The 207,231-nt window shown below is 42.1% G+C and overlaps 2 protein-coding genes across 9 annotated transcripts in view; both read right to left on the reverse strand.

Moving 5' to 3' along the window:
- Positions 1-39,126: 39,126 nt before the first annotated feature.
- On the reverse strand, positions 39,127-178,795 carry UACA (uveal autoantigen with coiled-coil domains and ankyrin repeats). 8 transcript variants are annotated; one of them, XM_073877291.1, is made up of 20 exons: positions 141,590-141,787; positions 132,620-132,686; positions 93,930-94,063; positions 85,310-85,398; positions 81,635-81,699; positions 80,781-80,838; positions 70,108-70,178; positions 69,898-70,004; positions 67,290-67,471; positions 66,108-66,145; positions 63,099-63,167; positions 59,707-59,814; positions 59,188-59,220; positions 58,578-58,676; positions 53,575-53,611; positions 52,704-52,756; positions 47,979-50,717; positions 45,906-46,058; positions 43,992-44,057; positions 39,127-40,931 (listed from the first exon to the last, which is right to left on the reverse strand). In XM_073877291.1, the coding sequence occupies exons 3-20, from the start codon at positions 94,025-94,027 to the stop codon at positions 40,860-40,862; spliced, it is 4,137 nt and encodes a 1,378-aa protein (XP_073733392.1). In that variant the 5' UTR covers positions 94,028-94,063; positions 132,620-132,686; positions 141,590-141,787; the 3' UTR covers positions 39,127-40,859. The 8 variants fall into 8 exon arrangements, with proteins under 8 accessions (XP_073733392.1, XP_073733393.1, XP_073733390.1 ...); XM_073877292.1 differs by lacking the exons at positions 132,620-132,686; positions 141,590-141,787 and adding an exon at positions 178,470-178,795; XM_073877289.1 differs by lacking the exon at positions 132,620-132,686 and having other exon boundaries at positions 141,590-141,836.
- Positions 178,796-196,159: 17,364 nt separating this feature from the next.
- Positions 196,160-207,231, reverse strand: part of LARP6 (La ribonucleoprotein 6, translational regulator) — a 19,663-nt gene continuing 8,591 nt past the window's right edge. The window contains exons 2-3 of the mRNA XM_025884113.2: positions 201,758-201,968; positions 196,160-197,681 (exon numbers count right to left, since the gene is read on the reverse strand). Coding sequence (XP_025739898.1) covers positions 196,614-197,681; positions 201,758-201,968 — 1,279 coding nt within the window. The 3' untranslated portion in view covers positions 196,160-196,613. The remainder of the gene's footprint in view (positions 197,682-201,757; positions 201,969-207,231) is intronic.

Below are 207,231 nucleotides of genomic sequence, written 5' to 3' on the forward strand. Positions count from 1 at the left end.
AAAGAAAGAAAGAAAGAAAGAAAGAAAGAAAAAGAAAGAAAGAAAGAAAGAAAGAAAGAAAGAAAGAAAGAAAGAAAGAAAGAAAGAAAGAAAGAAAGAAAGAAAGAAAGAAAGAAAGAAAAAGAAAGAGGAAAGAAGAAAGAAAGAAAGGAAGAAAATCAGGGTGGTGTTTAAGATAAGAACAGGAAAGCATTTGAATTTTTCAGCACAAAGAAGGTGGTGTCAGAGAAGCTGTGGCTTACTCACAATTGCATTTCCACTTCCTTGCAGTGAGCCAGGATTCCTGCCCACCAGACACAGGCAAGCTAAAGCGTATCTTCCTGGGATACCTGGGTGGCTCAGTTGGTTAAGCATTGCCTTCAGCTTGGGTCACAATCTGGGATCGAGTCCTGCATTGAGCTCCTTGCTCAGCAGGGAGCCTGCTTCTCCCTCTGCCTGCCACTCCCCCTGCTTGTGCTCTCTCTCTCTAACAAGTAAATAAATACAATCTTTTAAATAAATAGATAAATAGAGTATCTTACTCATGGGACACCTGGGTGGCTCAGTCAGTTAAGCGTCCAACTCTTGGTTTAAATTTATTTATTTAGAGATCTTGATTTAAATTTATTTATTTAGAGAGAACTCTAAAATAAATAAATTTAAAAAAAAAATCTTACTCATGCTCTCCTCCAGCGCAGGTCTGTATGTGACCTGGCTTTCTCTGAGTTGATGCACTAAACTCAAGATTTGGATAATGGGGTGTAGTCTGCATCTGTTGCACCTGCAGGCAAGCACGGCCGTGGAGGCATTTGGGGTTTGAGCAACACCTGTAACAGAGGGTCCCAGAAGTCCCTAGCTCTGTGAGTGCTGAGAGGCAGACAAGGGACACTCCTTCAAGTGGCACAGACTGCCGCGGGAGCAGTGTGGACCGGGTGCGCATCCCCGCCATGGCAGAGGAAGCAGCCCCCGTGGCAGGCCAGGTCTTGCATGATGTTCTAGGAGGTGTTTCTGCCGGACTGGATGCGGGGTGGGGGGGGGTACAGCCTCCAGCTGCCTCTCCAGCCCTTCCAATGCTTTTATAAACACAGGACTCTCTTCAATCTCTTTTGGCCTCGGCTAGCTCGGGTGTCCGCAGTTGTGAGAAGGAATGGAAAGAAAGCATGTATTTGATAAGGAAGGGGATAGTCCCCTGTGTCAAACACTGCAGAGAGTTTAAGATAGGAACAGGAAAGCATTTGAATTTTTCAGCACAAAAGTGACCTTGACGGGAGCGGTTTCAGTAGGAAGCAGAAGAGTGACCAGGAGGTGAACGGGATGAGACGGCCAGTGGAGAGAATCTTTTTGAGAAGTTTGTCTGACATAATGCAATGGCTGGGGGGAAATGCAGGCTCAAGGAGACGTTTGTTAAGAGGAGAGACTTTAGGCGTTTCGACTGTGGAAGGGATGCCGTAGAAAGAGAGGGAGTTTAATCATATACAGAAAAGAGAGGCTAACGGAGGGAGACAAGTCCTTGAAGGTAAGGAAATGGGATCTAGAGTGTGTGGAAGAGCCGGCCTTCCAAAGGATGAAAGAAACTTCCTTCATTATAACAACCTCTTGGATTCACAAGATAGGGGGCAGACCAAGGGTGTGTGGGGGGAGCTATGATGGATAAAATGAGAGGAAGCCAAATTGTATGAAGCCTTGAATGCCAACCCAAGGAATTTAGACCTCCTCCTGCAAACACTGGTTTTGGGGGCCAAATGCTTCCAGCCAAGAGGATCACACAAGAGCAAATATCTGAGGGAGACCCAAATCAAGTCCACAGGAAGGAAGACCCTTACCTAGTGAAGTGCCCATTGTTAGACTGGCATCAGAACGGGGGCAGGGTTCCGGACTCAAGAGAGAGCAGTATGGTGGATAGCGCACAGGCCTTCGCCTCAGATGGACCTAGGTTAGAATCTTACCGCTTCATAGCTGTGAGACGTAGGGGAAATTACTCAATTTTTCTGAGCCTCCTCTGTAAAGCGGGAAGAAGAATTGCTCCCCTTGGAATGGATGTCGTAAAGACCAGGTGAGATCACACACTCACCTCGCACATAGTATTTAGTGAGTAGAAGCTACCTGAGCCAGCATTCCTGGCAGAGGGGCCTGGGATCCACAGTTTTAGTAAGCTCTTGGAGGTGATTCAAGTGTTGGTCCCTGGGGCCTGCAAAAAAGCTTGTGTGGGCTTTTCCCATGGCCTCACAGATAGTAGGCACTCAATTTGTCGAAGGATTAGTTAGGTAGATAGACAGGCAGACAGACGGGGGTGGTGGCGGACAGAGAAGAACAAGAAGGAGAAGAAAAATAGTGTCTTAATCCGTGCAGGCTGCTATAACAAAATACCACAGACTGGATGGCTTATAAACAGCAGAACCTTATTTCTTACACTTCTGGAGGCCGGGAAATCCAAGATCAAGGTGCCAGCCCGGTGGGATGAGGGTCCTCTTCCCGGTTCACAGCCAACACCTTTTTGCCGTATCCTCACGTGGTGAAGGGGCCGGGGGGTCTCTCTGGGGCCTGTTTTATAAGGGCACTAATCCATTCCTGAGGGCTCCCCCTCCTCTCAGAGGCCCCCACCTTCTAATACCATCACCTTGGGGGGAGGGGAGGTGGTTAGGATTTCAACATATGCATATGGGGGGGGCATAAACATTTAGACCTAGATAGATACAAAGATAGATAGAATGAACATAAGTAGACAGAAAACAGATTGGCAGATCAACAGAAGTAGCTGTAAAAAATTACAGTCTCAATTAGGAGCATTAAAATTTAAAACCATCTTTGTGAAATTTTGCCACTCTCCTGTAAGTAACAAGGTCATTGCGCATGAGTCATTTTCCTCTTTGGAGGAAAAAAACCCAGGGGAAGGCCCCATAATCACACAAAATCCAACACCGGCCAAAGCCAAATGAGCCACAGACTAACTGCATACATACATGCTTGTCATTTCCTAATAGGAGAGTCGGGGTTTTCAGCAACAGCCTTGCAGAGCTGATCCGTTTGAAACAAACATTTTATCTGGAAGCAGAACAAGTCTGTTGGACCTAATTACATTGAATCCACTTCAGGATCAGATTTCACCCCTCCATCCCAAGATACACCAGGGCTCAGGGTTGCACAGACCCCAAGAGATTCCCCACAAGGGTCCCAAACCCCACCAAAGCCAATGCTGACTTGGGAAGAATTGTTTTAAAATCAGCCCCTTGGGGCACCTGGGTGGCTCGGTCGTTAAGGGTCTGCCTTCAGCTCAGGTCATGATCCCAGGGTCCTGGGATCGAGCCCCACATCGGGCTCCCTGCTCTGCGGAGAGCCTGCTTCTCCCTCTCCCCCACCCCCTGCTTGTGTTCCCTCTCTCGCTGTCTCTCTCTCTCTCTGTCAAATAAATAAATAAAATCTTAATAAATAAATAAATAAATAAAATCAGCCCCTTGCAGGTTTTCACCAATCCCTTATCATTCCCCTAATTTATTAGTGTCTGAAAACCAAGGCTTTGGAACGGTCCTAATTTCACTTCTTCCTGCCCTGTTGGCAGGAAGTTGAAATAAGCCAAAAATGTGAAGGGGGGAGCGGGGGGGGGGGGGGGGGGGGGAGAGCGTCCAGGACAAAACCTAGCCTGCCTGACATTTTCTTTCAGGAGAATCATTTGTTATGCTATTAAAGCTCCCACCCTCATCATTCTTAGAGAATGTCAGCTTGAATATTCAACTTTTCATCAACCTTGATCTCCAGTTGATGCCTCTTCCTCCCTGCAGAGCAGGAATTTTGAAAGGTTAGAAGCCAACAATCTCAAAATTACAGGCTCTTCAGCTCTTGGCAGCCAGACTGCCCGTCCTCCTGCTCCGTCTCTTGGGGCAATTGGTGTGGGTGTCCCTGTGGCAGCTGAGCCTCACTCCGTGAGGGCCCCAGTGGCTTCTGGGGACCTTCCCTCCCGTTCTTCAGTGAACATGACATCTGGAACCTGAAGCTGGCATATTAATAAGGTCTGCATATGGAATAGGACTCTGCGTCACCTGAAATGCTTAGATTCCCATGTGGACCAGTAGTTGTTCCTGAGGTCACTTTCTGCTGATGGCATCCGGGGGCCAAAGCTTCTTCAGAAGGGTGGGGAACACCCTTCTGATGAGCTCAGAGAAACTAGCTGGAGCCATAGTGAGGCCTGGTATAAAGCCTCAAAAAGATTTTTCGGTTGCTATTTGAGTGTGACAGCCCAGTGTGGTAGAAATTCCACCCGAGGTTGGGATCTTCGCCTGCCCATGAACTAGCTGGTGACCTTGGGCGAGCTGCTTGAATGGCACGGGAACTCAGTGTTCTCAGCTGTAAGCTGGGTGGAGGGGATGCCCGCTTCACCAGGGCAAGTGTGGGAAATACAAACAGACCGCGGAGGATGCCTCACCCAGCCCTGGACGCGGGGTGGCCGCTCAATCCAAGTTCATTCCTTGCTTCCATCCTGGCCTTCTTCGTAGGGGCCTCGAGGGGTCAGAACAGGTTCTTCTCAGAGGATGCTCACTGCTCAGAAGATTTTCAAGAGTGGTTCTGCCAAGGTTTTGTCCCTGTATAAATTCAACAAGCAAAGACTCTTTTGATACTCAACGGAGAAAACTCTGTGTCCTCACCTCTGGTCTTGGCAAGTTCAATACCAGCTGCTTACCAATACCAACCGCTTACTTTACATCAGGAGAGACAAAGACATTGGAATTTAAGTTCCTTTGAGGGCTAAAAGATAACAGTCAACACCTGCAAAAAAGAACCTGTACATTAATCTCTTAAAACATGAGGGATTTTTTTCTACACAGGAAATGAACACATTTATTTTCTTCCTTGAAAAGACCTCCACTCAGGCTGCTTAGAACTTGTTAGCATCCAACCAAACTGGGGGCATTTATGTTGAAGACACATTAATATTTTTCTCTTAAGAAAACGTTTCAGGATCTTTGAAAATCTTTTTTTAGACCATGCATAAAATCTCTTAATGTGCTACACCATTGGATTCCCCAGCACCACCCCCCAGGCCAAGAATATCCACTCCCGCCTCCCCCATTAGACTGTCCTCTGCCTCAAATTCCTCCATACGGATCCAGTCCTTTGGGTTAATCATTATCTTTCACTAGGCTCCTGGGGAGTTAAGGAGGTCCATAGCTGCTAGTACAGATATAGCAAGAATAAATCTAAACTCATAAATTTAAACATGCAATGGATAGAATTCTATTTATTTTCCTCATCCAACTAATTCAGACCCCTGCCCATTCTTCTAAATTGTTCTTGATTTCTTTATTGTTGATTTTCCAGAGCACCATGCATATTCTGAGTGTTACATTATTGCTATTTTCTCCAACTTTTTACTTGGAAAAATCTTAAACTAACAAAAAAGTGACATGACTATCATAACAGATTTACCAATTGTCATGTTGTTCCATATCTGCTTGCTTGCTTTCTTTCTTTCTTTCTAAAAGATTTTATTTATTTATTTGACAGAGAGAGAGACACAGCAAGAGGGGGAACACAAGCAGGGGGAGTGGGAGAGGGAGAAGCAGGCTTCCCACTGAGCAGGGAGCCCGATGCGGGGCTCGATCCCAGGACCCTGAGACCATGACCTGAGCCGAAGGTGACACTTAACGACTGAGCCACCAGGCACCCCTCTTTCTTTGGTAAAGATATAAGTATAGATTTATAAATATATATTTTGAGAAGTTGGTGGCATTCAGACACTTCACCACTAAATATTTCGATGTAAATCTAAGAACAAGGACATTCTGTTACATAAACCACAGTGTGATTCCTCCACTCAACAAATTTAGCATTTATATAACACTAATGTCTAATTTAGGGTTCATATTCAATGTTTCCCATTATCCTAATCTGCTTTGAACATTGTAAAAAATACCTCCCAATCTATCAATTATTTGTTAACTCCATCTATGAAGACCATTTAACAAAATCTTCAATTTTGATATCATCAAATGCATTCATTTTTCTCCCTCAGGAGAGAGGTTTTGAGGGTCTCATTTAAGAGGTTCTGGGCTAGGGCGCCTGGGTGGCTCAGTTGATTAAGCGACTGCCTTCGGCTCAGGTCATGATCCTGGAGTCCCGGGATCGAGTCCCGCATCGGGCTCCCTGCTCGGCAGGGAGTCTGCTTCTCCCTCTGACCCTCTTCCCTCTCGTGCTCTCTATCTCTCATTCTCTCTCTCTCAAATAAATAAATAAAATCTTTAAAAAAAAAAAAATAAGAGGTTCTGGGCTACCCCCGAATTGCAAATATATCTTTCAACAATTTCTCCTATTAGCTTTATAGTTTCACCTTTCAAATTTACCTTTTATTTTTTTAAAGATTTTATTTATTTATTCGAGAGAGAGAGAGAGAGAGAATGAGAGATAGAAAGCACGAGAGGGAAGAGGGTCAGAGGGAGAAGCAGACTCCCTGCCGAGCAGGGAGCCCGATGCGGGACTCGATCCCGGGACTCCAGGATCATGACCTGAGCCGAAGGCAGTCGCTTAACCAACTGAGCCACCCAGGCACCCTCAAATTTACCTTTTAAATCTCAGTGGAGTTCACCTTTGTATAGGGTAGGAAGTAGGGATTCAACTTTCTTTTCACAGAGTGAGCAAGATTTTCCGACGGTATTTATTAAACAGTCTGTTCTTTCCTGGGTTGTTTGCCACACTCTGTTATACATCTGGCTCCCACAGTGTGGATCTGTTCTCAGGCTCCCCCTTCTTTCCGTGAGTCTGATTGCCCATTCCTGCTCAGGGGCCACCAGTGATTTTTGCACCTAGGTGGGGAGCAACCTCAAAGGTCCCTCTAGCTAGACTAAGAATCAATTTGACATGAGACATAACAGGAGAAAATCACATTGAATAGCATAGGTATGGAGAATCCACACAGGCATGGAAATCCCAGACAGACAAAATGAGGTACATACGTCATTCCGAACTGAGGAGAAGGGGCTAGTGGTGTGCACTTCACAAGGTGGTTAAGAAGAGCGGATGTTTGGTAGTTAGATGTATGCCCTGCCATACAGATGGGTCGCTCAGGTAACATTTTTCTCTAGTAATAATCTTATTTGGGAAAGACCCCCAATTTAGATTCTTCTGTGTGGTTAAGGGAGGGACAGTTTCTCTTCAGCCTGCAGGGTCTCAAGTGCCTTTAGCTCAAAATAATCCACATGCCAAAGTGGCACATTCAGGGGTGGAGGGGGGCTGGTCCTGAACCCCTTCAACATGTTTCCCATATTTCTAATAAATCAAGTTCTCTCTTTTTGTTCTTATGATTCAAACTTGACAGCTATTTGGAGACTTAGTTATTCTACTGTATCAATTTTAGACCATATTTTTTAAGTTCTTCAAACATTCTTGCCCACAGCCAACCACTGTAGTAACTTTAATACAGAGCTGCCTAGACACTAAGTAACGAAGTTACAGATGAAGGTTCTAGTCCTGAAAACTCATTTCATATCCTACCCCCCAAATGCCAAAATTTAGCTTGAAAAGAAACCAATAAAAGCAACTGTTTGTGAAGTGGTTGTGAATTCCAATTCACATCTTCAGAAATACAAGAAAAAACACTTTTTCTAATTTCTCAAAGCTGTAATGGATTTCTTTTGGGGGCTTCTGTTCTACTAGAGTAGCAGAAACTTACTTTCATTCCATTTGGCGACACTTCCCGCTTCCTCTGGGGTAGCATTTGAGTTCCAAAGGACTTACAGAGAACCAAGTCTTCAAAGGGAGGGGAGATCTATTGAGTCTTCAATATCACTGAGACAGGCAGACATCATTAGATGTCCACTGTCCCATCTAGTGCGAGGTTGATGGTCTCCAAAGGTCTCTCTCTAGTCCGGTTCCCCCTCAAGCTCCTGGCAATCATCCCAGCACTGCATGAGGGGGATTAAAAAAAGCTCCGAGACTCTCATCTGCCCAGATGCTCTGACCACCAGTTCTCTGGGATCCTGCCACTCACAAGGCACCACCAGGAAAACCAGGCCCAGGTGCCCCATACTCTCAGACTCCACCAAACCATTAGGTCTCAGCAGGATTCATTCTCCTATCCCTGGGACCACTGACAGCTACCTCTCTGTATTGGTCAGCATTGTCCAGAAAAACTGAACCAATGGGATGTATATACAGAGAGAAGGAGATTTGGTGTAAGGAATTGGCTCACATGGTTATGGAGGGTGGCAAATCCCAAATCTGCAGGGTGGGCTGGCAGGCTGGGGACCCAGGACAGCAGGTGGTCCAGTTCAAGTCTGAAGGCAGTCTGCTGTAGAACCAGAGAGAGATGTTACAGATGAAGTTCAAAGGCAATCTGCTGGAAACTTCTCTCTTACTCAAGGGAGACCGGTCTTTTTATTCTATTCAGGCCTTTGACTGATTAGATAAGGCCCACCCGCATTATGGAAGGCAATCTGCTTTACTCAAAGTCCACTGATTTATATGTTAATCTCATCTGAATCCTTACACAAACACTCAGAATAATGGTTGGTCAAATATCTGGCCACTGTGAAACCTCCAAGTTGACACAAAAAATTAACCACCACACTCTCCTTGATTAATGCTATATCAGTTAGGATCCAGTCGGGTAATTCACCACAGAGGATTTATATTTTTAATGAGATATCATTCACATATCATAAAATTCACCCTTTTAAAGCATGCGATTCAGTGGTTTTTAGTATAGTCACAAGGTTATGCGATCAGTACCACTATCTAATTCTAGAACATTTTTATCACCCCAAAAGGGGACCCATACCCATTAGCGGTTAGCAAGAGGATTTATTACAGGGAATTGACAACAAAGGGCCAGGCATCAAAGGACTGAGAAGTCGGAAAAGGACTACCGATGTCATACAAACATGTAACCACGGGAAAGAGCTACCACTCCTAGGACTAGGGGAGCAAAGGGAAGATGTCCAGATTACCAGAACCCAGGACCCTGGAGGCGGGATCTCTCGGAAGGGGGTAGCAGCCTGCTGGCGTTGGGACGTCAGGATGTTGGAGGAGGAGTCACAGAGCTGGGACTGGGATCTCTGAGGAGGGGGCATGTCCTAAATGCTGTCACACTGCAGGACCCCTGCTGGGTGGGAGGGGCTTGTTGTGGGGCCCTCAAGAGATGCTGGAGGCTGGAACCAAGTCCCCCGCCAGGGAAACGCTTCAGGAACAGCAAGCCCTCAGAAGAAGCGCGTTCCTTCTCCATGTTCTGTCTTTCCTGTGTCCGTTTAGTGCCCCCTGTGGGCAGGACCTAACAGGGCTGAGCCAGCAATGGGGACACGCAGGTATGACAGCTTTCTCACGTGGCACCTCGGGCTCTCTGTGCTTCAGGGCAGCCCCGAGGGAGGCAGGCCGGTTCTTACCTGGAGGTTGGAGGAGAGGGATGACAGAAGCCTTGCTCTTCTTCCCCATGCTGTTTTCTTCCAAACAGTCTGTCCCTATTGTAAGTACTTTTGTAATCTGTCCTCTGCCTGGTCCTGGGGCCTGTTAGCATGACCCTCAGAGACACCCGGGCAGGGGGGGTGGTGCGGGGTGCGGGGAGGCAAAGGATGGCAGAAGAGGCGAGTGTTGGTGCCAAACAGACCAGTAGGGTCTGCCCCTTGTAGCCATATTTCATGCAGTGCAACCCTGAGAGCGAGGCGGGCTGCAGGCTCAGATGACACGGCCCCTGGCCCATCATCACCCTCAGCCGCACGCAGAGCGGCACCAGTTTTAAACCTGGAAGTCCTCTTCTCAACTAAGTAAGGACAGCAGCACCCGTCTCAGTAGATAGAAGGGCACGAATCCTCAGAGCATCCAGCGGGCACAATGGGGGCCGTCAGCTGCAGAAGGTCTGACGTGACCCCGCGCAGACATTACCACGCTCAAGTGAGGAGCCAATTGTCTGGGTGACTCTACCCGCCCCCAATGTTACTCATCTCTCCACCCTGTGCCCTGACTGCTTGGCCTCCTTCTGTGTACCCTGCATGAGGAAACACAGATTCACTGCAGTCATGTCTGCGTCTGGGATTCCCTTTCATCTAAGTCCACTACTGACACTGGTCTGCACAGGAGCACGGTGCTGCATTTTCCCTTGCCCCAAGGGCTCAAGTTTTGAAATGCAAAAAGTCAACGGGGGAGATTAATTTTTTTTCTTTGCATTTTTGGCATCATCTCCTCTCCAGAAAGCCTCAACACAGAATGGCCTGGTTGCTTCGAGGTAGAAGTGGGAAAGAGGTATGTCATAGTTGCTTTTTAAAAAAACAAAAACAGGGCACCTGGGTGGCTCAGTTGGTTGAGTGACTGCCTTCGGCTCAGGTCATGGTCTCAGGGTCCTGGGATCGAGCCCCGCATTGGGCTCCCTGCTCAGAGGGAAGCCTGCTTCTCCCTCTCCCACTCCCCCTGCTTGTGTTCGCTCTCTCGCTGTCTCTCTCTGTCAAATAAATAAAGGACATCTTTTTTAAAAAGTAAAAAACAAAGCACACTTGATTTTGTAATCTCACATACCTTCAGCTCACAAAACAAAGATGTGCAGCTACAAAGTGAGCATCCATGCGGCCCCCACCCAGGGCAAGAAATACAACGCTGCCAGCCCCCCAGAAGTCCCCACGTACCCCCGTCTATGTCACCAACGTCAACCTGCCCGCAGATGTCCCCATCCTGCCCGCCGTGGGGTTTGGAATGCGCCCACCTGGCTAATCCGGAATTGGGCTTCCCCGGACCTCAGAGGGGAGCTCAGAGTTCGTTTCCCTCCCCGACATTCGGGTTATCTCTCTTGTGCAAGCCTTGCAAGGTAGAAGTCAAAGAGCAGCCATGACTTCCTGAAGATCATCACGGTTGGATGTGGTGGCGGATAGATGCAGAGGGCCTTGCGGATCGCAGCTTGTCCTCACTTTTTTCCTGCCTGCTGACCCAGCGGGGACCCCCCCCCTTCACAGCTGGACATCCAGCTGCGGACTCAGACGAGGCAGCTGTGCGGAGGGACCCGCCCCCCCTACACACTTCTCCAGTCCAACCCGGGTCGAGTCGCTGCGCGCTCCCGGGTTCTGGCTCTTGCGCCAAGTCTGCGCGTCAGCGTGCACGTCCCACAGTGCTTCAGGGAGGCTGGGGAGCCGCTTTTCTTTCTCCTTCAACTCGCCTTTCTGAGCCTCTACTCCCCCAGCCTTTCCCACCACCGCATAAGGTCTAACTCCTCTAGTGAATCCTGCAGGCCACCTGGCTCGCAGTCTTGCACTCCCCTGCAGGAAGGCAGCCTGATGCACAGCCTCCTGGGGTAACCACTTTCTCGCCTTTCTGTATAGGGCTGCCAACCCGCACGCATCCCGAAACACCGGACTTCAGTTTTGCCTGTTGGTTTGTTTAATAGTATGTGAGTGGCGTCGCCCGATGTTCTATTTTGTGTCCGGCTTGATTTACTCAACGTACGTCTGCAAGATTCATCTGCACCGTTTTGTGAAGCTGTCGCTTACTCAATTTTCTTTGCTGTGAGAATTTCTTTGTATGAAGTGCTTAACATTTCAGTTATTCCTTCTATTGTTGGTGAACCTGTGGGTTGTTTATTTGGACTATTATAAATGATGCTGCCTTTACACAGTCTCGCGTCTGGCTCTTGCACGCCTGTGTATCACGTTTGTTGTGTGCATATTCCGGGGCAGAACGACTGAGTTAGGGGGCGTGTGTGTCTTCAGCTGTAGGCAATAAAATCGAATTGTTTCTCAAGGTGGTTTTACCAGTTTACATTCTCACCAAAATCGCAATTAGTTTTATCAGTCTTTTCATTTTGGTCATTCTGGTGGCTGCATAGGGGAAGCTCATTCGGGTTTTTAAATTGCATTTCCCTGATAATGACGTTGAGCACATCTGCATATCTTCATTGTTTTTTAAGCATCTGTTCCAGTCTCCCGCTCCATTTTGGATTAGGTGTTTGTGTATTTTTTTTTCTCGTTGATTTGTAAAAAATGTGTATATATTTTGAATATAAGAATCCATTTTAGGTGTATAGTTTGGGGCGTGTTGAGCTATGTGAACACCAACTGTTGAAAAGGCTACTCTTTCTCTGTTGAGTTATTTTGGCAGCTTTGTCAAAAAGCAGTCACTTCTCTGTATGTGGTGCCATTTGGGCTCCCCTCTCCCGCTGACCTGCATGTCCGTATCCCACCTTGTCTTATTTACCGTAAGTCTTGGAGTCACATAGTTTAAGTGTTCCAACATTTTCCTTCTTTTTCAAAATGGTATTTGCTTTTTATGATGCTTTACAATTTCAAAATTTAAATTTCAGTGAATCAATTTCTGGTTTTTAAAAGCCTGCTTGGATTTAGATCGATCAATAGATTCAATATTCCAATCTAAAGAGAATTGACGTCTTAACAATGTTGAGTCTTTGAGTCCATGAACATGGTATTGTCTATTTGTTTGAATCCTTCATTTCTTTCAACAGTGTTCTTCCATTTTCAGTGTACAAGTCTTTTGTTATATTTAATCCTAAGTATGTTATGTTGTTGACATCTTATTAAATGAATCATTTTATTTCATCTTCCTATAGTTCCCTGATAGCATACGAATTGCGATGAATTTTTGCATATTATACCTGTGTCCTGAAGCTGCTAAATTCACTTTCTAGTTGGAGTAGCTCTTTGGCAAAGTTCCTGGAATTTCCTGTGTAAACCATCATGGCCCCTGCAAATAGAGGCAGTTTACTTCTCACTTTTCTACCTGTACACCTTTTATTTCTTTTTCTTGCCTTATTTCATTGTCTAGGACCTCCAGTATAATGTTGAATGGTAGCAATGAGAGTTGCATCCTTACCTTAAGAGCAAAGCCTTCACTATTTCACCATGAAGGATGAGCTGCAATTTGTTCATAGATGCCCCAAAGGAGTTTGAAGACGTTTCCTTCTTTCCCAGTTGCTAAGAGATTTTACTAGGAATGGATATTAAATTTTTCAAATGCACTTTCTACATCTATTGAAATTATCACGTTGTTTTCTCCTTTATTCTGTTAATATGATGAATTACATTCATTCTCAAATGTTACACCAACTTTGCAATACTAGGGGAAACCCCAGGTGGTCATAGTATAGTATCCTTTTTATATACTGCTGGATTCAATTGGCTAAAATTTTGTCAAGAACTTCTGTGTCGAGGGGCACCTGGGTGGCTCAGTTGGTTAAGCGACTGCCTTCGGCTGAGGTCATGATCCTGGAGTCCCGGGATCGAGTCCCACATCGGGCTCCCTGCTCGGCGGGGAGTCTGCTTCTCCCTCTGACCCTCTCCCCTCTCGTGCTCTCTATCTCTCATTCTCTCTCTCTCAAATAAATAAATAAAATCTTTAAAAAAAGAAAGAACTTCTGTGTCAAAGGTTTGTGAGGGATATTGGTCTGTAATTTTAAATTATTTTTGGAATATCTTGCACAGATTTTGATATGAGGGTTATGCTGACTTCAGGAAATTAGTTCGATAGTGGTTCCACCTTTACTTTCTAAGGGATTTGACCTAAGGTTGGTATTATTTTATTTCATTCTGGAAGTTTTTATAGAATTTATCAATAAAGATATTAGAAGCTGATGTTAGCTACACTGGAATTAAAATTAAAAAAATAAAAATAATCGAAAAAAAAGATATTACAGGCTGGAGGTTTTTTTTGTGGGAAGTGTTTTTTTTAACAACAAATTAAATTTATCTAATAGGTATAATATAGAGCTATTCTGAGTTTCTGTTTCATTTCGTGACAGTTCTTGTAAATATTATTTTTAAAGTTATATATTGATCTTATCTGTAGTATTGAATTTGTTGGTATAAAGTTATTTATAACATTCCCTTACAAATTTTTTAACGTCTATAGTAATAACCCATCATTTATTCTTGGTATTGGTCATTTGTCTTCTCTCTATATTTTCATGACCAGGAATTTACCAATTTTGTTCATCTTTTTCAAGGAAACAACTTTTGAACCTGTTAATTTTTTGTGTTACTTGATCTTTTCTACATTGATTTGTGCTCTTATCTTTATTATTTTTTCCTCCTACTTACTTTGGGTTTACTTTGTTCTATCTTTTTCTGTTTTCCTCTAGCTTTGAAAATGGCACACTTGGGCATTTTGTGTGGACCTTTCATCTTTTTTTACTGTAAGCATTTAAAGCTATAGATTTCCCTCTAAACACTTGTTTAGCTAAATCCACAGATTTAAATATTATATTTCACTATCAGGCAGTCTGAAACAGTTCTAAATTTCCTTGGTATTTTTTTCTGTGACGATGAATTATATAAAACTGTATTGTTTAATTTCCAATCTGTGAGTTTTTTCTACATATCTTATCACTACTGATTTCTCATTTAATTCCATTTTGGTCGGAGAACAGACTCCAAAAGTCCCAAATTCTGAATGCATCCCTCTGGGTTTCTGTTCTCCCCCAGTACTCTTCACAATCACATCAGCTGACTATATGCTTCCAGTAGATTTTTTTAAATGATATTTTGTCTGTGTATTTCTTTCTATGCCAGGTGGGAGGGTTAATCCAAATTACCCAGCCTGCTATTACCAGACGTCACTATAGTTGCTCTTACAAACATGTATCATTCAGACAGAATCAGTCATTTAGCATAAGAACTATGCCATAAATGGTCTCTGTGGAATTTTTTGACATGGGATAGACTGCTCACTTCTTGAAACATGAGTCAAATGAAGTCTGGCCAAAGGCACTTTCTCCCTTTCCTAGGACAGCCTTCAGAATCAAGCTGAGGCATTCTTTTTACAAGAACTTCCAAAGGCTCTCCAAATTGGGGTCATTGGGGTCCTCTCTCTCAACCATTTCTCATTGCCTATTCAGTTTACAAGAATGTCTTAGACAGGGGCGCCCGGGTGGCTCAGATGGTTAAGCGTCTGCCTTCGGCTCAGGTCATGATCCCGGGGTCCTGGGATCGAGTCCTGCATCGGGCTCCCTGCTCCGCAGGGAGTCTGCTTCTTCCTCTGCCTCTGCCTCTCTCTCTCTCTGACTCTCGTGAATAAAAAATAAAACATTAAAAAAAAAGAATGTCTTGGACATTTATTAAGTAGCAATTTCTGAGGAAAGAGAAATTTCATTGTTTTCTCTTTATTCCTTGATCCTTGTTTTATCAACCTAAAAGACTCATTTTCGACTGCCTTTCTCTTCAACAATTAAATACAATATTTTCTGGAAAATTCTACAAAGCTCCAGCTAGTCTTACAGTTTTCACCAAACCCCAGTGTCATTGTTAGGAGGGGCAAGCTTATTCCCCACTCAGGTCTCATTCCCCATGGAGGATGTAACACTTTGTAACACTCTGGCCCCCTCAGATTGGTGAAGGAGAAGAGAGAAGCCTGGTACGCTCAGTCCAGCCTCTTTTGCCCTTTCTCTTGGGAACAGGTCGCTCTGAGGAAGCACGTCTTCTGCTATGCTCCTCCAAGAGCAAAATTTTGTAAGCCAATGCTTCTGGGTGGGTACATCCATCAAAATCTGAAGTTTGGGATTAGAAAGCCCAAATATCAAATTCACCATTAGTAAAGGAGCTATTTTGATGTTTATCTGCCTTATTTTCTTGTCTGTTTTCTCAGTATGTTCAGAAAATAGGGTAGGGTGGGAGGGTGCTACTGACTAGGTTCTCTTGAACCCAGTAGATATACTAATTTTCTCCCATAAGTAAACCATCCATCCTTTGTTTAAAAAGAAAACATTCTCATGTTCTCAAACATTCCAGAGAGACTGTGGGTCTTCTGAATTAGTTCCCTGGTTCAGAAGTGCATGATAGAATGATGCATCCAGGGGCAAGTCTGTGCACCTCGTGATTCAGTTCATCATGATTTTTGTCACCATTGATTGTGTGGACTACTAACAATTTCATGGGATGCTTGAATCCAGAAAAGAATTTTAACTAAAGGAGTCTTAATTGTGATAAGAAAGGTCAAAAACGAGGAAGGCAGCAGTGGAAATGTAGGTAAATTGAGAGCATCTCTAATGAAAGAAGAACAGGGGTCTTGAGTCCCCAGTGAGGCATGAGAGGCCAGAACCGAGTTCAAATTCCAGCTCTGTGACTTTGAGCAGATATTCGGCATCTCTGAGTCCCCCATCCCTCCAGGGTGAAAACAGAGACAAACGATGCCCATCTCAAAAGAGGCAGGAGGTGACTTCAAAAAGCTTGAGATGTAGTGAATACACAATAATGGTAGCTTATTCTTCCTTCCAGAAAAACCAACTGGCCCACATTTTCTTGATGGCCTCAGGGAGTCTTGGGGAAGATTCTCGATGATACCGAGAACTGGAGAAACAGGAAGATTGACAAAAACAAACAACTAAAACAGTACGACCGAGTTTAGAGAAGGAATGACTTGGGCAAGCATCTCACATGGGTACAACTTCCCGATCTGTCGGAGGGGCTCCCCTAACTGTAATTTGATTTGAGCCTCGCAATCGCTCTGGGAAACCAATGGGGGCAAACACTACTGGGTCCAGGGGCGCCTGGGTGGCTCAGACGGTTGAGCATCTGCATCATGACTCAGGTCATGATCCCAGGGTCCTGGGATCGAGTCCCGCATCAGGCTCCCTGCTCGGTACAGAGCTTGCTTCTCCCTCTCCCTCTGCCATTCCCTCTGCTTGTGCTCTTCTGTCTATCTCTGTCAAATAAATAAATAAAATCTTTTAAAAAAAATACTACCAGGTCCATGCGAAACGTGAGGAAATGAACAGTAAACAATTAGATGTGATGGCTCATGACATTCCGGCCTCGTTCATCTCCCCCATGGTACCTTCTAGGTGTTTGGGTTGCCCTGAAGTAACCATAACGATGCCGCCCATGTGCATATGTGGCACTTTTCGGTGTGCAAATCTCACATGGATTTTCTCACCTAGTTCTCACAACAAGGATTTCTGGCATGTCACAGAGGAAGAGCCCAGTGCCTCAGAGAATGCAAGCAGCCCGCTCAATGTCACACAGCTAATGCAGAGGCTGACCTTGGGCCTTCTGACAAGTCCGGGGCTTGCGGGCTCCTGGATTTTAACCACACTGAAGACATCAAGGGCGGTGGGGGCGGGGTGGGAGCGCCGTGCACCCCTGGCCCCGGCCCTCGTGGTCACGGCGACTGGCACAGCCAGCACTCTGCCCGGGTCATTTCGTGTAATCTGCAGCGGTGCTCTGATTTATGGATGGCTTTTATTTCCCACTGGGACAGCGTGAAAATGATCAGATGACTAATGAGCTTGGGAAGATGGATGCGCTCTGAGCCAGCTCCCACAGAAGGGAATTCTACACCGGGTCCCGCTTGGAGCAGCACAGGACGATGGATGTTTCTGCAGAAGGCTGGCCCTCATTTGCTCCTTTGGCAGCCAGTTGCTTCTCTCTGCAGACACAGGGTGGCTTAAGACGTAATAGTGCTGGCATCTCCCTGTTCTAGGAGTGGAGAGGAGATGAGCATTGATGGGTTCAGGGATGACAGCACAAAACCTCATTCTGGGAAGAGAAGGCTGCATTTAACCCCTTGGTAGCTGTCAGGCAGGCCACCCCCCCCCCCCCAGAGCCTTCCCAATGCCTACGTAGCCGCCCTACCTGATCACGAGCCACGGCGCTTTCCTGGTGGTGCAGTCAAGTCCTTCACTTACCTACTGCTGAATCACACAGACCGTCCCAAAACTTCAGCTTCAAACAACAATGGTTTTCTAGCCGACAATTCTATGGGGCAGTTTCGGGTGGCTCAGAAGGGAAAGCATGTTTCTACTCCGTGTGGTGTTGGCTGGGGTGGCCCCACTGGGGCTGGGGGATCCAATGTGGCCTCATTCATGCATCTGGGGCCATGGTGCTGGGTGTCAGAGGGGTGCCTCAGTTCCCCTCCACACAGCTTCTCTCCAGCACGACGGCCTGGACTTGCTTACACGGCAGCTGGGTTCCAAGCACAAAAAATAAGTGAATTGGCGAGTCCACGTGAGCTTGGACTCAGAAGTCCCAGGAGGTCACTTGATCAAAACAAAACAAGACATGGAGCCAGCTCAGATTCCTGGGGGGAGAAATCGTCTGCACCTCTGCATGAGAGGGGCAGCAAGGTCTCTGCAAAGCGATGAGGACGCGAGGGGTGGGATCCACTGGGGGCCACCAGGGGGCAGCCTCTAGGATCTGGTGGGATCAACACCAGTGGAAGGGACGGGAAGGAAGTGGAAGGGGACTGAGGGAGAAGCTGCAATCAGGTCCACAGGGAGCCTCGGCTGATGCCACAGGAGCCGTGAAGCTAGAATGGCCCCTCACAGCTGTCCCCAGGCCGTCCGAGATGCCAAGACTTCATACCCTCACGTCGAAGGTTGTGGGCACCATGGAAAGGGGCATGAGCGGGGGCGAGGCAGTTCCTGAAAGGGCTGACCCCTAACGGCTGCCTCCCCCACAGGCTCCCTGCAGCTGGGAGCAGGTCCTGCAATGAAGGGGGGTCTGGGCAACCATCATGGTGTCCACCATGTTCCACCATGCTTGCCTTCCCTAAGAATCTAGTTCTCTCCCAAGCTCCCATCTCCTTGAGCTTCCCACACCACCACACCCCTAAGACAAAGCAAGATGCCTTGAATTCTCCTTGACACCTCCATCTCCTGGTCTACATCCTCAACATCCCCCTCCCCACTGCCCAGCATCTCCCTCCCATCCCGCCTGGTACAACTCCTACCCATGAGACCCGGTTTCCTCCCTTCCTGCCCTTTCCCCTGCAAAACTAGTTTTGCCCCGAGACTCCTCTGCTCAAAGCCCTTCCCTGATTCCCGTTGCCTCAAGACAAGACTCCCTGGCTTCTGGAAGTGGCTCCAGAGGCTCCTGCCTTCACTTTCCTCCCCGGCCCTGGGGGGCTGCTTGCCTCTCTCCCCTCGGGGCCACTGCAGGAGTTGCTCCATCTGTTTTGTGCACCTTCCTTGCCCCACTTTTTTGTCACCCTCTGCTCAGACTTCAGCTAACCCTTTGTTCCTGGCAGCCTCCCGGAGCCCCCAAGCCCACCTAATGGGGGCAAGTGACCTTCTTCCCATTCCTGTGGCCCCTCCGCTCCCCCGTCCCTGCACGCTGCACACAGATGCAGATGCACCTCCTCTCCCACTAGACAGCGAGCTCCACAGGGATGCCCGAGCTCTCTGCATCCCAAGCATGTCACAGTGGCTCAGCTGCATCTTCTCTGGATTATGGAGGGGCAGCAAGAAGAAGAGAAAAGTGGGCTGCACCGAGGTCCTGAGTTAGACAATCCTAAGGAGATGAATGTCCTCAAGGGAAGAAAGAGCTGCTCTGGAAGATGGGCCTGGCCTACAGACTGTGCCCGGCCCAGTGGGGAGAGGTTGGTGGCCATACTCATCCAGCGTGGGCATCTCTAGTTGGCTCTTAGCAAGCCTAGGGGAAAAGGCATTTCTCTCTGTCCTGATTTCTGCATGTCCATTCAGGAAAGGACTCGGTGTGGCCTTGCTTGGGTGTTTACACCATGACTAATCCCCGGGGCCCAGGAATTCTGATAGGCTGAGCCCAGTCTGATGACCGCCCCTGGTTGGGCGTGGGTGGACAGTGTGTCCTCCTCAGATGCAAGGTTGGTCCAGGCGACGACCAACTGCTGGAGGACACCCAGCAGAAGCTGACAGGCTGTGGAGGGCACCGCTTCCCTTAAGGACAATATCCAGATCTCCACTCCCTCCCTCCTGGGCTTTTCCTCACTGGCAGAGTCCTTGACATTTCCTGCCATGGGATAAAAAGCACGGCCTGTCTTCTTCCCACTCCAGAATAACGCTGCCAACGCACAAGGCAAGGGAGCCGCCCATCGGTTCTTGGGCTCTTCCTGTGAGCCAAGCCCTGTCCCACGCACTTTATGAGGATTATTATCCTCATTTCCCAGGTTAGGTAACTAAGGCTCAGAGAATTTAAGTGGCTTGTCCAAGGTGTTAGTATATGGCAAATCTGGGATTTGAAACCAAGTCCTGGTTCCTGTGAACACCTGGGACTTTGCCCGAGAGCCAGACAGGGCAGCCCGGGAGCATCACAGCTAATGCCTCCAAAAGTAACCCAGCGCGCGGAAGGATGGGTGCTCCGTGACTAGAACACGAAGTTTGTATTTCTAACTTCTGGGATTCACACTGCCTTCTACAAATACAGGACTAAGAGGGGGCTTGCGGACTATCTTATTTAACTACCGCCATTTGTATTTAATTTTATTTTATGGGCCCTCAGGGCTATGGTTTTAAGATCCATCCGTGTTTCTCAGTGAACATCTGGTCTGTTCTTCTAAATGCTCCTAAGTCGCGCCTCCACCCTGGCTCACTGCCCACTGCTGCAGAGATGGACTAGATCACAGCTCGCTCCACAAGCGACACTGTCAGCACCCACGGTCATGGCTCTGTTTTTAAAGGTGAGAAAAAAGGGGGGGCCAAGGAGAGGGGAGAGGCTGGTGGCCAAATTCACCCATCATGGGCATCTCTAGTTAGCTCTTAGCAAGCCTGTGGGGGGAGGGGCGGGGGGAGAGGCATTTCTCTCTCTCCTAGTCTCTGCGGGTCCATTCAGGAAGGACTCAGAGTGGCCTTGCTTGGGTGTTCACACCCATGACTAGTCCCCAGGGTTGGGGCTTCCTGAGTTGGGTCACGGGACCTCCCCTGCTTTGGGATGGGTGGAGCTGTCCTTTACCACCCTACAGAGGACAGATGGAATGGGGAAGGGACACTTCGTTCTTCCAAGAAAAAAGGAATTCTGACAAAGAAAAACAGCAGGAGTCCTCACAGGGTCTCTGGATCACTCCCAGGCTGGAATACCAGGGGCCGGTCATAGGGGCAGAGTCTCTGGGGGGGGGGGGGGCGGAGCGCAGTGGGACTCCCTCGAAGGAGCAGGGGGGTGAGCGCACGTGGCCGATGCTGCTGCCCATCTGGACGGGCGCGCTCCCTGCAGTGTGCTTCCACACGGGGCTCAGGAGCCCCGAATGCCTCTCTGCACACTCCCCAGTGCTGAGCAGGGAGCAGCGGGGCCCCCTCACTACACACCCCCTCTCCACCTGGATCCAGCCCGGAGGAAGGAGAAGGTGGGCCCTTTCCGGGGAGCCTCACCAGGTGTGCGCAGAAGCAGGTGCAGGGGCACTGAGAATCTCCCGCCACGCGAGGGAGCTCCGCTCTCCACTCTGCTGAGTGCGGGGTGCAAGCCTCGCTGATGATTTAATCTCTCAGAAAGTGGAGGAACGAGACCCTGCTTCCATGGACTTAATTCTGGTCAACAAAGCAACCCACGACCACCGATCACCGAGGACGAGGATTCAGTGCATCAACAGCCCAGGTTTCCTCTCCTTCCGTGTGGCTGCTCGAGGGGTGCTCTCCAGGGCCTCCCAGGGCTGCCCACAGGGACTGAGCCTTCACTGTCCAAGTCCACACGCGCATGGTAGCTCAGGCTCTAGAAGCTTCCTCCCCCCTTGCCTCACTTCCCCACTCCCCTGCCCCCTTTCCCAGGATCGCTTTCCAAAACCCCTTTCACTCAAATCCTTCCCTCGGGGTCTCTGTCTGGAGGGACTCCAACTAAGGTAATGTGATAACCAAGAAAGTAAATCTGGAAAGAAACCTGGATGCACAGTAGAAGAGCGGATAATCCTACAGGCTTCGGAGTCAGACAGTCTGTGTTTGAATCTGCCTCTACCAGTGTATAAACATTTAATATTAAAATGAATGTTATTTATAGACTTGAGGAAGTGGATTTCAGAACAGGCAGAGCTGGAAACTGGAGGAACAGGAAAGGAGCTCAAGGATGGGAGGGAGGCTTTTACAAATTCTGAGAAAACACAAATTCCTCCATTCCTCAGAGGCAACTCCAGCAAGGCTCTGGCTTCCCAGGATGCTCTTGGTGGGGGGGGGAGGGGCGGGCAGATGTTTAAAAGGACAAAGAGCAGAAGGAGAGACTGCAGCAAAGCAGAGAGCAGAGGCTCCCACCCCCAGCCCAAGCGGCTGGCAATGGAAGGCCAAACCCCAGAATGCACTGCGACTTGCTAACAGCCCAAGGACAATGGAGAGGGTTTTGTTCAAGTCTGTCCCAAAGGAGCTGGAGAAGGAGGAAGGGACAAGCCTGTGCTTGTGGCAGAGTGGGCTCCTCATGAGTGACGGGGAGAAAGCAGAACTGCTGTCACTCCTGTCTTTCCTATCAAGGCGACCGTTTTAAAACATAAAAGGTGAAGACAGAGTCCAGAGAAATTAACACTCAAGTAAAGCACCCGCTGGCATAAGGGAGGCTGGCTTGGGCTCCCACCGGCAATCTGGCCGCTGGGGGCAGGCGGGCAAGTGGTAACCAAGAGCGGGCTGCAGCGCTCGGCCCTTAGTCCCAGCATTCTCTAGAAGCATAGGGAATATTGCAAATGCCGTGCTTGTCCCACCAAAGGCTCTAAACCAGCATTCTCTCCCCAGGACACACACGGTCTGGAGACCATATGTGGTGGTCACAACTGGGGTGTGTGTGTGCCGGGGCGGTGCATTGACATCTAGTGGGCAGAGGCCAGAGAGGCTTAACTCCCTACAAGGCACAGGACAGCCCCCTACAACAAAGGATTCTCTGTCCCAACACGCCCATAGTGCCAAGACTGGGAGAACTGGCTCTAAATGGGTGACTGTTGAATGAATGAATGAGCCGTTGAGCGCCCCCGGTGTGCCCTGGGACTGCACAGATGAACAGGACACGGGCTGTCCCCTTGAGAGCTTGTCCTCCGGTACAGGAGACTGAGGCAGGTGGCCGCTCACCATAGGACGTGTGCTTTCATGGAGGGGATCTGAGAACAGAGATACAAGAGCCACCAATCCCACCAGAGCAAAAGTGCCATGGACAGCTGAATGGAAGTGTGTCCAGGACTCCAGGCAGAGATGAAGGTTGAACATGCCTCTGTGCTGGGGACACCACAAGCCAGCCAGTGGGACTAGGGTGCAGGGCTCTTAAGGAGGAACGACCGGGGGCAGGGCAGGGGATACCAAATGCCATGGTAAGGCCCCCTGATTGAGTCATGCCAGCACAGAGTTCAAGAAAGTTGTTAAGCAGATGATATGATCAGATTGATCTTTTAAAAATAAGAATATATGCATTGTCTCTTTGGTTAAAAAAAAACAAACAACTTCTTCCCTGATGTAAAGAATTACTGTAACATTAATCTTATTCATAAATGCACCATGATCAAAACACAGTGGAATATACTAGAATCTTTTAGAACACACCAGAACATTGCCCCATCCATCCTCATCAACTCCTCCCTTTGCCCTGTATATATGCCAGATTTTTTTAAGTGTACAATTCAATAACTTTTAGTAAACTTACAGGAGTGTGTGACGCTACCATAATCCTGTATTAGAACGTTTCTATCACTTCAAAAAGTCCCACGTGTGCATTTGTAGTCAATCCCCATCGCCACCCCCAGTCCCAGGCAACCACTAATCTGCTTCTCTGTTGCTATATATTCGCCATTTCTAGACACTTCCTATAATGGAATCGTATAATATATGGTCTTTTGCCTCTGGCTTCTTTCACTCCGCGTGGTGTTCTGAGGTTCATCATGTGGGAGCATGAATCAGCAGTCTGTTCCTTTTTATTGCTGAATGATATTCCAATCAGATGTCTATTTAAAAGACGATGCCGACTGAATGAAAGATGGGGAGAAGGGAGAAGGAAGAAGTGAGAAGCCAGGGGAGCCGCTAGGAGACCGAGGCGGTTGTTCAGGCTGTAGGCAAAGAAGGTCCGAGCTGCAGGGTGGCAGTGGGCCTGGAGAGAGGGAGGGACTGGAGGCCGCAGGCCCTGGGGGTAGTCCACTTACACGAGGCTGGGTGGGCAAGGGGAGAAGCCTGGAGGCCGAGAAAGGGGCGAAGTGAGCTGATAGCAGCTCTGGGCGGACTCACAGCTGGCTGAGGCGGCGGGGGGTCCACAGACCCAATCAGCCCTGAGGACCCTCGGGGGGCCCCGCTGAGAGGCTGGCTCCTTAGGCCAGTGGGATGAAGACACTGAGAACATGTCTGTCAACTGTGCTGATGACACAAAGCCATGAGGGACAGCAAATTTGGGATGCCTACATTCAAAAAATCTTGGCAGGCTCAAATGATGAGCCATGGCAGAATCTGGGCAGCTCTTCGGGGAGACCTAAAAATGCCAGTGGACTGTGGTTTTCTGAATCCTTGTCTGTCTTCCTGGGATGCTGGGAGGTTTGTGAGAACCAGGATGGTGTCTGCAGGGTACAAGGGGGTTCGTGAGAAACGGATCCCAGTAGCTTGCTCTGGGTTGCTGGGGCCTCCTCTTTTCAGCTTCCTATGGGATCAGGAGCCCCTTTGCTCCAGCAAGAGGGTCTGTGGCTGCCTGAAACTCCCACAGGTCCCCGAGGTCCCCAAGTGTAGGACGATCACCTTCCCCCATCCGACAAGCCTAGCACGCCATTCCGTGGGGTGTTGGGAAGATGGAGACTTCATGTCTCTTCTTGTTGATCTTGACTTGTGTGTTTCTCCCAATAAAGTCCGCCCCTTAACCCTTCCTGTGGCGTGTGTGGGAATTTATCCCAAGCCTTGGTATACAACAGGTGGCCAGCAAAGTCGCCATAGCAGCACGAGAATGATTTCTTCATTTTGTATCCATCCACGCCAGCAGAGCGCCTGGCCCATGCTCAGTGTTTCATAGACAGCTGATGGGCACATGAACGCACACAACACCTGAAGGATCCCTGCCTTAAACAGAGTCGGTTCCACTTTCCAGGTAGCAAGCAGGGATCCTAGTGCTATCATCTAGTCATTGTGCCCTAATTCTTGAAACCAGAAATTTGATGACATTTACTGTAATTTTTTAGCTAGAGAAGTAGCATCTGCTCTCCAAGGCAGATTTAGAAACTATAAGCAATGTTAACTTTTTGATTAATTTCTTTCTCTCTCAATATAGAATGTGTGTTCAGAATACTCCTTCATTCAGACATGTACATAGTATATCTACACACAACCCACAGATCTTTACTACATAATTGGGTCAACAGCAGCATTTTCAGTTTTAACTGAACATTTTTGTGTCATTAAAACTCTTTGGAAATACCTTTTATAATCAGGGCAAAATGTTCCATTGCACGTAGGTTACCTGATTGACTGGTGCATCCCCCTCTCACTGCCCCTGTAGGTTGCCTCTGGGTCTGGGGACTGGCTTAGGGGATCCCTGAGCCTGCGTGCCCCACGTGGGGCTCAGGAGTCCTTCCCCAGCTACCTGCTTCTCTTCCCCTTGCCTCTCCGTTCCTGCAAACACCCCTCTTCCGGTTACCTTGCTCAGAGTCCATGAGCAGCCTCCCCCTCGCCCTGCTCACCACCTCAGGGGCCACTTCACCCGCCTGGGTTTCCGTGTTCTCCCCACCAGCTGGTTTGCAGAACTGCCCCTCTCCGCAGTCCTGGAGGCCATGCTGGTCGTTCCTGGCTCTCTCCTGCCATCTCCTGCCCGCTTGCAACGAGTCTGGCAGTGGGCTTAACTCCCACAGTGCTGGAACCAACTGGGAAAGGACAGGCCCGAGCCAACATGACCACATTTGACAGATTTCATTGGGAAGTCCCATACTTACTTTGTTTCTCAGTTATCTGCATATTCACATTATGAGAGGCCTGATCTCATTGCCTTTGAAAATAGTCCTAAAGGCTTTACTTGGTAATAAGCCCAGGAAGAAATCAATAATGGAGTGTGGCTGTCAAAAAAAAAAAAAAAAAAAAAAAAAGGCTCATGCCATTTCCAGCCAGGAAATGGCATTTCTTTTAGGCTCAGAACCAATAGGGGGATGTCATGGGAAGGCGGTTTCAAGTCAACACGAGGAAAAAAGCTTTGTAACGGGAGTTGTCCCCCAATGAAAAGGACTGGCAGTAACTGGCCCAGAGCTGGCAATGTTCTCGAAAAGATGGGATTCCGTAGGCCTCCAAGATTTTATTGCTACCCCCACATGCTCATTACGCACACTCCTTAAGTGATGAGAGAGAGAGAGAAAAAGAGGGAACACTCAAACATCTATGCAAAGTGTGAGCTCTGGTGAACCTTCATTACATAGCCCATCCCCTGGAGTCACTGGGGCCCAGAGGCCTTGGAAGACCAAGTGAGGTTCGTGGCTGTTCCCCCGAGGCAGGTCCTGAACAAGCCCCGGGCAGTCTTTGCATGAGCTGTAGGGCCCTGGCAGAGTGGGGCAGCCTGCGGTCTCATTCACTAGGACAATCCTGGGGCGGAGTGGGGCACAGTGTCCTCCACTCTCCCTGGCCCTGGCAAGCAGAGCTCACAGGCCCCGTGTCCGCCCCCCCCCCCCCACCGTGTAGATATACCCTCGGCTCCGGGATGTTTTGCGGCCATCACAAAAAAGAGCATGTGCAAAAGCAGGGAGGCGGAGGGGCTTGGGACAGGTTGCTGGGGAAGAAAGCATTCAATATGGCGAGCGGCTCCCTGGCTGGGGCTGAAGTGGGCAAGATGTGAGGCTGCTGGGGCAGACGGGGCTCCAGCTGAGAACAGCCACACTAATGAACTTGGATTGCAGTCTAAAGGCCATGAGGAGCCACCGACAGAGAGCGGTATGAAAAGCCTGAGGAATTCAAGGACTATGAGGTAAGTGGTTCTTTTTAAGGGTGAAGACCAAGTTAAAGCTTTGATCCCTACATTCTTCTTTTTTTTTTTTTAAGTAGGCTCCATGCACAGTGGGGCTTGAACTCCCCGACCCTGAGATCAAGACATGAGCTGAGATCAAGAGTCAGATGCTTAACCGACTGAGCCACCCAGGTGCCCCTGATCCCTACATTCTTGATCTCATGGGCTCCACTTGCGAGCAGTGACCAACATGAGACACCATACAGCACCATATGGAGAGGGTGATGCTTTGGTCTCACTGAGACACGTCTGGATTTGCTTCCTGTGCCCATGATGTTCTTGCCAGTATAGCCATCCTTAGACTCACCTTCTACACAGACTTCATATCAAAGACAACCTCTAAGGAACTCATTTTTCTGCAAAATTGGAAAATTGGTTGATGGGTTTCATTCATTAGTTTTTACCATGTACCAAATCACCCAAGGGCCTTTGGCCTTACAGAAGGGCGTAGTCACCTATTGAAAACTCCAGTTGCAGCATCATTGGACAAAACAACACCTTTGAGGTGAGGGCACTGATCTACAGTACACAATATATGTCTTGAACTGGAATCGCTACATGGCGCCCAGAACCAAGCAGTGGGTGTGGAACCAGAGCTTGTTCGTCAGTTTCATGTCAGTATTGACCCACTCACAAAATGCTCGCTTTGTTGGTTGAAAGCTTTCAGTCTTGAGAGAAGAATACTTCCATCAGGAGACAAAACAATGGCTTCAAATACTTGGCTATTTCACCTCCTCACGCTACTGTGGTGGTGAAACCGAGCTAGTGCGTAAGGCAGGAGGAGAAAAGTAAAGATGGATCGTAGAAGATCCCATGGGACTCCTCTTGACACAGCAATGATCGATGGTAAAAATGAACAGAAACTACTAGCATTTGCCTGTTTCCTTAGAGTAAAAACTCTGACCTCGGCCAATTTCTAGCTCGCAATATGACCCTTACTGCAGTAGGAATGTGTGAGTGGGAAAAGACGAACAGTAGCACACCATTATGTGGCATTTCTACCTTGTATATAAAAGATATAAATGATCTCCAAAGGACAGAGAGTAGACAAATAATTAGGAAGTGATGAGTTTGGGGTATTTATCACATCGTTTCTTAATATAATTTATTTAATTGTGATTTTATATAATTTAATTCTTAATCATGGCTGGGTTTTTTTTTGTAAGATTTTATTTATTTATTTGAGAGAGAGAGAGTGAGAGACAGAGAGCACGAGAGGGAAGAGGGTCAGAGGGAGAAGCAGACTCCCCGCTGAGCAGGGAGCCCGATGTGGGACTCGATCCCAGGACTGCAGGATCATGACCCGAACCGAAGGCAGTCGCTTAACCAACTGAGCCACCCAGGCACCCAATCATGGCTGTTTTTAACAAGTGACTCCTTCCACGGCCGAAGATTTACCAGTCTACTCTCACAAGGCAGGACAAGATAAATCCAGCACACCAGTGATAAGCACTTCCCTAGAAAAAGGGTCATTAGCCTCAGATCCCTCGGAAATGAAAGTTTGGATCACCTTTCCTGGTTAAATAATCCAACTGAGGCCCTGGCTGAAGGCAAAGAGAATCTTAAATATTGTGGAGGAGAAAAGTCACAAACACCAATTCCGGCCTTGGGTCCATTTGCAAAAACTAAGGCTAGCGTGGCTACCCATTTTTTCTTCCAGTCCGTGTATGCATTTGTGGGTTGTGATTCATTTCCTTGTCTTTGCTCCATTGTCCCCAGCTGGGGTAGTCAGTTTACAGGTTAGTCTCTGGGTCAGGTCACAGAATTATGGGAAGAATGTGACAGGACTGGAAGAAGAGGACATCCCCAGAGACCTGGGAGGTGGGCTGGGTACTGGTTACAGTCCTTATGAGATGCTGGGTGGTCTCCCTTTGACAAATGGATGAATGCAATTTGTATCATATGAGGGTTAAGACTGGGGGAAGTTTTGTTTTGTCGTACTTTGTTTTTGAAGCAAATGTGTGGGAAGAAGGAATGATATTGATATATAGTAACACATGACCGCATGATGCAGACCTGGATATAGCACAATTAGCAATTGCTCTGTCTTCTGCCCAACCTCTGTTCTCAAATGGGGGCAGGCGTAACTTATCTTCTGCTTCTGCAGCAGGACTGACGAACACGGAAGGAGGACAAAGCCAAGCAGGGGAACAGCAGACTACCCTGGATGGTAAAGGAGAGAGATAGAGGGTATACTCCTCCATCACTGGTATTCCTTCCAGACCAGGACAATGACACGGGAACCAACCAAGTGGGGGGGAGTTTTTGAATCACGGCACCTGTTTTGGAATCCCTTCCTGCTGCAGAATCCAGAATCATCCCCTTGATATTTAAGCTGGAACTGACGCCTGCCACAAATGGCACCGTTTCGCAGTCAGGACCTGGACCCAGGTGAGTCATGTGCTGGCGGGGCTCTCGGAGCTGCCTCCCAGCCAACTGCTGCCTCACCCTGTTATGTAATTTGTTGCGCGGACATACAGCTCTCATCTCATAAGGCTTGAATTTTCTTGGAAAATGTATTTCCATTTAGTATACAATGGTATACATAGTAAATACATAGTATTACAACAAGGTGTTAAGGTATTGGACACCAAAGGGAAGTTAGTGGATACTCGTGTTCTGTTTGTTTGATTTTTGGCTTCCCAGAATTTGAGCCCATTTCTAGGACTGGGAAATTCCCACCCTATGAGTCTTAGACTGAGACGGTGCTGACGACGCCCAGGACCCACTTTCCAGCCTCCCTCCCATTTTGCACAGGCAGGTGCAGCCACCTCCAGGCACTGCGTGATAATGACAGCAGCATCTACACTGAACCAATTCTACAACATGCTCTGGCTGCATAGGCTTCACATTTGTCTTTCCATCTTCCCAGTGATTCTATGAGCTTCCTTATATTTTTTTCAATAAATGACATTTATTCTTCAATCAGGCAACTGCTCTTGTAACTAAAATCCTTGGTGGATACGATATACATAATTTCTAAGGGGGAGTAGCAGAGTCTTATTCTAACTCTCGGCCTAGTGGCCCAGGACATAGGGCCACCCCCCCGCAACAGAGTTCTGGGCTGAAGTGAAATGATGAGCCACTTTGAGCTACTGTGGAATCTTTTTTGAATGAGTCTGCTTCCAGCATCAATTTGCTACTTCCTTGGTGAGCTCCATGAACTCTCTGGCTTTAATCTCTCCTTCTTTCATACGGCTTGTCTCGAAGCCACAATTGAAGAGGTGGGAGAGAAGCTCTTATATCTGTAGTGGCTTGCTTCTCCCCTGAATTTTTCCTCTCTTGGTTAATGCACACAAGCAAGGACTGACTGCATAACAGCAGTGGTGAAGGGCTCATAGACATGCATGCAAGCACACATATATCTCAACCAAACAGTGTCAGAAAAAGCAACCTGAAATCCATAATTCAGAGAAAACAGTAAGAGCATGATTGGTCCAAACGCCAAGACAAACCAACAATCACTCCAGGAATAGAACCTCATAAAACTTTTATGCTGAGAAGTACTTTTGTAATAATCAAAGCATCTCTTTTCCATTCATGTCTAGATACTGGAGTTAAGGTATTTATTCAAGGTCACACTGACAATCAGGAGCCTACCCAGGGCCCAGCATCAAATTGCGCTTATATGTGTACATTTCACAAAACTGGATACATTTTCATCATTAAGTGTGTTAGATATTACCTAATGTGGTCACACACACACACACATACATAGTGTCCAGTAAGATTAAAAGACTTTCTACAGAAGGGCAAGCCCAACTTCCAACTGAGCCCACTAATCTTTAAAAGACACCCTTCACTTGATTCACAGTTAATTTCTCTCCCCAAGACATGAAACTCTTCTATAAAGTGTCATTTTGGAAGGATCTCAGCAAGCTTTGCACTTTGGAAATTTTACTGAACTAGTTTTTCCACCATGGGCCCCGGCTTTTCCTGCTGACCGTCACAGCCATGGCAAAAATGGGGCCATCCAAGCTCTTGAATACATCCCAATCCCAACACAGAAGAGAAAGGATTGATATGGGCCAATGTTTTTCATGTAACACAAAATGACAGAAAAGGCCCTTTGATTCACCCAGGTCCTAATGGCGCTGTCCTCTGGATTAGTGAAGTAGCTCGGGGGGACAGAAAACCCTAACAGACTAGTTTTCCTTTGGCCTTTAGAAAGCTCAGAGTTGATTTTGCAGGCTAGGTGTAGTTATGATATGAGGGCTTTACCCCTACCTTTATCTGAACCCTCAATTTCCTCATGTAATTATTTTCACTTTGTCATATATGTTTCTGCAAGTCATTGCTTACTTTTCTGAAGAACAAAGTGAATTTACTTTTATGATTCTAACATTATGAAATAATTAGAGTCACCAAAAGTTTTAAAGATATACAGAGAGGTTCTGCTTACTGTTTAACCTAGTTTTCTCCAGCACTTTAGGTAAATACAGTAAAGTCTCAAACCCAGGGACTTGATGTTGGTACAATGTGTGTGTATAGTTCCAGATCAGGTTAGGGTGTGTGTGTGTGTGTGTGTGTGTGTGTGTGTGTGTGTGTGTGTGTGTAGATCCATGTAACTATGTAACTTCCACTGAGGTCAAGACCCAGACCATTCCACCCCCACAGAGACCTCCTTTGTACCATCCCTTTCTAATCACTTCCCCACTCCTAAACCCAACTCCTAGCAACGGCTAATCTGTTCTCCATTGCTGTAATTTCGTCATTCTGAGAATGTTATATAAATGGCTTCATGCAGTATGGAAAGTTAATATATTTTTGAAGTACATTTTGTTCACTCATCTCTTCTTCTCTAGATCATTTTCATTTGCTTTTTTATTCATACATTCACTTATTCAAGTGTAAGCTTCTGGGCTGGGGTAGCCACTGCTGGAGAGATTCAAAGTTTTGAGTACCCCTAAGCCCTGTAGTTTATAATTTGGTTTAGGAGATAAAAGCCAGTAAAACGGATGTTGGACTTCTGGCTTTCAAAACTGTGAGAGAATAAATTTCTGTTTTTTAAGCCACTGCGCTTACAATAATTTGTTATAGCAGCCATAGGAAACTGATATCTGCCCCATCAACTAGGACAGCGCCTTTCGGATACATGGCAATGACTCAAGAAATGTTTTATGAACATCTTGAGTTCAGAATAAAAGGAAAGACTCTTCCTGGGGAGCCTGCGTGGTACAGTCAGTTAAGTGTCTGCCTTCAGCTCAGGTCATCATCTCAGGGTCCTGGGATCGAGCCCCTACTCAGTGGAGAGGGAGCATGCTTCTCCCTCTCCCTCTGCCCCTCCCCCTGCTTGTGTGTTCTCTCTCTCTCAAGTAAATAAATAAAATCTTAACAAAAAAAAAGGGGGGGGAAGGAAAGGAAAGACTCTTCCAAAGGGGGATTTGGGTTGTCCTTGAAGAATTAGGTGAATTATAATGGCAAGAAATAGAGTAGGAGATCATTTCAAGAGATGGGATAAAATGGGCAAAGCAAGGAGGCACACAAGCCCAGGACGATGAAGGCAATGACAGGGGCCCAGTTTAGCTAGGATAGGAGATACAGATGCCCTGGCTCCCTCATTTACCAGCCCATGTATGGGTTTTCATTTTCTTTCCTCCGATACAATCAATTCTACCAATGTGGGAAACATGCACAGATTGGTCTTCAAAGAACTGAGCACAAGCAGGGGTATTCTGTCGTGTGCTATAGAAATCCAAACAGGTCCCCTTGACTCCCCTGCAAAGAAACTTTTCCCTCCTCTGGGAACTCGCTTTCTAAATTACCGACCAACTGTTTATGATTGTTTAGCTAGCATCCTGTAATAGTTTTAACTCACAAAGTCCATTCATCAGCTTCGTGGGGATGTGGTAATTTACATAGACAACTGATAGACTTGTCCTCTGTCTCCAAGGACCCTAATACTCGCTTCACTCCTGGCATCCAAAAAGAAAATACAGCCAATTCTGTTTTATCCAGTATTCTGCTCAGACTCTGTTAATGAGCACATCAGTGTATCTACTGCATAATGATAATTAGTGTGTGTGGTGTTGCAGATGACCCTGAGATACCATAAGGTCTGGGCAGGCCTTGTGAATTCTCAAAGTCAAAATCAGATTACTTCAACACAATTGCTTATTTACAAGAATTCTGCATTAACCAGAACATTCCATTCCCTGCCCACATTAAGGAACAGAGTTTTCCATTATGGCAATCCCCAATTGATAGGTTCCCCCAAATCCCTGCCTATTTACCCAAGATTGTCTTTTTTTTTCTCCCAAGAGCAATTGCAGAAAGATTTGGAACTTGAGGGAACATATAGATTTTGAAGTGGAGGTAAGAGACAGGTAGACCAATGAAACAGAACAAAGAGTCATAAAACAGCCCCAGATAGGAATTTAGCACATTCCCAAGGTGGCATTAGAAATCAGTAGTGAAGACACAAATTACTGCATTGAAGATAAAAGATAATTGAATTATCAAACTGGATAGCAATATAAACAATAATTAAACTGAATCTCTACCCCACGTGACATTGTAAAACAAATTCCAAGTGGATTATTTGTTTAATATAACCAATAATACCATAAAAGCACTAGATAAAATGTACATACATGTGTTGGCAAAGGATGTTTAAGGCATGACGCCAATGCTACCAACCACAAAAGATGGCCAAATTTGTACACAAAATTTAAACTTCTGAATGGGAGAAAAGACAAAGTTAAGCACAGTTGACAAAATTAGAGGGAAAAAATCGTCACCCTACACAGCAAAGAGTTAACAGCCTTTTGTAGGTGATCCTTTCATTAGCTACAGGAGTTAAAAGCAATTCCTGCCCACACAGTCCAAGCCAACTAAGCACTCTTAACCCTAAGCTCTTAAGACAAGGGTAGGAAGCCTATTTATTGGATTCCCTGGACAAGGCAGAAAGTGCCCCCCTGCAAAATCCTATATCGTTATTTTTCTACAGCACCGTCTTCCTGGGACTGGATGCATACCATGGTATTAGAAAAGATACTTTACCAAAGTATTAAAGATATTTGTATCTGGGTTTGGGGCAAATTATGTTCTCCTTGTTCCTGACTGTATTTTCTAAGTTTCTAAATTGAATATACTTTGCTTTGGAGATAAGGGGGAAATTTTTATATCAGCTCAAGTTCTTAATTGCAAGAAACAGAAACCAATCTTGGCTGTTTTAACCAAATAGGGGATTTATTATTTATTATGAATGTACTAGGTAACTCGCTGAATTACAGAGAAGGCAGGAGACCAGGCTTGGGCCCAAGCAGACAGTAAGAGCTTCCAAATCATACTCCAAAGTCTGTCTGGGGAGAAAACAGCAGCTGTCCCAACCAAGCAAAAGATGCTAATCTTTGGGCCACCTCCATCTCTGCACCAGAAACTTGATCTTGGAGCAAACCCAACTGTCCCTACTACTAGAAAGACATCACCTCTGCTTCTTAGCGTCACTTCATGCCCCAAAGTCGAGGGCGCAGTTGGCAAGATGACCTGGCCCTGGGTCATGTGCCTCCATCCTGAGATGTCAGGGAAAAGTAAACATCTGGCATTTTTAGCCTCTATAGTGGGCGGACATCTCTTCTCTTCACCTCATTCAGGCTCATAAGACAATTCCCTAAACATACAAAGCTGGTTCGTATGTTAGGTCGTCAAGAGAACAGTGAATGTCCACTTCTTAATATACTTTGAAGCAGAGATTTTCATCAGAAATATAGGGGGAGGGAGGACTCTCTGAAAAGTAGTAGTTTAGAGGGAATTGTGAAGATGGGGTGAGCATAATTCAAGCAAGGATGAAGGCCTCCTCCACCTGCTGCAAATTTTCATCCTTGCCCCTTAAAATGTGATTTCCCCTTAATTTTATTATTCCCCTAAGATTCTCTAATTAGTACATTACTGGGAGCTAAGCATGCTTTTTTAAAGTAAAAATTCATTTATAATAGTTGCCCGGTTATCAATAATGTACAATGTGTGAATCAATTTGGTCATACTGTTTTTTAATACCTGCCTCAAAAACCGGCCCTCTTTCCTATCTTGGAACGAGGGGAGGGAGATGAAGGGAAATAGGAACACACAAGCAGCAGGCCTGGATGAGCGGGTGCCAAAGGAGGATCCAGGTTGTGGTAAGAACAGAGGGGGCCTGAAGGGACACAGTAACGAATGCAGAGGGAGCAGAAAGGGAAGCAAAAAAAATACCAGACACACCTCTACTTTAGAAACTTGCTGGAAACATCTGGGGATCAAGAATAAGAGGAAAAAAATCCCCTTCATGGACTGAAATGGACCCCAAATGTGCGCCATTACTGCTGACTCAGTCATCTCATGGGCTACAAATTATTCCAAACTAAAAAGGTTATCCCAAACTAGCTTCCATTTCTTACCATCCAGGCTGATGGAAGCACTTAGTAGGGCATGCTGTCCATCCCACTGAGCATGCCCCAGAGGGAGCGCACACCCCAGTTTGAGATGAACACCACTGGCTGTGCAACACCAGCTTGAGAACCAGGGCCAACCGCGCTCTTTGTAACGGATGCTGGACCCCACGTACGTGGTGCTCAGTCCTTGCACTGGCTTAAGTTGAACCACATTGAGGCCAGCTCCAGAGAAGCAAGTGGTATGTTATGGTGTCTCTGACATGTTTTCTGGGTCCCAAGCTACTGCTTATTTTTCCTTTCCTTTTGGTATTTACCATCCCCCTTCACCTCTCCCGTATTAAGGAAAACAGTGCAAGCCACCTTAATTTCCTTTTTGCAATGAGGCAGGGCAAAAATAATAAATATGCATATTGACATTTGCTTGGGAACCTCAAATGTAAATTCAAGGCACCAGCTCTTTATTCTGGTTAGACTTCAGATCACAATTAAATCTTCCTCAAATTCTCTGTCGTCCTGGTAACTGCTCTCTACTTAGAACATGAGGGCGAGATTACTCAAAAGGGTCTGGAAGGGGAGCAAGAGCTTATTAAGTTCTTTCCGATGCTCAGAACCACACAAGCTGTTCCAGAACAGTAGCGAGGCGTCGGAGAAAAGCCCCCGTTCAGGTTATCCCGATCGCTGTGATGTATTTGGGCTCTGCCGCCGTTAAGTAGTTATGTACATTATAATAACAAGATTGGCTATGGCACACCAAAAATATTGACAATGAATAGTATTTTGGATAATCACAGATTGCAAATCCGCTTAAACGCATTCAACTCTAACAGATATATTTAGACCTAGATGAACAGTAGCTGGAGGAATTTCTTAAAGTGTCAATTGGTGTGAATGAATAAAGATGGTTTTCAAGGAGCCATATTGCTTAGGGATTAAGGCCAACTGGAACAATTCACTGAAAAAAAAAAAAAAAAGCCTCCAAGCTCAAGAGAGCAGCTCCCCTTTATTCGATGGAGGCGTGCCCACTTCAGTCCTCAGGACTGGTGCTGGCAGCCCTGCCATGATGGTTCAGCCCTCCCCATTTGTATAGAGAAGAGTTTTTAATTGTGCATAAATGGGAACGCACAGCTCCTGTGACACAATGTTTGCAGCAAGGATGAGGAAAACAGAAATCTAAGTAGCAGTCCTTTTTATTTTGGCTTAACAGATTTTAGCAGGAAGACTCTGAATATGAATCGGCTTCATTTTTAAATCCTGAAGACAATTTCTGAAGCAGCCCATAAGGCGCCACTTTAGTCTGAGGCAATTAAAAACAGCCTAGAATAGCAAGAAAGAAAAATCACACCATTTGTTTGGACATTGCAAAGGGGAAAAGTTACAAATGATATGAACTCCATCCCTACATCCTCCCTACATCTATTTGCTTTTATACTCTTCCCGGGGTTTTGGAGGTGGGAATGGCAAGAAGAGTAAGGAACATTTATAATGCTTAAGATACTGCTTGTCATGTTTTAATTGCCATAATGTGAACTGTGTTACAAGCACTTAATAAAAAGGATGGCGCAGACTTTCTCCCCGTAGGCCAGTGGGTTTCCTCTAGAGTCAATCCCCTCTTTGATAATTTGGGCATCACTAAAAGAAAGTAAAGACTTATTAGAAGTAACTTTTTTTTTTTTTATTCCTTTCATGGTCCTTAAGGACCACCAGAGAAGGCATTTTCGAACTTAAATCCTTTACGATCTAGAGCGACCTGGAAACTACTGGAAATGTAGTTTCTCAAAATGAAATACTGAGAGAGGGTGGCCAGGTAGTTGGACTTCCTGCAAGTCCCACTTTTAAAATGGCCTTCACCATCTTCTTGTAGCTAAGAAAGCCACTTAATGAGGAACAAAACTAATTAGTTTAAAATCAGACTGAATCTATATAGTAGCTGTTCACAATGTGGAAAATCAACTTTTTTCATGGCTTTTCTTTTAACATGTATGCCCTTTTCCCATCCTTAATGTGTTCTGTCTATATGAAAGAGATACTCTTCGCAACAGGACCGGACTCAGAGGCCTCAGAACCCAATAAGAGAGTCCTGTAGCTTAATGGTCCTTAAATGCTCGACATCTCTGTCACCTAATGTAAAATCCATCTGATCGAATAGCCGTGACTGAATTATAGATATATAATTTTTTTTTCTATTAAATGTTAATCTTCTGACTTGGCAGGGCAATAGAAGCTCTAAATTATTAAGAAGGCAATAACCTCTCTAAACTCTTTCCTGAATTCAGAATATTCCCAGGACTGCTATCTTAAAAAACAAATTGCAAAGCTGTTTAAAATATAAAAATCAGGCCCATTCAGTACAATTTGATGCCAAATATCAATTATAATGGGCATTATTTTTATTGATGTCTCTTCTACTATATCATGGAGTAGAACATAAGTATGTATGCAGGTACACACACAGACACACACACAACTACTGGGGGAGCAATCCTCACAAGTCTTGGCTCTTTCTCATTTACATATGACATATTTGTAACCTTCCCTTTTTGGTCGTATCCATTCATCACTGATGTTTGTTCATGCGGGCATAAATAATGAACATGCCCTCTGATGCATAAGTCATGCCACATGACCAATTATGCTCACCACGAGGGCTCTCGGTGCCCAGGGAGCTTCCCTGGAATGCCACCACTGCTGCAGCTTCTGGGTTTTTTTTTTAAACCCCTACCATCACAACTCTTGTGAGGCAGAGGCCCCTATATGTGGCCAGAAACAGAATCCGTGCTAAGATGCAGGTTACTATTTACCCAGAGGGATCTGATCTAGGCAGTCTTGTTCAAGGAGCCAAAGCCCAGACCTGGGAAAGAACTTCTAACAACCAAGTCTCGGATCCAGTTTAGTTGGGGAGATCACTGAATGAAAGGGAGTGGAGATGCCCGTTTTCCATGTTGTAGTTTGTGTATCATATATTTTACGGTGCCATTTTTTTCCCTCCTTTCTTAAACGCCGTCATTGGTGAATATCACTCACAACATGTAGCAGCCAGGAGCGAGGCCCAGGCTCTTCCTTCTCTGGCAGGCGTGTGCCACCATGTTTTTGCACGCTCATCACACGCAAGGCTCTTCCCATCCTTATTTTGGTGCCAAAGGTACTGCCATTACTTCGATGCACAGAACTTGCGAGAAGAAAAAAGATCACGCGAGGCTGCAGAGTCCAGTGATGAGGAGAATGAAGAGGCAGTAAGGAGTTGTCTTCCACTGTGGTGAAGCGGATGTCAAGAGAAGCTTCTGGCCACTGCCACCTGAGGTTTAACTTTATGTGCACAGGCACCGATACACTTCATCATCATGGGCACTGAAAATTAACTTGAAACCATTTTCTACTTTAAAATGAGTAAACCAAGAACAGGAACCCTTCAGGTAGGTAAGAACCATGTGCAGAACAGTTCTTAGGAAAGCTGGTAACACTGGGGGGAAAAGCACTTGTGTTCTGAAGCAGCAAGATTCCTAAAGCAGAAAAGATCGGACGCATAAGAGAGTTTTAAACCACGGAATATTTGGCTAGGGTCAAGAGCAAAGGTTGAAATAAAAAGCAAGCCACCAGAAAGATTAAGCTACATTCATCCAGAGTTATAGAAGAGCGCAGGTATAGCTAGTGAATAAAGTGACTGTAATATTAAAGTTTAAGATGTTCGTTGAATGAATATTCCATTTTAATAGTTCTTTGTAACACAGACCCTCTGGCAAAAAGAATGAGCTTTCCCAATGAAGCAGGAATGATAAGAATGAAGCAGGAATGATAAGAATGAAATGAAATAGTGGGAGAGTAATAGAGCTTTCAACAAAGGAATGCATCCCAAAAGGAATCTGGTGATTCTTTTAGAGAGCACTCCCATCTCTGACACAGCTAACCTTCCTGCAGATGTCCTCATTTTTCTGAACACAGAACAGCAGAGAGACCAGCATCACCCACTCTGTATATGCCACTTGTTTACTATCTAAGAAGCTTTAGCCTTCAGTGTCATGGATGCAGTCTCTGCCTTTGATATCAAAAGGTGGGTGAATGAGACAATGGGATTAGTTCAAGGAGGTCACTTGCTCCTCCACTCTATGCGGCAGACTGAAAAAGGGCAAAATCATCTGTACGTTGGACCCCTTCGTGCTCGACACCAAATTCTAAAAAGTGGAACGTGGCATAAATGACCTTGTAAATCTTTTACGAGGATGTTCAAAACAATATTCCACATTTTATTGGTGACTGAAGACAAATTAAAATACACATGAGGTTCCCCTCCCACTTCTATTAAGGAAAATACAACACTGAAATGTGACTATTCAGTAAAGAACGTTCTCTGCTATAGAGTTTCAAAGAAGACCTAAATAAAACTCATGAAACAGAACTCATGCCAAAGGACAACATTAAATATACAAATTAAAGAATCCAAATACTGCTCATGTAAACTATCTAAAGAATTAAAAATAAATCCAATTCTGACTTTTCACTGTTGTTTCTATACTGAAGAAATGTGATGGTTTCTGGTGGGAGAAGCTATTTTGATGGCTCTTTGTCCTTGTTATTATACAAAATTGGAACCAAAAAATCTGGTTCGGGGTCGCCCGGCTGGCACAGTCGGTGGAGCATGTGACTCTTGATCTCAGGGTCGTGAGTTCAAGCCCCACATTGGGCATAAAAAAAAAAAAAAAAGAAAGAAAAGAAAAGAAATCTGGTTCACAATGTTCAAAGATTATTGCTAAGGCACATTTTGCAATTAAGCGAAAACCTGGTTGAAAGGATTCATTTGTTCAGTTTATTTGCTAACAAATTAGTAATCTTCGATCTGAATGGTAAACAAAATATTAATAAAAATAGCAAAACATATAAACTCTCCTTAATGAGATGTAGTTAATAAAAATGGTTGGTTACAATAGAGTATTTACTAATACATGGCCAATTTTATCATTTCCTTGTGATCTACATTCTTACAGTTTACTCTATTATTGTACTTTCATCTGAAACCTGAAAGATCTGTTTTCTAAAATCAGTTCTCTAATTTTGCAGGAAAACTGCATTTCACATTATTAATTTTATTAGTGCAATTTTCCTATAAATAAGTACAAAGTATTTGGAGGATGTGTGTATAATGAATGTTTGGTTACTATAGTAGCAAATGTCAAAGTAATTGCTTTAAAAAGCCTAAAATATTTGACACTCTGAAAAATCTAGTATAACATTTATCATAGTTCTCTAAATACTATGGTGAGAGAAATCACCACAAGTGAAAATTAAGATACTGCTGTGGATATTCTGAGGCCATTTTAATATAAATTCCTAATACATCCTACCCTTGCCTGTTTTTAATCTAAATGTAATTTAGCACTGCACACCACTTTATGAAAAGAAATGTATTTAAAGGGGCATAAAAGTTACTAGTGTAAGAAGAAAAAAATCTGTACCTCTAAAAGAAGTCAAAGGCACTCATGAAGTTACTTCAATAAAAATGCAACTTGGCCAGCCAAGTTATGATGCGTTCCTTAAAATCACATTTGGTCTCATGGCTCAACTGAAGATCTGAAAGATCTTTTGATCCACTTACCAAATTAATTTCCCTGAAAGAAATCTTTAAAAATTATTTCAGCCTAACCCTTCTTCATTATGGACCTACGAAGGTGGCTTATGCTTTATTAGGGACTCAACAGCTTAGATATACGTAGTCCATCCGAGACAGTGTTGGGTTGTTTGCCTAACTGTAAAATTAACATATATAGACTATAAGATTTGAACTGATATGGAAAAACTCAGTAACATACCCATCTAGTTAAAAAAAAAAAAACTTGCTGATGAAACAAAATATATTTTATTTCAATTATACTAGCACACGGCAGCCCAGGAAGGCCGTGGAGTTGCACAGGGAATGCTGAGCACCACAGCTAAAGCACACCCTGGCTGGTCAGGACTGCTGTTAGCACACAAGCCCCTGCCGCATCTGTATGATCTGGAGTAAGGCCGCCTGCACATCTTCGTCCATGTGACCCTTGAGAGAAAGAAGAAAGGCAGAAACATTTTATGTCATCTTCATTTACACAAGAATTTGAAAGACCGAGGCTTTGAAACAGGGCCTAAGTGGTTGTGATTCACCAAATGCTAAAGCCTCATCATTGCGGTGATATTCTAAAGGATTTACTGGAAAGTCAGCTTCAAAGTAGTACAGACCAGCTGCTCTCAACACTTATCAGAAGACAGATGGACAAACTCCTCTCCTTTCCTCTTTTAATAACAGCTCAGATAATAGGGGCAGCATGAGTTATAGATAAGCAAAGTCAGCTATGAAGTTTTTTTTTCCTGCTCCTGCTAAGAAATGTTTTTGTAATTAGAAAAGTAATCAACGAAAAAGGCCCCATACTTATATTCTTATCCTAAGTAGGATCACATGTATGATTTTGCAACTTGCCCTTTCACCTCATGTCACAAAGTCTTTCCCCAGCTGTATCCCTAATTATTTTAAGTTACTGGATAATATTCCAGTGTACGGATATATCATCGTTTCTTTACTCGTTCTCCCAACGATGGCCATTTAACGTGTTGCCCATCTTTTTTTTTTATCTGACAGAGACACAGCGAGAGAGGGGACACAAGCAGGAGGAGTGCGAGAGGGAGAAGCAGGCTTCCCGCTGAGCAGGGAGCCCGATGCGTGGGCTCGATCCCAGGACCCTAAGATCATGACCTGAGCCGAAGGCAGACGCTTAATGACTGAGCCACCCAGGTGCCCCAGTGTCGCCCATTATGGGCAGATTCCTAGAGAAGAAATTGCCAGGTCAAAAGCAGGCTCAATTGCTAATTTTGCTAAGCACTACAAAACCTCCCTCTATCGGCATTGTAACAATTTGCACTCCCACCAACAGGGTATAAATGCCAATTTCCCAGACACCTTGGCCAACACTACAGACTATCGTCTTGTTTAATATTTGTCAATCCCATAGGTGAAAAATGGTACCTCCTTGTTTATTTGCATTTACCCATTACCGATGAGGTTGAGATCTTTTTATATGAATGTTAGCCATTTATATTTAGGAAGAAACACTTTGGACTTAAAAAGATGGCAAGAGGTTGATTAAATGCGAGTCAATATGGTAGGCTTACAACACCCTCTTCCCCTTTTTCTTTGCTTGAACACTTGAATAGGTTTCAGCATAACACTTCCTATTAATATAAAAAGTTATGCTTCCAAAATCTGTTTCTATAACAGCAGGATGTTTAAATTTCAAACATTAGCCATAGTTGACTAAACTGAATTTCTTAGTTAACTTTATGATGCCAGAAGGCAAGACTATTTCAGATGCCAGTTGTTTTTGTTATGTTTCATTAGGAGTCAGTAGAATTTCAACTTTTGGAAGCATACATTAGACAAAGTTGAAAGGCTCGTTAGTTTGCAGTGTTTTTCGGCGAGCGCATGCTCTTCCTCCTCTGGCCAATATCAGACCTGAATGAGTTCCTCATCCTCTCTAATACACATCTTCTACACTTTTCTACCATTTTCCTCCTAAAGTTCCTATTCTGCTGTCGTCCATCAATTGTCTTCTCTAACAACTGCAATATACAGTACAACAGGAGTTCAAACCATGGGTCCACAGAGACACAGATTTCTTTTTTTTATTAATACCATATGGTACTATACATGTATTTTCTCTTTCTTATGATTTTCTTAATAACATTGTCTTTTCTCTTTTTTTCTAAGAATACAGTGTATAATAAATATTTAATAAATATAACATACCAAATATGTGTTAACTGACTACTTATATTATTGGTGAGGCTTCCAGTGAACAACAGACTATTAGTAGTCAAGTTTTTGGGGGAATCAAAAGTTATACGCAGATCTTTCAACCATGCAGGGTCTGCACCCCTGCCTCCCACTGTTCAAGGGTCAACTGTACTTTCAAAACCCAGCTCATCTTCTAGCTCCTCAAAAGAAAGTAGCCAATCATACCATTCATTCTTTTCTATTTGTTTCTCCTGCATCCCCTATAGAAAAGGAAGGCTTTTTGACTTTAAGAATTTGACACTGTAAACTTTCTTCCTTTTTATTATTTTACCTAGTTCCTTTTATTAAAAAATGACCTTCTTAGAAGCTTTCTCTCATCTCAACACCTTTTAAAAACAAAACAAAACAAAACAAAAACAGTGTGGGCTGACACTTCAAATCCTAAACAAGTCCTGTGATATCTCACCTGCCATTCTAACATTGTCTCTTGTAATACGTCTTCCTGAAAAATCTATTCTGAGAATTTTGGAGATGCTGATCATAGGTTTCTACAGAGCATTAAGTATAGTATTCTTCATATGCTAAACACTTTCTTATTTTTCTAAAGAAAGCTTTCTCATTATACCCCCAAAGAAGGGAATTCTTAATCTTATGCTTCACTGAGTTTAAGCCTCAATAAATAAATATTATTGATAATCTCACAGAACCAATTCTTTTTCTTACACTCTTATAATTTTGTGCACCCCTTGTCATTTTTGCACTTTTATAGTATTTCCTACATTTCAAGAAACACTCCTGAGAAACAGTAAAGTTTTAGGGGTCCTTTCCACTCTCTTTAGCTGACAGCCAGGTATGGATGTCAAGGCATTATCTCCAGCTAGCAGTACCATTAACATGCGCTGCCATCATATGTTGCCAAACTGTCTATAAAATGAGTGACAAGCAGATGGAGAGAACACTAAATTTAAGATGTTGTGTTACCATATAGCTTTGTAAATTTCTCTGGGAGATATACAAGCCATGATTAAAAGAAACACAATTATTTTTAAATAAGCATATGGGATACAACTACTTTACACATCAATGACTTTCACATAAATTTACTTGAAAATAATCAATGGTCTTCTCTAAAATGGGGATTAAAGAGTGCAGCTGTGTTGAGCACTGGGTGATGTATGGAAGTGTTGAATCACCATTATCGTACATCTGAAACTAATACAGAACTGTATGTTAACTATACTGGAATTTTTAAAAAATCAAATTGAAAGGATTCTTAGAAATAAAAAGAATAAAATGAAATCTTTTCCAAAGGAGGAAGAGTTTTTTTTTTACCTGTGCAGCACTAAGAAGATGTGTCCGATAAATTGCAATCACCTCTTGGTGCTGTCTGTCGGCGTCCTAGAAATGTGGAAAGACGGACAGATCAGAGAATCAGCATTCACGTTTTCAAACGCATGGAGGCGTGTGATAATGCCACCTTCAGGCTTGATGCTACACAACAGTATTGTGCTCCTACCATGTTATGCTCCTGCCACACCTTGTAACAAACCACCCTGGACCCACCAGATGCAAAACTTCATAGCGTAACAGTAGTATAAACTTTCCTAATCAATGTGTGGGAACATTCCTAGTGAAAGCAATGCCACTTGTCCTAGGTACCATGAAATTACTGCCTCAGTTCACATCTAATGCCACGAGACCATCCAGACACTTACCAACTTCTACTTTGGATTATTGCAAAAGCTTCCCATCTTGTCTCCCTGCCTCCAGATTTTATCTCCTCTCATGCTTCTCTTTGCTCATACCACGTTTGGCTCAAAAACCTCGGGAGAAACTTTATTCCATATAAAAGAGAATCCAGACTCATGCGCTTGCTTCTCAACAGGCTTGGCAGTTTTGCCACAAATACAGCTCCCGTGACCAGCCAGGCTGATCTCACTGCCCCGCGGGTATGCCTCTTGCGTTCCACTCCACCCCTCCCTCCCTACGATTTCCCTTGCCTGAAAGATTCTCTGTGTTCCATTCACCTACCAAAACACCATCTACCTTACAGGTTCAGGCCAGCTGTTTCTTTCCTCTCTAACTAGCTCCCACCACACCAGTGATCCTTCCTTCCTGTGAATTCATAATCACTTAGAATCTGGGATCTTATTCTCAATTCTATATTTGTTATTTGTGGTCTTGTTATTTTACTTTTCGTGGATCTGTATTTTGCCTCTCTACCTACCCAGAGCTCCCTGGGACAAAAACTGTGTACTCTATCCCTGACAGTGTTTAGCACAGTGTCATGAACATAATAAATAAGAAACCAATATTTCGAATTATTGAAGGGACTACCATATCCTTTTGATAAGATCCAAATCAGTAATTTGTCATCATTAATTTGCAGGCCAGGGGTGTTAATAAAATGAACCCTTAAAAAATAGCTTTCTTCTATTCAAAAACAACTCCTAACCAATTCCTTTAAAATTGGAAATTATTAGCAACAATTTACATTTGAGCAGGATATGTTTTCCTTAGCATTTCCATGCATGTTATATTACCTCATCTGATTAAAAAAGCAACCAAATAAGTAATTTGTTCTTACTAGCCTACTTTATAGATAAGGAGGCCAAGGATTAAGGGGAATGTTCTATGTCACTCGCTTTTAAGTGGAGGAGTTTAGAACTGAGCTCCCGTCTTCAGTTTCTCAATCCAGTTGCTTTCTTTCACATAGAAAGGAGACACATATACGCATATAGGATACCTATATATGAATATATATATTTCCAGATGTTTTCTTTTAATACATAAGGTATAAAACCAGAGGGATGCCTACCTTTATTTGTAAGTATAAAATACTATTTCTAAAAAAAAAGAACACCTCCTTTAAAAGTTGAGTGGACCAATATTTTAGAGAGTTAGAAAGATACCAGATTTGGAGTCAGCCAGTCCCAGGATTAAATTCTAGCTGCATGTCCCTCGGCCTCAAGTATTTTCATCTTTGTTTCCTTAAGAATTAAATCAGGGGAATAAAACCTTGTAGGGCGGTGATGAAGATCAAGGTCAAAGTATGCCAAGTGTTCAGGGCCACGCCTGGCATATTGTAGGCACCCAATACACCACGAGTACAAGTAACTTTGGGCAAAAATGGTTACCTTCCTGGACCTGAGCAGAGCCACAAATTAATGTGATTTCTAAGTAAACTTTTACCAACTACGTGAACCCACACACATGGGCACGAAGGCTCCGGGGCCGGCTACTCACAACCAGCTGCTGCTGCAGGGACTTCACTTGCTGCTGCAGGGTGTCAACCAGCTGGCTCTGCCTCTTGCCGGGACTCCCACTCGGGGACGTGAGCTGTGAAAGGCCGCTGAGTGCCTGCTTGAGTCTTTCCACGTCATTAAGCAGTTCTGTTATCTTATAAAGAAAGAAAAAAGTCTGGGATAAACCTGTATTATTCACTTATTTGATTCTCATGAACACCTTTACACAAAAATCACTCCTTGAGGCACACAATTTATCTTCATAGGCCAGAAAACTGAGGAATGAACATTGTCAAGATTATGATCAACAGTATATACAATATATAAGTTCTTCCATTAAATTCCTCTCAGTAAATTCCTTACAAAAGCATTACCGAATTGAGAATAAATATATATCCTAAGATTGGAGTGTGACCTCAGCCTTTTTATTCTTAGATAATATTTAAGTACTTAAGAAAGTCTACAGGTTATCTTCCAGTTCATTCGAAACATAGGAACTTATGGGGCATTGCCTCCAACAAAGTTTGAAAAGAGAGCATGGCTCATGTAAGTCTAGCATTAACTTATGTGCCTGGTTCTTGTCAAGAATGTGTGATGTAATGAGCACAGAGTGTTATACGCAACTAATGAAATCGTCGAACACTATATCAAAAACTAATGATGTACTATATGCTGACTAACTGAACATAAGAATAATAAAAAAAAAATGTATTTAAAAAAAAGGTATGATTTTAGACTGCTTTGTCTTAAAGAGGGAAAAAATCAGGAGGCTGTTCAGACTAGTGAAGCAAAGGCTTTATTTAAAATCAGCCTGACCTGTTATTTATTAGCTGTGTGAGCTTGGTTAATTTCCTTTCCTTTTCTGAGCTTTAGTTCCTTTATCAGGGAAAGGGGGAGTTCTTTCATAGTTAATAAAATCAAATGCAATCATAAATATATGCCTGGTATGTAGTATATGCTCAATAAGTGGCAACAATTTTAAGCAGCTATTAATAACTTGCTATTGCAATTATACACTATTATAACAACCTTCGGAACAAGCAAAGAGCATTTAAATTCTGGGCCATATGAGCAGATGGGTCAAGTTAGTACTCGCACTTCTCCACTGAGGAGGGCTAGGGATGTGTCTGCTCTTAAGTGTCACTGTACCCCCAGAACGGACCACAGCACCTGGCATATAGAAGGCATTTAATAATTATTTATTGAACTGATAAAAATGCACCCAACCTTCCTGATTTCTCATCTTCATAGTACACACTTTATGCCCACTACCAGTTTCAAAAATATTGTTGGGCACCTATTCTATAAATTGTATCATGAGAATAAGTAAGAAGAAAAGGTAAGTTACAAACCTGACCTTATGAGCTGGTTGAGAAGATCAACCACATAACTCTGAGACAGTAACCTAGACATCTGAAATGGATGGCAGCACTAACAGAAAACATGCATTTTGGGAGAGGAACAGTTTACTGGAGGCTAGATTGGACAATGACGGCTTCAGGAAGGAGGACACGTGTTGAAGTGGGTATGAAGGAATGTACAAGACTTAACTCAAGAGGCAGGAGGGGCAGGGCGTTCCAGGTGAGGAGACCAGTCTGTGGAAAGATATGAGGACAGGGTATACAAGAAATTGGGAGGGCTCGGTTACTGGCATGGGTGAGTGCCAAGATCAAGTCTGGGGTGCTCCCTCGTGTCCTTCCTTTCTTACAGCACAGAAACAGCTTTCTTCTGCCTCTCTCTCATCACCTTTCCGGTACCCTACAACCCACCGGAATGACCATTCACTTAGGAGGCAAGTGAACCTTGAGTCTCCCCATCATTTCCTCAGTTCTTAGCTATACCAGTTGAGGAAACCAAAGGAGAAAGGCTTTTGTCTCTATAACTTTACTTTTTTTTCAATCCTGAATTTCCTCACACACCATAGTCTAACTGGAAAGGTGGCATTTAATGGTCACGTAGTTAATGCTTTTGTAACCCTGTCCTGTGGCATGCTGTTGTAAAGGGCCCTGTCCCACTCCGGCAGCTCTGCTCGGGGGCAGCCAACACCAAGCCGTGCAGACTACTCGGTGCCTACCTTATTATCTTTTGCTTCAATTTGTTTGGCCGATTCCTGGATTCTTTTCTGTAACTCTGTGATTGTTGTTAAGGACTTATCACACCGCTCCTGCTGATCCTTGATTTCTTGCTCAATGCTGAAATGTAGTAATTCCTTCTCATCTTTGGCAGAAAGTTGCTTCTTTTGGGCATGCAGCACCTCCTCACAGGCTTCTTCATACTTTCTATTCAGATTGGCCAGTTTCTCATTTAGGTTGGAAATCTGGGTCTCCAAATCACTTTTTGTTGCTTTATACTTAGACAAATCAACCACCTCTCTCGTCTCCAATTTTTTTAATGCTTGTTTAGTGTTCTGAACCTCGGACTGGAGTTTGGAGACCTCTTCAGTTTTGTTTTGGCTTTCTTCTTCCTTTTCCCTCAGGCTGGCCTTTATGATGCCCACTTCCTTCTCGAATGCTTCCTTAATCCGCAAATGCTCTGCCAGGGGCACCGAAGAGTTCTTTTGGTTCTCCAACATCTGATGCAGTTTGGCCACTGTCTGTTGCTCTTTCTCATAACACCTCTGCTTATTCTTCAGTTCCTCCTTTAGATGCTCAATGGTGCTGTTAAGAGATTTTTTCAGGGCCTCTACCTGTTCCAATGGAACATGCTGCTTTTGCAGAAGGGTCTGGGCTGCGCGAAGCTCAGAAGTCTGTCTGGCATTTTCGTTGACCAGCTTTTCTTTCTCAGTCTTCACCTCCGTGTATTTCTGTAACAGGTCTTTCAACTGTTTGTTTAGCTCTTCTGTTTTCCTGCTTAGTGCTCTCTCCGTGTCATGAGAGTTCTCAACGAGAACATTCTTATCCTTTAAATCCTTCTGAAGAGTGCCAATCTCCTTCTTCAACTTGTCATTCTCCTGCTTGTACTTCTTGGCCTCTTCTTCCCTGACATGGGATCTCTGCGTCTGCTCTGCTAACTGTTCTTTTAGTTCTTTCTCTGCTGCTTTAAATTTTCTCTCACACTCTTCGAAGCTGACGATTGGAGCATATTTGAGCTTAATGCATTCCTGTATCGTGTCAAGTTCCTTCTTCTGGGCTTCGATTTCGGCATGCAGTGTCACAATCTCCTCTTGCCCCTTTCTGTAGTCGGCCAGGATTTCCACGCTGTTACCCTGCACCCTCTCCATGCTTTGGTTTACGGCGCTCATCTTCTCCTCGTGCTCTCGGAGGCTGATGTACTCAGCTTTTATTTGGCTCTGAGTGTTTTCCAGGTTTCTTCTGAGGATTTCATTCTCACCTTTTGTTTTTACAAATTCCTGATTGAGATCTTCAAATTTTTTCTTCACATCTAGTAATTCTCTGTGGGCCTTATCCAGTGTACCCTTCAGCTCGGTTTTCACCTCCTCGTGGGTTTTAGCCGGCACATACTGGGTACTCAGGGTCTTTTTCAAGTTAGTGTTTTCAGACACAAGTGCATTTATGTTCTCTCGGTCTTCACCGCACTTCTTATTCAGTTCAGACAGCTGTCGTTTGAGGTCAGCGACACTGGATTTCAGAGCCGTGACCTCTTTCTGGTGTTTCTCAGGGGGCACGAACACAGTTTCCAAGCGGCTAACATTCTTACTTAAACTGTCATTTTCCATCAGCAATTTCTCCATTTCCAGCTTCTTGTCTGTGTATTTTTGTGTTACATCTAAAAGCTGTTTCTTCAGCTCATCAACGGTGACATCATGTGACTTTTTCATGTCTTCACTGACTTGTAGGGGAACATAATGATTTTTCATTTCACTTGTTAAGTTCTGTACTTGCTGGCTGAGGAGCTTATTATCCAGATAAACCTTTTCAACATCCCTCTGCAATGTCTGATTTTTCGACGTGAGTTCGGTGACCTTCTTCGCAAGTTCTCCCGCTCTCTGCTCCAGTCTGCTTTTGAGCCACTCGTGCTCCTCTGGCTTGACGTGCTGAGCCAGTTTGGCCTTACAATTCTCAAGCTCTCTCTTTAACTGTCTGATTTCAGTAAGTGATTTTTCATACTCTCTTTCCATCTCTCCTACTTTTTTCACCTTCTCGTTTACTTCGCTTGATAAAAAGCTCTTCATGCTCTCAAATTTTTCTGTCGGAACCGAAAGGGCCAACTTTGCTAAGAGTTCTTTTACCTGGCCTTCCACCTCAGCGACCCTCCTTCCTTTCTTGTCTCGCTCCGTTTCACATGTACTCAGTTCCTTCTGCAATCGCTTATTCTCTTCCACCAGCTTGTCTTCATCCCTCCTAAACTGTTCTACTAACAGCTCATTTTGTTTGATTTGGTTTCGCAGTTTTCCCACTTCGGCTGATGCACCCTCGTATTTTGCCTTCATGTCCTTCAGCTGGTCCTTCAGCTCCTCCGTCAGTCTGTGGCTCCCTGTGGCTGCTTCACTTGTCAGGTGCTCTTTAAGGGCAAGAAAGTGCGTCTGCATTTGTTTTACTTTACCTTCGGACTCATACATTCTCTTCTGCACATCCTTCAGTGCATCTTCTAACTGCTTTATCTGCTCATCGGAATCCTCCTTGACCCGTTCGCATTCTAGCGCTAAAGCTTTGCACTCGGCCACCTTGTGCGCCAACTCATTCTGGAGCTTGAGGCGGTCTTGTTTTGCCGATTCACAGAAAGTTCTCATTGCTTCTAACTCTTTCTTTAAAATGTCATTTTCGGAATATGAGGTCTGATTGGTTAATGACAGCTCCAGTGGTCTTAACATAGACCTGCTCTGCATGTGGGCTGGCACCCCTGGGGAAGTACACTGAAAAGAGAAACAAAAAAAAAAAAGATACTAATCACAAAAGCCTAAGGAAGACATTGACTTATTTGCCAAACTTATAAAGTTCCCACATCATCAGCAGTCAAGAGGTTTTCAGACTAGCATATTGGGAAAATACAGTAGTGATTTTTGAGGTAAGAAAAACCGTTCTGGGTACAATTCCCTTCATATGCTCTCAGGCAGTGATACTTAGAGAGTCTGTTCACTTTAAGCGTATTTCTGGCAGAACAAAGAAGGAAAATAGTTGTGGCCTCTGGGGACTACTTCCTCTTCCCTTCCCCATTCACAATAACTACCCACAAAAGATACCAACTGTATCAAAACACATTTATTATTTCTACGCTTTATGGCACATAATGTGCTTAGAACTTAGGATTCTGAAGTCATCAGAACCCTCGAATCAAAACAAGTATTGCAATTTTAAATCTGCAAATTATTTCACAGAATGATATATTACATAACCTCTAATAAGATATATAATTTCTGAATATCCTCGTTAACTCCAACATAATGGTCTTTAAATTATAAAAATACCACCAAAATAAGCACGGCTAGTGTGAGTTGTCAAGAGAATATTGGTTAACTCACAAAAATGAAACAAGTTTTCTTCTCTCAAGTAGGATGAACTAGAATTTACCACATGGTCTTAGTACAAAATTTGATTGACATCTTATTCCCTCCACTAAGAGTTGACATAAAAAAGAAGTATAATTAAACTCTTCAAAAAATAGTTCATAAACAGAACATATAACCACGAAAGACTAAATTCAATTATTTTATTTTTTCCCATACAGCCTATTACAGCAAGGGCTCTTTACAGGTACTAATTCATTGATAAAAGCTATGTGTTGTGCATACATTCCACTATCTTAATAGGCAGGTCTTACTGTTGTTCAGTTAAATCTATACTGCCTTCCCCAGGATCAAGAAGAAGAAAATTAACAACATGGAATAATTTCCCAGCCTCACTCTGCTTCTAAATTATCTTTCAATTTACCAATGATCTTTAGACTAAAACTGTGATAATTTACCAATTACTTACACATCTTTACCATTTCCAGACTTGTTTTATTACAATCAAATATTTATCTAATCTTAAATACTTTTCAGATGATATCCATGTTCTCAACTTAGAATCTAAGAAGTTTCCAGCTTAAAGTGACCTTTTTTTTTTTTAATATTTTATTTATTTGACAGAGAGAGAGAGAGAGCACAAGCTGGGGGAGCGGCAGGCAGAGGGAGAGGGAGAAGAAGGCTCTCCGCAGAGCAGGGAGCCCGATGCGGGGCTCAATCCCAGGACCCTGGGATCATGATCTGAGCTGAAGGCAGATGCTTAACCGTCTGAGCCACCCAGGAGTCCCTCCAGCTTAAAGTGATCTAGAGACAACACAAAGCCTAACTCATTCTACCTATAAATGACAGAATGTAAAAGCCTTTAAAAGCCCAAATATTTAACTCTTCAGTCCATGGGAGGTGTTAAAAATGCAAACTTGTATCTACTGGATAGTAAAGGTGAGAAGCAGATCAACGAGAAAATCAGACAACACTACCTCTTGGAAGCTTTCCTTATTTTGAGGTGAATTTCCAACACATAGAATAGATATCTGAATAAGGAAAAATACATTTCAAAGCCAAAAAAATTAGTTCTGAATTATTTGTAACCTGTCTTCTCCTCTATACGGGCAAATATGAAGAGCTGACCAAACGCTGTTAATAAATACAGGCTTACTATCAAAGACTATGAAACTATAATTCAAATCTCTTATTTAAGCTACTGTCATCAAAAACACTCTAGAGGGCACCAGAAACAGTAGTATCTGCTTTTATTAAACTCAGAACACTAACAACTTTTCTTTGATAATGAAAACCTTATTCAATGTATATGTACTGATAAATATACAATGCTGTTTTCCTTTTTAAAAAAGCACAAATATTTTTAATAAATTTTTCATTAAAATCCAGATTTACCTGTGAATCTGCCATGTACATTTGACCCTGTTTGAGAAGCATATCTTCTTTTCCTACATAAATCCAAATAAATGATAACTTAAATATCCATACCAAAGTAGGCTAAGAATTGATTTGGTGTTATTATCTCTTCTCTATTATTCAAACAAAACAAAAGCATGAGTTACAACATAAAATTATCCTTGTTCTAAATTATCCCTGTTTTTCCTTATTATTTCTATATACATAAGGGAAGTATCTATATTCTTCTGAACAGATACTAAGTTGGTTTTTAGAAATATATAAGACTTAGACTACGTAAGCTACATGATTATTATAAAATATGTATCTTACAATCAGTCAAAATAAAAATGGTTTTCTTTACAATTTATGGGATAAATACTACTATTGTACTGAGCTGGAGGATAATTTAATATTTCCTGGGAAGCAAAAAAAATGGATTTTCTAGAGGAATTATTTATAATTAGCAAATAATACACAAAAGTTAATATTAATGACATAGTCTTAAATAAGAAATAAGTATTTATGTAACTTCTAATTTTAAAATGCCTCCCTGCCTTGAGACTATATCCACAGATTTCTCCAAATCAGAAAACTACGTTATGTTTCTTTTCATAAAAAATAAGCTCCAAATATCACAAGATAAATGTCTCCTAATCAACAAGGCAAGTTTGGTAACTCATATAAGATACAACTTACTACACTAGCATCTTCACCTCTTCCTACTTCCATGTGTTGAGGTATAACACACAAGTGGCTGAAGTTGAGTGGCAAGAATGTCATATACAGTTAGACGAAATAAGTAGGTATAAACATTCTTCTTTGTTTGAACTGGGTGAATAGTAATGATAATCTATGCTTTTGTACTTACGGTTACTGAAATGACTTCCTGATCCTAAATGATCGCTCTGAAATCAGAAGCAGAAATTTATGACGAATATTGTTTCATTTTGTTAAATTCTGTATCTATTTTAGCTCTAAATGATCCAATCATTAAAACCACATTTTCAACATTCCTCGTTTCTCCTGAGTATGACTCTACTTGAAACCACAAAAAGACACAGCACTAGTGACAATTAGAGATACCAGTTGAGAATAAACTACTTCACTAAACATTTTAATAAAAGCAGCCAAGCGTTTCAAGGAAAAACATTGCTGCTCAAAAGAAAAAAAAAAGTGAGCCCCAAATGAACCGAAACAACTTTCAATACACACTCTTTCTGCGGTTTCTTTACCTCAAGAGGAAGAAAATGCCTTCCCTATCAAATGCAATCCCTATCAAAATACCAACAGCATTTTTCACAGAACTAGAACAAATAATAGTAAAATTTGAGTGGAACCACAAAGATCCCGAATAACCCAAGCAATCTTGAGAAAGAACAAAGCTGGAGGTATCACAATCCCAGATTTCAAGATATACTACAAAGCTGTAGTAATCTAAACAGTATAGTAATGGCAGAAAAACAGACGCACAGATCAATAGAACAGAACAGAGAGCCCAGAAATAAGCGCATGCTTATACAGTCAATTAACTTATGACTAAGGAGGCAAGGAGAAAAGACAGTCTCTCCTCAACAAATCATGTTGGGAAAACTGGACAGCTAAATGCAAAAGAATGAAACTGGACCACTTTCTTACACATAATAAAATAAAATACACACGTAAATAAAATAAAATAATATAAAACATAAAATAATATAAAATAATTAAATTTAAAAAATTAAAAAAATAAAAAGGTGAAAAGTTAAAAAAATAAAATAGAATAAAATAAACTCCAAATGGATTAAAGACCTAAATGTGACATGTGAAACCGTAAAACTGGTAGAAAAAAACAGGCCATAATCTCTTTGGCATTGGCCACGGAAATACTTTTCTAGATATATCTCTTCTGGCAAAGAGAACAAAAGCAAAAATAAAGTGCCGGGACCCCATCAAAATAAAAACCCTTTGCACAACAAAGGAAACCATATAAAGGCCACCTAGTGAGTAGGAGAAAATATCTGTAAATCATATATCTGATAAGGAATTAATACCCAAAATATAGGAAGAACTTATATACACTCCCAAAAAATAATCCAATTAAAAAGTAGGCAGAGGACCTGAATAGACATTTCTCCAAAGAAGGCATACAGATGGCTGACACACGAAAAGACACTCAACATCACTCATCATCACGGAAATGCGACTGAAATCACAATGAGATATCACCTCACACCTGTCATTATGGCTAGTATCAAAAAGACAAGAAAAAACAAGTGTTGGCAAGGATGTGGAGAGAAAGGAACCCTGTGCACTACTGGTAGGAATGTAAATTGGTGCAGCCACTGTGGAAGACAGTACGGAGGATCCTTGAAAAATTTAGAAATAACATAAGATCCAGTAACTCCACTACTGGGTAATTTACCCAAAGAAAACAAAAACATTAATTTGAAAAGATATATGCACCCCTATGTTTATAGCAGCATTATTTAAAATAGCCAAGATATGGGAGCAACCCAAGTGTCCATCAATAAATGAACGAATGAAGAAGACGTGTTATATATACACACACACAAAGGAATATTAGCCCTAAGAAAGGATGCGATCTTGCCATTTGCAAAACGTGGATGGACCTCCGAGTATTATGTTAAGTGAAGTAAATCAGACAGAGAAAGACAAATACTGTATGACTTCACTCCTATGTGAAATCCCAAAACAAAACAAATGAAAAAACAAAAAGCAGAAACAGACCCATAAATACAGAGAAAAATCTTACGGTCGCCAGAGGAGAGGAGGTAGGAGAATGGACAAAACAGATGAAGAAGAGTGGGAGATACAGGCTCCTAGTTATGGAATGAGTAAGTCATGGGTATAAAAGGTACAGTATAGGGAACACAGTCAAAGTATCGTAGTGGCATTGTATGGTGACAGGTGGTGAGCACAGCGTAATGTATGGAGTTGTCAAATTACTATGTAGTACACCCAAAACTAATGTCCCATTGTGTGTCAGCTACTTTCAATTTTTAAAAAAAGATGGGCAGAGGTAGTTCACATCTGTGTATCTGTGTGTATTAGTACTAAGAGCTATGTGTCAAACTCGTATAGGAGACCACAATAAAAATGGTCCACAGTTCTATAACTAAATTAATGCCACCTCCACTAATCCATAGTGCTCCAAGGGTACGGAAAAAATGTCTGTAAACTTAGTTAAGCTCTTTGTTCTATGTAATATTGAATACTAGAGTTTGTAATAGCTGCTAAATGGGCTTAGACATATATGGGTTGGGGAAGGCCTACACACATAAGGAGTTCAAAAAACTTGGTTTGGGTTTATCACCTTTACTTGATTACTCAAATAAAAATGGAAAGATGAGTTGTAACATAAAATTAGCTTCGTTCTAAAACACCCATATTTTCTCATATTTTTCATATAAACATAAGGGAACTGCCTACATGTTATATATTGCACATAATGCAGCATTTCTGTTGGCAGCTTATGAGGAATTCTTAGCACGTGAGATGATACAGTAGTGAGTACTCAATATTTATAAATAATGCATTCTTAGTTTTTAATAGCTGCTTTCATAAATACGGGGTCACATATAAAGTACGCCCTCTAATTTTCTTCTTGAAAGTAAAAAACTCATTTCTAGTATAAAAATTCATCAAAATGAATATGTATCGACTGGTGAAAATGTCCCCATTGGCCTATGTGAAGGAAGTTACAAAACAGTATTCCCACCTGTTGAATGTGTATGTAACACAAGCCACGCACAAATGAAGTGAAAGTGAAAGTCAGGGGCTAAGAGTGCTGGCATTATAGGTGTGTTTATTTTCTGCTTCTAGTTTAACTACATTTTCTCAGTTTCCTAAAATAAATGTGTTGTTTTTATAAGAAAAGATGTGTTATTTTTCTACAATATATTATAACCTCATTGAAAGTTATAGACTTGGCTCCAAGTTTGTCAAAAGCTACAGAAAACATGTTATTCTTAAGATGTGAGAGTCCAGGGGCGCCTGGGTGGCTCAGTTGGTTAAGCAACTGCCTTCGGCTCAGGCCATGATCCTGGAGTCCCAGGATCGAGTCCCGCATCAGGCTCCCTGCTGAGCAGGGAGTCTGCTTCTCCCTCTGACCCTCCCCCCTCTCATGCTCTCTCTCTCTCTCTCTTTCTCTCTCTCAAATAAATAAAATCTTTAAAAAAAAAAAAAAAAGATGTGAGAGTCCACTTGTAGAAGAAAAGCAATACATAAATAGTACCCGATTATAGGTATCCAACTTTGGCAGACATTTCAAATATCCCATATGCACATCTGTATTTTCTCATTCAAGCTATTCTGAGCATAAAACTAGTCGGACTGCCTGGGTTCAAGTTCTGGCCCTGCCACTTCCTATTTATAGAGCCCCTCATGGGTAGACTACTCTGTGCTTCGGTCTCCTCACTCCCAAAGTGGAGATAAGAGTAAGATCTAGCATACAGAGTTGATGTGTTTATAAAATACGTGTATAGTGCACAGGGCCATTTCTTGGCATGTGGACAATGCTACAAAATGTTAGCTATTACTAGTTTCACTACTAGCTTAAAAACAATCATCTTCAAATGTGAAAAACAGAAGCTACTCTACTAGTCCATTACTTTATAAATCTCTATTTCTGAATAATCTTCAGAATTCAGTCATATCAATGCAAACATGCATCAAGGCGTAACTCACCTGCAGTAAAGTACGTGAGTGTTAGGTGTACGGTGCAGTAAGCATCTGCATACATGTATACCTCACGTCATCACAACCCAGATCAACACAGAGAACATTCCCAGCACCCTCAGATGCTTCTTCATGCCCCTAGTCAGTAACCCCTCACCAAAGGGTGGCCTCCACTCTGACCTCGGTCACCACAGATTAGTTTTGTCTGATTCCAAGTTTCGTAAAAATGAAATCATGAAATATATACTCTGTGTCTGATTTCTTTCACGCAACATTACATCTGTGAGATTCATCCTGTGTCTTTACATTTGTTTCACAGCTGCGCACATGTTTTTCATCTCCAAAGGAAAAAAAAATCGCTTCTGTTACATACTTCGGAGTTATATTCCCCAGTAAAGATAAAAGATTCACACTGAATCAGCCACCTTCTTCAGCGGCACCAGCGATGAACAACATTTATAAAATATGTATGATAGCCTTGCAAAACAAACCTCTGCAGATAAAAGCCAGGCGAGTGGTCACTGTTGGTGCCGGAAATGTGGGTCCTGACAGGAAGCAAGGGTCAGGAGGCTTCTAGGTACTGGGAATGTTCTATTTCTTGATCTTGGTGTGTCTGACTTGTGAAAAGTCTTCAACATATACACTTTAACATGTGTACTTTATAATGTACACTGTATTTCAATAAAAAATTTCTAAAAAATACCATGACTTTGGAAAAACTAAGAGCTAACTGATCCAACCAAAGCTGAGCCTTACCGACACACTATTCTCAACCGAGTGTTGTAATTAATGCCACAAAACCCTTTCTGAGATAATCCTGGAAATACACTATTCATTTATGACGCTTTGTTCTTTTCACCGTCATAAACATTGCAGATTTACAGATACGAGTGTGAAGTTTTGTAAAAGTAAAGACAAAGAGGTGAGCCAGGGAAGAGAAATGGGTATGGAAGGGAATGCCAGGCCCACGCAGGTCAGTCAGTGGTCTCATTTAACCTTTGCCACAGCTCTGTGGAGAAAGGGACGATCACCCCAATTTTTGCGAAAGTGGCAGCAAGCTCAGAGACTTTAAAGAAACTGCCTGAGGTCACACAATAAAGAAGAAAGCAATCATTCAAATTCAAGTCTGACTCCAAGGTCCTTATCACTGCCCATTTTACGTTATATGAAAGAATTTAGTTAAGCTTTCTATACCTCAAAATATTTAAATCTATTTTTCAGAGTCTCAATAGTTCTTAGGCTTTCTTCATGTTGCTTTTCTTTAGCCACCAAAAGGGATTTCAGCTTTTCTTTCTGAAATGGAAAGGAATAAATACAGAACAAAATCATTCCATGATTTGATTAACTAGGTTAAAAATATGTTTCAGAAAACGTGAATTAGAATGGCTGTGATTTTTTAGTATTTTTAACTATTAGTAGAGTTGGAAATTTTTACAAATATACTAATAAAATATACCATATATATATAAACAATACTATGAAAAATTCACATTTCTGTCATATGTTTCAAATCTTATTATTTTCAGACGTTTTATTTACAATGTTTAGAATTTAAAATCTTTTCGTTAAAAGTTTCACAGAAAATGAGGCATTCAGAGGCAATAACAACAAAATGCTTATGACAACCCATGATGTCCTTAAAACGTATTTTTATAGTCACATGTAGGTTTTGATTTTCCCTTTAAGCAATAACCAGAAATCAAATCCTCATCCCCATCTCAACTCAGGACTCAAAACTCTACTGCAATATCATCTTCAATTTACATAACATTTTACAGCTTTAAAGTAAAATTTATCATCCTACCTCACTTTCCAGATCATCAGCAACCATTACTTCCTAAATTCAAAAGGAAGAAATGTATTTCCATTATTCAAAGCTTATTTTTTAAAGGCATGAGCTCAGTGAATATCTTTGTAAAAGGCTGGCACAAATCTTTAAGATTGGAAACAAGGATATAAGGAGAAAATGTCTCTGGATGAGACCAATTCTGTGGTCTGAGCTGTCACTCATTCTTCTCACTGACCAGGTTCAGAAGCACTTTGATTCTTTTGAGAACCCATCCATTATCAGCTCCTACTTTCCAATCCCATAGCCCCAACTATAGTTCAGTGCTTTGCTATTACCGTACACCAACAGTATTTTCTGTTCCTATATGTGACACCGAAAGTTTCACGTAAAGATCCCAGGAAGACAGAACTTTCCTCAAGGACAATGACCTGGTTGTACCTCCTTCAGCATCTAGCACCATGACTTGATGTGGCACTTGATGATGATTACTGGTAGTAAAACATTTTTTAATTTTTTTATATTATGTAGATTTACCTCATTCAGCTGTAGTTGTAAACCGTTGACTTTATCCAGTAATATTCTCTGTTCTTGCTGAATTTTTCTCAACCTCTCTTTCAAATCTTCATTTTCAATCTCCAGATCCTTAAATAGTAAAGATAACAGGTGCCAGACCAGCCTTAAAAGAGCAGTTCTTATGGAAGAACTTTTTAAAACCAGTTTGCTATCATGTAAGGATATATACATATATAAAACAGCTTTAAGTCCAAAGACACAATGGTTTCAATGACATTTCAATGGCTTAAAATTTATAGGTCAGAAATAATATACAGGCATACTTGATTTATTGTGCTTTGCTATATTGTGCTTCACAAATATACTGTGTTTTTTACAAATTGAAGGTTTGAGGGAACCCTGCATTGAGCTAGTCTATCGGCACCATTTCTCCACCAGCATCTGCTTACTTTGTGTCTCTGTCATATTTTGGTAACTCTCACAATATTTGAAATTTTTTATTATTATTATATTTGTTATGGTGATCTGTGATCAGTGAACCTTGATGACACGATTGTAATTGTCTTGGGGCACCATGAACTGTGCCCATCTAAGATGGCAAACTTAACCAGTAAGTGCTCTATGTGTTCTGACGCTCTACCCACTGGCCGTTCCCCCATCCCTCTCCCTCTCCTCAGGCCCCCCTGTTCCCTGAGACACAACAGTATTGAAATTAGACCAATTAACAACCCTACAATAGCCTCTAAGTGTTCAAGGGAAAGGAAGAGTAACACATCTCTCACCTTAAGTTAAAAGCTAAAAATGATTAAGCTTAGTGGGGAAGGCATGCTGGAAGCTAAAAAGAGCCAAAGGCTAGGTCTCTTGTACCAGTTAGTCAAGTTGGGAATGCAAAGGAAAAGCTCTTGAAAGAAATTAAAAGTGCTACTCCAGGGAACACATGAATGATAAGAAAGCAAAACAGACTTATAGCTGATAGGGAAAAAGTTTTAGTGATCTAGATAGAAGATCAAACCAGCCACAACATTCCCTTAAGCCAAAGCCTAATTCAGAGCAAAGCCCTAACTCTCTTCTATGAATTCTATGAAGGCTGCTAACACAACATCCATTCTGCAGCCCATGGATCAAGGAGTAATTTCGACTTTCAAGGCTTATTATTTAAGAAATACATTTCTTAATGTATTTAAGAGAATTGTGTTTAATTGAGAAATGTATTTAATACATTTCTTTAATGTATGGCCGCCTTGATGGAGAGTCTTCTGATGGATCTGAGCAAAGGAAATTGAAAACCTTCTGGAAAGGATTCACCATTCTAGACGACATTAAGAACATTTGTGACTAATGAGAAGAGGTTAAAATACCAACATTAACGAGAGTTTGGAAGAAGTGCATTCCAACCCTCATGGAGGACTTTGAGGGGTTCAAGGCTTCAGTGGAGGAAGTAACTGCAGATGTGGTGGAAATAGCAAGAGAACTGGAATTAGAAGTGGAGTCTGAAGATGGGGCTGAATCGCTAGCAATTCCATGATAAAACTAATGACTGAGGAGTTGCTTTCTTTGGATGAGCAAAGAAAGTGGTTTCTTGAGATGGAATCTACTTCTGGTGAAGACACTATTAAGATTATTGAAATGGCAACAATGGATTTAGAACATGACATAAACTTAGAGGGATTGAGGGGATCGGGTCCAATTTTGAAAGGAGTTCTGTGGGGAAAATACTATCAAACAGCATGCTACCAAGAAAACTTGTTAGGAGTTCATCAATGTGGCAAACTTCCTTGCTGTCGTATTTTAAGAAATTGCCACAGCCTCTCCAAGCTTCAACAACTCACCACCCTTGTGAGTCAGCAGCCATCAACATCAAGGGAAGACCCCCCACCCAGTAAAAAGATGACAACTCACTGAAAATGCCAATGAGGACAAGAATATTTTAGCAATAAATATTTTTATTTAAAAAAATTTTTTTCTTTTTAAAAAATATTTATTTAAGTAATCTGCACACTCAACATGGGGCTCGAACTCACGACTCCGAGATCAAGAGTCACACGCTCTTCTGACTGAGCCAGACAGGCACCCCAGTAATAAAGTATTTTTAAATTAAGGTATATACATTGGGGGTCTTTTAGATATAATGCTACTGCACACTTAACAGACTACAGTATAGGGGCACCTGGGTGGCTCAGTCAGTCAAGGTCTGCCTTCAGCTCAGGTCATGATCCCAGGGTCCTAGGATCGAACCCCACATTAGGCTCCTTGCTCAGCAGGGAGTCTGCTTCTCCCTCTCCCTCTGCTTCCCCCCCAACTTGTGTGCTCTCTCTCCTGCTCACTCTCTCTCTAAGTAAATAAAAATCTTAAAAAAAAATACAGACTACAGTATAATGCAAATATAATTTTTATATGTGCTGGGAAACCAGAAAATTCATTTGACTCACTTTATTGGCAATATTTGCTTTGCTGCAATAATTGCTTTATTGCAATGGTCTGGGACTGAACTGCAGTATCTCTGAGGTGTGCTTATAGAAGTTTATGGTCCTATGCTATCTAATTAATACAAGTATATACAAGACAGCAAACCACCATGATTCTAACAAAATCAGTAAACAAAAGCATCACCTGGAAACAGAAAACAGCAGAAGAATATGCCATTTTAACTTTTGCTTAACACCTCTCAAGTTTATGGGAGTGTTCTAATTTATTTATTTATTTATTTTTTTGCTATACTAATTATCTCAGTGCTCTGATGAAGCATTTAAGGCTCCAATTTTGGGCTAGAGTTCACTTTCTTAACACTACATAGTAAACTATAAAAGCCCAAATAAAATGCTTTTGTCTTGTCATATGGAAAACAGCTATACAACCTATATTTTAATGGTGTTTCAGTCATAAAATAAACCATTTAATTATAGAATCTTCCTCCTCTGACATAATCCACATAATAATTATTTTTTAAACACTGATTAACACAGAACATTGTATGGTTAAACAAAATGATTTTTCATCAAATAAAAAATACTTGTATTAAAACAAACATATTTATTTATATTAATAACCATCATTTTTCATTGCAATACTAATACTAATACTAGTTTTCTAAAATAAATACAAATTTAGGATTTATGGCCCAAAACAGATATATTTAAATCAATAAGAAGTTATGTAAAGTTGTTAAATTATTTGCTTCCTAATACATATTAAAACAATACTTTCTGTAAGATAATATGACCCAAACATCCGTGTCAAAAGTCAATTATTTTAGAAGGGATTGGGCAAGAAAACAGAATCACAAAATATAGCAGGCTGCCCTCCTTCCCCTGTTCATCTCCCCCACGTTTCGGGCTCCTTCTCTTCCCACCCGACCCCACTACAAACAACACAGCAATACTTTACAAAGAAGATACCTTTTGTTTTCTTTTTACCTGAATGTTTCGATGCTCCCTCTGACTTGACTTCATATTTACTTCATCTAGCATGTATGGCAAATTTCGCTTTGGTGAAACATAAGAGAACACAGGTTGGCAAGTATGGAAATACAGAAAAGTACATTTTCCTCAGTAGGTAACATTTAGGGATGTGCTGCTTATCCAACATGAAATTTTACTGTATATAACACAAGATGGCAGTGTTTGCACTTAAAACTCCAAGTGGAAAGCATCTTTAAGAGTATAGGTTTTATTTTTATTTTTTATTAACATATAATGAATTATTTGTTTCAGGGGTACAGGTTTGTGATTCATCAGTCTTACACAATTCACAGCACTCACCATAGCACATACCTTCCCCAAAGGACTACAGGTTTTACATAAATCAACTATGATTTATTTTAAAATATGAAGACATAATAAAATTTAAAATCCTAACTGTTAAGGATTTATTTTTACTAAAGTTACCAAGATTTAAAAAGTAGAATTTGTACTAGACACAAAACTAAAGTTGCACTATAAGGCATCATCAACCATTCCCAAAGAAAAAATCTAGTACTTAAAAAGGAGAGGGAGTTACATCAATGTTGAAAAGAAATATGGAAATTACTTATTTCTTTAAGCACTGATAAAATATCAAAGGGTATGGTAAGAAAGAGACAGACAACCCTCTGACCAGAGCTATGTAAAAGATCTCTAAATGACTTGGTTCAGTACATGTTCTGTTTTGTACACTTACTGCTTTGAAACCTTATTCCAGCCTAGAGATTTGCTTTAATAAAAAAACATAACATAATTATTAAACAAGAGAGCATATAACCTTTTTTTTGCCCAAAGTGACATTTAAATCTACATAATAATTTAGAAAGCTATGGTCTTTCTTTCTGAGAGCTTAAAAAAAAAAAAAAGCTAGTGCTTTAATTTTCCAAGAAAATTTTTTAATGTTTTGTATTATTTGTTGAGTCTTGTTTAACCAAGTGTTTTAACTATCATTCTAATGAGTTTGGATTTAGAATTAGAGGGACAAGGTCCGATTAGAAAGATATTCCATATCCATGACTTGGCCCAAACTACATTTCTAGCTTCATTCCTTCCAGCAAAGGACTGTTCTTTGTGTGGGGTCTGAGCCATTTCCTCATTCTACCTTCATCCCTGCCTTCCCTTCAGAGGGTCCTTCATCATCTGGCAACTGCTTACCTCACCGGCCCTTCCTCCTCAGTCATGCGCACATCACTCCTCCATGCTGACGTTCTACTGCCCCATGGATGTGTTAAACATACTCCTGCATCAGGGGGCTGGCACCAGCCCTTCCCTCTGCCTGCTAAGGCTTCTCCTACAGAACCCCTTGGCTCCCTTCTCGCTTCCTTCACACCTCTGCTCAAATGTCACTTCCGGAGAGAGGCCTTTGCTGACCACGCCATCTAAAATAGCTTCCTGCCCTCTCCCCAATTCGTCCCCTAATCCTGTTTCACTTTTCTTCAAAGCAGATGCTATGATACTAAACACTAGCATTTGCTTATTGTTCTCTTCTCTCACCAGGCTGGGAGCAACATGAGACGGGACCTTTGCACACTATGATTCGCCCTCACCTAGAATAGTAAGTGGCATATCGTAGGTGCCCCACAGAGGTCTGTTAGGCAAACAACTGAATAAGTCTTATTTTTAAAACTATACTGTAGTCTTCCTGATTACAGGGACTCTATGTCCCTTGGTACAGTAACAAATCCTATCTACAGCACCTATTTTAAAAGGTATTCAACAAAGAATGGAAATACTGAGTTTTACTGTTCCTAGCAGAATATTAACTCTGTGTATTCACTTAGATAACTCCTGGAGCACCAAGCAGAATACCATTCCCACATTAATATTCAATAATTCCTTATTTTAAATATCTATGTATTTCAGAAATCACTTTCTCTGCTCCCATATAAGATAGCTGGTACAGACATAACACGGTGCATTTTTTTTTCCACTCTACTCCCACTTAGGTCGTCTGAGGAATGGGAGAGAAGGTAAAAACAGCTGATCCAGATAGAAAGGCAAAGTGATGGCAGACAGGACCCAGGCATGAATGTATTACTTAATTCTGATGGATTGGAGAGGAAAACATGCTTTAATATAGCTTTCAGATTCTGGTGAGAGGTCAAGGAATGATGTGCAGTGAGAATGATGATCAGAATTTCTCAGAAGGTACCTGATTACTCTCCTCAGGGTTTGGAAGGGCTCAGGTTCCTCTCACTAGAGAAAAGCTGAAAGCCTGGAAGGAAACAGCCAGCAGAAGAGGAAAGCTGCCTACACTAGCTCTTGAGCAAGATGGTGACAGAGCAGTAAACCAGCCCCACTTACGCTAACCTGAAGAGATTAGGGAAAAACAACAAGACATTTACTGAGACTGGGACACAAAACCAGGGTTACATAGTGATTTGATAATAAAACTAGGGCAAAGTATGAATTCTTTCACATATTGTGTTTTTTTTCAAAGTCCTTTTTAAATATCAACAAGGCAAAAAAAGTACAAAGAAAGCAAAATATTAACAGTGGTATTGAAATCACAGTATATATTCAGTTTGGAATTCTGTTTTCTTCCTTTCTTAAAGGCCCTGGAAGAATTTTTCTGTAACAGTAAACATTTCATTCTATTAGTAAGGGAGAAATGTTTATGTTTATGACCTGCTAGGCTAACATTCATCATTTAAGAATCTCAACAAGGTACATTATCTCACATTTGAAAGGGCCGGAGGCTCAAGGCCAGCAATCAGGAAGATATTTATATCCTATTGGATACATTCACTGTATCACTGTCATTTAGATCCACTGTCTCAAACTGAGTGATTGCATCAAAGCCTCAGGATCTTAATACCTGGATTCTACATGGGCATGATTAACTGGGCAGAGAGAACAGCATGCACTTAAACGTGAAACAACTACGTATAATCATTAACCTGTAAACACTTTACCGAAATTGTACCATATATATAACTTTTAAAAATTAAAATTAAGATCTACCTGCTGTAAAGATGGTCCTTTCTTCCAAAGTTCTCTCCCTAAAGATTTAAAGAGAGAGAAAGAGAGGAGGAAGGGGAACAGCAAAATAGCAGGTTACCTTGGGTAGATTGCAGATTTTGAATTCCCTAACTATACAATTGAGTCATTAAAGAAATCAGTTTTAAAGTTCCCTCTAAAGCTTACTACTTTACAGTTAAAATGACAGTGACCTATGTTTACCTATCAAACTGCAAAATTATTATTTTTTTTGTTATGATTACATCCAGAGAGATAATATCCAATGCTAAGAAAGGGAGGCAGTTGCAAAATACAAAATTTTAAACACTCCTAAAGTGGAAGGCAATTTGTCAATATATATCAAAAGCTTAAAGAAATGGGTATATCCTGAAATATATGATGCAATTTCTAGGAATTGGTCCTAAGACTATAATAAAAATGTGCTAAAACATATATGCATAATGACAGTCACTAAATTGTTATGGATGTTAGCAAAAACTGTAAACAAATGACACGTACAGAAAACTGGTTAATTCAATTAAACTTAAATATATGGACTTTTATGCATTAATAAAAATCATACTATAGACAAAATGTTTATCTATGAGGGAAAATCCTTCAAAATTTATTACACAAAAAGTAATCTGCAGCTACTAGTGACCTCAATTTCCCACATAGGGAAAAGACTAGAAGGCTATTCCTTCCTGCACAGGGAAAAGACTGGAAGGATATTTCTCTTTAATAAACATAGAAAAATACTAGATACGGTTATCTGATAAATACTGGTAGAATATTTTACATGCATATTCAAACAATGATTCTTTCTTTAAAATTTTGTTAAGTATAAAAGCTAAGTGCTACAGCCCTCCTCATCAAAAAAAAAAAAAAAAATATATATATATATTAGTAAAACACGCTTGATTGGGCTCTTTCTCCTCATTCCTTAACCTACTCCATAGTACAGTAGAGTTTACTTGATAAACCAGCCAATCTACACAACAGGCACTGCCTCAAAGCAAGTGACTACTACACAACACAAATAACACAAAGCCATGGCACAGAGGGAGACAGACCAATGATGTGTAGCATTAAGGAATGCTTTGCTTCTTACAAACTGCAGTTCCACCATCTGAGTCTTTAAAAGCTGCTATTAAGCTAGACTTTTCTAGCTACTTTGCTACCTACCTATGTTGGTATTTTCTGACGCAGTCTTCAATAAAGTTAGAATGTCCAGATTGTCCCCAATTCTTGCATAGTAAGAACTATCATGGCCCAGGGCATCCAGCAGGCTTACGTCAGCACCATTTTTAAGTAAGACTTCTACAGCATCTTTACAACCATACTCGCAACCTAGCATGAGAGCAGTTCTAAGAGGGAAGACAGAAGCATAAAGGACATTGAGAAAGACCCAAGAAAATATTTCAGAAACCTGCCAGAGGCCCCCTTCTTAAAGAATAGATATAACTTTAAAAAGTCATACTTGTTATATTTTACTTCCTATTTTTATCTTCTATTTTAACTTCATCACATTTATAAAGACATTTGCTGTCTTAGTTTGCAGAGCTAAAAACCTTGCATCACTCACTCACATACATATGTTGCTTCTACTACCAAACTAACCTCCTTTACTCCAGTATTTCTATGTTCTACAAGTAAATTACCACAAAAATCTCCCATCACTGATACTGTTACCCCATCTGCCCAAAACCTACAGCTGTAAACCCAAACTATTCAAAGCCCCTTCATGAAGTGAACCTCATCATGCAAACCTCTTCAACGAATCCCTTCTACTCAAAAACAAAAATCCGATTTCAGTTCTGATTTCTCTCCTTAAAAGAGCTTTCCTTCTCCTAACTGGAGACCTTCACATCTTCACACTTAATTTTAAAAACCGCCTCCTCCATAAACCTTCCTTAATTATCCCCATTATCATGGACCACTGGTTTATTCTGCCTTGACAGGATCATCAGCACTGAAACACTTAACAATAAAAATAGCAATAATGCAATTAAGCAACTGAATCGTCATGGAAATTTAGAAGGACCCTTGAAATTATTTTGTCCCATTCCTATTTTTATTGCTGAGGAAACCAAAAAATACCTCATGAAATGAAGTGACTTATCCTATATCTAACACAGTCTTTGTGAATATTGGATTTCATAAGAAAACAGATTCTTGCTTTTATTCTATGTATATCCTATTTCTCTTTTATACTCCGCAATAGTTCCTGGAATACAATTTTATATACACCGGGCACCACCAACGAAGTTTTTTTATTAGGGAAAAAAATGTTATAGATAAGAAAAAAATACAGAGTTTTAATTTATTTTTAATTTCTTCTTAAATATAAGATATTAACTTATTTTTTTTTAAAGATTTATTTGAGAGAAAGAGAGCATGAGTTGGGGGGCGTATAGAGGGAGAGGGAGAAAGAGTCTTAAACAGACTCCATGCTGAGCATGGAGCCAGACACAGGGCTCGCTCTCATAATCCTGAGATCACAACCTGAGCCCAAACCAAGAGTCAGATACTCAACTGACTGAGCCACCCAGGTGCCCCACATTTTAATTTATTTTTAAAGCCATCTGCTACCTAGCCTATTTAATACACATTGCCATACCTCATCATTTGTGTGTGTGTGTGTGTGTGTGGTATTCCAAAATGCTTGGGAAAACATAAGATCTATAAAAAAAATAAGGCATTATACATGGATCAACCAGATCATCACTCTCTGATCCTAAACTTTATTTTTAAACCCAACTTTCTTAGTCATGCTTGGAACCAGATTACAGTATCTGCAAAAACAAAGTAATGCAAAAAAGCCACTTCCTTAATAATCACATTAATGACTTAATTGCTTAAGAATTTCCTCCTTTGAGAGGTCTGAAAAATAAAAACAAGTAGAACTATAAAATTGACATCTAAGGACTTTTTTTTATACCTATCTAATTCTAGTGAACTACAAAAAAAATAGGATACATGTTTAGAAGAATAAAGTTAAGTCAATTTTTACTAGTAATTTTACTAGTAATCATTTACAAAATCCCAAAAATTTGTTATAATTATTGTAATGCTCCCACTAGGAGATGGGATGTATTTCAGACGCATCACTGTCGGAAACCCTGGGACCATGAACATGAGAATTATAATAGCAGTGCCACGAGACACTGGACCTAGAGGAGGGCAAGGGGAGAGCTACAGAGAGAAAGTATTAGTGCACACCAACTAAAATGACATGGAACACAGAAGCAAAAATAAATGCAGGGAACCTCAGGGTGTGGAAATGAACTTGGTTTCAGAGAAGGAGATGGCACTACGCCCAGGCAGGGTAAGGAGAAACAACACACTGAGAAAGTCTATACCGAAAAACATCAAGCTCCAGGACATCCAAGAACCTTTACTCTCAAAAGATTCACTAACAAAGAAGCAGACTGAAGGTGGGATTTTTTTTATTGTTCTCCCTCATTTTCTTATCTGAGTGCATTTTTCATTAAAGATTGTTTTAAAGCTTTAAAATAAATAACTGGGATAGAATTCCTCTTTCTTCGGTTTTCTAACCTGAACACAGGCTCTAATCACTGCTTTGTATTCCACATTTACCCTGTCATCTCCCCTTATTTCCCTCTTCTTCCTTCATCAGACTCTGGGGAAAAGAGAAAGAAAACAAAAGTGGGTGCTAATTCCAAGGAAAGAGAGATCCAAAGGGGGATGGAAAGGACAAGTCACAGCGGCAGAGTTTCAGAGTCACTGTGAATCCAGCTGGTGTCCACGGAGCTGTGATAAAAAGAATTACCTGTTTTGTTTGTCTCTGGAATTAATCTCCGCCCCCCTATCTATCAGCAGTTGACATACTGTTGGCCTACACATCTGAGTAGCCAGAACCAGTGGTGTCCGCCCATCCTAAGCAACAAGAAAAATAAAACAGCATTAAGACAACAAATCTCACAAAACATAAAAGTTAGAGTACATGAGTTGAAATGACAATAAACATAAACGGACTTACCACATCTTTGGCATTCACGGAGGCCCCATGGTCACAAAGCAGCTGTATGCTGGAAGGACAGTCTGCCATGGCTTTGAGGAACAAAGAAAAATGATAAATGGTGAACATCTGTTGGTAAGACACACGGTGATTTGCTACGTCCATATAAGGCATAAGTTCTTCAATTTCTAAACTACCAAGCTTCACATCATCCACTCTCAGTTTAGCATAATAAGCACCGACTTTAGAAAATGGGTTAGACCAGATCATTTTATAAATGTTACACAATTTACTGGGACCAAGGAATATTGCTACCCTTGCAGAAGACAATATACTGCTACCCTAAGTGTAAACGTAGAAATAAAAATCAGGGGGCGGAGCAAGATGGCAGAGGAGTAGGAGACCTAGATTTCATCTAGTCTCAGGAATTCAGCTCAGTAGGGATCAAACCATTCTGAACACCTACGAACTCAACAGGAGATCGAAGAAGAGAGTAGCAACAACTCTCTGAACAGAGAAGCGACCACTTACTGGAAGGTAGGACGCGGAGAAGTGAATCTGAGCCGATATTCGGGAGGATAGACGGCGGGGGAGGGGCCTCCATCAGCTGCTTCTGGCAAATGATAGAGGAGCGGAGCACAAAATCGGACCTTTTAGAAGTTGGCGCCACTGAGGGACGTCGCTGCAGTGGCTAAGCGGGGGGGTGGAATCCTCCTGGGACAGTGTGGTCTCAGGACCCTCGGGGTCACAGAAAGACCGGGGGTGCCTGAGTACGGCAGAGCTCCCAGGTACCGGAGCGGGGAAGCCGGCTGCAGAGACGGAGCCGAGGCGCGGGCTCTCAGCTCGGGGTTGCCATAAACTGTGATCCGCGGCCCAGTCGGGCCACTGCTCTTCCAGCAGGGACCCAACAAGCGGCAGAGCCGGGGAGACTCCCCTTTCTCCCCTGGGGAGGAGCGGCGCGGGAACACGCCGCAGGGATCTACTGGGTTTGGAGACTCCACACGGGGTCGGGGGCCAGAGATACAAACGCTCGGTCACAGGCCGGGTGAGCACGGAGTGCGGCCGGAGACCAGGGAGACGGGAGTGACTGATTTTCTCTGGGGGCGCACTGAGGAGCGGGTCCCCGAGTTCTCAGCTCCTCCGGGTGGAGATTGGGAGGCCACCATTTTCGCCCTGATCCTCCAAAGCTGTATCGAAAGCTTGCAGGGAACAAAAGCTCCTGAGAGAAAACCCCAGCAGCTTGCTTAGCCCATACCGACAAGGGCAGAGACAATTCCGCCTCCGGCAAAGACATTTGGAAACCACAGCAACAGGCCTCTCCCCCAGAATATCGGCACGAACAGCCAGCAAGCCAAGACCAAGTTTACCGATCAAGGACAACAGGAGAACTCCAGCGCTAGGGGAATACTGCACATAGAATTCATGGCTTTTTTTTTTTACCATGATTCATTAGTTCATCAAAGTTAATTTTTTAACTGTTTTTTTTTTAATTTTTCTTTTTCCCTTTTTCAACCAACATCTTATCAATCCCTTTTTTAAAAAAAAACATTTTTTATTTTTCATTTTTAGAGTCATATTTTATCCCTTCATAGTAGTTACCCTTATTTTTGGCATATATATATAAGTTGTTCTCTCTTTAAAATTTTGAGATACAGTTTCTTCTAACAGATCAAAATATACCCTAAATCACTAGTGTATGGCTTTGTTCTAGTCTCCTGCCTGATCATATTCTCTCCCTTTTTTTTTTTAAATCTTTCTTTTTTCAAACGACTTATCAATTCCTTTTATAAAATCTTTTATAATTTTCATCTTTACAGTCATCTTCCATCCCTTCATTGTATCAACCCTTATTTTGTACATATATGTCTTTGATCCTTTAAAATTTTACGAGGCACTTTTTTCTAACAGACCAAAATATGCCCAAAATCTAGTGTGTGGCACTGATCTATTCACTAGCCTGATCATATTTGATCATATTCTGTTTTTTTGTATTGTTCTGTTTTTGTTTTTATCTTTTTTTTTCTCTTTCTTTTTTCTTTCTTTCCCTTTCTTTTCCCCTGGTTTCAGGTCTTTTCTGATTTGTATACACTATATTTGCTGGGGACGATGTTAACTTGTTAGCATTCTGTTCTCTCATTCATCTGTTCTCCTCTGGACAAAATGACAAGACGAAAAAAATCACCTCAGCAAAAAGAACAAGAGGTAATACCGTCAGCCAGGGACCTACTCAATATGGACATTAGTACAATGTCGGACCTAGAGTTCAGAATCATGACTTTAAAGATACTAGCTGGGCTTGAAAAAAAGCGTGGAAGTTATTAGAGAAACCCTTTCTGGAGAAATAAAAACTAAAATCTAACCAAGTCCAAATCAAAAAGGCTATTGATGAGGTGCAATCAAAAATGGGGGCACTAACTGCTAGGATAAATGAGGCAGAAGAGAGAATCAGTGATCTAGAAGACCAAATGACGGAAAATATAGAGGCTGAGAAAAAGAGAGAGAAACAACTACAGGATCACGAGGGCAGAATTAGAGAGATAAGCGATACGATAAGACGAAACAACATTAGACTAATTGGGATCCCAGAAGAAGAAGAAAGAGAGAGAGGGGCAGAAGGTACATTGGAGCAAATTATAGCAGAGAACTTCCCTAATGTGGGGAAGGAAACAGGCATCAAAATCCAGGAGGCACAGAGAACCCCTCTCAAAATCAATAATAATAGGTCAACACCCCGACATCTAATAGTAAAACTTACGAGTCTCAGAGACAAAGAGAAAATCCTGAAAGCAGCTCAGGAGAAGAGATATGTACCCTACAATGGTAGAAATATTAGACTGGCAACAGACCTATCCACAGAGACCTGGCAGGCCAGAAAGGACTGGCAAGATATCTTCAGAGCACTAAACGAGAAAAATATGCAGCCAAGAATACTATATCCAGCTAGGCTGTCATAGAAAATAGAAGGAGAGATAAAAAGCTTCCAGGACAAACAAAACTAAAGGAATTTGCAAACACGAAACCAGCCCTAGAAGAAATATTGAAAGGGGTCCACTAAGCAAAGAGAGAGCCTAAAAGCACCATAGATCAGAAAGGAACACAGACAATATAAAGTCACAGTCACCTTACAGGCAATACAATGGCACTAAATTCATACCTTTCAATAGTTACCCTGAATGTAAATGGGCTAAATGCCCCAATCAAAAGACACAGGCTATCAGACTGGATTAAAAAACAAGACCCATCAATATGCTGTCTGCAAGAGACTCATTTTAGACCCAAAGACACCCCCACCTTGAAAGTGAGGGGGTGGAAAACCATTTACCATGCTAATGGACACCAAAAGAAAGCTGGGGTGGCAATCCTTATATCAGACAAATGAGATTTTAAACCAAAGACTGTAATCAGAGATGAGGATGGACACTATATCCTACTTAAAGGGTCTATCCACCAAAAAGATCTAACAATTGTAAATATCTATGCCCCTAACATGGGAGCAGCCAATTATATAAGCCAATTAATAACAAAAGCGAAGAAACACATGGACAACAATACAATAATAGTGGGGGACTTTAACACCCCCTGACTGAAATGGACAGATCATCTAAGCAAAAGATCAACAAGGAAATAAAGACTTTAAATGACACACTGGACCAAATGGACTTCACAGACATATTCAGAACATTCCATCCCAAAGCAACGGAATACACATTCTTCTCTAGTGCCCATGGAACATTCTCGAGAATTGATCACATCCGAGGTCACAAATCAGGTCTCAACCGGTACCAAAAGACTGGGATTATTCCCTGAATATTTTCAGACCACAGTGCTTTGAAACTAGAACTCAATCACAAGAGGAAAGTCGGAAAGAACTCAAATAGATGGAGGCTAAAGAGCATCCTACTAAAGAATGAATGTGTCAACCAGGAAATTAAAGAAGAATTTAAAAAATTCATGGAAACCAAGGAAAATGAAAACACAACTGTTCAAAATCTTTGGGCTACAGCAAAGGCAGTCCTGAGAGGAAAGTATATAGCAATACAAGCCTTTCTCAAGAAACAAAGAAGGTCTCAAATATACAACCTAACCCTACACCTAAAGGAGCTGGAGAAAGAAGAGCAAATAAAGCCTAAACCCAGCAGGAGAAGAGAAATAATAAAGATCAGAGCAGAAATCAATGAACTAGAAACCAAAAGAACAGTAGTACAGAGCAACGAAACTAGGAGCTGGTTCTTTGAAAGAATTAACAAGAGTGATAAACCCCTGGCCAGACTTATCAAAAAGAAAAGAGAAATGACCCAAATCAACAAAATCATGGATGAAAGAGGAGAGATCACAACCAACAGCAAAGACATACAAACAATTACAAGAACATATTATGAGCAACTCTATGCCAGCAAATTAGATAACCTGGAAGAAATGGGTGCAATCCTAGAGATGTATCAACTACCAAAATTGAACCAGGAAGAAACAGAAAACCTGAAGAGACCTAGAACCACTAAGGAAATTGAAGCAGTCATCCAAAATCTCCCAAAGTCAAACAAAAGCCCAGGGCCAGATGGCTTCCCAGGGGAATTCTACCAAACATTTCAAGAAGAATTAATACCTATTCACCTGAAACTGTTCCAAAAACTAGAAATGGAAGGAAAACTTCCAAACTCGTTTTATGAGGCCACCATTACCTTGATCCCAAAACCAGACAAAGACCCCATCCAAAAGGAGAATTACAGACCAATATCCTCGATGAACATGGATGCAAAAATTCTCACCAAAATACTAGCCAATAGGATCCAACAGTACATTAAAAGGATTATTCACCACGACCAAGTGGGATTTATCCCTGGGCTGCAAGGCTGGTTCAAATATCCGCAAATCAATCAACGTGATACAATACATTAACAAAAGAAAGAACAAGAATCATAGGATCCTCTCAATAGATGCAGAAAAAGCTTTTGACAAAGTACAGCATCCTTTCTTGATCAAAACTCTTCAGAGTATAGGGATAGAGGGTACATACCTCAATATCATAAAAGCCATCTATGAAAAACCCACAGCAAATATCATTCTCAATGGGGAAAAGCTGAGAGCTTTTCCGCTAAGGTCAGGAACGTGGCAGGGATGTCCACTCTCACCACTGCTATTCAACATAGTATTAGAAGTCCTAGCCACAGCAATCAGACACCAAAAAGAAATCAAAGGCATCCAAATCGGCAAAGAGGAAGTCAAACTCTCACTCTTTGCAGATGATATGATACTTTATGTGGAAAAAGACTCCACCCCAAAACTGCTAGAACTCATACAGGAATCCAGTCAAGTGGCAGACTATAAAATCGATGCACAGAAATCAGTGGCATTCCTATACACCAACAACAAGACAGAAGAGAGACAAATCAAGGAGTCGATCCCATTTACAATTGCACCCAAAACCATAAGATACCTAGGAATAAATGTAACCAAAGAGGCAAAGGATCTGTACTCAGAAAACTATAAAATACTCATGAAAGAAACTGAAGAAGACACAAAGAAATGGAAAAATGTTCCATGCTCATGGATTGGAAGAACCAACATTGTGAAGATGTCAGTGCTACCTAGAGCAATCTACACATTCAGTGCAATCCCCATCAGAGTACCATCCACTTTTTTCAAAGAAATGGAACAAATCATCCTAAAATTTGTATGGAACCAGAAAAGACCCTGAAGAGCCAGAGGAATGTTGAAAAAGAAAAGCAAAGCTGGCGGCATCACAATTCCGGACTTCCAGCTCTATTACAAAGCTGTCATCATCAAGACAGTATGGTACTGGCACAAAAAGAGACACATAGATCAATGGAACCGAATTGAGAGCCCAGAAATGGACCCTCAACTCTATGGTCAACTCATCTTTCACAAAGCAGGAAAGAATGTCCAATGGCAAAAAGACAGTCTCTTCAACAAATGCTGTTGGGAAAATTGGACAGCCACATTGCAGAAGAATGAAACTGGACCATCTCCTTACACCACACACAAAATTAGACTCCAAATGGTTGAAAGACCTAAATGTGAGACAGGAGTCCATCAAAATCCTAAAGGAGAACACAGGCAGCAACCTCTTCGACCTCAGCCAAAGCAACTTCTTCCTAGAAACATCGCCAAAGGCAAGGGAAGCAAGGGCAAAAATGAACTCTTGGGATTTCATCAAGATAAAAAGCTTTTGCACAGCAAAAGAAACAGTCCACAAAACCAAAAGACAACCGACAGAATGGGAGAAAATATTTGCAAATGACATATCAGATAAAGGGCTAGTATCCAAAATCTATAAAGAACTTATCAAACTCAACACCCAAAGAACAAATAATCCAATCAAGAAATGGGCAGAAGACATGAACAGACATTTTTCCAAAGAAGACATCCAAATGGCCGACAGACACATGAAAAAGTACTCCCCATCGCTCGGCATCAGGGAAATCCAAATCAAAACCTCAATGAGATACCACCTCACACCAGTCAGAATGGCTAAAATGAACAAGTCAGGAAACGACAGATGTCGGCGGGGATGTGGAGAAAGGGGAACCCTCCTACACTGTTGGTGGGAATGCAAGCTGGTGCAACCCCTCTGAAAAACAGTATGGAGGTTCCTCAAACAGTTGAAAATAGAGCTACCCTACGATCCAGCAATTGCACTACTGGGTATTTACCACAAAGATACAAATGTAGGGATCCGAAGGGGTACGTGCACCCCAATGTTTATAGCAGAAATGTCCACAATAGCCAAACTGTGGAAAGCGCCAAGATGTCCATCGACAGATGAATGGATAAAGAAGATGTGGTATAGATACACAGTGGAATATTATGCAACCATCAAAAGGAATGAGATCTTGCCATTTGCAACGACGTGGATGGAACTGGAGGGTGTTATGCTGAGTGACATAAGTCCATCAGAGAAAGACATGTATCATATGACCTCACTGATAGGAGGAATTCTTAATCTCAGGAAACAAACCGAGAGCTGCTGGAGTGATGGGTGGTGGGAGGGATGAGGTGGCTGGGTGATAGACATTGGGGAGGTTATGTGCTATGGTGAGTGCTGTGAATTGTGCAAGACTGTTGAATCACAGATCTGTACTTCTAAAACAAACAATCCAACATATGTTAAGAAAAAAGAAAAAGAAGAAGATAGCAGGAGGGGAAGAATGAAGGGGACTAAGTCAGAGGGGGAGACGAACCATGAGAGACGATGGACTCTGAAAAACAAACTTAGGGTTCTAGAGGGGAGGAAGGTGGGGGATGGGTTAGCCTGGTGATGGGTATTAAAGAGGCCACATTCTGCATGGAGCACCGGGTGTTATGTACAAACAATGAATCATGGAACACTACATCAAAAACTAATGATGTAATATATGGTGATTAACATAACAATAAAAAATTTAAAAAAATAAAATAAAAATCAAGGGGCGCCTGGGTGGCTCAGTCGTTAAGCGTCTGCCTTCTGCTGGGGTCATGATCCCAGGGTCCTGGGATCAAGCCCCACATCAGGTTCCCCACTCAGCAGGGAGCCTGCTTCTTCCTCTCCCACTCCCCCTGCTTGTGTTCCTTCTCTCGCTGTGTCTCTCTCTCTCTCTCTCTCTCAAATAAATAAATAAATAAATCTTTAAAAAAATTAAATTTTCTACTTATAATATATTCTTAAATGTGGCTACAACTGACTTGATCCTTGAAGGGTTAGCTCAATTTTTTTTAATGAATCATATTCAGGTCTTTATAGATGAGTCACAGTAAAAAAGGTTTGACTCATATAATTCATATTTCCTTTTAAAATCAGAAATTGCAATGTCTGCCTTTGATGATGCAAAGCAGGGTCATTTTGCTGAAAATTAATTGTAAAACCACACACTGCTTCTTCTCCAACCAACACTAGAGTTCATATTTGTATTAGAAAAAAAAATTATTGTTAACATCATAAAATAGGATTGTGTTTCAACTCCCCATGAGTTTTTATTAAAAGTTTTTATATTATTATTAATAAATACTCCCTGTATTTATTATGAGTCGAGACTAGATTATTAGCCACAAAAAGTACTGACAAAGCATTCTTTTGTGTGTGTGTGAAATTCCACAGAATAAAATACATAAGAAAATCAAATAAATTTTCATTTCTGCTGTCTTTAATCCAGCAAGTCTTTTATATAAAATATAGAATCAGTTTTTAAAAAAAGAAACAAACTGAATACATTAATTCAGGAATTGTAAAACTAACAACCATTCAGGCCCAATTAAAAATAAGAATGATAAAATGTAAAGCATAATAAATTCTGGAGCTATAGTATATTGAACCAGTAAAGTCAGTAGTAAAGGTGCTATGGTGGAGAGTGGCACTGTCTCCCAGCTGTGATCACCCTTCCTTCCACAGTAACGAAGCTGGGCTGGGCACATGCGGGCTCACCTGGACACCACAGTTCCCAGACTCCCTTGCATGCAGCCATGACCACGTGCATTAGATCTCATCAGTGGAATGTGACAGGAGTGATGTGTGCTACCTTCTGACTCTAGGGCTTAAAAGAGTGGTTTATACATTCCTCCATGACCTTTCCCCTTCCTGTTAGCAGGAAAACAGAAGTGCCTGCCAGCAACTTCAGCCTTAAAGGTAAGGACAATGTGCTACGCAATGGTGGAACAGCAAAATGGAAGAAATCTGGGTCCCTGAATAGCCACAGGGAACAGAGGCACAAGCCCATCTGAACATGAGGATTCTGACATGAAAGAAAGCAATCCTTTGGAGCTTTTTAATTCAGTGTTATTTTATAGTGTCTCTGTCACAGCTGCCAAGCCTTATCCCTGAGACAAAACTGCTATCAGGAGTTAGGTGCTATTACAATAAATACCTAAATCATATGGCACTGTCTTAGTGGTTGAGTACTAGGTAATGACTAAACGTATTTCAGGCTAGAAATCTTGTGATTTTTCTCACTCTGTGGCAAAACATTTGAAAGAGCTATTGTCCATCATCATTTAGAAGATGTACCACGTGGCGATAGAGCCTTTTGAGGTGAAGCAATAGAAAAGACCCAAATTTTAGTGCACATTGGCAGCTGCTTACTTTTAGTAAGGTATGGTAAGAAAGAGAAGAGGTCAAGCAAGAATCAGCCAATTTATGAACACAGATGAAAGGGAACAGACAGTGTCTAGATATTTGGGACCTCAGAGATGTGGGGAAGCCGACCGTTTCTATGTCAAGCAGCAAAATTTAACACTGTTGTTGGTCACAACTTTTCTCAAGGAACTCCCACAAAGGAGAAAAAAAAGTCTGCTCTTGGAATAAACATCATGGTAAGGATATTATAACCCCATTCAAGAGTATTATTTCAGATGGCTGGGAGGTGGCAGCCATTAAATGAGGCAGAGTCGTGACTCTACAAATAAGGATAAGAACTAAAGGAGGGTTAAGAACTTTATGTCCAGAAAATAACTTTGGAGATGGACAAATGGAAATGGCTGGAAACAAATAAACCAAAAAGCCAACCAAGGTTTTCTGGGAACCATAGTACACAAGGTCCCAGAAGGCCAGTCTGCTAACACTCATGATTGTTCCAACCCTTAAGCTGCCTCTACAGAGGACATGCTCTCTGCCATGCAATTTATCTGGGACCCTAGAGAATACCAGACAAGTAAGAACCTCCCAGAAGGCAGAGCTAGGGCCCATAAAGAAGAACAGATAAGGCATTTCTCCTTAAAACCAAAAACCACACTGGGGTCATTGTGAGGCTCAAATGACGATGCTTATGAAAATGCTTTGCAAATACCACCACTTTATACAAAAATAAAAGAAAAAATACCTTCTGTAAAAAATTAAACTATCATAAAAGCACGTAAAACATAAAAAGAAAAAAGCTGAAATAAATTAAGGTACCAAAGTTTGAAGGAAATTTGCGGTATATTGCATTTTTAACACAGGCCACCCTGATCTACTGCAGATATTCCATAAACATGACAAGGCAGGGTAGCTACTTTTCTTTACTTTGGCTTTCCAGCAAACTGTAGGAATGTCAGACTTAGAAGAGTCAGGCCAGAGGTCAGACTGTGGTACATTCCAAAAATACTTAATATCTAACTTTTGTCTTTAAGACACCTGAAGAATAATGCAGATAAATTTAAATACACAAGTATGATTAATAAAATCTGTGAAATTACTAGTATAAATATTTTTTTAAAATACAGCACATTACAGTGATATGAAATTTAGCACCGAGGCCTAAACCAATAGCTACCACCACCATTAATTAAGAAATTACTACAAGCCAGGCACTATTTATAATTTCATTATAACCACTTATTGCAGTAGTGTTAACTTTATTTTGCAGATGAGAAAAATGGTATTCAGACATGTTAATTAGGCAAATGTAGTTTTTAAGAAAAAAAAAATCATCTCTCCTCCCTTCCCCACACATACACACAGAGTCACACAGTGCTTTGAGCTTCCTTGAGAGCAGGATCATGTTTATTTATCTTTGGACTTTTAGTATCTAACAAACCAGTCTTGGCTGAATGAATCTTTTTTAAGCTGTACAATCAAATAAATTTCACATTCGTATAAACAAAAACTTCATAATATTCTGTTTCTCCATGAATTATACAAATACATGCATATTAAAACTTGGAAATTAATTTAAATGCCTAGCTGTTTCAACAAATACTGGCTATGTCCAAGTGAAACCCTCACTTACCTGCGTCATGAAGTGCGGTTCTTCCCTGAAGATCTATGTGTTCAGTGGGACAATTGTACTGTTAAAACACAGAAACTTAGTCAGCTGGGAGAGTTTCACTTTAAAGTTAAACATCTAGACTCAAATGAACAACTGTTACTTTATCTTAAAATATTCCATTTATCAAAAAACCTAAGGACTACTAGACAAGCCACTAAATATTTTGACATGAAACAAATATAATAACATTATACTGTAAATTCAACTTTTTCACAAAACAGGAAAGCATATGGTACATTATAATAGCATGGGACGTAGAAACTCTTATTGTTTGGGGTTTTTTTCTCACCAAGAGTTAAAATTTGAATAACTGATTCAGGAAAAACAAATGAGTTCTGCTGTGAAACTTAGTGGTAACAATGTTTCTGGAAATGGAGGACTGGACCCTTTAACTGAAAACTTTCTTCAGCCCACTAGTTCAAGGAATTTTGTGGCTGCCTGACTACAAGTTTAACTAGTAGTATGGATATCACATAGTCTAAGTGACTGATGTTTATATAGAAATATATAGCTCCTATGCCCTATCACTTTATGTCATAGACCAGACAACAGAAAATTCCAGTCTCCAGCTAACGTCAACAGGAAGGTCAAGCCTTTGTTATTTATTTTTAATACACTAAGTTATGTGATTCACTTCCCTCAGAGTTTTTGCTTTTTATTGTTCACATTCTTTCACAAGATGGAAAAGAAATTACGTAAGCTAACAGTCAAAATTAACCTATTTTCTTTGATCTCGAATTCCAAAAACTCACTGAAAACACATCTATTATTTGCAGTCAAAATAATAAAGCCAGAGTATTAGCCACTTTTACTACCTGTAGAAGTTTTTGTAGACACAAGGCATGCCCATACTTTGCAGCCAGGTGAAGAGCATTTCTTCCTATTAAAAAAATAATTTAAGATATACATGAATAGTTATTTCCTCCACAAGTGAATTTTCCATAGAAATGTGATTCATTTTTTCCAAGATGAGTTGACAAGATACTTAATTTGTAAGCATGCTTTCACTCAGGTTGATATTTTAGTAAGAGCTAATGAACACACCAAAACAGTGAAGGTGGGAAGAAAAATTAAATCTACAAACCCATAAAGAGCAAGAATTTTGTCTTATTTACCACCATATCTCCAATACCTAGCGTGGTGCCTGGGACAGAGTAAATAGTTAAAGTCAGCCAGGATAAACGGGAGGGAGGGAGAGGAAGAGTAGAAAAAGAAAATGGGAATAGGGGTGGGAGAAAGATACCTAGATTTCTCAAAATATTTCTAAACAGGCAGTGTGGACACTAAAATACAGGAAGTTAAGAGACCTAAGTCAAAGAAACTAATTTTCAACTAAAATCCAAAGTTCAGGGACGCCTGGGTGACTCAGATGGTTAAGCCTCTGCCTTTGGCTCGGGTCATGATCCCAGGGTCCTGGGATCGAGTCCCACATCCGGCTCCCTGCTCAGTGGGGAGCCTGCTTCTCCCTTTCCCTCTGCACCCCCCACCTCGCTCATGCTCTCTATCTCTCTGTCTGAAATGAATAAATAAAATCTTTAAAAATAAATTCAAAGTTCACTAGGACTGTGTCTCTGAAAAATCAGGCAACTTGTTCAAATATAATGTGTATTAAAATGTGTCATTTTAAAGGAAACAAATCATCTGAAAGATTAACTGAATACTGAAAAAGGTAAAGCTGCAGACAACATTTTACCACCAAACATGATTTCTTCTAATTGCATTTCTTTATGCATACATCTCATTGGATGGTGAAAGACAAAAGGGTTTCACCAGGCCATTCCATCTGCCAATCTTTCATGTTCTTAACTTTCCTCTCACTTCACAAACCTCTCAAAAAATGATCTGACTTCACTGTCAGACCCTTTTCCTAGAAGGGAAGTCATTTGTGTTCTGTTCATCTTAAATGAAGGAATACACTGACTTCAACTTTCAACCCTCACTCAGTTTTATATGAGTTTAGATAAGTGGATTAAGTTTTCCTGGATCTGATCACTTCTGTGTACTGACTACCAGGTTTCTAGAACAAACAGCAGTGAGTCCAGGTCTTTAAACAAGTACAGATACAACATCTTCATCCATCCCTAAACATCCTCTAGTTACAAATAAGTTAGATGATTTCAAATTTCAATTTGTTACTGTTCACGGACAAGTTTCCTAGAATTATTTTACAGTGTGCAAAGTGACAAGGAAAACTATCATTTACATGGAAAGTAAGAGAGAGTATGGAGTCGGACAGTAGGGACAGTCCCTGGTGTTCAACACAATGGGCCACATAAAAATGTCAGGTCAGGTACTTCCTTAGCCAAACCCAAATCCAGCCACTTCAGATAATGCAGTAAAAAAATTAAGGAAATATCAAATCTACAGCACAACACTATGAATTACACACAAGGTACCTACCTGGTAAGACCTAGGTCATAAATACCTCAAAACCAAAACCACACTTACTTGAAATACAGTTATTTTCAATATACTTTCATACTGCTAGCAAATAAAGGAGTTAAGATAAAATACATATTTTTTTTATCAAATTGTTACTGAGTATCCACATCTGGATTATAACAGACAATATTACAGCAAATAAGACAAGGTCCTTGTCCTCAGGAAAGGACAACTCTAAAGACAAAAATAGTAAAACAAGGCAAATACAAATATAACTAAACAACAGCAAAAACAAAAGACAAAGAGTTTAAGCAGATTATCGTCAGGATACAGCATACGAAATGATGTCTGCTGTGCCTGGGAAAGCACTTAAAATGCTTGATCTGCACTCAAGGAGAGAGGGCAAAAGTCACTAGGCAAAAATATCCAGAGCAGAAAGAATACAGACAAAAAATAAGATAGATACTTGTTTAAATCAGAATCAGAACAATAAATAAAGTCTAAAGATCTCTAAAGAGGTATATGGTTAGTCCAAAATTTCTATAAATATTCCTCTACATCAGTGGAATGCTTTTGTAAGTAATTAACATATTTTTTTTTTTTTTAGGATTTTATTCATTTGTCAGAGAGAGAGAGCACAAGCAGGGGGAGCAGAGGGAGAAGCAGGCTCCCCGCTGAGCAAGGAGCCCGATCTGGGACTCGATCCCAGGACACTTGGATTATGACCTGAGCCGAAGGCAGATGCTTAACCAACTGAGCCACCCAGGCATCCCAGTAATTAACATATTCTTTTGTTCACCGTTCAAAGGTGGCAGATAGAGTTTGGTCTTCAATTTAAAATTTGATATATCCTTAGGTAAAGATTCTCCTCACTGAGATCTCTCTTTTCCTCTGCCTCCCTTCCATTTTTAAACACAGTGCTGGTTTAACTGTAATGCATTTATCTGTCTCTATATGGAGTCACAAGATAAAATATTAAAGTTGTTAAGGCAACTCTGGTTCTAGGTCACCCCCTATATTTAACTGAATAACAAAGTAGAACTGCAGAGAAATAAGCTGTTTAGAGAATTGAGAATGGTTATCCTGAGAAAACCAGCACACTCACTGAAGAGGTCTACCTTGTGCTGTGCAGACAAACTTATGCTGTAAGATTTTAAAAGACAGACATGGGTACAACTAAGTTTAAGCAGAAGGTATAGTAAGAAACAGACTTAAAACTGTACAAGAAGGGGCGCCTGGGTGGCTCAGTCAGTTAAGCGTCTGCCTTCGGCTCAGGTCATGACCCTCAGGGTCCTGGGATCAAGCCCCGCATCGGGCTCCCTGCTCAGTGGGGAGCCTGCTTCTCCCTCTCCCTCTGCCCTCCTCCACTTGTGATCTCTCTCTCTGTGTGTGTCAAATAAATAAATAAAATCTTTAAAAAAAACAAAAACAAAAACTGTCTACAAGAAATAATTTTTTTATAAATATAGTAACCAAATACAGAACAGGTTTCCTTGTAAAGCATAAGGGTTAAGGACACAGACTCCGGCTGCAGTTCATCCACTGAAGGAGCCTGGGCCAGTTACTGAATGGCTGGCTCAGTGCCTTGCAGCCTCCCTGGGATGGTGTGAGGATACAGTGAGTATGTGTGAACTGCTCAGGAGGGTACCATGTGCTGCATCAGCTCTTCTTGTTAATGATCATTCTTGGTAGTGCTGTCGTTGCTACGAGGCAGTTAGCGCCCCATCACGAGAAATGTCCAACCAAATATCGAATGACCTCATGACAGCAAGGATTCACAGAGTCAAGAGTATATGAGTATAAACTAAATGGCCCCTAAAGGTTCTTCCAAGTCTGAGATTTTAGGATCCTATAATATTACCAAGACCAGCACTGGACCTCAGGTCTCCAAATGCTCATCAGCTCAGCAATCCTGTCTCCTCAACTCCCTGTCTTTTACCTCTCCTAGACCAATGACGATACCTCAGAAGTAAACTTGTTCTCAACTATTTAAAAACAGAAAACTGAGGACGTCTCTCTCTAAATCACATTCCGGTCTGAAGAACATTAGCAATGGACAAGGCTTGTCCTCCCTTTCTGTTTTATAAGTGACCATGGCGGCAACCTACCTGCAGTGTCGCTGGTTGTAATATCAACGCCATGTACAAGGATGGCATTCAAACATTCAAGATTCCCCTTGGAGGCCACAACATGGAAGCTAAACAAAAAGAAAATGTGTTATGCCACAGAAACTATGAAACATCGACTTACATGTTACACTAATGTCACCTTTTCTTCAACACACAGACACACACACGTTTTAAAAAGGCTACATAAAACATCTCTATATTTTCTACCAGGAAAAAGAAACCTATCCCTTATTAGTGAAAAACTAATTTTAACCCAAATTTACATAAGCAGCCAACACTCTCTAGAAATACCTCCTTAGAACCAATGGAATATTCCAATGTTTAATAGTCTTAATAATAGAAAATTTATACCAAATACCCCCATTAATTCTATAGCTTATTATTAATCGGTAGTGCAGGCACTGGTGCTGGGGGCTTGATAAATGCACTGAAAAATTTCTATCAGATCATTTTGTTTCGTTTCAAATATACTGAAACTTCCAAAAGAAAAGAAGTTCTAGCAGAATGCTAAGGCCAAACAGATCAAAACACTTACCCCTTCTCTTTAGAATTATCAAATTAAACTTCGCATAGAAAAGCCTTCAAAACAACAAACTAAACTACACTTGGAAAGCCATAAAAGAGCTGGTGTCATCTTCCCCCAAAGTAGCCACAACTACCACCTAATTCCTCCCCTTTGTTCACAGACCTGTATGAAGTGGGTGAAGTTTTCCACACACAGTCATGACAAGCTTCCTAATAAGGCAAGGAAAGCCTGCTTAAAAAACTGACTTTAAGCCATCAGGTATTCAAGATACAAGAGAAAATACCCCATTGTTTCTTTGATCATCTAACACTTTATTAATCAACAAACATTTACAGAAATATTTTGTGTGCCGTAAGAATGGACAGTGACTGATCAACTATACTCCACCAAATCCAAACTGGTAAGTGAAGACAGACAGTAGGGCTTCCCGACAAAGGATGCTGACCTCAGGTCAAAATACAACTGAACCCTAACCAAGTACAATAACCACTGTGAAGAAGGCAGGAGGAGATAAAGAATGTATGTGAGCTCAGCAAGGGGCCTGGATACAGACAAACTCTGTATCACACTCTCAGGAGGGGTCTTCCCTGACCACCCCATTTAAAATTTTTAATTTCCCCATTCCCTGAAACCTTAGGACTCTGACTTCCCCAATCCCTGCCGTTATTATTCTATATAGAACTACATATTTCTGAATATGATATATAAATTCAAGATTTATTTTCTTTATAGTCTTTCTTTATAAGTCTACCACTCTCTTCCCACTCTAAACTCAGCGAAAGCAGGGATTTTTGTCTGTTTTCCTTTCTATTACATTCCCAGACCAATGTACATACCAAACAGATGATGGGCCCTCAAATACTTGAATAACTGAATGCTTAGAGACAAAATCTGGAGATAGGTTGCAAATTCATTTCCAGATATTACAACACTTGGCCATGTATCTCGACTAGTATTATGATGGATGTAAATGCAAACCAGAGACCAAGCACTACGAAGTAAAATGAAGGAGGTGTGTGTATAATTTGAATTTGAGAGACAGAGATGCTTCTAATAAAAGGAATATAATGTTCATAGGAATCAAGTAAGGTCATAAGAATCAAGCAGGACTCAAGCAATGTTTCCATAGCTATCAAATTGCCTACTTGATAATCAAGTACACTGAAAATTCCTTACAGTGGAATTAAATTGTTGTAAGGCTAAGGGTATCAATCTCTGCAACACCAAAGTAGGGAATTATACTATGCAATGCACCATTAGAACCTTTTGAGAAACGGTAACTGGCTTCAAGGAAAAATTTTTAGTCTCCCAACAATCCTGGAGGGAACATTTTTTGTCTCTTGTTTCCCTTTCTTAGCTCAAAAAATTTGGAAGACTTCTTTCTTCAAAATAAATCAATATTACACTGATGATGTACTAAAGGGTAGAAATCACAACAAATCTACAATGCATTATTAATGAGGATATGCTATAAATACTGGACTTCAGAAGGAAGACATAACGATCACTAAAGTGTATGTGAAGAGTCATAAAGGAAATCTGAAAAGTTACCTTATGGAAATACTGTTTTTTAATTTAAAAAGTCAACTTTGTCTTTTTTAAAACAAGACGTGTTATTAGTGCTTCCATAATAAGAAATCCAGGTAATGTGGACGACCTCGGACGACAACAAGAAAAGTTGCATAAACTACAAAACATATGTTGAAAGGCATCAGTGAGGTAACAAGACAGTGAAAAATAACCAGGCCAGGATGCAGGGAGGGACAGAGGCCCAGAGAGGTGAGCTTGGTATTTGAAGCCATTTTTTGCCAAGGAACATTTGTCGATTCCAGAGAAAACAGCTGGGAGGCCAAATACCACTTCTGACAGCCTGAGGGGACCGGGAGACAGGAATTGGTATCCGGCTTTCCAAGTGGCAGTGGGGCTTCCTGGTGAATCTGCCCCATTTTGCTTTGGCAATGGGCTATTCCCGAGGAGAGAGGTGAACAGGAAGAAAACAAATCCTTGCAGTGACTTTGGCTAGGCTTCAAATATTTCATTTTGAAATTGGATCGAGGTCAAGAAGCACATGTTACTTCTGTCTTAAATTTCAAAACTTGTAAAACAAACCAAAAAAGGTCATTTGAAATAAAATTTTTATAATTACTGCTAATACAGAAAGTGTGTTTGTAACATATCCTATATTTGACTAAATATGAAATGCTCTAATTAAGGAAGAATACAGTTTGTGAGTACTAAAAGGAAAATATTTTATCCCATTAATCCTAAAAGAATTCTATTTCCTACAATGAAAACCTCAGAGACTAATACTACTCATATATCCTACAAACTGAAGTTCATAATTCATCAAATTGTACCAGATTTTACAACTCTGACCATTAATACAAATAATTTCACTCAAAACTGAACATCAGACTGAAAAAAAAGAACAGAAACTCAAGCACCATTCATTCAAAACATTCAAAGCACGGATGGGCAGAACTGAAGAAATAAGGTTTCACTGACGATTTTCATCCCAAAGATTTCCTTCATCTTCTAACATCTTGATGTTTGGGAAAAAAGAAACACAAAAAATAAAGTCACTTTTAGATATTAAATTCTCGTTGGGGGGGAGCAGAGCAAGATGGCAGAGGAGTAGGAGACCTGGGTTTCGTCTCGTCTCAGGAATTCAGCTGGAAAGGGATCAAACCATTCTGAACACCTACGAACTCAACAGGAGATCAAAGAAAAGAAGAGCAACAACTCTCTGAACAGAAAAGCGACCACATTCTGGAAGGTAGGACGTGCGGAGAAGTGAACCAGAGGCGATATTCGGGAGGATAGATGGCGGGGGAGGGGGCCTCCGTAGGCCGCTTCTGGCAAGTGATAGAGCCGCGGAGCACAAAATCGGAACTTTTAGAAGTCGGCTCCCCTAAGGGACGTCACTCCAGTGGCTAAGCGGGGAGTGGAACTCTCGCGGGACAGTGTGGTCTCAGGACCCTCAGGGTCACAGAAAGACCGGGGGTGCCTGAGTGCAGTGGAGCTCCCAGATATTGGGGCGAGGAAGCCGGCTACATTTCATCCCAAAGCAACATCCCAAAGAATACACATTCTTCTCTAGTGCCCATAGAACATTCTCCACAATAGATCACATCCTAGGCCACAAATCAGGTCTCAACCGGTACCAAAAGACTGGGATTATTCCCTGCATATTTTCAGACCACAATGCTTTGAAACTAGAACTCAATCACAACAGGAAAATCAGAAAGAACTCAAATACATGGAGGCTAAAGAGCATCCTACTAAAGAATGAATGGGTCAACCAGGAAATTAAAGAAGAATTAAAAAAAATTAATGGAAACCAATGAAAATGAAAAAACAACTGTTCAAAATCTTTGGGATGCAGCAAAGGCAGTCCTGAGAGGAAAGTATATAGCAATACAAGCCTTTCTCAAGAAACAAGAAAGGTCCCAAATACACAACCTATCCCTACACCTAAAAGAGCTAGAGAAAAAACAACAAATAAAGCTTAAACCCAGCAGAAGAGAAATAATAAAGATCAGAGCAGAAATCAATGAACTAGAAACCAAAAGAACAGTAGTACAGAGCAACGAAACTAGGAGCTGGTTCTTTGAAAGAATTAACAAGAGTGATAAACCCCTGGCCAGACTTATCAAAAAGAAAAGAGAAATGACCCAAATCAACAAAATCATGGATGAAAGAGGAGAGATCACAACCAACAGCAAAGACATACAAACAATTACAAGAACATATTATGAGCAACTCTATGCCAGCAAATTAGATAACCTGGAAGAAATGGGTGCAATCCTAGAGATGTATCAACTACCAAAATTGAACCAGGAAGAAACAGAAAACCTGAAGAGACCTAGAACCACTAAGGAAATTGAAGCAGTCATCCAAAATCTCCCAAAGTCAAACAAAAGCCCAGGGCCAGATGGCTTCCCAGGGGAATTCTACCAAACATTTCAAGAAGAATTAATACCTATTCTCCTGAAACTGTTCCAAAAAATAGAAATGGAAGGAAAACTTCCAAACTCGTTTTATGAGGCCACCATTACCTTGATCCCAAAACCAAAGACCCCATCCAAAAGGAGAATTACAGACCAATATCCTCGATGAACATGGATGCAAAAATTCTCACCAAAATACTAGCCAATAGGATCCAACAGTACATTAAAAGGATTATTCACCACGACCAAGTGGGATTTATCCCTGGGCTGCAAGGCTGGTTCAAATATCCGCAAATCAATCAACGTGATACAATACATTAACAAAAGAAAGAACAAGAATCATAGGATCCTCTCAATAGATGCAGAAAAAGCTTTTGACAAAGTACAGCATCCTTTCTTGATCAAAACTCTTCAGAGTATAGGGATAGAGGGTACATACCTCAATATCATAAAAGCCATCTATGAAAAACCCACAGCAAATATCATTCTCAATGGGGAAAAGCTGAGAGCTTTTCCGCTAAGGTCAGGAACGTGGCAGGGATGTCCACTCTCACCACTGCTATTCAACATAGTATTAGAAGTCCTAGCCACAGCAATCAGACAACCAAAAGAAATCAAAGGCATCCAAATCGGCAAAGAGGAAGTCAAACTCTCACTCTTTGCAGATGATATGATACTTTATGTGGAAAAAGACTCCACCCCAAAACTGCTAGAACTCATACAGGAATCCAGTCAAGTGGCAGACTATAAAATCGATGCACAGAAATCAGTGGCATTCCTATACACCAACAACAAGACAGAAGAGAGACAAATCAAGGAGTCGATCCCATTTACAATTGCACCCAAAACCATAAGATACCTAGGAATAAATGTAACCAAAGAGGCAAAGGATCTGTACTCAGAAAACTATAAAATACTCATGAAAGAAACTGAAGAAGACACAAAGAAATGGAAAAATGTTCCATGCTCATGGATTGGAAGAACCAACATTGTGAAGATGTCAGTGCTACCTAGAGCAATCTACACATTCAGTGCAATCCCCATCAGAGTACCATCCACTTTTTTCAAAGAAATGGAACAAATCATCCTAAAATTTGTATGGAACCAGAAAAGACCCTGAAGAGCCAGAGGAATGTTGAAAAAGAAAAGCAAAGCTGGCGGCATCACAATTCCGGACTTCCAGCTCTATTACAAAGCTGTCATCATCAAGACAGTATGGTACTGGCACAAAAACAGACACATAGATCAATGGAACCGAATTGAGAGCCCAGAAATGGACCCTCAACTCTATGGTCAACTCATCTTTCACAAAGCAGGAAAGAATGTCCAATGGCAAAAAGACAGTCTCTTCAACAAATGCTGTTGGGAAAATTGGACAGCCACATTGCAGAAGAATGAAACTGGACCATCTCCTTACACCACACACAAAATTAGACTCCAAATGGTTGAAAGACCTAAATGTGAGACAGGAGTCCATCAAAATCCTAAAGGAGAACACAGGCAGCAACCTCTTCGACCTCAGCCAAAGCAACTTCTTCCTAGAAACATCGCCAAAGGCAAGGGAAGCAAGGGCAAAAATGAACTCTTGGGATTTCATCAAGATAAAAAGCTTTTGCACAGCAAAAGAAACAGTCCACAAAACCAAAAGACAACCGACAGAATGGGAGAAAATATTTGCAAATGACATATCAGATAAAGGGCTAGTATCCAAAATCTATAAAGAACTTATCAAACTCAACACCCAAAGAACAAATAATCCAATCAAGAAATGGGCAGAAGACATGAACAGACATTTTTCCAAAGAAGACATCCAAATGGCCGACAGACACATGAAAAAGTACTCCCCATCGCTCAGCATCAGGGAAATCCAAATCAAAACCTCAATGAGATACCACCTCACACCAGTCAGAATGGCTAAAATTAACAAGTCAGGAAATGACAGATGTTGGCGGGAATGCAAAATGGTGCAACCACTCTGGAAAACAGTATGGAGGTTCCTCAAACAGTTGAAAATAGAGCTACCCTACGATCCAGCAATTGCACTACTGGGTATTTACCACAAAGATACAAATGTAGGGATCCAGAGGGGTACGTGCACCCTGATGTTTTTTTTTTTTTTAAAGATTTTATTTATTTATTTGAGAGAGAGAGAGACTGAGAGATAGAAAGCACGAGAGGGAAGAGGGTCAGAGGGAGAAGCAGACTCCCTGCTGAGCAGGAAGCCCGATGCGGGACTTGATCCCGGGACTCCAGGATCATGATCTGAGCTGAAGGCAGTCGCTTAACCAACTGAGCCACCCAGGCGCCCCAACACCCTGATGTTTATAGCAGCAATGTCCACAATAGCCAAACTGTGGAAAGAGCCAAGATGCCCATCGACAGATGAATGGATAAAGAAGATGTGGTATATATACACAATGGAATATTATGCAGCCATCAAAAGGAATGAGATCTTGCCATTTGCAACAATGTGGATGGAACTGGAGGGTGTTATGCTGAGTGAAATAAGTTAATCAGAAAAAGACATGTATCATATGACCTCTGATATGAGGAATCCTTAATCTCAGGAAACAAACTGAGGGTTGCTGGAGTGGGGGTGGGGTGGGAGGGAGTGGGTGGCTGGGTGATAGATATTGGGGAGGGTATGTGCTATGGTGAGCGCTGTGTTGAATCACAGATCTGTACCTCTGAAACAAATAATGCAGTATATGCTAAGAAAAAAAAGAAGAAGATAGCAGGAGGGGAAGAATGAAGGGGGGGTAAATCAGAGGGGGAGACGAACCATGAGAGACGATGGACTCTGAAAAACAAACTGAGGGTTCTAGAGGGGAGGGGTGTGGGGGGATGGGTTAGCCTGGTGATGGGTATTAAAGAGGGCACATTCTGCGTGGAGCACTGGGTGTTACGCACAAACAATGACTCATGGAACACTACACATCAAAAACCAATGATTTGGGGCACCTGGGTGGCTCAGTTGGTTGAGTGACTGCCTTCGGCTCAGGTCATGATCCCAGGGTCCTGGGATCGAGCCCCGCATCGGGCTCCCTGCTTGGCAGGAAGCCTGCTTCTCCCTTTCCCACTCCCCCTGCTTGTGTTCCCTCTCTTGCTGTCTCTCTCTCTGTCAAATAAATAAATAAAATCTTAAAAAAAAACAAAACTAATGATGTAATATATGGTGATTAACATAACAATAAAAAATTTAAAGAAAAAAATAGATATTAAATTCTCACTGCTTATAGTGTGAGCCCTATATAAATAGCCCAAAATTTAGCAAAAATAGGAGCAGGAGTCAAGCAATGTTTCCATAGCTATCAAATTGCCTACTTGATAAAACTGAAACAGTATTAAAAAATTGGAATGTTTCAAACTTTATTGGTATTAAAAGCTACTTGATTTTTATATCATGCTTTGCTATTTTTCCTATACTTGAATTTTGAAGCACCCTAAGGTAGTGATCTACCTCAAACATTAACTATCCACTTCCTAATATTCATTTCTATATTTAGTATCTGGTTTCCAGTTATAATATTCTAAATAAATTCATGCAAGACTGAGAGGAACTTTAGGAAACGAGACTTTTCACCTCCAACTTTGGAAGGTTTCCCAGATAAGGTTTTGACTGCTACAGTTACAGAGGGCGGTAACAAACGTACATCTACCCTTTAACCCATCCTCCACAGGAAGGGAAGGGAAGAAGATTGGGAGGGGTGCGAGAAAAGCTAAGCACGGAAACAAGCCAGCAGTCCTTCTCGGGGACCCAAAACCAAAGGTGGGATCACGACCTGTGCCTCCCTAAGCCACACTAGCTGTTCTGCCTTCCTTTCTGTTCTGAACATTCTCACTTAAAATAATGATCCCAATATAAAAACGGGTTGGGAGTTGAGACGAAACAACTAGACCACTGGGTGGTATTTTAGTATTCTCTCTAGCTTGAAAATCTTTCACACTGAGAACAAGTTATTAGTCCATAATGTTTCAAAGTGATGTTTGAAAGATTTTATAGTGTGGGTTTTGATAAAGCCTTTTTCAATTGATACGTTGACAGCCACACTTCACAAATTTCACTTATGTCCCAAGGGTCCACCCAAATTCCCTTGAGGGAATTATCATCAGTCATACTTACGCAGATCTGCCTTCCACATCAAGTTTGCCTGGATTGATGCCCTTTTTAGCAAGGATTGAGGAAACTTTTTCTACATCTCCCCTCTCTGCGGCTTTCATCAATCGGTCATCATATTTGTTCCAATCTGCTGCATGCTGCAAAAAGGAAAAAAATAAATAAACATGGCCTACTCTCTATACTTTATTAGTAAGACTTTCTCAAGAAGGAAGGAAAAGAGAAAGGAGAGCAATACTGCATAATATATCACTCAATCTCCACTGCATCCCACATTTCCTTCTCCCTGCTGTGCTAACTTCATGAGAAGAGCCTCTTCAAAACACATGACATTCAAGAATTATTTTAAGTTCTACTTTTGAGAAAAGCATGTTTCTCATGTTCTCTGCTGTTTTCTTTGCCTTCAGAGCAAAGAAAGGAAATTAATAATGGTTGAACACCGGCCCTGTACCAGGCATGATTTATTCAAACGACCCTAGTAAACTAAAATTGTCATCCCCATTTAACACATGAGAAAAGTCAAGGCTCCGGGGATGTTAAAAGACCTGAGTGGCCAAACCCAACCAAGACTTCCCACAATTTCCAAAATCAGTGTGCTTCTCCTAGTCTCTAACTCCTGCTTTCAGATTTGGCTCTGGTCACCTATTACCCAAGACCTTAGATGCAGTGGAATTCTGTACATATTTTAAGACATCCACACACTCACAAAGCTTGTTTAAAAGGTACTGTTGGAAATATATTTATGGAGGCAAATTAGTCACATACACACATTCACATACACTCCGTCTCTGTCTCAAAGAGAAAGCAATTCATCAACCTTCTCTATTAGGATAAAAAGAAACTTCTACATAGAAAAAAACTGAAAAAACAAAAAAGACTTTAAAGTATTAACTATTTTAAAATCCTAAGACAATAGGATTGCAGGTGACTTTCATTTTCTTCTTTTTTACATTCAACATATATTGTTTTTAAAAACGATTTTTAATTTTAACAGAAACTCAGTACATGCATCTAAGAGGAAGATCAAAGGCAATTTTTTAAATAGGAGGATGTATCACATGATATATATTTTAATTGTATCAAGGTTATTTTTAACTTTCGAGAAAATATATGCAAAACATTCTGAGGCTAATAACTTCAATTTTTTCTTAGTAGGCGGAAATGGAGAACCCAGAACTAAAATACACACTATTTAAACAAGTAAGGTTTTAAGCCTTTTAAAATAGTATACAATAAACTTATTGCTAAATTCTGTACTAAGCCCAGGACTATTTCTAGAACAAAGAAAATTGTACCTATTTTACAAAGCAATTCTGTGTCCACAAATAGCATAACAAATCTCTGAGGGAAAAAAAATGAATCTCTTATATGAAGCATATCCTCTAACTGTTCGATCAGTGAGATTACTTTGTATTACCTATCCCCTTCAAACAGCAACACAAAACACCAATTTTCTAGCTAAGTAAGCAGTGTCTTCATTAAATACTTAAAGTGAAAATAAGTATGAAAATTTAATATGAAAAATAAATAAATACATTAAAATTTTAACCTACTCCTGAAAAGCAATGTTTCAAAGGAATCTGGATCAAGTACCTACACAGGCTTCAGCATTGTTGTTTCCAAATTAGTTAAATTTGGAGATGAGCCCACTTCCTCCTAACTTCAAAAGCTCGAATTGTCAACTCTGAGACTAGCCCTATTTACTGGCTCAAAGTCTCAACTACATTTTAGGCATCCCCCCTTATTTAGCTTTAAAACAAAACAGTTTACAGACTCTAAATTGGGGAATGGTAGTAGATGAAGGCTTAAGAGACTTGTGTTTTCAAATGCCTTAGGGATTAAGTCATGTTTAACACACAGATACTTGCTCGAAATTGATTAGTTTATCCTTGCAGTTAAAACAATCTCAACTTTATTTCCAAGTAAACTGCTGGCTGGAGAGAGGAGCTATTTAAAACACGAAAAAAACCCCTATGAAATCCTAAAGTAAGGCTTTTTAGAAGATAATTAAACATGATCCAAGTCTCATATTATCATGGGATTTTTCAGTTCCGCGTCACCAAGCACTGTTTTCCATCACGGTCCACTGTCAGTTAACAGAAATACTGCTCAATTACTAAGATCCTATTATGTGCTTTTTAAACCCAGAAAAAGAAACGAGAACTGTTGTTTGCTATCACTAACCCCAATCTGCTCATCGAATACATCAGAAAGAATAACAGAGACCACAGTTAGTTAAACGGTAGTACATTTTACAAGAATACAGTTCAGAAAGCCTAACCGAGAATCTTCCGTGACACTGGACAGCAGGGATACCTACTCTGTTCTTGGGAGCACAAGAAAACCAACAGTTCATCATAGACAGGATTTAGTTTCTGGTTGCTAGCAGCAAGCTACTTTGCATTAAGTTACAAATCTCTGTGGCTCACAAAGCACGCCCTCAGACAAACTCCTAAGCAGTGAATCCGTCCCTCTCGTTACAAATCTTCCTGTTCCACAATCTTCATGCTGGGCTACACTTAGCTTGGATCTCTAACGATATTTTCTTCGTCTTCGGGATCCTTCTCCGCCTTCATAACGCTTGCAAATTATTTTCCTTGCGGAGCAGCACTTGATGAAGAGCAGCCCCCCCGTCAGGTACTGTTAACTCCTCCTATTTCTTATTGTTTAGAAGCTGTCTTTCCATGAGGCTGTCCCTTTCGGGGACTCCACTGGGAAATCTAAACAGCCCTCTACATCCTGCTGCCTCGACACCGCAACACGGACGCTGCAGTGCATGATAAAAACTGTCCGCCTCCGAATCCGCCCGTGAACAGTGGGTAGACGGCCTCCCATTGGTCGGGTTCTAGTTGATTCCATAGGCCTTGACAGCTGAGTGACAGAAACGGGCAGCTAAGAATATACTGTAAATGCATGCTTCTCCTCTGAGTAATAAATTTCAGGTTTACTGGGGACAAATGACTCAAACACATTGTAAAATGTGCTTATTATACATTGAGTAACATTATGACAACACGGTTAAGAGGTGAATTTGGCTATTCCACAAGACAATGTTTAAAACCAGTTTCCGTCTTAGGATGTATCATGAAGATATAATTGCCTTGATAAACAGAATATAAAATTCTATTTTAAGTAAATGCGTCACACTTTAATTTCACACACACACACACACACATGCACAGAGTAACGTTTTCAAATTTTCTCCATTTCCCTTCATACCCCTATGAGGCTCACTGCATACAAGCAGGTTTCAGTTTACAGCTGCTGCCAGTCTGTCTCCTAATATGTGAAATGAGAAGAGCCAGAGGCACCGCCAAGACACTAAATAGACTGCATTATGATGACTACTTTCAACAAATTTTAAATTTAACTCAGTACTTTTAATTTGAGTGTAGCACCCTGCCTGATATGACAAGTAAATATTTTATCAGTCGAAAATCAAATTATCTGGATTCAGGAATTACAAAACAATAAACATTAAAAACTAAAGGAGACAAATGCATATTGAACACTGGGCCAGCCTGTAGATACAACTCCGCTTGGGGACAAAGCAGCCTACATCTCTACATTCTTTATGACGTTTAACAATACTTGTACCAACGTTCCTTACATTATCAAGGAAAACAACAAACATCTAAAAGTTCCAGGCTATTTTTTTACCTTCTATTACCACAATAGCACGACAGTAATTTATACTTCCTCCAAAAAGACAAATTTGGGAAAACTGTTTCATGGCAATGCAAAACATTCCACCACAAGTGTTTATAGGCAGGAGACAACTGCTATACTATAGATCATGCTGCCAGTTAAAAACTGTTACAAACTTAATCAAGCAATCTGCTTCCTACTAACTTTAAAATATTAGGCACATATTCTAATTTATAAAATATGTAAGTTCATAATGTATTATTTTTGAGACAATTATTTTTTTCCCCAAATCACATTAGCCATCACAATGGACTCTTGGCTAGACCCTGAGACTCCACCCACTCTATTTCACCCTTCTTCAGAGGGAATCTGGGATGAAACTCAGGACCTGTCCTTTGGTTAACAAAGCAAGCACATTCTTTCTAGAAATAGGACTGCAAAGGCAAAAGAAATAAAAAGGAGGAAATCTATAACAAGTAAAAAAACCATGTAAGGAACTGTCCATGCTAAGGCTCAGGAAGACAGGATTTATATGCCCTCCTCTACTGTGGACATCCTGAGCCTCTCCATCCTCTGTCACAATCTCCTGTTCCTACTCTCACACCCTCCTTCCCAGATATTTCTCAAAAGCCCTAAGTCCCACCTTTGCTGTCCCCCATGCCTGTAGATTCTTCTCTCACTTTCTCAAAAGGTACTTCCTTTTGGTACTTCTCACACCTCATATCTAAACAACCCCAGCCTCACTCTACTCCTACCACTTTTTTTTTAGAGTAAGCTCTACATCCAATTTGGGCTTGAACTCATGATCCCAAGATCAAGAACCACATGCTCTACTGACTGAGCCAGCTAGGCGCCCCTATTCCTACCACTCTTAAAATTCCTACCCTGTTGTACTTTTCTTCATAATCCCCATCAGTATCTGCCATCATATCATATGTTTATTTATTAGCTTACTGCCTATGTCTGCTTTTTGCTTCAAAAAGAAGCAAAATAATCAGGGGGCTGACTGAATTCAACAGCACATTATAAGGATTACACACCATGACCAAGTGGGGTTTATTCCTGGAATGCAAGGATGGTTCAACAGATGAAAAGTGATCAATGTACTATACCACATTAACAGAATTAAGGACAAAAATCACATGAGCATCTCAATTGATGTATATAAAGCATTAGACAAGATTCAAACATCTTTCATTATAAAAACATTCAACAAACTGGAAATAGAAGGAAACTACCGGAACATAATTAAGGGCCATATGTGAAAAGCATATAGCTGACAACATACTCAGTGGTGAAAGAGGAAAGCTTTTCCTCTAAGATCAGGAATAAGACAAAGATGCCCATTCTCGCCACTTTTATTCAATACAGTATTGGAAGTCCCAACCAGAGCAATTAAGAAAAAAAAAAAGGAAATTTTATTAAAAACTAGAAAGGAAGAAGTAAAATTATCTGTTTGTAGATGACATGATCTTATATGTAAAAAACTCTGAAAAATTCCACAAGAAAAAGAACTGTTAAAATAAACAAATTCAGCAAAGTTTCAAGATACAAAAATCAACACACAAAAAATCAGCTGTGTTTCTATGCACTAACAATGAACAATCCAAAAATGAAACTAATGTAACATTTCCACTTACAATAACATTAAAAGAATACAATAATGTGGAGCACCTGGGTGGCTCAGTCTGTTAAGCCTCTGCCTTCAGCTCAGGACATGATCCCAGGGTCCTGGGATTGAGCCCCACATCGGGCTCCCTGCTCAGCGGGGAGCCTGCTTCTCCCTTTCCCTTTGCCTCTCCCCCTGCTTGTGCTCTCTCATGCACACTCTCCCTCTCTCTCTCAAATAAATAAAAATCTTTAAAAAAAGAATACAATAATTAAAAATAAACCTAATCAAGGAGTTGAAAGATCTATTCACTGAAAACTACAAAACACTGCTGAAAGAAACTAGAGAAGGCACATATAAATGGAAAGGCAGTGTTCATGGCTTGGAAGACTTAATGTTATTAAGATATCAATACTACCCAGAGCATCTACAGATTAAACACAATCCTTGTCAAAATTCCAATGGCTTTTTTTGGGCAGAAATAGAAAACTACATCCAAAAATTCAAACTGAATCTCAAGGGAACACAAATAGCCAAATAATCTTGAAAAAGAAAACCAAAGTTGGAGGTCTCACACTTAACGATATCAAAACATATTATAAAGCTACGTAATCAAAACATATTATAAAGCTGTGTGATCAAAACAGTGTGGTACTGGCATAAAGACATATATAGACCAATGAAATAAAATAGAGAACTATTGAAATAAGCCCTCATGTATGTTGTCAAATGATCTTCAACAGGGTGCTCAGGCTACTCAATCGGGAAAGGAGAGTCTCTTCAACTAATGGTGCTGGGGAAACTGGATATCCACATGCAAAATAATAAAGCTGGGCCCTTATCTTACACCATATACAAAAATTAACTTAAAATGATTAAGACCTAAATTTAACATGTGACCACAAAGCTCTTAAAAGAAATAGAGAGGAAGCTTTTTGACATTGGACTTGACAATGATTTCTTAGGTATGACACCAAAAGTACAGGCAACAAAAGCAAAAACAGACAAATGGGATTACATTGAACTTAAAAACTTCTGTACATCAAAAAACAAAACAAAAAAACAAAACACTTCTGTGCACCGAAGGACACAATCAATAGAGTGCAAGGGTGACCTATGGAATGGGAGAAAATATTTGCAAATTATATTAGATACAGGGCTAATATGCAGACTATATGAAGAAATCCTACATCTCAGTAACAGAGACAAATAACCCAATTAAAAATGAGCAAATGACTTGAATAGACATTTCTCCAAGGATAATACACAGATGATCAACAAGCAGATAAAAAGATGCTCAACATGATTAGTCATTAGAGAAATGCAAATTAAAATCATGAGCTATCACTTCACATTCATTAGAATGACTATCAAAAAAACAGAAAATGGGGCGCCTGGGTGGCTTAGTCATTAAGTGTCTGCCTTTGGCTTAAGCCTGGGATCAAGCCCCACATCGGGCTCCACGCTCTGTGGGAAGCCTGCTTCTCCCTCTCCTACTCCCCCTGCTTGTGTTCCCTCTCTCTCTGTGTCTCTCTGTCAAATAAATAAATTCTTAAAAAAAAAAAAAAACAGAAAATAGTAAGTGCTCACAAGGATATTGAGAAACTGGAACCCTCGTGCACTGTTGGTGGGAAAGAAAAATGGTGCAGCTACTACGGAAAACAGGATGGCATTTCCTCAAAAAATTAAAAATTAAAAAAAATTAAAAACAGAACTACTATTTGAATAAAGCAGGGTCTCAAAGAGGGATCTTAAACCAATACTCATAACAGAATTATTCACAATAGCCAAGATGTGGAAGTAACACAAATGTCTATTGATGAATGGATAAACAAAATATGGTACATACATGCAATGGAATATTATTCAGCCATAAAACAGAAGGAAATTCTGTCACATGCTACGACATGGATGAATCTTGAAGACATTATGCTAAGTGAAATAGACCAATTCCCCAAAAGACAAATACTGTACAATTCCACTTACATGAGGTATCGAAAGTAGTCAAATCATAAAGTATAGTGGTAAAGTAAAGAAAGTAAAATGGTGGTACCCAGAGGCTAGAGGAAGAGGGAAGTAAGGAGTTATTGTTTAATGGGTATAGCTTTACAGATTTGTGAGATGAAAAAATTCTGGTGACCAATTACACAAAAATGTGAATATACTTAACACTACTCAACTGTACACTTAAAGTGGTTAGGATGGTAAACTGTACATGTTTTTCATCACAATTAAAAATAAAAATAATAAAATGAAAGAAATGCAATCTCTCACAATAACATTAACATGATTAATAATTAAAAAAAAAGACAGTGAGGGTATAGACGAAACAAGATTAGCTATAGGTTATTGATTGCTCAAGCTGAGTTATAGGTTCATCAGGATTCATTACACCAAACGTCCTCTCAACTTCTGTATATTTCATGCACTTCTGATACATGGTCCAATAAATCTGGTTGGTGTATAAATTTGTAAACTATATATTATATTGCTTATCACCAATGCCCTTCACGGACTCATTAATTGGCAGGAAATGCAGCACATCCTTTCTACTCAATCCTCTCTGGATTAAAATTAAGCTATTAACATTTCAACATATCTTGGTGAGTCCACAGGCATATGCTAACAAAGATAAGCTCCGTGATATCAAATGAAAGCATTCTAAAAAGCAGCAGCAAGTTTTTTAAGGAGCACTAATGTTTACTGGATATTATAACAAATACCTTTCTAAAGTCAGGGATGCTGTCTTTTGAAAAAAAGATATTCATCAAACTCAGAATGCAGCAAGCCAAAGTATGTACAGTAAATGTCAAAATACAGCTGTTTCTAGAGAATAAATAGAACATTCTAACACAAGTAGGTATTTTGCTTTCTAGACCTAATGGGAGAATAACTTTAAACTCCAAATCAACATAAAGGAAGTCACTTAAAAGTTCTGACAATGACTCCCTCATATTAACATCAATTGTAAATTCATAACTTTTTTGAAAATTATGAAATGTTTAAAAATGTTATAAAAGTAATACATGTTCAGTGTAGCAAATCTATAATACATTTCAGTTTGTATGTTAAAATAGAGAATGTGTAATTCCACCATGCAGAAAGACCATTATTAAAAATGCTGTATATTAATCTCCAATCTCTATTCTTTTTTTTTTTTAAGATTTTATTTATTTGACAGAGAGAGAGACAGCGAGAGCAAGAACACAAGCAGGGGGAGTGGGAGAGGGAGAAGCAGGCTTCCCGCCAAGGAGGGAAGAATCATGACCCAGGCCGAAGGCAGACGCTTAACAACTGAGCCACCCAGGAGCCCCTAATCTCTATTCTATAAAAGATCTAACCTTTTATATGTTTTAAACCTGCATGAGTCCAACAGTTGCTTCATTTACACAATATTTAGGATAGAAGGTCTCCTGAGAAGAAATTTATAGATGCAAATAAACAAGGAGACTTTAAAATATATACAAATCCATATAAAATATTTATATTTTAGAGGCAGACTCAACAGATTACAGCTAAAATGACTGATGACCAGTTTTAACCTAAAGGCAATTTTTTATTTATTATCCCAAAGAGAAATATACAGGATAACAGTAAAACTTTCAAAAAAATTGCTTAAAACAAAGAGTTAAAATATCTAATTATTTAACAAAAATATCTAATTAACAGATCTTAATAATTTTGGTGTCATGGACCTCTTTAAGAATCTGATGGTAGCAATGGATCCTCCTTTAAAAATTATATATAAGCACATATTCAGAAAAATTCACTGATCTCCCTACAAATATGGAATCCACGAACCCCAAAATAAAAAAACCCATAACATAAAGAGAAGTAGAGAGAGTTTTTTCTCTTATACAAGGTTCATAAAACAAGTACTCAAGAACTGCCAGAGGATTGGATAATTTCGTTGTTCAATAAAAATTTACTGAGCATCTATGTATAAAGGGATATAAATACTTCACCCAACTTTCAAATATGTATGATCATTTGATATGTGCCATGCTACATGGTGGGTGTTAGGTATACCACAGGGAAGAGACAGACAGACATGAGTCCTGGTCTCAGGCAGTTCACAGAAATAAAACCCAGTCACTTTCCTATTGATCTCACAGTGTAAAAAGACAGACAGATATATATGTAAACATGCATATAATCGTAATACACTGTGATAATACCACAATAGTTATGTGTAAGGTATAGAAGTAGTTCAAAAGACAGAAAAGTCAGAAGTTTTGTAGAAAAAAACTAAACTATCTACTGAAGGATGAGTAGAAAATCACCAGGTTTGAAATAGCACCACAAATTAGGAAAATACCAACTCAACTTGCAGCCCTTTATGGTTTATAAAGCACTTCATATTCATGATTGTCAATTAAAATCTATATACAATTGACTCACATACACACAACCCAAGCTTCTCTAAGCTCCAGGCCCATGTATTCAAGTATCTTTTTGACAATTCTTCAATGTCTTAAAACTAAGACATGTTCTTCCTCCTGAAATCTGATCCTATTCCAAATTGTGGTAACACAGCAAATGAAGCCATGATCTATCTAGTTGTACAAGACAGAAATCTAGAAATCAGTCTTGATACCTTCCTCTCCTTGGTCCTCCATCACCAAATCCTGGGGATTTCACTTCCCCATTATTGCTCAAATTCCACATCTCATTTCCATGTCCATCATCATTACCCTACTTCAAGTTAGCAGCATCCCTCACCAGGATGACCACAGTGATGAAGAGTCTGGCCATATTCATTCTAACCCTTCCCTATATTCTCCACACTGTAGCCAGAGTGGCTTTTCCAAAATGTAAACCTAGTCATACCACCACCACTAGCACTCCCTTCCATATACCCTGCCCCACCCCACTTGTGATCCTTCAGCACTTTTCTATTCTTGTGGGACAAAGACAAAATTCCTTAACAGAGTCTATAAATCCCCGAGCAGTGTTGCCCCTCAACCTCCTCAGCCTCATCACATGAAACGTTAACACTGTTTCTCATGTTATATATTGCAGATACTGAGTCACTAGGAGATCATGGAATTTTGTCCACTAAAATTAGCTGCAGAATGATTCGAGAATCCTATTATTACAACTTCTTGTCCAGTGCTTTCCACCAATTATGCTATTTCCACTTTTCTACTCATCTGAAAATAAATTTTTGGTGTAAAAATGCAAGTGTATTTTAAAATTTTAAACATAAGCTTAGATGTCCTTTATAGCAAAAAAGGATGAAAACTTCCACATTTGCCTGTCTAAGCTTTTATGAAGCACCTAATACATGTCATGAACGGCACTGGGGATACTGCAGTGAATAAACCAGCCTACGTCTCTCATTTTTTAAAAACCACTTTACTGAAGTATGATTGACATGTAAAAAGCTGTACACACTTAATGCTTAAACTCAATTGAGTTTGGGGATAGGTACACACCCATAAAACCATCACAACCATCAAGGCCATAAACTACCAGAGGCTCTCTTCTAATGGAATTTGATGTTCTAACAGGATAAGATAAGGAAAACAAGAAAGTATCAGGTGAGAACAGGGAAGGAGATGTGATGGAATGCTGGGGATAGATTAGAGTAGATAGACTGGCCAACCCCAAAGTTCTGAGAAGGTGATACTGATGATTCGAATGAAAAGTAACAGCCAGCCTGTGAGAATGTCCATTTCAGATGGAGGGAACAACCAGTGAACGGTTGTTAGCATGTTTGGAAGAAGGCCAATCTAGCTGATGTATAATGAGTAAGAAGGATCACAGAATGAGATGAGGGACAGGAGGGCAGCTACCACCAGACCTGAAAGTGGGATTCCCCAGTTGTATCCTCAACATTGTTCAAAAGAGATTTCTTCAAGAATTAAGACAATTCTTTTTCATAGGGTTCTTTTGGCCACTTTAGAATCAAGACTAAAAAAAAAAAAATTCATCCCAACTTACTATTTTTTTTCACTTCCAAGAATTTTTTTAAAAATAACCAACTGAATCCCAACTTGCCTTGAAATGTTTATAAGATTAATCAATTATTTTAACATAATAGATATATAACATAATATTTAACATAATAGATATTAGAATAATCTACCTCACCCACATCAGACCTAAAAACCTGAACCTGGCAATGAACTACACTAAAAAATCCACCAGAGAAGGAAAACAGCACCTCCAAAAATAGGATTTCACAATCACATCCACAAGATAAGGCTCTTCAAATAAAAAGAACATAGGGGCAACTAAATAAAGTCTTCTCCAGGGGGGGAAAAAAATCCTAAATATAAACTAAACAACATGTACGTTTAGGCAAACTGCCCTAAATATCTAACTGAAACAGAACAGGCACTCATAGTACTCTACAATTGTCAACATTCCCCATTGCTAAACCCAAGGCAAGCTCTGCCGCAGCTGAAAACTGAGCAAACAGCACAAAGCAAAGCTCACGAAGCATAAACATTCCTTGCAGATTAGGCTGCACAATAAAGAACTGTTCTACAGTTCATTGGATTGGTGATAATTAAAAATATTTCCCCCATTCCATGTAGTCCAAGGTTATTTATTCCCCCCTCTTATATAACATCAAATTAGAGCTTACATAACAGAAGAGGCAAAGAAGAACGTTAAAATAAACCAGAAAAACAAAAGCTGTACATCCAGCTTCTCTATCCCTGGCCCCTGACTTTCTTCCCTTTCTCATTTTTCTTTATCCTTATTTAATTGTGCCCCATCTGCTTTTCTTTATCTCTCAAGCCTTCCACTGTGCAACTGGAAGTATGTAGTTATGACTCAGCGAAACAAATAGAGGAAAGGGAAAAGTGTAAGTCATCGATCATGTTTCTGACCAAGACAATAACAAGCTAAATCCTTCTTTATGGAATTTCTCTACATAAAAATATCATGGACCAAAAAGGTAATAATAGTTATTATTATTATTACTATTTAAATAATAAATCTAACATCTTCAGGACTGAAGGTAGCTATGAAATCTGAAGGGAAAAAAAAAAAAAACAACTTTAAAGAACTGGAGTCGGAAAGACTGAGAAAGCACTGCTTTGATAAGATTTCCTGACCACCTGGTTTGAGCCTAATCTAGTCTGTTGTATAAATACCCCTCCCTATTGCAGGAGTTCCTTAACAAATTCCTGTAACAAGTTCCTATAACAAATGTTCCTTTACTAAAACTTGTCTAAAGGTACCCAAAAAAGTTTATGAAAAATATAGACAGGATATCACCTCTCCAATTTTAATAAGTATCATCCGTTTTGTAATACTATTTATTTTACCTTTCCTCACTAGCAGTAGCATTAAATTCCAAAGTAAATATAGATCTTAAACACAATAAATGATAATGTTTATCATACAAGAATAGAGCTCTCAGGCTATAGAAGTAAGATTTAGAATGTTAAGCAATTGGTTATTTGGGAAACATAAACTTTGTCCCTAGAAAATGTTATAGAAAAATGTATTCAAATTAGAGTTCTTTAAGTGCCTAAATGCCATGAGTGAAACTAAATATGAAGGTTAAAAACTGAGGAAGGTCTATTACGCCTCCCACCCAAACCTACACACACCAATGAACAGAGTAATACTTCTGGTGAGTTTTAACAAACATTTATATATATATATATATTGGCAAAAATGTTTGTTAAAACTCACCAGAAGTATTACTCTGTTCATTGGTGAGATATCTATCTATCTATCTATATAGATATCTATCTATCTATCTATCTATCTATATATCAAAACAGGACAGATTTAGGAAGCATTCTGTGTTTATCCCTAACAAAGTCAAGAGCAAAACAGATACACTTATAAAAAAGCCTCTGATGGGGTTTGACCGCAATGAAAAATAAGAGCTATTTTTGTTCCTTTGGCTTTCTATTTTTTCTTGGCTTTGCAAGGAAACATTAGCTAAACAAAAATATGTTGCAAGTACTCAAAAGACTCTTCAAGAACTAACCTGATACAAAGCTTTACACTACAGGCAAATATTTTTAAAATCTAAAATGAGAAATATAAACACACAGAGGGTTATAGGAAAATGTATGTTTTTGTAAACACATCAGAAGTTAACTCCTTCTCTTTTTACTTATTGAATAATACAGTTCTACACAAAACTGTAACTCTTCATACACACGTATTTTACACAGGATAGCCTTCCTTTGAGGTCTTAATATATGTCTCCCATGTTAAAAATACCTAGTTGAGGTAATAATTACTCTCATAATACCTACATCTATAATAAAAAGCACAATATATAAAATAAAGATTCAGTTTCAAAATTGTTTCAGAAATACTTCTAAGGGCTTTATATATACATAATTGTTAAACTTTAAGAACTCCAGTCATATTGTTATTTCTAGTCTATTGTTATTTCTTTCCAAACAGGGCATAAAGAAACTAAGCAATTTATAATGGTGAACTGTGCAGCCACTATTCATTCCTTTTTTTTTTTTAAGATTTATTTATTTCTTTATTTATTTGACAAAGAGAAAGAGAGAGAGCAAAAGCAGGGGAAGCAAGAAAGGGAGAAGCAGACTCTCCGCTGAGTGAGGAACTCACCCAGAATCCTGGGATCATGACCTGAGCCAAAGGCAGATGCTTAACCAACTGAGCCACCCAGGCGCCCCCCACCACTATTCATTCCTTTCACTCCTATAAGCCTATCCCTTTGTCATGTTGACTTTGCCATGCATCCCATCAAGAGATGGCATTTATTTCTTCATCCCTTTAATCTGAGCTGGACTTGTCAATTATTTTGACAAATAGAATGTGGCATAAGACCTTATAGGACTTCTGAATCTAGGTCTCAAGAGACCTTGTAGCTCCCCATCTTGGCATACTACCAGCACAGCGTGAACAAGCTAGCCTCCTAGAGCACCAGAGATCTTGAAGGAGAAGGATCCCAGTCGCCCAACCATGAGAGCCTGCAGTGCTGGCTAGCATAATATGCCAGATATATCAGTATGGCCATTTTAGCCCAACCAACCCCTAGATGAGCTACCAAATGACAGCAGCCACATGAGTAACCCCAGACAAGACTGGCGGAACAACCACGTGACAGAGCCCAGCTCAAATTGTTGACCCGTGCAGTCAGCAGCAAATAAAATAGCTGTTGTTTTAAGCCACTAAATTTAAACCTAGGACTTTCTGAAGCCAGGGCCTAGACTCTTTCCACTAACTAAAGCTGCAATTTCCTCTTTGGTTTGGAAACAAATACATCTTGTAGTCTAATTCAATTTTATCGATATTATACAAAAGCAACCAAATCGAGAAATAATAGTTTTTTTATCCATTATCTTAAAAAAGAGGATAAGAAATAAAAATAAAAAAATAAAAAATAAAAAAAGGGGATGAGTTGGGAACACTAATATACCTTTTTACCATCTTAAAAGAAATAGATACATTGAAATCTGAAATTAAAACATGAAACCGATAAAATTTTGTAGAAAAAGTACTTTCCAGGGGCGCCTGGGTGGCTCAGTTGGTTAAGCAACTGCCTTCGGCTCAGGTCATGATCCTGGAGTCCCGGGATCGAATCCCACATCGGGCTCCCTGCTCAGCAGGGAGTCTGCTTCTCCCTCTGACCCTCTTCCCTCTCGTGCTATCTCTCATTCTCTCTCTCTCAAATAAATAAAATCTTTTAAAAAAAAAGTACTTTCCATTCCCAAAGATACATGAGTATTCATTTAAAACTAATAGCATTCATATGCATTTTATCCACAAAGACTGAATCTATACGTGATCTAAAAGAAAATCTGAATGGCTATGCAATAAAAATTAAGAAACCATTAATTTTTATGAATCTAATAAAATTTGTGACTTTAAGCAATAAAATATTACTACTGTAGTGTTTAATGAGTATATATTTATCCTTGAATGGAGACACTGCACTAGGAGTAGGCCATTACAAAACAAGAACCACAAGATCCTTTTCTATATAGTAACGGTTGGCAAACATTTTCTGTAAAGGGCTAGACAGTAAATATTTTAGAATTTGCAGGCCATAAAATAAAATATTTTTTTTTAACTACTCAACTCAGCCATTATGGAATGAAAACAGCCATAGACAATATATAAAGAATAACCATGTCTGTGTTCCAATAAAACTTTATTTATAAAAACAGGCAGTGGGCCACAGTTTGCCAAGCCTTGTTTTAGGTATTCAATTATCTTCAGCCAAAACATACTGAGTTTATTAGCTATGATCAAGCTAATTTGTTTGTGCTTTACAATGAGACCTACGAGAGAGTACTCTGTGTTCATATTCTACTATCTGCAAAATAGCACTAGAGATATATGAGAGTAAAATTCTGTATCACCTTGGCTCAGCTTTGTGCCCAGTGTTTTGTCAAACATGAACTCAGATGTTGCCAGGAAAGTATTCTGTAGATGTGACTGACATCTAAAATATGTTGACTTGAGTTAAAGGAGATTACCGTTGATAATGTGGATAGGCCTCACCCAATCACTTTAAGACCTTAAGAGCAAAAACTGAAGATTCCCTGACAAGGAGCAATTCTGTCTCATGACTGTACCACAGAAATCCTGCCTGAGCTCCTAGCCTGCTGGCCTGCCTTACAAATTTTGGATTTTCTAGCCCCCACAATTGTGTAAGCCAATTCCTTACAGTAAATAAATATCTCTCTCATAGATATAGATCTATAAATATATATATCTTACTAGCTCTATTTCTCTGGAGAAGCCAGATATAGTATATTAAGGTAATATACCACTAAATTAAAATATATATGTGTGTATATGTGTATGTGTGTATATATATGTATATGTGTGTGTGTGTGTGTGTGTGTGTGTGTGTGTATTCTGACTTTTTATGCACCATCCAAAACTATGTGATAAAGTTATGGTAGACTATTATTATTGAGACTATTCATTCCTGTTTCCTTGTAAGATTATTATTACACACACACACATTTATATATCTCTCCATATGTAGATGTGTGATTTATGTAGCATCTCACAGGGAAAGAATAGTCATCCCTAGGTAATTGACTTGGGGATCACCCATGAGATATGATTCGGCCAAGAGAATGTGAACAGATGTGATACACATCACATCTAAGCAAAAACTTGAAGCAACAGTCCAAGTTTTGTGCCAGTCTTCTTGCTTCAGTCGTCAAGAGACTAGCGTATCTCATATAAGGGCTTTTCCTTTAACCTTGGTTCTGGAGGGGAGCCACAGGCTGCTTCTACCAAGCTGACCCACAGTCTACAATATATAGTAGGAAATGTAAGTTTGTTATTTCGAGAAGCCACTGCAATTCGAAGTAATTACTACAACAAAGCTGAACACTGCAGACATTGCCACCAGAAGCCAGGGTGCAACCTTAACAACCTACCACCACCAAAAATAATAAAAATATGTGATGTGGGCTTTAAAGTTGGGTAATGGACAGCAAGGAAACTGTTATCGGAAGTTGGAAAAATGGCAGACCACATCATGTAGTGGTAAATAAACTGTTAACATGTAAAAAATGAGATAACTTGGTGAAAAGACTGGACTTGTGATTGGCGTCCGAAGTGAGAGGGGGACAGTCTTGTGGGGCTGAGCCCTTAACCTGTGGGGTCTGAGCTAATTCTAGGTAGTCAGTATCAGGATTAAGTTAAACTGTAGGACACCGGGTTGGTTCTCACAGAGAATTGGGGAATCGCTTGGTGTGGAAAAACACACACACACCTGAAGTACAAAAGAACCATTCAGTGAATAGTGAGTAAAGGAAACAAGTGTTTTCCTTTCACCCAGTAAACCCTTTCAATGAAACAAAATGGCTCAGAGGAGGAGCTCTGCCCACAGGAAGAGACTAAGGATGTGGTCCCACAGAACCCCAATAAGCTCAAGGTAACTTTATTGAAGTCTAGAGAAAAATGCATATGCCAAAAATCAAGGATATAGTAATTAGTACATGGATCTGACTCAACCAAATAGTTAAAAAGACCCAAGACAACTTCCAAAACAACCCCCAGCCTGGGTTTAGAGTCTGTTACTCTTCTAGACCATATTTGGGTCCCCAGGTTTCTACAGGCAAGAAGCAGGCCAGGAAAGCCATTCAACCCTTACCTCATTCCCCAGTCAACAAGGGCATACCCTCCAACACTCTATTCAAATATGGACAAGGATGATATATTAAAGGAAACATTCATGAAGGGCACAGCCAAGAGCCATGGAAAACAATGGACTAGGGAGCTACACACAGGAGCATAACCAGAGCCAAATCAAGGAACATCCCCCAGTGCCAAGAAAAGGAGCCCTCATTACATTTATCCAACAGGATTTTTACAATTGTCAGTGACTGCTGGGTGCCTCCATCCTTCCCATTTCCTTATAGGAATGTTTACCGTCAATAGCCTATCCCTGTTCCATCACTGTATGTTGGAAAGAGGGAGGGTAGAAAAATAACTGGTCTCCGGGTCAAGAAAATCTATATACATAAAAGACATACAAATTCTAATGAGGTTCTAGACTTCAAAAGTAATGTGATTGAAAGAAATTTTTGAGATATTTCCCTCGACAAAAAGAAAAATGTATTTTGTAAGCACAAGATAAGAAAGTTGGCATTTGGGATGAAGAAGATAAATTGTAGTAGATGACATTATTGTTCACTATTTACCACCCCCATCCTTGGAAGAGGCTTCCACATTCCTGCCTCTGATTTATAACTTGCTTACACTTCCAGTGGGAAGAGTATTTGTCCCTACACCTCACTACTCAGAGCCGAGCCACGTGACCTGCTTTGGCAGTCATGACGCACTGCACACCTGAGCAGAAGCTTTAAGAGCCATCACAGGTTTCAGACAACCCTCTGAGTTCTCACTACCATGCAAATGGCAGGTCCAGACAGAGGCTGCTCCTTCCGTCTGGGTCTTAGAATGAAAACGTGTGGAGTAGAGCCACTCTGTAGAGGCAGCTCAAAGTCTACGTGTAACATAATAGTTATAAACCACCAAGATTTGTGGGTTGTTTCTGCAGCAAAGTTGATCAGTGCAGAAACTAAATGAAACAAAGGTTAAAAGGGAAAGAATTATGTGATGCATGGCTATTATTTTGGTAGTTGACTATAGTGTGAGATGCCTATGGTTGTAGGTGAGTACAGTTCGTGGATCGATGTTTCTATGGCACCTATTGGTACGGGTAAATATGGATTCTATAGAGGATAAATCAATTCAGTTTAGTTGTTGAAAGTGAGGTTGTGGCAAAAATAAAACTAAGGTTGCAAACCTGATAAATTAACATTTATTGTTAATAATAAACACTCACATGGTCCTCAACTATAATTTAAAAAGACTTTTATTACCATCTTCATTCCCCATATAAAGCAAAAGAAACCTAGGGAGGTTCAGTAACTTGCCAACATTAAATAACTACTAAGTGGCAGAGTTAAAATTCAAATTCCAAGACTAATTTTAAACTTTAAAGTAACAGATTATTTAGTAATCATTCCACTGAAGTGATAACTTGATTTTATACTATTTACCAATTCTTTAAGACAGATGCAAGAGAAAACTGATACCATAAACTCAGTTCTAAGTCTAAATCTTATTAAACAAATATATTATTCATAATGGACTTTTTCTTTTATACTCTACAATATTCTTATTAATGTGACAACCAGAAATCTAAAACAATACATTGTTTTAATTTCTACTGGGTACATTTTCTTAAATGTAGGCTATAGTAATTCAGAATTGTAAAGATTCAGATAAGTGATGGCCTAAATTTACCTTGTCAATACGAAAAAGATTTCCCAAGTAAATTAATAATGCATTAAAATGATGGGTGATGCATCTCAGACTAAAAGAACAAACACTTTAAAAACCATTTATAGCCCTTACGCTACTCACATAAACCACAAACAAGAGTTATTTCTTACTACATAATACATGTTCATTGTAGAAAAATTAGACAACACTAATATGTACGCCCAAAAAAAGGTGGAAAAGATAACCTAGCAAAACCACTGCTAAGAGATAACAATAACTTCATATTTTCTTATCTTTCCATATTCTCAATACTTAGATACACACATACTTTTAAAATCAAAATGAGGGGGCGCCTGGGTGGCTCAGTTGGTTAAGCGACTGCCTTCGGCTGGGGTCAGGATCCCAGGGTCCTGGGATCGAGGCCCACATCGAGCTTCCCTTGCTCTGCGGGAAGCCTGCTTCTCCCTCTCCCTCTGCCTGCCACTCTCCCTGCTCTCTCTCTGTCAAATAAATAAATAAAATCTTTAAAAAATCAAAAATGAGGGGTGCCTGGGCGACTCAGTCGTTGGGCTGAGTCTGCTTTCGGCTCGGGTCGTGGTTCCAGGGTCCTGGAATGGAGCCAAGCATCAGATGGCTCCCTGCTCCGCGCCTGCTTCTCCCTCTCCCACTCCCCCTGCTTGTGTTCCCTCTCTCGCTGTGTCTCTCTCTGTCAAATAAATGAATAAAATCTTTTTTAAAAATTAAAAAATAAAATAAAATAAAAATGATAACATATTATATACATATTTCATATTAACAACTAATAGGAGTTCAACAGAATTACTTATGAATGAATACTCCTAACTTGGAGAATTCCAAAACTTTATTAAAGTATCAATCTTTCTGGCTCCCTCTGCTGGCAACTAAGAGAAGCTTTTTTTCTTTCAATTAGGTGTGAATAATCAAAGGAAAAGCATTAATTTACCATTATTAAAAACATCATTAAAAACCTGTCTGAACGTACCATTAGGCCAGAAGTGGATAGTGGACAATTTTTGAGTGAATTCCTATTAACCAAAAGGGATTTGGTATCAGAAAACCCTGGACTGAGTTCCCAGCTTGATCACTTATTTGCTAATGACCTTGGTTAAATTACTTAAACCTTCTGAACTTCATCTGTAAAAGATCAACCACCTCACTAGTTAAAAGAATTAGAGTTAATATATTTATACCTTGGGTATGTTCCAAAGTACTGACACAGAATATGTGCAAGATAAATGGCAGTTAAGTATCACTACTACTACTAACTACTACTATCACCACCAAGGTGCTGAGCTATGGTTAGAAAGTGTAAGTACTAGGGGCGCCTGGGTGGCTCAGTTGGTTAAGCAACTGCCTTCGGCTCAGGTCATGATCCCAGGGTCCCAGGATGGAGCCCCACATCGGGCTCCCTGCTCGGCGGAGAGCCTTCTTCCTCTCCCTCTGCCTGCCACTCGCCCGGCTTATGCTCTCTCTCTGTCAAATACATAAAATCTTTAAAAAAAAAAAAAAAAGTGTAAGTACTAAAGAATTCAAATAGGTCTACTTTCACAATATAAACTTACTGTACTTAACACTTTTGTAAAAACTTCCTATTGCTCTCAAGATCAAAATCCTTAACATGGTCTCAAAGATTCTTCATAGTCTGGCCCCTATGACCTCTGAAGTATAATCTTGAAGTTGGATATTCTCTCTCTAGCCCTCCAATCTCTTTTCCCAGAGGGAAGTTCTTCAGAAGTACCGAGTTCCCTCACAGGGTACCTGAGAACACCCTTCACTTCCTCTAGGCTACTTAACAACAACCTGGTTTTTTAGATCTCAGCTCAGCTTTTTCAGAGAAACTTTCTCTGACTTCCCAGGCCAAGTCAGGCCTTCCCTGTTAACATATTTTGGAATACCTCTCCTTCATAGAGATTATGTGGAGTGGTAGCTTTATGTTTAAGTGTGTTAGCATTGTAATAAGGTCTCCCCCAATCCTCTGTCTACACGTTCCTCAAGAGCAAGGAGTACACAGAGTCCTCACAACCTAGCCACTTCTCTGCATGAAGTAGGCAATTAAGTATCTGTTGAGTGACTAAATAAACTGAAATTAACAAATACTGAAATTAAAGAATTCTTTCTAAACCTAACTACTTCAGATAGAAGGTGACCATATAAATAACATTATGAATACTTGGCTTTGTATTGCTTCTCAGGCTAGTTGATAGAAAATACACATACACTCAGAAAAAGTTGTGTCCTTCAAAGAGATGAATCTTTAAAAACACAGAAACCTAACATATGACAGTCCTTTAACACTTCCAATTCAAATTTTTAATGTGTATGCTTTGTTTTTTCTAACAACTATCCAACTGAAAATGTGTCTGAAACTGAGTGTTTTATACTGTACTAGGGAGTTTCACTTTTCAAGGAAACCTGTGGTAAATGAATTAGTAGAGCTAACAATAACCAGCTAAAAGGTGTGCTTCGTGGTTTCCCTGGGAAGTATGGATACTTCACTCTTTTAACCCAAGGTGTACCTACGATTGCCCTAAGGAGTTTGACCCTTTTACAGATTAAATTCTTTCTTTATATAGTAAGTATTCCCAAGTATATATTGTAAATTTTGGCCCCAAATGGCTTTCTCCTCTATTCATTTACACCGAGCCAGAAAATAAAATCTGGAAAGCCCGAACGAAAGAAAGCAACAAGGTTTGCAATGCATCTCTCAGATTAAATTCTTTGATAGATTTATTTAGCGAAAATTAATAAAGGGAAACCTCACTAAAATAGTCAGGAAGCCAGAAGCGGGGTTCTCAGGCTCCACCATGCTTCAACTGTACCCAACAGGAAAAGACACACCTTGCACATCAGTACTATTAGCTACTACTTTACTACCTCGGCAGGAGGAAGAAAAGTTTTCCTCAGGTCCCAGCAACAGCCAGCCAATGAGAGACTGTCACAACTACTCAGCCAATGAAAAGCCGCTATACTTCAAACTCCACTTTACTCCAATGGACTTTTTGTTTATAACAGCCCTTCTAACTGCGCCTACCCTCTTCATTTATGAGAGTGTTCCTCTCATTCATCAAGACTTCCCTATGGTTTTGCAAGTTTGCTTACCCTAAATTGTAATCCTCTGCTATCCTCAAATAAACTCATTTTTGCTGGTAAAATAACTGGCAGTTTTATTTTATTTATCTGACAAAGAAAGAGCACAAGGAGGGGGAGCAGCAGGGAGAGGGAGAAGCAGGCTCCCCGCTGAGCAGAGAGCCTGACGCGGGACTCAATCTGGAGACCCTGGGATCCGAGCCCCCACCTCCGGCTCCCTGCTCCACGGGGAGCCCGCTTCTCCCTCCCCTGCTCCCCCTGCTTGTGTTCCCTCTCTGGCTGCGTCTCTCTCTGTCAAATAAATAAAGTCTTTTTAAAAAAATTAAACTATAAGATTGCTAGTACATCCTATAACTGCCAAGTAGCAATATTTTCTTCCCCACAAGCTGCATTATATGTAGAAAATCCAGAAATTAATTTCTTCCCTTATGTTAAAGGAAATTAAATTTTAAAATATATCTCAGATTTGTAATAGAATCAAGGCCTCAGGGAATCATCAAGTCCAGGAATGGTAAAAACTTGGTGTATATGTGGCCTCTCCCATGGCGAATAGGGATAAATCAATTTAGCTCTCCTTCCTTTTGACCAAGAAGGTGCACAGGCCTCCCTGGTCTCTGAGGATAAAGCAGTAGTCAATAATGTTAAGAACAGCACACTCATTTTAATTGTCACAGGGAGCATTTGCTGCTAAGGGTTGTGAAAGGAGGTAGACAACCACTTCAGGCAAACCTTCCTCTGTCCTGTTTGGAAAGGAAATCTTTTGGACTTTCACAGTGTCCTTCCTTCCCACCTTAAGGAGCACCTCTTAAGATACAGCTCTTAACTCTCCACAGTCCCCATGGAAGTGGAGGGACTGTGACAGCTCAACAATGAATGTATTTCCTTCGTTATCACTGAACCAAGAGTGGGGGCACCAATGAAGTACCTGTAAACGTGCTTGAATAAGAATAGAGGTGTGCTGATAAGGAAGGTTTTCAGGAATTCTGGCACTGACCATGCAGGAACAATCCAATATGGAGAAGACATCTAGTCTTCAAAACACCATGGCTTTACACATTTGCATCCTCCCATTCATCCCCAGTGTTGTAATTCAACAAGTAAGCTTCTGATAAACTTGCTTCCAGATCAGGGAGAGACTGGATGGAAGTAACCAGCCCACTGGTCAGCTATTTAGTGCTTATACATTAATAAGATGATACAACAGCACAGTGAACTTACAGAACTCAGCATCCTCAAATCCAGTCAAGATTGAGTTTCTGCTCAAACAAGGCTAGGTGAAATTTATCAAGGTGACAAAAGACCTTCACCTTGCAACAGGAACTGAGTCTCCTCTAACAAAACTTCTAATTCAAACTTTTACAAGATACAGAATATATTAGAAGCACAGAGGAAACTATAAAAACTATAAGCAATATTTACTTTCTCATCAGTCTAGAAGCTTCTTTGCTATTCTTTTCATAATGATAAACTAAATCTCTAACTAAATATGTTTTAAAAATACGTATTCCCTACAGTTTCTTCCAATTATTCTCATTTCACTTGGCTTTACTTTAATTTTCTTCTGAACTAGAGATAAGATCAAAGAGCTCAGTACATTGAAAAGGCATGCAAACTGTAATCAAGGTTGTAAAAATCACAGTTTTAAGAAGTAAACACTCAAAAAAAAAAAGGAAGGAAATAACCAAAGAGTTAACAGCTATATAATGTGGGATTAGAGAAGACTTTTTTTCCCCCCTGTATTTTCTAAATTTTCTATAATGAATAATATTCTGTTCAAGCTTATCTTATAAGAAACACCCATTCAGTTGCCTTATGAAAAACAGGATTTATCATAAAGGTACACAAAGAGCCACAAGGGAAATCTCACAGAAAACAAATAATGGGAACCATAATTGAACTGAGCCCAAGTCTGGAGCTAGACAGTGGCCTGAGAGTCACCTGCCTTCTAGAAACCTCCTGAAGAGAAGAATTGGAGCTGCCACCAAAGCTCTGCTGTGGACACCACGTGCGGCAAGTCCAGGTGATCTTAACACACTCACCCTTAGTCAGGGACATTCTTTGCTTCCATCTTAAACTCTGAAACTCTGAATTTCTTTCACTTTATGTGTAGGCTGTGGTTGAAGTATAAGGTTAAGAAAACAGGCAGCTTTTGCTTTAGGATTAAGCTAATGGATTTTAGATTAAGAATTATACATACACATGTTTTTAGAAAGATCCAACAGTATAGGTAAAGTCTCCTTTCTGTTCCCTGGCATTTTGGGGGTGAGGGACATAGTAATCTAGAAAAGGAAAATTTACATTTATGTTTCTAAAAATCATAAAAATATCATTTAACAAAGCACAATATTGATAAAGTTTTTTCTCATTTTATTACATAAACAATTATTGTATAACAACTAGAAATAGCACATAATCCAAACAAATAGGTTCCTTCAAAATTATTTTATATCATTTCAGACAGAAATAATAGAAAGCATTCTAAAACTGACTGCTTCTACTTTAAATACTTTTCTCAACTCTACTATCCACGGAGCAGATAAACTTATATTGACAACCTACTTATAAATTATTTGAGATACTTCATCATTATACAAATATTTCAAGTCCTATTATACTTTCCACCTGTCCTGCTCAGGTTTAATTGGCTAAAATTAAAAGAATTGTTCAAAGTGTTCTCAAAAACTTAAAACATCAAATAAACATAAGGTAGTGATGCTTAAGATTTTAAAATTATTGAATATCCTCAAAGTGTTCTATTGGGTATGGGCAGTTACCGCAGATGGTGGTTTTCAAACCATTTTAATTTCAAAAAATTTTCTTCAAAGAAGCCCAGAAATGAAAAAGAAAGAGGAGTTGCTCTGTTTGAAGGTAGGGTCCCTTTACAGCCTGTATTTCTTCCTTTGTCCCTGCACCATCGAAGATCCTTCATAGGGCAGCTCAGAGTATAGCAGGCAAACCATTTGCGTTAAATGTGTGTGTTTATTCAAAACGCAGGTAGCCACCATTCCAAGCTTTCTAAATTCATCTCTTCAAGTGTGGTCCAGGAATGTTTGAGAACCCCATGTTCCTGAACCCCTTAATCAAAGGAATTTATTTTTAAGAGTTTAGTGAAGAATTTGGCATATATTTTTCTAATTAAAAAAAAAAAATCTCCAGGGAGGCCCGGGTGGCTCAGTCAGTTAAGCGTCTGCCTTCGGGTCATGATCCCGGGGTTCTGGGATCGAGTCCTGCTTCTCCCTCTGCCTGTCGCTTCCCCTGCTTGTGCTTTCTCTCTGTCTCTGTCTCTGACAAATAAATAAAATCTTCACAAAAAAAAATCTCCACTAATCAAACAGGGATTATACTAATGGACCATTCTCCAACTTGCTTTTTTCACATAATAAATATATTTTGGACACCTTGACAAGCCTAAATGATAATTTCGAAAGATTTAAATCTTCCATGATCAGAGAAAACAAACATTTTTAAAAAGGAGTATATAACAAATGCTTTAGTTTTACTATCTTTGTTATTTCAGGTATTCTAAATTGATTTTAGAATTTAATGTTGGGTGGATTATAATACTAATAGTGTACCAGCAGTTACCTTTATGGGAAACATCCCTGGTTTGGGGTTTGGAAGAAATTGCCAAATTTCTGGGGCACCTGGGTGGCTCAGTTGGTTAAGCATCTGTCTTCGGCTCAGGTCATGATTCGAGTCCTGGGATCAAGCCCAGTGCTGGGCTCTCTGCTCAGCAGGGAACCTGCTTCTCCCTCTCCCTCTGCCTGCCACTCCCCCTGCTTATGCTCTCTCTGTTTGTCAAATAAATAAAATCTTAAAAAAAAAAGAAATTGCCAAACTTCTAAATTAGTTAATTTTCATGTTTTAAAAATATTTAACAACTATTAAAAGCAATTTTGAATGTCTCACATTCTACTTTACATCATTAAAATAAACAGCTGTCTATGAAGAATAAATCTGGTATGAAGTAATAAGTAGTTTCCATATTCATTAGGATGCTTTAAGTATTTTGTTTTTATAGTCAAATTCTTACTTATAGCAAACTATTCTAAAAATTATATTTTATTATACAAATGGAATTAAAATATTTTGTACTGATTTTAATAGAATGCCAACACAATCAACAGACCTTCAAATACTTCCTGTACTTGAAAAATGAAGCTTCAATATCTTTATTGTCAATAATATTTCTATAGATCTGCTTTATCATCTCAATTATCTTTATTATCATATTAACAGAGGGACTGTACTTATTTAAATTGAGGGGATTATTCTTTTATTTATTTAGAGAGAGAGAGCGAGTCCAAGCAGTGGGGAGAGGGAGAAAGAGAATCTCAAGCAGACTCTGCTCTGAGTGTGGAGCCCAACTCAGGGTTTAATCCCACAACCCTGAGATCATGACCTGAGCCAAAATCAAGAGTCAGATGCTCAACTGTCTGAGTCACCCAGGCGCCCCTTGGGGTGATTATTCTAATTGTAGTTAATAAATGCTTAGGCTTGTAACCTTTTGGCTGATGGTGACAGTGCACACGACCTTTGCTAATGGCAGGGCTAGCCACTGTGTTGTCACAAGAGTTTCAGCTCACTGGCTCCCACATGATGATGAGTGATACTCTTATTTCAGAGAAATAATATGTCTATGAGACACCACTGTGAGAGACCTTTCAAGGATGTGGAAAATGTTTTACAATGAGCAGATCTGAGATCCAGAAGAGTCGCGTGGTGCTTTAAAATCAACACTGTTCAGAGCTGGTAGACTAATTTGAATCAATGGCTCTCCTAAGTGTCTGAGGCAGAATGTCTTGGAAGATAGTCCCTTTTGAATGTAGCAGTACCCTATTTGAGAACCACTCCTATATTGTAAACAGATTAAGAAAAGTGAGATATTTCATACAGAGTCTTATAAATGTCTACATCAGAGAAGAAAAATGGTGTTTTTCTAGGTCAAAATCTTAAATTTTATATTAGAGTCCTCCTTATAAGTTTTATTCAGTTTTTAACTTGCACAGTATCTCTTCTATATTTAAAAACACTTGTCAGTCTATTTGCTTATATGTATTTATAAAATATAATAATTTTGTTATATAGATGATGTTTGGATCTTTTAAAGGAGTATCTTTTGTACCTCAATCACAGCTTTTTACTTTAAAAAAAAAATTGCCAGTCCACAGTCCTTCAACAGAGAACTGAGCCACATTTAGAGGCCAACTACTACAAATAAATAATTTGCTTAGGCTTTTCCAATAACACAAATAATAACAGAGCCTCACACATGCAATTTGTTCTCCCCTTCTCACACCCCTCCTGAACTTACCATTAATGTGACAGTATGTGGAAAATGCAAAAGAAAGTTTTAAAAATAGCCTAGTATAAAATTAATTTAGATTAATCAATGGCAATAAGACCTATTACAGATTACATTTTTTTCTAGTGTCTGCATCCTGGACTGGATTACAATAATCTACTAACTGGTCTCCTCACTTCCACCCTTGTCCCCTGCTCCCCACAGTTATTCTCCACACAACAATCAGAATTGTTTTTAAAACAAGTCAGATCAATATTTGCCACAAATATTGAACCTAAAAGTAATAATTAGGCAGCAATCAAACAAACCCAATACACGAGATGTTCTGTAAACAAGCAAACAAAAAAAACTGGCCTGCTGAACTCTTCAGATGAGGATACAAATACAATCCAAAACCATTACCCAAACATGATCCAGACCCCAAGAGATCACTGATATAATCTCTTTCCACTTTTCCCCCTTTGTTTACTTGACTCCAATCTTAATGGCTTTCCTGTTTTTAAAACATGAAGACAACAAATACAATCCCCTATCATGGCTTTTTTAACAAGCCTTCAGCCTGGAATTATTAATAATTCGACAAAAAAGCAAAAATGTCCATTCCTCCACAAAAGCGTTACTATATCATAATGTATCAGTTTTCTATTGCTGCAAAACCAAAACACAGTGATTTAAAATAGCTGCCATTTATTATTGCTCATAAGTCTACAGGTCAACTGGGCAGTTCTGCTGTGCTGGGCCAGACTAAGTAATCTCAGGACTGTGCATCCGTCTACTACCAACTGCCCAAGTTGGTTGGGGGCTGGCTGTTCTAGGATGGCCTCTTTCCCATGTCTGGTGATTGGCCGCTGACAGTTGGGGTAACAGGAGCAACTGCTGACTAGCAGTCTGGCATGGGCTTGTTCAAAAGAGAGAACAGAAGCATGAAAGATCTTTTGAGATCCGGGCTTAACATCATTTCCAACACTTTCTATTGTCCAAAGTGAAGCACAACCTAGATTCAAGAGGCAGGAAAACAGTCACATTGCAGACTGTCGATACAAGGAAGGGTAGAGAATGGGGCCATTTTTCTAATCAATCTACCAAATATCATGATAAGAGCACTTTTTAAAAATCCCGGTTCATCTAAGATGGGGGAATAATGGAAAATGCAAAGGATGACATAAAGTATACTTTGTTATGACTTCGTACTACTGACATTTTGAACCACAAAAGTTTTTGTTGTGGAGGGGCTATCCTCTGCATTACAGGATGTTTAGCAGCCTCCCTGGCATCTACCCCCCACTAGACATCAGCAGTAAACCCCAAGTTGTGACAACCAAAAGTAACTCCAGACTTTGCCAAATGTGCCCAAGAAAACAAAATTGCCTGCAGCTGAGAACCACTGCTATAAAGAGATGAATTAAGGTTAAAGATAATTTGGTCTTATTCCTGCCAATAAACTAATTTTGCTTTAAAAGGCTATTCAAATGATTCTAACTTTATAGATATGTAAGATGTACGGGACTACATATTAAACATGCAAAAGTCCACTGATGATAGATTCCTGCTAATTTATATAATTTAACCGAAAATTTTACACCATATTGTTGAAGTCAGTAGGAAAGATAATTGTGTTAGAAGTTAAACTAAATTAATACTCTAGAATTTGGTATGTAATGCATATCTAAGTCCCAGGTTGATTTTTATTTATTTCTTTGAAGAACAATCAATCACGTTGTTTCTCTCCCAACCTCCAAACATAAAATTCTGTCTCAGAACTATGTTTCATATCTACTCCTTTACCCATTTCATGACAATGGCAATTTACCTCCCAATTCCACCTCTCAATCCAACGGCTGGTACAGATGTGAAATACACCACAGAAAGCTTCTGTAATAAATTACAGAAATAGAGTGTATTAATTTAAAAAGTAAGCACAACAAACCAGAATACTGCCTCGACTTTTAAAAAGAAACACGAACAACACATTAGAAAAGCCAGCCGTCAGTCATGAAATACTTACTGATCTGTTTTCACAATACTTACATTGCTAAAATGATATATATAAATCAGACTACTTCAGCTGCATAAAAAATCTTACAAATCTTTGTCAACTGAATACTCTCTTACATTAATGTATAAGTCTGTGATAGCAACAGCCAAGTCAAGTCATATATACAAGAACCAACCAAGTCACATATACGAGAACCATATATACAAGAACTTCATTGTAGATTCTCTGGGCAAAAGAGAAGAGTTTCTTTCTCCTTCAGAGAAAAGAAAAGAAAATGGGATAACTTGTTAATCCAATGATGCATCAATGAGCAAAGCCAGGACCAGGGTTTGGGGAGAGATCTGCTTAGGGTACCAATTTAAGGAGAGATTCATTCTCAGGGCCAGAAAATGAGCCAAAAATATGAGGCAAGAGCCTGCTGTTTTAATCTCACCTCCAGTCCAGCAGGAACTGCACTTAGCAGAAAACAGCACCCTGATTCCCACATTCCCAAGGTCTGTCCTGTACTAAGCCATGACATTTACATCCTACTCATCATCGGTTTCCCCTCACAGAACCACAGGGTCTGCTTAGCCTGTTCAGAATGATACCACCAAACAGGGACAGGGGAACTCAGCAGAAAGGGTCACCTACAAGCATACAATCGGACCACTTAAACGTTTTGAAATTATGAAGGTGGAAAAATCAGGCATTCCAGGAAGTTTCCAGAACTGTCCTTTATAAAGTTGGCCTCGTGTTTAAAAGTGGTTTACAGGGGTGCCTGGTTTGCTCAGTTAAGCCTCTGCCCTCGGCTCAGGTCATGATCTCAGGGTCCTAGCATGGAGCCCCTGCATCCTTAGGTCCTACGTTGTCAGGTCCATGGGGGGGGGGGGTCCCTGCTCAGCGGGGAGCCTGCTTCTCCCTCTCCCTCTGCCCTCCTCTGCCATGCTCTGTCTCTCTCAAATAAATAAATAAAATCTTCTAAAAAATAAAAAATTAAAGTGCTTTATAATTTTTAACTATGTGTATTCACACTTTAAATTGAAATGTTATCATTTTCATCATTTTTTCCAATTATTGCCATTTAACTGAATCAATGGTATCACCCAGGAACAATGAAAAGCAATAGTATCCCATGAGGTTAGCAATGTTAGTTTTAAGAAATGAGTTTGATTCAAGAATAACTTAGAGGATAGGGTTTCACCTTCACAAGGCAACAGCATTCCTTCCCCTTATTATCGTCCTCTTTGAGGAGGATTGACCCTGCGAAGCAGTCAGGAGCAGACACAGGTAAGTTTATCTTACAGGTCAGACCCAACAACAACAAAAACTCTCCAGGATAGCCTCATTGTGTTAAAGACACTTCATTTGTCTTAGGAGTACACCCAAACACACCACACCCAAAAGTCTTTATAATGGGTCCTAAGTGTAGTTCCTTCCTCTTTTGTGACTCATCCTTTCCCACGCCCTCAGAACAGTTCCACAGCAGGAATGTAATTAGATCTAAGCAATTAAGAAAACTGCTGTTCTACTTCCTCAGTGTGTATATAGAAAGCGCTCTGATTTATAATAAGAGTTTAACTTACAGGACTCCTCACAATAACTAAGGCTTTAACTTTAATACGGCTAAAGGACTTAAAGTGGCTTGAAGACAAGTAATAACAAGCAGGAGTACTTTCACATCTTTATTTTAAAGGCCATACACGACAGCCTTAAATCTGCCTTTCCAGTGACCATCCCTAGACCTCTACTCAGAAACTTTAAAAAAGTGCAGGCTTGTGCATTCTCCTCGTCAATACAAGAGAGGCCAGCAAAAGCTATTTCCTCAGCAAATGAGTGATGTGGTAAATGTTAGGTAATATAGGGGTTTTACTTAATTACCTACAGATTCTTGCTACCAATGAGCATCATGTTATTCGATAATTAAGCACAATTAGGGGGAACATTCAGAAGTTTTTCACATGTAACACTTGCCAGCAAGAGTCTTTCGGGCCTATGAATTTGCATGTTCCCAGTATTCCCAAATAAAATTAAGTTCCTAGTTTTACATAAATAGGTTTATTATAAATTCTAATAATAAAAATCTATTTTAATTATAAAAGGTAACATGATGAAAAATGGAAAATAAGAATGTCATAATTTGTAACGATGATCATCTTTGTATATCCCCTGCTGGTCTCTTCCCAAGTGAATGTGTTATATGATTATTATCAGATTGTAACTACATTTTTTTATTCTGATTTTTTTCACGTATAAGAATTCCATCTCTTCCACAGAACTTCTTCATATGGTTGCAAAATAGTCTTGCATAGTAGTTTTCTACTGCTGTGTAAAAATACACTACAAACTTAGGGGCTTTAAAACAACACCTGTTTATTAGTTCACAGTCGTGTAGGTTAGAAGTCCAGGTGGGATGGACTGGGTTCTTTGTTTAGGGTCTCGCAAATCAAGATGCCAGCCAGGCCCGGATCCTACCTGGGGACAAATTTGCTTCCAGGCTCATTCAGGTTGTTGGTGGAATTCAGTTCCCTACAGCTGCAGGACCGAGGCCCTGTTTCCTTGCTGGCTGTCAGACCAGATCCTCTCTCTTACAGCTCCTTAAGGCCACTGGCATTCCTTCTCCCACAGCCCATACACCCTCGAGCCAGCAACGATATAACAAGTCCCTCTTGTCCTCCAAACCTCTGACTTTCAGTTCTGCTGTGAGTCAGGGAAAAATCTGTTTCTAAAGGGTTCATGTGATTAGAATAGGTACACTTGGATAATCTCCTTTATTGGCTAACTCAAAGTCAAGTGACTACAACCTTACATTACATCTGCAAAATCTCTTTTGCCATGTAGCAACATAATCATGGGCATATTATCTCATCACAAGCAAAGTTCTGGGAGCGGGGGCGAGGGGGGGTGGATCATAGGTGGTCATTTTTAGAATTCTGTCTACCACACCTTTGCATCACAGTAGAAAATGTACTTCCAACTGTGGGTTGTGCCTGAAAAGCTTGAAGGTAATTTTGCCACTGGACCAGAAAACCTTTAGGGTCCTTTCCAGTTCTAAAATGCTAAAAATCAAATATTTAAATGCATTAAAGAAATAAAGTGTAAGGTTATTTTAAAACTTGGAAAGAAAATAATACGAATTTTTAAATTGGTTAAAAAAAGAGAGAGAGAGAACTGAAGTTTCTCCTGGTTTAAAAACAGAAAGATGATTTCACAAAATTGTCACCTTTGGGGGGGGGGCCGATTTTCTAGTCACAACAAGAGGTTGAACATTTAGGAAATAATGAACCATAAAAATGGAAATAAAGGTTAGTGCCACCTAAGTGACAAATCGTAATGCCTAGGGAAACAAAAAGCAAAGAACTCTGAATCCAGTGACAATTTCTATAACACAAAACTCGTTTCATTGTAGATACAAAGATTAGAAAGGAGGTAAATGAGCCAAATGAAAAACCAGCTCATATACAGATTATTCCACCCGAAGTTCATTAAAAACTAGGACTAAGGCTATAACTAAGGATCAGGATGGCAGCGCCTTCTCAGGAGGGAGTCAGCTAACCGACTTTAGTATAAGACGGTTCCCATCCCCAACACACAAATCTAGTGACAGAGGAGGAGGACGTGGAGGAAAGGAGGAAGAACAGGAAGGAGAAGAAGGGAAGAGGGAGGAGAGGAAGAAAAAGAAGGAAGAGAGAGGCAGGCAGGCAGGAAAGAAGGAAGAAAAAAGAAAAGAACCTGGCATACAGTTGGTGCTAAATAAATATTTGTTGAATGCAAGTACAATGTAACAGATCATAAACATGTCTGCTAGCCTTCAGAAAATTCACCTCCCTAGCCAAGGAAGAGAAGTCTTTCTAAATCTTAGCTACTCTTGGGCTAAAGATTACCCACAGCCTGCCAGTAGGCTGACACTGGATCCAAGGTGGGGCAGTCTTCAAGAGGTGGGATAACCATTCTTAGGAGTCACAAGAAAATGAGGGCTGGGGGAGACGAACCATGAGAGACGATGGACTCTGAAAAGCAAACTGAGGGTTCTAGAGGGGAAGGGGGTAGGGGGATGGGCTAGCCTGGTGATGGGTATTAAAGAGGGCACGTTCTGCATGGAGCACTGGGTGTTATGCACAAACAATGAGTCATGGAACACTACATCAAGAACTAATGATGTAATGTATGGTGATTAACATAACAATAAAAAATTAAAAAAAAAGAAAATGAGGGCAGGCAATAAAAGTGTTAAGACAAAAAAAAAAGTCTGTTAAATATTGATGGAACTGAATTTTGCTGAAACGTTTAGTCTCAGAGTAATTATAACTTACACAGTGGCAAACATACAAGTTGACAGAGTGTCCCTCAACAGAATTCCAAAGACTGGTTTCCAGCAAAATAAGCCAGGATTCTGCCTATTGGTACTAACCAACAGAAAGAACACATTGATAGCTGTGAATGACACCATGGAATGAGAAGCTCCTAACAGCCATAAATATAAAATACTAGCCATAGCTTCAACTCTTATCAAATGCACAGTGTCATGTCTTCCACAGTTTGCAAGGTTCTCATTCATTGTGCTACTCTACAATGAAAAGTTTAGTGGGGAAAAATATGCATTTTGTAACCATACAAAGATTTTTCCCTCTCAGGTGTGTTTTTATGCAGCTAACCAACTCAAAACTCCTTTGTACAAAAACAAAAGTTGTACTCTTCTTATTCTCCACTCAATGCAATTAATAGGAAAAGCAATTCAAATTAGAATTCAGAAGACTTTTCCATTCTACAAATAAAGTTGACTCTTCACCTCATCAAGATGTGAGCAACATCTTCTGTATTTTCAGAATTGGATCAGTTACAACTTTAGGTACACTTAAAAAAAACTATTGTAATATTTTAACTGACAGATAATAACCACTGCTTAAATTTCTATTTATATTGTTCTACAGCTTCCAAAATGTTTTCATTCTTTTTAGTACCTAAAATCTCTGGTAGGGTAGAAAGGCAAGTAAAATTATCCCCATCTTACAAGAGAAAGAATTGAAACTTAAAAGTAATTTGCCGAAGGGACACCTGGGTGGCTCAGTCGGTTAAGCGGCTGTCTTTGGCTGAGGTCATGATCCCAGGGTCATGGGATCGAGTCTTGCATTGTGCTCCTTGCTAGGCGGGGAGCCTGCTTCTCCCTCTGCCTGCCGCTCTCCCTGCTTGTGCTCTCTCTGACGAATAAATAAAATCTTTAAAAAAAAAAAAAAAAAGGAAAAAAAAGTAATTTGCCCAAGGTCACAGAGTTTTTCAATAGCAGTGCCTGGACTCAAACCAAGATTTTCTAACATCTTGTTATTTCTGATCTTCTGCCTATAGAATATCTCTACTCAAATGGTATGGACACTAAAACGAAAGATGCTTCTAAAATTGTGTAACATTTTCCTTCTATTTACACAAGGAAAAGTAAAATCATAGAATAATTTATGTCAAAGAAAAGCACTGATTTTTATAAAAATTCTTATGAAATAGACCAATATAAGAAACCCACACCTACAAGAAATACAAAAGAAACAAATGGCCATGTATCTAATATTCTAAACTAGAATATTTATTTAGTAGTCAAATAAAATATTGGACACATTAGTAATTTAAGCTGTTTAAGTATTTCAATAACCTATTGTCCATCCAAAAATGGTATTATGTTCTTAAATATAATTCCAGGTGATAGTTAAGCTTAGAGAAAAGGAACTGAAGAAAAACTCCAAATAATCTTGAATTTACACTGAATTTTGTGTTAACATTCCATAGGCAACGCAGGGCCTGGGATACAGTAAATACTTAAAGAATGTATGATTTTTTTTAAATGTGCATTCTCTAATTTTAATGAGTGAATAATTATTTAACAATTTCAACAAATTATCATTCTTAGCTATAAAGGGAAGTTTAAAAAAAAAATCATTCCACAAACAGGAAAGTATTTACTTAGTGGCAGAATACTGAAACTGAGCATTTTTCAAAGGATGGTCTATTCACCGCATAAGGTGTATACACCTCACTGGCACAAGGACAGTCTACTGGCAGCTCCTTCTAAGGTTCCAGATCATTCAGAATCAGCCTGCAAGCAGGGACAGATATAGCAGCGGGGCCTGGAGCATGAAGAGAGAAATAAGAGAAGCCCAACATAAGAAAACTAAGAAAAGGTTCAACAGGAGGAGCCAGCACCAAAGCCCTGATCCCTGGCTCAGTCTAGAGCCTGGACCCCGCCCCTTCAGCAGTGCTTGCCCACCAACCTCCTCTTCCCACCGGCTCCCACCCCTTTATTACTGCTCCTTCCCTAGACATGTTCATCTTTAAGAAATAATTTCTACATCCCAGAGGACCACTAAGACCCCCTTTTCTTCCTGTCCTTCATCCAGTTTCCTTCTAAATAAATATATTGATATTTCAGTGTTTTTTAAGCAAATCGTTTTAAAAGAATATTAACCATTAGCAGGAGCGTTTCAGGAACGTGATAAAAATCATCAAAATAATGCATTAATATTACTAAAATTTGAGAGTATTATCATGTACAATGTAAGAAAAAGGATTCTAAGGAATTGGAAGACATTATTTCTTCCAATTTTCCTTCAACCTCATAAGTCATATAATGCCTAAGTTTCCTCATCTATAAATAAAAGTTACAGTTCAAAATATCACTATTATATTATAGATAAGTGGGATGTCTTATTCCTAAGTGATGGATGCTACAGTACTTAAAGGTAAAATATAATGTCTACAACTTATTTTCAAAAGGCTCAGTGAAAAATGTGTATATTTTTTCTATCTTTATATACATATACATACTATAGATAAAGCAAATGCAGCAGAATGTTAACTGTTGACTCTAGGTAGTGAGCAGGCAGATCCTAGTTCACTGTGCTATTCTAATTTTAGATTTCAATTTTTCATAATAAAATTTGGAGAAAACAAATTAGATATGTGCTCAGAATCTGTGCTTATGATGATTATTAGCATCATAAGTTAAACTTTCAAAAATATTTTTGCAAACAACATCGTCAGAACATTGAGCTATGCATCCAAACTGGTTATATATCAAGTGCACGCTAAAACAAAGCTAACTTGCTAGCATACAATAAGACACAGGTGGTGTTCTAGCACACAATTACCTCCGGTCGGGAACTGCATCTCCAGCACACTGCATCACGCCCAAAGGGCTTAGTGGGACTTGCTCAGGGCCAGCAGGCAGGGGCTCTTATCTGTTGACTCTGTGTGACTTTGACAAGTCACAACTTCTCTGGGGCTCATATACCAATTTCTCTCACGGTGCCCTCCTCTCTATCCCTTGCAGAATGATTCTAGTCCTCACGAATTCCTGCCTAAACTATGGCAGCAGCCTCATATACCATCCATCTGCTGCCAAGCTTGAGCCCTTCAACATCCTGAACAGAGCTACCAAGTAATCCCATCCAAAACACATTTGGTCCTGTGATTCCCAACTTCTGAATATGCAGGACAAAGTCCAACACTCTGAAAATATGGCGTATTTTAAGCCTTTCCAAGATTTAGCCCCAACTTCCCCTCTTGCCTATCTCCTACTCAGTGCCCTTGCCTATTATTCTAGGGTTCACCAAAGCTAAGCTGACAAACCAACTGCACGCTCCCCCAACTCCTGATTCCTCGCTCCATGCCTTTGCTCTTGCTGTTCCCTTGGAGAGCAACTTCATCCTTTCCTGGATCACATAAGCAACTGCTTAATGGGTACAGGGTTTCCTTTTGGGGTGATGAAAATGTTCTAGAACCAGAGATGAGAGTTATGCAACATTGTGAACATGCCATATGCCACTGAACTGTTCACGTTAAAATTATTAATTTTAGGGGTGCCTGGGTGGCTCAGCAGTTTAGCGGTCTGCCTTTGGCTCAGGTCATGATCCCAGGGTCCTGGGATCGAGTCCCGCATCAGACTCCCTGCTCAGCGGGAAGTCTGCTTCTCCCTCTCCCTCTGCCCCTCCCCACTGCTCCTGCTCTCTCAAATAAATAAATAAAATATATTTTTTTAAATAAAATAAAGTAGGGGCACCTGGGTGGCTCAGTTGCTTAAGCTTCTGCCTTCGGCTCAGGTCATGATCCCAGGGTCCTGGGATCGAGCCCCGAATTGGGCTCCCTGCTCAGCAGGGAGCCTGCTTCTCCCTCTCCCACTCCCCCTGCTTGTGTTCCCTCTCTCGCTGCGTCTCTGTCAAATAAATAAATAAAAATCTTTAAAAATAAATAAAGTGATTTATTTTATGTTATGTGAATCTCATCTCAACTTTTTTAAAAAACAGCAACAGCAGCTCATCCTGATAAAAACACAGACACACACACACACACACACACACACACACACACACACACACACACACTTTCACAGACTCCTTAGCCCCAGACTGGATCAGCACTGAGAACACTTCCCTGTCACAGCAGTTATGACTTTGTAATACCTATTTACAGAACTCCCCCATCATACTTTGAGCCTCTTATCTTCCTCATCTTCTCATTCCCTCCTGCTTAGCCTAGGCCTTCAGGAAACATTTTTTTTTTAAGAAATGAAATACAGAGACACCTCTTGGAGCAAGAGGCTAGAGCAGATAGTCTTTTGAAGATCTAGATCTAAAAGTCTACAAGGGCATGTATTAATTGGAAAGGAAAAGATCAGGAAAGACTGCTGTTCATCTGGTTATGAAGGATAAAAATGGAAAGACCCTTGGTGAGATTTTTCAGTTAGTAATAATGAGAACTAACATTTATTAAGTTCTTAACTATAATTATTAATCCCATTTCCCAAATGAGGAAACAAATATATTTCAGTAACTTGCCTAGGGTCACAAAGGGGCAGCAAGACTCAAACCCAAGTGGGCTGACACACCGCCCTGCCTCCATACTGCCCCAGGCACAGTTGCAGAGCTACGAATGGACATTCTTTGGCCCACAATCTGGCTTTTCTAAGGCTGAGAAAACACTCCATTTTCCACATTTATCTACTTAGCCACTGCCACAAATGTTTCTATTTCATAAAGTGCTTTTTAAAATATAAAATGTTAATTTTTAAAAAGAATCCAACCATAAAAAAAAAGATGAATCATAAAAAGATCTCTCATTAAAAACATCTCTCACATGTAAATTAGCAAGTGTTTGTGGGCTCTTCCTTCCTTACAGGACTGAAAAGATCAGTGCCTAATACCCTCTCTAGAATGCAACTACAGCCAGTAGGCTTCTGCGCTGGAGACTCATTTTCAAAGTACCCCCAACCTCTGCACAGGGTAAGTACCCTGCAAATGAGAAAATCATGGAATAACAAAAACAAGCTAGAAGAAAAGTTATCCACTCACTTTTTTAGTTTAGAAAGCATGATGTATATGTCCTTCCCCTCTTCCCTCTCTTTAATAATGTCACAATCTGGTTAAAAAAAAAAATGAACCAAAAGTCACTGAGATTGAAAAAAATAATTATTTGTGTACCTGAATGGGAAAACCTCACCACAGAGGTAACGTCAAATCTTGACAACATATCAATAAGGTCAAAATTAAAAACATACTCCCACCCAAAAAAAGTATATACCCTATGGTACACACTTGTGCGTGCACCATCTCCAGACAGTAAGCCCACAGTTTTCAGTTCTACTGGATTCTCAGCACTTGTTTCACCCATATATCCTCCTAAATATTTAAAACCATGAATGGTAGGATAATATGTTGGGCAAATACACACACACACACAAAAGCAAAAAGGCAAAAGCGTTAAGAATATCACAGATAATATGACAAAGTAGAATTCAAGACAAAAGTTGACTGGGACAAATTAAACACTTTTATACCACTAGTTACAGTCCACAGTGAATATAAAATAGCCAACAGTCTTAATGCATCAATTATCACAAAATTTAAGTACATAAAACAAAAACTGGAATATAAGGGAAGGTATCAGCAACATAGTTATAGTGAGACACACCCTACGCCCAAAGCTAAAATAAACTAAGTAACAAAAATAAAGATGTAAAGCCCTTAAAGATCAACATGAACAAGGTATTTAAAGGAGAAATGGTCAAAGAACACAAACAGTTCCTAAAATAAGAAGTGAAAGTGGCAATAAGCATAGAAATATGTCCACATTCCCTAGAAGTCAAACACACAGATTAAAGCTATATTTTGTTAAAGCTCATTTTTTCTTCCAGTCAAGTTGACAAATATGCTCTAAATCATATTACTGGAAAGGTGTAGTGCATGCAACAATTTTATACACTCCTGGAAGGAACACAAATTGGTTTTGAGACTTAACATAAAAAGCCTTCCTTCCCCCTAAATACCCCTCCCTCCAATTTTCTTTGGTATATGGCTCAAGATGCAAAGGCTATAGCTCTAAATTTGAAATTCTAACAGTTGACAATAGTTAGTAACATGGGTTCCAGAGTCAGGCTACCCAATCTTCACTTATTAACTATGGCACTTTAGGCAAGTAAATTATTTAACTTTGTCTATAAAATGATAGCAGTGGTACCCACTTCTTAGGGTTGCTGTGAAGATTAAGTAAGCTAAGGTAAAGCACTTTGAACAAGTTAATGGGGCATACATACTCAATAAATATTGGCTATCGGCACTTGGATTACTTATAAGTAATTTCTTTTTAAGTAATTCAGTAGCGTTTGCTTAGTATTTCTAATGGGACATTCATATCTGCTCAAATCATTTCAAGTTACTTATAATTTGAAATATGAGGGTTATTAGAATCAAATACGATTCAAAAAATTATACATATATAATTACTGTGGCATCAAGGTAATTAAATGCTGATTGAACAACAAAGAGGCAATCTGGAAACTTTAAAAAGAGCATAAGCAGTGGTTTATGGCATGGCATGGTGAACTGTTTTATTCTTTACCTTCAACTGTATTTTGTTTTCTACTCTGAACATGTATGACCTTCATGCGGGATGTTAGAACAATAGACAGCCATTTAGATTAACTGGTTCAGTCATACACTTACTCTCTCTCAAGGGCACTTAGGAGGTCTGATTCGCTTATATAATTACAGCTCATCATATTTCATCTTTTGCCAGAGCTTTAGTAACTCAACTATATTGGTTCATCTTCTGCACATCATTTTGGAGACTATACCATTTGGAAATATATTAGTCAACATCAGTAATATTCAAGATTTCTGAGGGTAACAAAAGTCCAAAGGACAAAACCGTTTTTGTGATAACGAACAGGTAAATTTATTCTTTTATTTTTGTGTTATATATTTAAGCCTAGAAGAGGAAAGCTATATAGAGCTTTTAATTATTTTATGATTTAGAAAAACTGAGGCAGTAAGCATATATTATCCCACCGTTCTATTTACAATTTCAGTAAGTGCATCTCAGTCATCATTTTTTGGCAAATTAAATTCCCTACAGAAATCAGTGTGACTGCTCTTGCACAAATAAGCTCGGGCAGGTAGAAATTTTCAACCATTTGTTATATTCCTTAGGTGTCAGGGCAAATGTTTGCATGATTACTAACGGGATATGAAGTCCTTCATTATGAGAGAGATGAAACACATGAGTTATAATGTTTAAATCTAAAATTCTTGGGTATAGATTTCTTCGCCAAGAATTCAACTGTAAATTAAACAGGGCTGATAAGAATAAAATGTTGCTGGCTATTAGCTAATTCTAGGGAGAAAGGGAAAAGAAAGGCGAACCTGTTACCTCACCAACAGAGTAACTTCTTTAAATGAAACTTTACCCACTCCAGGCAGAAATCTCTCTGAACAAGGACTTAAACTTGTCAAGGAATCCAAATTTTTAATTCAGGTTAAAAAAAACAAAAAGGAAAAGCCTTCCTTTAACTATTTACCCCTACCTGCCCCCTCCAGCTCCTTACTCTGACTGAAATTCTCATCCATACCTCATCTACACCAGCCCCTACCATAACACCAAAGTTCCTTTCCAAACCTGGTGCTCCCTGAGAGCACTGTTATAATTTCACAGCTCCACACCACTGCACTTGCTGTTCTCTTGCCTAGAAAGCCCTTCAAAGTGTCCAACTGGCCCAGGCTCAACTTCACCTTCCTGCCTCCTCCCTGACCCCACCCTACATATCTGTACTCCCACAGCAATTTATATACACCTCTATCGATGGCTTTTAACATAAGGTATTATTATTTTTTGTTTAGCTCTCTTAAAAATTTGAAGGCTGGGACTAGATTTTTCTTATTACAGAAATTTTTGAACATATACAAAATACAATAGCATCACAAAAAGTAAATACAATAGTTATCATGAACCAGCCAACTACAACAATTAATTCATGACCAATCCTATCTCAACTATACCCCCTACTCACTTCTCCTACCCACTCACTCACGGATTCTTTGGAAACAAATTCCAGACTTCACATCATTTCATCCATAAATAGTATACTTCTAAGTGTTTCTCTGAAAGATAAAAAGGCTTTGCAAACATAACCACACTACTACCACTGTCACATTTAAATCTTTTTAGGTAATAATTCCACAAAGCCATCACATATCCAGGTGGTGTTTACATTTCCTCAACTGTCATAAACTTTTTTATTATTTTTTTAAAGATTTTATTTATTTGAAAGAGAGAGAGAGCACAAGCAGGGGAAGGGGCAGAGGGAGAGGGAGAAGCAGACGCCCCCCAGAGCATGCAATCTGACGCGGGGCTCAATCCCAGGGCCACAAGGTCATGACCTGAGCAGAAGTCAGATGCTTAACCGACTAAGCCATCCAGGTGCCCCTATTTTTATTATTAATCAAAGGTCTACATGAAGTCTATCATTCCAATTGGTTAATATGTCTCCTAAATCTTTTAATCTCCAGATTTCTCCTCTATTTTTTTTCTTCTTATAATTTATTTTTGAAGAAACTAGGCCATTTGTTCTAAGAGCTTCCCAAGATCATAATTACATCCATTGCATCCCCATGTTCCTCCAAATCCTGTGTTTTCTGTTAAATGGATTTAAGATCTAGAAGCCTATCATATTCAGGTTTGGTTCTTTTGGCAAGACTATCCATAGGCAGTAATGAATATTTCCATCAGGAGATAAATTACACCTGGTTTTCTTTCTTTTTGAGACATTAGTAGCCAATGATAATCAACGTCTTTGCCCTAGATCCATCAATTTATTAGGAGGTATAAAATTGTGATATACTAATTCTGTCTCCCTTCTTCCTCTATTAGCTGGGATAAAACACTTCGCATAAAAGAGGAACTTCTCTCTTCGAATATTTGGTTAGCCTCAGGAAAAGCCTAATACCTCTTTCTTTGTTTTTATTTTCTGGTTCTTAAAAGAATGTATCGGCTCCCTAGCATCCTCCAAAAGTAACAACTTTCTCCTTTTTTTGTAATCATTATTATGAATTCACAGATTTAAAGATTTTGGTACACTGTCATATTATCCTTATTGATGATGGAACCGTCCCATTGCAGGTCAAGTGGGAACCTCTTCAAGTTGGCTCCTGAGTCCTAATCTTTGATAGCCTCCTTGCTTTCTAGGGGGACAAAGGATTCCAGGCTCAACTTGCACATTTTCTGCTTCCAACTTGGAATCATCTATTTCTTCACAAAAGACCTAATTATTAATTCATTTTTAAGTCTAACTTAACGTGTTCCATAAATGTTTTCCAAACTAAATAAGGTAACTGCTTACCAAGTCCAATTCCTGAGCTAAAAATTTTAAATTTGAAAATATGTATCATACACAATATAGATATACAATCACTATTCCACTCTTATTAAAAGAATTTAAATTGTTAACTACTCATATCATTTAAGTTCTTGGACCCACTGCGTACCAAAAGATGTACCAAAGCAACTCAACCATTCTGCTTTGGTATTATAATAAAATTCAGCAATTCAAGTCACCATGATGACCTGGGGTTGACATCAAAAGTATAAAAACAGGGATTCTTCCTTCAAGAACCAGAAGAAATACAATGCAGGGATAACCCTAGGAATCTGCCTTAATAAAACTTTAAGTTAAACATTTTTAATCAAAGGTTGGCATCTTTAATGAAATTGAGTAAACAGTGCTCAGTTAAGTATCCTGAGTTTAAATGTAACAATCTGTGATCTTATTTACATTACCCCAAAGTCATTGTTATAATAATATTAACATCTTTTCAAACATACTCCAAACCCTAAGAGGAAAACACAAAACCCTCATTTTCAAAATCACAACTGAGACAAAACGTAATCCTTTATGCTTTCTAAACATCTCAAACTTCTTTTTTTTTTAAAGATTTATTTATTTGAGAGAGACAAAAAACGTGTGTGGGCCCAAGAAGGCAGGGATGGGGGTAGGAATAGAGAGAATCTCGATTAGCAGGGAGCCCAATGCAGGGGTCCATCTCACGACCTTGAGATCATAACCCTGAGATCATGACCTGAGCTGAAATCAAGAGTTGGACACTTAAACAAGTGAGCCATTCAGGCTCCCCAAACATCTCAAACTTCTGTTCTTAGTGGGAATCAAAGGAATTTTTTTGAAGATATTTTTCAGTTGCTATATTTGTAACTCTAAATGTTTTTAGAAATACCAATATTTTTTCAGGGTCCTGAGACATTAACAAGATGTTTTAGAACATATTTGCTTGCTCATTTATAGAATTCATTGCTCCAAAATCAGAGTAGCCTAGAGAAATGGCAGCAAAAATAACCACAGAGCCTCCCATATCAGAAATAACTTTAACGGGGCGCCTGGGTGGCTCAGTTGGTTAAGCGACTGCCTTCGGCTCAGGTCATGATCCTGGAGTCCCGGGATCGAGTCCCACATCGGGCTCCCTGCTCAGCGGGGAGTCTGCTTCTCCCTCTGACCCGCTTCCCTCTCGAGCTCTCCATCTCTCATTCTCTCTCTCTCTCTCAAATAAATAAATAAATAGAAATAACTTTAACAATCAAGCATTTACTCCACTACAAATGTTAAGTGTAGGTACAGTTTAAGTGGAACCCCCTTCCAAAATGTCTGCTTAGAATGTTTATTTGCAGTACATCTACTAGTTCTTGAAATATAGCCCCTTAATCTTAATTACTCAATTTTCCTAGTCTGAACTAGGTGAAAACGGAATAGCCTATTCTCACTGTACATATAATTGTATACATAATTGTACATATAATTGCACATATAATTGACTAGATTTGAAATGGCATTTACAGTCATTTAATTATCCCTTTCAGAAATCTGAAGCTCCAATTTAGTGATTAAGATAAATGTCAACAACAAAAATAGTCTTATTTTATGATTAAAAGAGGCAGCTATCTCCAGATTCAGCTAGTACAGGACAAACTCTCAACTGTATTTTACCCACAGTTTATAATTATGTACTACATTTATGTATATGTGTATAAACATAACCTCTGTTGAGTGAACTCTAAACTCACTGGCGTATTTATAACCATGGTACTATTCAGAATATTTTAAATGATTTTTTCTACATATAATTTAGCATGTTAAGATTCTATATTTCACATACGATAAAACACTTATATGCCTCAGTCTATTGCTAATGCATCTCTTTCAGATACATAAGCTTAAACAAGAAAAAATATTTACGAAATACACATTTAAGATTTTTTCCTCAAATCAAAGTTGTGCAGAGCATACTGTGATTATTTCCATAATTAAAATGACTGCTTTAAGATTCAAATTAGGTAACCATAAGGGAGGAAAAAAAAAAAAAAACAAGATATATGCCCCTTACCTTATGCCAGAATAAGATTTTATATGGATCAAACATTTAACTTAAATGTTAAAAAATGAAACAAATTAAAAAACTAAAAGAAACAAGATGGAATTTTTTTCTGTTTGTTTAATATCGCAGAGGAGAAAGGCCAAGATATAATGTAAACCGAAAAGTCACAAAAGGTTGACCAATTCAATTGCATAAAAATAACCACTTTCTGCATTGCAAAAGCCACCATAAACAAAATCCTAAGACAAATAACCAATTAAGAAAACATATTATTCATATTAAAATGGCTAAATTTCCTTGATATAGAGTACGTACAAATGAATTTAAAAAATCAACCCAATAGAAAAATGAAAAGGATAAACTCTTCATGAAAAAAAAGAACATGCGGTGGGCTCTTAAAAGCATGGAAAAGTAATTTCTCACATACTGGGTACATGAAGGAAATTTAACAACATTCTTCAGTATTACAAATGCACCATATCCTTTAACCCAGCAATTCCACTTTTAGGAACTGATCCCACAAGTGTACACACATACACACAGACGCACACACACACAAACTTGAAATATACACAGGCTGATTCATCATTGCATATTACAGCAAGGATTTGAAGGGAGATGCTCTGAATGCGCCTAATTATTTACAGTTTAAAAAAAGATACAGAACAACAAGTACAGTGTGCTACCATTCTCATAAAGGGTGAATGTTTATATTCATATTTGCTTGCATATGCTAAACTCTCCCTGGGGGAACATGCAAGCAACTGGTAACTCCAACAATACTATATACACATGTGACCAAATCTGACATTAGGGATTATGGTATAGGTTGAAAGCAAAAGGGACCTCCTTCTCCGTACATTCGTTTTATTCTATCTTGGTTTGGTTTTATTAGTCATGGCCTCAATTATTTTCATTTAAATATTTTACAAAATTTATTCTAATATTTAACTTAAACAGAGATGTTCACGTTTTCTAAGCAGACAGCTTCTACCTTTTTATACTATGTATTTCTCTTGATTTTTATGCTATTTATGTTTATGTTCCAAATGTATAAAATGCAAACTGGCATGTTGATAATAGCAATAACAATTAAATACTCTGCATCTCTAGAAGAGAAAACAAGATAAAATTAAGGTATAAAAACCTCCAAGTGGAATGTGAATCTGTGGTGCAAGCCAAAGAAAATGGGAAAATACAGCAAATAAATATAACAAAGCTATCTTTTATAAAGCTGAAACACAACCTGCACTACAAAAAAGTTGAATCTTTAACTCACTACAGTGACCTCTAACATCACTAAATGACATTTGTCAATTATTATCTAAAAAACAATGTGAAACAAAGTAATCTCTCCTATGTGCTTATAAAATAATTTCACGCTTTATTAAACAACATCAAATCATCAAATATCATGCCATCTATAGCTTTTCTTCTTTTATTGGAAATTAAAGAGCCTAGTTTTGCCACAATTTCCTGTTAAGTCTAAGTAGAATCACCCCAGAAATAGGCGGAGAGAAAGCCACAATTCTGAATTAACTCATAACCAAAAGCAGATTAATTAGTATTCTCATAAAAAGCATATATAATCATTTGGTAAAATTTGTGCAAAATTATAAAGGTCCTTCTTAATTACTCCAAATGGGCAACTGGGCAGTGTGAGCATCACATCTCATTTACGTTTCTGACTCTTCACGACTTTTTAAGTAACGTTTAACAATATAGAATGCTGATGATATTGCCATTCTTCCGACTTGCCAAATTATCTAAATCCCCAGCATCTGCTGTCAGGCTGTTTCTCAAGATTTCTGATCTCCTGCCAACTGAGGAGAGGGCCTGAGCGCTTCTCAGCGTGCACACGGAGGCCGGGTGGCAGATGAACGCGGAATGCCCGCCCCACACGAATCTGTCCCACAGGTGAAACTCGGCCCCACAGGACAACCAACTTCCCAGTTCCACCACCGCTTCCAGGATCACCACCCACCGGGCTTTGCCTTCATCGACGCCCGATTCCGTCTGCCTTCCTCAGAAATCAAACTTCCCCACTTCCCCAGTGATCCGGCGACAGCGGCCAGCCCACGACGCCCCCCGCCCCGCCCCGGCCCGCCAGCCTCGGAGTCCCGGACCCACCGCGGGTGCGGAGAGCGGCGGGCGGGCACGCAGTCAGCTGCCCCGCCCACCCGGACTGCGCGGTGCGAGTCCCCCGTCTGGCCCCCGCGGGCCCCGCCCGACAGAGCGCGCGTGGGGAGCCGGGCCAACCCCGAGCGAAGTAAAGGGCCGGGGTCGCCGGGCGCAAGGGGGAACCCAGAAAGCCGGGATGGAGGAGGGAGGCCCACTGAACCCCCCGGAGCGCCGGGGTTTCTCCCAGGAGCTCGGAGACCTGGGGGTGAGAGGCGGGTGGTGCGCCGGGCCGGCGACGGGGAGGGTCCCCAGGGTCTCCGCGCCGACGCCCAAGTCCCGGCCCCAGGGAGGAGGCGGGCAGACGGAGCGGGACGGCTGAGGGAAGGCTGAGGGAAGGCTGAGGGAAGGCTGAGGAAGGCGGCGCGCGCTCCCGAGCACAGGACCCCGCGGCTCTCGGGAGGGCAGCGCGGGCAGCCCGGGACTCACCGCGCTGGCGGTGGCGGCGGCGCCGGACGACGCGGGGCCGGACGCGTCCTGCCTCCTCAAGCGGGACTTGAGGCTCTTCATGGCCAAGTCCTCGCAGTCCGGCTCCCGGCGGCGCAGCGCGCCCCTGCCGCGCGCGAACCTTCAAGTGTGCGGGCTGCGAGCGCTCGGGTAGGCGGAGGAGGCGGCGCCGGCGGTCCCGGCCCCACCTGCCACCTGGGGGCTCCCGGCTGCCCACCGCTCCCGGGCCTGCGGCGGGGCTCCCCTCCCGCAGCCAATCCTGCCGCGGCCCTGGAGGGGGTGGGGCCGGCACCGACCATTCGGAATCCGGGAAGGGGGCGGGACTTCCCCTTCAAACTTAATAACACCCTTCCTCTCCCCGCGGGAGGAAAAGTTTGGAACTTCGGCTGCGCGAGTGCGGGACGTGAGCGGCCGCGGCAGGGACGGACGCGAGACCCAGGCTCCCGGCCACCGGCGCCATGCCGCCTTAATGATGGAGCCTCAGGTCTAAAGAGAGCGTGGGGTCCAAGCAAAGCCCGCTCTTGTCTTGGCCGAACCCACCCCATTCCCACCCACGTGCTCTTTCCCAAATTAAGTTCCCTTCTTTCCTCTGGTCCCAGGAAGGACACACAACAGCTTTCAACTTCCCTTCCATCCGCCGATATTTTACTACACAAATCCTAGTGCCTGGAAACAACACGCACCAAAACTCCGGAAACAAGTAACAACCTCTAAGGAATAAGGTGCTGGCACTGTGGAGGAACATACAACTAAGAACATACTTTGAAAGACATTACAGTAAATGTTAGATGGTCAGTAATTATTTGATGAGTGAAGGACCTGCTGCCTTGGAGAGAAAGAGATGGTATCGGGGGATAGGGAGAGCATCAGTAAAATATAGTGGTAAAGACAGTGGTAAAAAGGAGAGACAAAATTTGTGAAAAACAGAAATAAGTATACCTGGAGCCCTTTGTGCTGTGCCAAGGACAAAAGAGGAAACAAGGTCTAGCGCTTTCCATATGGTCACATTCTGCTATACTTTTTGCTTTCCCACTTGATCTTCCCTCTCTGCTGTAGTATTCCCTACTTAATCTACTGAATTAATTTGTATGCCTCAAAAAAAAAAAAATAGCGTGGCTTTCCATGAGAATCTAGGCTTTCAATAATATTATTTTAGCTAAAAGTTTATAAATTAACTCGGATAGTAATACATTTCTTGGTTCTTAGCTATAATTGCCCTCCCCCAAAAGAATATTTAATATCTATTAGATGTCTTTAACAGCAGTCTGTACAGACATCATCTCATTTTGTTTAATCATCACGACTCTTCGAAATAGACAATCCAATCCATTCATTCATTTGTTCCACCTACACATATGTTTAAGGAGTACTATACATTGCTAGTTACCAGAGGAAAAATGACAACCATAATATGTCCTTTGCATCCAGGAAGCTTACGATCTAGTGTGTAAGACAAATAAAACAGGTAATACCACTAAAGTATGCAGAGTTTACCTCAGTTGCTAGGAGACAACATAGATAGCCAAGTTCTCCAGTCTAAGGGTTTCGAAGACGACCTGATGGAAGAAGCAAAGCCTAATTTGATACTTTAACTTATTTTTTTTAAATGACCCACATAGCCAAAGTGATATAAAAAGTTATCAAAGGAAAACATATCATGGCCTTTTCTTCAAGAATTTTTTTCATTTTCTGTAGAAATACATTAGGACTAATTAGTTAATTCATCCTGCCCAGAAATTTGGATTATCATTAAAGGAAGGATGAAGAAACAGGCTGGTGAGCAACACCCAATAATTTGCTTTTAACACGATGTCTTCAAAACTCTTGGCTGGAGTCAGTTTTTCACAGCAAAATATTTATTCTAGCATGCACCCATTTGAAAAGACAAACAAACAGTCCATTTTTCTAACAATGAATTCTCTTTGAAAGGTCAGTTGCTTTCTTTGGAGTTTCCCTAGAGTAACTCAGGGTTTTATTTAAATACTGTAAATGGGGCGCCTGGGTGGCTCAGTCAGTTAAATGACCGACCGACTCTTGATTTCCGTTTGGGTTGTGATCTCGGGGTTGTGGGATCCAGGCCAGTATGGGGCTCTGCTTAGCAGGGAGTCTACTTCTCTCCCTCTCTGTCTGCCCGTCCCCCTACTTGTGTTAGCTCTCTCTCTCTCTAAAATGAATAAATAAATAAATACTGTAAAAAAAATTTTTCCAGAGCTTTCTTGGAGAGGCAGCATTCAAAGACTGTGTTAGCCCTTAACAAAAAAGTAAATAACAATGAACTACCTGAGAAAATTATTAAATTTTGTCTTGATTAGTTCTATGGAAGGAAATTTTCTTGACCCCTCCTCCTTCCTCAAGATCCACAGCCCTTCAGGTTTTGGTGGCTGCTTATAATGTCTGTGGACAGTTGTGTCTCTGTCCTCACCTACCACTGCAGAGCCAAAATTATCCCGTATATAGATATTATAGAAGTTTCCCAACCAGTCACCCAACCAGTCACCCAACCTTCAGTCTCACCTTTCCCATCACCAGTAAATTACCAGCCATCATCGAAAGTCTTACAGAATATTCCTCCCTTGCTCAAAAACTTTCAGCAGTTAATGAATAAAATCTAACTCCTTTACTTAGCATTTAAGGCTCTACAACATGGACCCAAACCCCGTTCTCCAGCTGGCAATCCAAACAAATTACTCTTCTAGCCATTCCTCAAACATGGGTCATGCCTTTCAATTTCCACATCTTTATGAGGCCTCCTCCAGTAATTTTCTACCTACATTCATCTAACAAAATCCTACTCCCTCCAGGAAGGATTGGAAGAGGGCTTCTGGAGTACTGTACTAGTTTATCTGGTTACATAACTAGAGTGCTGGTGATGGAACCAGTGTGTTCAGTTTGTGAAAATTCAGTTAGCCTATAGTCTTTATACGTACACTTTTATGTGTGTATGTTATAGTTTAATAAAAAGGTCTCTTTAATCATAAATCTGTTCCAAGTGCCCTCCTTTCTAATAGAGCCTTCTCTGATCACTCCACTGAAAGTGATGTCTCCATCTTCCAAATGGCTAAACTGTAAATCTCATAGGATACTAATACGTAAGTTCTGAACAAGCATTATTTCACTACTAGACTTCAAACTCCTTAAAACCAGGAATAACCGATATATGTTTGAATTCCCTTCAATTCTTGACATATAGTAAGTGCTCAATAAATATTTCTGAGTGAATTGATGCATTCTTTTCAAGTGAATTATGGTTGTTTGTTCCGTGTATTCATGTGATGCAGGACTGGTACTCCCCCTGCTGTGAGTACTGGCTGTCTTCTGTAGCATCCAAGTTCTCATAGCCCTGGTAACTGGCTTCTTTTCTGTTGTTACTGCATAAAGTCAAGGCAACAGACAGAGCCACAAGTCCAGCTTGCATCAGTTTCCAAAAATGTTGGGCAAGTTATTTTTATGAACTGTCTGCATGATGTCCCCATGGTGTCTGTGTCCAGTGGCCTTTATGGATTTTTCCAGGCTAGAAACTTGATAGCTGATGTCTGCTTATTCCCATTTGAGAACAGCTAAGTAAATAGCAGGGGTTTGAATACGGAGTAGGGCTTTTTATATTGATCTGGAAGCCCCCCACATGAAGTAAAGGCACTATTATTAGCATTCAGCCAGACAGGTTTGGTTTGGTTTTATTAACTATTATCACCATCATTTATTTATATCTTCCCTGCAGAGCAAAAGGCACTTATCAAACCTACATGGATTTGTATCTGTTACCATACTGAATCTGTATGAAAGTTTTTGTTTTGCTCCTGTATTATAATCTATAAAACAAGGAAGAAATGAAATTTTAACAATTATTTTAATAGGCTATCCATACACAATGTAAAGAAACCTCAAATCATACAGAAGGGCAAAGTTAGTCTCCTTACCACCTCTATCCCTTGGCCCCTGTTGTCAGGGAACTTGTGTTCTGCACTGGGCAACAAAGCTCAATTGAAGAACGACTACTTACGGACCTGTAGCGTAGGATCGCAGATATGGATGGTATTCAGGGAAGGAAAAGAGCAGGAAATAAGTTTTCTTGAAGGGATGGTACCCGAGGTTGGACGGAGCTTCAGTGAGCGCACACAGGTGAGGAGGAAAGCCAGGGGAAAGAGGGTACCCAGGGGACCAGCCCCAGCAGGTAAGAGAGTACAGTCGGGAGATGCTCACTGATTAATAATCGGATGATAATGGCAACCAGATGACAAAGACCATTCCTTAGAAGAAGAATAAAGAACTGACACACAAAATCAGAAATGTACACATAAAAAGATCCCTTTTGAAACAGGAAGATCTTCCAGACAAGCCCCGGTTATGAACTTAGCGTCCAATGACTTCCCTCTTCATTTGTAGAGCTTCCGGCTGCTCCTGGTCGCTCAGGGAACCTGGCCAACAAAGCCCGTCAATAATTCCTTGAAGGGAACAATTGTCTCCCAGCTCAGATGCCAGGGCAATAACTGCCAGAGCCACGTGTGGCCACGGGGTCACGAGGAAGGGCACCCCCAGCCACAACTCCTACTGCAGCCCCAGGAATGCGGGGCCTGAGGCAGTTCTCACACCCTGGTCTCTTGCCACATTCACAACTAAAACGCATTGCATAAGAGCTTTTAAAAGATAAATAGGTCATCTTTGGCACTCATTTAAAAGTCATCTGCATTTCTAGTGAGCTCTCCGATGACTCCATCCTGGAAAACTAGAGTGGGAAGAAGAAAAGTGGGAAGAAGGGATAGCTTCTGCACCACAGACATTTGTGTGCATTTTCTTTGTTACTCAGCTTAAAAACTTCTAGGGATGTCATTCCCTCTTAAAGAACCTTCTCTAATTTCTCCCATGGAGTGTTGTTTTGTGCTCCAGTCTAGCGATCATAAGCCTGCTAGCTATCTCCCAAGGAGGGCTGCTTTCCGTCTCTCTCTCTCTCTCTGTCCTCTGTGGCATTTACAGACTGCCTTCCACCTATGACATGCCAAGTGTGTCATTGGTTTCAATACTGAAAGAGAGAGCAAAAAGCAGGGAGGGACATGGTCAGGAACTTCCTCCCCATAATTGAGCTTACACCCAAGAGTAGTTGAGATACTCAGTTATTTCTTTGAATTCAGGCTTAATATATATTAAAAAAAAAAAAAAGGACCAACCTGTTTCGTTTGCTGAAAATGAACTTTCATTATCAAGTCTCGATTACATGAACTCTAGAAATACTGTTGGCTTCACGTTAATGAGATTGATGGCCCTGCATGTGCATGGGTCAAAGGCAGAGGCTCTTGATTGCCTCTTTTATTTATTTTTTTTAATTTTATTTATTTATTTGACAGAGACACAGCGAGAGAGGGAACACAAGCAGGGGGAGTGGGAGAGGGAGAAGCAGGCTTCCCGCCGAGCAGGGAGCCCGATGCGGGGCTCGATCCCAGGACCCTGGGACCATGACCTGAGCCAAAGGCAGACACCGAACGACTGAGCCACCCAAGCGCCCCTTGATTGCCTCTTTTAAAACAGTCTTACTCATCCTGGAGCCCAGATAAATGTAAGAAATTTGGTTCAGGGATCAGTAACTGTCTGACTCCATAGTAAACTTTCCTGGACCTTGGAGTTTTCTTATCTTAGCTAGGATACCAGGATATGCACAATGAGCCAAAAGACTCCCAAGATTCCAGCACTCCTGAATAAGTAGAGTAGAAAACCTTCTTGCTTTTGAGTTGAAAATATGGCAAATAAAGAAGATTTAAACTCTATTTTAAGTTTAAATGAGTTTAAATGAAAGTTTTACTTGTCCTCCTTATAGTTTCCCCTTCCGGACCTCCAGAGGGACTTTTAAATTTCTGGCAAGGTATTAGTAAATACTCGTCATTGAATAACTAAATTACTGGTAAATTACATGACTAGTATACCACCAGTTACTACATGCCAATCTTTGCTACTCATCCTAATTAAAGAACACTGCAGACAAGATTAAGTCAAGGTAAATCTCATGTTCAAATGTACTTTGGTAAATGACCCGAGATTTATGATGCACATTATTTTTTAAGATTCCATTTTTTTATTTGACAGAGAGAGAGAGAGAGAGAGAGAGAGCGCACACAAGCAGAGGGCAGGGGCAGAGGGAGAAACGGACTGCCCGCTGAGCAGGGAGCCATGCGGGATCGATCCCAGGACCCTGAGATCATGACCTGAGCCAAAGGCAGACACCCAACCAACTGAGCCACCCAGGCGCCCCTATGATGCACATTTAACAATGATCATATTATCGCTTAAATTAAAATTACTGTTGACTATAGTGGTTTAAATTATGACAAAAGGAAGGCTATAGGCAACATACTGGATATGTAGATGTTCTAACAAAGTTGTATGTAAATACGGTTTATTATATATATTATATTCTATGTTATATAATATTGTATATTATTATACATTTTAATGTACCACTTGGAATTATTTCATAAAATATCTTTACAATTTACTATATCTTTATGTAAGTCCTGATTTTTATGTGAAAATTAAATCCATAAAGTATAGATAAAATGTGTATTTTAAAAGGTTAATCTTAAAAATTAGTTCCTTGCACAATACCAGAAAGGATTTATGGATGGATGGAAGGATGGATGGATGGATGGATGGATTTGGTTACCAAAAGACTCAGACTTTTGCTTTCTGGAAAACAGTAGCTGGGAAAAAATTTTCCTGCGTGCCCCTTCTTTAAAACTATTTGCATCAATGTTTCAATTATCATAAAAATGAAAATATAGTTTGTATCAAATTGGCAAGTAATATTTAATTACAATGCTGATTTGAGAGAAAATTTTTAATTAAGATACGATTCTTGTACGCAACATCATTATTCCACATTGCACATAAGCCATTAGGGCTGTTTTAAAAGCATACTTTATTCCGAGAGATTTGTCCACTATTCTGCTCTCATGGATAAGCCACATATATGTTCTTTACATCATCTATACTGCTTTATAACAATTATCAAAAGATCTTCAGTAATAATTGATCAATGTATGCTTTTCTTATTGCTGTTTTATGAATGCTGTTGCCACAAGCAAAAGATATAAAATAACTAATAAACTAAAATACCAACCAACATTCTGGACTTCAAAAGAGTTACGTTTTAATTCTACCATGCTAGGGAGTAGCATGTATGTATTATGCTTCACAAACTTCAAAACCGTCCCTAACCTAAACAACAATTAAGAACAGTTCCTTTGAACCTTAGAGGGTGTGGTCCATGAATTTGCCAAAGATCAAGGCACAGCATTTTAAAGCTAAGCTAAAAGGCATGTTTCTTCCACTACTGAGCCGTGGAGCTCTGAGAGAATAATAAACTCCCAAGACCCATCAGCTTCTTAGCTTATAACTCTGAAGTGACACTCATCAGGCCAACAAATGCAAATAAGCCTGAAAGCCCTAATATCCACAGGGCTGGGCTCTTATTAGGCAAGTAAACCCCAACCGAGGTAATCTTGGGGAATGCCCAAATATGAATCACAGCAGATCACCTGCTCACACTCCCACATCAACACTTATAGCCCGTCATCTGTCGATAGACGAGGCTCTTTCCATAGTTTGGCTATTGTGGATATTGCTGCTCTAAACATTGGGTATGATGGAATACTACTCAGCCATCAAAAAAAAAATATATGAAATCATACCATTTGCAATGACGTGGATGGAACTAAAGGATATTATGCTAAACGAAATAAGTCAACCAAAGAAAGACGATTATCATATGATTTCACTCGGCTGAGGAATTTAAGAAACAAAACAGAGGAGCATAGGGGAAGAGAGGGAAAAATAAAAAATAAGATGAAATCAGAGAGGGAGACAAACCATAAGAGACTTTTAATCATAGGAAACAAACTGAGGGTTGCTGCAGGGGAGGCGGATGGGGGGATGGGGTAACTGGGTGATGGACGTTAAGGAGGGCATGCGATCTCATGAGCACTGGGTGTTACATGAACTCTACCTCTGAAACTAATGATACACTATATGTTAATTAATTGAATTTAAATTAAATTAAATTAAAAAAAAAGACATACCCAGAAAGCCCCCATTCACTACCACGCCTTATCCTGGTCAACACCACCCGGCCTCTGTGGGAATGTTAACACTTTAACGTGCTTTTGTTTAAATCACACCTCTCCAGAAAGAAATTGAAGTGAATTACAACAAATGTCATTACCATACTTCCCATAAGAAAAGTAGGAAATGAATCTGAGGAAGGGAGAATTTTTGTTTACTGTTAGAACAACTATTATTGCTGTCCTTGAGTCTGAAATTTGGCTTTCAGGTTCCTAAGAGCCAGGGCAAAACAAAACAGGGAACAATCAGTCACAGCTCTACTACTGCAAAAGGAAAAGGCACAGCAAGTTCTCCATCGAGGCCGTTTTCCTGACGTTGCATTCTACAATAAATTTCTCACATGGGTGTGGCTTTCTATGTAGGGCAGTGAGCAATGTAGCAGACTGGCTCCTCAACTATACTTACTATTGTAGTATTTAGAAATGCCTTTGTGGGTGTCCAGAATGTTTATTCAGTCACAGAGCAGTCGCAGGTTAGTCACAGGTGATGTGTGAGGCAGCCTTGGGGGAAACGGCGGGCAACGAGATAGACAAAACATCTGCCTGCTCTCATGGAGCTGGATTCCAGCAAGAGTGGCGGGAAGGAGACAAAGTAAACAAATACGTAAGCAAGATAAATGCAGATAGTGGACATAAGGAATGTGCTAGAGAACAAGCTACTCTAGACTGTGTGCTCAAGGAAATTCTTTCTGGAGAAGTGACTGAGCTAAGGTCGGAATGACAGAAAGGAGCCTGCCAAGTTTAGATGTGGAAGCAGAACACGCCAGGCAGATGAAAGAGCAAACGCAAAAGCCCTGGGGGCGGTCCAGCTTGGCAATGTTACAGGAGGGTAAGGAAGGCCAGGGTGGCTGAAGCATAGTGGGAGAAGCATATGGGCCAGACCAGTTTGGAGAGGCAGCCTGGGGCCAACGTGAGTAGGAACTGCAGCCCAAAGTAAGGATTTTGGACTGTTTTCTTACAGGAAGCTAATTAAGTTTTTCTAATAGGAAGCTAACTAGGCAGAGGATAATGGATCTTATTTATATACTGAAAAAAATCTTCCTGCTTCTAAGGAAAGAATTGATCATCACTGACTAAGAGGAAAAGCAGGAGGGCATAAAACAGGATTGAGATACAGACTAGAAATGAAGGTGACTTGCTGGTAGACTGGATAGGGAGAGGGAGACATCAAGCAACTAGATGGGTGGAGATACCGTTTACTGAATGGGGATGACGTCGGGAGCCATGTTTTGAAGGGGAAGCCAGGGGTTCTATTTTGGTCATGCTGGTTGGAGCGGCCCATTGAGGAGCCAAGAAGGGAGATATTACATAGGCGGCCTAAACAGCAAGAGCGAAACTCATTGGAGAGACGGGGCTAGAGACACAACCTTGGGAATCATGGGCAAGTCCATGGAGCTTAAGGCCATGGACCAGATGACATGTATTATGGAAGAAGAAGGCCAAGGGCCAAGATGTGGGTCCTGCAACATTTAGAAAGCAAGCAGAGAAGGCACTGCATAAGAGATGGAGAAGAAATGGCTAGAAGGCAGCCAGAAACCCAGAGCGTGGTGCTGCAACAGCCAGGGGAGGGTGGTTTTTCAAAGGGCAGCCCTGCCAAATACTGCTAAAAGATGGAAAGCATGAAGACAGATGAGTGATCATTGGGTTTGGCATCGTGGATGCTGCTAATGACAAAACAGCTTCCATCGGTTTGGGGGAGAGAAGGCTGAATAAACCGGACTCAAAGAGAATGGACGGGAACGAGGGGAGACTATGACCAATGTGGTGTGAAGGGGAGCAGAGAAATGGGGAGAGTAGCTGGAAAGAGGTGAGATCAGTAGAGGCTTTGCATTTCAAGGTGGGAGCTCCTAAAACTCTTTTGTAGGCTGGAAGGAGAATTAGCCAGTCCAGGGGAAGGACTGAGGAAACAAAGCGGGCAATGCATAGGAGTTAGACCCTTAAGAAGGTGAAAAGGGGTGTGATCCTTTAGCTAGGAGGCTGCACACATCTTTTGTGGTAACAGGAGTGAAGGCAAAAAATACAGGGTCAGATGCACATGGGTTGGTATAGTTAGTGGAAGGCACAGGAAAAGGTCTCAACTGGATTGCTTCTGTTTTCTCACGAATTACGATCATCGGTTAAAAGGAAGATGGGCAATCAGGAAACAGGGCTTTTGAATGTTTGAGGAGAAGAGGGTATAAAGTAGCCAACATTTTTCAGTCTTACAGCTCTGAAATATCAACCTGGTCGGCTGACCTACGGAATCCCCCATGTGATTCTGAGAGTGTGATGATAATTTCTCAACTGATGTCTTTCTACCAGCAGGGTGATCAGCTTACATAGGGACCCCCAATATCTAAACTACCAAGTAGCAAACATTGGTTAATTTGTGTCACTAAGCTATACAGGGATTGATCTAAATATTGTTCCCCAAAGCACCACATCTCACCCTTGTGTGTATGCATGCACCCCATATCACAATGTCCTACTACCACCGTGATAACACGATAACTAAGTTTTTGAGATACTACCATGTGCCAAGCACTGTGCAGAGTTTACATATGTTATTTCTTTTACTACTCCCCTCCAGTAAACGAGCAGTATGCACCATTAATCCAGTTTTATGAATGATGATGCTGAAGTTTACATAGGCTAAATTATATCAATATTAGAGAAGAGGCAGGAGAGTCAGCGATTATAATCATGCCATGTAGTTATAGATGGAATTGTGTAAACAAATGTAAAACCAAAGCCTAATAAGGGATTCACACTTGTAAATAATTTGCTCAGAGGAAAAAAAAAAAAACTTTATATCCCAAGACTTAAAAAAAATGACCTGTAAATGATTGGCTATAGAAAGTCAAAATACTTCAGGGAAAAAGTCCAAAACTGAAAAATGGGAATTTAGAAATCCCTGTTGACACAACAAAGTCTGTTGAAAAACAGATTCAACCAGTGGTGTACCGGTATAATGTTTCATAGTAGCTGATTTTTTGGTGGTGGTCAGTGGGGGAAACCCTGGTTTAGGTAACTGCCAATTTCCATGTGTAAATACTCTCTCCATGGAAAGACAGCAATGTGACATCAACCCGCTCAGGAAAACTCTGGAATTGACCAATCAGCTCTTGTGAGGTCGCTCCAGCCCACCACTGAGAGCAGCTAGTATGAACCCTTCTAGGACCATCAGAGCTCATGTTCCCTCGGGTAGGTCTAGCAAGGATAATGTTGAGATCTCAGAGCGTCAGTTGGTCTGAGATTGTAGTCCCCCTCCTAACGAGCCAAGTAAATGAAATAAAAAGGGAACTCCTTGAATTATGCTGACTCTAACACATTTTCGGTATTAGGGTTAGGAACAGGTGAAACAGACCATCTTGTTTTAGTCTTTGCATTTTGCTCGTATCTTCTCTTTTCTCCAAAATATTGAAAGGATCAAGTGAATAAGACATAATCACATCTGGAGATTCAGAGTGGTCACTTCCTGTGTTTCAACATGCCTAAGGAATTGCAAGCTTATGTTCTCAAGCAGTAGTTATATGGCTTCTTCAAGCAAGGGAGGGCCCGAGAAGTCAGTGTTGATTTATTGGATAATGTAAGTGACTGAGTTTTCTGAATGAAAGAAGAGATTTAGCTTAATGCCATTTTAAACAAAGGATTCATTGACCTTCTGGTTTCGGGTTTAAGAATACGAATAGTCGTGAAAGTGAAGCATTTATAAAGTCATGGGTGACTGTTATGTGAACTTTCAGAATTATGTCTTTCCAATTTCATTTCTGATTCAAGTCAGAACAAGCATGGTTTAGAGTGCGGGGTGGAAACAAGACACTTAGGTAGAATCAAGCTTTCAGACATGTTCCGTATAGGGGTTTTGTTCGGTTTTTTGTTTTTAATGTCAATGTTCCTAGTATTGTAGGAGCACTGCATACTAGATCAAAAACCAAAACATTCAAAAGTCTAGTAAATGCTGTCCAAAATTGAGATTCTAGATAAATATCTCATACAACAAGTGAAGTGGTAAAAAGAACATCATTAAAAACAGGGAGAATCAAGCAACATGAGAGCTTGTGATTAAGAACATTCATTTATTCATCCATTAAATATTTACTGGGTGCCTCGTAAGTGCCAGACACAGTTCGGACTCCTTGATCTTTGTTCCTTTGGAGGTGAAAAATGCCAGTGTGGCCAGAACAGAACGAAATAAAGGTCGACAGATAGAGATGGCCTGAGGGATGGGAGGTAGAGCGGAGATCTAGGTCACGTAGTGCCTGCTAGGATATTACTGAGGGCTTATGGCTCTTCCGAGGGATATGGGAAATCATACCATGGTTTTGCAGTGGTCCGGGCAAGAGGCAATGGTGACCAGACCAGAGTAGGAGCAGCAGAGAAGTGATCCAATTCTGGATATATCTTAAAAAAAAAAAAAAAAAAGGTTTTATTTATTTATCAGAGAGAGAAAGAGAGCATAAGCAGGGGGAGCGGCAGGTAGAGGCAGAAGGAGAAGCTGACTCCCCACTGAGCAAGGAGCCCAATGCAGACTCAATCCCAGGACCCTGGGATCTTGACCTGAGCCGAAGGCAGACGCCCAACCAACTAAGCCACCCAGGCATCCCCGATTCTGGATATTTTGAAGGTTGAACCAATAAAAATTCCTGATGGATTGAGATGACATGTAAGAGAGTGAGTTACGAATCTTCACACCCGGAGGTTGTATACTGAGAGGAGGAAGGCTGTGGATGAAGCAGGTTGTGGGGGTGGGCGTTAAGGAAGATCAGGGTGTCTGTGTTGGACTCGTTTAACATGAGATGTCTATTACATATCCAAGTGGAGATGGCAGGTAGGAGGCTGGATGAACCTGGAGTTCAGGAGGGAGCTCTGGGATGAAGAGATAAACTTGGCGGTCGTCAGCACATAGTTAGCGTGACACTGTGTGAGGTCACCAAAGAAGGAAATGCAGATAAACAAAAGAAGGCTAAGGACACTCTAGGACACTCCAAGGCGAACAGGTTGGGAGAAGATAAGGAACAAAAGAGACGGATATGGAGAAGTGACATCCAGTGGAAGAAGGAGAAAAACCAAAAGGGCGTGGAGTCCAGGGAACCAAATATCCCAAGTGTATCCAGGAGGAGGGCGTGGTCAGCCGGGACAGTGCTGTTAACCCGTCCCACCACTAGGGACTGAAAACTACCACTGGATTGGTTAATTGGTTATTTTTTAAGATTTTATTTATTCATTTGAGAGAGAGACAGAGCAAGAACAGAGGGAGAGGCAGAGGGAGGGGGAGAAGCAGAATCCCCGCTGAGCTGGGAGCCGGATGTGGGGCTCGATCCCAGGAGCCCGGGATCATGACCTGAGCCCAAGGTGGATGCCCAACAGTCTGAGCCACCCAGGCGCCCCTACCACTGGATTTAGCAAGTAGTGGATGGGGTGGTGGGTACAAAGGCCTGACTGCAGTGAATTTAGGAGGAAACAGGAAAATTGGAATAGATAATTCCTGCAAGGGGTTTCAGTGCAAGGAGAAGTAACGAAATGGGGAGTAGCTGGTGGAGCAAATAAGAGGAAGAGACGTTTTTCTGAAATTGGAGAGATTAAGTTTCCAAATAAATTCTATGTCCATGGCTCCGTGTACACAGCGTCAGTCTTAGCACTTCTTTATTCTGTTCACATGTTTCTCTCCCCCAATAAATTGTAAGTTTCTTGAAGATAAGGACCTTGTTTTAGTCAACTCTATGTGCCCATAGGCTAACCCAGTATATTGGTTTACTATTGCTGCGATAACAAATTACTACAGATTTAATGGCTTAAAATAACACAGCTCTGCGAATTCGAGGTCTGACGCAGGTCCCACAGGGTTAAAATCAAGGTGTCCATAGAGTGTTCATTTCTTTGCTTTTCCCAGCTCCTGGAGGCTGCCCTCATTGCTCGGTTGGTGGCCCCTTCCTCCATCTTCAAACCAGCATCACTGCATCTCTCAGACCATTCTTCCATACCCACATCTCCCTCTCACTCTGAAATCAACTGGGAGACACTCTCTGATTGTAAGGAGGCGTGTAATTACAATGCCCCACCCCTGCCCCCAACTATCCAGGATAACAGCTTCATCTCAAGGCTCTTAATTTAATCACATCTGCAAAGACCCTTTAATTTTGTAACATATTCACAGATTCTGGGAATTAAGACGCGGTCATCCCTGCCAGTCATTATTCTGCCTGTCACATCAAGTGACTGACACATAGATCAGCAATATTTGTAATACAAACCTTATACGGTTTTCCTTTTGATATTTATCACATTGCATTAGAACGGCGTAAATTCCTCAAAAGCCTGCAATCTCTACAAGAACAGAAACTATATCACTTTTGTCCTTCACTATGTTCCCAGCACTTAACACCGGGCTAGAAGTGGGTGCTTAACTAATATTTGTTTAATGAATGAATGCGTGGGCAAACCTATTCTTTCATGTGAGCTGCTATAGGGGAAATCTCTTCTTTGGGCTTAGCAGATAATATCTGACCCTTTCGAGAGAAATAGGGCTCCTGCTCTGGGAGAAGGGTGTTTATCTTCCTTGTCCTCTCTTATGTCTGATCTAACAGGTTATGCGTAATGTAGCTCTGCAGAGACAACTTTTCTATATAAAATGGAAGTGTCCCAAGACAAATTTTTCTGCACCTTGCTTTTTTATTTGACCGTGTCAGTCTTTCGGACAGCTGCTTGGCATGCCATAAAATAGAAGTGCAAGAACTTAGGACACCTTTATAAATAGGGCCCTAAGGTGGTGACTCAAATGTGGTAGAATTTTGGGCATCTGAGGCAGAGAGAATGTAACTGGTCCTGGGTGGGAACGGACACGGAGGGCGCCTGGAAGCCCAGATGTGTGTCACCGGCAAATCTTAAAAGAATGCAATTCAGACAGGGTTACAACAACCAGAAGGCAGCCAAAGAAATCTGGATGTGAGAAGAGAGAAGGCCAAGAGAGCAGAAAGAATGGGCATCCAGGGCTCTTTACATCCTTGCCACCCACTCATACAGGTGCACCTTCCTCTGCTCCCTAAATGCTTCCGCCCCTTGGAGCAGATGCACGTCCTCTCCCTGCTTCCAGCCCTCAGCACGCACATTCCTGTACGTTTGCTCACATCCTCCTGCTTCCAGGGATGCACTGGAAACCGTGGAGCCACCCTCCTGCCTGAGCCCTCACCTATCCAGGTTTCCGGGTCACCTCGCCTGACTGGTATTCCCGTCACCTCTCTGAACTTTCTCCAATCATTCCCGGATCCTCTTTTTGTATTCGTTCCCTAGGACTGCTGTAACGAGGACCACAAGCTTTCTGGCTGGAAACAACAGAAATATACTGTCTCACAGTTCTGGAGGCCAGAAGTTCAAAATCAAGGTGTCAGCAGAGCCATGTTCCCTCTGAAACCTGTAAAGGAGACTCCTTCCTTGCTTCTTCTAGCTTCCAGCATTTGATGGCAATTCTTGGCTCATGGATGCATCACTCTTAATCTCTGCTTCCCTTATCACGCGGCCATCTCCCTGTGAGTCTCTACATTGTCTTTTTTCCTGAGCGTCTTCTCCTCGTGTAAGGATACCAGCCATATCAGATTAAAGGCCCACCTGCTCCCGAGTGACCTCATCTTAATTTATCTAACTGCATCTGCCATGGACCTCTTTCCAAACATGGTCACATTCACAAGCGCCAGGGGTTGGGACTCGAACATATCTTTTGGTGGGGGGACACAGTTCAACGTGTAACATCCTCCTAGTAAACAATGGTCCTCGGAGACCCCCTTAGAGTGCACGAGGTCATCCTTTGAGGAAAGAGAAGAAAATATTCAAATTCTATTTCTATGTGATTTTTCTTTAAAAAAGGAAATAGGCCTTACTGATATTTAATATGTGGACCGACACTGGTGATTTCTCCTATATTCTATTTGTCAGAGTCCCAGGCCCTGAGGGAATAGCAGACTCTCCCAAGTGCAGACGGGCTGACAGAAGTGCCCCTGCTTCTCGTGTGATTTCGGTGTATGGCTACATACCGCAATTTATGTGATTCAAGATAACATCAATGAGATTACTCTTATAAAACAGCACCTTTAGATAGTAGAATCCTTACAATACTTGGTACTGAGATAAAGGGCGACCATGGTGTCACTCCAAAATCCAACCAGATGATGAGGTTACACTTTATTTTACAAAGTTAAAGATTTTCCAATTTTGCTAACCTCTCCTGTGATGACAAATAACGGTGCGTGGTATGCTACCCAGCAAATATTGTTGGGAAAAAATGCACGTCAGGTGGAGAAAAAGTAGTTCCAATAAGGATCTTTTTTTTTAAAAGATTTTATTTATTTATTTTTAATTTATTTTTATTTAAATTCAATTAATTAACATAGAGTGTATTATTGGTTTCAGAGGTAGAGGTCAGTGATTCATCAGTCTTATATAACACCCAATGCTCATTACATCATGTGCCCTCCTTAATGCCCATCACCCAGTTACCCCATTCCCCCACCTCTCTCCCCTCTAGCAACCCTCAGTTTGTTTCCTATGATTAAGAGTCTCTTATGGTTTATCTCCCTCTCTGATTTTGTCTTGTTTTATTTTTCCCTCTCTTCCCCTATGATCCTCTGTTTTGTTTCTTAAATTCCACATATGAGGGAGATCATAAGATCTTTTTAAAATTTTTTATTGTTATGTTAATCACCATACATTACATCATTAGTTTGTGATGTAGTGTTCCATGATTCATTGTTTGTGCGTAACACCCAGTGCTCCACGCAGAACGTGCCCTCTCCAATACCCATCACCAGGCTAACCCATCCCCCCACCCCCCTCCCCTCTAGAACCCTCAGTTTGTTTTTCAGAGTCCATCGTCTCTCATGGTTCATCTCCCCCTCTGACTTACTCCCCTTCATTCTTCCCCTCCTGCTATCTTCTTTTTCTTTTTTCTTAACATATGTTGCATTATTTGTTTCAGAAGTACAGATCTGTGATTCAACAGTCTTGCACAATTCACAGCACTCACCATAGCACATACCCTCCCCAATGTCTGTCACCCAGCCACCCCATCCCTCCCACCACCCACCACTCCAGCAACCCTCAGTTTCCTGAGATTAAGAATTCCTCATATCAGTGAGGTCATATGATACATGTCTTTCTCTGATTGACTTATTTCACTCAGCATAACACCCTCCAGTTCTATCCACGTTGTTGCAAATGGCAAGAGAGGGAGATCATAAGATTTTATTTATTTATTTGACAGAGAATAGGAGAGACAGCGCGCACAAGCGGGGTGGGGGGCAGAGGGAGAGGGAGAAGCAGACTCCCCACTGAGCAGGAAGCCTGATGTGGGATCCAACCCAGGACCCTGAGACCAGGACCCGAGCCAAAGGCAGACGCTTAACCAACTGAGCCACCCCAGGCACCCCAATAAGGATCTTTAACTTCATGCCTGGCCCCACACCATTTGGAGGTTTGAAACTATATTAATTGCATGAACCAGGCACCTTGGAGCCAAGAAACTGGCATGGAAACTGTCCTTAAGCCACTTTCTACCCCTGGCAGAAGCAAACTAAAACCAACTCAGAGGGATGCTCCCTCCACTTAGGTCTGACATGATTCTTTCTAATTTAGTTTTTTAAATGAGTAAAATATTTGCATGGTTAAAAACTAGTCAAGAAGTTGTGGGCGTCCAGATCGGAGGTTCTGGCCCATGGACTGGAGTGCGGTGCAAGCTAGGAGGTGAATTTAAAGACTTTTGGAGGATCATCAATAGCCTTTGATGACTAATGTGGATGTTTGACGGGGGGAGGGGAGGAAGAATGGAAAGATACAAAGGACGTCCTCATGTTTAACTTGCACACCTGGGGAAAATAATGTTGCTTTTTAGTAAGAGGGCAAGCAGGAGTGGCAACAGCTTTGTGGGATAAGAAAGTTTGTTCAGCTTGGGATATGTTGAGCTAGAATTGCCTATCAGGCATCCACATCCTGCAGCAAAGAGGATATTCTGGTCTGGAGCTGAAGGTAAAAATTCAGATGATGTCAGCAGGTATAAATGGTGATCTGAGCCATAGGAATGGATAGGAGGGTCCAGGAAGTGTGTGGAGTGATCCAGGCCTAGCAAGAACCTGGGGAATGGCCGCTGTTAGGGGATGAGTGGAGAAACACTGGCCAGCAAAGACAGTTCGAAGGAAAGTCAGCCAACACTCAGGTCACAGAGGCCAAATGCCAGTAAATATTAAATGCAAGGGACAGTGACAGAAGTCAACAGCCACTTTCCTTCTGCTGTCCCCACACAGAACACGGCTCGTCCAGTCAGAACACTTCTGAGCCCACACCTCTGCCCAATTTGCACTCATGGGAGAGCAAATAGACCCAAAGCACCCAATACAGCAAGGCTGTGTTTGCACAATTGATCACAGTTATTTGGGACATGTATTTGCTCTCCTTTTGTGGCATTTCAATATTTCAATTAAACAATGTGCAGAGCAAAAGTGATTAACACAGCAGTGAACCTTCTATCCTAGCCAAAGCTCAGCCCATTGCTGTGAGAACCACGGGTTTCTCTAAATAATGGGGATGTTTCCTCCAACGGGGCTATATGGGATCCAGTAACCCGGAGGTCCAGCGTGCTGATCTCCCTGGCATCAGTCTGTGTGCATGATACCTGCTGGCAACTGTCTGGTTCAGCTCAGACATCAGCAAATTTGGGGGCAGGGGACTTGTAGCCACATCTTGGCCCATTCCCTTTACACTTCTGTGCAAATTTTGCCCGTTACTCGACATTCTTCTCAAATCAGGACGCTATCACAAATCTTTCCTTGACCATTCCAGCCTGTGGATGTTTCTCCTCCCTATGACCTGTTATCACATTTTGTCATTCACCTGGTTCTTCATGGCATTGGGCTTGAGACTAACTTCATCCTTGATCTTATTTTTTCTGAGTTATTTGCTGTCCTTTGGAAGGATCTTGAAGGCCCTGACTATTTGGATCCATTCCCCTGGAAGCTCTGATGTACCTACATCCTTGCCATAGTTATTACTAATAACGAATTACTACTTGTAGAGTTGTATATAACACACAGACAGATTTATAACCATATATAAACATAATTATGGCATGCTTAAAGTTTTAAGGTCAAAGGTCTTCCTACCCAGGACTGTTTTTGTTTTGTTTTGTTTTGTTTTTTTCTGAAGCAATTCATTAATTATTGAGGAATAGAGGTGAGGAGAGCATAGAATGGGCTAAGATCATGTCTAGGCTAGGTACAATACAAATGATTTACTTATTTCACACATTTTAATGTTAAAATGGAATGAATCAAAGAATCATATGTTATAGAATGATAATGTGCCAGTTATGGATTTGTTGCTTCTCACCTGCAAATCTGCCCTTCATTGCCCAGCCTGTGCTACTGGAGCTGGACCCGAAGCTCTTTCTCTTTACCCAATGGCATGATGTTATGCTTTGTCAGTAGAGGGTTCTGGAAGGATACCACAAGAGAGCAAGAGAAAGGGACTTCTCTCCTTGGTTCTGATGTGTTTTCTTCTCTTCTTACTCCTGTGGCTCTCCCGTGGCAGGGGACAGAGGGTGGGGCACACGCACCTTGAGCAAGTTTCTGTGGCACCCCCACGGGAAGCTTCTGTGGAGTTCCACAAGCGCCCTCGCTGGCCTCCCAGCAAGACCGGCAGCACTCCCAGGGGCAGTTTCTCAACAAGTTCCTCCAGTGCCCCCGTGGATGAGGACTCCTTGCCTGCCCGCCCAGCCTGTGACACCTCAGAGAATTTCCATGCCAGGATTTTACAGCTACACACTCAGCCTTGGGGGTGGGGACGCTCCAACTCGTCCCTTCCTTGGGTACTCTGCCTCAGCCCGAGGGTAGGCCCCAGGCTGCCCCCTCTGTGTGCTATTCCAGTACTCTTCAGAGTTTGCTTTACCCCTCAGTAATTAGTTCTCTGTTACTAGTTAATAATTCTTTATAGGGCACTTTCCCTGTCCAAATACTGTGTGGTTTCTGTCTCCTGACTGGATCCTGAATCACACAGATAGAAGGAAAGGGAATCATTTCGTGTGACCCCCTTGCTCTATGGGTGATGAGATGGGGCCAGAAGTACAAGGAGGTGGACCAGAAAAGTAAGCGCCTTGCCCAAATCACACAGCTAGTGAGCAGTAGAATTAGAGGTGGGAGTCACACAGCGGTCAATGTAAGTAGAGACCACACTATACCCACCTGGCACAATGGATACGCGTTCAGTGAATGGATTAATGAATTAAGGCTCTGAGAGCAAGGCTTTGTTGGGGAAGGTCAGGAAAGAGAAACAATGAAAGCCCAGAAATCTTTGATAGTGATGAAAAAAATTATCAGTGAGATAAGAAAAGTACACAGGAGAGGCCAAGACCTCTTAACAAAGAATCTGCCAGTTGCTTCACAACGGAAAAGGTTCAACCAATAGCTTGACTTCAGTCCACAGATGGTCAAGCAATTGGGGGGTAATTTCTTGAGGGCATTTGCTCTCCAGATTCCAGAGTCTTGAACCTCCTTGGATAGAAGGCATGTATGTCTGTGTATCCCGGTGCCCACCCACCAACTTTTCAGATCACCCAGGGTGCCTAAATATTCACCAGATGGTGGCAGCTTCCCTGGCAGGGTCCCAACCCAATTGCTTTGTGGAATCCTAGGGGTGAGAGCTTTCTGTTGTGTGTGAAAGCTAATGGCAGCGAAGAGGGTCCCTCCAGAACGACCTTATCTCCTACCCAGGCTCACGAGATCCCTACAGTCCACCAAGCAATGGTTTGGGTTCTGTAATTAACAGAGTGTCTTTTACAAGGATGGTTTTGGCATAGTGGGTGCCAATACACAGTCTCTCTGAAGCATTGGCCTGGGCCCAAGAGTTGCTTCTGATTTCTAATTAGGGCACATTTAGATACCAAGAGAAGAAGGGCCAGTCTAGCATTGTGATTAGAATAAGAAAGCAGTGGGAAGGGTAAGCCTCAGACACACTTATTTTAGACGTTGGTTTTTTTTTTTTTAAGACTTTATTCATTTATTTGACAGACAGAGAGAGAGAGAGAGAGAGAGAGCACAGGCAAGTGGAGTGGCAGACAGAGGGAGAAGCAGCCTCCTCGCTGAGCAGGGAGTCCCACCCGGGGCTCGATCCCAGGACCCCAGGATCATGACCTAAGCCAAAGGCAGAAGCTTAACCAGGCGCCCCTAGACAAGTTGTTTTGACAAGTTCAGTAAAAGGGAGGGGATTTTAGGGGTAGTAAGATAGAGTAGAAGGAACACTAACCTTGAAGTCCAGCTCGCCGAAGTCCAGTCACACTTATGGTAGAACTGGTTGTAGGATCCTGGGCAAGTCACTTCGCTGTTGGAGCCTCGATACTCTCACCTATGAAAGGCTGATCTAAGTGATTTCTGGATCCCAGCAACAACACTCTAAGAGATGATGGGATTCAGGGACTCTGGGAAGGAACTAGGAAAATACCTTTCCTCTTCATCCACTGCTCCCTTCAAGAAATTGATTCCTGTGTGTTTCAGAGTAAATGTTATTCTTTTTTTTTTTTTTTAATGAGGGTTTCACTTTGTATCTGTGTAGGAACAAATAACCCAAAGTACTTTTCTTATGCATTAATTCGTTCGGTTCTTCTCTGAGCACCTCCCAGGGCTGAAGGAGGCAGCCAAGTCCTGATCCTCTTTCAGTTCACACTCAAAGCTCTCCTCTACAAAGCTGTCCTTCTCACCGGCACATGCCAACTCCTTCTTTTCTGTCTTCATTGCACTTAGTGTCTGTGCAGCTCCATGCATAATTAATCCTATAACCTGAACAGTTCAGCCATGAAAGTGCTGCTTGTTCTCAGAGCCTTAATTCATTAATTTGTTAATCCATTCACAGAGACGTTTGCCACGTCTTTATAACCAGACTGTCAGATCTCAAGGCTAAGAAGTGGATTTATGCTTTGTATCTCCCAGAGTCAAGTTCAGTATCCTGCGTGTGGTTAGTGCTCAGTTAATGATGCCTAATTGATCGGTCTGTTAGCATTATGGATGTACAAAGGCAGGTTAGAGGATATTCTTGTCCTCCAGAAGGATTGGGTCTAATTATGGGCTGTAGTCCAACCTGAAGACTGAAGTGACAATCATCCTTTGGTCTATGATTCTTTGTATATAAATGAAATAGGCCAGTGGTTCCCAAACTATGGACCTTGGTTCCCTCATAATCTATGGGGGTTATACTAAGCATTATCTGTCAGACACAACTCAGAAGGTACATACACTTATTTTTTAAATGGATATTGTGACTGCGGGATGCCTGGGTGGCTGAGTCGGTTAAGTGTCTGCCTTGGGCTCAGGTCATGATCCCCGGGATCGAGCCCGCATCGGGCTCCTTGCTCAGCGGGGAGCCTGCTTCTTCCTCTGCCTGCCACTCCCTCTGTTTGTGCTCTCTCTCTCTCTCTCTCTCTCTGACGAATTAATCAATCAATCAATCTTTAAAAAAATGTATATTGTGATTGCAAAATGCATAGCCACTTAAAAGCCTAGGATTTCATGCTATCCTTTGGTCTTCGTGAACTTTTTTTTATATTTTATTTATTTGACAGAGAGAGACAGCGAGAGCAGGAACACAAGCAGGGGGGGTGGGAGAGGGAGAAGCAGGCTTCCCGCTGAGCAGGGAGCCCGATGCGGGGCTCGATCCCAGGACCCCGGGATCATGACCTGAGCCGAAGGCAGACGCTGAATGACTGAGCCACCCAGGTGCCCCAGGTCTTTGGGAACTTTTAAAATAGGTGTTCAAAGAACAAGTATTGTCATGTGGGTGTGTAAACATTTTCTGAAGTTAAAAAGGAGAGATTATCATACCCAAACAGGGTTGTTCAAACCACTGGCATAGACAGCCAAAATTTAAAAGAGAAAGTGAATACTTTAGCATAGGCGAGTCAAAGGATTTTTTTTTTCCCCTGAAAGAGATGGGATTTGACTTCAGCCTTGAACAATGATTAAGTTTTTAACAGCAAGATTGTATCTAAGGTTAAGCCTATTTCAGGTGTCCCGATGTGTATGAAAGGAGAAAGGCCACGAGACTCATACCCACATGCTTTAATTCTCTTCACGGCAAGGCATGCTACTTCAAGAGCAGAAAGTACACAGATGAACCCGATCACAGGTAGATGCACACCTCCCATTAATTAACTTACTTTAAGTACATCCATAAAATTAGCAGAGACCTGAGAAACCATTCAGCCTCATAATGAATTGATATTCATCAGTCAGGAAACTCTGAAACTTATATAATTGGAATTTTTTAAAAGAAGGGAGGAATTCGGTTCCTTTCTTTGAATTTGGTTTCATTTACATTGAAATGCTGCCTATTCACTCCTCTGCACTGCTGGGAGGAGGTCATGTAAGATGGAAAACATTTCAGCATGAAAGATCACAATGCTTAAAAATATTCATAGCCTTTTATCTTATCCTACTTCTAGAAATTGATCTTAAGGAAGTAATTCTAAATGTTAAAGATTCAGGCATAACAATGTTCCTCATCAAGTTGTATAATGTATAATTGCAAAAAATTGGAAGCACCCTCAGAATAAGGGAATGGTTAAGTAAGCCATAGTTTATTGAAACCATAACATACTGTGTGAACAAATGGTCTTTAAAAGTTTGACATAAGGGGGTGCCTGGGTGGCTCAGACGGTTAAGCGTCTGCCTTCCGCTCAGGTCATGATCCCAGGGTCCTGGGATCGAGCCCCTGCTTCTCCCTCTCCCTCTGCCTGCTGCTTCCCCTGCTTGTACACTCTGTCTCTGTGTCAAAAATAAATAAAAAATCTTAAAGAAAAAGTTTGACATAAAAAGTTCAAAACTGTAGAATGAGAAGTGGAGAAATGAGAGACAAAATTGATTGCGTGGTGTGAGTTCAACTCTGCAAACAAAAAAATTGAATTGGAAAATATTGAAAGCTTACATGATCATCAGGATAAAAATATGATTCAGATATAAAGAGATAAGACTGGGCAAAATATTACAAGGAAACCTCTCGGTGAAGGAAATACAAAGGTTATTTCTTTTCTTTTTCATATTTTTCTGCATTTTCCAAATTAGATATTATTTACATAAGCTACGAAACAATTTTAAGAAAGCCCACAGTACTGGAGACCCCAGCAAGAAGACTATCGTGGGGCTCCCACACCACCCCAACTCTCCACCCCCAAGGTGGCCCCGTGCTCATTAGCAGCTCGGTGGCCTGAGGCCAGGCAGAGGGTGTTCTCCTGTGCTTGGCACTAAATTTAGACTACAGGTGGCAGGAAGGACACGGGAGGAAGGATAAAGATCTAAGAGGGTGGCTGCTTAGGATATCTCAGGAACCTAAATCTGGGTTGTGCTGTTGAGTGGAAACACCACGTCCCAACATCTCGGTCAGCCACGGCCCACGCAGCGCTCATCCTGAGAAGTAGAGAGGGACTCGCTTATCCCCACAAATGGCCCAGCCCGTGCATCACCAGCAGGAGTCAGTTGAGAGCAGGAGCTAACCGGACAGATGACCCCCCGCTAGAGGCTCTGGGATGTGCCCCTTCCCTCGGCTGCTCCAAAAGTTGGCCGACTCCACCTGCCAGGAGGTCAGCTTCCCAGCAGATTCCAAGCTGGACGAAACCCAGGGAACGCATAGGAGTTCTTCCCTCCATCTCGAATGTCTGACATGGAGGGGAAGAGTGAGGGCTGTGGAGTGAGCTCTATTTGCCTTCCATCTCTTCCACCAACCAGCTGGGGGACCTTGGATAAGCTTCTTGATCCATGGCTCAGTTTCTCCATTAACTTTGATCATAGGACCTGCAATATAGCTGATGCTTGATGAAAGGTGTTGAATGAATGACAAGGAGTAAGATAGGGTGGGCCTCGTCAAGCAGGACCTGGGGAAGACTGATGGGGGCTTCTCCCAGTTGGGAAGAGACAAGAGTGTGACGCTGCTAGCCCTACCACACCCATGCCCCACTTACGGCAGCAGGTGAATTCCCTTCTGCTGGTTCAGGCAACTTTTCTGGCTTTCCTCTTGGTGGGCGGGCACAAACTGACAATCCAGTCCACCATGAGGGATTACCCTGTCTTGTCTCCCATACCACCATCTTGACTTCATTCAGTATCTGTTCAAATGCATGTTAAAGAAATAGGTACTAAGTGGAGCTGGAAGCAGATATAAAAGACCCAGTCCTCTCCTTGCCAAAGCTCCTTGTTCAGCCAGGGAGCTAGCTGTGACTCAGAGTGCTAGGGGTCAAAGAGAAGCCGGAATCCAGCGCTCCCTGGGGGCCTCGGGTCGTGGGGGGGGGACACTGATGGGAAGGGTGAGGCAGGCCTTCACCTTTGCCCGGATGCTGTGGGAGTGGGGCCCACCTGACAATTGAATGAGAGCTAAAGGGGGAGGAATAGGGACCTCGCTGCAGGGACTGGGTGAGAAAGGGAGACTCTACCCGTTCTGGGGACAGAGTGAAGAGACATAGGGGCAGAGAGAGGAGTCCCTTAATGTAGGCAAGAGAGTGCATGCGGTGGGGGTGGGGGGGTGGGAAGAGGGGCTGGAGCCGGTGGCAGGGAGGACGGTGTGGGAGTTTCCGAGCTAATGGTGCAGAGATGCTGCTTGCAAACCAACAGAGGGCTGAGGTTAGCCTCAGAGCTGTTACAGGGTTAAACAGAGACACACTGCAAGACATATGGTAGGTGCAGGGAGGAGAGGGCATCTCTGCGAAAGAAGCCCAGGGCTCTTAAAAACTCTCAGGGAGAGCTTCATTGTCTCAGGCACAGGGGTGGTCAAGAGCTAGGCTGGGGGGAGCGCGCCCTGTGGCAGCTCTGGGTTGTGGGGGAGTGGGAACCGCTTTTCTCCATCAGTCCCACAACCTCGCTTCCTCTAGCATAGTTGCATCTTAGTCTCAACCATGATGTTACTGTATTATCTTTTAAAAACGTGGAAAAGCCCCCCACCCCCATTTCCCACCACCCCTACCCTACTACACTGCCTCTGGTCACACACAGTGAAGTCCAGGCTTAAGCCAAGTGTAACCAGCCCACAAGGGTCAAGGGGGCCTCAGGGGACCTTAACCATTCAAGGAAAAATAACAGCACATCAAGGCATCCCCCAAGGGGCCAACCAAGAGATGCTGAAGCCCACGCAAAGTTCTCCAAGGGTCAAGAGGGGTGGGAGAGTTTCCCTTAAGTGGGCCTGAGGGGAAAGATAAAGAGAAAGGAAAAGCAGCATCCAGAAGAGAGGAGGAGAGAGCAGAGGTCACCCCCAAATGCGGCCCGAATATCTGAGCGCCCTGTGGGATAGAACAGTTCGTCCAGGGTTCTCAGTCATACCGAATCTCTCCCTGGCCTCCACACACGCACTGACTGTGGTACCGGAGTGGTTGCCTTTCAGCCACTAAAGTAGGGGCTACGTGAGGAGTGTGTCCACTGGTCTCAGTGACCAGTCCACACTGGGAATTCAAGCAGAGGAGAGCACATGTAGTCGGTCTGATGCCTGGCTGGGCTTTGTGGATGTAGGGGCGAGCGTGTCTGTGTGTGCATGCATGCTTGTGCGCACACACACGCGTGTGTGTGTGCGTGTGTGTGTGCGTGTGTACAATGGAGCTTGCCTCCCGGTGGATCCGGCCCACCAGCAACAACTGTGCCGGCAGCTGGGGTTTAGGGGCCTTCCGGCGAGGCCAATGTAGCTAATTTAAGTCATCTGCTGAAACGTAGTGAAAATTAAGTTTTAGTAGGATTCTTCATGTGAGCGCTGTGGTTAAACAGAAATTTCTTTGAAATGATGTCCGAAGAGTGAGTGAAAATAAGGCCGAAAGCTGGGGCAGAGTAACTGCAGGGTGGAGCCCGAGCTGGGCGGAGAGGGTATTCACAGAGAGGGCGAGGCCGAGGTGGAAGGGAGATGTTGGCCTCCCCAGCTCCCCACCCAGAGCGCGGCCCCCGCTCCCCCCCCCCCCCCCCCCTCCTCCCCCCCCCCCCCCCCGCCGCACAGAATTCTGGGGCATGGCCGAACCTCAGTAATCACAGCCAAGCAACCCCCCCTCCCCGCCCCGCCGCTGCCTTTGTCAGAATAAAGTTTCTTTTATTGCTTTTCCTTTTTAAAAAACACCAGTGCTCATGAGAGAAAATTGGAAAATACAGACAAGAAAAAGGGTAAAAAAAATGGTAAAATGTCCACAATCTCACTTAAACAGTCACTGGTAATGCTATGTTGGATAATTAAAATAGCCCTCTAGGTAAATAACATAAATTCTTAATGCTTTCTTTGGATACCTTCCCAGAAGTCAAATTTGGATTCTACAATTTGGATAATATTTTGCACTATTAACACCATGTTAGATCATTCGAATAGATACTCTCCTGGGTAAAAATATATATCTGTGCTATTATCCATAATACAATACAGAATATAAAATATGCATCATACAATATGTATAATAAATGTTATACTATGTATAATGAAACACATATAACATATATTTTATACATACGTACAGATGTACCTTTTTTAAACAAAAATGAATTCATCCCGTATATACTACTTTTGTGAATTTCCCCCTCTTTTACCTAACATTTTCTGTGCCATAGGTACATTTATCAACATCATTTTAATGCCTGTGTGTTATCTTATTACCTGAACCACTAAGCTTGTGTAACCTGTCCCCTGCTGCTGGACACTTAGGTTATTCCAACTTTTCTTCTCTATTAATAACAGTGTTGTAATGAACATTCATGCCGCTAAATATTTGCATAAATTCTTAATGCCTTTTTTGAATACAGTCCCAGAAATCCAATTGCTTGCCGCTTCTTGATTTTCATGTGTTAGGAAAATGAAACCCAGAGACTGGCCTAAAGAACTAGAAGCACAATTAAAGGTGGTGGCGCAGGGGAATGGACAACCCACGAACCAGGGCTCAGGCCTATTGGTTCCAGATGCAGTGCTATTTGCACTGTCCGAGATCAGGAAGGAACTCTCCAGATTCCTCGGATGGTGGAAAACACCAGCCGTGAGAATGGGGGGCACAGTTAAGACACAATTTCTTGTAAAAACAAGTGCTTTTAATTCAGAGTCACTTATGGGAGTTACTCAGCTTCTAGAGCCTCAGGTCTGGATACTCTTGAAATGTGTGCGACGTCTATCAGACCGGTCGGTATTTACCTGCCTTTAGCATGTTTTGACGTTCCATCTCTCTACCTTCCTTCTCTCCAGCTGGCCCCAGTGAAAGGGGATATGTTTCTTTACATTCTGCAGGAATTTCCCGGCCCATTGTGACATAGCACCTACTTCTCACTTAACATCTCTGCCCTGAGATCTGGAGAACAATCCAAAAACCTCAGCACAGAAACACAAATTGTCCTATTTGTTAGAAAGTAGGGCAAGATTCCTCCCACCCCAGGTCCCCGGCCACACGTTAGTAGTACCACTTAAACTGGACCCCCTAGTGGCTGAACCCGGGAACTAGTAATCTTCCCTGGAGGGAGGAGGTAGCTGGGTGGGGAAGAGGGGCAGGGGCAGATTTATAGAGGACTGCAAGTGGGGGTCGCAAGAGAGGAGAGAATGTGCTGGAAGTCAAAAGAATGCTGGCCTTCGGGTGAGAATCCTGGGCTCCAGTTCCGCCAATGTGCTGTGTGGCTTTAAAGAAGGTGCTTTCCTACTCTGGTCCTGTTGATTCATCAGTTAACCAGGGTGCCAGACCCGTCTGGCTCTACTGTCCCTTTCTGCGGCAGCTGCTCGGCTGTTTTCCTCACTCATCTGGTACATTTGTTTAGTAACACAGCCGAGCATTTCTTGTGTGACTCCTGACAGTCTTTTGTGTTTTCTGAATCTTACATGTGAATTACCAGGAATGGATCCTATGTTGAGGTCATGGCCAGCTCTGATGTCCGATGCCAGTGTCAAAGCCCCCGAGGCACCTTTCCCGATGCCAGTGTCAAAGCCCCCGATGCCAGTGTCAAAGCACATTTCCCATAGCAACAAGCTTTTTTTGAGAGTTGACCACGCCCCTTATATTCAAAGTCTAGCAACAGGGGCTCCAGGAGCCCGAAGGAAAGGTTTGTCCACCGCACACTCACCTCAATAATTCCCACTTCTGCCTCCTTCCTTCATGGCTTTTGGGTCACCGGGGACTACAGAGGTGGTAGAGAGACTCTATCCATCATGCCAGCCTAATCGGATGGTAGTGGCGTCCTCAAAGGTCACACTGCTCGGGACTCTAACCTTTCCCTTCTCAACCAGAAAGACTGCCATGTCTTCCAGGCACAAGGAATGCAGAGAAGCGGTGACTTCACTATTTCTCACCCTCCCTGACCTACACCATGAGGATCAGAATATTTGCCCAGTCCCAGCTTTCTAGAAGGTTCCTATGCTCCAGGGTGGTGGTGGTGATAAAGAAAGTCAGCTCTCGCAAAGAAGATGAGCCTGGGGGGAAAGGAGGTGACAGGTGCCATCAAAGCAGGTGTGCATCTCACCCCAAACCTTCTAGCGGAAGGGGCAAAGGGGGCTCCTATCACGGGTACACCAAGCTTCCTTCGATGGCATTCCCCTCTCCAAGCCTCCTCTTGATGTTCATTTTGAATTTCTTCTGGATCCCATTTTGTTCTGAGGAAGGAGGGTGGGTTGTCACAGTGAAATTGGCTCTGGGCCTCTGGTTTCCATCAGGAGGACACTGGCTGGATCATTTACCGGCTGGAAGTTGGAACTTCAAAGAGAATTCACTATCCACTCCTGGCAACAAAAGATTGAGAAGCCAGGCCCCTGGGGGAAATGTCTGATGTTTTCCCCTCATTCCTTCTTTGTGAATGCAAAGTAAAACAAGTTTAAAATGGGGATTAGCAAGGAAGGTATGGAGTGGAAAACTCCAGAAGGGTTTTTAGAGCAGACTTGCTAGAGCGGAGGAGAGCATGTAGCTCTGTTCACGGCGGTGCGCTCTGAGGAACAAGCCACGATCTGGAATGGGAAGCTGGGGCTCCGCTTCCAGCCTTGTCATTCACGGGGAAAGTCACTTCCTCTCTCTGGGCCTCAGTTTCCCCCTCTGTTACCCGCCCTGCCCACCTCAAAGGGTTTGGGGAACGATCTGATGCGGGAAAGGACACAAATGCGCTTTGAAGAGAAAGCTCAAGGGCTCTGGAAACGGAAAGGATGACTGTTTGTTTTCACAAGTGGAGTTGTCTCTTTGCCATCACCCTTGGAGAGGCTGTTTGGGCCGTAAGTATTTGGCCTCTGAACTTTGCTCAGACTGGAGCAGCTGTGGGTGGCAGGAATGCGGGGAGGGAGGAAATATCAGAGTCAGCGAGCATGAGCCTCAGTCTCAGAGTTGGCCAGGTTTCTAGGGGGAAATAAAATCTCAAGTAGCTCTTTGTGGTCCTAAGGAATACACTTATGTGATTGTTTTAAATATTTCAGAGTCTGAAAAAAAGCTGCAAGGGACACATCACAGTGGACAACAATAGAGCTACTCATTTAACCTAGGCTGCACAAATCCACATGAAATGGATTTGCCCCTCTTCCATCTAGCATGCACGCACACACGCACACATGGATTATTGCACCCGCAGTGATTCAGATCGTGGTTTTAATTCTTCCCTCTTTGCATTTAGCCAGAACCTTTCCAGTCTTCAAAGTGCTTCCCAATCCTTTGTCAATTGTCCTTTGTCCATTCCTGGCTCCTACAGTAGGCACTTGGTAAGTTTCTGATCAATGACATGCCGCCTGATCTGGAGTAGACTGTTATAGAAATGGCTCCCAATGAACCCTGCCCCTCTGAATCCATGTCTCTTTCCACACTGACTCTGGGCTTGATTCGCCTGGCTGGTGAGACCTTAGTAAAGGTGATACAAACGGAACTTGAAAAGCACGTTGGAACACGCACACCACGTGAAGAAACCTGGGCCAGCGCGCCTGCTGGGGACACATGGCCCCCAGTCAACAGCCAGCTCCAATTACGAATCACGTGAGTAAGGCTGTTTCGACTCTCCAGTCCTCATCAAGCTACCTGAGGACTGCAGCCAGACGAAGTCAGAACGGCCCAGTTGAGCTCAGTTCAAGTGCTGACCCATAGTGAATTTTGGGTTGGTGTATCATATAGTCATAGATAATTGAGATAATTGATAATTCTTTATTTTTTTACTTATTTTTTTAAAGATTTTATTTATTCATCTGACAGAGAGAGACATAGCAAGAGAGGGAACACAAGCAGGGGGAGTGGGAGAGGGAGAAGCAGGGTTTCCCGCCGAGCAGGGAGCCCGATGCGGGAATCGAGATCCCAGGACCCTGGGATCATGACCTGAGCCGAAGGCAGACATTTAACGACTGAACCACCCAGGCGCCCGGAGATACTACTTCTTTAAAAAGTGCATAGACACCTTTAGACTGGGAATGATAAATATGTAACATCTCATCTAACAAATTTAATGGATTGGTCGTGTCTTCATGGAAGGCATGCTGAGTAGAATTTGAAGTCCAAGTTAACTAGAAAAGAAAGCCATAATTCATTAGTAATGTGTGCAAAGAACATGGGTGGGAAGAGTGGGGACTCGTATGCCTTATATTTGCCATCCTTGTCCCATTTTTTTTCATTCAGGAGTCAGTGAACAAGGAAAGAATGATCAAAGTTAAATGCCAAGAGGGCCAATTGGTAAGGGGATTTTCCAATGAGTTATGTCACATTTCCCAGGAACAGGGATGGTGAAGGTAGGACTCCTTGAGTAAACTCAAGCAGACATTATTTACGTCACTGGAGAACACAGTTCTGGGACTGCAGAAACCCACAATTTGGGACTCTAGGTGGCTTCCCAGGTTTGCCCGGGACAGTGTACAGGTAGCTTTACTCTGCTCACAGATCTGGTCATCAGCTTCATATGCACAGAAACTCAGTGTTGTTGGTGCATCCAGAGCTGATTGGGCTCTTGGGAACAGCCCTAGGAGACCACATCCATGAGATATTGTTAGCAAGATAAAATGCAAGGACTTTCCAAGGATACAACAATCCTTAGCAGCTCCCCAGACTAAATTAGTCATCAGAAAAGCTCCATCCCATGAAGAAGATGGAATGAGAAGAAAGGAAGTGGGAAGTTTCAGAGGGAATATTTCACACAAGTCAGGAAAAGCAGATAAAATATCTCTAACAACAGTGGTCTCTCTCTCGAGCAGTGGGAAACCCTGAACCTCAGGCCCAGTGTCTCTCTACCTCGAGAATAAGTGGACACTGATCAATGGTAGACATTGATGTATCTTCTGACAGATCCTTCTGGGAGATATGCTTCCTCAGACACATTAATATAATTGATGAAGCCATTGCTCTTTTTTTGGTTCAGAAGCACCTTCTGGGGATCCCACCTTCTTCAGAGTTTGCCTGCCCAAGTACCTGACTGTCCATTACCACCTAGATTTATAAGGCATCTTTTCCCCTTCAAAGATTTCTACATAATGCATTGATTTTGTCCATCTACCCATCCATCATCAACAATGCATGCATTGTTTCATCTATTTATCCTATAAATCATATCCTATAAACAGTCACTTAACCGACTGAGCCATCCAAACTCAGTTGGTGCTGGGGGACAACAAGGAGGAACGAAGCATGGACCCTGCCTTGAAGAAACCTCAAAGGTGAGAAAGGAGACAGGAGTCTGGGTGAAGATCAGTCCTAGACAAGTCCAGGGATGACATGAGGATACTCTAACTAAGCGTAGAGTGAGCAGAGGTGATTGGGAAGAAAGGGCAGATATCAGAGAAAGGGAGTGTTACAGAGAGAAAATGGACTGTCACTGTCTGGTGGGCAGGCAGCGAGAGAGAAGGAAGAAACTAGAATAATAAAAAAGAAAAACATAGCTAAGTACTTGTTAGTGTCATCATTATTATCATTAATAGCTGCCATGTACTGGGCACTTCCACCATGCCAGGTGCCATTCTTAGCCCTTTATATGCATGAATTTGTGTAATCCTCACAACCAGGTGAGGTAGGTACCATCATTATGTCCATATTTCAGATGAGGAAGTGGAGGCACAGAGGCGTAAGTAACTGGTCCAAGGTGACACAGCTAGCTCGGCAGGGATAGATGACCCTCAGGCATTCAGTTTGGTGTCTTCGTGGATGTCTCCTAGAAACACAGGAACTGTAGGAGGAAGATCCACAGAACAGTTCTAGAAATGTGTCACTTGGGATGCCTGGGACCATCCCAATGGAGAGCTCCAGCAGGGATGGGGGCTAACAAGAGCATCTGTGCTGGAAACATTGACCTAGACACCATCCATGTCTGTGTGCCGTGGTGAGAGCCACAGGTCTGGTATGGCACGTCAAGGACAGGGCCAAGGTCAGGATCTGGATGAAGATCCAAGGCCCCTCCCTGGGGGGCATTTGGAGGAAGAGGAGCTGGGTAGGGAGTGTGGAAATGAATGGTTAAGAAGTTAGGATATGAACCAGGAACAGTAGGCATCATAGCAAGTAAGCAAGTCTAAAGTTTCAAAAAGGAGGCAATATTCCAATAACTCAAACACCACCAAAGACAGCAAACCAATGCGGTCTGAAAAGCAAACACTAAATTAGGCATTCCTGCAGTTTGACAACGAGTGACCTTGACAAGGCATCAGCAACAGCTCCCAGAGCCCCTGGATCAGTGGTTCTTAAACTCTGGTGCAGAAGAATCTCCTGGTAGTTTATTAAAATTCAGATTCCTGGGACTACTTCCAGAGATTTGGATTCATAAGGCTTGAGTCAAGGTCCAGGAACCTAAATGTTTAAAAAGCCCTCCCCCCGACAAGGTGATTCTGATATTGTTGTTTCCAAAACTCTATTTTTTTTTTTAAGATTTTATTTATTTATTTAATTGACAAAGAGAGAGAGAGAGACACTGCGAGAGAGGGAACACAAGCAGGGGGACTGGGAAAGGGAGAAGCAGGCTTCCCGCTGAGCAGGGAGCCCGATGCGGGGCTCAATCCCAGGACTCTGGGATCATGACCTTGGCCGAAGGCAGTCGCTTAACCGACTAAGCCACCCAAACTCTATTTTGATAAGCACTGCCCTGAAGACAGAAGCATTTCTTCCCCACCTGCCCCAGGTTCTGGTTTCCTGTTAAATGATCCACGAGCTCCCTGTGGGAGATCAACACCGTGAGTGGCCAGCCTTTGCAGTGCGTGCCTTCCCACGGAAGCCTGACTTCGCGGGCCTTAGTGATGGAATTCTATCTTCGCACGACAGTTAGCAAAATGTTCATGCATACCACGGACCCACATGCACACCCTGAGCACACACAGGATGGGAGAGAAAGCCATTGATCCCAGAGATGAACACTTATAAGCAAATAGATACAAACACGAGTGACTGGTCAAAGGAGAAAGAAGAGGAGACGAAAATAATACAAAAGGAGGCAGTAACTCCGGGGAGGCAAAGACCACGAAAAAGAGAGCATATAAATGAGGTTCTTAACTACTAAGTATGGTGCATTTACCCTCCGGGACAAAGTACAAAAGGAACACAGAGGAAGGAGTAACAAATTCTACTCGGCGAAGCTGGGGAGGGCATCCCTGAGGAGGCGGCATTCGAGTCCTTCCCCAGGAAGAGGTCCCGGAGCAGAGGAAGGGGAAGGGGGGCAACAAGGAGCAGGGTGTGTCCAGGAAGGATACAAAGCCTGGCTGAGGCCGGAAGGGAGGGAGTAGGGTGGAGGGAGGGAGAAGCAGATGGAGGGAGAGTGAACAAGGTAGAAGCGCGGCCTTAGGCATCTCTTTGGAGGGTCTTTGATGCATTCTAAGGAATTTAGACTTGATCTAAAGTGGAAGTGGAGAGCCCCCGTGGTTTTTAAGTGGGGGCTGAGTCTTTTGTTTTAGGGAGCTAAGGATGCCCCAGCGTGCGGAAGCTGGCAGACCCCATCCTTTCTACCCACGGTGGCATCCAGGGGAAGGGAATTCTCTGGTACAGTCAGAATCCTGAATTCACACGGTCCTCGTGGGCACAGCTTTTGAGTCTGTTTCTTCTTTGCTGTGGGACCTGAAGAGTCTCATTTGGGGAAAGAAAAAACAAACAAACAAAAAAAAACCACAGGGAATGAGGAGGGAGAGAAAGCTGGGGAAGAAACACACTCAGCTCCAATTCCTCAAATGGAAAAAAAGAAGGGGTAACCTCTTCCTGTCTAAACATGGATTTAAAATAATCACAGTAAAATGAAGCTTGTTTTGCAGGGTGGGCTAGGGGAGGAGAACCAAAAATGACCAAAGAACAACAAAGTAGATAAAACAAGCAGAGGAGGAAAGAATATAAAAACAGGAAGTCGGCAGGCGGCCGTTCACCATGAGGTCACTGGCCAAGGCCCCAGGGGCCGAGTCTCTGCAGGTCGCGGGGCTGGGGAAGGGAAAGCCGGGGGAGCAGGCCTTTTCTCGTGGCCTTGGGTACTAGGACAGGCCAGAACATGAGGTCAATGCCAGACGCATCTGGAAAATTTCAAAAACTGTTTCTGTATAGGATGGGGGCAGGGCATTCTCAAGGCTGCCCAGCTGGGCCCTGGGGGTGAAGTAGGAGGCAGTCCTAAATTTAGGTCAGAAACTGACTCCTAGGTGGCGGCCTGTGTGACTTTGGGCAAGGGCCTCTACCTCTCTGGGCCTGTTTCCTCATCAGGGATCGAGTGTGGTTGGCCAGGCCTCTGTGCACGGGTGGCCAAGGACGACACTGAAATCCAGCTGTGCACTCTGGCATGAGCTGTGACCGGGAAGAAAGTGTTTCATTTTTCTAATTTACACCAAAACATGGTTCTGCCCGCCAAACACAGAGCCCACGGGACTGTGACCTCTTAGGTACCCTTTTTCTCATATCTGGAAGCTTCCTGGGCTAATGGGGGCCCTGAAGCAGGGTGTGTGGGTGCTGAGCCCCCACTCCCCCGCCCGCCAGGGAGAGAAAGTGTTGCATGCCATGCTAAGGAACTTGGACTTGAGCGTGAAAGAAATGAAAAGCCAGATTTGCTGCAGCCCACTTGCCCCCCCCCCGCAACTCTTCTCCTGGTCCTGCTCAATGGAGAGCCCCTGCTGCCACTGTCGACCACCTCCCAACACAGCAGGCTGTCTCGGCCACCCTGGGGGTGAGCACCAGCTTTAGGCATGAACTTTACTATACCCCATTGTGATAGGAGGAGCTGAAACAGCTCCAGGACCCTCTGACGCTGGCCGCAGAGCTGCCCAGAGGGCCCAGGGACACAACCGGAAGGATGAGGGATAGAGTTAGTGACCCACAGGGTGGGTTTTGACCAGCAAGAGACTGAGACAGGGAGGAAGCCACAGAGAGACTCCTGACTCTTCTCCCCAGCCCAGGTGTGTCTCCCCAGAGATATCCAACATGGCCGAGCGGTCCTTTCTTACTTGTGGGGCCACAGCCAGCTCAGAACAGACCATTTTGTGATTGCCTTTTCTCTGTGTCACTTCCCCTTTCTCTCAGTGTCTCTGCCCTGGGATTACCTGCCCCCCCCCCCCCCATAAAGCTTTAGCACATAAGCTTTGCCTCTTGTTTAGGGAAAATGGCTGAGGCAGAGGGCTCCTGATGGCTGACACTGGCCACCTTTTTTTTTTTAAGATTTTATTTATGTATTTGACAGCGAGAAAGGGAACACAAACGGGGAGAGGGAGAAGCAGGCTCCCTGCCAGGGAGGGAGCCCGACGCGGGACTCGATCCCAGGACCCCGGGATCATGACCTGAACCGAAGGCGGATGCTTAACGACTGAGCCACCCAGGCGCCCCTGACGTGGCCATCTTGCTGACCCTGGCAAGTGAGGGCTTGCCGCATTAGCGGTGTGACGTTTCTCACCTCTGAGTGTGTTGGCACGAAGTCCCACTTGTTGTAGATAACTGGGCTGCAGAATCGAGAGGGCCTGGGGTCAGTCAGGGCCCGAAACGCTGGCTCTGTCACACACGAGCTACACGCACAAACCGGGACGATGGACGGCCTGACTTGGCCGAGTTCGGTTTCCTCTCCTGCGAGGAAGATGGAGCTGACCCGCCTTCCTTCATGGAGTCGGTGCTGGTTAAATGATGACGTGATGTTTGTGGAAGAGTCGGCCGACTGCTGGACACAGGGATGAGCTCAGACAATGCTATTTTTGTTGTCACGACGGGGAAAATTGAAGAGTAGGCATCCAGGAGGCCTTGGAGTCAACCCTGCGACCGCAAGTGCGGACGGGGACCGACGCGGCCTGCGGGAGGGGCGTGGCGAAGATTGCCCAGACTAGATCCGGAGCGTGGCGATTCTCTGTTGTTTGGCCGCTAATCCAGGTGCCCCTGGTCACCCGCTCATCTACAGGCTGCCCGAGCGCGTCTGCCACCCACTCCGACCTTGGCCTGGAGCACGTCCACCCCTCAGCCCCGAGCGCTATTTCCGCCGCTCCTCCTGCCCCCATTGCACCCTCAGGAAGGACGGGCTTCTTGCCTGGCACATTTCCACTCTGGCCTTGGTCTTGGAGACCAGAGGCGTGATTTGGCGGGAGGTGAGGTCCAGGGCAGCCTAGGACACAGGCTGTCACTGCCCACAGCCTCAGCAGCCTGCGGAAGCCTCTGATGCCAGCTCCCATGTCAGCAACTGGTTCTCAGGGATGTTGCCACCTCGCTCGGCTGCGCTATTGCTGGGGCCCTGTCTTCACTTTCACTGCTCCACTTCCCGGTGGTAACAGACCAGGGGGCTTGTACCCCCTCTTCTGCCCCCTGAGTCTCTGCACCTGGCCCACATCTGAAGCTGAGCGCCTAGGTTTGAGGAAACTGAGGCAGGCTTGAGAATGTGCCACTCTAGGTCACCCACAGGCTTATGGGAGGGTTTTGTTATGTTCTGTTTCACTTTTTGATGATGCGGGAGCATGCACATGGGAAAAGCCTGAAAGAGCAATGAAAGTTGGTGGAGTGTTCACCCTGGCCTCCCCTCCCTGGATGCCGTGAGCCGCAGACGTTCAAACCAAGCGGCTTGGCCTCCCAGGAGAGAGATAAGCCACGTGTCTCACTTAAAAAAAAAAAAAAATCACTTTAAATTCTGTTGACCCACTTCTATAAAAGGATAAAGGGCCAAAGCCAAAGGAACAGACCCCGCACCTGTGCTCCCTCTTTTACCTCCAGGCTCAAGGATTCTTCCCTTTCCTTTTGGCATCGTGGAGACTCGGCTCTACCACGGGGTTTGTTATGTCGCCATCTGGTGGTGACAGGGGGTAACGGCCTACTGTCCTTGTTTCCACAAGCTCTGTATTTGGTGAGAGTCCACTCTGTACCAGGCACGGTGTGGTACTTGCGGTCATCTCTTTACATTAAAAATAAGTGGTAGGAACCTGCCCTTGGGATTGGTAGTAACTGCCAATTCACCACCTTCCATAGTAGCTGCATCAGAGGACCCCCCCCCCACCCTTGTCCACCCTCCCCACCCTATTTGAGATTTCACCCAGAATCCTGGAGGCTGAAAGGAGTCCGATGGAATGAGGGGGGCAGAATTCATTGCAGGTGCAACAAAACGGGACGTTTTCCAGCTGTGGTATTATCTCATCCTTACATTCCAGTGGTTCTTGGCACATCAGAATCACCTACAGGCTTTTAAAAGCAGCGATGCCCAGAACTCACCCCCAGAGACTCTGATTCAATAGTTCAGGCTTGAGGTCGTGGTATTTTTAAAGCTCTCCGGGTGATTCTAATGTGCCGCCAGGATTAAGAAATGCTGTACAATTGGTAAGCGTGGGTCAGACATCACCCTTTTTATTGTCGTTATAACTGGGAGACTTATTCCCTCACATACACATAGCGCTCCCCACTCTCCACACTCAGACAGAACTTGGGAGCAGCCTGGTCCCATCATCTAAGAATTCCATCTGTCTCTCACATTACAAGGAATATCTTCCAAGTTTCCGGGGGAACCTTTGAGAAGCTCCACAACTACTATCAAAAGGTGTATGACCCGTAGGCCCATTTTCTTATTCTTGACCAGACCAAGGGAGCACTATTTGAAAGTAGAATGCTTGGGAAAGAGTTGAAGATAGAAGCATATTCTGGTCACCAAAAGAATGTAAAGTAAAACCCCAAGGGGAAGTCTTGCAAAGGATGGGAAGTTGGTGAGGGAAAGTTTGTTTTCTCCATAAGAGTCTAAAGTTAGTCTGTGCTCTCTGGGAATTGTCATTGCGAGGGGCATGTGTATGCTGTTAGTGCATGGATATTTGGAAGAATAAAGAGGCCCATTTTCTTTTTTTTTTTTTTAAGATGTTATTTATTTATTTATTTATTTATTTGACAGAGAGAGAGAGAGAGAGATAGCACAAGCAGGGGGAGTGGAAGGCAGAGGGGGAAGCAGACTCCTTGCTGAGCAGGGAGCCGGACGTGGGGCTTGATCCCAGGACCCTGGGATCATGTCCTGAGTGGAAGGCAGATGCTTAACTGACTGACCCACCCAGGTGCCCCAAAGAGGCCCATTTTCAATTCACATTGGTGGACACCTTCAAGAAGACCAGATATGGGGTTCCCCACATCCCCCACAGTTTATCTGGCTCTGAAGGACTTGGGGAGCCCAAGGTCATCTTGGACTATTTCGCTGAGCTGTTCTGGACAGAGTAACTAAGATTTAGTTAAATGAACTTCTGGGGAGTTGGGTGGAGCTAGGAAATCCTTGTGTGACAGGCCAGTCTCTAAAGATGGGAGGTGGGGTCTCCTAAGCACACCCCAGAGCGGGGAGGCATGAGGAAGAAGGCTGTCTCTCCAGAATAAAGTCACGGCAACAAGATCAGGTTCTGGAGAGCACCCACCTAAAGAGCTTCCTCCTGCGAAATGTCAAATTTCTTGGATGTTTTTCTGAGAAAAATGGTATTGGTGGCCGTTTAAAATTCTCCCTCTTATACGTTGTCACTTTAATTTTTCCAACCTTTAGTAAAGTCTGATATATTTATCCACGTTTGTGTGCTTATGTTGTGAAGAGAGCCAGAGACACATGAGTCTGTCTTCACGGGCCCGTAGGCCATTATTCAGGAAGGAGCAGGACTCGGGGCGGGGGGTGGGGGTGGGGGGTGGCCTAGTCGCATGTTGACCTGAGTCGGGCCCACACAGAACCCAGAGCCACCAGGAAGAGAACAGCCCTCAGAGGGACGGAGGCCAGGGAAATTCAGACGCGGGAGAAGGGAGAAAACCCCCGGTTTCTCTCCCAGATATAGAGGGGGGTGACCCTTATGATACAAGGGAGAGCCGTCACTTGAGTCACGCCCTAAATTCCTTCATTACTGAGGTAAAGAGGGAAGAGGAGCTTGACTGAGAGGGCTGATCTAGAGATGTGATTTTAACTGAATTAGCTTGGGGGTAGCACCAGGATATTTAAGCAGAGACTTCCCCATCGGTATGAGGAACATATGTGAAAAAGAGAAGGTGGGAAATTTAAGACCAGAGATAAGAATTGGAGAATCTAAGCAGTATGAAAAACTTCTGGGTATAACAGCTTTTGGAGACATAGACCAAGTCTTAGCCCTTTACCTTCCACATGAAGAAACTAAGACTCTGACGGGGGCAAGGGTCATTGATGTCCCCGAGGCTGCAGCATTGTTTGGCCCGAGATGTATAACTTGATCCCACCTCGCCTGACTCCCAATTCAGGTCTTGTTTTTGTTTTTTTTTTCCCTAGATGTCATCTTGATCCTGGTAATTTCAACATTGACCATGGTGAACACATGAAAGACAATGTGTGGGATGTTTTGGGGAACTCACCAACCAGTACGCTTTCACTGGGTTTTTATGGGGCTGATTAAAGGTAAGTTTTATCTTCATTTTTCTAAAATCTATTTTTGTTTTGTTTTTAGTAGCCTAATGACCAACGTTTGTGTAGGCAGAGTTAAATGTGAGTCAGGACTCTCCCCTTTGCTTTCAGTGCACTCCAAGACTTTAGAACAGCATGGGCAAAGTGTATCAAATGGTTGCCATTTATTTTTTGTCTTTGTCTAAGGATTTTATTTATTTGTCTGACAGAGAGAGACACAGCAAGAGAGGGAACACAAGCAGAGGGAGTGGGAGAGGGAGAAGCAGGCTCCCTGTGGAGCAGGGAACCCAATGCGGGGCTCGATCCCAGGACCCTGAGATCATGACCTGAGCCGAAGGCAGACCCCTGATTACTGAGCCATTCAGGTGTCTCAAGTGGTTTCCACTTAAAAGGTAACTTGAAATTGAGCCATGGAGCTTGGCTTCAGTCCTCAGTCCTTAACATTACATGTTAAGTAATCCCAATGGAGGCGGCCTAACCCTTTCATGGAGGAGACATTTGCCCAGACTCAAGGTGACCAGGGTTGAGAAGAGGAGAAAAAAGCAGGAAAGAGGTGCAGAAACATCCAGGACATAAATGGAATGCCCCCTTTGAATGAGAATTGGCGAGCCAGGGACAGCAAAAAGGGGGGAGTCAAGGATGCTTACAGCTGGGGCTTAGATCTCTCTCCTTCACCCTCTCCCTCTCTCACTCCTACAGGCTAATGTTTGTGCAGCCATTTTGTCAACCTGGACTCGGGGGTTTGGGTTGGCGGTTTTGCTGCCAGCCAGAGGGTCCAGCAAACAGAGGGGTCTATTGGCGCTCGAGAATCACCTCTTTTCTGCATTAAATGAGAAGCCACCTAAAGTGGTGACTCACAGGCCTCCCAACAGCCTTGACCACACTCATTTTCCAGTGTTTTCTGAGATCAGAGATGCCAGCCCTTCCCAGGGTGGGTAAGATTCACTTGTCCATGAGGGGTTGGGATGGCAAAGAAACTAGCTCCGGGGAGGTGCTCAAACTTGCCTGGGCCTCCTGAGTGGTGTGTTTATAGCAACAGGGCCCAAGCTGTGAGCTGGGGGAGGCGGGCAATAAAGCTTCTGTGGTCTGGGTCAGGTCACCCTGGACCTGGGACTCTCTGAGGGCCTGGAGATACCATGTTTGCCTGTTCTGGGACAGAAAGCCAAGAAAACACATTGGAAGAAGCCCGGTCCCGCATCACCAGAGTTAGCCAGACAAGGAAATTCTGTCCAACCACAAGGCAGAGCAGCCTTTTTTTAAAGATTTTATTTATTTATTTAAGAGACAGAGAGAGAGAGCATGTGTGCAAGTTGGGGGCGGGGGCGGAAGGAAGGGGAGACGAAAGGGGGAAGGGGCAGAGGGAGAAGCAAACTCCCTACTGAGCGGGGAGCCCTAGGTGGGACTCGATCCCAGGACCCCAGGATCAGGACCTGAGCTGAAGGCAGACGCTTAACCAACTGAGCCACCCAGGCGCCCAAGACAGAACAGCATTTTAATAGCAAACTGTTTTCTTTCCCTTCCCAGTCCTTAGTCCCAGTCAAATGTTCCAGTTATTTGGACCTCTTTTCTCAAGGTATGATTAATTTTCTTTTTAATTAATCATTTTGAAAAACAAAAAAATCCCTTTTTCAAAGCTCACTATTATACATCCATTCTCTACAAAGCAGCAAGGACGGGATGATCTTTAAGAAGCACAGATTTGTATCCAAGTGTTTCGATGGTTCTATCTGGGCTTGCCCATCTGTCTGACCTCGCTGACCTTACTGTGTTTGCTACGGACTACCCCCAGATCTTTGAGCTCCAGCCACAATTGCCTTTGGTTCATTCCCCAAGCACTTCAGGGTTGGGGGGCAGGTGGAATCAGCCACATACACACCTGAAACCACCCATCAATTGCTTTTAAAAATTTACATGCAATAAACTCTGCTTTTGTTGTACAGTTCCATGAAGCTTTACACATGTACAGATTCTTGTAATCACTACCACAAACAGGATACAAAACAATTCCAACACCCAAAAGAATTCCCTCGTGCTACCCCTTTGTACACCCCTGGGCAACCACTGATCTGGTCTATTGCTCAGCCTTGTCCAGACTGTTGTATGAAGGCAGGTCATACAACATAAAATCTTTTGAGACTGGCTTCTTTCACTTAGCATAACGCATTTGCGGTTCCTCCACATTGCTGTGTGTAGCAATAGCTTGGGCTTGTCCCTAATTTTTGCTGAGTGGTATTCCATTGTATGGATGTATCACAGGGTTTTTGTTTTGTTTTGTTTTGTTTTTCTCATTTAATCCCTGAAGAATATTTGAGTAGTTTCCAGTTTGGGGCGATTATGAATAATGCCACTACTAAACATGAGTGCACAGGTTTTTGTGTGAGCATGTTTTCACTTCTCTGTAGTAAAAACCTACAGATAAGATGGCTGGATCAAATGGTTAGGTATACGTTTAACTTCATAAGGAAATGTCAAATTGTTCTCCAGAACGCCTGTTCTACACCATACTCACCATACCGCGTTCCACCAACCACACGTGAGAGTCCAGTTGCTCCACACCTTTGTCAGCACTTTGTGTTGTCAGAGTTTTTGTCTTAGCCTTTCTAATATATATGTAATGGTAACTCACTGTGGTTTTTAGTTTGCATTTCCCTAAGAGCTAGTGATGTGAAAGACTGTTCATATGTTTATTCGCCATCTATATATTTTCTTTGTTAAGGTACATCTTCCGATCTTCCGACCATTTAAAAAACTTGTGTTGTTTGCTTTCTTATGGTTGAGGTGTCAGAGTTCTTTATATATTGTGGATACCAGTCCTCTGTAGGATATGTGATTTGCAGGTATTTCCTTCTAGTCTGTGGCTTATCTTTTCATTCTCTTAACAGTGTCTTCCACAGAACAAAAGTTTTTAATTCAATGAATTCCAAATTATAAGTTCTTTAAAGGATCTGTTTTGTGATCCAAGAGCACAAAGATTTTCTTATTTTTTTAATCTAAGAGTGTTACAGTTTTTTTTTTAATTTGACATTTAGTTCTGTGATCCGTTTTCAGTTATTTCTTGTAAAGGATGGGAGGTATACGTTGAGGTTCAACTTTCCATATGAATATCCAATTGTTTCCAGCACCATCTGCTGAAAAGACAATTGAATTGCTTTCACACTTTTGTCAAAACTTTGAACAGACACTTCACAAAAGAATATATACGGATGACAAGTGTGTGAAAAGATCTTCCACATTAGGAAAAGATCTTCAGTGTTAGGAAAATGCAAATTAAGACCACAATGAGTTATCACCACACACCTTTGGGACCGGCTAACATGAAGTGTTGGCAAGAATGTGACAGAGTTGGAATTCTCATACACTGCTGGGGGGAAAGTAAAAGGGTATAGCCACTTTGGAAAACAGTTCACCAGTTTCCTTAAAAGTTAAACACATATTTACCATTATAATCGAACCATTCTACTCCTAGGTATTTACCCAAGAGAAATGAAAGCATATGTCCATACAAACACTTGTTTCTGAGCACTCTCAGCAGCTTTCTGTGTAACAGTCAAAACAAAATACAACGCGAATGTCCATCAACAAGGAGTGAGTAGGCAAAGTGTGGTACCTGAATACAATAGAACCCTGCACACCAATAAAAAAGAATGAACTATTGATAATATGCTATGACATGGATGATTCTCAAAATAATTATGTAGAGTTCAAGAGGCAAGACAAAAAAGTACATTCTGTATGATTCCATTAATATACAATGTCAGGAAATATAAAGTAACAAACGGGAGAAAGCAGATTAGTGACGACCAGGATATAAGGTGGGGAGGAGCAGGAAGGAAGGTTTATTAAAAGACACAAGGAAACTTCTGGAGATAATGGATATGTTCGTTATCTTGATTGAGGTAATGTTACAGATATACACGTGCCAAAATTGCACACTTTAAACTATGTGTAGTTTGTCGTAAGTCATTTATACCTCAATGGAACTCTTTCAAACGGACCATATTTTATGAATCTATTTCTGGAGTCTCTATTCTGTTCCGTTTGTCTATGTCTGTTTTTCAGTCCATACCATACTGTTTTGATCACTGTCATTTTTCTTATAATATGTATTAAAATCAGGTAGTGTGAGTCTTCCAACTTGTTCTTTTATTTTCAAAATTATTTTGCGTATTCCAGTTCCATTACTTTTACATGTAAATCTTATAATCAGCTTCTCTGTGTCTACAAAGAATCATACTGGTATTTGTTCAGGATTGCTTTAAATCACCCAGATGAGTTCGGTGAGTTAGATGCTTTAACTATTGTGAATCTTCTTCTTCTTCTTTTTTTTTCTTCTAGAGAGAGAGAGCATGAGCATCGGGGTGGAGAGGGGCAGAGGGAGAAGGAGAGAGAGAATCTTAAGCAGGATCTACGCCCAGCACCAAGCCTGACCCAGGGCTCAGTCTCACGACCCTGAGATCATGACCTGAACCAAAATGAGCCATCCAGGTGGCCCTATAGTGAATCTTCTAATACATGAATAGAATCTGTCTCCCCATTTATTTAGATCTTTGGTTCTTTCATCAGTGTTTTAGAGTTTTTACCATATAGATCCGGTACATGTTTTGTTACAGTTATAGCTGAGTATATCATATTCTTTTTGGAGCTATTATAGATGGTAATGTTTTTGAATTTTTGAAAGCATTTTGAATGTTTTGAATTTCAATTTCTTTTTTTTTTAAATTTTTGGACACATTATATTCGTTTATTTTATTTTTTAAAGATTTTTATTTATTTGAGAGAGAGAGAGAGTGCATGAGTCAGGGGGAAGGGCAGAGGGAGAAGCAGACTCCCCACTGAGCAGGGAGCCCCATGAGGGGCTCAATGCCAGGACCCTGGGATCATGACCTGAGCCGAAGGCAGACGCTTAACAACTGAACCACCCAGGTGCCTCTAAATTCAATTTCCAATTGCTCATTTGTAAGTATAAAAAAATGATTGATTTTTTATATGTTGACCTACTCCATGACCTTGCTAAACACACTCAGTTCTTCCAGAACTAGATTCCTTGGCATTTTTTATTTAGACAATAGTATCATCTGTGATGGGGGACAGTTTTATTTCTTCCATTCCATCTGAATGCCTTTATGTCTTATCTTCTTACACTTGCTAGGAGGATTTCCAGTACAATATGGAACAGTTGTGGTCAGAGCTGACTGACATCCTCCAATGATCATTCTTTTTTTTTTTTAAAGATTGATTTATTTATTAGAGAGAGAGAGAGAGAGAGAGCACGCACGTGAGTAGGGGGAGAGGCAGAGGGAGATGGAGGGAATCTCAAGCAGACTCCCCGCTGAGTGCAGAGCCTGACATGGGGCTCAATCCCATGACCCTGAGATCATGACCTGAGCAGAAATCAAGAGTCATACGCTTAACCAACTGAGTCACCCAAGTGTCCCTCCAATGATCACTCTTTTTTATTTTTAAGATTTTATTTATTTATTTGACAGAGAGAGAGAGCGAGAACAGGAACACAAGCAGGGGGGAGTGGGAGAGGAAGAAGTGGGCTTCCCGTGGAGCAGGGAGCCCAAAGCAGGGCTCGACCCTAGGACCCTGGGATCATGACCCGAGCCAAAGGCGGACGCTTAATGACTGAGCCACCCAGGTGCCCCTCCAATGATCATTCTTAATGTAACAAAGACAGCCAGACAGCAAGTCCCTCTTAATGAGATGCAAAAGGGATACACACAGTCAGCTATGAACTATTCTTGGCAAACCTTGAACCTGAGACTGAGCAAGCCTCTAGCCAGAGCCAACACTAGGGGATGCTAAATAACTCAGTGATCAAAATAAATAACATTTTAACACAATATTTTTAAAAATCAAAATTAATGCAAAAAATTTCATGACAAACAAAATATAAGAATTTTAAATAGAGACTAAATCAGTATTACTGGTTTTTCCTTTGCCTCAGTTTTCGTTATGGCTCAACTCTATTACTGATCTTGACCCTGGTCCAGAGTCAAGATCCAACGGCCATTTTACAGAAAATACAGTGACAGAAGAAACACTGAATGAATCCAGTATGTGGTAAATTACAGGTCGATGGCCAGTTTCTTCAATAAATAAATTGCAAGAAAAAAAAACAAAGTTGGAGTCCTCCCAGAGTGGTAGTTGCACAGATGTGTTCATCTTATGATGCTTCAGCAAGTTGTCCTTATGATATGTGTACTTTTCAACAGTATGTTATATTGTAATAAAAATGTTATTTAAAAGACGGAAGAGGGGCACCTGGGTGGCTTAGTTGTTAAGCGTCTGCCTTCGGCTCCAGTCATGACCCCGGGGTCCTGGGATCAAGTCCCACATCGGGCTCCCTGCTCAGCAGGAAACCTGCTTCTCCCTCTCCCACTCCCCCCTGCTTGTGTTCCTGCTCTCGCTATCTCTCTGTCAAATAAATAAATAAAATCTTTAAAAATATAAATACATAAATAAATAAAAGACGGAAGAAAAAGTACCTAAATCCAAGTAGTTACTAAGTTCAGGTGACTAGATTATGAATATTTATATAATTTTATTTTTAATGTTGTTTCAGAATGTTTAATAATTATTTTATAATTTATAATTTTATAATTGTGCCATATAATTTATGTAACTATAATTACCATAAAATGTATACATAATTTATAATTCTATAATCTATACAATATAATTTTGTGAATTATAAATTTATTTAAGCAAAAGTTTTAGAAAAGCTTACCTGGCCCTTAATTATTATGGATGTATACTGAAGTATGCAGGGGTGAACAGAATGAAGTCTGGGATTTATTTTTAAATATTTCAGCAATTAAATCCAGAAACTTTGCCCTTAAAAACAGGAAAAAAGTAAAAAGGAAGAAGGAGGAAGAGGGGAAAGAAGAGAAGGAGAAAGGGAGGAAGAAATGGGCCAAAGGAAGTAGATGAAGAAAAAATAGTAATTGTCGGATCTGAGGAAAATAACAGAATTTCTTATACTCTCTACTTTTATATTTGCTTGAAGGCTTTTCATTATAAAATTAAAAATAAATAAGATAGCCTTTCACACCCACCTGCTATCACTTCCTACCCCATTATATTGTTTTATTTTTCCTAACTATTTATTACTTGAAATTGTATTGCTTATTGGTGTATTGCCTGCCTCCTCCCAGAAGAATATAAACACCACAAAAACAGGGTGCATCTGAGTCTTTCACTCCTTTATTCCCAGCAACTATAACAGTTTAAAACAATGAACTTTATCAGCATCCCACATCCAATATGATTTTTCAAACAGGTGAAGTGTTGTAGTTGAGGGTATTTATTTATTTATTTATTTAACAGAGAGAGCATGAGCAGGGGGAGGAGCAGAGGGAGAGGGAGAGGCCGACTCCCCGCTGAGCAGGGAGCCTGACATAGGGCTCGATCCCAGGACCCTGGGATCATGACCCGAGCCAAAGGCAGACGCTTAACCGACTGAGCTACCCAGGTGCCCTGCGGGTATTTTCTTTTTGATATTATTGCAAGAATAAGATCTCAGTACAATTTCACTTTTTCTGTCAGAGAGATCCAACTCTTCACACAGGTGTCCCAGCTCATTTCTCCTTGGAGAGTTGGCCAGATTTTGATGGATGCAGAAGCAAAATCCCCCTCAGGAGTTCTTTGCAATCATTTCCTGGCCCCCAAATCTGGTTATTTCTAAACTGTAATGGCTACAAAACCCAGTACTTTATTTGACCTATTGATGAATTCCCCTGTGAAGTTGTTAATTTCAAAGAACTCTGTGGTTTGATAGACTCCATCTTCCTTGAAGTATTTTATGTTTTTGAAGATTTTATTTATTTATTTTAGAGAGAGAACAAATGGGGAGGAGGGGCAGAGGGAGAGAGAGAATCTTAAGCAGGCTCCATGCCTAGCATAGAGCCCAACTTGGGGCTGGATCTCAGGATCCTGAGATCACGACCAGAGCCGAAACCAAGAGTCTGACGCTGGACGCCAAACCGACTGAGCCACCCAGGTGCCCCTTCCTTAAAGTATTTTAAGGCTATACTAAACAAAGAACAGATGTTGCACTCTACAAATCTGCAATTACCAGCTTCTGATCAGTTCTCAATGTCAAAGTCAGCTTCTCCATCTTGTGAGGAGACTGTGCAAGTCAGAACACTAAGACGTTGCTCATTTAAAGTAAAAACGCAGTAGAATTTTCTTATATTTCTTGTGGTTAAGGACAGAACACATCTGCTTGTCTGTCTCCTTTATTTTCTTTTCTGGGTTGTGGGCTTATGGACTTGCGGTATTAGAAGAATCATTTTTGGGTAAAGAAAATATATATTCATGTTCATAATGGTTGGTATCTGTTCTTTCTCTGAAGTCTGCCCAATGGCCACTTGAGATGACATATGACAGACTCAAGTGCATGTGTATAATTGAATTCATCTGGGCACTCGCTAACTGGGTTTGCCCTTCAGAGTGTATTCTAGGTGTTTCAGCACAGGACCAGCACCCTCATTTTACACACAAGACAGGCAGCTTTGGTGGCCTCTTGGCCCTGACTTCCAAAGATCCCCAACTGGCCCTTGGCCTCCATCCCTAAGGTCCTCCCCATTTTTCCTAGGAACTCATCCTCCTTTTCAGATTACTTGGCGGTTCAGAGCTCAAGAGTTCCCATCCCTGACTTAATCATACAGAGGGTGTTTTCCATACCTTATATTGGAATATACAGATACTCCAAGGGCCGGAGTATTTCTGGACAAGTGGATTTGCCAAACAGTGCTGAATTGTAGAGCCTTTGGAATCTATATGGCCTATGAGAGGATTTGCTTGGATGTTTGGAAACACTAAATTTATATTGCACTGTACAATGTTTTTCAGACTGGGGGGAAATCCGTTTTTATTCAATATCCATTCAACAACTATTTCCCGAGTTCCAGCCATGGGCCAGACACTATCAGATGATTTGAGATATGTGGTTCCTACCTCATGGTTCATAAACCAGCAAAGAAATGCTGGAAAAACAATTGAGTATAATGCAAAAATATTAGTGCTCTTGGTAAGTTTTGCCCATCCTTCTTAGTTAGGATGAGTTAACTGCTGAGAGTTTTAGTGGCAAATGTATTTTTTGGAGCAATTTCTCTATTTGAGGATGGTACGAAGTGCTTTCCATATCCTATCCCTTTTTAATCTTTCCCAGAACACTGGTGTTGTAGGTATTACCACCCCCATTTTACAGGCAAGGAAACTGAAATTTAAAGAGGTGAGATAGGCCTCATAGTTTGGCAAGTGGCAAGGCTGGGTCTTATTTTTTTTTTTTTTTTAAAGATTTTATTTATTTATTCATAGGAGACAGAGAGAGAGAGAGGCAGGGGGAGAAGCAGGCTCCCCGCTGAGCGGGGAGCCCAATGCGGGACTTGATCCCAGAGTCCTGGGATCATGACCTGAGCCGAAGACAGACGCTTAATGACTGAGCCACCCAGGCGCCCAAGGCTGGAGCTTAAACTAGGGTCTTTCTTATTCCCCAACCACGGGAGCATGAGCTGGACTCTGCTGGTGCCAGGTTCTGGAGGCTATGCTCAGTGTGGACACCAGAGGGCGATGAGAGAGAGCAAAGCAGTGGAAGGAATTTGCCTCTAGGGCCACCTCTGACCAGTCAGAGCAAATTGACCTTCTCAAACTCATCTTTGTTTCTGTTTTGTTTTGTTTTGTTTTTCAGAGAGGGAGAGGGCATGCACGGGCACACACGCGCGGGGGCAGGGGAGAATCCCAAGCAGTCTCCATGCCCAGCGTGAAACATGCCGCGGGGCTGAATCCCACGACCCTGAGATCACAACCCGAGCCGAAATCAAGAGCCGGACACTTAGCAGACTAAAGCCACCCAGGCGTCCCTCAAACTCATCTCTGAAGATGCATTAACTATAAGCTCAGTGCTGAGAAGGCAGGTCCGAGCCTACCGCACGTTCCAGTTAGAGATAAGAGCAAGTATCACTTGGGATTCCTTTTTTGCTTCAAGCACGTCAGCTCACCGCTTCTTTTACCCATAGTATGGAATGTTTGTGGAATTTAATGGGATGTTTTTGTACAGTCACAAGACACATGTCTCACTTGCTTCCACTCAGCCCATTGCTGATTCCAAATCAGGGGTGTTGTGCAAACAGCTGCTCAACTAGAAATTGCTTCAAGTGAACGCAGCTCCATTCACCCAGGGGCTGGATGCACACTCCAGGCACGTGCCCCGCCACCCCATTTATTCCAGCCCCAAGAGCAACGTGCGGCTGGCACAGCCACTGCTCCTGGGGCAGCATCCAGAAGGACTGACCCACCAACAGGACCGTCATCCTGAGGGCTGCTGCATGCATGAGGACCAAGTACACAGGCTGTAGCCAACCAGGGTACTTCTCCATTAAGGGAATGAGCACTCACCAGGATTGCAGTCAGGGCTGGGAATAAGAAGCGGACATTCCCCATTTCAGCCCTGTCCTCCTTAGAGCCGGGTCACTAGCTTCTTTCTCGGAAGCTTTTCCATCCTGTTTACAACTCACAAGGAGGAAAACATGCAGCTGAAAACTACCGGAAAAAGCTAGTTCATTTTAAGGAAAGTATTTAAAAATAATCAGTGACCAACATGTCTCCAAAGAGGACTTCTTGGTATGTTCCAGTCACGTGTGGCTGAAACCAGAGCATTTTTCAACCTGGCCACACCCTGGAGTGATGCAATAGTCCATGAGACAGAGGCTGGGACACCTCTCTGGATGTGAAGCTGGGCTTCCTGTTCAGGAGGTTCCCCTACAGCCCCACAGGTGGCGGGTCAACCAAGAGCCTTACCCCCAAGATGCACAGCACGGCGGGGGGCGTGAGGAAGTTTGGCCCTTAAGTCTGTTTGGGGAAAAGGCAGCCAGCGAATTTTTTTTTTTTTTTTTTAAGTAGGGAAGTGATGTGAACAGAGCTCTAGTTAAGAAAGATGGGTTTGGTGGCATTCCGGAGATAAGTTAAGAGGAGGATTGGAGACAGGGAGATGTTGAGGGAAGGGCAGATGAATGTAAATAAGCACCTGGGAACACAGGGAGCATGTAGGAAACATTTCAGGGCTGCAACTAACAGCCCTGAGTTGCTGACTGAATGTGTGCAGTGGGGGCTGAGAAGCTATAAATACGACAGCCTCACATTCTCTGCGTGTTTATCATGTGCAAGTAACTAAGCATTTTACAGGGCTTAACTCACTTAATTTTGACAAATTGTATGGGGTAGGAATGATTATCATCCACCTTTCATGGGAGAAGAAACTGATGCTCACAGAGGCTAGGTCATCTGTCAAAGGTCCCTAGGATTTGAACCCAGGCTGTTGGAACTCCAGAACCTGCAATTCTTCACATAGGCCACCCAGTCTCTTCCCCAGTCTGGGAGACGTGGACGATGGTGACGTCACTGGCTGAGATGGGAAGTCGGTGGGGGGTGGGGCAACGGTAGACAAGGTGGTGTCTGGACACGTGCAGCGTTTGGATGTTCCCCTGCACCATCAAGGGGAGATGTCCAGCAGGCTTTGGGTCCCAGTGTGGAGAAGGAGCTGGTTTTCATTAAAAATAAAACATCTGATCAAGAACTAATGATGTAATGTATGGTGATTAACATAGCAATAAAAAAATTTAAAAAAAATAAAAAATAAAAATAAAAATAAAACATCTGTACAAATACTGTTGGCTGGGTTTCCCAATCAAGCTATTCAAGAGAGGCCTGCTTTGCTAACAAACAGGAAGCCCAGGCCCCAGCTGAAGGTTTGGCCCGAGACTTAAGAGAGGTCAGGTTCATCAGCAGGTGCTCAGGGGCTCAGGACCACTGTGAGTGGGGAAGGGTGAAGTGTGCCAGGAAGGGTCTACCAAAGAGAGTGGGCCCAAGCCTTGAAAAAGGAGAGGATGGATGTCTCTAAGCCTTCCTCAGTTTATCCCACGGCCCCTCCTCATTCCAACAGACCAGAGCTTCTCAGTGCTGCTTGCCCATTAGAATCACCCAGGGAGTTTCAAAAACTGCTCATCCCCAGGCCTCACCCCAGAACCAGTGAAATCAGACTATCTCAGTGTGGACACAGGCAGTTTTGAAAAGCTCTCTAGGTGGTTCTAATGTGAGGCCAGGCTTAAGCACCAGAAAAATGGAAGAAAGGTTTGTCCTTGGGGATGACCAGAGAGCAGGGTAATGACTAACACCTACAAAGTACTTTTCAGTGCATAAAGCACTCTTGCATACAAGGCCTTATGGAAGGAGCGGCTTAATGTCATCCACTGGTTGGATGGGAAACCGCGAATCAAAAAGAGAAATGACTTGCTCAAGGTCAAAGTGTTATTTACCAGAAAAGTCAGGCCTACAAATCAGATCTGCTGACCCCCCAATTCACAGTTCTTTCCTAAGGCCACACAGGGCAATACTGCAGATAGAAGGCCAAGTTCTTCTGTATTCACACAAAAAGGTGAGGGTGTAGGCATTTTTTAAAAGCAATTATGATCCATAGGAGTGAATCTAAAAACTCAGCAGCTGGTGTGCTGGAGGATAAAGGGGTGGTGAAGCCCAGATGGCTCCATGGCCCACAGGCAGGGGGGCGGCTGTGGGGAAGGACCGGCAAGGGTAAGTGGGAGCCCAGTGAGGAGCAAGCAGGGGAAGAGGCCTGGAGCTGGGCTGTGGCACGGCCCGGGGGGAGTGGGGTCCAGATGCAGGCCGTTGGACCATCTACGGCTAACAGTGGTGGAAACGGCAAATCCAAATAATTCCCGGAGGCATTTACCAGTTAATGGGGATTCTGGGACTTAAGGGACACCCTAGCTTACTAACCAGATAATAATCAGCTGCTGATTTTTATAGAACTGTGTAATTACACGTACACTCTCTTTTTTTCCATTTTTGCAATGGTTTGAGGTATTACCCTTCTTCAGCAGCTTCATATGTAAAACCACTATAATATCTCACAGAGACACTGATAGAACAAATGGAAGAATGTGTCTAGCAAAATGCCTAGCAAATAGGAGGTGCTGAATAAATATTAGCACCTTCTGTGGTTGTTTCTTTTTTGAATGTGGATGGTGAGGTTGAGAGAGGCTGCATACCATCTGGTGGTTAGGAGTACAGGCTCTGGAGCCGGACTGCTAGGTTCAAGCCAGCTCCACACATCTAGCTGTTAGGCCCTGGACAAGTGAGTTAACCTACTTGTTTCTTCCAGTGTAAAACAGAGAGAATATCTGGACCTTTCTTGGGTGGTTTTGGGGAGAATTAAACGAGATAATGCCTGGAAATTGCTAAGCATCGTCCCAGGCATCTAATCACCATTCAGTAACTGTTCACGAATTTCATTCAGCAGGACTGGTCTAAAATCCCCCAGAGAGCAGGTGGCTGAGCCAGCACCAGAATGAATGTAGGCCGTTGCTCTTTCTGCCACACCGGGCGGTGTCCAGAGACAAGGGACATTAGCCAAGGAAAAGGAGGCGGTCCAGGGACCACATCCGGAGAGTTTGGTCTCTAATAAGCCGCCTCGGCCTGGGTGGGACTCACCATGCTGGACCACGGGGTTCTCCAACAGCCACACTAACTGTGGGAACCTCTCAGGCTGCCGGGGCCGCGGGGGGAGCCCCAGGGCTGCCCTGGGCACCTTCGAGAAATGCGTCTCCGCTCAGCTCCTCAGGGCCTCCTGGCCTAACACCCACAGCCTTGTCAGACAGCGCAGACATTTGTCATGCCTGATGCCTATGACCTATGACTTCAAGAGCCAGCACTCCCAGTCGGATGTTTTATTATTTATTCACTTGACAGGAATACACATTTGGTCCTGTAAGACGCCATGCTACCGGCTGAACGAGTGGCCGTTACACAACAGAACTCCCGTGGGCTCTCTGGAAGGCCCTGCGTGGCCCACCGAGGACAGCTCAGTCGCCGCGGGGAAGAACTCTGCCCTGAAGAAGAGACCGGTGGCCTGAGCGGCCCCGGGGAGCCTCCGACCCGCAGCCCTGCAGGGCCATAACATTCAGACACATTGGGCATCAGCAAAATAATAGTCATGCTGGTTGTTCTGAACTAGAAGATGTTCTTAAAACCAGAGCGTACCAGACAACTTATATGCATTACAAATATATAAATTAAGAGGTCTACACGTATACAAAAATCTCTCGGTGGGGACCGAATCGCATTCTCTGCCGTGCCAGGTATTTCAAGGGAGCCGGTGTTAAAAATAGAAGGTATTTATACACAGGCCCTGCCTCTCTCGTGTCCACCATGGAATCCCCTGGTGTTGTCAGGGCCCCTGGGCAGTCTCAGCACCCCCACGGGTAACCCGTCTGCAGTCTGCATCTTCCGGGACAGCAGGGGACTCACTCCGGGGCTCTTCTCCTGGGTCCCCATCTCAGCCAGGCGGCGCCTCCGAACCCATGGGCTACCAGAGGGAGTGATGCTGCTGTCAGAGGAGTAATCCGCGCACTTGCGGAAGACCTCAGGGCTGGGGCTACAGTTCAGCCGCCCCTCCTCGGCCAGAGGGGATTTTCTGGAAACGCCTTTGCGTTGAGCCAAGGGGCTGCTCCAGGGACTCGAGCAGGGGGAGGCGTTCGGGCTCAGAAAAAGATTCTGGGGGCCAGAAGGGCTGAGCTTGTTGGCAACGGCATGCCGCCGGCCGGCCATGGGCGATGTGGGATTGCTCTCCGGGTCAGAGGAGCTGTTGGCGGAAGACTCGTCACCCGTGTACTGCAGCTCCTCGACTCTCTTGTTCAAGGACTTGTTCGGGTGGCTGCTTGCGGTGGGCTCCTCGTCCTGGTTCTTGTCTTTGAGAGGTTTCTTTTTGGGGGGCTTCATGCCAATCAGGACGGCCTTCATGTTCTCCCTGCCCTGGGATTCTGTGCTCATGAACTCGTGGGCTTTAATGGCCGCCTCCACCTCCTCAAACTCCACGATGGCACACTCCTGGGTCCCCACCTGGCTGTACCGGCTGCTGATCCTCCGGATATCGGGGGGCAGCTCCTTCCCCGGTTTGAGGATCCGCACCGATGAGATGACTCCAAAGGTCCCGAAGAGCTTGAGCAGGTGCTCCATGACCTTCTCCTGCACCCTCCCGTTCTTCTGGGGGATGGCCAGGGCCCACAGCTTGGGGGACAGGTGGAGATCGTAGACCAGAAGCATCTTGCTCGGGAGGTTCTCATTGGGGAAAAGCGGGACGGGGGTGGTCCTCCTCACCTTCCGGTGGTCCTCATTCAACTCGAGGGTCACTGAGTACTTCAAGGCGTGCGCTGTGGTTCTCCAGTCCCGGGTCAGGTGTTTCACCTGAAGAAGACAAAGCACATCTGGAATGGTACCTATTTGTCCCGGCCTATCTCGTGGGCTCTGTCATCTCCCGCCCTCCTTTCCCTCACCCCCGGGGACACTGGTAGCTGGCATCGTAGCTCGTGGGCGCGGGCATTCAAAAGTCTAGTGAGCAAATGCACACCCTTGTGACAAGGTCAAGCTAGGCAGCCCAGTTTAGAGCAGTGCCATCCAACGGAACTCTCTGCAGCGAGGGAGATCGTCTAGTGCACCCCCGTTTAGCGGTTCAGGCCCTGCGAAAAGGCTGTTAGATACACAAGTCCAAGGCCCACCCCCAGCTGGTGCTAAGACTTGAAGATTCTCAGCCTCTCAGCGCCTCAACTCCCTCATCTGTCCAACGGAGACGCTAATCATGCCCACCTCGCAGGGTTGTGGTGAGGACCAAATGAATAAATCAAAAGATACGTATCTACATGCAGACATACATTATACAGACACATACAAAACTTAGAATACCGTCTAGCTCAGAGTGAGTATTCCGTTAAGTATCACGTGCTATCATTACTTCAAATATGCGCTATCACTCTGACAGGATTCGGAGATTTTAACGTCCAAACACTTCTCTGAAGTCATGTTTCTCTGTTTACGCATTTGATACACAGAAAATTCCAAAAGATCTTTCATATTCCCCTGCAATATCTCGTGAAAATTATGTGGACGGTTCCGACTTGGGATAAAACCCAAGCAGGGCTGAAACGGCCCCTCCCCCCCTCCCTGAGTGGAAATTGTGCGTATGGCCGTGCAGCATAGGAAGGCTGTGTTTATACTGGAAAACAGTCATTTGCCAGAGGCCCGCTTCCGCTGGAGGGAATGCCAGGGGGAATGAGTCATCCCATCCCACAGAAACAGTGGAGGTGGGTGGGGTGGGTAACCTGAGCCAGGAATGGCAAGATCACCCTGGGTCCTCTGAGTCCAGGCCAATGCAGCCGCTGTGCAGAGGAGCCCTGAGACCAGACAGAAACTTTACAGAACTCAAGAATGGAGGCTCGCTAACAGGGCAGCATGGGGGTCCTTGCAGAGCTATTAATAGGGGCAGGCTCCTGCAGAGAGGGCGCTGTCCACTCTAGCCTTGGTCTCGGGGTGAAATGGCCCAGACTGGGCTTAGGGTGTGGGAACCGCAAGACACCTACACCCGGAATCAATGGGCTGCTCTCTGTGACACACACCGGGGATGGAGGGTCAGCAAAGGTCCAGGCAAAGGGTCAGACTTCAGGTGAATGGAGTCAATCAGAGATCCAGAAAGGGTACAGAAAGATGCTGACCAAAGGTCATGGCCAGACTGTGAGGAAGCCCCAGGTTGTGGGGCAATAGCTCTCAGAGGATGACACAGTGTGGAGGGAGCCTTCTCCAAAACCACTCAGGAAGGGAGCACTCAGGAGAGGAAGAGCAGAGCTAGTGCCGAAGTCGGAAGCCTGAGCAAGGCGGGCCGGAGCTGCCTTCCTCTGAGAGCTGGAGAAGCTGATGGAAGCCCACATGCAACTGAGAGGGAAGTGGGCTCTGGCAAGGACCCAGCACCCCTCCAGAGCCAGGAGCAGGGTCCACTGGGAAGTGCCAGTTAGAGGCTGAGCATCGTCGGGGCACCACCTCAGATGAGGAGCCCGGGAGGTGCTTTCCTTGTGCAATTAACTAGAAGAACTTTCTAAGATTTTCGGAAACTGTCATTTGCCTGTTTGTCATATGTGTCTCCTGTTAGGACCAGCAGGAAAACCTCTGGAATGAAAAGGGCCTTTGTTGTCATTGTGGAGGCGCTGGGGAGTCGATGTTGACTCTGCGGCCACCTTTGGACAAAGAAGAACCCTCCCAAACAGAGCCATAGCGGCCACTTCAAAAGGCAAGAAAGTCAGGCTGACTCTTGGGGTCCCTGGAGAGGAATAAAGGGAGGAGCCCTGGCTGCTCTGTTGTGGGGTCCCCCACAAACACGTTCATGTGAGGGTTCACTCACTGTTCCCTGGACACCTGTGATATTGTGATGTATCATTTCGACAGGACTTGGGGATTTCAATGTTCAAATACTTCTCTGAAGTCACATTTCTGCATTTCTGCACTTGATGCAAAAGATCTTCCAAAAGATCTTTCATATTTCAATGCAGTAGCTCCTGAGACTGGCGTGGACGGTGTCAGCTTGGAATAAAACCCAACCTGGGGCCTCGCAGAGAATGCTGAAAGAGTCCCTCTCTATCACACATGTACACTGCTCTTTGTCCCCCTCCCTGGTACAGAGCTGCTGGGACCCTGGCAAGTCCTGTGGGATGCTAGGACTATCTTTTGTTCTAATGAGGCGATGCTGGGCAGGTTCCCGGATGGCTCCTGGTTGAGGGCTGGTCACCAGAAAGACCAAGCCATGGTTAGAAGCTTGGAATTTTCAGGGAAGGGAGAAGGGCAGGAAACTGAGTTAACAGTTGATCATGCCTCCAGGAGGAAGCCTCCATAAAAATTCCAGTCCTGTGGGCTTCGGAGCACTTCCAGGTCGGTGAATACACCCATATACTGAGACGGTGATACACCCCAACTCCGCAGGGACAGAAGCTCCCACACTCAGGGCCTTGTTCTGCATGTGTCTTCAGCTGGCTATTCATCTGTATCCTTCATCATAGCCTTTATTAAACTGGTCAATCTAAGCCAAGTGTTTCCCTGAGTTCTGTGAGCTCTTCTGGCAAATAATCAAATCCAAGGGGGAGGAGGTGATGGGGACCTGTGATTTGTAGCCAAGTTGGACAGAAGCTGTGGGTCACCTGAGGGCCTCCTACTGGCCATTGGCTCCTGCAGTGGGGCAGTCTTGTGGGACTAACCCTTAACCTGTAGGATCGGATGCTATCTCCGGGTAGATACCGAACGGCTTGGTGGGGATCCCCCTCCCCCAACATAAACATCGGGTGTCAGAGTGTCATGTTGAGGCGGAGAGCAAAGGAGTCACACAGGAGGAAGGGGAGGCCTTTCCTTCGCAACAGGAAGAGCCTCTTCCCTACTCCTGTACCCTGAAAACTCCTGCTCATCCAAGATCCTATTTCAATGTCACCACTCCTAGAAAGACTTCTCCATCATCCAGGTAGGGTTACTGGCTCTGATGAACACGACTTTGTTCTTTCACTGCCTAGGGTCATTGTGCAATCCTGCACTGATCTCTCTCCTTCCCTGGACTTTGCAAGGGCAGGGGAAATGCCACCTTTGTGTTATCTGTCCTGTGCCCACCACAGCAGTCAGGGTGTAGAAGGGATATGTTTGGTGACTGGGTAAAAGGACAGAGCACAGGAGGAGGGGCAGACTCCAGCAGCAGGTGAGGCAGAGAACGGCTCCAGGGAGAAAAGCTCTCCTCCAGGGCTCTCTGGCAAAGTGCACAGGCAGCCTGGCTCGGACCCAGCTGTTACATATCCCGTTATGCAACAGGCCATGCGGTGCTTTTCCATTCTAGTAAATACGCCTCCCCCACAGAAGACACGGAGTTCTTATTCCAGCTTGTCTGTCCACGCTTCAAGACGGAGGGAATTCACACAACAGTCCAGCTGCTGGGTCTGCTGCCTACATGGCGGCAATCATCAGATACCCCACTTTGCCATACCGATGAGGGTGCTGGTCTTACACACGGCAAAGGCTGCTGGAGTCTGGAAGGAGGCCCATCCCCCAGAGTTCTAGGTGCTCCTCCTTCTTCTTATTTATTCAACTGGACAAGGGAAAAGCCTGAGTTTCACACAATTCGAGGCCCAGGAGGTGTCTCTCAAGGCCACTGGGTCCCCAGCACCCTCTTGGCCACCCCCTCGCCTGGCAAGAGTGCCTGAACTTTACTAAGAACAAGCACTATCATTGCATAACTGCCATCCGCTGACATCTGTCCCAACACCCAGGCCCCTTTTAATACTGTGGGAAGAGAGTCTTCATAAAGATCCTAAATCCCTGTTCTGGATCATTTTTCTCTATTTCAGGCCCCAGAGGGGCGCAAAAGAATCGCCAGTCACCAGGTATCAAAGGGGTAGAAAATATTTAGAACTGCAACCCCCACAGCCCCAGAGTCCTCGAGTCAGCTTGTGAGAAGGAAGCCTTACCTTTTTGAAGGACGTGAGGAGCTTGACACTCACGTACCCCAGTTTGTTCCTCCTCACGTGCTTGAGCAGGAAGGCGTCCTTCTCCAAGTTTTCATCAGAGAAATAGAATTCGATCTGATCCACCAGCTTCCTGATTAACTCCTGGTCCGGGGGCTTCCACTCCTGCTCGCCTTCCTCATGCTCGTTCTCGCCCCCACTCGTCATGGCACCACTGGGACCAGAAGGAGACACCGGGGGGTTACAGGCTGAATTGCTGTCCGCCCCCCGTCACACCTCCAAATTTCATATGTTGAAGGCCAAAAGCCCTGTATGTCACCAGTGTGACCTTACTTGGAAACAGGGCCTTGCAGATGTAATCAGTTAAAGACAAGGTCGCACCAGAGGCCAGGGGTGGCCCCTAATCCAATATGACTGGCATCTTACAGAAAGGGGCAATCTGGAGGCATGAGCGCCCAGGGAGAATGCCATGTGAAGGTGAAGGTGGAGATCGGGGGATGCAGCAGAAGCCCAGGAACATCAAAGGTTGCCAGCAAACCACCAGAGCCAGGGGAGTGGCCTGGGACCCATCCGTTCCCAGACGCTGGAAAGGGAGCACTCTTCTGACCCCTGGATTTCTGACTTCTGGCCTCCAGAACCATGAGGCAATCAATTCCGTCATTCTAAGGCACCCAGTTTGCGGTACTTTGTTTCTGCCACCCTAAGAAACAGCACTGGGTAACACTTGACCTGGACTCCTCACGGGGGTGATCACCTGGCCACACGGGGCTGGCTTTTGCCCCAGTGGGCAAAGAAATCAAGCTTCTGTTTTTAACACAGATGGTCATTAAAATGACAACACGCTCTACTAGCATGTATGTGCTCCTGTACCACGGACGGGATGCTTTTCACATCCCCTTTTTATTCTTCCCTCCCGCACTCCACCCCCCAAATCCTGATTTCTAGAAGATAATTTGGCAGAGTAACTAAGAGTCCCAATCCTAGAGTTAGCCCACGTAGGTTGAAATCCCACCGCCACCATTTATTAACTGAGTCAACGCAGGCGAGGAGCTCCCCTGCCACACCTCAGTCCCGTCATTTGCACACTGGGAATCATGACAGTCACTCTCCTGGTAGGACGGTCAGAAGATTAAATGAACTGATACATAGAGACGTCACACGGGTGCCTGGCACGCCCTGAGAACCCGGGAGGTGGCACTCACTTGCCCCTCAGATCTAGGACTGACACTCAAATTTTCTGTCCCCAAAGCCAGCATGCATAACACTTTCCACGTTTTGTTGGGACCCTGCCACAGAATCTGAAACGATCCCATTCACTCGGGCCCTTCTAAATGAAACCCAAACCCACCAGCAGCTCCACCTGAACAGACTTCTTCCCCCCCTCTCCCTGAGAATATTAGGATATGAGAACAAGCCAAAGAAATCCTGAGCAAAGCTTCTTTGGAAGGCAAATCTTTCACCAGGGATGACAAAAACTTCAAAACCACCAACATTCAGGGACTTTGTGATGATCTGCATCATAGTTGACACCATTAATTAGAAGATCTTGAAGGTGACTTCTCTCTGGCATATTTAATGACCAAATTAAATTATGTATTATACAATATCATATATATCTTATTCGATAAAAAGAAAAGGTCAAAAATTACTTCCAGAAAAAAACATTACTGCTTTCCTATGTGGCAGCCTGATTTCTAGTAACACGACTATCAGACCCAGAGTCCCCATGAACATGTGCTGAGTCACGAGAGCATCTCCTGGGATGGATGCAGACACCTAGTCCACCTAAAGCATTCAGGGTGCTTCTACTCTGTTGGGAGAACCTGAGGGCTCAGAAAGTTCACAGCAGCATCTTCACAATAGCCAAAAACTGGAAGTGTCAGGGGTGCCCGAGGGGCTCAGTCGTTAAGCATCTGCCTTCAGCTCAGGTCATGATCCCAGAGTCCTGGGATCGGGCCCCAAATCGGGCTCCCGGCTCAGCAGGGAATCTGCTTCTCCCTCTCCCTCTGCCCCTCACCTCTGCTCGTGTTCTCTCTCTTGCTCTCCTCTCTCTAACAAATAATCTTTCAAAAAAATAATAAAGAAGCAAGCAGTTAACATTTCCCTTTGATTGGGATTAAACCCTTAAATAAAATAATCAACTAATACAAAAAAGGGTGGAGGAGGCTCAGAATGTAAAAGTCAATGCTTTGGAAAAGATACGTGAATGTATATCCTTCAACTCCAGCAAAATTTTCACTGACTCTAACCAGCGCCCCCCCACCAAAAAACAAAACAAAACAAAAACCCAAAAAAACCCCACACAATTGTGGAAGAGTCAAGATGAGAAGAAAAATGGAATATTCTGGCAGGAGAAAAAATACAAAATAAATCTGTCTCCCAATTTTTCAAATTCAGAAATTATAATTATTATAAAAGTAGGCGTTGGTCGATTTTAAAATGAAGAGTTTAGTTATTTGCCTGCAGACAGCCTGGAAATGTTTTTGAAATACCACACCGATGTTCCAAGACAAATGTGTACTGATGGAAAAAAAAATGGTCTGAGAGACTAACTTTAAAAGTATGTTTTTCAAAAAGTCTTTTAAAAATGGGATGGCAAACTAAGGGAATATAGTAAGGCTGCCTTTAAGATAAAACAGGTCAAAGGCAACTTAAACATTAGACAAACTGAATATTTTAGAAGTTTCTAGAAGACAGCTGTGGTAGACATAAGAGCAAACTCTTTCTCACTTGCCTTCCTTTATTATGGAGGCTATAAAAAATTAAAACAAAACCAACCAACCAACCAACAAAAACCAACCCTAAACATGTACTTTCTCAGCCTTGGTTACAGGTAGTAGCCATCTGTCATGGTATGGCCAATAAAACACAAGTGAAAATCTTTTGGCCCTGCCTCTTCCCTTTTTAGCTGTTTTGAGTGTGGGTATGATGGCTGGAGCTGTAGCAGCTATTTTACTACCATAAGAAAAGAGCCAAGAGAATTAGCTTGGCCTCATTTATTGACATTATTGGCTCTGATATTATTGAGTTGTTGAACCAATTCCTCTATCTACCTACCTGTAAATTTCTGATTATATGAGAAAAATAAAATCCATTTGTTTAATTCACTTGTTGGCTGGGTTTTCTATTACTTATAGACAAATGGCAGGATAGTAATACTGCACTGAGAAAAGTGGTCCTCAAACATGCCAAAGTGTCATTGGAACAATCAATGGAATGAAAAAGGAGAAGCAAGATGGACAAAACAGATTTTCACTTTATTAGAGAAAGCTTATCCCCTAATTAGAAGTTAAAATAGATAGGTTGAGTACACCAGATACAGTAACCTCAAATGCATGGGAAAAGTCTGAGCCGCACTGACAAGGATGAGAATAAATAGCCAGAGTTGGGGTGAGGTGTGCGATAATGAAGAGCGAAGAGTTTTGAGTGGACTCAGGTATTGGCAAGTGGTCTTAGTACAAATCGCAAGTATAGCAGAGGTGACCGGTCCCTCAAAGGGACCCACAGCCTAGCAAGTCCTACTCCCCACCTAAAGTAGTTGATGCTATTATAAAAAGTAAACGCATAAACAAATAAAACACAATGGAAGGATGGGGATGCAATTTCTCAGTATCTCCAGTGCCCATTCTAGAATGTCCCATTCTTCTCAAGGTCTGCCATGGGAAGCCAGCCCTTCCTCCCTGCAGATGACGCTATCTCAAACTTGATTGAGAAAATCAATCAGACTTGCCCAGAGCTCCCTCGTGCACCGCCTCCTTCCCCGCAAACTCGTTCTGTATGCCTGGGCATCTACCAAAGCATCCATTGGCTGTATCCAGGTGTCTTTTCTCCACCTTGGTCATCTGCAGGATGGGACAGAGCTGACCACTTTCTTCTCAGTACTCCTCCTGCTAAGCTTCTGTGACTTGCTCTTTTCTGATTCTTCTCCCCCATTTAACTGCCCTTCCAGTCTACTCAATCTGCTCCCATGTCTCCAAGGATCTGTCCTTGACTCTTTGTCCTCACGTGGCCTCTACACACTCCAGCCCCTGTATAGCTCATCTAATTCAGATCTGCCCCCCCCACCCCTCCATCCTTCTCTCACCCCTGGGCCCCCATCCTCAATTCCTACCTGCCTGCCTGATGCTTGGGGATAGCCTGTTAGCACTTCAAATCCAGTATGTCCAGAATTGAAACATCACCTTCTGCACAGCTGGACCTCAGGGAACACTGAAGCCTAGACCTGCCAAGGGACATTCCATCTGGGAAGCTCATCTTCCTTTCATACAGTCTCACGGTAAGCAATCCACACTGGGGGGAGAGGGGGTGACTCTGCATCAGTTCTTTGCACCCAGTGAGCAGACATGGAGGTTCCAGAACACGTGGGCAGTCCTGGGGAGGTGATACAAAGCCCTATGCAAGTGCAGCGGTGAGCTTCCTGCACCGTAGGACCCCCTCTCTACATGAGTGCTCTCGGCGGCAACTGTGCATCTCCAAAGGGGGACCTTGGAAGAGAGGCAAGGCCTTTTTGCATATCTGGGAGCATGCTGCCTTGTCTCCTGGTTCATGCAACAGCCTTTGAATGAAAAAGACCCTGTATCCTTGACAAACATTAAAGAAGTTTATATCCCATCCCTTAAATATGAATGTTGGTAGCTTCTTGTCAATTACAACTGTCCTGTACAGACTATGTATCTTTCCTCCCAAACTGCCCCACTAACTACTTTCCCTATTCACTCTTCTTTGCATTTAGGCTCCAAACCCGAGATGCATCTTTTAGCCCTCTCTTTTGCCCCTACACTGAGCCAATTATCAAGTGTCAATTTTTTTATTCTGCAGTGTCTCCCATCTGTTCTCTTTTCCATTCCAACTGTCCTCATTACTTCTCCCTTGGACACTATTTATTAATAGTTCATCAAAAATGAATCCTCAAGTAATACATATAACATAGCAAAAAATAAAACAAAATAGTACATAACTTAAAAAGAAAGCAACAATTCCCAGCTCCACCTCTCCTCCCTAGAGGCAACCTCTATTCAACCATTTCATTCTTACGAGACTTGCCTTGTGGTTCTATAAAATATGTTCATGGTTCTATTTCTCACTTGCCAATTTTCGACATTCTCTATTCATGTCCTACTATACAAAGTGAGGATTTGGGGTCACTCATCTCTCAAAGCCTCTTCTTCTAATTTTTAAAATTCCATATTATTTTGGGGTTTTTTTATTAGCCTTCTAATTGTTTTAAAATAATATACTTAAAATTCTTATTCCATCAACATTAAATGATAGGTCTTGCTTCCTCACTACACCTGAGGTGTGTAATGACCCTACCTTCTTCTCCTCTCCTTCCATTTCCAACCTTTCAAATTCTATCAGATTGCTCCTTTTTAAAAGCATCTTGTTTTGTGGATGCAATATATTAAATTCTCTCTCGGTACTAACCAGTGTGTGTGTGTGTGTGTGTGTGTGTGTGTGTGTGTGTGTGTGTGTGTGTG

The sequence above is a fragment of the Callorhinus ursinus genome, unplaced genomic scaffold (genome assembly GCF_003265705.2).
Source record: "Callorhinus ursinus isolate GAN/ISIS: 27379988/994484 unplaced genomic scaffold, GSC_fseal_2.0 scaffold25, whole genome shotgun sequence".
In the NCBI taxonomy this organism is placed as follows: Eukaryota; Metazoa; Chordata; class Mammalia; order Carnivora; family Otariidae; genus Callorhinus; species Callorhinus ursinus.

Coding starts and splice junctions, on each gene's coding strand:
- UACA (XM_073877289.1), bottom strand. CDS start 141,670: ATGAAGAGCCTCAAGTCCCGCTTGAGGAGGCAGGACGCGTCCGGCCCC. Junction 67,472..69,897: donor TCCAGAGACAAACAAAACAG/GTAATTCTTTTT, acceptor CTTCCCTCTTAG/AACTGCTCTCATGCTAGGTT. Junction 59,815..63,098: donor GGGAGCATCGAAACATTCAG/GTAAAAAGAAAA, acceptor TTACTATTTAAG/GATCTGGAGATTGAAAATGA.